Consider the following 288,358-nt stretch of genomic DNA (forward strand, 5'->3'; position numbering starts at 1 on the left):
AAAAAAAAAAAAAATCAAGAGATTCTAATCCCAGAAGCTGCCATTGACATAGGTGGGGGTTCTTGAGCCCACAACCAAGCTTCCTTCTCAGGCAATTGCCGGCAGCCCCAATTAAGGAGATTGTCCAAGGCAGTCATAACTGCAATGTGCTCTTGTCCCTTATTTCTCATACGATTGCCTGGTCTAGAGCAGTTTCCTGAGCAGAAGTGAGCCATCCAGTTTCTTCTCTTAAAATCTGAAATCAGAATAGCGAGGAACTAGGAGAGTTATTTATCAGAACCTGAGCCTAAGATGTATATAGAAATGGGGCCAGAACTGGCTCCAGGGCAAGCCCAAGCTGAAGTTATGGGAGCAGAAACAAGGGGTGAGGAAGCAGATCTGCAGAGAGAAGATAGCCCAGGTCAGAGAGAGGCAGAGATGCAGGACTGTTTGCATCAGGGAGAGCAGTGGCTTGGGCCCTGTGCCTGCTAGTTTCTTGGATTCTGTTTCCAAGAGGCCTGCCTGGCTGGGTCAAGTAACTGAGTTCTGTATCTGTTCAATAAACTCTCCTTTAAGTGGGCTAGCTTAGCTTAAGTGTATCCCTCTCTGTTCTCTATATTCAAAAGAAATTTGAGAAGCAATTGGTGGTTGAACATGCAATGGGGCAAATCATTTCAACATGAATTGGGGATGTGCCTGAGAAGACCCAACTTTCCCAAAGGAACCAAGAACACAGCCTTGGAAGAAATGAGCCGGAAATATCATGCTCATCTGTAAGTAAGCTGAAAGTTAGTTCTTGTGTGTATGTATACAGTGGCATTCTCCATTACTCACACTTGACTCAGGGAGATTCTCCTGATTGGACATCTGACCTAGTGTGAGTCAGGCTAATGCCCTGCAACGGAGGAACAATGCTATGGTGGAGCCCCCAAAACCAAGGTCCCAAGTGGAGACTCTTCTTTGTGGCCTTGGGAAGTGGTAGTGGAAATGACCAGGAAATGAATTGGTTTGGTTTTCCTCCCCATGGCAGCCTGGCCTTACCTAAGGGCTTGTAGGCCCTCTTTCCATGTTTTTCTAGATGATTTGTAAGGGATTGGTACCACACTGCGGCTCTTGTAAGATCACACTGGCTGCTATTCCCCTTGGACAGTGTCAGCCACCAGCTCTAAATGCCTTCCGATGTTCAAGGCTGCAGACTCAGCACCCACTTTGCTGGCCTACATGTTGCTCAGCAAGTGTTTCCTGAACATGCCCTGGGAGCCTGTTTCTGTAGCAGGTGCTCTGTGCGCTTGGCTTCTACATGTGAAGAAAACAGTTCATTGACTGCTTGATGTGCTCTCCTGTTGGAAAGGTTCTGCTGCTTTGGTGGGCATTGCCAGGGCAACGAGACCAAGAGTCTGTTAATTAATTAATGCAACAGTGATCGCACCCAACATTAGCTTAACAGAAGAGAAAATGGATTAGAATAATTTGCTTCTTGGTGAGGAATGGGTCAAAGAGAAACGCAGAGTTTTACAGCCAAGTAGAAGCTTTGTCTCATTTTAAAGCTAACTGGAAAAAAACGCAGATAATGGGTGTGGGTGCAGTGATGGATGAAAATAGTTCATCTCATAATCAACCAGAAGACCAGCAGCTAAATATTGGAATGCTGCCTTTGGAGAAAAGGAAACCACAGCATCAAGAGTCAATCACAGTTGAGGCTCAATTGCAGAGTTAGGGTTCAGACCCCATGTAGAGGCTAGCCTTCTAATCAGGGATCCTGAAAAGATCCACTTAGAAGGGCTCTGATAGAAACAGTTAGGAATTCAGGAAGAAAGACACAGACATGTATGTTTCGTGTAATTTTTTTGGTTTAATTGTGTGTATATGTGTTATAACAAAAATAATTTGTGATTGTCCAAGTTCTCCAAAGATTATTGATGGTTTCTTAAGTTTATTTTATACAAAAAAGTACATAATGGTTTTTTACTTAAGGATGCAAATTATTTTTTCCCACAGTCCTGGCTGTCAAAGCACAATAAGTGCTTTGAGCCCTATTCCTGAACCATAAGCTTTCTGGTGCACTCCAAAGGAACTCTTTTGTAAGCTGCACTAAGCCAATTAGATACTTTCTGTCTTCAAGATTTTACTCGAAGAAAATAAATTAGTTAGTATTGAAAGCTTGGATAAGATGAGAAAGGAAGTCACAGTGACTTAGTGTTATGCAGCCCTTTTTTTGATTTTTTGGTTTTTTTTTCATGAGAACCCAGAAACAGAGAACAGGACTAGAGAGAAGGAGAATTCATTCGTTCGTTCGTTCATTCATTCATTCATTCATTCATTCCTTATTCAAAAGTTTTACTGAGTCCCTTCTGTAAGCTATACCCTCTTCTGGGCACAGATGATACAACAGTGAATAGAACAAAGTTCCTTTCCTCATGGAATTTACATGCTAGTGAGGCAAAGGAGAGACAAGAAATAAATAAACATATTATATGCTCAGGCAGTAATAAGTGCTATGAAGGAAAATAAAGCTGCTAAGGCAATAGAGATTGAGGAGATCGAGAAGCTGCTATTTCAGATAAAGAGGGCAGGAAGGTGAAAGAGGAGAGTAATCCATGTGGATCCAGGGGAAAGAGTGAAGTGGGTGGCTGAGAGGATTAGGGACAAGCTTCACGTAGTCCTAGAGAAATGGAGACAGGAATCTCAACATTTGGCCATCCTACTGCCCTTGGGTACTGTAAGACACTCTGTCACGCATCTAATGAATTGTCCCTTTTAGCATAAGTTTGAGGGTTTTTCCTTTTTTGCAGCTAACAGATTCCATTTCTAAACCCAAAAGGTGAGTCTACAGCAGTTAGCTATGAGCTACCTAGAATTCCGGCCTGGGCTCCCTAGTCAGAGAGTGTGGCTCTTCACCACCACCTGATGGCAATGTCCTTGCAGCACAGGGGCCTTCACAAGGGCAAAACCCAGTCTGGGAGCCAAAGAGATGCCAAGAGATAATAACTCTGCAGCTGTTTCTTATTCCAGTGTTAGCAAATCTCGAAACTGGAAAGAATTATATTACTGAAAGCGTTAAAAGAGCATTTATTTGTGCCAGGGTCATTCCGTTTTGGTTGGAGCGTTCAGGGAAACATGGAGATGTGAGCTGTGATTTTTTGAATTGAGGGCAAGAGCTGGTCCACCTCTTGGATTTAGTTTATACAGATTACTCTTTGATGTTTCTGAATGATTCTACATGTAAACCTTGGGTCTGATCTATTTCTGGCCTTATGATCTCACTATAGCTAAAAAACCAACCAATAAAATGGGAACTCTTTAGAATTACATGGATCCTTGAGGCACACAAGTACTCAAATGTCAGCAAGGAATATATGCAGTGGTGTAGCTGGGGGTTATGACTGCTGCTGCGCTTGTGTTCAAGGGAAATAATATGTATTGAGTACCCTGGTGCCAGACACTTGACATATGTTATCTCCTATGCCCAAAGAATTTACCCCTTTCTAAAGATGAGGAAACTGAGCTTCAGAGAGATTCAGTACCTTGATGAATTAAAAAAAATGCTGATTTGGCCAGGCGCGGTGGCTCACGCTTGTAATCCCAGCACTTTGGGAGGCTGAGGCGGGTGGATCACGAGGTCAGGAGATCGAGACCACGGTGAAACCCCATCTCTACTAAAAATACAAAAAATTAGCCGGGCATGGTGGCGGGCGCCTGTAGTTCCAGCTACTCGGAGAGGCTGAGGCAGGAGAATGGCGTGAACCCAGGAGGCGGAGCTTGCAGTGAGCCAAGATTGCGCCACTGCACTCCAGCCTGGGCGACAGAGGGAGACTCTGTCTCAAAAAAAAAAAAAAAATGCTGATTTGTAGCTGGGTGCGGTGGCTCACGCCTGTAATGCCAGCACTTTGGGAGGCTGAGGCAGGCGGATCATGAGGTCAGGAGTTTGAGACCAGCCAGGTCAACATGGTGAAACCCTGTCTCTACTAAAAATACAAAAATTAGCTGGGCGTGGTGGCACGCACCTGTAATCCCAGCTACTCGGGAGGCTGAGACAGGAGAATTGCTTGAACCTGGGAGGCAGAGGGTGCAGTGAGCCGAGATCACCCCACTGCATCCCAGCCTGGGCAAAAGAGGGAGACTCTGTCTTGAAAAAAAAATGCTGATTTGCAAGCAATTTTTTTTTTAAATTATACTTTAGGTTTTAGGGTACATGTGCACAATGTGCAGGTGTGTTACATATGTATCCATGTGCCATGTTGATTTCCTGCACCCATTAACTCGTCATTTAGCATTAGGTATATCTCCTAATGCTGTCCCTCCCCCCTCCCCCCACCCCACAACAGTCCCCGGAGTGTGATGTTCCCCTTCCTGTGTCCATGAGTTCTCATTGTTCAATTCCCACCTATGAGTGAGAACATGCGGTGTTTGGTTTTTTGTCCTTGTGATAGTTTACTGAGAATGATGTTTTCCAGTTTCATCCATGTCCCTACAAAGGACATGAACTCATCATTTTTTATGTCTGCATAGTAGTATTCCATGGTGTATATGTGCCACATTTTCTTAATCCAGTCTATCGTTGTTGGACATTTGGGTTGTTTCCAACTCTTTGCTATTGTGAATAGTGCCGCAATAAACATACGTGTGCATGTATCTTTCTAGCAGCATGATTTATAGTCCTTTGGGTATATACCCAGTAATGGGATGGCTGGGTCAAATGGTATTTCTAGTTCTAGATCCCTGAGGAATCGCCACACTGACTTCCACAATGGTTGAACTAGTTTACAGTCCCACCAACAGTGTAAAAGTGTTCCTATTTCTCCACATCCTCTCCAGCACCTGTTGTTTCCTGCTTTTTTAATGATGGCCATTCTAACTGGTGTGAGATGGTATCTCGTTGTGGTTTTGATTTGCATTTATTGAAGATTTGTCTGGCTGATAAAGCAGGAACAGAATATTAAAAAAATTTTGGGGTGCTCACAGAGAACCAGGGCTAAGCTTCCAGAGGGGATCCTAACACTGGACTGCAAAACTGGTGTGATGAGGGAACCACGGCTACTCTCACAGAGAACTGCATGCCAGTGTCTGCACCACTGCCACTTCTATTCAGGAACTCCGCTGGACTGCTTCTGCTCTTGCTGCCAGCACTGTGCTTCTTTTGCACCAGGAATTAGACCTTTACTCTGTCACTAGTCTCACTTCTCTTTTGTCTCACCAGCTCTAAGGTAAAAGAGTTTGGTGCCAAAGCTTGATTGGCAGGGTGTAAATCTGGGCTTTAGCTGCAAGGGAGGCTAGGAAAGGAAGTAGCTGGTATTTTTCAACTCTGTTGGCAAAGGTTGTTTCAGTCTCTCATCAAAGTGGGGGAATTCCCCCAAGATAGAAAGTGGCTCAGATAGAGGCAGCCAAACAAAAGTCACACGCCCACCAGAGCTGCAGCAGTGACATAGTCAGTGAGGGGTGGGGTTGGTGCTCTATTTCCAGAGCCCACTTCATATTTCCTCTTGCAGGGGTGCCAAAGTGGAAGGCAATGCTCACTTTTTAAGACGTTATTGAAAAACCATAGTGTTGAGCATTTTCAATATGCCCAACATTGTCACTAAGATGTGAGGGTATAAAGGTGCAAAAGACATGATGGTTGCCCTGCAAGTGATAGCTTCATCTTCATCACATAGTCCTGAGCAACAGTAATGGATGACTAGTATATTGATTACCTTCAGTACCAGGTGCTTTGCATACATTATCTCTAAAGCCTGACAACAACCCTGCAAAAAGATACTCTTAATACCAGATGATGAAACTGAGACTAGAAAGGTTACATAGTATGTTCAAGTCACACAATTAATAAGTAGCAAATTCCAGGGTAGAAAATGAGGTCTCTCTGGCCAACTCCAAACTGGAGAAACTGGGGCCAGAAAGATTCAGTCGTTTGGCAAAAGTCTGCTGTCAGTTGGTAGCAGAGTTGGGATCAGAACTCTAGCCTCTGACTCCAGCCCTTATGAGCTGAGCTGACTCCATACTGTGTTCAGCACCACATTTTTGTCTGGCGTTGCCTGGCCCCTCTTTACCTTCATCATTCTGAATGCCTTTTATTCAGTCCTGAGGTTTTAAAACGTGTCCTTTCCAGCTCCATTGTTTTGAGGGACAGTGACCATCTCAGCTGATCCTGTGTAGGAGGGGGAGATGTCACTGAAGCCAGACCAACCAGAGACCTCCTGAGGGCAGGCTGGAGAATCAGGGCATCAGCCAGGTGATTCGTAAGGTCACAGCCTGATCTGCTCTCCATGATGAGGGTTCCTTCCTAGGGAGTGTGACTCCTTTGTGGAGAGAAAGCTCTGGATCTTAACTCCCCTCTGTCACTGCTGGGCTTTGTCTCAGGTGGTCACCTTGACTGCTGGCAAATTCTATCCCTAAAGGACAAAGACAGTCGGCTGGTGATGGTGAACTTCCTAATGAGAAAAGAGGACTTTTGAAGAAAGAACCTGTTCAATGAGCACCATTATTGTTTCAGAGAACCTGTGGCAGGGGCGTGTCATGAGTGAAGTTATGAGGGGGTTCAATGTGTGGTAGGGAGAGACGATATTATAAAAGAGGTCATGGGAGGCCAGGAGAAAGGAGAGATACAGAGAGAAAGGAGAGAGAGAGATAATATGAAGTACGACAGTTGGTTCTTTACTCCACATCTTTCTCTCACACCTTCCACTACTGGCCCAGTTTCTGCCATGATTTTCTAACCTTAGTTTTCATATTGCCTTTTAATGTACACATGATCTATATCTAAGGGTTTAAACATTATTATTGTTGCTGTATTAGCATCAGTGGGCCATTTCCATTCAGTTTGTATAAATGGGATCTCATACCACCTCTCTGCCCCGAATTCTCTCTCTCTCTCTGTGTGTGTGTGTGTCTCTGTGTCACACACACACGCACACACCCCACACACTAGTGAAAACTGCAGGGTCATTTGGTGCACCCTGGAGATTGTCTTTGAGAGTCCAAAGAAAAACCCATCAGCTGTCAAGGGTTTTAATTATTTATTTTTAATCACAAAGCAATGTATGACTATGTTCTGGTTGTAAAAAATTCACACAATACATCTGAAATGAAAGTCTCCCCAAGTGAAGAATTTTAAATAGCTCTGGTCCTTACCCACCAGCCCCTGGGTCTGTGGTGGATCAGTGCTGGGAGATGTAAATGGACCTGGTAAAGGTTTGGGGAAACACTGAACTCTTGTAATACAGGGAAGGCTGGGGAAGCAGGGATGACCTGTGAAAAGAAATGGGAGTAGTTAATGGAACTTATCCTTTATGTTTAGGAGTTGTTGACTTTGATAGGGATGTGCTCTTCGATTTTTGCAGTTTTCTTTTAAGGGAGTAAGGAAGAGGAGGCCCGGGCTCCTGTATCTCTGTAGGGACTCACTCTTTTCTCTAATGGGCTGCCTTAAGACAGCATGCATACAGCATTCTGCTGTACTTGGCCATAGCAAGTGGTAAGATTTTCGTCAAATTCATGTCTTTCTCACCAATATTCTAATATTGGGTATTTCCTTTATGACTCAATAAGCCCCTGTATAAATTTGCTACGGGGCCAAATGGAGATGAATGAAGAGTTTTAGTAAAGAAGTCAGAAATATATTGAATGAAAGAAAGATCCAGATAGAAAGTCTCTTGGAGACCATTGATTTAGTTCTTCACTTTTCAGAAGAAGACATGAAAGTCCAGAGAGGTTTGGTCCAATGCCCCAAATCACATAGGCAGAGTTAGGAGCACAGAGAAAACCAGAATTCCGGTTTCAGACTCCCAGCCTGGTGTTCCTTCCATTACGCCAGTGTTGGAATCCAGCCGCCACTGTTAGCTACCTAGAAAACCTGGGCTGGTCTCAATAACCCTGGGCCCCAGTTTTATCATCACTCTATCTCTCTTAGGGTAGCATCGCTAAGAGCATCCAATAAAATTGTGACTGTTAAGTACCACGCAAATAGCCAAGCAATTTTCAAGTACAAAAAAAAAAAAAATGAACTTCTTTTCAGTTACTGGAAAGACAAGCATTCTTCATTAGTTAGTCATGTACAGTAGCATTTTGTGAAGCATCACCTAACTGCATCAAAGATTTTAGGAATCTGGCCCTGGAAACTTTGCTGTTTTATTTTTATTTTTTGTCTTTTTAAGTTTCTTATAAATTGGTGTTATATGATCATAGGACATTATTTTACATTCATTTCGGTGTGATAATGGTGCTGTGCTTATGTTGGCAGATGTTATTAATTTGGGGAATGCATGCTGAAGTACTTCTGGGTTGTTTAGGGTTATTATTTAAGTGTTATATATTATGACATCTGTAATTTACCTTTCAATGGTTCAGCAATTATAAACCCATGCACATGTGGGCACGTACATATATATGGCAAAACATTAACTGTTTTTGAATCTAGGTATATTACATGTGTGGGTGTCGAATATACTATTGTTCTATTTTTCCATATGTTTGAGAATTTTTATAATAAAGTGGCCTGTAAAATAAATTCTTCCAGTGGTACTGATTCTGTTTTGAGAACCACTGATGTAGAGCTATAGAACACGTGACCAGTGACAGTCTGTGAGTGGTCTCTCTATGTGACTAATTATGACATGGGATTGTCTATGCTCCTGGTTCCAGTTTAAGAAGAAAATAAAAGAAAATCTTTTAAATTTCCTCCTTGATGTCTCATCAGAATTGGAGCCACTTTTCCTCTGCAATGCTGGTGATGTTCTATTTTCCTTTGCTTTTTTTTGACAGTCTGATTTGTCTGTTAGACTGAAATATTGAAACAGTATGCCATCTTTCCCATTTCCAGGGAGGCCTACAGGTGGAACTGATTGGACTTGAAGGTATTGATTAGATAAGTGGTTCCCAAACTTGGGTGCCTAGAGACATCATCCATAAAATTTCAGCAGGCTTAGGGTGAAGCAGTGGCATGTGACGCTTAGCAATAACAAGAGATAATTCTAATGTATATCTAGGTTTGAGACCCAGTGTTTTAAACTATGATGACAACAAAGTCAAGGTCATGGGTTTGGTTCCCAATTTAAGAGATATTTAGCATTTCATGAAGAAAAGTTCTATTCCATAGTTACATTCTCTACACCATACTCTGTTCTACCATTTTAAAATAGGGGTCCTGGCAGAAAAAAAATGAACCAGGAAAAAGAAAAAGATAAATGAATTAGGGTAATTTACAACAATGACAACAACAAATATATATATATATATATATATGCACAAAATCATATATATAAAAAATATGATTTTTCCTTCTTGTTAGAGCTTGGTACATTCTGTTACAGAGGTGGCTGCATGTTATTGATGGGTGAAAACAGGTTTTTATTCGTTGTTTTTTGATTACCAAATGTATCAACTACCTCAGGAATTTTGGATGAAAAGGTAAAAACGTTTTGTCAGCATCAGTGAATCGTGATAAAAATGAGTGATGTTTTTAATGAAAAACACTTGATGAACACTTACCAGGCAAGCATGAAAGGAGAAATTGAACCTCAGGAAACAGAAAAATTAACCCCCACTCACCAAACCATTTTTGTTATTAACACTTTCTGGGGCCTCTAAAAGAAAGGAAATGCTGTAAAGGAAAACAAGAGCAGCTGTTTGGCTTGGCCTTGGTTTCTGCAGCAAGAATCAGCAGGATCCTTCACCGGCACACCATAAAGCAGCTTCCCTTGCTCTTATGTAATATGTCTTTGCAGCTTAAACCTTTAATTAACCAAAGATGTCATCAAGAAAAGTTTGCTAAGGAAGAGGATGCCTGGTTTAATTAAAAAGATCTTTAATAGTTATTAAGGAAATCAATTTGGAATTCAGGCCTGAGAACAGTGATGGGGGAAGAAATCACTGAGAGGAACTTTTCCATCTCTCTGGGTAATGGATTTTAACCCTTTGATCTACTCTGCTTTAAAACCCCCAGGGAAGTGGTCCAGGGCATGGAGAGGGATGCTTGTCACTCATCGTTTTTAAATCTACATCCCAGATCTAAGACAGCAGTTCTGCCTTATACGGCAGAAGCCCAACCTTTCTGGAATGCAGTTATCCTGGCAATTGAAAGAAATAGGAAACCTTTATAAATTGAAAATCTCCTACCTCATAAGTATAAGCTGTTTTTTTCCCCAAAGAGATGCATTATTTCTTCCTGAGGATTTACACTTGGACTGTACATCAGGCGTTTTCCCATTACTGCTCCAACTGGCCTTCTTTGGATCAAGCTAGAAAAAGGGATTTGGCTCTTTGGAGCATAAGAGAAATATTATTTTCACTTGTCTCATGAAAATGATGACACAAAAGGTGAAATAGCCAGAGGATGGGCAAAATAAATTGTGTGGCAAAAACTGTGAAAGGAAAAGAGTTTTTATTTTAAAAAACAGCATTCTGCCAACAGGGGAATGATACTAATATCATCATCTGACGCAGCCCCGTTGAGTTCAAACGCTGAAAGCACTTCTCAAATAATCTATGTTTAATTAACATTTGCACAGCACTTAGAGAGGGAAACTGAAGACAGGTGCAGTGCAGAGCTGCAAAAATGACTTTCCTGTTGCAATGTAGCTATTTCTCAGGTGGACTGAAGCGCCTCTATCTAGGACTCAACATTACTCAACAGAAACCCAAGAAGAAGGATCAGATCTTTTAACACTCAAGCCTTTGTTCAAATCACCAGCTTACATTGTCTAGAAGAGCTGGAATAGGCCTTATTTATTTGTATTCCTCACAGCAAATTGCCCAGAGTCTTGGTCACAGTGTCTTTGTTCATTGTTTTGCTCATTACCTAGAAAATTCCGGGCTTAGCAGCCTCCCCAACCCACCGTAGAAATGCCTCAGCTCCCTGATTCACTTGTCCTGTGAAACCTAGTGAGGGATGTCACTTGGGAGCAATGTTGGGTAATGTAGATATGTTATAGCCCACAGTTTGCCAATGAACTCATCTTGCTGTAGGTAGTTCGTGCAATTTCTCTGGGATCCACTTTTCTCAATTACAAAATGAGGAGTATTGAACTACATTAGAGTCCAAGGCCCCTCCTAATATAATCTGGTGCACTCTTTCCCCTTTGTCCTAGCTGGGTAGATCTGTTCTCACATTAGAAGATGGAAACCAGGAAAACTTCAGTGCTTATGGAAACATTGGTGGCTGGAGTAGAGGTTGCAAACTGGCAAGCAGCAGGCTGGATTCAGACTGCAGACGTGTTTATTTTGCTCATCCAATGTTTTGGTGGGCTGGTGGTGGGGGTGATTGAATTAACTGATAACAGCTAAAATCAAGGAGGTTTCACATCGTCATCTGGACTTATGCTTTTGTTGAAAGGTTGGAAAACTCTGGCAACACTTTACTGGCACTGGCAATGATGAGTTGGAGCTGATTCCTTGCTAGTCCAGTGTGGACCCCACTACTCCCTACTGTGTCCTCAACATGAAGTTTGAATAGCAGTTTCATTGTTGTCATTGTGTTTATGCTGTTTTTCCCCCGACCCTATCCCATTTCACTCATTCATGTTACTTTCATGGCCCATGTAGGTATGTGAGTGAGAGGAAGAGGTTGTTGGAAGAATGACGGGAGTCTGGTGTCAGGAATCTCTTGCCCTTCAAAGAGACAGTGTGCTGCTACCTGGCTGCTTCCATGATCTGCAAAGTGGGTAAAACATCTTCAGCTGGGTGGATAGGATAAGCCTGTCATTGACTGATATGCGCAACCTAATTACTTCCTTAGTTACTTAAAGCTGGCTTCATTTGTCCAAATTGTCTCTTCTTTGGATAAGCATCTTGACTATTGTTTACTTAGAATAATGCCCCACATGAACATTTAGAGTATCCCAAGTTCAGCACACACACAAAACAACTTAAATAGCAAACCCACATTTTTATTCATCTAAGAAAAGCAATTTTCCTTCTAGAACCATCACCAGAAGTCCTCCTGCTGATTAGAGTGGCCTCTAATTTATTGTCTAAAATAGAAATTTCTTGAAAGTAAAATGAGGCAGTATAATAATTATGCCAGAAAAATCAGAATAAACCAGGAATTTCCCAAGCAAACTGGAGCATAAAGCCACCCTGCTCAATGTGCAATATCTGGTAGTGACTTGATGACAAAATCTGCTGTCAGTCACTAGAGGTTATACTGGATTGTCCCAGGTCCACTCCTGGAGTATGCTTGGCTCCTCTTGCTGTTGAAGTCCTAGCCAGACTGGAGAGGCCCCATGACAGTTCTATTCCTTCTTGGATTTGAGATCTCCTGCCCACTTCTACCTTTCACTCATGCCTCTAAGCTTAAGCCTAACAGGAAAGACTGTCTTTGTCAGAGATAATGCAAGTGGCTGTCAGATTTGGTTGTCTGAAATTGGGGACCTGGGGAGTGACATCTGTCCTTAGATCCTTCTATTTCTTCTGCCTGTGCTGCCCTCTTTCAGAGTCTCCTCTAGATAATTCAAGGGAAATAATTTTTCTTTCTTTTCTTTTTTTTTTTTTTGGAGACGGAGTTTCGCTCTTGTTGCACAGGCTGGAGTGCAATGGTGCGATTTCGGCTCACTGCAACCTCCGCCTCCTGGATTCAAGCCATCCTCCTGCCACAGCCTCCCGAGTAGCTGGGATTACAGGTGACTGCCACCATGCCCGGCTAATTTTTGTATTTTTTAAAAGAGACGGCGTTTCGCCATGTTGGTTAGGCTGGTCTCAAACTCCTGACCTCAGGTGATCTGCCCTCCTCGGCCTCCCAAAGTGCTGGGATTACAGGCGTGAGCCACTGCACAGGTCTCTTTTACTTTTCTTTAGGCAAACTGGGTTGCACCTTCATGCTAGAACTTTGCATATTCTATAGGGGCTGGGGGGAGGTGGGGGAAATTTCTCAGATCACCACAGGGCACCATCACTGAAGATCAAACCACTTTACACAAACAGCAAAGACATATCATTGTAGCAGTATTAAGTTTTACACTTGGCATTTGGGTGAGGAACAAAGAAAGTTTGGGGCATTTCAAACAATAAAAGAAGCAGGCTTTTGAAATGCAAAGATATAGATCCCTTTCAAGGAATCGAATATAAGAATAAAAGGAGGGAGAGGAGTTGAGGGTAGTGGGCTGGTGAAAGGAGTTGTTTAATGGAAAGAGAAAGATCCAGAAAGGTGACTGTCAGATCCCTTAGATAAAGCCACCCATCTACCTGTCAAAGATGAGAGGAAAATCCAGCTGGCTTTATTCTTTTGACAAAGATTCACCAATGTGGCAGAAAGATGAGGTAAGGGGTTGGTAATAGCTCATCCTCATTCACCACGTGGTTTAAACTATTCCATCACTCACTCTATAAGAAAGCCTTGCAGGAGACCCAGGACATGCAGTTTTGACAGGATCTACAGTGGCAAGGAAAATGGAGAGGAACACAGAGGAAAGGGGAGCTGATGTATTATTTACAGTGGAGAACTTGAACAGAGTCAACTGCAGGAGTCAGCCCAAAGACTTGTGTCTGTATGACTGTGGAATAAAGACAGACAGATCTTTGAATTTTCACTGCCGCTCTTTTTGCTGCTGGGGAACCCTGCCAGGGCTGGGCCAGCATGTGTGCGGCTCATCTTCTCACTGTGCTGCAATCTGCCCTGCTACCGCTTACCTTTCCCTATGGCCCAGAAGAGGTAAAGACCTCAATAGAAAACTGTCTGGGCTTCTGTGGGTGAAATTTCATTAGGTTGGCACAGAGGGTGTCTCGCTGGTTGTGACAGGTCTAATAAGCGTGCAGATGGCAAGAAGCACACACACAGCCACTCGCGCACACACAGCCTCCCTGAAGTCATGCAGTGGGCAGAGAGGAGGGACTCGGAGAATCTGATCCAAAAGGAACAAAGGCTGCAGCCTCTGCAGTGGGCTGAGCGAGAATGACGGGGAGACGGCTACAGGAAACGAGAAGCGAAGTGTGAGAATCCACAGCAAAAGCCGCCGCAGAGCATATGCATCGGACTTCACAGCTTCCTCCTGCTTCCAGCTTGCATTTGCTCCATATGCTGCTTTACACTGCTTTCCGGGCCATAATGGGTTTCATTCCATAGTTTTTATACTAACATGAATGACTCACATCTGCTCCAGTACCCAATTTGCTCTCTAATGTCTTCGGCTGTGAGGAGAGAACAGCTTACACAGAACTCACCAACAACAGGAGTGGTAAAGAAGGTCCTGATCCAGGACAAGAAAGGTCAGAACCCTAAGTGCATCAGTTGGGAGGGTCTTTGAGAGAACATGACATTGCAGATGGGAAACCACAGACCCAGAGAAATGAGGAGCTTGGCTCAACAATATCAAGACTGAGGAGGTAGATCTGTTTTAGGGCACCAGGAGAGTCCTAGTTCAGAGTGTGTTTATTTTTTTCATTTCCTGCCATGTTAAATCTTTTGCTAGGAGCTTTTCCTCCCCATATTGGCTGTGATAAGAAAAAAGTAACTTGGATTAATCGCCAATGATAGCTAATCCCCCGCTGGGATCAACCATACTCTGCATTACTTAAGCTTATTATTTTATTTATTCATTTTTTGAGACAGGGTCTTGCTCCATCACCCAGGCTGGAGTGCAGTGGTGTGATCATAGCTCACTGCAGCCTCGAAATCCTGGGCTCAAGTAATCCTCCTGTCTTAGCCTCCCAAGTGGCTGGGACTAGAGTCACCTGCCACTTCGCCTGGCTATTTTTTTGTTGTTGTTGTTGTTTAGAGACAAGCTCTCGCTATATTGCCCAGGCTTAAAGCTGGTTATTAAAGAGTTTCAAATATATTCCTGAGCATGGGGGACCCCTGGATAGACTGGGTCCCTGGAGAGACCTACAGAACTAGGCCCCGCATGGACACTCACTTCACTTCCAGATGTTTGAAGTCCCACTTGAAATCTACTTCAGTCCTAATGACGTTTACTGGTTTGACAACCCAAACTGATATGATCTCTGGATGGATCAGCTAATGACACCTAGCAAAACTGGATTCCCTTGACAGCTTCCATAGGCCCAGGAAATCTTCCTCACTTGGGTAGAGGACAAAATAATGATTTGAGAAGAAAATCATTCCTGGAAGGAAATTCCCACTCTCCGAGACATTGCAGTCCCTGCATGGAGCTGCCTTCACCCCAGGGTCTCAGTTTCCCCAATATGCCAAACAGTCAGAATGAGGCACCTCAGCATCTCAGCAGTGTGGTGAGCAGTGTGGTGGTGCCGTACCATCTCAAAAGCTTGGCGGTGTTCTTGTGTAACTGTCTGCCATCTGTTACTCAGAAGCAGCATTACAAAGCGCTGAGCAATGGACTCCTGTGCTGCAGCTTCTGCCTGGAGCCAACAGCAGCTCAGCAGCTTGCCTGGGGGTCCCCTGCAGAGCCTGCAGCAGAACGCTTTGCAGGCCTGAACCTGCAGGTCCAGGGTGAGGCTCCTGAAAGAGGTCCAAGGTGCTTGGGATGCTGCAGAGGTGAGTTATCTTGCTGCTCCCCCTAACCCTCCCATGATGGTCATCTACCTGGGCCTTTGCTGGGACAAAGCATTGGCTGGGGAGCCTACTCCCACCTTTCAGTGTGCAGAGTTCTGATAAACGCAAATGCTAGATCAACCCTGGGGTTCTGTGTGATGGTCTTAGAACGCAGGTAAATCTTGAAAGGGCTGGCAACACTGCTCACCTTTTCTGGGCTGTTTAATTTCAACTGCGGTTCCCAACCCCAAACTTCTTATCTACAGTCCAGTCAAGAACTCTCTGAGGTCGAGGCAGGACTTCCCTGTGGCTGAAAGATAAGGTACCAAAAACAGGGGGCTTTGAGTAGACGCCTCCATTTCTCAGTACATGTCTTTGGGGAGACATCTTATTGAAGAAGGAATTCCAGAGCCCTGATTTACAGCTGTCTCACCTGCGCGGAGGTATGGGCGCTTGCCCTACACTCAGCTCTATGGGGAGAGAGGGGCAGGGAGGATGGTGGCTGCCACAGTGGGTGCATCATTCTCACCTCCCCAAGAAACTCAATGAAGCAAGCAACCCTCCAACAAAAATGGCATGGTTCCCGCTGCCTCTGCTCCCCAGACAGAGCAAGGTTTCCCCACTTTGAGTGCTCAGATAACACCAGCACCTTGCATTCAGTTTTCACCACTACTCATTTGCTTGTCAGAAGAGGTATTTTCCCTCCATTTTACAGATGAGGAATCGAAGGCTGGGAGAAGGTAAATGACTTACCCAAGACTCACACAGTGAGTGTGACAGCTAGGTCAGTACTCTCTGGTCAGTGATCTGGCCGTGATTCCAGCCTACTTGAGCCTACATGGGAATTGGAGTCAGAATTTCCTTTGTTTCTAGATCCAGGCGGTTTTAATCTGCAAGTGGGAGGGGGATGCAATTCCCAAAGTCCCTTGGGAAAAGGCGCTTTTGAAAGATCACCCTCTGCACCCAGTATCCTCCTGCCCATGGTCACTTTCCAAGAATCCCAAGTGGTTGCTCCAACTTTGGACTTCTTTTCTTGCAAGCACAAAGCCCTGATGCTTACAGGGAGAGAAAACCTTTATGGGAGATAATTGCGCCTTAATTTTTTAAAGGGTATCTTTAAAGTTAAATTTAGACCAGCTCAGCTTTCCTTCCATTAAGCAGAAAAAGTTACCAGGCACCTGCAGGCAGGCACAGAAACACCCTGGAGAGTTGGCTGAACGCGGCCTTGGCCCTCAGTGGCCAGGCAAGTGAACCGCGGGATTGGGGCAGCAGCCCTGCCGGCGCCCTGGAATCCCAGCGCTGGCTGTGGTAGGACGAGCACATTGAGGGTGGGATCCCGGCTTGAGCGCCACGTGCAGCCCCCGCGATGAGCGGGAAAGTCCTCCCAGGCACAGCGCCGCCTGGCGCGGGCCGGCCCTTGGGTCCCAGCTGGCAGCTGGGGGTGGCGGGCATCCCCAGTGCACTGCTCCCGCCCCGCCCCGCCTTGCCCCAACCCACGATGGTCTGGGAGCTGCGCCCAGGACTCGGCGCGGGCGGCCCCGCAACAGCACCGAGCGCTTCGGTCGGCGGGCGGCGGTAGCGCCCCCTCTCGAGCCCAGCTCTCTCCCACCTGGGCTAGCTCTGAGTCGGCCTGTCTGTGGGGCCCGCCCTCCCCGCTCACTCCCTCCGCCCTCGTGCTCCTCCCAGGGTGCTTGGCACAGCCTCGGATTCCTCCCTCTCGCTGCTCGAGTCAGTTTCCCTATCGGCGGCAGCGGGCAAGGCGGCGGCAGCGGCGGCAGCCGCGGTGGCGGCGTGGGGAACATCTCGGCAGCCACCGCGCTTCTCCCGCTGGAGGGGGCGTCCAGCTTGGCTGCCCTCGGTCCTTCCCTGCCACGTTTCGGGTCGCCCTGCGCCCCCCACCCAGGCTTGCTTCTTTTCGAAGGGGAAGGGCGCCTTGCAGGATCCTGCCGCCCCTCCATCCGGATCCTTGGTCTAGAGCTCCCCAGAGCGAGGCGCTCGCCAGGACTCCTGCCCCTCCAACCCTGACCGCTGGGGGGTGCCCCAGGGACGTAGCGCCGCGGAGAGTAAGCGGCAAAAGGGACCATGCGGCGCCTGACTCGTCGGCTGGTTCTGCCAGTCTTCGGGGTGCTCTGGATCACGGTGCTGCTGTTCTTCTGGGTAACCAAGAGGAAGTTGGAGGTGCCGACGGGACCTGAAGTGCAGACCCCTAAGGTAGGCGGCTTGTCGGCGCGCTGGCGCGGAGCAGTGGCTTGCGGGAGGGCGCGCAGCCCGCGTGCCGGGTTTGCTAGCTCCGGGGAAACCAGGGGGAGGGTCTGGGTGCTGCGAGCAGGTAACAGCCGCCGCATGTGGCTACCATGTGATGTTTCTGGATTTTAAAACGCTCGGGGGCATCTCCGGACCCGCGGTGTGCGTAAGTGGCAGTCGGTGTGGGTGGTGGGCGCGCGCTCGCCTGCGGAGCGGGGCTCCCAACTTGAGCTGCGCGCGAGGGTCCCGGGGCGGAGGGAGCGCTGCGGCCGGGCGGCCCAGGGGCTGGCGGTCTCCGGGCGCTGCCAGAGAGTCGCCGGCGGTCGGGTCGGGCGGCACGGCCGGCCGGTGCCAGCGCCCGGGCGAAGTGTGGCGGCTGCGCTGACCTCCTTCCCGCAGCTGCCAGGCCCGACCTGGGGAGGCCGGAGGCCGGGTGCGCCGCGCGCGCCTGTGCGTTGCGGGCGAGCGCCTTGCAGCCTCCCGGGCGGCTGCCACTCCTGTTCTCTTAACTGTTCCCGACCCTCTCAGCTGCACTGGAAGTTGAATGTGCCCAGAACACCACGAAAGAGCCTGTGAAAACAGACGCCTTGGTATTGGCGGGGAGTTGCGGAAATGGGAATCCAAGTGGCTTTTCCAACTCCTGCCCAGTCAGTTCCTGTGAGGGAGCCAGAAGGTTCTCCCTATAGGCTCACTCTTACCTTCAGATTCAGAGCCCTGTAGGGGCAAACGGAAAACTTCCCCGTGGCTCTCCTAAGGTTCACTGAAAATCAGTTGACAAAAGGCAGATCAATAGGAGAAAAGGCATAATAATTTATTTGATCATAGTTTTTCGTGACATGGGAGCCTTTCGTTTTCTCTTCACAGATTTGGCCCGGGGACACCGAAGGAGGCCTCTAGGGGATTTCCTGGCCAGCCAGGCAATCTTTATAAACTGGGTCCAGAACAGTCATCTAGGGGCCTGGGCAAAAGCCTTGGAGGAGCTTATGGTCGGAAATGGGAGACTGAAAAACAGGAAGATGTGGGCGGGAGGTGGCGTCTCACCAGTTCAGTACAGTACAGAGGGCCTACTGTGTGCCAGGTGCATAGTAGGTGCTTTTCTCATAAGTAGTTGGAGGAGTTGGGTGGTAATATGCTTGTTTCATAGATCAGAAACACAGGTTCAGGGTCTTTAAGTCACTTACCTCAAGTCGTTCTACTGGTTTGAACTCCAGCCTCCACGCGCAGGGTTTCCGGTATATCAAGTTGCCTCTCGGTTTCCCCTTTTTAACCAAGTCTTCTAGCACTTATGTTCTGGAATCTTGCCAATGCTTTGTTGATTTCAACAAGCATTTATTTAGCATCTATTGTGTGCTCAGGCAGTGCGTTAGGTGCTATGGGTAGAGAGAGATAGAATTTACTCTCTGGGGGGAAAGGAGTTCACTCATCATTGGACCAGGATGTGAGGTATGCATAGGGCTAAGATGGTTCAGTGCACTGGGTGTCATGGGAGCCTGAGGGCTCCCTGGAGGAGGAGGACATAACAGGGTTGAGCTGAGAAGGATAAACAGGTTTGTCAGTAGGTAGAAAGGGCATTCCAGGTAGAGGTTAACTGCACAAAACCGGCTCAGAGGAATGACACAGCACGTTGTGTGAGTTTGGCATAATTTGAGCACAAAGTGTGTGGAGGTTGGAGGGATAAAGTCTAGGGAGGTGTGTAGGGGCTGGGTGGGGTAGGATCTTGTGGGTGTGAGGAGGACCCTTGGAAAGGGTCAGGCAGTGAGGTGGTGAGGCCAGATTGATGACTTCAAACCGCCTTTAATAGCACCAGATCACTTTTCTCACTCAGCCCCTGCCCATAGATCTGGAGAGCTTTTCTTCTTTTTCCCTAGGTGGTTCTGCTCCCTGTGATGTAGTTAATGATGCCTGCAGGGACATGAACTTTCTCTGTTTTGCTTCGACCCTCATTACCTTAAGCTTGCTTATTCTTAGTTTACACCAGGGATCTGGGACAAGAGACCTGTTTCCTTCTTTGTGCACTGTTTGTCCCTCCTCCTCTCCTGCCTCTTCTTATCCTGGCGTGTGCTCAGCACACATTTATCACAGGCAGCTGTATGCCAGGCTCTGTGCTGGGTTTGGGGGCTGCTATGATGAGCACGCTGTGTCCCTGTCCTTTGGCATGGGGGTGGGGATGAGGCAGTTCCTGGATGAGGCAGAATTACCAACAAATGAGTGGTACTTTGAGGTGGGGAGTGGTTTAGTAGCAGAAGTCAGGACATCGTACTGTGTAGTCACAAAAGAGGTTTTCTAGTTTTGAACCAGTTGCTTTTTGTCTTAACATCTTATTCCTTCTTTTCCTCATTTTCTGTATCCTTCTATAACCATGAATTTTTATAGACTTAGAAAATCCTGACACCTCTTACTATTAGGTGTCTTCTTTTTTTTTGTTAGTATTTTTCTCCTTCTTGTTTTTCCCTTGTATGTATGTCACTCTGTATCTTAGTGTGTATGTACTTGAGAAGAGAGGAAGAAAGACAGAGACTCCTTAGGTAACGCCACAACAGTTTTATGCCCTGTGGCTGATATAGACAGGAAATTTGTATGACATGTCCAAAGGAGCACAGTGGTACCAAAGCCTGGCTGCATGTCAGAATCACCTGGAGAGCTCCATTAACATGCAGATTTTTGGGCTTACTACAGAGATTATGACTCTGTGAGTTTGGGAGAAGGTTCTAGAATTGCTGTTTTTACCAGGGCTGCATGTGATTCTGAAGCAGCCTATTGATGGGTGGCATTTGGGAGCTAGATGAAGAATACCAAGTCTGTTGATTGTGGTTTGGTTGGCTCCATGTAAATATGGTCAAATGATTTTCTTCTTGAGTGTGCTCATGGACCTAACCCATGTGAGCCTATGCGTGCATATTAAATAACAGCCACCAGCATTTCTATAGTGCTTTACAAATTCACAGACTCCATTTACATATATTAGTTCATTTAATACTCACAATTGCACAAGGGAGACAAGATAGTACTTTTATGCAGATGACATTAAGGAGGTGAAAAATTTGGCCCAAGCTAACCAAGCTGTCCGAGTGGCAGCATCAGGACAAGAATGGAATGGGATCCCTCCTGAAACTGCCCACTGCTTGCTTTTTCCATGCCATTAAACCCAGAGACTGCCTGAATTGACAGCAGGAATTCCCCACCCACTTCCCGGAGCTCCCGTGGCTCATCCCTAGATCCTCACCCTTGGAGAGCTCCCAGGGGGTTTGTGTAAGAGAGGTGCTAAGGCAGGAGCTAGTGCGGAGGGACGTCACCCCTGCCCTTGGAAGGCACCATGTGGGGCACAGGAGGCTCCCCTCACTGGACGGAGCACACCCTGATGAGGAGAGTCCCTGTGATGGGTGGTTGCAGAGGCGTTGGTTTAGGAGGTCATTTGCTAGGGCAGAGATTGTTTCTTCAACAGTAGGAATTCAGATGAGACTTCTATCTATCATAGGGAAAAAAAATTGGTTTTTGAGTGAGTTCCGTGCTCTAGGTTTTCCTAGCATATGATCATGGGGACAGCTCTTTGCCTTGGACATGCTGAAGCCTTGGCAAGGTTTTCTTCCTGCGCAGGCCTCTAGGCATCTTCCCAGCATGGGTGAGGGAGTCAGCTTTTCTTCCAAAGCAAGAGGAGTGGGCTCCCTTCCTTTGAATGTATTCAGAGAAGTTGGGAAAGGTGTAGAGATTGGAGAGATCTGTATTAAGGGCTCCTGGCCTGGGGAACCACCCGATCCTTAGATTCTGTGGAGCAGATTGCCTTCGGAGAGGCAGGTTCTGGTTCTGGGCCATCAGGCCCTTGTTCTCTTTTCCTCATGGTCTTAGGAAATGTCTCCACTCACCTAGTGACAGGATCTCCAAAGTGGGCGGGATGAAATGAAATCTCTGGTTGCTGGGCCCCAGTGCAAGTGAAGTGAAGAAGGCATGCTACACTCCTGGTTTAAGGAAATTTATTAGACTTTTTTCTTAGTTTCAAGAAGGGCTGGTTCTTTCTATTAATAGCTCAAGTAAAGAGTTCTTTAAATTTGACTTTTTAATGTTAATTTCATTCTTTTACTGCCTCCCCCCCCCAATTATCCAGCAAAGCTCTAATTTCTAACTGAAAAATCATGTAACAAATTCAATGTTTTAATTCAGACTGTATTTGAATGGTAAATACTATGTCACTTAAAAGTAGCTGAAAAATGTTTTAATTTCTTCTCTTCCTATCATTTGTTTGCCATTTGGAGAATCATACAATAACTGACTAAAATTTTAAAAATATCAGCAAATTTGTCTCTTTTTTCCAAGAAACTAAATATAGTCCAGGTGCTTAGGGCTTAGTAAAAGCAAAAGAATTGTAGGCCTGAGGGTAATTTTCGAGGAAGGTATTGGAAATGTAAAGGCTTTGAATAAAATGCCTCTGGCCCATGTAAGTGTGTTGGTGCTGTACTAGAAATATAACAAACACCATTAGAAAATAGCTTGTCTTTCTGTAACATTTGCATCCCACCAATGCCTTAAGTATATGACATTGCTATTTTATTCCTCATTTAGTAGATAATTTATCTCATTAAAAAAAGTCATGAATTTTAGAGAGAGACCCTATTAATCTACTCATGCTCGGTATGTGCATATTGGACTCTGTCCAGGGAATTTTGTAACCGTCCAACGGGTTCTTGTTGCCTGCTTCCTAGACAGAGCCAATGTATCAAGACAGGGGAATTGCAATAAAGAGTTTAATTCACGCAGAGCGGCTGAATGGAAGACTGGAGTTTTATTATTACTCAAATCAGTCTCCCCAAAAATTCAGAGACTGGGTTTTTTTAAAGGATAATTTTGCGGGTATGGGGCCAGGGAGTGGGAAGTATTGATTGGTAGGGTTGGAGATAAGATCATGGGGAGTCGAAGCTGTCCTCTTCCTCTGAGTCAGTTCCTGGGTGGGGGCCACAAGACCAGATGGGCCAGTTTATCAATCTGGGTGGCACTAGCTGATCCACCCAGTATAGGATCTGAAAAATATCTCAAGCGCCAATCTTAGGTTTCACAATAGTCATGTTATCCCTAGGAGCAACTGGGGAGGTTTAGAATTTTGTGGCCTCCAGCTGCATGACTCCTAAACCATCATTTCTAATCTTGTGGCTAATTTGTTAGTCCTACAAAGGCAGTCTGGCCCCCAGGGGGTTTATTTTGGCAAAGGGATCTTTTCATTTTTGTTTCAAGGTTCTTCCCAAAGTTAGTGCAGCCTACACCCAGGATTGACTAAGACAGCTTGGAAGTTAGAAGCAAGATTCGGTTAGTTCAGCGTCTTTCGCTGTCCTAATTTTCTCATTGTTGTAATTTTTGCAAAGGCAGTTTCAGTGTGACTCTGGCATGACCAGAAGTAGCCCGTGATGAGATGTGTGCTCGTCCTTTCAGTTGCTGTGCAGGTGCCTGTACAAGGTGCTGTGCTTCTTTTCCATTCTAAGGCAGTTCCCTGGAGCAGGCGTCTGGGTGGTGGTACACAGCCGGCTCCTGCAGAGGCTCTTGTGAGTGACTGAGAAATATGCAAATGGCAGGTTGGAATCCCAGGTAGTCAAGAAATCATATATGGTCACTTTCTAGATGTCAAGAAGCTTTTCCTAAAACAAAAACAAAAACAAAAACACTGAGCCTCTATCTCATGGGTCTGGTGAGAAATTCACCCTGGGTCATTTTTGGCCTTGTTCTGGATTCTGGGTTGTCCCAAGGCCCAGGAGCTTGTGCAGAGTCCAGGCCTCTGGTTGTCAGTGCTGAGTCAGTGGCAGATGTGCCGTGTCCCAGCTCCTTTTCACTTTCCTAGCCCACTCTCTCCCCCAGGTCCCTGCAGGAGGCCCTGTCCCAGGCACCTGCAGATGGAATCTCTTTTAGTCAGGCTGGGGAGCTCTATCTCTCCCTAACCTTTGTTTCCCAAAGTGACCTGCTGTTTTTGGAAAGAAATACCAGGAATTCCTCTCTCAAACTTCCCCAGAGGCACAGAATGATACCTACTCAAATCAGAGAAGACAGAGGGGCAAAGCAGGAACGGAAGATCCATTAATGGCCCTGTCACAAGCCTCCCCAGTCTGTCCAGAGACTAACCTTTTTCAGGGCTGCCCATCTGGTTGTATCATTTAAAAGTGCTAATTTCCACTCATCAGAGGTCATTTATAAACTGAACAGGGACAGAATAAGGCTGCCGTGGGCTGACGCCTGAAGCCCAGGATTCCTGCACAGCCTGGTTTTCATGCCATCTGATTTTACCTCCTGTGCCTACATACTTCACCATGCCTCCCCATCCCAACTTTCTAAATTGGTCTTATCCGTTGTCAGACACCCAGGAACCAATTTTTGAAGACCTTCATGCTTGAGCCCTTGTTTCATTTCTAATGTTTGCAGTTTTGTCACTCTTCTATAGCATCCCAAAGTCCCCAATGCATTTTTTGGAAAATAATCTGAATTAGAAAGCAGGGCCAGATCCCCAGCTCCTCTCCTGGGGGAGTCTGTGAACCCTGCCATGACTTTTGAACATTCCACCCCAGAGACCCAGAATCATAGACTCGCCATCTGTTTCGGGAAGTGAGTCTGGATGTGCCCATGCCCTCTACCACTGGCTGCAGACCCCTGCCACTTGCCTGCATTTATCCTGGGCTGGGTGTGAGCCTTTTTCCTCACAGGGTCCTCAGAGATTCATGCTGCATGCAAGCGGCAGGAGAAAGAGAGAGTCCCACCTTCTCTAGCTCCCATCATGTCAAGATCAAGTATATTTTACTCTCTGAGTTTCCTGATAGACATGGCAGCCGGTGCGGCCACTGGCAGCGCCAGGGGTGACTGAGATTCCTCTCTTCCTGGCTCAGTCTCCTTGACTGTGACATGGGAGCAGCTCACTCTAGAACTGTCTGACCCCCACTTGCTTGCCAGCAGTCTGAGTCTTTTCAGGTTAGTTATGAATAACTCTGAAGTGAGAACTTATGGCTATAAATAATTATACCACAGATACTCTGTGTCTATTACTTATCTTTTAATTATTTTACCAGAATGCTAGATTAACCAAAAAATAAATCAGTCTCAGTCCTCAGATGTTGAGCTGATTAAGAAAGAACCCCTTTGGGATACTGAAGAACATGAACACACACATATACACACACAGGCACACGCACACAGAGGTACCCTGGGGAATTCTGCAGGAGCTCCTGCAATGTGCTGGCTCTGGTATTTTGGTGTTTCAGAATAAATGGCCTGATGTGACCTTCTGGGGTGACAGTCTTTGCATTTGGCAGTGGCTGCTGCCATCCCAGGGCCTAATGAGCGCTAGAGGCTCACAGAGGGACAGAGAAGGGGACATCTCTGTGGTGTGGGAGGTGTGTGCCACCCAGGGCATCCTCTTTCCTCCTGCTGTTCTGTCCATGCTCCATCCTCCCCTTCACATTCTTCTTCTGTCCCCTGAAAAGCCAGCTTGGCTATACAGCCCCAGGGTCCTGGGACAGGGGCTCCAGTGGTGGCCGGCCCTCTGCCCTCTGCTCTGTAGGAGCTCAACATTACCCTGCAGGCCCCAAGGTCAGGAGCAGCCACCTCTGAGAGCACCGCTCTGGACACAAAGCTAGTTCTTTCCTGAAGGGAAGTGGTTGCCACTCTGGCCCTTCTATCCGCAGGAGCTCTTATCTCTGGGAATACAGAGCCATCTGATCCCCTGCATCCCGGACAATGCTGGTTTCAAGTACAAAGCCTCTTCTGCATGCCATTTCCTGGAGACAAGATGAGGCACTTAAAAAATAATTAAATTCTCCTCATGTCACTTGTCTTCTTAACTGTAAGCACTACAGAGATCTTTCAAGGAAATGCAGGAGAGCAGGGCACACTCACATGTCCCTGCCCTGGGATTTGAATGCCCAGATGAAGAGAACAACCACCCCGGCTGTCTTCTTCCTAATGATCCTGCTCTTGCAACCCGATCTGCATGCATACTAGGCAAGGAGGGAGCCTGAAACATCTACAGAACTAGTAGGACCACTCTCTCTTGCCAAGCTCTCTCCAAACAGGTTAACTGTCTCTTTTCTTTGTTTGCACTATGGTTTGGAAATAAGGATTTTCTTCCTTAGTTGTCTGGGCTGAAGATTTATGTAGCTTCTCTTATTCCTCAGAGAACAGTAATCATTCATGTCCCTTCCACCCCCCAACTCCCAGCCATAGAGACTGGTCCAATCAATATTTATGTGCCCATCTCTCGCAGCTGCAACATGCAGGCATAATAGATGCCAGATTCCTTGATGGCCATTGAAAAATTAGCTGGTGCCTGTATTTCAGGCTCATTGTTTCCTAGGATCTCAGGGAGATCAGGCCATGTGGTCTGTGGATTAATTAAGGCACACAGATAATTGGCTATTAATAGATGGCCAATTGATGGCTGCCAGCTGGGTGCTGAATTGACTAATGTCCTTATGGTGGGCAGGTGGTCTTTATCAGAAGAGGAACTAGCTGAAAGACTTTACTAATTAAAGGGTGAATCAGGAAAAGATGATAAGAGGTAGCTTCTTTCTCCACCACTTGGTGTGATGTTTTACAGTTTACAAAGCATTTATATCCACAATTGCCTCATTTGATCCTTACTGTGACCTTGTGAGGTGTTATTATTTTTCTCGTTTTCTGAAGTGTGATGAATCTGAGGTGATAGCGGGGTAGGGACTTGGGCAAGCTAGCCTAACCAGCAAGTGGGCTTCAACTCGCTCTTTTGACTGTCAGGCACATGCTGTTTCTGTTGGAGCCATGCTCAACTTCAGGTGAGATTCCTTTGCCAGGGAAAATGAAATATATATGTGTATGTTATATGTTTGTTTTCATATGGACAAAAAGCTAGTGCACTTCCTGAGAAGAGATGCCCTCCTTCTGCTGAAACACCTGCATTGCTTTTTGTTTTTGTTTTTGTTTTTTTTTCAATTTTATTTTTTAACTTACAGAAGGGAACTGGAAAAGGGATTAAGGGAAATACAGAGCTTGTCTCTGGAAGGCCACCAGAGGGTCTGGAGGACTTTGGGTTTTCTTCTAGGAAAGGCCAAGTTTAACCCATGCTTGGGCCAGTCAGGCAGGTCCACAGGACCACAGCTTTCTGAAGTGGGAAGAGCTGGGACTGTAATGGCAGACTTGGTGGTGTGAGAAGTGGAGAGAGGCTCTTCGCCCTTCCCCCTCCCCACAAGTCCCACCATCAGGTACTGACTCTGGCCTTAGCCAGGAGCCCACGCTGCCTTGCTACCACCTCCCTCCTGGGCCTGCAGGGTTTGCTGGCAGGACAGGAGGCTGTACTGTTCATTCCTAGGCTGCTCCAAGTTAGAAATCAGCAGGGTTGTGGAGTTAAGACACAAACTGTTTGAGTCCCTTTCTTGATGAATGTGGTCCTTAAACCATCGGAAGCAATTCCCTTCCAAGAGGGAAAATGTCATTTGAAAGAACCTAACATATCCTATTTGAAATGCAAGACAGGTGCCTGGGGAAATGACTCCAGGAAGTGACTTTAGAAGATACCCAATGTCACCTTAATGTAGAGGGTGCCCTGCCTGCATCTCTAATGCCGGGGTGTCCTGCCCATGCCTCTAATGTGGTGGGCACACCCTGCCATGTTTTGCTGGTTAGCCTTGAAAACTGATGGGCGACTCCTCAGTTCTGTCTGGTTGGTGACCTGCTGGTTCTACCCAGTACAGGGACCAGACTCTCTGTGGAGGATTTGGAGGTTGGGTTTGAGTTATGTAGTCTCTGCCCACGTATATGGTTAAACTTAGGAAAGCATAAGATCAGGAGGCTGCTGATGTCTTCCTGGATATTTTGTTTGCAGTTCCAGTAAGCTCCTGGGCCCATGGTGGTGTTTTTGTGACATGGCCTAAACAATAACGTTGGTGCTGTGCTCTAAGATCCCAAGCAGAAACATGAGTTTTTTACTCTTGTCCTTTTCCCCTGAGCATGGCAACGTTAAAGGACACTGCATTTTTAAAAACTATGTGTGGAATAAGAATGAAAAGAAATGTAAACCTAGATGACCCTGATATTTTCTCTCTCCACTTGGAAGCCCTGATGGTTTTCTAATCATTTGCTCAGATCAACTCTCTATAATTCTCCCTGCTTGTCTTAAAACTGAAATTATGGTTTCTGCTCCAGATTTTAGCTTTTCTCCTAAAATTGAGTGTATATTTTGGTAAACTTCTTGGCAGTGTCTACTAAAGCTAAACATATGTGTACATCTATGACCCTGCAATTCAACTCCTACATATAAACCCAACAGAAATGCTATATATTTTAGGGAATGTCATGCACTTGAATTAGAGTAGGCAAACTTTTTCTGTCAAGGGTCAGTAAGTATTTTTGTTTTGTTTTGTCTTTAGGTTATATGGTCTCTGGTGTGACTATTCGACTCTGCAGTTGTAGTTTGAAATACAATATGTAAATGAATTAGTGTCACTGTGTTCCAATAAAACTTTATTTATGGAAGCAGATATTTGAATTTCATATATTTTTCACATCTCATGAAGTATTCTTCTTTTGGTATTATTTTGAAAGATTTATAAATATAAAATCCATTCTTAGTTTGTAGGATGTACTAGGACAGGTGGCAGGCCAGATTTGACCCACAGGCTGTGTGATTGCATTTATATAAAGTATAAGAACAGGCGAAATTCATCTCTGGTATTGTAAGTCAGTTCATGGTTACCTGGATTGGGGTTACTGACTGGATGGGGACAGGACATTTTGGGGCACTGGCACTGTTCAGTTTCTTGATTGGGGGGTTGTTTACACAGGTGCGTTCACCTTGTGAAATTCCTTGAGTACATGTTCTTTTCTCTTTGTGCATTCTACTTCAATAAAAAGTTAAAAAGAAAGATCTGAACTGAGTGTGTGGCTCCTGACTCCAAGTTTTAGCACCTCATTTAGGGTCAGAGCCCAGCAGTTTCCATTCTTTCTATAGACACTGGTTTCTGTTTCCCAAATAAGTCTTTGGAAAAGGTCTTGGTTTGAAAGTTACCCACGTCTTACTCCCTTTTATAGACAGAGAGACATTTAGCAACTGCTATGGCATAAGCACTAGCTAACCAAAGTATGTGCTGGATCATAGGAAGATGACGGGTCGTAGAGTGGAGGGGCATTCAGGACAATGGGAACTGTGAGTAGGACTTTGGCTGGTATAGTAGCCCCATGGTACATCTGGGATGAAATCTACCTAGAGTTATAGGTAAGAGGTGAAGGTGTGATTGCAGAGAGTTTAATTGTGTGATGTGAGCTACTGGCTTGTAGAACACTAGCTTCTTGTTTCTGCATCCAGAAGAACAGGCAGAGAACTAACAATCTGAGCCTGTAGTAAGTGTGGGTGCTTTCTGAGTTAGTCATCTATTCTTTTTAACAACCCTGCACGGCCGGCATTCTTAGCTTGGTTTTTCATGTGATGAACACCAAGGCTTAGGGAAGTTTTGTGACATATCCAGGATCATGCTGTTTATAAGCAAGCCAGGGATCTAGATTCCAAACCGGGTCTGTCTGCCTCCAGAGCACCCACCCTCTTTCCACTTCCATATGCTCACCCCAAGCTTCCTTCCCTCCCCTCACAGCCATGTTGAGTCTGTGAAAGGGAGGATTTGAATATATTTTTCCCTTTGCAATTTGCCTTTAAAGCCTGGGTTCACTGTGCTTCCCAGAGTGAACAGTTTAGATCAGAAATTGTTGGATGAAATAGTCTTACATCAGAAGCTATCTCTTTCAGGATGAGTCATTTTAAAACAATGTTTAAAGAGAAAACTTTACAATATTTTCAGAGAAATATTTTGTGCTTTCACCACTATCTGACATCCCCTTATGAATGCTGTCCCACCACAGATGACTGGGAATGTGTCTGGTCCTAGGGTTAAACTTTAAAAAAGGAAGTCTCCAAAGTATCACATTTTTGAGAGTGTTAAGGTGTTTTAGGAATACCTCAAGACTGATTAAAGAGAGGACACTGAGGAATTAACCAACAGATGCTGAAAATACAAAGGCCATCGTGGATGGCTAAAAACTGCAGCATCACCCCTCAGAGAGGAATCATCCTGTATTTAGCATAACAACACCAATTATTTGGTTGTTTGTGCTGAGGAGTTGAAAGCTATCATGTGCTGGGAAAATACTCAGCATGGAGCAGTAATTATGGATCAGCTGATAATAAAGGATGTATTGGATTGACTGCTAATTAGATTATTAGCTGCAAAAAGAAATACCTGCTATTAACCATAAATAAGTTGCACTTATGATATTTTCTACGTTTTTCATTTAGTCCTTTTTATAATGTGCATTTCTTTTCTTTCTGTGCCAAGACTTCCCATTTTCCCCAGTCATACTGAGCATATTTGTGGGTCAATAAACATTGAGCCACAATTAAAGTATTCTTTTTTCCTTCCATTCTCCTGAAGAATGGGGTGAGAAAGCTGATATGCATTGAGCGCCATGTGTAAGGGCCTTGGTGAAGTGTAGTCTCTTTTCTCAGGGAAGAAATAAGGGCTCTTTCAAGGCTGGATCCAGATCTCTCCTATGGGCACAGAGTCTTTGTGAGGGATAAGATCTCTGTGAAATAAATGCTGCAATTAATTGCCAAATAAATGACCATGTTGCTCTTCTTTGTTGTGGCACTTTCAGGTTTGGTCCTTGTTTTTCAAGGTGGCTGGGATGAGCCCTTGGGCGCCTCAGTATCACCCACTCCTCCCTACCAAAGAGGGCATCTTCCTATAAGTAGGTTGACTGTGTGTCCCCAGCAGTGTGAGGTGCCAGCTGCTTTTCTGCCCAAGCAGACCCTGGGTACTATGGGTAGGATAATCTGCCAGAGCTCCTGGGCGCACCCCAGGATGTCTGGAGAGAGAAGTTGCATCCAGCAGGAAGCTCTAGCCATGCTCTCAATAAATGGCTCAAGTGACTGTCAAGTGTCCTGCATTCAGTGCTAGTAGAAGACCTGGTTTGTGGCCTCCGTTATTCTCCAGGAGTCCATGTAGAAAGAAGAGGCTTCCAGGGGAGAGGTGAGTGTGAGTGCCTTTTAGAAGAAATGCTGGGGGCTTTATCTGTATCAGTTATTCATTCCTCACAACCACCCCACAAGGTGGGCAGGCTGAGATTCAGCTACTGCTACCAGTACAGTCATACTGGTTATTTAAGGTCGGTGCCTTTCTCTTTAAACAGTGCCTGGGAGGTTGCAGTGAGCCGAGATTGCGCCACTGCACTCCATCCTGGGCAATAGAGGGAGACTGTTTCAAAAACAAACAAACAAAAACAAAAGACGTGCCTGAACCATGCTAATTGTTAACATTTTCTCTTTGCAGTATTATCTCTGGAGGGTGTATCGATTACCTTTATTTTTACCAGTGAGGGACTTGAGGTTCCTAAAGGTCCAATATCTTGCCCAACACAACAAGGGTGACATGATCGGGGAGGAAATCCAACCTTACAGAACAACGCCTGGTAAATTTAAATGCTATTGTCAAACGTTTATCCCCATGTATCCCCGTAAAGATTCTCTTCTTCCCCTCAGCCTCGCTTTGCACTTTGACTCAAAAGAGAAAAGACAGCTATCCATTTTGCAGTTCCTCCACCACGAATAAGTGGTGGAACTAAGACAGTAGGTAGGATGCTAGAGCCCTGGCAGGAGTGCTACTGGGGCAATTGGCAAGTGGGAATGATGGGTGAACTCCTTGAAGGTTTCCCCCTTTGAGTGCCTGTCAAGCATGGGGAGACAGAGTGGGCAAAATCACCTGCCCCAGGCCACTGGATCAAATTTGTCCAAACATCCGGCAAACCCATATGGGATGTTGCTGTGTGAGAAGCCCTGTGTAGGAAGCGGGGGTGAATTCTGAGGGAGTGTGGAGTGTGTAGCAGTGGCTCTCTGCCGGCCCCTCCCTCACCACTTCTGATTCCCGAACACTGTGTTCCTCTTAGATGTATTGCTGTATTACCGGAAATATACAACTGTGTCTCTGGGGATGCTGTTTAATGGTGGAAGGAACTGCAAGATGGATAGCTGTCTTTTCTCTCTTTTGAGTCAAAGTGGAATGTGAGGCCAAGGGGAAGAAGAGAATCTTTACTGGGGTACATGGGGATAAAAGTTTGAGACAATTGCTTTTAAATTTACCAGGCATTGTTCTGCAAGGTTGAATTTCCTCTCCTGATCATGTCACTCTTCTGTTAGCTCAGAAAACTGTGGTTGAAGTTTAATCTCATCCTTAAAGCTGTTTCACTAAAATAGGAACCTGTTATTCCACAGGGCTGCTTATTAGAAGAAGAAGGATTTAGGGAGGTCTTTTAAAGTCATTTTAGTGATTTTTTTGAAAGAAGCATTTGCTGGAATCCACTTGTCCCCAAAGCATCTGCTGTTTTAGAAGCATAACACTAGTGGAAGCATAACAGGAAGGGAAAGCCAGCGTCAGGATAGGAAATAGGCTGAGCAACCCACTTTTATTTAGTCAGTCGAGGATGCCTGTCGTGGGTTCTGTACCTTTTGGGCACCATAAGCCAGGTAGCCTATGGATCAAATGCAGCCCCCACTTTCTCCACTGTTTTTGTATGGCCTGTGAGCTAAGAATGGTTTTTATATTTTTAAATGATCAGAGAAAATCTCCAAAGAAAAATAATATTTCATGACACATGAAAATTATTAATACATGAAATTCAGACTCCATGGTCCATCAATAAAGTTTTTTTTTTTTTTTTTTTTTTTTTTGAGATGGAGTCTCACTCTGTTGCCCAGGCTGGAGTGCAGTGGTGCCATCTTGGCTCACTGCAAGCTCCGCCTCCCGAGTTCATGCCATTCTCCTGCCTCAGCCTCTCGAGTAGCTGGGACTACAGGTGTCCACCACCATGCCAGGCTAATTTTTTGTATTTTTTAGTAGAGACAGGGTTTCACCATATTAGCCAGGATGGTCTCGATCTCCTGACCTCATGATCCGCCCACCTCAGCCTCCCAAAGTGCTGGGATTAATTACAGGTGTGAGCCACCGCATCCGGCCCAATAAAGTTTTATTGGAGCACAGTAACAATCATTCCTTTACGAATTGTCTATGGTTGCTTTTATGCCACAATGGCCAAGTTGAATAGTTGTGATGGAGACTGTGTGGCCCACAAAACTTAGATCTTTACAATGAAAATAGAAAATAATTCGTATATTTTTTATAGAAAACAAAAATTTATAGAAAATGTTTGCACACCCCTGATGTTTTGTTTCTCAGTGTGGCTCATGGGCCAGAAGGGTTAGTGTCTCTTATTAAAATTCATTAGAAATGCAGAATCTCAGTCCATTTCAGACCTACTGATTCAAAGTCTGCGTTTAGTAAGATCCCCAGGTGATCTGTGTGCAATTAAAGTTTGAGAAGCCCTGCATTAAATGATATGCTTGCTCATGAAAAGCCTGTGTGAATCATACTCCACAAGACCAGCTCTACATTCGGTGCCACTTGTCCTTATTTTCTTGGAGTTAAATGCGATTCCAAGCTCCCATTCCCCCATGTGGGGATGGGGATTCCTCTTCTACTCATGGCTTCGCAGCGATTCTGGAGGCTTCCTCCATGCCAGGTAATGTGGGAAGAGCTTGTAGTCTTCCAGGTATCACCATCACGGCCATTTCATCATTGACTGTGCCCTTCACGTTCTGCTGATCCCGGGCCAGTGGCTTTCCTGTGGTACCCTGAGCCCCCTGTGTCCAGCGGCTGGCCTTCCTGGGGGCATCACACAGCCATTTTAATTGGGCTCTGCTACCTTCTGGGACACCCACCACTCTCAGGACTGGCTGTGTCCCATTCTCCTTCCAAGCTGGAGGAATTCCGTCTCTCTCTAGTCCTCAAAGGCATTGCCCTTTTTTTTTCACCCTGTGGGCTATTTATTCTTTCAAATAACACTGGCTTTTGTAAATGGTAGAAGATGGCCAATTTCCTGGTATCTCTGCTTTAGGCTTAGGAATATCATCTTCCTGGAAGCCAGGGAGCATTTGGATCTTGGTTATCTGCTGAGGTCAGGGGTTGGGGCAGGGCCAAGGTGGGAGTGGGAGGTAGATGGAAGTTAGAACAAATGCAAACAAATATCCCATTATCCTAGCACCATTACGCCATGTTATGATGTAGTTGAGGGGACACAACTAACACCATCTAGGACAGTACCGAATCTAGGATATCTTCCTGTAGAACAGGAGGCAGGTTCTGTGGGAGCTTAGAGAAAGGGAGATTATTGGGCGGCAGTGGGCAGGGAGGTCTTCCTAAGGTGGCAGGACTCAGCATGAGTGACTAGAGATGAATGGAAACCAGGAGTGTGCCAGATTGAGGAAAAGTTAAAAAATAAAGCCATTTGCTTATTTTTGTTCTAAGACCAGAGTGTGTCGGATTTCCCCAGTTGGGAATATTATACTCCACTCATTGGGGACTTTGTTCAGTAAATGTTTTGGGTTTAAGGGTTTTAATTGTCTATAGTATGTCCATTGCTCTTAAAGGGGCAATTCAGTGAAATTTGAACTTGGCATTCCCTTTCTCTTACCCTTCTGGCCTAAATGAGAGTCGCTGTGTATGTTCTGTATTCCTCACCAGGCTCGATTCTGGCTTTTCTTGACCACCTGTTTTCAATTTTAATTTGTGTAGCTGCTCTTAGAGAAATTACCTGTGGGGAAGTCATCTTGCCTGTCTAGATTCCTTACAGATGAAGCCTTGGCAGGGCCATGGCCAAAGTCACTTAGAATGCCCTTGGACGGGCATGCTGGGCATCCCGAGTTCAGTTCTGAGTCCATGCACATTGGTTGGAGAAAGCGAACCATGAAGACATCCCTGCTGGTGTGACCAGGGCCTGGAAGAATTCTTTCTTGTGTGTACCAAGCACAGAAGCTGGCAGATCTGCAGATGTTAAATTTGAGATGTGTGCTGATCCCCTGCACCTCTTTCCAAATTGCTCTCTTAGGAAGCTGAACCAGGAATGGTCCCAACATAGTGGACATGGAAATATACTCATCATGTACCAAGTTTAAAACAAAGAGGATTCAAAATTGTGTCCATGGCCGGGCGCGGTGGCTCACGCCTGTAATCCCAACACTTTGGGAGCCAAGGTGGGTGGGTCACCGGAGGTCAGGAGTTTGAGACCAGCCTGGCCAACATAGTGAAACCCTGTCTCTACTAAAAATACAAAAATTAGCTGGGTGTGGTGGCACACGCCTGTAGTCCCAGCTACTTGGGAGGCTGAGGCAGGAGAATCACTTGAGCCCAGGAGGCAGAGGTTGCAGTGAGCCAAGATCGTGGCACTGCACTCCAGTCTGGGCAACAGAGTGAGACTCTGTCTAAAAAAAAAAAATATGTTCATGATAGGATACTAATTTGTTTAAAACAAGATATATACATTGAAAAAAGTTGTAGAGAGAAAATCAAAATGGATGATTTACATAAATAGGCTATTGTCTATGTGATATTTCTCACTGCAACTTATTTATCTTCTCTTTTCACTCACCACCCTCTCCTTCATCCCCTTTGAGATAAGCAACGTAAGAATCTGGATATGTGAACTTCAATAGCTTTCTCTCTGCATTGTGTAACCAGTTTGTAAATATGTATAAACATTTACAGATCTGTTTTGGTTGTTATTAAAAAGGAGAGTGAGAGATTGATCACATTATATACACTTTGCCTCTTCTCTTTACTTAAGTGTATATTCTAGAAATCCTACTGGTCAGCTAGCTTATTATTTTTAATGACTGCATAATATTCTGCAGTGTGGATATAACTTATTTTATTCAGCTATTTCCATTTGAAGGGTATACACCTTATCTCTCATCTCTTGTTGCTACAGACACAGCTGAAATAATATATGTACACATATTCTTTTTTTTTTTTTTTTTTTTTTTTTTGAGACGGAGTCTCACTGTTGCCCAGGCTGGAGTGCAGTGGCGCAATCTCTGCTCACTGCAAGCTCCGCCTCCCGGGTTCACGCCATTCTCCTGCCTCAGCCTCCCGAGTAGCTGGGACTACAGGCACCTGCCACCACGCCCGGCTAATTTTGTTTGTATTTTTAGTAGAGACGGAGTTTCACCGTGTTAGCCGGGATGGTCTCGATCTCCTGACCTCGTGATCCACCTGCCTCAGCCTCCCAAAGTGCTGGGATTACAGGCATGAGCCACCGTGCCCGGCTATGTACACATATTCTTACATGTTAGAGCTTTTGCTTCTAAAGTATAACTTTTGAGGAGTGGGAATTCTGAGTCAAAAGGAGTCTATAATTTTTATATTATGTATATTTTAAGATTGCTTTGTAAAACAATCTACATTTTCATTAGCAAAGTACAAGAGTACTCTTTCCCCAGCATCTTCTTTGGTATAACTGTTGTCATTTTCATTTTGCCAACCTAAAGAATATGAAATGGGATCCAATTGTAATTTTATATTCCTCTGATTACCAGAGAGGTTAAGTATGTTCTCATATGTTTATTGCATGTAAGGATCTTGCCCTTCTATGAAGGGTCTATTCATATCCTCTCCCTATTTTTCTACTGTACCATTTATCTTCTTGTTGCCAATTAAAAGAGCTCTTTGCATGTTATTGATAGCTCTTTATTGGTCATATATGTTGCAGAATTTTTTCTGATTAATTTGTTAATACCGTTGACTTTATGGTATATATTGCCATATAACTTTTTGGCTTTGAAAAATATAATCAAATATGTCTTTTCAAAAAATAGCTCATGAATGCCCTGTCTTGATTAAAAAGATCATACTAAGTCCTAGATTGTACATAGAATATCCCAAATTTCCTCTTTTATATGATTTTTAAAAAAAACTTTTAAATCTTAGGTCCATCTGGGATTTATTTTTATGTCAGGTTTGAGGTAGGGATTCAACTGTATTTTCTTCCAAAATGCATAGTCATTTGTGTCAGCATCATTAATTAAATAAGTCATCACTTCCCCACTAACTAAAAGACCACTTTGTCATATAATTTCCCATAAATATTGGGTTCTAGTTCTGGGAACTCCATTCTTTTCTATGGACCTCTTTGTCTTTTACTATGGCAATATCATACTTTTTACCAGAATTTTCTTTTTAAATCCAGTAGTTACTTCTCAATTAGTCTATTGAATTTCCTAAGTATAAAAATCACATCATTATCAAAATAAGTAAAATTTGTCTCTCCTTTTTGAGATTTATCTTGACTATTTTATTGTCTTATTTTGTTGCATTCATGAGAACTTTCAAAATTAAATGCCATGGCAGTATAGGACTCTCTTGATTTTGATGCATATGGCTTTGGTGTTCATTATTTACTGCTCACCTTTATTAGATATTCTATATCACATTTTAACTTTCATTTTATTCTTGATTTACTTTGAGTTTTTATTAGTTTTTTTGGATTTTTATCTTTTGATTGAATCATATTTCTCTTTTATTGATGCAGTGATTTATTTTGATTTTCTTGTTTTGAATCATCCTTGCATTCCTGGAATAAACTCTATTTAGTTACAGTTTATTTTTATTTATGTTACTGGGTTGTATTTGTTGACATTTATTTGGAATTTTAACATCTATTTTCATAAGTTGGATTTGTTTATAGTTTTTTTTTGGTACTTTGGTTTTAGATTTAGGTGTATATTGCTTTGATAAAATGAATTAGGGAAATTTTTAGCAGATGAGAATAGTTTAAATAACTTGCCGATTTATTCTTTAATGATCATATAAAACTCAGCTGTGAAATTATCTAGTTCTATTGACTTCTTCAATGGTAGCCCTTTAGTCACCTTCTCTATCTCTGCCATGATACCTCTAATTACTCACCAAATTCTGATGTCTCGTTGTTTGGGCACACAGCAAGATTGCATTTCACATTCTCCCTTGCTTTAACTAGCATGTAACTAACTTGGGTCCAATAAAATGGAGTAGAAATGATGGGTTCTATTTATAGGCCACAATATAAAACCTCCCATGCACGATCTGCCATATTCTCCTTCTGCCAGATAATGCAGGTGACAAGACTCTAGGGATGGCAGGGCCACATGATGTAAGATGCTTTGGCCTCTAAATAACTGAATGGAAGAAAGCTTCCCTATTGTCCAGAACACCTACCCAAGACTACTGTGTAAGCAGGAACTTCTACTTGTTAGCATAGCCTATCTTCCACTATTGCATATGGTAACTGGTCTTTTCACATTTTCTACTTCTTCTTTGGTCAGTTTGGGTAGTATCCATTTTGTTAGTAAATTAACCCATGTCTTTTAGGTTTTCAAATTTTACCAAAGTTGCACATAGTAGTCTCTTCTAATTCTGTATTCTATACCTATGGTCACATCTCCATTCACGTTTCCAATCATACATATTTTATCCTTTCTTAAACCTACTCCATCTTATAGATGTTTTCAAAGAGCCAGTTTTTGTATTTATGTGCCTTCCTATTACATTTCATTTTTATTCATTAATTTTAACTTTTCTTGCTAGTAATTTTCTCTATTTTTGAATATTTCTGTTTTAGAAATAATTAGGGCATGTAAGGTTGTACATTTCTTTTGCATGCAGCCTTTGCTGTGTCCCATATATTTTGACTGGCTTCCTCTTCAGTTCTTACTAGATTATTTATATTTTTAATTTTGATTTTCTATTTGTCTGAAGAGCTACTCAGGTAGGAGCATGTTTCTCAATTTCAAAATCCTTAGGATTTTTGATACTTTTAATTATGAGATGAGAATGTGCCCTATCAAATCTCTACTTTTCAAAATTTTTAAGTTTTTATTAATGGCCAGTTACATAATCAATATTTAAAGTGTCTTTTGGACATATGAAAGAAAGCCCCTGAATATTCTTTTTTTTTTTTTTTTTCTGAGATAAGCTTTCGCTATTGTTGCCCAGGCTGGAGTGCAATGGCGTGATCTTGGCTCTCTGTAATCTCTGCCCCCTGGGTTCAAGTGATTCTTCTGCCTCAGCCTCCTAAGTAGCTGGGATTACAGGCATGCGCCCCACACCCGGCTAATTTTGTATTTTTAGTAGAGATGAGGTTTCTCCATGTTGGTGAGGCTGGTCACCTGACCTCAGGTGATCCGCCTGCCTTGGCCTCCCAAAGTGCTGGAATTTTAGGCGTGAGCTACCATGCCTGGCCAAATATTCTTTATTTGATGGTTATATAGTTCTCTCTCTACATATGTATTAGATAAATATTCTTGATTCAACTTATCATTGTCTTTCTTGGTTTATGTCATTTTTTGGTCTACTAGGTTTGTTCAATTCTGGAATCATATACTATAATTTTAATTTAATCAAAATCTCCTACTATCAAGAGTTTTGGCTTTATAATATTTTAGTGCTATTTTGTTTTGTTCTTAGTGATTTATATTTTAATAAATTGTGCCTTAACATTCACCTTATCTGATGTTAATATCGTCTGTCCTGCTTTGTTTTCATTTGCATTTGACAATCTATTTTTAATCTTTCTTTATGGCATAAAATATTTCTTATAAATTACGTATAGCTCTATGTTGACCTGAATACATATTTTTATTTTTCAATCCAATCTGATAATGTTTGTATTTTAATAAGAATGTTCAGCTTATAAAAATTAGTGAAATAACAGATATAATTGAATATATACTATTTATTTTATTTTTATCTTTCTCTATTTTATTACTTTTGGTGGTTTGGCCAATTACTACTTCAATTTCTCTTTCCCTTTTTAATTTGGACATCTTACTATACCATCTATGCTGACTGTTATCTTTCTTTCCAGGACATTCAAAGGCATATATCTATGCAATCAGGATATCAATGATGATTTTACACCCCTCTCCTTCTGCCAGGATGTTTTACTCACCCATTCATTATCATCCTAATAAATATATTTTGGAGACAGGATCTGTCTGTCTGTCACCCAGGGTAGAGTGCAGTGGTACAGTCATAGCTCACTGTAGCTTCAAACTCTTGGGCCCAAAAGATCCTCCTGCTTCAGTTTCTCAAGTAGCTAGGACTAAGTTGTGCACCACCATGCTCAGCTAATTAATTTTTTTTTATTTTAAAAATAGGGTCTTGCTATGTTGCCCAGGATCACCTAGAGTGATCCTCCTGCCTCACAGGCATGAGCCACTGTGCCTGGCAGCAGCCTAGTAAATTGAGCCTCTTATGAGTACTTTTACCTCCTTACACTTGCATACCCTGTGGGCAGATGGGCCTTTAGAAGACTTTTATTCACACTACCTTCCACTACCCCTAATTATTGGGCTTTGCTGAGATAATTTAACACTTCTAGAACTAAATGTTAAAATTTTCTTTGCAGAATCCCTCCTCTTTTTTCAAGTATTCTTATTTGTCACTTCCATTACCTGTTTCCAGTCACTTTAATACTACCTAATTAGATTTAACTGTGCAGATTGCAAGGTTCATCACACCTCTGTTTTCTTTTCATCTCACCCATCTTGAGATTTTTGTTTGAGTTCATTTATTTTTTGATCAGAATATCTTCTTGAGATAGGGTATGTGAGTTACGTTTTCTATGAACTCTTGTATCCGCAAATATTCTGCAAATTAGACAGGTGGATAACATCTGTCTTGGACACTTGGCAATGTATGGATGGTTTTGTGGTTTGTTTGGGTTTTTTTTTTTTTGTAATTTTTTTTGAGACAGGGTCTTGCTGTGCCACCCAGTCTGGAGTATAATGGCATGGTGACAGCTCATTGCAACCTCAACCTCCTAGGCTCAAGTGATCTTTCCTGCCTCAGCATCCCAAGTAGTTAGGACTACAGGCATGTGGCACTGTGCCTGGCTAATTTTATTTATTTATTTAGTAGAGATGGGGTCTTGCTAGGTTGCCCAGGCTGTTCTTGAACTCCTGGGCTCAAGTGGTCCTCCTGCCTCGGCCTCCTAAAGTGTTGGGATTACAGGCATGAGCCACTGCACCTGGCCTGGATGGTTTCCCATTGTCTTCTGGATTCCAGTTTTGCAGATGGTGTATGATTGAAGTCATATTACTTTTTCTTTGTTAGTTACCTGTTCTCTCTGTTTGGAGCTCATGACATTTTCTCCTTATCTTTGGGACTTAGGAGGACACCTTGCTGTATGTCCTTTCCTATGTCTCTTGCAAGAAGCTCAGTTCCATTTGCAGACTCAGGTCTTTCTTCAAGTCAGGTAAATTCTTGACTTCCATTTGTTAAATTATTGTCTCTTTTGTATTTGTTCCTTTTTCCCCTTCTGGGATTATTGTTATTCACAAGCTGGGTTTTTAGAGTCTGTTCTCCAAATATCTTTTTGCCCCTGGTTTTTATTTCTTTGTATTTTTGCTTTTGTGTGTGTGTGTGTGTGTGTTTTTCTACTTGATCTTCTAAGCCGCTAATTTAGGTCTCTACAGCAACCATCCTTTTCATCAACTACTCTGCTGAGCTTTTTAGTTTGAAAAATCATGATTTTGTTCCCAGAAAGTCTTTCTTGTTCATGTGCTGTAATTGAATACCGTTAAGTGCTATTATTATTTTTTGTTTGAGTTGCCCTTTGTCTCCTTTAGCAGCTCTGTTTCATCAACAGCTTCCCCTTCTAAGTGTTTTGTTCACTCATGTCTTCAGCTTCTGGTCCTCTTTGTGGGTGGCTTTTTCTTTTTTTCCCACTTGTTGCAGCTTAGGACCAGCTGCCTTCAGGCAAAGTCAACAGAGAATGGTGGTGTGTGTAAGAATTAAAAAAAGAGGAAAGAAACAAGAAAGGTGGCTCGTCAGTTAAGATAGGTTTATTTTAAAGAAAACAAACTTGAGAAGAGCTTCTGGCTCAGTTAGGTCAGAGGCACACTCTTTAAACAGACTAAGAGTATTTAAGGATTCAGGGTGGGGGAGTTTATTAGAGGCTTGGGCTGCTTCTGTGTCTCTTTGTTGTGCTTATCTGAGAGGGAGAGTTGTGTGTCTGTTCCCATACATTATTCTGCAGCTGCAGGCATATCCCTGCTGCTTTTAGCTTCCCTATCTTAGTGCACCTGAAGGGAAAGGAATGTGCTTATTAAGGCCTACTGTTGTACTGGGGCCTATTGTATGAGGGTGAAATTTGGCAGTTACCCAAGAGACTTTCCCCTACCTCCCTCCGTGCCCGAGTTGTCTTACTTGTGTTTTACTGTCTGCTCTTTTCAGCTGCTTGTAGTTAGAAGAGAAGTGATTTCCTTGAAAATGCATGAGGCTAGAAAGGGAGCTGGAACTTGAAGTGGTGGTGTTTGTCCATGATGACGATTCTCCTGCTCTGTCAGTGTGTTGCAGTCTCGGCTCCTATACCTTGTAGGAGCGGCACCACCAGGCAAGCTGTCGGTTCTTTGCAGCACCAGAAGGAATCCCCTGAGCTACCCTAGCTCCAGGCTACAGAGGACTCCGTAGGCCTGTTCAGCTTCCCATCCCTTCCTCTGGGCCACAGAGACAGGAGATCCTTTCAGCACATTCTTGACGGCTGGAGTTGCCTTCCTCCCAGGGGCCTCTCCCACTCTGGACCAAGCTTTCCCCAGGATTCAGGGACATCTGATCTTGCTCCTGTGTCTGTTCTTAGACACCATTCTCCAGGCTCTCTCTCAACCCTGCAATGACCTTCTCCACCCAGCCCTGCAGATCCTGAGGTCTTGCTTAGACTCCACACCTGTGTGCTGCTCTCAGTGGCTCCCTGCAGTTGAATTGGTGCTGAGAGAGACACCACTAGCTATCAGCAGGGGCACATTCAAGCCACCATTATCCAGAATTGCTTCATCAATTTCTGAAATTTCAACAGTGAATGATAGAAACTTCCAAGCAGATATTCTTTTAAAATTTAGATTTCTTTGAAATCTAAGGAAAATGAGAAGGTTTCTACCTTGCATTTACTTCTCTATCCTGCCACAGTCTAAGAGAGGGGTTTCAGTGTTAGTTTGAAAGGATTTTATTCATTGGGAAGTGTTTCTAGAATTTTATTAGTAGCTGCATATAACACCACTGCTGCAGAGGCCTAATTCATCTAGACTGGAATTACTTCCTTACTGGGATCACTTGGGGACTTCTAGGTTTAATCCATCACAAAGTAAGAGTTCCAGAAGCACATGGGGATGAGATTCCATAACATGAGAAAGGAAGACTTGGTGAAGCATGAGGATCAAAGTGAGAATCTGGAGATAGCAAGGAGAAGGTTTGAAGTGACGTCAGGGCAGGCTGCAGGGGACTGTGGGCCCATGACAATGATAGTGGATCTTTGTCATACAGGGGATGGGGGACAAAGTGGATCCTGATTCACTAGGAAATCAGTTGGCCAAGATGTTATCATCAAATATCCTTTCCAATGAGAAGAACTGGAATATGACCTGGGTCATGGATGTTGGCCTTTTTCTTTGACGATCGTGACATCTAACAATAATTGGGTCATGAGGAGGGATTTGAGAGATCCTCATTTTTTAGCATGTGTTTCATGCCAAAAAGTGTGCCTGGTGCTGTCCCATACATCTCCTGTAATCTTAGCCAAGACTCTTTGTTAGGCAGCATTTTCACAGTTTACCATGAGGAATGAGACTCTGAGAAGCTAAGGGTCTGTGAATACGAGGTCACAGGTCAGTAAATGCTATGGGACATCTCACAGGCTGATCAGGAGGTTGGCTCCAATGTACCAGTGTTGTTGGCAAGCACAGGTTTTTGTCCAGGACTGGTTCACGCAGTGCTTAGGCTAAGAAAGCAGCCACTGGCTGTTTGCTCTCCTGTGCCTGGAGCTGGGCTCATTGCTCTCTGGGAGGGGCATTTTGGAAGACACTTCTGCTGCATGGGCAGAAGCAGAAAGACAGCTGTGACCACCAGCCTTTCCCAGGGGACAGTTTTTATGGCATTGGCAATTGAAATGGGAGCTCAGTTCCCAGACTTTGGAGGGTCCTCAATGGAACAAGGAGGGATACAAAGGAAAAAAAAAAAAAAGCAAATACACAATTTTAGTGGGAGAAGGCATCCAGCCCCATCACTAGAGGCAACAGCTGTCTGTAGGACTGTCCTGTTGGTGACTGTGCTTCTGATGGCCTATTTAAAACATCAATAAATAAAATATGAAAAAGAAGCAAACAAGATGTAGTAAAAGGAGGAAAGGATCAAACTGAAATTCATCTTGCATAGAAAAATATGACTAACACCAGATAAGGACCTCTGTCTGAAAAAAAAAAAAGTTTTAAGCAAATGTCTGTTTACCTGCAGCATCTCACTTTATTTTAAAAGGTAAAAAGCTTTAAAAGGCTGAAAAGAGATGATGCATGTCAGACTGTCACAGCGATGGTGCCCTATAGGGGTGGGTTCAGGGCTGAGCTTTTTTTGCAATTTGTGGTGGTTTGTTATAGTTTATTTTCTGCTTAATGGGTTGTAGTTTAAAGCCATGGGTAAAAGCCACACAGGGGGCTTATAGGAAAGTATCCCTAGTCAAACCGGCCTGGTAAATAAGCAGTTAGTCCTCCCTGCCTCTGCCTTTTGGCTTTCCTGTTGTTGATTCAGTGAACAAATTAGATTTCACAAATGTTTAACAAACATCTGCTGTGTGTCCAGTGCTGTGCTCAGCATTATGGCAAGGGAGCCTAAGCCCTGGCCCTTTTCCCTAGAGACTTGCGAATTCCTGCAAGCTAGCCACCCTGGAAGGTCCCTGTCCTGGTGTCCTTGAAGCTTGCTGATGAAGAATCCCTGGGTCTTTGTCCTTGATCCCTGCGGGCTTGTGCCCTGCAGGCTGGGTAGCTCAACAAGGTAGCAGCCCCTATCTGCATCCTGGGTAGTCCGCTGGGGCTTCACAGCTGCAGCAGGGAGGATTGTGTTTTCTGCCTCATTCCAGCTGCTGTCTTTGAGAGGCCAGAGTGCCTGTTGTTTTAAATCCTCTAGCTCTGCTGAACAACCATAGGGGTAGGAGACAGTGTGTCTAACTCTGTCTTACAAATGGGGTACCTGAGTTAGGGAAGACCAGAATATTTGACTCCCAAGTCATTCAGAGATTTGGAGTTAGAGTTCAAGTTCCCACCATTTTTCTCAATCCATCTGAGTCAGGATGAGTTATATCTTTAAAATATCTGACTTTTAAGAATGGTTTCGCATGAATCTAGTGCCTGTGTGAGAGTTGATAATACGTGTCACAGAGTCAGTTTCTCCCACTCAGAGAAAAAGACCAATCAGCTCTACATTAATTCCCCCCAGTTTTAGAACAGATGGTTTTCTGAGCACTTAGACAAAAAAAATGTGGTGATTGCTACAGGGCAAGCATGGCTTGCCCAAGAACCAAGCATGCCGTGTGAACCTTGGTTCTTCTTTCTTGCGGTTGTTTCCCTGGGAGGTCAGGGAAGGACATAGGAAGGCTGACATCTCGCCCATATGCTGCCATTCTCTTCCCTATGCTCTAAGTGGCTGCTGTGCCAGGATATGGCCACAGTCTTCATGCAAGCCAGCACCATGCTTGGTATTTCTTGATAGGCTCTGATTTTGCTCATTGGAGGTTGCCTTCTGGGTAAGAAAGGTGGTTCTTTCTTTCTGTGACTTTTAAAATCTTCAGCTTATTCAGTTTCTAAGGTGCCTAGTGTTTGGAAGGCATAGCCTTTGGAATCACTCATTGTCTATAGGTGGGACAACCATTGATGTGCTTAGCCAGAGAATAGTGAATAGAGTGCCTAGAAACAAGGGTCAGGAGGAAGCTGTGTGCTCTCCGCATTTATAATACAGGGATTTAGGAGGTAAGGAAGGGAGAAGGAAGGATCTGGTGTGGCTATTTGGAGGCCTGGAATATTTTTTCAAAGAAAGGCAGTACAGAAATTAAACCAGTTTTTGAAAGATTAGGCTCAAAGACAAGGAAAGAATGGATTTGTTTTTAACGATTTCAAGTAGAATTGAGGCTGTTCCTGCGATTGTTGGAAATAAAATTGGTTAGAAAATGATGTCAGCAGAGAGTGGGGACTGTGAACCAGGAAAATAAATGAGCTCTGAAATCACCTTCTATTTTATAAATATTGTTTCTGGAGCTGAGAAAATTGAGACAGATTATTCCTTTTTCTCTCTCCCAAGCTATGGGTGGAAGAAGCCCTGAGTATCCCATTTGGACCTTGTGAGGAGCATCTCATCTTGTCCTGGTGCGCTAAGTAGCTTTGTCTGCATTTAGACACACTCCATTTCCCTTTCAAGGACCACTATCAGCAGTAGCCAATTACAAACACACCTCATAACACATTATTGAGACACACTGCATGCAAATAAGCTGGAGAGATGTTTAATGATTGTACCACATCGCGTCCATTACAATCTGTCCGCACTGCCGCAGGACAGAGGGGCCAGTTCCTGTGTGAGTGTCTTTATGTCTGTGTGTTTATGTGTATTTCATTTTCACTGCATCCTAATTAGACATAGTTCGAGCCAAGCCAGTTTATACTCTCAAGGAAGGAAAGGGAGCATCATTTCACATTCTGACAGGCTCCTTTTAAGCCAGACATTCCTTGTCTTTAGTTTTCTAAAAGTATCAGTGCTATTAGCAGCCTGAATTCATCTGAGAACAAGGGATGAGGCATTTTCTGACTCAATGGGTGGCTTCCTTCTGTTATCTGTTTCTCGTGGAGAAGTAAAAGGTGGGCAATTCAGAGAAATGTTACATAGGCAGTCACTTCCTCCACTCTTTGATCTGCTGTCTTGGTTTTGCAATGAGAGTTTGCTGAATTTTATTTTCTCTGCCATTTGCCACTGCTGTTGGATTTGAAGTAATGGCTGCATTTGGCCACAGTAACTAACAGCTGCATTCCAGGCCTGGGTGAAGTGGCAGCTGATTCACCAAGCACAAGGCCTCCCTTTATGGTGTTAGGGGTTGGAATCTGGGAATGAGATAACAGCTGCGCTGAGCGGGAGGTTAACCAGAATCCTCACTTGTTGAGATTAGAAGCCTTTGAGTTGATCAGGTCTACTTGCCCTCTCCGTAGTTGATGTTGAGACTAGGGAGAGGAAGTTACTTTCTCAAGAGTATCAGCTGGTTAATGGCAGAACTTACCTAGAACCTGGGCTCTATGCCCATAGTCCAAGCTCTTTTCAGTCTGCCTGTTCCAACCTGTGCTGTGTTTGTCTTTGTAAAATCCAAAGCTCAGTAGGGAGCAGGGAGCTGCCTGCTAGACCCTCCAGCCATGACAACCATCACAGAGCATGCATATGATTAATGCTTATATAGTCCTCATTCCCCAAGGACACTATTTGTGTGCTGCAGAGGCTTCTGAAAAAGGGCATATGATTTCAAAGGATTATTTTATCAAAAGATTGTTTTTATCCTCATTCTTTTGGAAAAACCGAATGCCCAATGCTCCAACCAGTGTTGCCTTTCTTGCATTTTGCTCTTGAAGATCTGGGCCTTCCTTGAAGGAGTAGCATAGGGAAGAGAGAAGAAACCCTCATGTTTGCCTTTAAGTCAGCTAGAGATGTTTTCAGCCTGATGAAAACTAAACTGGGTTAGGTCTTCTAGAGCCTGCCTGTGTAATTGAGTGGGTGACGTGTCCAGCCTCCCTAACTCGGAAAAAACTTACTGTTCACACTTCATTCATACGTTCCTTAGTCCTTGGCAAGCAAATTGCTTTTGAAGAATTTATGTTCCCATCTGCCACTTCTATTAGTAAGGGCAATATTTGTGACTGATGTAGTGATGGTGGAGTCCTGGGGCCCTGGTGATTTGATGTTGTCCATCTGTAGCCTGAAACTTCAGGGTTCATGTGGAGTCAGAGGCAGGAGTCTGGCCTTGGTATTTCCTGAATCACACTGCCTGGCTGAGGAGCCTTTGTTTGCTCACAGCCAGGCAGATGGTGCCAAGTAGTGGCGTGTTCCTACTGCTACTTTTGCAGCCAGCCAGAGATATGAGACAGGACAGCTAGCCAATTGGTATTTTGAAGAATCTGCTGTGTGTTTCAGTGTGAGTGTGTGGGTTGTTGGGGAGGTGGTGAGAGTCTGAGGTGTGGGGTAAGATCCTAGTCCTAAAGAATCAGCTGTTTTTTGGCTGATGGTCTATGGGAGAGCAGGCCTCAAGCTTTAGGGGAAAGTTAAAGGAGAAACAGGACTGAGGTGAAATGATCAGCACCATGGAAAGCACCATGTTGCTTGACGTTTAGGAAACCCTTCCTAATGGCAAACAGACTTGGCCTCATGTCTGTGCCTTCCCTACTATTCTTTGATAAGAAGGAGCTAATGAGAAGGACAGCATTTTTTTCCTTCCCATTCTGCTAATAGAGAGACTGAGTCTCAAGAGGTGACTAATTTGAGATGTAGTGGTGAATCAGTGGAATAGGCAAATAGGACTTCCTGTATAATGTGGCTGCTGTACAAGACAACCTCTTCTGCTTTTCCTCCTGGATACCATTACAGTCTCCTTGTTGCTGGACACAACAGCAAAGAGAACAACATAAAACTCCAAAATGCCATTTTCAGTGGAATTAGAGGATAGATACAATCTGTGGAATGTGCAATGTGTGCAAGGGCTGTCCTGAGCAGGAGGGTTTGGGAGAGGCCATGAGGGGGAAGTAGAGGTTTAGGAGAGTAGCTGGTGGGCTCAGGAATAGCAGGTGGCAAAGAGTGCCAGAAAAAATACACATCCTGGATATAAGGGGCATCCTGAAGAGGCCCAGCAACATCTCTTATTTGTAATCAATGCAAGTAAGGACTAGGGTGAGCAGAGCTGAAGAAATGTAGCTCCTGGGCCTGCTTTGATTCAGAGAAGCAGAGGAGGTGCATTTATACAAAGGATCATCCAGAAGACACCTATCTGCAAGAAACAGTTTTTGGCAGCAAATAAAAGAGGCTTCCTTCTTTCCTTCCTTAACATGTTTGTTGAGATATAACATACAGGAAAGCACACAAATATTTTTCAGTTTGATAAACTTTTGTGTAACCACCATTCATATCAAGGTACAGAATCTTTTCAGCAGCCCAGAAATCTCCCTGTGCCTCTTTCTAGTCATTAGCCCTTCCCCACAAAGAAAGCTTACTTTAGCAATGAAAGTCTACCCTGGGCCCTCCTTCCATCCTCAGAACTTCCTGCAAAGAAATGATCCAAGAAAGCCTATCTCGTACAACAATAAGTAATAAAAAAGAAAGTAGGGTCACTGGTAGATTAGAAGCAATGATATTAGGGGGAAGAATGTCAGCAAGAGCCAGGAAAATTACCCCCAAATAAGGAACATTCCCAGGAAAATAATTTCAGGGAGCAGATGAAAATTCTAATCAAGTATTTCACAGTGAATTTAAAGAACTCAACAAAGCAATCATTTCTATGAAGAAAGACCCACCTTGCAGAGATAAATGTTTGGGAAAGGATGACAAAATGGCAAGAGGTGGTAAGACGTGAGCTGGCAGAACTCAAGGAGGAAATAAAAGAAAAAAGGCAAATTTGTCTCAGAAATGAAGATGAAGTTGGAAGAATCTCAAGGGAAAATAGACACTGTGGAAAATGCAGTGTGGAACATAGATGAAAGGTGAATAAATGCAACATAAATAAGGGAAGCATTAATAAAGATTAGAGAGAAAATGATTGACATAGAAGACAGGCAGTGGAGAGCCAACATAAGCATAATTTTAGTTCTTGAAAGAAAACAAAAAATAACAGACATAAAAAATAGACACACAGAAAACACACACAATGGAACATATTTAAAATATTAGAAGGGCTTTCATGATCTAAAAGAAGACTTAAATCTAAATGTTGAAAAAGCACAAATTTGGGTGTTGGGCAAAATTATCCATAACAGCTCACACCAAGATTATAGCCTTAGGAAGTTTTAGACACGAAAGATAGGGAATAACCCCTACCCTCCCCTTGCCTCCCTTTCCTTTTATGAAAGCAGGGTAGAAAAGTGGGTGTGGAGGTGGTGAGCAGGGGACATGGCTAGAATGGTTGGAAGATTGGTTAAGAGAAAGGATAATTTATTGAGCAAGTAAATAAATATGAAGAGGATAATAGGAACCATGTTTTTTACTGTTTGAAAGGGGATTTCTAAACATGGAAAGGAGGAAGTCTAGAAAAAACCTAGCATGCTGGATTGGAATTAGAAGTGTCAGTATGTACATATATACATACATATTTTTCTTATCTCCTTTGTCTGAAAGCAGTGGAACTCCAGTAGCAATGAGTGCATCTGATGGTTTCTTTTTTTCTTTTTCTTTTTCTTTTTTTTGAGACAGGGTCTTGCTCTGTCGCTCAGGCTGGAGTGTAGTGGTATGATCTTGGCTCACTATAACCTTTGCCTCCGGGTTCAAGCGATTCTTTTGCCTCAGCCTCCCAAGTAGGTGGGATTACAGGCATGGGCCACCATACCTGGCTAATTTTTGTATTTTTAGTAGAGATGGGGTTTCACCACGTTGGCCAGGCTGATCTCAAACTCCTGACCTCAAGTGATCTGCCTGCCTTGGCCTCCCAAAGTGCTGAGATTACAGAGATCTTGGTTTCTAAATAGTACCCTACACTGCAAGTTACCAGGGGGCCTCAGAGAAGTGGCTAACTTAAGGGATAGGGCAGAAAAAGTATAAAATGAACCTGAAAGACCTTGTCTGGCCAGAAAGTCAGGAAATGCTCAAGAAAAGATGGGGATGTGTCAAAAGGACACAGGAGCCGGCTTGAAGGACTTTGCACTGACCAGTTGAGAACAATATGAGCATCAAAGTAAATATCAAAGAATCAGAGATTACAACCTATTGAATAAAATAGGAATCTGTAAATCCATACTGTTATAAATAAGTGAATGAATAGATACATAGACAAGTAAATAAGTAAGTGCAGGAGAAGAGACTCTTCCTTACCGAAGAATGACAACTGATAAATTTAGAGAGAATGATGGAGGTACATATTCATCACTTGGTCACCGTAACTGTGGTAATTGGTAGAGATTGGTAGTTGGTGATGGATGCTGTCTTGTGGGTGGAGATTTCATAAGAAATAGTATATTGGCACAATATTAGTAAGGCTTCCCACAAAAGTGTAATCAAATAACATGGAAACGTGATGAAATTTCAGTGGCAAAATTTGGCAGACACCAACTTGACCCGATGATGAAGGTTAATATCACTAGTGGTGGACAGGTTGAGCTAGTGTGCCCCTGGATGTGATGGGCTGAGAAGAACACAACATCATTTCTTTTGTGCCAAGAATGCATAGCTTTTATCTGGTTGTGAGGAAACATCAGATGGACACAGGCTCTACAGAAGGAAAGGCCTGTACTGTTTCAGACTTTCAAAGATTTGAGAAACAGAGAAAGATTGAGGAATTCCTCCAGACTGGATGAGACTGATGAGACATGACAACTAAATGCAACATGTGTTGGTAGATAGGATCCTGGACCTGGAAGTGAAAAAGAGACATTGTTGGAATATTTGGGAAATTCGCATAGGATCTGTGGACTGGGTCTGTGCTGTATCATTGTTGATTTTTTGACAAGCAGTGCTGTATGGTGACTATATAGGAGAAGGGTCCTTGTCTTTGGGAGGCATGCACTGGAGTATTTAGAGATGATGGGAACGTGTGAAAAAACTATATCTGTTTCTATCTTCTGTCTCTACAAAAATGGGGAAAATATAGCAAAATATAAAATGTCACCATCTAGAGGATTTGTGTGGAGGAAGTGTAAGAATTTGTACTGTTCTTGCAACTTTTCTTTAGGCTTGAAATGACTTCAAAATTAATAAAGAATGGTGAAGTAAACAATAAATAAAAAGAAAGACAGAAAGAAAGACTCCATTGGGAATCCAGGCAAAGAGATCAAGTCACTTATGAGGAGAAAAATATCAGGTTGGCCACAGTTTTTTCTGCAGCAACTTCCAAATACCCAGAAGACAGCAAAACAACATCTACAAGATAAGCAAAGAAAGAAAGTGTGAGCTAATGATTTATATCCATTCTAGCCATCTTTTAAGTATAAAGACAATTTTTGGACATGCAATAACTCAGGGAATATTGTTCCCATGAGCCCTTCCTGAACAAACTAGTAGAGGGTGAACTTCAGCCAACAAAGTGAAGATGGAGGGTGAGCATTGAATATTTTTAACTGTAAAACTAAACCAAAACTAAAAGTAAGACAAGTATGAGGATTAGAAGAACAGAGGAGAATATAAATGTTCTGTGCCCTGGTGATGTAGAAATGACACAACCAACAAATATTGACAGGCAAAGGGGGAAAAAGGAAGTTCTCTGAATGCCTCATTCTATAATAGCAGAGAGTCAAAAGATATAATTGAGAACTGACAAATGAAGTAATATAAGCATAATTATACTTAATAAATGGTAGACACTTAGAGGATATTATTGACTAAAATCAGGTGGTGGAAGTGAGACAGCAGCATTGCCAGAGTAAATTGTGCCTAGGGGCTATGTAATGTGTGTGTGTGTGTTTTTTCTTTCATCTCTATATGCAGCTGCCATTGCGTTAACATCTCTGTGCACTTTCACAACTGGCTGTCAGGATGTATGTCTCTTTCTCTCTCCACCCCAATCATGCCTTTTCTATGCTTCTATGGAAAGAACAGTGAAAGGGAATACACCAACTTTATCTTTGCTTGTAATGTAGAGTTAATAAGTCTTGTCTAAAGACATAGGTTAAGATTATTCTATAATGTTGTAGTTATGAATGTTACCACTAGAATAAAAACACAAGCCTTCCCAGAAAAATCACACCGGAAGAACAATCACAGAAAGACGAAAAATAATGCCAAGAAACCCAGAAGACATAATATAAAATGAGATCTAGGAATAAGCCTATTTGTCATATCACTAAATAAAAATGAATTTAACTTACCTTTTAAGAAGAGTTTCAGAAAGGATCACAAACCACAACCCACTTCTAAGTTGTTTATAGAGATGCCCCTAAAGGAAAGTGATACAGGAAGGTTGAAAATAAAAGGATGAGTGAAGGAACACCAGGCAAATGCTTTAAAATGTTAATTTAAAATAGAGATATAAAAAGTAGTTGTTATGAACTTGCATTAGACAAAGTGGAATTCAGATTAAAATGCATTAAATAAGATAAAGAAAGGAACTATGTATAAAAGGTACATCTCACAATGAAAAAAACTTAACAGCAGTATTGAAAACACAGAAATTTTAGGAGATGCAAGGAGAAATAGACAAAAACACCCTGGTAACAGATCACTTTAATTTACATGTCTCAGTCTCCAGATACCTAGACAAAGAATAAAAATCAATATGGAAGCTCTAATTAACATAAGTAATAAAGTAGATCTGGTTGATAAATAGCAAACCCTGTAGATTAAATGAAGAAAATATATCTTTCAAGGGTCTATGAAACATTCACAAATATTGACCATCTATTAGGGAACATAGATAACCTCAATAAATCCCAAAAGGTAGAAAAAAATATAGACAATATTCTCTGATTACAGTGCAATTAGACTAGAAATTAATACTAAATCAGAAAACCAAAAGCCCATTTAACTGAAAGTAAAATCCAAACAAAAGAAAAAACACTCAATGCATGGCTGAAAGAGGAGAAGAAAAACTGAAATTGCAGATTTTCTGGAAAACAACAATTAATGAAATCACTCAATAACAGAACAAATGTTATATAGCTAAAGCAGTACTCAGAGGAAAACTGATGGCCTTAAATATATACACAAAAGAATGATCAAACATGAATTAATCATCTAAGTCAAGAAGCTATATCAGAATAAAATGAAATATTGCAGAAGGAAAGCAGAAGGAAGAAATAAATAAAAGTAGAGATTAATGAGTTAGAAAACAAAGCAGTTAAAATAAATTTCAAAGCTGGTTTGGGGGTGTATTAGTCCATTTTCATGCTGCTAGTAAAGACATACTCGAGACTAATTTATAAAGGAAAGAGGTTTAATTGACATAGTTCAGCATGGCTGGGAAGGCCTCAAGAAACTTACAATCTTGGGGGAAGGGGAAGCAAACATGTCCTTCTTCACATGACAGCAGCAAGGAGAAGTATGAGTGCCCAGCGAAAGGGGAGGCCCCTTATAAAACCATCAGATCTCATGAGAACTAACTCACTGTCACAAGAACAGCAGCATGGGGGAAACCACCATCATGACTCAATGATCTCCACCTTGTCCCTCCCACAACGTGTGGGGATTATGGGAACTAAAATTCAAGATGAAATTTGGGTGGGAACACAGCTAAACCATATCATGGGGAAAAAAACAACAACATTAAAATAAATTACTAGTTAATCCAATCAAGAAAATGTGGGAGCAAGTGCAGATGCATAAAATAAGGAATGATATGTGGAGAACAGTGACATAAACAGGAAACTAAAGGAATCAGGAGACTACTTTGATCAGCTCTATGCAAATAGGTTTGAAAAGTGGATTTTTTTCAAGAAAATAAAAATTACCCAAATGGGCCCAGAAAGGAATCCAAAATTTCTAAGGCAGAAATTTTTTTAAAAAATTTAAACAGGTATACACTCTTCAAAGAAAAATGCACTAGTCCAGATGGTTTTACAGAGAAAATTCTACCAAACTTCCAGGGAACAGACATTCCTGTATGTTCTAGAGCATAGAAAAAGAAGAGAAACAAGCATAACTTTTACCAAAACCTGACAAAGTAGGCATACATAGAAATCCAAAGACTAATCCCACTTATGAATATCAATTCAAAGATCATTTAAAAAGTAGCAAAATAATTTCAGCAGTATATTTGAAGACTAATCCATCATAATCAAGAGGGTTTTATTCTTGGAATGCATATATGGTTTTATATTAGCGAACATTAGGAGCAAAAAGATATTATCTTCATAGATACTGAAAAGGCCTTTGAGAAACTTCAATGGTCATTTTAAAATTAAAAAATACACCCAAGAAAGCTTGACTGGCTAAGGTTATTCTGGTGGTCCCTGACTCATGATGCTTTGATACAATCTTTTGACTTTATTATGGTGAAAAAAAGAATATGCATTCAATAGAAACCATATTTTGAGTACCCATGCAACCACTCTGTTTTTCACTTTCAGTGTGGTAGTGAATAAATTATCAGAGATATTTAACACTCCATTATAAAATAGGATTTGTGTTAGATGATTTTGCCTAATCATAGGCTAATGTAAGTGTCCTGAGCTCACTTAAGGTAGGCTTGGCTAAGTTATGATGTTCAGTAGGTTAGGTGGATTAAATGCATTTTTGGCTTATGATATTTTCAACTTATGGGTTTATCAGGATGTAACTCTACTGTAAGTCTAGGAGCATCTGTATAGTTAAGGTACTTTTTTTTTTTAACATGCTAAAACACATCCATCTCAGGCTATAAGCTTATTGAGGAAACACTAAAGGAATTTTCACTAAAGAACAAGGATCTATGCTATTAGTACTGTTACTCATCATTGCAGTAGTGATACTTACCAATGCAATTAGACAAGCAAAAACAATAAAAAAGATAGGGAAGAGGCAGTTGTTGCTCTATGAAGATGCTATGGTTGCATGGCTAGAAAACAAAAGATAATTCACCGAAAAGCTGTTTCAAACAATAAAAGAATTCCATAAACTAACAATGTGCAATAATTAGTAAACATAAATTAATACTTTTCACATATACAAACACCAAACAGAATACAGTAAGTCCTCAACATTGAGGATAGGTTCTTGGAAACTGCAACTTTAAGCAAAATGACATGTAACAAAACCAGTTTTTTTCTCATCAAAGTTATAACAAAAAGATGTTGAAGGAAATGTTATTCAAGGACCTATTGTACATCATTTTGCTTAAAGTCACAGTTTCCAAGAACCTATCAATGATGTTAAATGAGGACTTACCGTATATTTTTAGCGGAAGAGCCATCACTTATAATAACAACAAGAAATGTAAAAGAGCTAATAATAAATTTAAACAAAAAATATCCAGGATGTATATGAAGATTTAAAAACACTACTGAAGTATATAAAAGGATCCTGAAGCAAATGGAAAGATTGCTCATGGATGGAAAAACAATAGACATCATTCTATTTAAGTTAATTTATAAATCAAACACAATCTAAATAAAAGTATCAATAGATCATTTTTTAAAACTAGTTAAGTTTGTTTTAAAGTTCAAATAAAAAGGTAAATAAAAATAGAAAAATTCTGAAAAAACCCATGTGAGGGGACTGGCTCTACTAGATACTAAATTTATTATAGTGTCATTTATTGAAACTGTGTGCTACAGAGACATGCACACATAGTTAAAAGGAACCAAGTGGTTAGTCCAGAAATAGACCCAAATGCATATGATCATTTAGTATTTGATAAAGGTAGCATCTTAAATCATTGAAGGAAAAGATTCAATATGTTCCATTGGGATATCTGGTAGCCTGTGGGGTAAAATAAAATTGTATCCATACCTCACACCATGTATACACCAAGATAAGATTCCAAATGAAAATGAAATGTAAAGGTAAAAGCAAGACTATAAAAAGTACCAGAAGGAAACACACAGGGTGCCTTTCTAACCAAGACTTAAATCTTGAAACCATAAAATAAAAATCTGATATATCTGACTAAATAAAAATTGGAAGAAAAAATCTTCTAAGTAGCAAAAATAATCTACTTAAGTAAACTGAAAAGACACATGACAAAGGCCTAATCAACTTAAATAAAGAGTTCCAAAGGGTCAATAAAAATGAATTTCAATCCAATAGAAAATAATAGGCAAAGGATATAAACAGGCAATGCACAGAAAAAGAAATATGAATAGCCCTAAATTTATTAAAAGATGTACTTAACCTTACTTCATCAAAACTCAAAGCTATATAGGAATAGCATATTTTAGGCCGGGCGCGGTGGCTCACGCTTGTAATCCCAGCACTTTGGGAGGCCGAGGCGGGCGGATCACGAGGTCAGGAGATCGAGACCACGGTGAAACCCCGTCTCTACTAAAAATACAAAAAATTAGCCGGGCGTGGTGGCGGGTGCCTGTAGTCCCAGCTACTCGGAGAGGCTGAGGCAGGAGAATGGCGTGAACCTGGGAGGCGGAGCTTGCAGTGAGCCGAGATCGCGCCACTGCACTCCAGCCTGGCTGACAGAGCGAGACTCCGTCTCAAAAAAAAAAAAAAAAAGGAATAGCATATTTTATCTATCAGATTGCAAAATGAAGAGAAAAGGGCAAGCTGCACAATAGTGTGTATTCTATACTAACATATATAAAAAGTGGAGGCATTGTAGAATTAGAATAAATTCAGAACAACATGGGTTTGAACTATGCGGATTCACTTATACACAGATTTTCTTCTGCCTCTGCCACCCCGTCACAGCAAGACCAACCCCTCCTCTTCCGCCTCCTCCTCAGCCTACTTTATGTGATGATGAGGATGAAGACCTTGATGAAGATCCTCTTCCGCTTACTGAATAGTAAATATATTTTATCTTCCTTGTGATTTTCTTAGTAGCATTTTCTCTTGTCTAGCTTACTAGTTGTAAGACTACCGTATATAATACATATAACACATACATATGATTACAAAATATGTGCTAATGGGCTGTTTATGTTATTGGTAAGGCTTCTGGTGAACAATAGGCTATCAGTAGTTAAGTTTTGGGGAAGTCAAAAGTTATGTGCAGATTTTCAACTGAGCAGGAGATTGATGCCCCTAACCCCCACATTGCTCAAGGGTCAACCGCATTTATACTTACATCTGTATGTATAAGAAATTCTGGAAAGATAATACAACAAACTAACAATGGTTTCCCTTAAGGGTTATGACATGAACTGGGGATGGGCAAGGGTAGAAGGGAAACGTTTCATTGCATGCCTTTTTAATTTTGAACCACATGAATGTATTTTTAAAGGGATTATTATATTAATAGGATTCTGACATAGTCACTGAGGTATTCATGTCAGAAGATGATGCACATCCTCTTGTCCTCCACATACAGAAAAGCATATAAATGCTTCTATTCCAACCCAATGAAACTGCCCAAAGGCTTTCCCCCACTAATAAGACATGAAGGATAGAGGCAGAACTCCTTAGAGCCCACAGTGAGTTTTGCAGGTAAAATCAGCATTATCTCGAATCACTAACCTTTATTAGGCACTGGAGTGTGTGTTTGCAGAATGCAGTGCATTTGCTGAGTATGCAGTTTGGATCTCCCCTGATAATATGTATGGATCTGGATCAAGTGTTAAATGCTTGTTTTGCAGCTTTTTAATAGAGACGTAGAATGTGATTGAGGCCAGCTTGAGATTACTCAGTTCCCAATTATAATGTAAGTTTGAGAAGCTCTGATCACGTAGAGCATAGGGCACAAAATGGTGGAGGTGGAACAGATCATGGAGATTAACTAGGCAAACATCCCCATTTCAGCAGTTAGTAAATACTCCAGCCTGGGTAGAAGGTACTCAGCTAGTCAGTGCTGAGCTTGAACTAGAAGCTGAGGTTCTGAGTGCCAGTTCTGGGTTCTTTCCCATCTGTCTATTTCCCATGACACAAAAGTCTTGGCCAGTCAGTACAGTCTTGCTCTACAAATAGGATAGGGAGCTTCAGCATCAGCGGAGTGAGGGCCACCTGTGTTAGGAATCCAATAAAGGAAGCCTGCTAGGTGTGAACAACAGGAAGTGTGACCCAAATAGACTTAAACAAAATAAGAATTATTGATAAGTCCAGATAATGATACCCCTGAAAAGGGGCTGAAAAGTCCAGATATTAATACCCCTGGTCCTTCTCTGTAACAAAAACCCTATTTTATTTTATTATAGGCCATAACACTCTCAAAAGTATTTCATTCAAATTTTGTGCTCGATGACTGCAGGGGCCTTGTCTGCCTTGCCTTCATATCTCCCATGCCTAGAGCATATCTTAGGTGCTCAATAAATACTTGTGGAAAGAGTTAATTCTCTGCCCTTGGAGTGGAGAGTGCAGGATGGAGCAAGCACATGGTCTGAGAGTGGGGAGAGGGATTGTTCCCCAAAAGGCAATGAAATGTAGCAATGGATGCTAGGAACCAAAAGATAACAAATGTCCACTGTGCCTCAAAGACTTTCAGGTAATCTCCTTTAGCTCTTTTCTTCTTCCTTCTTCCCTAGAAAATGTCTTCACCATTTTTGTATTTTCCTTTATACTGAACTGAACTCAGGAGGATGGGAAGAAGCTTCCATCACTGTATCTAGTTATCCTGTCTCACACAAGCAGGATTGCCTTGAGACCACTTGCTACTGTACAGAGACCCTCTCCCTCTTCCCCAGCTAGAGGCTCATGACTATTTTTCCTTGATTTAGAACCAGAACTATGCTAATCATGTGTGGTCTCAAAGCAAGGAAGGAGGAATATGGTTGTAGGAAGGCACTTTTAATGGGACATGATTAGAGGGATGGGAATCCAAAGTAAAGTGGGGACCTAGATTCCTGAGTTATCTTCAGGGATCATCTGCCATTGCTGTGCCTCTTCACTTAGATGAGTTGTGATGTGGTTGGATGGTGGTGATGGTGCTGGTGGTAGTGTGTTGGTGGTTACCATCTTCCTCATGTATACATTTCCAAGATATTCAGAAAAGGTTTTCATTTAGGGCATGTATTATCAGAAGACTCCAATATTAAACCAGGACTGTAATGTTTTAGTTGTGTGGTTGTGGACACATGATTTACCTTCTTATTGTCAGGTTACACTTCTACAAAGCGAAGATAATGGCAGCATCTTCCCTATATATTTCTCAGGATTGGTGCAGGGATCAAATGAGACAAGGCATGGACAAGTGCTTTGAAGATTGTAATGCACAAGACAGAGGCTAATCTTTTAATGACTCTGTTTTATCCTCATAAACTTATACATCTTAAAGACTGTCTTAGATTAAAGCCCTCAACTTCATAGGAGGAAACTGAAGTGACAAGAGACTGAGCCAGGGCCATATGCTTAGCTAGTAGAGGAAAATTTTTCCTAGCCACTGTGAGAAGACATATACTGTAATAGGCAGAATAATGTGCCCCCAAAGTTGTGCACATCCTAATTCCCAGACACTGAATATGTTAGGTTACATGACAAGAGGAAGTTAAGGTTGCAGGTGGAATTAAGTTGCTAGTTAGCTGACCTTTGTAAAATAAGGAGAGTATCCTGGACTACCCAAGTGAGTCTGATGTAATTACAAGCGTCCTTAAAAGTGGAAGAAGGAGGCAGAAGAGGAAATCAGAGTGATTCCATGTTAGAATGACTCGATCTATTGCTACTGGCTTTGAAGATGGAGATGAAGGAAAGAGGCCATGAGCCAAGGAATGTGGGTGAACCTAGAAGCTGGAAAAGAAGGAAACAGAATCTCTCCTAAGAGCCTCTAGAAGGAGTGCACCCTTGCTGACACCTTGATTTTAGCTCGGTGAGGCCCATGTTGGACTTCTAATCTAGGCAGGATAATAAATTTGTCTTGCTTTAAGCTACCAAGTTTGAGGTGATTTGCTATAGTAGTGATGGAAAACTAATACAGGTACCATTTCTCAGATTTTACAAATGAGAAAACTAGGCACACAGAGAGACTTTTCTTGTCATATGTCTTATAGCTACTTTGAGAACTTTATCTAGGGAAAGTAATTGATTTTTTGAATACAGTATATTCAATAACCATTCTATGGGAATAGCCTGGGAAAGATTAGGACATCAAATAGCTGGCTTTGGAAATAAATTTTCCTCTCTCTTTAGCCAGCCTGCACTACCCTCGTGGAGGGTCAAAAGCTTCAAAATTTCTTTTTCAGTGATCTAGTGTCCTGATGAGTAGGAAGTGACTTTTTTATAGGACCCAAGAACATCTTAGGGGCAAGTAAAAAGTAGAAAGTCAAGACAGGGATCGCTTTTGTTAAATGGAGATGGAGACTGGCATATGCCCCTTTTGGGGATGATTTCTTCTGTGTCCAATTATTACTGAGTGGGAAAAAAGTGGCTTAATACAGAACCCACGCTATGTCAGATACTTAGCTTGCAGTTGCTCCTTTGTCAGGGCTGATGCACATATGGTAGCACAACTGGAGCAAGGTTGAAATTTGCAGACTGTGAGAGCTGGGGGGGATCCTGCTGGTCATCCCTTGTTGTCTTTGTGTTAGTGACATTAAGATATCCAACAACAAATCTCTATCAAGATTAATTCACCTCTGTGTTGTCTTCTCTGGGTTGTTGCCACCTGTTTTACTTTATCCACTCCCACTGTTGTTTCCATGACTTGACTCTGCTTCTGGTACCTCCTTAACTCAGCTCATCACTGGTACTCTTAGTGCTCAGCTAGAATATGTTCATTGACTGCACTCCAGACTTGACATTTTTGTGGTTATTCTTGAGTGTCAACTCTTAGTCTTTTCCTGATTTTGATCTTGATATTCCTATCTTGTGGCTGTGACCTGGCTCCTGGTCCAATCTGTTCATTGGATAGAGGAGTTACTATGGCCAGGGAAGGGAGATGACTTGCCTGGATCCCAATATCACTGGGGCAGCAATGGGTCCAGAGTTCAGTTTCTCCTACTCTATTCCCTGCCCCTCATCTGGCATTCCCCTTACGGTGAGTGTCTGTATGGTCCAGAAACAGCCTATGCCTTCCAATCTCAAGACCAGCCTCATGTTCTTTGGGAAAATTACTTAATAGTGTATTTCCATTCTCTGTGTGCAAAATGGGGAGAGGAGAGAAGAAGCTGAGCAACACTTGGCGAGTGGTGAAGTCTGGCATGTGGAATAACCTGGATCAAAGGAGGCCCAAGGCTATCCTATTGCTGGAGCAAAAAGAGTGATCAAGAGCCTCTGGCCACATATTGCCCATGTCTGTTTCCTGTGGTTCTCTGATCACACAAACAGTTACGGCCTCCAAATGGCATCGGGTCTGTCATGCATGTCCAAGTGAAGAGACCACCAAACAGGCTTTGTGTGAGCAATAAAGCTTTTTAATCACCTGGGTGCAGGTGGGCTAAGTGCAAAAAGAGAGTCAGCAAAGGGTGGTGGGATTATCATTAGTTCTTATAGGTTTTGGGATAGGCAGTGGAGTTAGGAACAATGTTTTGTGGGCAGGGGGTGGATCTCACAAAGTACATTCTCAAGGGTGGTGAGAATTACAAAGAACCTTAAGTGTGGGGGAGATTACAAATAACCTTCTTAAGTGTGGGGGAGATTACAAAGAACCTTCTTAAGGGTGGGGGAGATTACAAAGTACATTGATCAGTTAGGGTGGGGTGGAAACAAATCACAATGGTGGAATGTCATTAGTTAAGGCTATTTTCACTTTTTTTGTGGATCTTCAGTTGCTTCAGGCCATCTGGGTGCATACATGCAGGTCACAGGGCATATGATGGCTTAGCTTGGCCTCAGAGGCCTGACAGGGTCGAAGCTTGGAGCTAGGGTAGATCTTATTGCACTAAAATAAATGTGAATCACCTGGATTTAATAGCTTTCCAGTGAATCAGCATGACTGAGAAGGGCCTCTAGGGTCCTGCTTGGGGTACTTCAGTGTAGGACTTGGAAGAGCCTGGCAGCTCTACTGTTCCATGCTCACAAATGTTTTTCTTAAAAGGAGATTGCAAGTCTGCAAAAGTGCTTGCAGTCCATTTGCATTCAACACCTGCTGGATGCTACAGAAATAAAGTGATGTATACATGATAGATAATAATAAGAAATGTAGCACTTGTCATTTGTTAACGGTGCTATTCATTATTCTTCACAACAGAGTGGCATGATAGATTCACGTTATCTTCCTAAAGAGGAGAGAAGTAAGTGCGATGTGTGCAAGTTGACATGCCATGCCTGTGGTCTGTGCTGTGGATATGCAGTCCCAGGCTCTCCAGACACTGCTTCTCAAGGGGGCATGGCCTCTCCTCTAGATGGCTAATAGAACCTTAGATTCCCAAGGCTGGAAGAGACTGAGGACACTGGCCAGGTTGTCAAGATCTGAGTCTTGTTCCACCATGATGACATTACTTCAAGTTCTTTAAGCTGTAAGAGAATCCATCTCAAGCTAGCTTCTGCAAAATGAGACTAATCTGTAGTAACCCAGAAGTTTGGTCATGGAAACCAGACCTCATGAAGAGTTTGGAGCCAGGGACTGCAATGCTGTTGGGAGCCCAGGGCTAACTCTTTCTCCATCCCATCTCTCTCTTTCTCTCCATAAATCTGCTTTATACTTCTTTCCTAGCAAGCCAGCTTTCCCTGCTCCTGAGCCCACATGGTGGGCAGAGATACTACACTTTCAGCCGTACACAGGGCACCCTGTCCTCTCCCTCATTCTCACCCTGACCTGCTCTCAAGTTCTTAGGTAAAGGACCCTGATGGAACCAACCTCAGACAGGAGCCACTTCTGGTTCAGTAAACTGTGTTAGAATCATATTGTACAAACATAGCATCCAGGAGCCTACCCTTGTGGATTTTCATGGTGTAGTTAAGAAGGTCTTCGCAAAATGGGCAATCTATTAGGTTGATGCAAAAGTAATTGCAATTTTTGCCATTAAAAGTAATGGCCTAAACCACAGTTACTTTTGCTCCAGCCTAATAAAAGGTACCCACGTCAGTGACCCAATGATCATCTTGTCATTGATCACTACATTGTATATTCACTACACTGTACATTTGTTTTTCTGTGAATACATGTAATGACAGGGAACTCATCCCCTGAAACAGCTCAGACAGCTGAGGATGCTTCTTTATGTTGACTGAAATGGGTCTCCAGTCCCAGGTTGACTTTTTGATGCCATGGAGAAGGAGCCTTATCTCCTTTCATCATGACAGCTCTTTGGATAATTGAAGACACCTTGGAATTATTGACCCATTCTTCCCATGACACATGTCTGAGTCTCAGCATGTTCCTGGTTGTTCTTCAGAATATGATCTGTTTTGTCTATATCCCTCTGCTGTAGATTGAATGTTTGTGTCTTCACAAAATTATTATACTGAACCTAATCCCAACTGTGATGATTTAGGAGGTAAGGCCTCTGGTAGGTGATGAGTCATGAGGGTGGAACCCTCATGAATAGATTAGTGCCTTTATAAAAGAGATCTGTATTAGTCAGTGTTCTCTAAAGGGACAGAACTAACAGGATATACATATATATGAAGGGGAGTTTATTAAGGAAAATTGGCTCATGTGATCACAAGGTGAGGTTCCACGATAGGCTGTCTGCAAGCTGAGGAGCAAGGAAGCCAGTCCAAGTCTCAAAACCTCAAAAGTAGGGAAGCCAACGGTGCAGCCTTCAGTCTATGGCTGAAGGCCTGAGAGCTCCAGGCAAACCACTGGTGTTAAGTCCAAGAGTCCAAAAGCTGAAGAACTTAGAGTCTGATGTTTGAGGGCAGGAGGCATCCAGCACGGCAGAAAGATGAAGGGTGGAAGACTCAGGAAGTCGGCTCCTTCCACCTTCTTCTGCCTGGTTTATTCTAGCCACACTGGCAGCTGATTGGATGGTGCCCACCCACATTGAGGGTGGGTCTGCCTCACCCAGTGCATTGACTCAAATGTTAATCTCCTTGGCAACACCCTCACAAACACACCTAGGAACAACACTTTGGATCCTTCAATCCAATCAAGTTGACTGACACTAAGTATTAACCATCACAAGATCCCAGAGGGCTCCCTTATCCCTTCCACCCCTTCAGGCAACAGCAAGAAGATGGCTGTCTGTGAATCAGAGAGTGGACCCTCACCACACACTGAATCTGCTAGTGCTTTGATCTAGGACTTTTCAGGTTCCAGAACCGTGATAAATAAATTTGTTATTTGTAAGCCACCTAGTTTATAGTATTTTATTATAGCAGCCTGGATGGACTAAAGTGGAATTCCCAGAATAAAATCTTGACTCATTCTAGATCTTTTGATGGGAGTGGCCTTGGGGCAAGTACAGAGATGATCTCTATCAGGAGTTGGCAAACTTTTCTGTTAAAAAACTAATTAATAAATATTTGTAGCTTTACAGGCCTTATGGTCTCTGTCACAACGTACTCAGCTCTCCTGGTGTGGCACAAAAGCATCCACAGATGATATGTAAACAAATGAGCATGGCTGTGTTCCAATAAAACTTTATTTATAGATACTGTAAATTGAATTTCATATAATTTTTATGTATCACAAAATATTCTCCTTTTGACTTTTTTTCAACCATTTAAAAATCCAAAAGCCCTTCTAGCTCCCCTGTCCTGCAGAAATGGGGGGTGGGTAGGATTTGGGCCTCAAGCCATAGTTTACTGATTTCTGGTCCATATTCTGTCATTAAGGGTCCTGATTACCTCCCCCAGTCAAAGCAAACCTAGTTTCTTTCACTCATGCCTGAAATACCTTCACTGCTGAAGGAGGAAGGCATTGTCCTTCATCAAAGAGGAAATAGGACACATCAGAGGGTCTGTTTAAAAGTGAAAAGATTTTTGAGGGGGTAATACAGCCTCTAAAACTTAAGTGTGAATTAGTACTCACTTAGTAAAACACTCGCCAGTTTATAAAACGTGTATTACTTTCCTCTCTTCTCATAGTGCCAGTGACGTAGATATTTTTAATGTTCTCTTCACAGATGAGGAAAAAGTCCCTTAAAGATGAAGGGAAGGCCGTCCCTTCATCTTTAGGGATGTGGTGGCTCATGCCTGTAATCCCAGCACTTTGGGAGGCCGAGGCAGGCGGATCACCTGAGGTCAGGAGTTCGAGACCAGCCTGGCCAACATGGCGAAACCCCGTCTCTACTAAAAATACAAAAATTAGCCAGGTGTGCACCTGTAATCCCAGCTACTCAGGAGGCTGAGGCAGGAGAATGACTTGAACCCAGGAGGCGGAGGCTATAGTGAGTTGAGACCACGCCATTGCACTCCAGCCTGGGCAACAAGAGTGAAACTCTGTCAAAAAAAAAAAAAAAAAAAAAGAGATGAAGGGACTGCCTTAGGCAGTGCAAGCAGAGCTGGAGCTTTCTCCAGGTGGGTCAGATGCGCTGTCTATCTGTGCTGTTAGAGTCTAACAAGCCATTCATTGGCCATCCACATGTGCCTGGCTAGAGAAGGAAATACAGGTGAATCAGATACAGCTCCAGTCCCAGGGAGCTCTGAGTGCTGTGGGGGAAGTACCTAGCGTTATCGTCAGAGCTTGGCTAGAAGGTGAGAGTAGGGTGGTCTGGGGATCTCAGAAGAGGGGGCCCTCAACAGCCTGGCTGTGAACTGGGGGCCTTCTTGAGGGACACTTTGCTCCATCAGTGGAGGAGGGGTGGGTTGTCCTGAAACTTTTGGTGTCTGGAAATGATGGGAACTTGGGAGGGTGGATTGGAGCCCTTGAGGGGATGGAGGAGTGGACACCCACCCTTGCCTTACAAGTTAGTCCATGGTGTCTCAGTTGCCAGGCAACGGAGTTCTCTGGATCAGCTCTGTTTCCTCTGCACGTAACTTGGATGAGTGTTGAAGGTGGCACACAGAACCTTGTGAAACTGTCAGACTGAGACTCTAAGGTCCATTCAGCCAGTTCGACTGAGGCTGGGGAGGCCTTTGAGAACAAGCTCCCTCTGCTGTCTTTCAGGTATAAACAAGGTCTGCATAGTAGCTTTGGAGTGAGCATGCCAGCTGCTTGATATTTCTGGGATCCCTTGCACGAAATACGGGCTCCCTAGCATTACCTGTGAGATCTGGTACTTTTTGTTTCATTGAAGATAAAACAGAAAGCCCTCTAAGCAATGGCATTAAAGAACATCTAGAAAATAACCCTTTGCTTTCTCAGGAAAGATGTCAGTATGACCACGGCAGGATTGATGAAAAAATTCTTGAAGCAGTGAAGAAAATGGACCAAGCTTAAGGGAAGTTGGCATAAGAAGTGAGAAAAAAATAAATCCAAACCAGAAAACGTGTCTGTCTCCAGAAACAATAGTTCTGCTGGCTAACCGCTTAACAGCTGGTCTTGCCTGATTTTCTTTGGCCCAAGTCAGCTAGTCTATAAGAGGAAACAGTAACAATCACATACTTTTTCTTCTTGAGCCAGTTAACAAGTAATTATTAAGCCTCCTCAGCATGACCATCACTATGTCATTGGTACTGTGGGGGACTCAAAAGAAGCAAACAACGTGATCCGAATGTCTCATCAAGCTCAAGTTCAGCAGAAGGGAAAGGATGCCTAAATCCTACTTCAAACAATGAGACGAGCTAATCAGATGTCCCACTCGAGTTGAGATTGCAAATGCTGTAGGAAGGAGAAGGGTCATGGTAGGCTAGGATTTCAGGGAGAAGGAGGGGCTTAGTGTTTAGATCTGCAGAGAAAATTAGAAAGGCACTTAAGGAAAGGCAAACAGCAGGCAACCAGACACCTCCTCCCCAGGCTAAAGACATTCTCCACTGATGGTCGTGCTTCATCATTCACTAAGAAATTAGTCATCCCATCTAAGCTGCTCATCTTTCCTGACCAAATCTTTAAACCTTCTTGTATCTGCATCTGCTATTTCCCCTCTTGTTACAATGGAGGATGCCGCCCTCCTCTTATCTAAAGCCAGCCCCTCCCCTCATCTTCAGGATCTTGTCCCCTCTTGTTCTTCTCATGGGCATTGCCCTGCCAAAGCTGTCTCATCCCTTTTGGTCAGCAAAATCCTCCTTCATCTCAGTACATCATTCCCGTTAGTATACACACATACTCTAGCATCACCCATCCTAAACATAACCCCACCTGACTGCATATTTTCCCTTGTATTAGTCAGCTTTATCCACAATAATGCTGCACAATCAATAACCACAGCATCTTAGTGGCATACAACTAGAATATGTTTTTGCTTACAGGTTTGTGGGTTGGCTAGAGTTCCACAGATCTAAGCTGGGCTCCAAGTTGTGGGTTTTGTCCCAAGCCTGTGCCACACATCACTCATTCTCCTTCATCCAGCGGCTACCCAAGACATGTTCTCACAAAGAAAGGAAGGACCACGAGATGCCAAGCCCAATCAGGCAAGCACATTTCAAAGGCCTACTCAGGGCATATCTGCACATCCCATTGGCCAAGCTTAACATCAGTGAGATGGGACATACACTCCTCCCATGGAGACTGAGGGAGACGGAGTACTTGCTGAATAATAATCTACCCTGTTCTTCCATCTTGTGTCCCGTTTTTTCTGTTTCTCTTGATAGCCACACTTCTAGAAGCGGTTGCCAACACATCATGTCCCTATCATGTTCCTTACCCTTCAATCTCTCTTCATCCCACTCCAGTGGCCTCTGCCGCAATCGCTATACCTGTGCCTCTCTTTTTTCTCTGAGTTTGTTTGGGCTGCTATAACAGAATACCATAGACTTGGGTGGATTATCAACAACAGAAATGTATTTCTGACGGTTCTAGAGGCTGGGAAGTCCTAGATCAAAGCGCCAGTTGATTCTGTATCTGGTCAAAGGTCCAGTCTCTGCTTCATAGACTGCTATTATTGTGCTGTGTCCTTACATTGCAGAAAAGGGGCGAGGGAGCTCTCTGGAGTCTCTTTTAAACAGGCACTAATCCATCCATAAGGGGTCCATCATCATGACCTTATCACCTCCCAGAGGCTCTACCTTCAAATGCCATCACATTAGGGTTTAGGTTTCAAAATACAGATTTGGAGGGGACACAAACATTCAGTCTATAGCATTATCTGTATTGCCAAATCCAGTGGATGTGCTTTCATCTGAATCTTACCTTCTCTGTCTCTCAATAGCATTCCACACAGTTGGCTGCTCCCTCCTTCTTGAATTCTTTTCTCTTTTGGATTTTATTAACTTCACCAGGTCCTGGTTTTCCTCTTTCTTCTCTGACTTCTCCCAGTCTCTTTCCTTCTCTTCCCAAATCAGTGGTCATGTTTCTAAGGACTTGGTCTAGAGGTTCTCGTTTCCTCTCCTCTCCTCTCCTCTCCTCTCCTCTCCTCTCCTCTCCTCTCCTCTCCTCTCCTCTCCTGTCTCCTCCTGTCCCCTGCCCTCCCCTCAATAGTTCCCCTTACTTTTCAGAATTTGGAATATCTTCTCTCTGTTGACTCCTAAATGTGTATTTCTAGCACAGTTATCTCTGAATTTTAGCCTTCTCTTATATTCAGCTGTGTCAACATTCCCACTTGGATGTCATGCATACTCCTAAACTTAATACTTCCAGACAGAATTGCTGTTTTTCCCCTCTATAATTTGCCCCCTATGTCTTCATCCTCAGCCATAAAGGTCATTCAACAGCCCACACTGGCACCCTTCTCAGAGGCTTTGTGAAGTTGTGTCTTCTGCCTGGAATGCTTTTTGCCTTCTTCTCCCCACCCATCCCTTTCTTATGGCTGGTGCCTTGTCATCTTCTGGGTCATATGGTCAAATGTTACTACCCCAGAGAAACCTTCTACCATTCTATCTAAAAGGCCACATTCCCCCATGCTGTCTCATTTTTTAGATTGGTCTTGGGTTTTTAACAGTTACCATAATGAAGTGGTTACTTTAAAATTTGTTCTCTTGGATTTTATCTGTCTCCCTAATTAGAATGTATCCATCCTAGCAGGTGCTTGGTAAATCTTTGTTGAATTTATGACCTTGAAAGGCCCTTGGAGGTTGTCTAGTCTGCTGTTCGCCAATCTGCAGGCTGTGAACCCATGGGGGAGTGGTGGAATTATTACCCTGGGTCCAAGAGTCCGTAGTGCACCAATCATTCCTTAGGTACCGGAGGACTAAATAATAAATCTCACTCATATGTGTTCTACTTTTCAAATGATGGGGTTGTAATAAATAAAATATAGATTTATTTGAAGATATTACTAAGTTCGCAGGGCCTCTTCATCTTCATGCGTTTTCTTAGTTAATGTATGTAAAAGTATACCCTTTTATGGGTTTTTTTCACACTGAAGGTTGAAAAACTGCTAACATCATTCACATGACTTCTATCTTTATGGTTGTGAAAACCAAGATCCAGAGGGATGAAGTTACTTGCTCAAGGTCACATTCATCTGCAGTAGAAATGCCTGGCACGGGAGGGAAAGGAAAAGGTCAGGGGCCCAGGGAGCTATAAGCTATACAGCCTGGTGATGAGGAGCATGGCTGAGACCAGGCACTGCAGGGACCTGCTCAGTAGGGCAGTCCCAAGGCTGGGGGCCTGTGCTGACTTGTGTAATTAAAGGCAGTGACTTCTTAGAGGGTAGCCACAAGTTGAGTGCTAGCAACTCTATGTGCCTGAAAACCAAGGTTTAGTCCAGAGTAGTGTGTGGCCCAAGTCCAGAGATCCTAGGCTGTAGTGAAGGCCTAATGGCCAGGGTGGGGAAATGATATGGCTTGGCTTTGTCCCCACCCAAATCTCATCTTGAATTGTAGCTCCCATAATCCCCACATGTCATAGGAGGGACCTGGTGGGAGGTAATTGAATCATGGGGTCAGGTTTTCCGATGCTGTTCTTGTGAGAGTGAATAAGTCTCATGAGATCTGATGGTATGATAAGGGGCAGTTCCCCTGTACACCCCCTCTTGCCTGTTGCCATGTAAGTCCTGTCCTTGCTCCTCGTTTGCCTTGTGCCATGATTGTGAGGCCTCCCCAGCCGTGTGGAACTGTGAGTCCAGCAAACCTTTCTCTTTGTAAATTACCCAGTGTCTGGTATTTCTTCATAGCAGTATGAAAATGGACTAATACAGGAGGTGATGGTGGCAGAGCACGTGTCACATGTGGAAAATAACTGAGCATCAGTTCAAGAAAGCACAGAGGAGCCGAGGGGTCCCCACAGTGCACCAAAAGGAAATGAAGAGACTTCTCATGAGCCCCCGAGGGTGGAGGGAGATACCGGAGGAGAAGGGGACTGGGTGATAGAGGTGGTGGAAGTCAGTCTGGGACTGAGTTTTCCCAGGTACCATGGCATGGAGTTCATCAGTGCCCAGGCCAGGGTGCAGCAGAAGCTGACTTCCCTGCCTACCCCATGTGCCTCCTGCCCTGTAGCCCTGTGCCTCCCTGTGATTAACCTTCCCTTGTTGTCATCGACTTGGAGTTGAACTCTTCTGCAGCCATTCTTGGGAGCATCTTTTGGAGGCCCTGAAGGTCATGCTTTAGCACCAGCTCCTCCCTCTCTCTGGAGGCCCTTCTCATTGTCCTGATAGCTCTGGGATACCCGGATGTCCCTGGTAGTAAATGTGCCAAGGAGATCCAAGCCTGCCTTTCTGAATGCCTGGAAGATGAGGGAGTGGGGCATGGAGATTTCAAGTCATTTCTAGTTAGACAAATTAGTCTGGCATGGTTAAATGCCACTAATGGGGGAGTCAGATAGCTTTCTTTGGCTTTACCTGGCAGCTTAGCAAATGTGCTTGAAAGATGTTCCCCTGCACGGAGTACTACACTGTGTCCCATGCAGTGCAAAGCGTGTCACACACGTTACATTTTTTTTTTTTTTTTTAAGGTGGAGTTTCGCTCTGTCACCCTGGCTGGAGTATAATGGTGCGATCTTGGCACTCACTGCAGCCTCTGCCTCCCAGGTTCAAGCAATTCTCCTGCCTCAGCCTCCTGAGTAGCTGGGATTACAGGTGCATGCCACCATGCCTGGTTAATTTTTGTATTTTTAGTAGAGACGGGGTTTCACCATGTTGGCCAGGCTGGTCTCGAACTCCTGACCTCAGGCAATCCACCTGCCTTGGCCTCCCAAAGTGCTGGGATTACAGGCGTGAAGCCACTGCTCTTGGCCACACACATTACCTTTAATCCTTACACCAGCTATGGGTGAGCCAGGTTAGATGAAGAGACTGAGGTTCAGGGAGGTTAAATGACTTGCATTAGGCCGCTCAGCTACCAAGGAGGAGAGAGACCCATTATTCCAGTCTTGTTTGAGATGTTTGTACCCATGCTTCCCCTTAGCAGTGTTTCCAAGAATATAGCCCCACTCCACGGCCCAGGCAAGCTGAGCATCAGCTCAGGGCACTAAAGTCCTTTATAAACATCTGGAGCTAGACACATCAACTGCAGTACTTTACATGCCATGCTGGTTGCCCGATCCAAAGAAGGCTCTTCCTCTGGCCCTGAGATTCTTTGTTTCTTGAATCAGCCATCATCAGTTCAGTACATGTTCCAGTACCTGTCCTGACCCATGTCTTCAAGATTCCAGCATTACCTCTTTGAGCTTCAGCCAACACACTGAACCACATATGTAGTATGTTGTCTTGACCAGGCTTACCTCTCTTAGCCTCAGTTTCCACCTCTTTGAGACTGTTTCTTTATCAATAAAATGGGGCATAGTAATCAGTTGTATTGAGGATAAAAGGATAAAATTGGAGGAAGTATCCCACACAGTGGCTGGTCCTGATGCTTGTTCAGTATGTGTTAGCTGAACTGCATCTGTGGAGAGGCTGAGCTGAGATAAACATCCAGGTTCTGACTTTGAATCCAGTGCTCTTTCTCCCCTACTGGGCTATATATAAGCAACCTCTCGATATCATGTTCCTAAATCCACCCCTAAATCCCTGAGAAAACTGCAGGATCCCCAGCAGCTCACCAACCACACAGCCTTTCACCAGGACTTCTCCGGCTTCTTCTTGCTTTGGCTGTTTTGAGACTCAGCAGCAGCAGCATGAGCAGGAGTAGGTGCAAGGTTGTGTAACTGCCCTGTCCTCAGATCACACAAAGGGAAGGACTTGGACCTCAGGCTGCCTAGTACAGGGCAGCAGTGCCTGCCCACTGAACCATGGCTTCGTCACAGTAATTCCTAGCCAGGCACCTATACCTTTCCACAAAGACACGTCCAAGGAGGCAGCAGATCTGATCCCAACCCCACCAATCAGCTTTCTCGGATACTGTGCATATAGATTGAGTGCTTGCCTTGTGCCAGACTCATGCAGTGGGGCATAGGGTGGAGGTTAAAACTGGGTGAAGGATGGGACCTTTGAGAACAGCTGAAACTCAGTGAACCCAGACACGGCCAGATCCTGCTTCCTCACCCTCCTCCTCTTCCCTCCTTGTTCTGTTTTCTTATTAACTGGAACTAATGGGAGGAAATGATTAGCCCAGACAGCTTGTTAATGATTATAGATTCACTACATTCCTTTCACCAAGTGCCTTGAAGGGAAAAGCCAGACCATGATCCTCATACAACAAAAACTCAGTTCTACCTCCAAGAAGGTGTGGTGCCTGGTTCCGTGCTTCCCCACAGCTGATCCCCACAGCTAAAGGCACTTAAGGCCATCTGCAGGTTCTGACCCAACCCATGCCGTGTCGATCAGGCTGGGCGCATGGCAGGGACAGAATTGTCAACCATTCCAGTTTGCCTGGCTCTTTCTAGTGATAGCACTGGATGCCCCATATCCTGGGAAGCCCTCCAATCCTGGGCAAACTGGACCACTGGATACCCTAGCAGGCTACATTATTATTATTATTAATAGTAGTAGATTTTTTTTTTCTTTTTCTTTTTTTTTTTTGAGACAGAGTCATACTCTGTCACCAGGCTGGAGTGTAGTGGCATGATCTCGGCTCACTGCAACCTCCGCCTCCCAGGTTCAAGTGATTCTCCTGCCTCAGCCTCCCTAGTAGCTGGAACTACAGGTGTGCACCACCATGCCCAGCTAATTTTTGTATATTTAGTAGAGACAGAGTTTCACCATGTTGGCCAGGATGGTCTCGGTCTCTTGACCTCATGATCCACCCACCTCGGCCTCCCAAAGTGCTGGGATTATAGGCGTGAGCTACCATGCCCAGCCAATTTCTTTTTTATTATTATTTCTTCCTTTTTTATCATCATCATTATCATCAGTAACTAACATTGAGCACTTTCCATATGCCAAGACTTATGCCACACACTTACAATTTTTTATGAGGTAGATAATACCCTTCAGGAAACAGAGGCAGAGGTTACAGTTAGTTCACCTGATCAACCCTTGCATGATTGCCTTAAATACCTAATTCATGTTTTCAGCTTCAGGTCAGCCTCCTAGTCCTTTGGTTCTAGAAACTGGCTTTCTCCAAGCATCTGCCTTGTCCTGATCTCTGGCTTTCAGCTCCATCTGTGACTGAGACCTGCTGCCTGTTACAGCCCTGGTGATTGAGGCCAGCCTTGTTCCTGACCTCCCACATCTCAGAATTCTGCAAGAGACAAGAGTTGCACTTGAACTGTTTGTGGAGACTTGGCCTTTCTGTCTGCTTTCTGGATCCTGAGGCTGCCTTGGCCCCTGCCTGAGGCCAAGTGCCCTGCTTGCTGTGTGTTATCTGTAGGTCAGGAAGCATTCCTCTTCCCTGTTGCTGGGACTGTCTGCAGTCCACTGACTGTCCCAGGATTCTGCCTGATTTCAGGTCCTGGCATCCTTGAGACTGTTGGTCAGTCCCTTATTACTTATAGTTGGTGTGTGGTTGGCCTTACTGGGATTACTTGCAACTAGGTAAGTTTGTAGGAGCCTCTGCTCCCTGCCCTGTTGATGTGACATAGGCAACACAACTCTTTTTATATCAGTCTGAGTGTCCTATAACTAGGAAGATAAATAGACTGCTGAAAATAACATCTTGCACTCCAAAGGCACATAGAAATGACTTTTGGATATGGTGGGCTCGATTAAAATCAAATTGATTCAAATCATGATTTGAATCACTAGTCAGGAAGAGTCGATTAAATCAATATTTTTCCTTCAAAACTGCATTCATTTTTTCTATAATTTTAATGCACAGTCTTCACAACTCTGACAGAGATAGATGTGGTTTTCATTTTTAGAAGTTACATACCATGCATTTTTAAGCTATGATTTATTTTGACATTTCATTGAATCAATTTTGCAGCCATGTCTGAGTCTTGAGTGATGACTTGGTTATTTTATTTACCAAAGCTAATCAAACAAATGTGTATAATTTTCCTAACAAAATAAACATGTGCACTTTGGAATGTTTAACTATTTTTTGCTATAAGTGTAAAAATGTGTTTTTGCTGAGATAAATTGGACTGTTTGAGGCAGGTCCAACCCAAAACACTTGTAATATTACATTTTGGAGTTAACTCAGTCTTTACCCTTTCCTTCCTGCTTATTTTTGTGTTAGAAAAGAAAGGTAAGCTTTTCAACTTTTGTAGTTCCCAAATGATTTGCAAGTTTAGACTGAATCAGTCTCCTTTGGAAAATATTCTTGCTATGTGTAGAGAAGAAATAGCTGTAATGACAAACTTGATATTTATCTTCATTATTGCCATGAATCCATATACTTGACTTCTGCCAGCTATTGGTATGACCTTCACGAGGCCTTATCAGTATCTTTCATGATTAACTGAGCTTTACCATATCTGAAACAGATTCTCTTCACTGGGATCCACTGGGTTTTATTTTCGGAAAGTATTCTCACAGCAACAACGCATTTGGAATGAGATATTGTCTTAGATAGGGCTGTGTTAGGGAGGGGCATGCTTCTCTTCTGTCTTATCAACCTCAGAATATTTGGGAGGAACCCCTTACATCTTGAGGCCAAATAAAAATCTTGAGTTTATGGTTTTACCTCCGTCCTTTCTGAGCATGTTTCTGGCTCAGCCCCATGACATCATTTCTTAGAAAGTGGCCACATATATTCTGTATCTGCCAGAAAATTAAGTATCTGCATCTTTCAAGCTGAAACAGGTGTCTTCCAGTTTTGTATTCCTAGGATCTAGAACATAAATGCATTTCCCCTATTCACATAGTTCTAATTGAATAGAATCATAACATTAGGGTTTAATAGAACCCAGTGATTTCCTAGTTCCATCCTCAGACTCACTCTTTCATGTAAAAATGAAGTGACTTGCACAGGTCACAAAGCCTGGGATGAGAAACCACGTCATCTGAGACTCCCAGAACAGGGAGTTTTCTTTAATAAGTCATTCCTGAATTTAGATTTCTTCTCTTCATCTTCCTCTCAGCAAAGTAGTGATTTGTTTTTAAAGAAAACTGTTCTCCATATACAAATATCTAACTATTTACTCATTTACAGCTGACCTTTGCTGGACTTGTACAGGGCTGCACTTAGAGTCTAAGAATGGAATGGACGCCACTCAGTTCTAGCAGGGATGTTAGATTTAGCAAATAAAAATAGAGTACGCCCAGTTGAATTGGAATTTCAACCAAACAACAAATAATTTTAGTATGACTTATGATATTTGGGACACACTAAAAAATTATTCATTGCATATCTAAAATGGAAATTTAACCAGTGTCCTGTATTTTATCTGATAACCTTATTCTCCCCATTATTCAGGGTAATGTGTTTGGTTTGGTTTTTCATGCTGACCTAAGGTGCTGGGTATCATAGTCCAATTTTCAGGTGGCCAGACCCGCTTGAGTTAATGTTTTCACTGCATATTCTGCTTTTCTTTGTCCTGTTTCATTTAAACTCTTTTTGGTCAAAGCTCTGATTTTGCCCCATGCACTGTTTTCATTGATGTGTATCACTGCATCCCTTTGAGTGGGCATCCTGATGCTTGCAGGGCTCATGACTGCCTAAGCCAAACTATTTGGGCAGCAGGTTGCAGGGAACTGGCTAAATGCAGGACTGCTGGAAGCCAGAGCAGTTCCCTGAGTGTCCAGCCCTTGCCTTCTCTGGGAGCAGCAGGAGGGCCCGGTGCCTGGGAAGTGACCACCAGAGGGAGTAGTTGCAGTAGGGGCTGAGCTACGTGAGCCTCACTCTGCCCAGAAATGGGGGACCCGTGTTGGGTTGTGGGACTGTACATGACTAAGGAAGCCCGTGGGGTGCTCTTATCTGATACCACCACTTTGTTAGTGTTGTGCCAGACCCCTTTTAACCTCAACCAGGGATGACACCATGTTCAAGAGGCTGAAGAAGAGACCCAGAGCCAACACATGAGACGTAGGGTTTTATTAGCGGAGGGCAACTTACAGGGAGGTCTGGTGGCAGCAGGCTGGGCAGGAGAATCACAACCGCTTGCAAAAAGCATGCTGTTCATCTACCGTATTGACTTAGCACCCTTCCCTTAACAACCTCCACCTGGCAGCCTTCATTTACTCCCCAAACACGGCCTTGGTCTCCCATACGGCCCGAGTTCCTCAGGACAGTCCGAGGGCTCAGGTGTTCCTCATAGGTAAGGAATGAATCTCCAAGTTGGCCACCCCCAGATTTCTTAGCTCAGAACTCTGAACACACATTCAGGTGCATCTTCCAAACAGGGTCATTCTCAGGGTATGTCCTGACGCCGTCAGGTGCATCTGCCATACAGCGAGTGAATGGAAGCCTCACCCAGAAGCCATCATCCCTAGAAGTGTGGCTTCCTAATAGGAGGAGAATCCTTCCTGTCCATCCAAATTCCACACTAATGTGCAGCCTGGGCAATAGCACTAGGTTCAAACAAGCTGGTGTCCCAAAAGTGTGGTCACCTATGCCAAATATCATCAGATGCATTTTCATGTATTTATGTTTTCTAGAATTGAAAATAGTTTGCAGCTGACCCCTGAGCCTACCCATTTCATTCTGAATGCAATGTCAGCACCCCACTGTAGCTCCCCTGCTCTCCCTCCCAGGCATGGAACAGCCATGGCCCAAGATGAGACGTGTCCAGTGAGTCAGAACTGAATTTGTAGTCCTTTGATCTCCTGGTCCCCAAACCCTACTTTGCCCTACTTTCCCCTGCTCTCATGTGCCTGGGTTCTCCCAGGCCTGTATCTCGCCCCTTGCCTTCATCTTGTGTGCCTGTGCTGTTCTCGGGTGCTGCCTGCTTGCCTGCTTTTCAGCCTGCAGTCTCAGCATGCAATCCAGCTTCTGAATGTTTGCCTTGCCCTGTCCTGAGCATGTGGTGTGGCCCCAGGGCCTGAGAGCTCCCTGATTCTGGTACTTCTGTAGGGCTAGCCTCAAGACAGCTCACATCAGCCAGGCACAGCGCAGGGTGAATGGGATTGATTTGATCTGGCTCCAGGGAGTGGGAAGAGAAACCTTTAGAAGGCCAAATCTACCTAGGATTGCTTTGATGAAAAATTCAGACTTTCATCCTTTATTCTATAAGCCACTTAGTTGGCTTTAACTCTGAGGACAATTTTCTGGTAGCCTTTAAAACAATAATAGGGTTTTCTTATCAATCTGTGTTCCTTTAATAAGGGGAAGGCCCATTAAGACGGGGTCGGGGGCCTGACCAGGTGAACTTAATAATCGTCTAATGTTATCCAACCTCATTAACATTTTCACAGCCTTGCTAAAACTTGAAAGTTGTCCAGGAGGATCATTACCATTCAAGTTTTCTCTTCCTAATAAGCCTGAACTTTCCCTGCCATAGCTTATGCCTGATACTTTTCAGCTGTTGTCCCTATTGACTAATGAACATAATTGGTCCTGGGCTATTTTCCAGCCTGCTCCTTTCAGAACCGGCACTGTCTCCACTGGAGCCAGTCTCTTCTCAAGATCACCTTTGCCTCTTTCCATTTTGTCCTGCATTTTCACCTCTGGCACATAGCAATGTCCTCAACTTCTGACGTCAGCTGTTTTCTTCCGACTTGCTCCAGGCTCTTGGCCTGGCCTGGTCTCACTCTTTCATTAAGCTAGGCTCCACAACTCCATTTTGTAACTTACTATGCATTTCTCTGTGGACACAACATGATAAATCTTGATCAGGTGCCTCAGCCAACCCATAATAGCCTTTGAACCTAGACTGTAACTGAAAAGCTGTGCACACGCAATGGAAACTGGGAAGTGATGTGGCTACCTTGCTAATTAAGGAATGACGCCCAAAGGTGATAGAATTGAGTGAGAAATGTGTGTATTTTCCTGGTGCTCAGGGAAAAGTTGGTTTAATTAGAGACAGATAAGGAGGTAAATGAAGATTTCTGGGGATTCTGAAAGGGGACTTCTGGGTACTTTCAATGTCATTATTGAATGATAAAACTGTTTATCATTTAAAATTTCATTTTGCAACCTAAGCTTTCATTTGCCTTGATAAAGGGGCTCGTAGACTTATCAGACAAGACTAGTATCTTTGGAGGTTTGCAGCAGCAATGAAGATGGGGAAAGAAATATTTAGAGACAGGATAAAGATGGGTGTGTATATTAGATTTCATAAGTTCCTTGAGGAATGTAGGTAAAAAGAAATAATGGGAAGACCTGTAGCTTGTAATTAAGACGAGATCCTTTAAAATAGGACTCTCCTGCACTGGAATACTCACTTTTGTGACCTTGGGCTTGTCGTTTAACCTAACCTCTTTGTACTTGTTTTACTTATCTGTAAAGTGGGTCTAAAAATGCCCACTGCTTAGCACTGTGAGAAACAAATGAGGTGATGTTTGTAATAGCGTAGCACATTTTCTGCAGAATACAATAAACAGAAGCTTCAATTATTATAAGGACTGTTACTATACTAGTATAAATAGCAACAGTAATCATTACTCTTTCTGTACAACATCTACAATCAGTGCTGTTGTCATGAGGGATGGAGTGGCATTATGCAAAATTCAGCACTTGTATAAGGCACTGGAAAGCTGAGCGTCCCTAACTTTGTGGCTTATGATCATCTAGCTATGGTGATCTTAAGTCCTGGTTCATCTTGGCTAGTATAAGTTTACACCTGTTGTCCAAGAGCAGTGCCTTTCTTTATTCTTAAAAGCGTTCCAGTTTGGGTGACAAATCATATCATTTCCTACCTTTGATATTTACTATCTAAATCAGTAAGACAATATTATTGCATTATTCATAGTTTCCAATTTTTTCAAATGGTTTGAGTTTCTTGAGGCCACTAAATGTATATGTACATGTAAAAAAATATATGTATATATATATATGTATGTATACACACCCCTATCTAGTGCTCCTTTTGCATTTGCAACAGGAATTAAATAGGACTTACCCCATGGAAATGTTGGTGACCTCATCCTCCAGTGGCCATTTCTGTAGGACCTGTTCCTTGCCACTGTTTGCTGATTGATATAGGCTTCTCACAGAAAAGGGATCTCCGAGGATGGTGGTCTCAGAGGGGGAGTGGAGACAGGAGCAGAGTTGGTTCTGAAGTGTGGAGCTGTGGATGAGACATTGGGTGGCATCCTTGCCTGGCACTTAGGAGCTACGTCCTCTTGGGCCAGTCACTGAACTTCTCTGAGCCTTAGTTTCTTCGTACAGAGAATATGAATCATAGAATAGACCCTGAAGACTTGTTAGAAGGATTGTATTGTGTGGTGCATGGTGGGTACTCAATAAATGGGAGGAGACTTGAGTAGGACAACTCACTAAATATTTGTGGGCAGCATCATGTTCTGGCCTCCTTCCTACTCAACTCTTTTCTCCAGTTCTTCCAGCTGTTATCTATACACAGTGGTTTTGAAGTCTGCTGGTGATCTGTGTCTGCTCGAGTTAAGACAGCTTCTGACCAGGTAGATGGATAGGTGGATTCATTCAGTCTAGAAGTATTCATTGAAGTAGGTGTCAGGCACTGTGCTCAGGGAATTCTCTGCCAAACAACCAGATACAGCCGCTGCTCTTGTGGGACTTGGGGCTGTCAGAGTTGTTTGTAGGGTGCTTTAGAGAGATTTCTTTCCCTAACTCACAAATGTGTCTGTAGAACTTCCCAGAGTGGCAGAGCCCAGCATGGGGGAAGGGTCTTCTTACAGTGGGCTTTGAACTTCCTGCCTGCCTCAAAGTGAAATCATGTTATTGGAATGGAATATGTGTGATTCAATCATCAATTCAGCAGTGAAAGGAAAAGCAGCAGCCTGGCAGTGCTGGTGGAGTAAATCATCCCGTGAGCACGGAGGAGCAGCAGCCCCTAATAGCCCTTGTAAACACGCTGTCACTCTGAGGGCTGGTCGCGGGCCAGCTGAGCCTCTCCCTGCCGTGCCTCCCTTTCTCAGAAATGCTGCCATGTCCAGCTGTGACACACATTCTGCATCATTCAAGAAACACTTTTCAAGCCGATCTCCAGGACGCAGAGATTGTTTCTGATTGCTTCCAGATCAATCAACAAACCTTTTAGGAGCAGCTGCTAGGTGGGTGGAGGCTCAAAGATGCAGGAGACATATTTGCATATAAAAGATGTGTGCTACTTTGCTTTTGCTTTGCTCTAAAGGAATACCTGAGACTGAGCACTTTATAAAGGAAAGAGGTTTAATTGGCTCAAGGTTCTGCAGGCTGTACAGGAAACGTGGTGCTGGCATCTCCTTCAGGCGAAGACTTCAGGAAACTTCCAATCATGGCAGAAGGCAAAGGGGAAGCAGGCATCTCACATGGCCAGAGCGGGAGCAAGAGAAGAGAGGGTATGCCACACTCTTTTAAACAACCAGATCTTGTGTGAACTCAGAGTGAGAACTCACTCTCATCACAAGGACAGCACCAAGCCATTCATGAGGGATCTGATCCCATGACCTGAACACCTCCCACCAGGCCCCACCTCCAACACTGGGGATTACATTTCAACATGAGATTTGGAGGGGACAAATATCCCAAACATATTAAGATACATGGGCAAAACCACAATTACATCCTAGATCCTGTTGCCATAGGTTGAGGACAGCATGGCCCCAGTTTTCCTATTCTTCTCAGTATCCACAGCCTTTACAGTCTGAGTCAGGAGAGTCAGTGTCTCTACCTCTTGAGTCTAGGCTGGCTGTGATTCGCTTTGGCCAATAGAATATTGTAGAAGTGACGATATGAAAATTCTGAGTCTGGGTTCCAAGAGGGCCTGCATGAGTGTTCTCTCTCTCCTTCTCTCTATTTTTCCCTCTGTCTCCCTCTTAGACCTCTACCACTGCCTAAGAACAAGTATAGTGGCTGCTACTGCAGGATGAAAGATCCTGTGTAGCAGGGCCTAGACTTCCCAGCTGAGATCATCCTGAACCAGTTAGCCCCAGGCAGACCTGTAAGCTGCCCACAGACAGCATGAGTGAGCCCAGCCTGGATCAACCCGCCCAGCCCAGGTCAGCAGAATCCCAAGCTTACCCAGAGATGTGAGAAATATAAAACAGTGGTGGTTTTAAGCCAAAAAAAAAAAAAAAAATCCCCCAAAGATGCACGGGGGCTGTTGAACCCCTGTTGTGTGCCTAGCGCTGCATATGGACTGTCACTGGCACTCACAGCAGCTGCCCCTTGTTAGCTCCATTTCACAGATGAAGAAGCCAAAGCTTGGGATGTCAAGCGACTTCTCCAAGGTCAGGCAGCTCAGAGTTGGACCCATCAGGGCTGACTCTGCAGGCTGTGTGCTTTGCTTGGCACTGTCTGCTTGGCACTGTCTCCCTTCACTCTGTGTCCTCTCCTGGGCAGTGAGCTGTAGTCCGCTATTTCCTACTTCCTCTGCACCGTGGGGCCATTTCTCATCCACATTTACCTCTTCTAAGTCCTCAACTCACAGGCAGCTGTTGGCAATATAAAACCCCGTTTAATTATTACTATGCACAGAGAACTCAGTGCCCAAATAAATATACAGGTAGACAGGTAGCCAACCTGGTCTAAGGTAGAGGCCCTGTGTGGCAATGGAAGGAGAAGATTCTGCTCCTCCCCTTAGCACAGCTGCCACCATCTTCTCTCACCTGGACCATGCAGTGGTCTGTAACGGTGTCCTTTTAATCTTTTGCCCACAGAGGCTAATGATATTTTAAAATGTGAATACACATCAAACCCCAAGTCACAACCCTCCAGTGGCTGTTTGCCACACTTAGAATAAAATGTACAGTCCTCATCAAGGACTCCAAAGCCACATATGAGCTGGCACCTCCCACCCTGCCACCCTGACCTGATCTCTTTTCTTCTTTCTTTCACTTTCCTGCCCCAGTCCTGCCAGCCCCTAGCTGGTCCTTAAACCCACAGCATGTCTTGGGCCTTTGTAGTTGTTTTCCCTCCAGGAAGCTGCATGATTACCCTATTTAGAGGAGCCTTCCCTTGCATCCTTCCCCAAATGCTGCTCTCCCTCCCTCTTTATTCGCCAAATTTAATTTTCATCATAGTAGAGATTATTTATCGACTGATAAGTCCATCTCTTCCACTGGAATGCAAGGTCCACAAGGGCAAAATCTTTGTTTTTTTGACTGCTCTATTTCCCATGTCTAGAACAGTATCTGCATATAGTCAACATGCAACAAATATTTATATTTAAGTCCCATGTTTATAACTAACATGTTTTGAGTGCATATCATATGCCAGGCATAGGGCAAAGTTATTTCTATTATCTAAGCCTCACAAAAATCCCATAGAGTGAGTCCCTATTCGTATTCCCATTTTGCAGATGAGGACCCTGGAGCACTGACCCTGCGTATCTTGCTCAAGACCATGCAGCTGGTTAGTGTTGGAGCTGGGGGTGTTTGATTCCAGATTGGAAGCCCTTACGTACTATCCCAGGTGACCACTTGCTGCCATCACTCAAGCAGTCCGGGGAGGAGTTCTCCCCGTGAAGATTGCCTGTGCCCTGAAGTTCCTAGTATTTCCCCTGAACTTTGGTTCTTTGCCTGTTGACATCTTCTGTGCATCTAACACTCAACTGTTTAAGAGCAAAAACCAATTTATCATTACGTGTAAAAAATATAGGGCTCAAAGTAGGCACAAGTCGGCAATCAGCAAGCCCAGAGCAAGGCAAAGAAGTCACATATGGTCACAGAAGGAACACTGGGGTAGGAGTCTTTTGGACTGAGCCACCTTGTCTGGCACATCTCTGCTTGGTGGCCTAGTCTGCACAGCTTTCGTCTCTTACCTTCTGTCTAGAAGGCTTCAAGGGAAGTCACTTTGTCCCTGTCCACTGAGATGAGGGATCCTATAGGAGACATGCCTGTGTCACATTTGGAATTGGACTTAGTTATCCTCTAGGTCTCCTTCAGCTGCAGGAGTTCCAGGTTGTAAGGCAGTAAGTCCAGTAAGGGAGAGGCAAAGGAAGGCAGAATTTTCCAAGCAAACCACAGTAAGGGGCTGTGAAACAGAAAGGAAATGAGAGAAGGAAAGACATAGGGCAGAAAGAGGATGAAAGAGAGGAGAGGTCAGGCGAAGGTGAGAATGAAAGAGAGGAAGAAAGCAATGAGGGAACAAAAAAAAAAGAGAGCAAGAAGGACAAAAATTTTGACCTGTGTATCTCTGCACATGGCATGCACGCGTGTATGTGTGTGTGTGTGTGTGAGAGAGAGAGAAAGAGAGAGGTGACATACACACAGTGGAGGAAGTTGACTGGACACCAGGAAGACAACCAAGCTCAAGCTCCTTCTGCCCTTGCCCTCCACCTCTGCACCCCACAGCAGAGGGAAGATGGTACCTTCAACCCTTCCATCTTGAAATGCTCCTTTTTGCTCTGGGTTCTCCATGTTCTTCCACGTGTCTCTAGCACATCTCCCTTTCTGACTCCTCCCCATCCCCTCTTCTCCTTTCTCCCACACGTGGGTGGCCCCCACCCTGCAGCCTCACTGTGTCCTGGGCACCGTCTCCACTGATGGTTGCTAAGTCAGCATCTCCAGGCCGCTTTCTGCGTGTGTGGCTGCGCGGTTGCATGGGGGCCTGCTCTTGGTTTCATGCTCTGTTGTTGCTGTCTTGAAATTCTTAATGACTTTTGAGCAAGAAGCCTGCATTTTCATTTTGCACTCAGCCTTATAAACTCTGCAGTCCATCCCGCCCCAGAGCCCAGAAACCCACTGTTGGGTCTGAAGGAACAGAGAGCTGTCACAATCCAGGGGCAGGCAGGGGCCAGAGGAAGGGGGGCTCAGATGAGAAGAGCTGCAGAGCAGGTTAGAAACTGGGGGGCAGATTCCTGGGACCAGGTGAGCCAGGTCATCAGGCAAGGCAGGAGAGGTAGGCCTGGGACACACAGTGACAGAACTCACAGTGCCTCCACCACTTTGGGTCTGGCTGTGTGGAGCCCTGTCTGTCTAGGTGGGCAGGGAAAGGGGCTGGGACAGTTGGAGCTGATGTTACTTGACACCAGTTTCTGATGAGGCTTTTCCATCCACCCTTGATTTCAGCTCCTAATTGCTCTCCTCAAAGTCACTGGCTCTCCATTATCCTCTGGATGCTCTGATGTCCTCTGGACTTTGTTCAAAAAAGAGCTGGAAAAGGTCAAGTCCAGGAGGAACTCGGACTCATACTAGGCACTTTCTCGGTTGACCCTGGTTCTACTTTCTTTTTTTAAAAAAATTTTTATTTCCATAGGTTTTAGGGGAACTGGTTGTATCTGGTTCCATGAGTAAGTTCTTTAGTGGTGATTTGTGAGATGTTGGTACACCAATCACCCAAGCAGTATACACTGAACCGAATTTGTAGTCTTTTATCCCTTACCCTCTTCCCAGCCTTTCCCCAAGTCCCCAAAGTCCATTCTGTCATTCTTCTGCTTTGTATCCTCATAGCTTAGCTCCCACTAATGAGTGAGAACATACAATATTTGGTTTTCCATTCCTGAGTTACTTCACTTAGAATGATCCCATGTAATCTACAATCCCATGACCCTGGTTCTACTTTCATTTTTTCCAAGCCTGAGGAGGCCCTGGTCCCTGTTTGCTAATAGAGACCAGACAGTGCTTACTGTTCCTGCAAGCATAGTGCCTGTCCCTGGGTAGGGCCAGTCTCTTCTGCATCCTTTAAACATCAAATTACTCAAACTTCCAAATTATCCATTTTGCAATTGGACAAAGGATTTTGGATCATCCCACCAATGCAATGATTTGGGCATGTGGCTATTCGCTGGAATTTGGATGAACCTGAAAAAAATTTCAGACTTTAGGAGGCAAGATTTTGCATTAAAATTGGAAGTGCGGTTCACAGCATTGCCCTTGTTTGTTTCGGCTGTGCTGGCTCCTGGCTGTCAGCTGCCTCCCCTTGGGCACGCTGATAAATTGCTGCCGAGCTTTTTTCAGGCTGGTAGAAAATAGATGAGTCACAGGATTTGGGGAGCCTAACTGCAAGCTTGTTTGAGTTCAGTGTAAAATGGGCAGGTTTCAGAAGGAGGTGGTGTTTAGGTGAGGGACACACCCAGGGGTCTCTCAGCATCTCTGTTCCTGAGGACAGGACAGCCTGGGTAAGACCCAGATGGTGTGGCCATGTCTAGGTTTCTTCCAGAGGAACAATGGGACCTACGTGGTCCCCTTTCTAACACCAAAACTGATCTCTTATGTTTATGGGCTCCTTTCTGGAGGCTGGGTGAGTGCCAGGTCCTGACTGAACTTAGAAAGGCACTTTGTGAATGAGTAGATGGTGGAATAGCCCGTGGTCCTTGGTTGAAGTCCTTGGTTGGGAAGAAGTCCTTGGTTGAGGGATTCCCACTGTATACCCTGCCATGGGGTAGGGAGCTTCCTGGGACATCACTCCAGTGGTGGCTTCTGGCTTCTTCTCTTTTCTCCCAGAGGTACTTGGAGGATGCTCCGTGGGACTCGGAGGGTGGAGGTAAGTGGACGCAGGAAGGATTGTGACTTTGCCCCCGGTTGATTAAGCCATCCTCCTCCTCTTCTCTCGGTACAGGCCAGCTTTGATGCATTTCTTTCCTTCCTGTCTCAGTGCCTGCTTCTCACTGAGCAAGACAGTTCATCACCCCATCGGAATGGAGGAGACAAATGACAGCAGTAACGTGAACTGAGCAGGATTAGATAAAACCAAAGAGCTATCACACACAACAGCGGACAGTCATTTAAAAGGAAATCCATCTCGTTGTTGCCCAAGGCCTCTCGGGAAGAAAAAGACATCTTCCTATTGCGAGTTCAGCTTTTACTTTTGGGTGTCAAGCCTCCAGGAAGCTCAGGCCCTGCTGCTCTGGGGAGGTTGTGATCCTGGGTTGCCATAAATGAAGGCTCCTGGGGTCAGGGTTAAAAGGGAAGGCTGGAGACAGACTGCGTCTGTTTAAATCCCAGTGACAGCACTCAGGGTCTGCCCACCCCTGGGTAAAGTATCACATTCAACCTCTCAGAGACTCCATTTCTTCATTTGTAAAATGGGGATTATAACAGTGTTTCCTTCATAGGGCTATTGTGAAGAATAACTGGGGAAATACAAGCAAAGTGCTTACTACGTAACAGAGATGCAATAAATGATAAATACAGTGATTAGAGGGCAGATTTAGACTGTCTAACCTGTGTGTAGGCAAGTACACTCTCACAAACACAGAATGTCACCTTCCTTAAGTGGCCTTGTGGTAAATAACAAGATGTTTAATGCTGTTTCTGAGATCTTGGCTTCCTCCGTGTCCCTCTCTATAGAAGGAGGATAAAGGTGGCAATCCCATCTTTTTATTTTTTAAAACAGCTTTTTTGAGATATAATCTACATACCATACAGTCTACTCGTATGACAAGTAAAGATCAATGGTTTTAGTGTATTCTCAGGGTTATACAACAAGCACATAATCTAATTTTAGAACATCTTTGACCTCCAAAAGAAACCCTGCACCATTAGCATTCAATTCCCATGCCCCACCCCGCTCCAGGTAACCACTAATCTGCTTTCTGTCTCCACACATTTACCTATTCTGGACATTTCATATAAATAGAATCGTATAATATGTGGCCTCTTGCGGCTGGCCTCTTTCATTTACCATGATGTTTTCAAGGTTCATCTATGCTGTAGCATGTGCCAGTACTTTCTTCCTTTTTATTAGCAAATAATATTCCATTGTATGGATATGCTGGCTTTGTTTACTCATTCATCAGCAGAGGTATGTTTGTTTTGTTTCTGCTTTATTATTAGTCCTCCAGCCTCATCTTAAACACCCAGGGGCCCCATTGTTGCCCTGTCTGCACGGGGCAGTGGTGAGCTGCTCTGTTCAGAAAGGTTGTCCCAGAACTGTCTCTAGTGTGGCTTCTTTGCAGGGGGAGGTAGAACAGGAGTAGCTCTGCACTATTCAGAATGCGTTTGCTATTAGTTATGGACCTTTCTTTTCTTTTTTTCTTTTCTTTTTTTTTTTTTTTGAGATGGGGTCTTGCTTTGTCATGCAGCTGGAGTAGAGTAGCGTGATCTCTGGAGTGCAGTGGTGCAATCTGGGCTCACTGCAACCTTCGCCTGCTGGGTTCAAGCTATTGGTGCCTCAGCCTCCCGAGTAGCTGGGATTACAGGCGTGTACCACCCCACATGGCTAATTTTTGTATTTTTAGTAGAGACGGGGTTTCGCCACGTTGGCCAGGCTGGTCTCAAACTCCTGGCCTCAAGTGATCGCCTTGGCCTCCCAAAGTGCTGGGATTACAGATGTGAGCCATTGCACCAAGCCAATTATGGACCTTTTTAAGTCTACAGCTGCCTTCTCTCAGAAGCAACTTGAACATAGGGGCCTGCTGGTCTGGGCTCCAGCGTTCTGCAGAGTTTCCATTTTTGGGAGTGGACTTGGAATCCCTTTCTGGGCAGGGCTTGGGGAAAAGATGAGAGTCTGTCTTGAGGCAGGAGGAAGGGGAGGCTCCTGAGCTTCCTTTCAGATACAGAGAAGGAGAGTCAAGGCCCACACGAAGGAAGAGCAGGTTCCAGAATCAGGGGCCCATGTTGGCAGCCTTCCTGCCTGCTCCTTCCCAAGATTGTAGGTCACAGGAGGAGTAACAGTGTGCATACCCAGACTACCTGACTCGCCTTAGCCACCGAGTGACATAAGTCCCTGAGCACTTCTGAGCCTTAATCCTTATCTGGAAAATGAGTGAGACATGCCCATTTTATAACATTTTAATGAAAATTAAGTGAGCTGATAGTGGTAGAAGCAGAGCGCTGTATGGAAGTGACAGAGGTTTGTTTTTGCTGTGCAAGTTGGCTCCAACTCTTAAGTCCTCCCTCTGCTAGAGGGGTAGGCTCTCCTGTCTTTGAAACTGGGTAAACTGAGGCATGGAAAGCCACCTCAGTCACAGAGCTACCATGGGCAGAGCCAGGGACCCTGTATTACTGCAGACCCAATGCCCTGAGCAGATCCTGCTTTCCTGAGCGAGTGCACCCTCTGCCCGCATAAAACCGCCTCAGAAGAGGATGCTCAAAGTCTGCAAAGTCTGGGGATGTCGTGAAGACAGCCTGAGTCTCTCGGTGACCCCACCCCTGTGCCTCTGCACTCAGCACGGCATTCCCAGACTCCCAGGGCTTCTCTAGGGGTAATGAGGGGCTCTCATCTTCTCTTTGGCCCCTGTGGGGCATGGACCCCTTGCTCCTGGGCTCACTGCATGGCTGGAAGTTCAGAGGTTCCTGCTGCCATTCCTCTCTGCAGCACAGAGCACTGAGACTGACTATGGGAATCTCCCGTTTGGCCCCCTGCCCTTGCCTATGTGACAAATAAGGGGACCAAGGCCAGGGAGGCTGGGTGATGGGGAGAGAGGGCCCTGGGCTGGCGGGAGGTAATGGCAAGGCAGATACTATGGTCACTGAGGGATGATGATGCCAAGACTGCTGGGGGACGGAAAAGGAGGCTTTTGGCTGGGGAAGGCTGACCTGGTCCCACTGTGTCACTGGTGTTACAGAGGGTAGGGAAAGGCTGATGTCCAGGCCTCTGGGCAATGTCGGGGTGAGGTAGGTGGGTATGCAGCAGCCTGCCCCCTTCCCAGCTTGGCTGGGTCTGGAAATTGCATTTTCCACAGCCTGGGCAGCTTTCTATGTGACTAGATTTCTCCTTTCTGTTTCTGGAGGGCAGCCCAGCTCAGGAGGCTGGCATTGTGTGGCACTGTGGGAGCAGGCTGGCCGTGGTGGGGGTTGGGGGGTGCTCTCAGTGGTGGCAGTGTTGGCCTGGGTGGGCATCTCTGTGCACCTGCAGCTGAGCCCTGGGGGCTGCCTGCTCTGTGCTCCGGCTCTTCACAGAAACCAATATTTGCAGCCAGGTTTATCTTTCCACTGGGATCCCGGGGATGATGATGTTTTGGCCAAGATGTACTTTGTGTCCAACTCCTGTCAGCATTTCTGAGGGAAGAGTGCTCATTAAAGGCTTCCCTGCATGGCGCCTCCCTGCTCACTCAGCCTGAGTGACATAAATAAGCCCCTTGTTTCTCTTTCACGAGCAAACCCAGACCCTTAAAGATGGCTGGACACCACCCCCTACACGGCCCCCACACCCCCCCAACCCTTTCGCAGCTGCTGGAGTCTCCGGTGGTGTGGGTGAGTAATGGCCCTGTCGAGGCCCAGCCTCGCTCCTCTGGCTTCTGACAGGCACCTGGGTGCTTTACAGCCAGGAGGCTGCTAGGAATTCTTCATCGGTCTCCCTTAATGGTAATGCCCTGGCCTGGGGGGGCCTAAAACCAGCTCAGCTGAGGAGCCGATGCAAAGCATGGAACAGCAAGCACACTCAGAATGGAACCTCCATGGGATGGAAGGGGGCAACAGTGCCATGAAAAAGGGCCCTGCCATGTATGCCTCCTCCTCTGGGCACCTACAGCTATGATCTCATCTCTCTCACATATCAACCCTGTAGGCGAGGTAAGGTAAGAATCAGAGAAGTTGAGCCACTTGCTCTAGGTCTCACAGGTAGGAAGAGGGTGGGGCAGGGATTGGAATCCTGACTCGAAGGCCTGTACTCTTGTTACTGTGCCCTACTGTCTTCCCTTGGGTTAAGTTTTTGGATGGTCTCTGGGGGATACTTAGGTAAGTCACAAGGCATGAATATATTCTGAGCTGGAACTCAAACCCAGGTCTGCCTCTTGACTTCTGCCGGGCTCTTCATTCTCCTTGGACATGGGGCAGGAGGGATTTGTAGGAGGGTTAGTTATGGTCTGTCTCAAGGTCAGAGGCTCCCCAGCACGATTTGAATGTGATGCCTTCCATAGTGCTTCAAGTCACACATAACTTTTTTGGTACAGTCTGCAAATCTGAGGCCCTGCCGGACCATCATCAAGTTGACCAGGCAGGAAGGTGTGCAGCAGCAGCATCCGCCCATTCCAAGGCCCTCCTCCTGGCCTCTTGCTGGCCCTGACTCCCCTCCCCAGCATGATGCCATCTGCTCATGATCTTGTCTGCTCATCTTTGCCAGGCACTAAGCTGCATGCTGTACCTGTAGCATTTAATTTGCCTTAATTCTTACCACTTTCCTGAAAGGTATTCTCCCCGTTTTTCTGATGCAGAAAATGGATCTCTGAGAGCGCTACTGACTTGTCCAAGTTCACATCACTGTTCCGTCAGTGGAGGGACTGGGACAGACCCACAGGAGTACTTTTCCCACTGTCATCTCAGCCCTCAGTAGAGCAGGAGCGAGGAAGCGGGAGGCTTGAAGCAAGAGTGTGAAACATCAGACATCACCTCTGCCCTCAGGGCTCTGGAGACCTCAAGCATCCACATAATATTTAAAATAATAAAACCAAAGAAGAGACAATAAATGACCAAGATGGATATCTGGGCTGTATATTCTGTGGGTGAACAGAGCTGGGAGGTCTGCTGGGCTGATCTGGAGAGGAGAGACCAGTTTGGGGCCTGCTTCCAGCCACTCTTCCATCTCCCCCACTTTTCATCACCCGAGGAGAAGCTCAGCCAGCCTGAAAGTGTGAGCGCTTCATCTGCCGGCAAGGAGGGAGGAGGCAAATCACTTAAAACGTGCGAAGAGTTTTTTTACCACTCTTTCCCTTCTCATCTTTGTTTTTTCTGGAGATCAATACAGACAATGGGAAAGTTATTCCCAGAAGAAGACCTGGCTATGTAGTTTTAAAATATACTTACTCCTTCTTCCCCAGTCCCCTTCACCTTCCCCTATTGCATTTATTGACAGCAGAGCCATTTCCGAGAAGCGATGTCAGGTAGTGGTGTTTGGATGGTGAGCTATGACTGCTGTTGTCTATCTCCAGGTGCACTTGTGTCTGGCAAGATCCAATAGGATGATCTCACTTCTGCCAGCCCAGCTGAAATCAGCGATATGTTTGTGTCATATATTTTGGCCTGTGAACATCCACTCTTGGATATTCTATAAATGGAATAATCTAAGGGAATTAGAATAGATGTTCATTTTCAAATGTTTCCTCCAGTGGAATCCCTTTAGTTAAATTTAGTCCCCAGATATGAACTGGGTAAAAGTGGAGTTCCTTTGTTTTTCGGGGACAGGGTTTGGGACGACACAACCAAAGATTCCAGGCCTCTGAGGGAGGTCTGGAAAACACTGGGGTAGTTGACTGCAAGGCAGTTTCTAGATCTAATATTTTAAAAATTTACCATCTTATATTATTCTCCTCAGTTTTGTGCCTGTGGCTGGACTTTCCTGGGAGCCAGTGACAGCTGTGTGGGCAGAGATATTCTTTTACATTTAAGTTGTGTCCCTGCACACAGTAGGAACACAACAGCAGATTTATACCCAGTTGAATTTCAGTCTCTATCCCTACTCAAATCAAGCACTTGCAACAGCTTGTCTGGGAGAGAGAGCCAATAGCCACCAGTCTAGATGTGATGTCTACTCTGCATGCTCATGGAGCCAGCCATGAGCCTTGCTGTCTCTCCTTCTTTGCCATCTGTAAAAGCAAACTCTTTGCCCAACAGGATGAAATGAGAATGAAATCCTCATTTGGAAGTCCCATCTGTAGGGCTGCCTTCTCAAATCTTTTCCATCCAGGCAAAATTATACCTAGGTACTACCAGGGAGAAATGCCATTCATTTTCAAGAATTTATTGAAACTTACATGAATAATAGACAAGCAGAGAGCCAAATCATGAGTGAATTCCCATGCAGAATTGCTACAAAGAGAATAAAATACCTCGGAATACAACTTACAAAGGACATTAAGGACCTCTTCAAGGAGAACTACAAACCACTGCTCAAGGAAATAAGAGGACACAAACAAATGGAAAAACATTCCATGCTCATAGATAGGAAGAATCGATATCGTGAAAATGGCCATACTGCCCAAAGTAATTTATAGATTCAATGCAATTCCCATCAAGCTACTATTGATTTTCTTCACAGAATTAGAAAAAAACTACTTTAAATTTCATATGGAACCAAAAAAGAGCCCATATAGCCAAATCAATCCTAAGCAAAAAGTACAAAGCTGGAGGTATCACATTGCCTGACTTCAAACTATACTACAAAATTACAGTAACCAAATCAGCATGGTATCAGCACCAAAACAAATATATAGACCAATGCAACAGAATAGAGGCTACATAAATAACACCACACATCCACAACCATCTGATCTTCGACAAACCTGACAAAAACAAGCAATGGGGAAAGGATTCCCTATTTGATAAATGGTGCTGGGAAAACTGGCTAGCCATATGCAGAAAACAGAAACTGGACCCCTTCCTTACACCTTATACAAAAATTAACTCAAGATGGATTAAAGACTTAAACATAAAACCTAAAACCATAAAAACCCTAGAAGAAAATCTGGGCAATACCATTCAGGACATAGGCATGGGTAAAGACTTCATGACTAAAACATCAAAAGCAATTGCAACAAAAGCCAAAATTAACAAATGGATATAATCCTAAAGAGCTTCTGCACAGCAAAAGAAACTATCATCAGGGTGAACAGAGCAACCTACAGAATGGAAGAAAATTTTTTCAATCTATCCATCTGACAAAGGTCTAATATCCAGAATCTACAAGGAACGTAAGCAAATTTACAAGAGTAAAACCAAACAATGCTATCAAAAAGTGGGTGAAGGATATGAACAGACACTTCTCAACAGAAGACATTTATGTGGCCAACAAACAAATGAAAAAAAGCTCATCATCACTGGTCATTAAAGAAATGCAAATCAAAACCACCATGAGATGCCATCTCATTCCAGTTAGAATGGCGATCATTAAAAAGTCATGAAACAACAGATGCTGGGGAGGATGTGGAGAAATAGGAACACTTTTACACTGTTGGTGGGAGTATAAATTAGTTCAACCATTGTGGAAGTCAGTGTGACAATTCCTCAAGGATCCAGAAATAGAAATACCATTTGACCCAGCAATCCCATTACTGGGTATATATCCAAAAGATTATAAATCATTCTACTATAAAGACACATGCACATGTATGTTTATTGCAGCACTATTTACAATAGCAAAGACTTGGAACCAACCCAAATGCCCATCAATGATAGACTGGATAAAGAAAATGTGGCACATATACACCATGGAATACTATGAAGCCATAAAAAAGAATAAGTTCATGTCCTTTGTAAGAACATTGATGAAGCTGGAAACCATCATTCTCAGCAAACTAACACAGGAACAGAAAACCAAACACCACATGTTCTCAGTCATAAGTGGGAGTTGAACAATGAGAACACATGGACACAGGGAGGGGAACATCACACACTGGGGCCTGTCGGGAGGTGGGGGGCAAAGGGAGGGAGGGCATTAGGACAAATACCTAATGCATGCGGGGCTTAAAACCTAGATGATGGGTTGATAGACGCAGCAAACCACCATGGCACATGTATACCTATGTAACAAACTTGCACGCTCTGCACATGTATCCCAGAACTTAAAGTAAAATAAAAAAAAATTAGTATGACTTGATTCCAAAAACAACAGCAACAAAAATAATTTATTGAAACTATCTGTTTTAGGCATTATGTTAAATGCCAGGGTATGAATACATGTAAACTGTGATCCTGTCTTCAAGGGTTATTCAGTGCTCATGGTAGCAGTAGGCACCTGGGGGAGGATGGGAGGGTTATAAGATGTGGTAACGAGTTCTCGGCAGGTGGAGAATAGACTGCAAGGACTTTATTCTGAAAAGGACAAGGAACTAAGTTTAAAGGATAAGGAATAAAGGAAAGAACATACTCGGCAGGGGAAATAGCATGAGCCAACACTTGCAGGCATTGCTGAGCCTGCCTTTTTTCTTGAGGTTGCACAGTGGTCTGGGGTACTTGGAATATCAGGTTTCTTAGGGAAAGTACCTGGAGGTGATAGTGGCCAGAGAGTTTGGAGACCAAGTGGGAAAGGCCATATGAGCTACAGGATGATGAGTTTGTTTCCACAAAATTTATGGTCATTGTTCAGTTTTAGGAAATTTATGGTCATTATTCAGTTTTAGGAAGATCACTCTGATGGTATTTTAAAGACTGCATGTTGGAGTGAGGAAAAAAGGAGCTCAGTTGTCTTTGGGAGTGATCATGGGAAGCCAGACTGTGGTGGCATGATTTTATTTTAAATGAGAAAGAGGAAGAGGGTGGATGCCAGAGATTTTGGAAGTAAAGTTAATAAACCTATAACGGATTTGATGGTTGAGAAACAGAAATTAAGGAAGAGGCCATATTTCTGGTTTGAAAAGCTGGATGGAGACAGGAACTTGCTATTGAAATTGGAGTTGGGTGGAGAATGAGCACCTTGGTTATGGGAGGTGGAGATGAGGTTGTAGATGAATTGAGTTTGAAGCATCTATAGGTCATCCAAATGGGATGTCTGGTAAGGGGTTGAGCTCAGGAAGAAGGCCAGGTTCATGGGTGATAGCCGACTGCCTGGCTGTGGCTGGACGATCCGGGGATCACTTGAATGGCAGAAGAGAAACACCAACAATGAAAAAGGAAAGAGAAGGGAAGATCAGGAATGCAGAAGGAAGAACCGGAGGAAGTCCTGCCTTCTCTTCAAAGCCTCCTAGGAAGAAAGTCTGCCAATAAGAAAGCAGCCTCCGTCAGTCCTGTGGCCATAGAAGCCCATCACACTGCTGTGTCCTGGGGCTTCCGTAGAAAAGTCCTGGCTGGGTGGAGCACTGGCGAGATGAAGGACAATGCAAAAGAGAGCCAGGTGGTTCTGCAGAATTGGCTGTCTTTGGGCCCCTCACTGGCTTCCCTTGGAGAGAGGTGACCTGCTGAGCCCCAAGCACCGGAACTGATCGAGAGAGCTGTTTAACTTAAACACATCACCCCAGCTGCACCATGGCTGGGCCCCTGGTGTCATGTTGACAGCCGCTAGCCAATTAAAGGTGGGGCTAGACTGGCGGGGCACAGTTCTGAGGAGCTGCTATTACAGCATTTATTAGCAAGACTGTAGTTAATGGTTAGCAAATGTTTTATGAACAGGTTCCCCATGCTCTGTGAAGGCTGATTCAGTCTATTCAGAATGGAATTGCCTTCCCCTATGAAACTTAGGAGTGTATAATCAGTTCTTTCCCTCCGCTGAAGGATTTTCCCTGTGGCAGGAGTGGGACATTGGCCCTGTTTAAGTTAAATAGGGCTTGTTCTGAAGAAAGTCCTTGGTGGTGGGCTTGTGTGTGTCCAGGGATCTTATGTGGATTTTTGGCAAAGTGGGGACCAGAGTGATTTGTTTCTTTTGGGTGGAGATAGACAGTCTGGAAAAGCTGAATGGTCACAATAGATTCTGCTCAGCCTGGCAGAGAAAACCCTGACCTGGGACCTCCTTGGTTCTGGTCCTGGCTGGGGTACTGATTTCCTCCTCACCCTGGGCAGGCTATGCAACCTTCCTGCCTTTGGTCTCTTCACCTGTCGAGTACAGCTAATAACATCTTTCTTCCTCTCAGTTGATTATAGGAATTAATGACTGTGAAACATATCTAGTGCAGGGAGCAGAAAGGGATTGGGATGGTGTAAATACTAAACATTCAAGGAGAGTTGGGAATTCCCATTGAAAGAGTAGGGGAAATATAATTTGGCATTGTTTTAGTCTGCTTGGGCTGCTATAACAAAATGTATAAACTAGGTGGGTTCTAAACAGCAGAAGTATTGCTCACAGTTATGGAGGCTGGGAAGTCCAAGATCAAGCAGTCAGTGTCCGGTGAGGACCTGCTTTCTGGCTCATACACAGAGCCTTCTTGCTGTGTCTTCACATGGCAGAAGGGGTGAGGGGCCTCTCTTGGGCCTCTTTATCATTTTTATTTTTAATTTTTTTAAATACAGTGTCTTGCTCTGTTGCCTAGGCTGGAGTGCAGTGGCACAATCACGGCTCACTGTAGCCTCAAACTCCTGGGCTCAAGCAATCCTCCTGCTCAGCCTCTCAAGTAGCTGGGACTCAAGGCATGTGCCACCATGCCCAGCTCTCTTGGGCCTCTCTTATAAGGGCACTAATCTCATTCATAAGGTTCCTCCCCCATGACCTAAGGCCCCACTTCCTCGTACCATCGCTTTGGGGGTTAGGATTTCTATATATGAATTTTAGGGGGACACAGATGTTCAGATCATAGTGTTCATTAGCCATATATTTGATATCAAATTGAATTCCTGAGAGTATTTATTCAGGATGAGTAACAGTTTAGGATGGATACATAAAGCATTGACTATTTCTATTAGAAATAGAAATGGGCTGTGATTTCTGTTCTTAATTCAAGGAGAACTAATACTGTTTTTTCATTAATGACAAATGGGCAAGGAGGGTAGAGCTACAAGGCTGGCTTACTTTCCCCTATAAAACCAAGGCTTAAGAAATATTGTCCCTTGGGAAATCAGGGGGTTCAGATTTTCAACCCTCCAACTTGTACTTAAACAGATGTTTCTTTTATCTGTGTGCTTTTTACTGAAATTATTTTCACTAAATTACACATTGAAACCACAGACACTCAATGGCTAGTAGGCAGATGACCGTATCTCTTCAATGCCTTTTCTGTTTCTCAGTGGAAGGGCCTCTCTAGCCTAAAACTACTGAAGGGCAGGGTTTTGGTTGAGCCATTTGTATCTGCTATCTTACATCTTCTGTTGAAAAAGAATTTCAGATATTGCTTAGAAAACTTGAGAACTCAGCCTGGTTCTTGTATTCGGCAGATAATTGACTTTGAACAATTCTCTTAATGTCTCTGAACTTTGTCTCGTCCAAAAATATAAGTAGTGTAATAAGGCCCACATTATAATGTTGTGGAGATCTCATGGGACATTGTGTATGAAAGCTCTGTGCATGTGCCAGATGTGGGGATTCTCGGCCAGAGCCGAAAAGGAGGCAAATGAGGAGGAAATCTAGCAGTACCATCTAGTGCCCTGACCCCACATGGCTTGTCTCTCTCTCCTGAGGTCAACCTGACATCTTCCTTTCTCCTTCTGGGGAGTGTCCCACTGACTGCTGAGTGCTTCTGTGGGCAGAGGTCTAGGAGTCCTTAGTCCACCCAAAGACCTTCCCTAGATGAGTCTGACCCTGATGATCAAAGGATGTCCTAGGTGTGTTTACTAAGAATAAACTGCAGAGCAGCCTGTTCTCAGAGCCCAGCACCAGCCTGCAATGAAAGCAGACTCACCAAGAACTCCCTCACCAGGCACCCTGCTCCCGGATTGATGCACTGTCCCACCTAATCTGCCCAGCCCAGCCCGCTGGGAGGTGGGCGTGGTGGTTCCCTTTTCATGGGTCAGGAGCTGAGGCTCAGAGAGGTGAAATGACTTGCTCAATGTCATATAGCTAGTGAAGAGTTGTGCCAGTGGGATACCTGTAGGAAACAGCTGTTGCAGGCAGTGGGTGTGACTGAGGGGACTTTCATGGAAAGGACTTTTTTTAAAAGCTCTCTTGGCAGAGGTAAGGGAATATGCTCAGGGACTAACACCAGCAGGAAGCAGTTACCACCTAGGGCTGAGGGGCAGGGCAAGGAATAGTGTTACTGGTGGAGGGAGCTACCCTGGAGCCCTGGCGGAGGGCCCCGACAGGAGCTGTAACTACTAGGGTGCGGTGTTGAGCAGGAGGTGAGGAGTAAATGCCTAGTCTTTCTTTCCTCCCTCCTGAAGGTCTCCTGCAGGTGCCTCCAACCAGCTGAGGCTCAACCCAACCCTAAGCCAGAGGGCCGGGAGGCCAGGGTATGGTTTAGTAGTGCTCAGCTTCCCAGGCTCAGGGCAGGGTGGAAAAGGTCAGAGACAACGTATGGGGGAAGGGGCCAAGGGAGCATAGCCATCATGCAGACCTAAGCCTGACAGCAGACAACATCAGGCCCATTGCCATCTCACTAAGCTGAGTTAGTGCTATCCACTTTCAGATAGAGTGTAGTTGCCACCTGGTGATTTCCGGCTGGATGAATAAAAACAGTAAAGCACCTGATCATTGTTCCCCCTGGTGACTGTGAGAAGGGCCGTTGCCTCTCATTGCCTCTCATGTGGTCCTGGAGCCAGGCCTGGTGCCTTAGCTGCTAAGCCGAGTCTCCCAGGCTTGGCCCAGCTTTACATCTACACAATGTGGCTGTTGCAGGTGTATATATATATATATATATATAAAATTTCAACTTTTTAGATTCATGGGGCACATGTGCAGGTTTGCTGCATGGAGTATATTGTGTGATGGTGAGGTTTGGGATACAAATGAATCCATCACCCAGGTAGTGAGCATAGTACCAAATAGCTAGTTTTTCAACCCTTGTCCCCCTCCCTCCTTCTCCTGTCTAGTAGTCCCCAGTGTCTATTGTTGCTGTCTTTGTATCCATGAGTACCCTGTGTTTAGCTCCCACTTATAAGTGAGAACATGCAGATTTGATTTTCTGTTCCTGTGTTAATTCGCTGAGGATAATGGCCTCCAGCTGCATCCATGTGGCTGCAAAGGACATGATTTCATTCTTTTTATGGCTGTGTACTATTCCATAGTGTATATGTATCACATTTTCTTTATTCAATCCATTGTTGATGGGCACCTAAGTTGATTCCATGTGTTTGCTATCGTGTATAGTGTTGCAAGTATTTTGAAATGCTGTTTTTATCTTGTCACTACCTTGAAACTGCAGCAGTTATTAGACCTGCTGCTAGATCTTGTTTAATGCATCAGTGAAGAAACACTTATATCGCTATATCACAAGTTTAAAAAATATTTTGAAATACCCGATTTCAATATAATTTGTGTCCTTTGTAATACTATGCATTTTATTTTTTGCATTTGTAAGTGCTATTCTGAGAAGGGATGCATAGGCCTCCCCATGGCAGGTGCACACGAAAGACTCAGAACCCCTGGGCTGGATGATTTTAGACCCTGGTACATTGACCTGAATCATAGGTACTAGATTGTGGTGAGTGATGGCTCAGTGATCTGGGTCATAATGTCTGGCCAGGGGCTTCCCATGCCCTGAGGCTGAGGATCTTGGACCAACCTCCAGGAGTGCGCCTGAGATGGTTTTTGGCTCTTTCTGCATCTGGATTTTCTGATCTAAACATTGATCCTTTCTCATGACCACACTTCTGAGGCAAGTGTCCTGAGAAAGGAGAGTAGGGACAGATGAGCCCGAACCTACCAAACGGACAATGGTAAGCCAGAAGATGATCACCTTCAACTTGGCATTTTCTCAAAGTGGGACCTACTCATCACCTGCCTACTTTGGAATCACTTGGGAAGCTTCTTAGAATGTAGGCTTCCACAGTGTCACCCTCAGTCCTGCTGAGTCAGCATTTTGGGAGCAGGGCCTGGGGATCTGCATTTCATGAGCCTCTTGGGTGATTTGGGGCACATGGATGTTTGAGAACCAGAACCACTGCTATAGATTCCCTGTGCCCCTGGGACTTTTAATTTGACTCGAAGTTCAAAGTTTTAATTGAATTTTAAACAACATACCTAATTTTCTAAACCAAGTTGCACACTGGTTGGATTGAAAGAATGCAGGTGAGGAGGATCATTGCTTTTAGTGCTGTCTAGGTCTCTTCTTGCTCCTGTCCAGCATAACTAGAGGTCCTATTGTTAGGCTGAGCTGTGGCTGCTGTCCTCTCTGGCTGGGCTACTTTTCATAAGAGAAATAAGGCAGCCAGTGACCATACTAGCAGGGTCTTTCTCCCACTGCCCTGGAAGGCAGGAGAAGTAACGTTTCCACTGTTCAGTCCTTTTCAAGTGGTTACTCTAGGGATCCGTTGCCAAGGACTGGCCAGTGGGGATCCTCTCTTCTTTCGGTGAGCCTGCTCAAAACCCGCTCCTTATAACAGGGGGCTCCTTCCAGGACCCAGTGCCCTAGTTGGATCAGTGGCACAGACACTCGGTAGCAGGGGCACACCAGAGCTCAGAGATTAGATAATAGCATAACAGCCCCTTTGGCCTCCGGTAACTGGAGTCTCAGTTGACCTGGACTGTTCTATTTTTCCCCTGAAGTTTTGCATTGCAAGGCCAGTCATTTGATCAAGTGAAATGACAAGGCTGTGGTTTTATATAGTGCCGTTAATTCAAGCGTTGAAAGTGCTATTCAAAGGTCAGAACTTCCAAAGGGATAAGTGCCCATGCCATTTATGTTCTTTAAAATATTAGGATAAATGAAAAGCAGTAGGCTGGCGTCCCACTGATGGGTTTACGCTTTCCAGATCTTCATTAGTGCTTCTGAAGATTGCCAGCATTATGTGGATGATCCATTTGAGAGCAGCGAGCCTGCAGATACACAGTATCTGTGCTGCGAATAATAATTCCAGCTTTCGTTTAAATTGCTCCTTCTCTAGAGCATGATTTCATGATTTCTTTTATGAGCAATATTTTTATGGCCTAGTCTCATCCTCCTTTGTTCAGATGGTTTAGTGGGCTGAACTCTGGCCCAGGTTTCCTCTGTAGTCTGACCTCAAGCCTCAGCCTAGCCACCCAGGAAATAGGAAGCTATTCCCAGTCTCTTCTCTCCCATGAGAACCCTTTAGTTCTTTATATATTTTGCTCTGTGGTCTCCTGTGTTGAAAGATGTTACCCACTAAATAAATGGCTCTGATGTTATGATTCTTTTGTTTTTCCACTTTTAATAATCAAAATATATTTTCGAATTACAGTTTCTGATTAGCATGGGGACCGGTAATGCTGAGTTGATATCATTCCAGTCAAAGGCAAAGAAATATGACATTTTGTTTCTCCTGTGGGACTTTATCAAGGATAAGCAAACAAATGAAACCTGTTAGGCTTTGGAATATATTGAAAATAGCTTGCAGTGACCTGCTATGACATTCAAGGGCCCCTAGAGGTTGGAGACTACAGGGTTAGTGTTCTTCCTGTTCATTCACTTGTTTATTCATTTGTGCAGCAAACTTGAATGGGGTAGGCACTGTGCTGGGTGCTGGGGTTGAATGCGATGGACAAGAATCTGCTCTCAGTGGAGGAAAGATGAACAAGCAAGAAAAGACCAGGCATGGACAAATGCCATAGTAACAATAAAACAGGATGTGAGGTTGGAGGACAGGCCACTTTAGATCAGGCAGTTGGGGAAAGAGTCTCAGAGGAAGGGACATTTATGATGAGACTGGAATGACAGGTAGCAGTCAGCCATGCTAAGATCATCTTTGATGGCATTGGCACAATGGCCAGAGTAAGCTCACACATATGTGATTTCAGTCTTATCACAAACCACTTTTGAAAAAAATCAGTACAGCCATTAAGCAGACAGCTCACCCCAGGGGATCAAAGCATGCGCTGGACTTCCTCGAAGTGGCCTGTTTACTTTTACTGTCTCGCTAAGTAACGTGCGATCTCCTTGCAGGCAGGGATGCTGACTTGCTCTCCCTGATAGCCACAGAGCCTAATGCAGTGCCTGGCACAGTGGAGGCATGCCTGAGTGAATGACTGAATGAATGAACTGTGTGGATTTTCACTTTCCTTGCGTTTTGCATAACTACACTATAGTGGGGTTCTTACCAAACGATGGCAGGGGCTCAAGGATGTGTCAGATCTGGTAAGAGAATCCCAGAAGGGTCTTACTGGCCTTGATCAGACTTAAATGCTATGATCTAAAGACCAGCATGAGAAGAAAAGATTTAGTCCTCAGTAAAATATGAATGCCCTGCTTTGTCTCTCATTAGAAAGCATGGATGCCGAGGTGGTGAAGAAACCCGTGTAATCAGAAGCTAAGTATTTGTGGACTTTGAGCTCCTGGGAAGCAGCAATAGGAGAATCTAGTAATGGAAGCAGGCAACTGCTTTTTAGTGGTGGCAGGACCATCCTGGGATTCAGGCTAAAAAATGGAGCAGATGCCTCAGGGGAAGTGGTGGGATTTCTGGTGTGGCATGGTCCCTGGTTGCATTTTTGTCGGCCTTATTTTGAAGAGTGGTCTTGATCAAAAACCAGACTTAGCTAAGGTCTGAACCATGGCTATCGGGGTTGGAGCTGGGCAGGACAGGAGGGCATGACAGGGCAGGTGGGGAAAGACTAGGATTTGAGAAGAGTCCCACTTACTTGGGTGGGGAGTTCACCCAGCTGCAGGTGCTAGCGGGTGAGTTGGCACCTGTAAGTGCAAGGTTCAGTCAGTATAGTTGTCTTTAGTCTCGGATCTACCAGATGAAGTGACTGACTGCCCCCCGGAGTCAGGGTTCTCTACCTGTTATGTTGGGGTACAGACAGTGGATGTGAGGACAGACAAAGAACCTGGCATTATCAGGCAGGTCCCGGGCCTTGAAGAAGCGCCCAGTGGAACACCAGCACAGGCATATAGGTCCAAACAATGCCACCCAAGACTAGGGCTTGGGGGCAAGTGAGCTGTTTGGGAGCCTGGGGCTCTGCTTTCGTGTGGGGCCAGAGCTGGTTAAGCCCCTTCTGCCTCAGCTTAGGGTTAGGCTGAGCTGAGTGAGTGACTCCAGCTGTGAGGAACTGGGACTAGGCACTCAGAGGCTGGTGACAAGCAAGGACTGATGCTGTAGCCCTCACAGCTCTCCTCCTTTTGAAGGAGGAGGGACGCCAGATGAGATATTGGACACCCAGTTCTATTTCGGTTTCAGAGAAACAACAAATAATTTTTATTACACATCTCAAATATTGCATGAGATGTTTTGTAGTTGATCTGAAATTCAAATTAATTGAGCATCCTGTATTTTTGTTTGTTAAATCTGGCAGTCCTCACTTGAAGGCAAAAGAAGCTCCCAAAGAGGCCCTGGATTTCTAAAGCGCCCGCCGCCAGTGCCATCCTGTGCAGTGGAGGCTGATTGAGGCTGGAGTTGCTCTCCCACCTGCCTGAGGACATGTCCCTCCTGGGTCAGTGGTGAGCTGAAGGCAGGAGCTGGAGTGCCGGGCTGCTGCAGTGAGAAGGGGTGTCTTGGTTGAGCAGAGGAAGGATACTCTGGTGTCCCGCAGGAGGCCGGGCTTCCGTGGACAGCAGGCCGCTGCTCTTTGAAAAAGTGTCCCAAGTGTGGGTAGTATCAGCCCTGGACAATGCCCAGCTTCCCACTCTGTTATTTGACCTCTAGGGTATGCTCTAGTGACCCCTAGGATGTGACCTCTCAGCTATCATCCACCCAGCTGTAAGGGTCACATATGTTTCTGCCAGGTGAAGGTTCTGTGCTTTGCAGAGCGGGGACACCGAGGCTCACAGAAGTACAGGGAGACAAGGACTTGGTGCCATGTGGAGTGCTGAGGCTGCAGCTCAGATCTCTGGACCCCTAGGTCAGCTTAGAGTCCACAGGGCGGGGCAGTGTCTTGGGTGCTACTTCTGACTTTGCTGCCGAGGACATTCAGGTGAAGGGATGCCTCAGGATGATCAGCCTCTTCCAGCAGGATGGTCCCGTGGAGCGCCGTCGGGTAGCTCAGCACTCAGTGGGGTATCTCCTTGGCAGGTGGCACATTTGGGTCACCACTGAGGAGATGCTGTCAGCCCAGGGCTCACATAACTGGGGCAGAAAGTTGAGCAACATGTTGTTTTTAAGTTGAAAATGAGAGTTGGGTGGGCGGAGGGGAGGGGGAAATGTCCACCAAGCTATTTCCGAAATCTTGGTCACTTGCTATCACTTTTGAGTACAGGGAAAGACATCCTCTAAGACAGTCAATGTGAAGTCTTTATTTTGGTGATTGAGCAAGGAAGCGGTGGAAGCCCCAGTAAAGGATGTCCCAGTCCCTGAACCCACAGAGGCAGTTGCAGCAGGTCAGCAGAGAAGGGGCCTCTGACCCCTGCCCATGATCTCCGGGCCCTCTGCTTCACTGGTATTAGTCAGGGTTCTCCCAGGAAACACAGCCAGTCTGAGAGAGAGCTGGACTGATTTTAAGGCATTAGCTCATGCGATTGTGGGGACTGGCAACTCTGAAATCCAAAGGTCCGGCCAGCAGGCTGGAAGGGCAGGTGAGAGTTGGTGTAGTCTTGAGCTTGAGATCTGTAGGGCAGGTCTGGCAAGCTGGAATCTCAGACAGGAGTTCTGTGTTGCAGCCTTGAGGCAAAATTCCTTCTGTGGGAAACCTGACTTTGCTCTTAAGTCTTTAACTGATCGGGTGAGGCCCACCTGTATTATGGAGGGTAATCTGCTTGACTCAAAGTCTACTAATTGCAAATGTTAATCACAACTAAGAATGCCTTCACAGCAACATCTAGACTGGTGCTTCACCAAGCAACTGGGCACTGCAGCCTAGCCCGGTGGATGCATAACATTCACCATCATGCCTTCCCTCTGCACCATCTTGATCCGCTGGGCCCGTTACTCCCTGACTGTTGCCTTAAATGAGGAGAGGGCCAAGGAAGGGTGTAACCACATGTGTCCAGAGTCAGAAATCTGGGGGCGATGCAGCAAGCCAGAGGGTTTTCCACCCTCTTCATTTCATTGCCTCCATCCAGCGGCCTTTCTTGCCCTGAAGGTGGTTTCTCCGAGGTGGCGCAGCATCTCCTGGCCTGATTCCTTGGCTTCATCTCTGTGGGAAGAACGCTCCTCTCTGTTTCCTGCCCTTTCCGCTTTAGTTATAATTTGGCCATGACTTGCAGGCTGTCTCTCCAGTGAGGTCCCACACAGAGAAGTCCCCTGTGGGTATTTTGCTATCCCCAAACACCAACAGCTGTCATGGAGAATCCCTCACCTCCAAATAGCACATTTGCTATTTGAAAAAAAAAAACTTTTTACTTTATAATAATTTTAGAGTTACAGAAATGTTATAAAGAGACTAGGGAGTTTCCACATACCCCTCACCCAGTTCCCCCTGACGTTGTCATCTTAGGTTACTGCAGCACATGATCACAAGTAAAACACCAGCACAGATGCTTCACTGTTAACTGAACTCCAGACTTTGTTCAGATTTTACTAGTTTTCCTCCTGATGCCCCTTTCTGTCCCAGGAGCTGATCCAGGCCCCCATATTCCATTTAGTGCTCCTTCCCTTTCGAGCCTGGCTTTGTCTGCCTGCACTTGCTCCTTCTCACTCCGCCCCTTTCCAGTCCTCCCTCCACTCCTCCCCCGTCTACGTGACACTGACCGGAAGCTCCTGGTCATGCCTGTCCATCTGTGTTCAGAGGTCTAACCCAGGGCTCTCTTCCTTCTTACGTGCTGGGAAGAAGGGAGCTGCCTCGGCCGCTTGGTAAATATTTTACAACAACTAATGGGATCAAGTTGTTTACTCTGCAGGAAACGGAAAGGCATTAGTTAAGGAAAGTAACAAGCTGGCTGTTGCTGATGCTTCAGGTTTAGCGAGAGGCCTGGGAGCTTGAATGATTTCCACTTAAGGAGTAGTCATGCTGGCCCACAGCTGGAACATCCCAAACGTGGTTCACTTCTGCTTTTTCCTGGGGCAGGACTCTGGCCACCAAAGCCCTGAGTGGCCAGGACATGGGATACAAGCTCTTTGTGGTCAGAGAGTCTGGGAACCCACGTGTCCCCATCGCTGCCCATTGTGTTTATTTTCTGTTCATTTGGCCCTCCCACACCTACCTTCTGGTCCCATACTTTTCCGTACTTTGCCCCCCAAGAATTTCATTTCACAGAAGAGTAAAATAAAAATGTTTATTATTTAAATCAAGGCACATAAAGGCTGCCGTAAATTGTTTTAATGCCGTTTACAAGCTATGCATTGTAGTAAAGTTTAATGTGAAGTCAGAAGGGAATCAGTGAGGAAGGGCCGAGCAGAATCCCCAATGAAGGGGGAATGGATTTTATAGACCACAAGTTTGTGGTTGGGTCCCCTCCTTCCAGCCAGGCTGCTGGCCTGCTGCTCTGAGAAGAGCTGCCTACCTTGGCCCTTCCTGCTTTTCCCTGTGTCTGCATCTACCTCCCAGTCTGACATCTCCCCCAACCTCTGACCTCCACCCTCACCCCTGCCACACATATCACGAGTCTTGGGATTCTTCATGACCTGAGGGCCAGCAAATGAGCTCCCAGGATGGTTCCATGCCCTGGCCCAGCAGGCATACTGGCCACTTGCTTCTCCTCTGAGATAGCTAGTGTCCCCTGGTGACCAGGGAGCTGAACAGCTGAGCCAGCACAGCTCTGGCTGGGAGCGTTCAGGAGCCCTGAACACTGGACTGGACTTTGGAGATGGCTGAGGAGCCTTGGGTCATCTTTCTGGGTAGTCTTGAGCAGAAATCATTCCTGCTTTGGGCATTTAGTAAGTGTGAGCTTGCATGGGATACCATAGAATGAGCTGAAGACTCAGGGCGCACCCCTGAGAAGGGGAGTCCAAGACAGATGACACCAAAGAAGACAGACAGATGTCCACATCTGTAGTAGAGCAGATGAGGACTGCAAAGAAAGCATGCAAGTGGGTCAAGGTGTTAGGCTATAGAGAATCGCTAGATAAAATATACGTTACGGGACCTTGAGGGACTTGCAAGGCAAGAAAGGGAGGTTTCTGAAGACAACGTGCTCTCTCCCTTCTCATTCACAAGGGAAAGCTGGCTGGACAGGGCAAGGGGAAAGGAACAGAGGTGGAACTGAAGGTTGGAGGGGGCATTTGGCCAGTGATGGGCCCCTGTGGGAATGAGCAGGTCAGGCACAGGGCCCTGGCTTGAATCCTGATGAGTGGTAGGGAAGTCAAGTTCAGTCCCTGATCTCAAGGACGCGGGGAACCTCTCTGGGGTTTGGGATAGGGAGTTGACCTGGCCTACAATGAAGAGAGCAATGACAGCAACACAGAGCAAGGGAGTCACATAGAGCTCCTGGCACATCATGTGGGCAGGGGAGAGAGGTGAGATGTGGTTCTGATGGGCAGCTCAGCTCAGAGGGGTGATGGCAGAACTCCATAGAAGAATGCTGACATTGCTGCTGCAGGGAGGCAGGGGAGGCAGGAGTAGGGGTGGGGAGACAGTCCCAGGGCCTGGTTATCTCCAGCACTGTCTTATTTTTGCTCCTAAGAATCTATCCAGTCAGTGCTTTAGCCTCCAGGGAGAGGTCTTTCCCAGCCTTAGGCTTCTTGGCTGAGTCTTGCAACCCCACCACCATTAGGACTCTCTGCTAATAAAGAAGTAGAGCCCTGTCTTCCTTTTGCTGAACTCCCTGATCAGGCTTCTCATGGGGAGAAGTGGCTGGCGCACATTTAGGCATTTCTGTGTCTCCTATTCAAAAGCCATAGAGCCAGCAGGGCCCCAGATCTTCAGTTCCTAACAGAAAGTAAGCAAAAAGACCACTATGGGCTTCCTGCACCCATACCCCCAATCCTGGTGTGGGAAAAGCATATACCTGGTGGTCCTTGCAGGTGATGGGGTTATCCCTGACTCTGCACATCCCCTTCTGGGCTCAGGGCAAATGGTTTCATGGCCCTCGGGTCTGGCCCTTTTCACTCAGAGTGATGGGAGCTGGCTCTTGGGCATTCGGAGGCATCTCACATGCTCAGCAGCTTTGGATTAAAATGTTTTAAATCTTATGGACCCTAAGCTGGAGTCCCAGGGAGCTGGTGCTTGGCTGCGAGCCGATGCTGTTCAGGACAGGCTGGGTACCGGCAATGAAACGAGCTGGAGTTGAAGGAAGGTGGGCCAGCTTCGGCACCCACCCCACGGCTCCTGGTGTGTGTCATTCCCTTTGTGGTTGTGGCTGGGAAGAAGACTCCATCACAGCCTGTCCCTTTAGGCACAGGACTCATTTGCAGAGCTGGTGAAAATGCAGATTCCAGGACCTGCTTGCAGAGTTTATGATTCAGTACATCCTGGGTATGGCTTAGGAATCCCCATCTTGAAAATGCTCTCCTGGGCCATCCCGATGTACAGCTACATTTGAGAACCCTTGCTCGAGTGCACCTCCTCTTCTAGAAAGGAACCCCTCAAGGTCACTAGCTCAGGGTCTCATGATTTTCGGTCTGGAAGGGAGACTAGGGAATGCCTTGGAGCCTAAGAAATGTTGCTTGTAGTGTCCATCATCTCCCAGAGTGCAGGGTCCTCAGAAAGGACCAATTCTGAAGCTGTTCAGGCCCAGAGAGTAGCTCCAAATGGGAATCTGTGGCCCTGGGATGCCCTGTCTTTTGGTAAAGTTGTAAGGTAGGGAGCCACGTGAGGACGGTGAGAGCGTCTGAGGCTTGGGATGAATTAGGATTCTCCCAGCAGGATAACCCACTTCCCCAGGGAATGATGCCACACCACAGAAAAGCCTGGCAAACAGCCCACTTGCAGATATCATGTCAGGGGTTTCCTACTTCCCTTCCCACCATGCCTTGCTGGGTCTGATTGGGAGTGGGGGCAGGGCTACAGGTGAGGCTTCCTGGAGCCCCTGTTCTCAACCACCTGCTGTCAAACCCTGCTCTATGTTCTCCTAGAGAAGCATGCACTCCCCTGCTAATCACTGCTGTTAGGCAACCAGTGTTCTTCAGGGTTCTGTGGGGAAGGTGATCTATGCTGTGAGAATACACCCCACACAGAAAGTTCTACTTCCAGCCAAGCCACTTCTTGGCATTTGAGCCCACATGAGGAGTTCAACTGCCTGGAACCTTAGTTTCTCCACCTGTAAAAGGAGATTTTGATTTCTGTGTTGCCTCAGTTTTAGGAACATTTCAAAGACTGAATGAGCTGATAGATGTGAGAATATCTTGAAAATTCTGAAGCAAGGTCCATGAACTTGAAATGAGTGATATAAATGAGTGAACCAGGCAGTGAAGAATGGTGGGTGCTGGGGAGACCTGGAAAACAAAATTAGATTTGATTTAAAAAAAATATTGCAGGTTCCTGATAATTCATATCTGTGGGCCAAATTTGGCCTGTAGGCCATTAACCTCTACTGCAAACTATTGTTCAAAAGCCAGGTAGTTATCATAAGTTTCCATACTACGTTCATCAACTATAATGTAGCGATGTTCCCACCAATGCCCTACAGAGTATTTTGTGCCTGGATGTGTATATGTGTAGTACTTTAAGAATATGGGTTCCAGGCCAGGCGCAGTGGCTCACGCCTATAATCCCAGCACTTTGGGATGCCGAGGTGGGCAGATCATGACGTCAGAAGATCGAGACCATCCTGGCTAACATGGTAAAACCCCGTCTCTACTAAAAACACACACAAAAAATAAGCTGGGTATGGTGGCACACACCTGTAATTCCAGCTCCTTGGGAGGCTGAGGCTGGAGAATCGCTTGAACCCGGGAGGCGGAGGTTGCAGTGAGCAGAGATTGTGCCACCCTACTCCAGCCTGGGTGACAGAGCGAGACTCCGTCTCCAAAAAAAAAAAAAAGAATATGGATTCCAGAATCAGCCGACTTAGGTTCAAACCCCATATCTGATAATTGGGCACATTTAAACTTCTATTCTCATTTTTTTTTCTTTTTTATGTGTAAAATGTGGATAGTAACAGCATCTACCTCATTGGAATCCTGTGAGGATTGAATGTGATAATCCATGAAAAGTGATTAGCACAATGGCTGCTCATAACTTGTTCAATAAAAGTGTAATATTATTATTGTTGTTGTTACCTTCTCTACTTTATTCCACAAAGGATTGGGGTGGCCTGTGCAGGAGTAGTAACAGGATGATAGTATAGAATAAGAGATACAGGTAAAAAAAGAGTAGGAATTTAAGAGCAGACAGAGATGACCACAGAGGTTTCATGTGGTTCCTGTTGTAAAATTTTACGTTTTACTTTAAGCTTCCTGATAACCTCAGGAAACAGGGAGAAATGGCCAGTTAGAATCAGCTTATCAAGGCCAGGCATGGTAGCTCGTGCCTGTAATCCCAGCACTTTGGGAGGCTGAGGCGGGCAGATCACTTGAGGTCAGGAGTTCGAGACCAGTCTGGCCAACATGGTGAAACCCTGTCTCTACAAAAAATACAAAAATTAGCCAGGCGTGGTGGTGGGTGCCTGTAATCCCAGCTACCTGGGAGGCTGAAGCAGGAGAATTGCTTGAACCTGGGAGGCGGAAGTTGCAGTGAGCTGAGGTCGCACCACTGAACTCCAGCGTGGGTGACAGAGCAAGACTTTCTCAAACCACCCCCCGCCAAAAAAAATAAAATAAATTCAGCGTATGAAAATGAGGGAGGGGTCATGGAAGTTCCTCTTGGGTCCATCTTTATCTTTTGTCCAAGAAAAGAAGTCAAAAAGACTTTGATCCTTGATTAATGGGCTGCGAGTGTACCTGGATACCTCAGTGTATGGATGTTAGAGACCAGTGTTTCCTCATTGGGCATGTCTGAGCTCAGCTTAGCACTGTAGGTGTTAAACCTCAGCTGGTCTCTTGATTCTGGGACACGTAGAAACGACTAGGCCTCTGAAGTTCAAGGTTTGGGCCAGTTTTCTCATCTTCCTGATTGCTCCAGATCATGGATGCTGCTCGCATCTTTCAGTAGTCTCATCCCTGCCTGCACCTTATACCTAACCCCCTCTCTGAGCAGCCTGGTCATTCTTCTCTACCCCTCATGCACGTGGCTCCTAACATCTGACCTCTGCCTCCACCTCCCCTCTTGAAGTCTTTTCTGAAGGTTTCCCGGACAGTGCTTTCCTGTGAACGTAGCTGGTTTGAATTCCCAATGCCTGATGGATCTGCTACCCTATACTTTGGTTTTTTTTTTGTTTGAGACGGAGTCTCACTCTGTTGCCCAGGCTGGAGTGGTGGTACAATCTTGGCTTGCTGCAACCTCCACCTCCCATACTCAAGCAATCCTCCCACCTCAGCCTTCTGAGTAGCTGGGACTACAGGTGTGCACCACTAATTTTTGTATTTTTGTAGAGATGGAATTTCACCATGTTGCCCAGGCTGGTTCTGAACTCCTGGATTCAAGCAATCCACCCACCTCGGCCTCCCAAAGTGCTGGGATTATAGGCATGAGTCACCGCGCCTATAGAATACAGGGTCCTCAGAGCTGCTACCCTATACTTCTGTCTATCCAAAAGCACTTGTGATCAAGTGTAGCCAGTATGTAATTTCTAGAAGAATCTTTTCCAGTTTGTGCTCTGTTAATAGGGAGTATTGAAGTACAAGTTCCTAGAGTGGAGAGACTTCACATCTGTTTATCTTGCTCTGAATTACATTCTAGGCACAAAGGACACTTAATAAATCAATGTCCCCGTGAAGATGGTGGTGGTGTCAGTAAATGATAATAATCGAGAATCCCAAGAGGAAAACATTACTTGCTTTGAATGCGAACCTTAGTTTTCAGGGAAAGAAAGCTCTATCCAGTGTGTTTATTTTAAGAGGGTAGTGTGTTGAGTTTGCGAACACAATGAGATGGCCTGGGTGAGATGAGCGGGTGTATTATTTTACTGCTGTGTCCTTCCAAATATTTCTGGGAACTCTGATGTGTCAGGACAAAAGGCCTATCTTTCTGTAACAACCTGTGGCTTTAAAAGGCTTACTAATGGGAACATGAAGAAACAATTACATGAAAAAGTTGATCTTTGGATGATTAAAGGGTCTTCTAAAAATACGTTGCTAGTCCTTCACTGTGCCTTGACAGAGTACAGTACATGAAGTTGGCAGCCTGCAAACTTGACAACAGCACAGAGGGCGGGGCCTTCCAGTGCTGGTTCCTGGGATGCAGGGAGCACCCTGTAACTGCACGGCCATTCCCTGGTCGTCCTTTATTCTTGTCCACCCCACCACTGATTTCATCACTGTTGTATCTGTGGTTCCACTGTACCTTGTATGGATATCTGCTGTCATATTTTCATTCTTTATTTATAGATCGTTCTCTCTGGACTGTGGGAAGGACCAGTGTGGTGTGGTATCTTAATCACCTTTATATGCACAAGACCTAGTAGGTAACAGGCCCTCAATATATACTTATTGAATGAATTAAATAATTTATGGAAAAGCACTAAAAAAAAAAAAATCACCTGATCCATCCCTTCCTTGTAATGTGGAGGATCCTAGAGAGTTTTAATATCTTGTCTGGAGCGCCACAGCCAGACTGTGGCCGCTGCAGGGACCAGATCCATTGCCTCCCATCTTCAAGCACAGTGTTTTTGGCTGGAGTCCTTGAGCTGTGGATTTTCCCCTCGTTTGTCTACACTGTTTCTTCTTCACTCATTCATTAACTCATTCCTACCTTATTTATTGAGCTACTATGGACAAGACAAAGTGAAACAAATTAAAAAACCCCACTCATTTTTATTTTAGCAAGGGAGGATAGCCAATAAATCATAAGCATAGTTAACAAGGTAAGTCAGAAAAAGGTAAATGCTAATTAAGAAAGAAAAAGAGCATGGACTGGGGGAATATTGAGGCAGGAGCAGGCTACAGCATTACAGGGAGTGAGTGAGAAAGTGAGATTTGATCACTTACTTAAGGAGGTGAGGGACTTAGTCTTGCAGATATCTGGGAGATATATGCTCCAGGCAGAGAGAACTAAAGCAGAGGCTCCAGGATAAGAGTGCTTGGAGCATCTGACGAACAGCAAGGCTCAGGTATAGCCAGAGTGGAGTGTGCTGGGATGAGGAGAAAGGGGAGAAGTAGGAGTTGAGATGAGACAGGTGACCGTGGCCATATCCAGCATGGCTTTGTAAACCGTAAAAAGGACTTTGGCTCAGGTTCAGAAGGAAATGGGGAGCCATTCAAGAGTTTTGAGGAAAGGAATGACATGATCTGACTTGTTTTAGAAAGGACCATTCTAAGTGTTGCATTGCAAATAGACTTTGGGAGAGCACAGGAGGAAGAAGGGAGACCTATTAGGAGGCTATTAAATAATCCAGGCCTGAGATGATGGAGGCTGGAACCAAGGTGGTAGCAACAGTGGAGGTGGTGAGACGAGACAGATACTGGATATGCTTTGAAGCAAGAACCAGTGCGATTTCCTGATGGATTGGATACAGAGAGTAAGGAAGAGGAAGGGAATGAAGGCTACCCCAAGGTTTTCATCTCAACAGATGAATGGATGGAGTTGCCATCAGTGGATATGGACCAGGCTGTGGGTGGAGCTGGATTCCCCACCTCCCATCCAGGTGTAGTTTCATCCCAGGGATGAAAGAGGAGCAGGGAGACTATGGGAGGCTTCCCATCCCAGGGAGACTGCAGAGCAGACCCCACACTATGTCTGAGCCCTCCTTCTTTTTTCTTCACCAATTCAGATGTCATCTTGTCAGTATTCCCTTTATGATTCATCATTTCCTTCATGGCACCCACCTCGATTAACTTTACCTGGCTCAGGTCTCCCAGTTCATTCCATATTCATACATAGATATGCTTTACTTAACACAATAGATGAGTTTTTGAAAAGAGAGGTGTAAGTCACCTTTAAAAAAATAGTAAAGCCTATTTTATATTCACCAGGGGAGCTATTTAAAGTACCCTGTTATTAATGCTTTTTTTCAGGTGAAGAATCCTTTTGCTGGATGACTATGGATCTCCACTAATTTATCAGTTTTGAAAGATCAGGTTAGAATGTATAAAACTGAGTGCACACTTATATAACATGTCTCTCTGCATACGATACCTGCTAAGCATCTCATCAGAGTGGTCCACTGGGACCTTAGGTTCAGGACATTTTATCCCGAGCTCATCATTTTTCCCTAAATCCTCTTCTTCCTGTGCTCCCTGTTTTACCCAGGCCTGAAACATCAAGTTTCTCTCTTGATATCTGCCCTCTTCATTGTCCCCTCAGCGTGGCTCTGCTTCACATCTGTGAATGTTCTCACATCTCCAATATTCGCTCTAAGACCCTCTGCCTCTGTTATAGTTCAGGTGCCCAAGACATTGCAATGGGCTTCTTAACTTTTCTCCCATGACTACTTTTCCATCTTTTCAAATGCGTATTCCCACATTCAGCAATTCAAGGAAACCCCCAAGAGCATGGTTCTTATCATTCCTCTCCCTGCTCACCTTCTTCCCATCATCTTGCCTATAGTTCATAATATGAATGCTGTAGCTTGGGATCCCAAGCCCTGCCCACGACCAGTGCATGCACCTCTCTGACCTCATTATCACTACTCATTCGTACATCCTCATGCACCATGAGGGACAGCCATGATGAAACTTTTACTCTACCCCTGCAGCCCTGAGTGTGACAGGTAGGGCCCCGTATTTTCATCTCTCTGGGTCTGCAGTGCCCCTCATACCACCTCATTCTGCTCAAATTCTGTCCATCTTTCCAAGACTAGCCCAAGCACCTCATCTTCTTTGGAGCCTTCTCTTCCTTCAGGCAGAAATAAACTCTCCTTCTATAGTACTTTAGGCAAATCATTTTTATAACACATATCCCTTTTCTGGCATATTATTATTCCCCTTCTCATATCTTCCTCACCCACCTGTACTCTTCCTGCCCCTGGGTGCTATCTTAATCCTCTCCTTTATCTTTTTGCCTTCTAGCATCTGCAGTGAGTGCTTAATAAAAATGTGCCAATGGCTGTATTAATGTCCCTGTTCTTATTGATGTTTTATTATTGACACGTGCTACGCTGAATTGTAAGCTTTGTGCGGTCTGGAGCTGTCTCTTTGGCTTTCTTACCTCCATCCCTTCCCACACTGTCTCCACAGATGGTGTCTATTGTGCTAATGCTGAATTCTCCATTAGCCCTTGTGTGTTCAAGGTTATGGGACCCTGATGTTGGATACACAGCAGATTGGGAATTCATCCCAGGCACTCTGGCTTTGGGTTTGTTTATTCTTTCATTCATTTATTTATAGCCCATGTGGTGGGCATGAATTTCAGGCCACAACAGTAGGGTGCAAGAAATGTCACATTTCTTTATTTCTCTAAATCAAGTTAATTGGTGCCAAGCTTCCACCTGCAGGGATGGCAGGAAATTCAGCCTGTCTTTTGAGAGTTCTCCCATTCACCTAGGATTGTACAAAAGCCTCAGGGATTCTTATCAGTTCTGAAGAGTTGAGGAAGAGCTCTTTGGGTTGAGGATCACACTGGTCATCTCCTAGCTCACGTGGTCTGCAAGCCAGTGTTTCTCCTGTTTCCATGTTAAGAGAGCTTGAGAACTCAGGCTGGGAGCATCTAGTCCCTTCTGAGATCCCTCAGAGTTCCAGAGCACTGTGAGAAGAGCCCCAGCCTCCACCACTCATGGTACCTCCAGAAACCAGGCCCTTCTCAGCCTCAGGGACCCTTCTCAAGACCTACTCCCTCCTTGAGTTGATTTCCTCTCACTTCAAGGCTGGATTAGGCTGTCTTTTAGCATCCAGCAGCTTCTGCCTTTAGCCAGACAAATTGATAATAACCTCTGAGGCTGGGAGATATACAGTTCTCTAGACAAGGGAAGGAAAATACCTCTTGTTCCTTTTAGCCTCTTTCAGTAATGTAAAATGAAAACAAAACCCAAGAACAAAAAACCCCCAAAACATTACTCTTACTATCTGAATTATTTTTCTGTCATATGTCTCAATAAAGTGATTTATACTGAGTACATTTGTCATAAATTTGTGACAGTATAGCAACAGAAATAAGCAGTTTGTTCCAAGAAAAAGTGTGGATAGTTTTGGGTTTGGAAAAGAACCCCAAATTCCATTGACTATACTTGTTATAGTTAAGCTTTATATTTGTCTCTAAGTTTCCTGGTAGCCAAAGTGAAAAGGGAGATGTGGTTTCATGACTCTCTTATTAGAAAGGGAGAAACAATCCATTTCTCAAAATAAGCACAGTTTTCTTATTACTTGGCTCTAAATACATTTCTCATGTGAGGTTCATAAAGTAGATTAGAAGCATAACGTCTTCTACAAAATCCTTAGACTATTGCATGAACATCTCTGCTTCTTATGGCTTGTACCTCCTAGTAACACCTTAGGAGGGTAAGTGTAACTGCAGGCCTGCACATTCTTTTAAGTTACCCTCCTATGTTTATGAATAAGGTAGAACTAAAGAAAAAAAAAAGGGATCTTCTAATATGGACTCTTCTACCTTCATAGATGACAGGACTAGGAAAATAGGCCCGAGGTTCTATCAGTGGTTGAGGGAACATATGAGGAAGAGCATATTGGACCCTCAGTGAGGACAGTGAGAACTGATTGGCCACTGGATGGAAAATATGAGATTGTGGGAAATAGAGGAATATGTGTGAGATTGGTAAGCTGGCCCGATTCAAGTCTTAGAGTGAGGCTTTACTGACTGTGAGAACTTGGACAAGTCATTTAGTTTCCTCATCTGTAAAATTAGGACAGTATTGTCTACCTCAATGGTTTCTCTGTGCACTAAAAAGGTTCTCTGCAAACTGAGAAGTGCTAAGGAAATGCTGCTCATTATCATTGTTGTTACTGGTTGTAGTTGTAAAAATTAAGCATTCTAGGCAGGAAAACAGCATGAAAGGAATCTTGGCAAAGAACAAAATGTATTCAAAAGTCAGTGATTGAAACACTTCCAGAATGGCAGAGTAGGTACCTCCAAAAAAACGACATCTCCATAAAAGCAACAAGAACACTGGCAAAAATTGTCAAAATCAATTTTTTTTTTTAACTCTAGAAATTAACCAAAGACTTGAAACAATCTGGGGAGCATTTGTTTAAGAAAGATGGCTGAATTGGCCGGGCACGGTGGCTCATGCCTGTAATCCCAGCACTCGAAGGCTGAGGCGGGTGGATTGCTTGAGGCCAGGAGTTCAAGACTAGCCTGCCCAACATGGTGAAACCCCATCTCTACAAAAATACAAAAAATTAGCGGGGCATAGTGGCACACATCTGTAGTCCCAGCCACTTGGGAGGCCGAGGCACAAGAATCTCTTGAACCCAGTATGCAGAGGTTGCTGTGAGCCGATATTGCCCCACTGCACTCCAGCCTGGGTGACACAGTGAGACTCTGTCTCAAAAAAAAAAAAAAAAATACTGAATCTCACTAAGAATAAAGAGCTTCGTGGGATTTTAATTTGCCCTATTCCCATTCACCTCTCCTCAGCTCTGCAGTAGTCTTAAAAACCAACAGCCTCACAACCACAATAGCTGTGAAAATCAGCAGCCTAGCAGCCACAAGAGGGGGCAGAATGGAGTTGGAACACCCACCCTCCCCCTCCCCAGGCCAACGCCAAACTCCATCTCCAGAGAGTTATGGCCTGTCTGGCAACTCCCTGGAGATGCACCATTCTTAGGGCTTCTCTTTATTTTACCAGGCTCCAGGCTTACTGAGTTCATACAGCTCTGTCTCTATGGCATTTGTCAAAAATATCAATGGTAATGCCGGGTGCAGTGGCACACACCTGTAAGCCTAGCACTTTGGGAGGCTGAGGCAGGTGGATTACTGGAGGTCAGTCATTTGAGACCAGCCTGGCCAACATTGCGAAGCCCTGTCTCTACTAAAAATATAAAAATTAGCTGGGCATGGTGCATGTGCCTGTAATCTCAGCTCCTTGGGAGGCTGAGGCAGGAGAATCACTTGAACATGGGAGGCGGGGGTTGCAGTAAGCTGAGATCGTGCCACTGCACTCCAGCCTGGGTGACAGAGTGAGACTCCATCTAAAAAAAAAAAAATATATATATATATATATATATATGGCAAATAAGGGACTGACCAAAATAATTAAAAGAAAAATCTGGAGAATGAGATGCCACAGGGGCTTTTAAAAGCTTTGAAAAATTTCTAAGAATTTAGAATGCTATGCACACAAATAGGACTGTGCACATACCCAGGAAAGCCCTAAGAAGGATCTAATCTTTCACCTTTGGCTGATTTTGAAGCTATGCAAACAGGAAGTGAAGAATGAGGCAGAGTTGTAAACAGCTAGTGTTGAAAGTGTGCTCCACCACACACACAAAGCCTCTCAGCAAAGTCTGGGAGACATAGGGATTCAAAACATTTAAGGAAATCCCTGTTCAATCAAGGCTTCAGTGACTACACTGATGAAGAATATAGACTTTATAGAATTAGTTCAGGAGAGTCACTAAACCACAAGCAGGAGTAACAGCAGCTGCAACCACAAATATTAGCAAAAACACACCCTGCGGAAAGACTCCCATAGTTTCCACATTATATGAATTGAAATGTTTAATTTTAAACAGCAACAAAGATTAAGAGATATGCAAAAGTATGGGAAAGCATGACTTCTACAAAGAGGGGAACAAAGCAGTCAATAGAAACTGTTCATGTGGAAGCTTACACTTTCGACTTACTAAACACAGACTTTAAAATCTGCTACTTAAAATATGTTCGAATAACTAAAGGAAGTAGTGTCTAGAAAACCAAAAGTGAGTATGAGTACATTGTCTCATTAATTAAAGAATACCAATAAATAGGTAAAATTATTGGTTTAAAGGAACTAATAGACATTCTGGAGTTGAAAAGTAAAATAACTGAAATGAAAAGTTCACTAGAGGGACTCAATAGCAGATTTAAATTGACAGAAGAGTCAATAAACTTGCAAACAGGTTAACTGAGATTATCCAGTCTGAGGAACAGGATGAAAAAAGAATGACTATAAATGGGCAGAACATCAGAGACCTATGGAACACCATAAAGCATGCCAACATATGCATAATAGGCATACCAGAAGGAAAGGGGAGAGAGAATATGCTCAAAGAAATAATATCCAAACCCTCCTCAAATTTATGAAAAACATTAATCTACATATAGAAGAAGTTCAACAGCCTCCAGACAGGATAAACTCAGAGAAATTTTCCCCTAGACACATCATAGTAAAAATGTCAAAGATGAAGACAGAATCTTGAAAGCAGGAAGAGAAAAGAGATTTGTAAGGGATTCTCAATAAGATTAACAGCTGACTTCTCATTGGAAACCTTGGAGCAGTGTTATTTACATATTCAAAATGCTGAAAGAAAAAGACTGTCAACCAAGAATTTCATATTCAGTAAAGACTATTCCTCAGAAGTGAAGGAGAAATTAAAACATTCTCAAATAAACAAAAACTGAGAGAAATTGTTTTAGAACTGCCCAACAAGAACTACTAAAGAGAGATTTTCAGGTTGCAGTGAAAGAACAGGAGGCCGTAACTCAAATCCACATGAAGAAATAAGAACAGTAGTAAAGGTAACTATAGAAGTAAACAAAAAAGGTAATATAAATGTATTTTTGTCTGTAATGCTTTTCCTATCTAACTTAAAAGACAGCCACATAAAGCAGTAATTATAAAACTGTGTTGATAGGCTTATAATGCATGAAGATATAATTTGTATGACAGTTCTCTACACAAAGTGGGGAGGAGGGAAAAGAGATATGAGGAAAGTTTTTGTATACTGTTGACATTAAGTTGGCATTAATTCAAACTATACTGTTTTAAATTAAGGTGTTAATTGTAATCTCCAGGGAACTACTAAGAAAATAGTAAAAAAATAGCAATGAGGGAACAAAAACGGTATGCTAGAAGATATCCATTTAACATAAAAGAAGGCAGTAATGGAGAAATAGAGGAACAAAGACATAAGGCATAGAGAAACCAAAAGCAAGATGGCAGAGATAAATCCTACCTTATTACTAATTACATTGAATATAAATGGAAGAAACACTTCAATCAAAAAACAGAGCATGGCAAAATGGATTGAAAAATAAGAACTATTTGCTCTCTATAAGACACACACTTTATTATGTTTTTAAATTTAACTTCTAAGTTGAGGGTTACATGTGCAGATTTGTTATATAGGTAAAGTTGTGTCATAGGAGTTTATTGAACAGATTATTTCATCACTCACTCAGGTATTAAGCCTAGTACCCATTAGTTATTTTTCCGATCCTGTCCCCCCTCCCACCATCCACCCTACAGTAGTCCCCAGTGTCTGTTGTAACCCTCTAGGTTATAGCTCCTGCTTATAAGTGAGAACATAAAGTATTTGGTTTTCTGTTCCTGTGTTAGTTTGCTAAGGATAACGGCCTCTGGCTCCACCCATGTTCCTGCAAAGGACATGATCTTATTCTTTTTTATGGTTGCATAGTATTCCATAGTGTGTGTGTGTGTATATATATATATACGTATATGTATATATATATATGTATATATATGTATATGTATATATATGTATATATATGTATATGTATATATATGTATATGTATATATATGTATATATATGTATATGTATATATATGTATATGTGTATATACACACACACACACACACACACACACACACACACGTTTTCTTTATCCAGTCTACCATTGATGGGAATTGATTGATTCCATGTCTTTGCTATTGGGAGACACACTTGAGATTCAAAAACACAAATAGCTTGGGGTAAATGGATAAATGTTGAAGATGTAACATCCACACAGCAAAGAAAAGAGAACCATATGAATATTGAACAGAATAGACTTTAAAACAAAATATTTTACTAGAAACAAGAACATTTTATAATTATAAAAGAGTCAGTCTATCAAGAAGACATAACAAATGTGAACATATATGCATCTAATGGCAGAGCCCCAAAGTACTGAAGCAAAAATTGACTGAATTTAAGGAAAAAATAGACCATTCAATAGTTGTAGGTAGAAACTTCAATACCTCACTTTTTATAATAGATAGAATGGCTAGACAGAAGAACAAGGAAATAGTAATACTACAAACTATTTGAACAACACCATAAACTAACTTGGCCTAAGAGATACTTATAGAACAGTCCACCCAGTAAGAGCAGACTATATCTTCTAAAGTGTACGTGGAACATTCTCTAGCATAGGCCATATGTTAGACTGTAACACAACCTGAATACATTTAAAAGGACTGAAATCATACAAAGTAGATTTTCCAACCACAGTGGAGTGAACTTGGAAATCAATGACAAAAGGATATTTGGGAAATGCACAAATATATGGAAATTAAGTGACATACTCCTAAATAACTAACAGGTTAAAGAAGAAATCGCAGGGGAAATTAGAAAACAGTATGAGACAAACAAAAACAAAAACACAACATTTACAAATTTATGAGGTGCAGCTAAAGTAAAGCACTGCTTAAAGGGAAACTTAAGGCTGTACATGCCTTGCTTTAAAAAAAAGAAAGATCTGAAATCAATAACCTAAATTTCTACCTTAAGAAATTAGAAAAAGAAGAGCAAACTAAACCTAAAACAACAGAAGGAAGAAAATTAATAAAGATTAGAGCAGACAGAAATCAAACAGAGAATCAAAAAAACAAACAAGTAGAAGAAGATCAAAAGTCAGTGACTGGAATAGCCACTAGGAACCAGAGGGTCTAGTCAGATAAAGCTGCAAAGGACAGTGAGTGAGGATGTTTTGTGAAGGGCTCTGGTGCTAGGCTGCATTCTATTTTGAAGCGTGAGCTGGAAGGAGGCATTGAAACTTTCTCCTGAAAGAGAAACAAAATAAAATAAGTATTATAAAGGATTATTTTGGTGGCAGTATTCCAGATGCACTGTAAGTAGCTAAAGAATAAAATTAGTAAGGTGAAGCAAGAGGTCATGTAATAATCCAGGCAGCTAGGGACAGAACCCTAGGGTGGAATAGTGGCGTAGAGGGTCAGGGTTGGTGCAAGGGAGATTAAGAAGGAAGAGAGATGTCACAGGATTTGGTAGCTGTTTGGACCTTTGGTCTGAGAAGTCACAAAGGAGAGAAACTGAGTTAAGTCCTGGCTCCGTAATTTTCTGCCATTTGTTCTTAGGCAATTTCTCTGAGCCTTGTGTCCCCTCAACTATGAAATGAGAATAGCAATGCTTGCCTGGCCTACAGCAGAGGATTTTGTATGGTTTAAATGAAATCTGGTGTATAAACTAGGCATAACGGCCAGTTGTGCACTCTCAAATGCTTGATAAATGTGAGGGTTTGTTTGCTGTTGTCCTCACGAGTTCAGTTTTTGACATGCTTTTTCAATAGTGAGAACATTCAAGTGGAAATGTTGAATGGGCAGCTGAAAACATGGGAGGGCGTTCTGGAGAGAAATTAGTGCCAGAACTAACATGTGGGCGTCACCTGCGTATCTCGGGGAAAGGAGAGGAGGCTGGAGTGGGCTGGGGATAGGATGGACAAAGACTCACTCGCTGGAGAAATCAAAATGGTTAGGGATGCAGGCAGGCCAGGGTGGGAAGGAGCCAAAGGCTCAGGACAGGCTTCACAGTGTCGCAAGTTGCCAGTACCTGAGACATGAAAGAGAAGACAGCCAGTCTTGGGATGAGGAGGTATATGTTAACTACACACAGCAGTTTCCTTAGGAAGTGAAGGAAGCAAAAATAGCATTATCAGAATTTAGCTGGAGGATCACAAGGAAGGAAAGGTAGCCAACAGGGTAGACTCCACATGTTAAACAATTGGCTTTGAAGAAGAGAGAATTGGGACAATTTCAGAGTCTTGTGTTGAGATTTCAGAGCTCTTTATTTGTGTGGTTCTGCTGTTAGTAGAAGTGCCGGGGCCATGAGGAAAGCCACCAGAAGACAAGGACCTCATCTTATGCCTGCCTCTTGTGCTCTGAGTTTTGCAAAGGGGGAGCTATACCACACGTGACAGATAGGTGGGAGCCCTTGTCCATAGAAGCAGGAGAGAGATGCCTAGCAAATCAGAGAAACCCTGGGGTGTCTGTCAGTCACTTTTCAATGACTTGAGCCTGAGTATTGGGAGAAGCAGCCCACTCAAGCCAGCAGAGCTCATTTTGGAGGCTTGATTCTGCTCCAGCATCTGCCCTCTCCCCTGTGGTGCCAGCCAGAGTGTGCCCAGTCAGTTTCAGGACCCTAGGATGTTCACTGATGACAGTATGGTGCTAAACTTAGGCTGGGGTGTGATTCCAACTCAGGGCTGCTCAGGGACCTGACTGTTCCAGTGGGCCCCCTTAGGACATGGCATGCAACCTTCCCAGCTCCTTCTTCTACAGAGTCCAGCTGTTTCTCCAGCATTGAGCAAAATATAGCCTGAGGCAGAGCAAGAGCTTCCTGGCATCTGTGTGCACATCACACCTTCTACTCTTCACAGTAGACCCGTGATCACTCAGCAGTACTGCGCAGTTGACCTTGATCGCTCAGCAGTGCTATGGAGTTGTGCTGAGGAGGGACTTCGTGTGCTGGGAAAGAGGGGGTATGTGGGGGTTGGGAAATAATCTCAACAGCTTCCCTGGCAGGAAGATTGCAGAATCAAGTTGTACACTTGCTCACATGGACCTCTAGGCTGCTCAGTCATTTCACAGCCTCAGGATGCTTCTGAACATGCTTGACCTCAGAAAACACCAGTAAAGTAAAACAGCAACAATTAAGCCCAGCTACTCTGCCTACTTCATCTGTTTCTTGCAGCCTGGAAATGAAAAATACCCTGACTTTCACTGCAGTTCAGTCACATTCAGGAGCTCTGTGCTGCAGCCCTTGTGTCCACTCTTGTTCTCCCTCCCAACAACTCTCCCATCTTTCTCGTTGCCAACCCTGGGCTTAGGCAAGGATGAAAGTTCTGGGATGTCAGTGGCTGGGCGGTATCTTGAGTGAGTGGATCCTCAACCAGGCATCCCCACCAGTTCCCCAGGGATCATGGGCACAAAGGACCACTGGAGAAAAATCACTGTTTTGTAGGTTAGGGCTTTGCCCCAGACCCCTGGCTGGTCCCCTACATCAGGGAGCTGGCCTCATTACTATAGGCCTCAAGGACCCATTTTGTATCCATGAGAATCTGCTGCCTAGGGATTCCTCTCAAAACCGCACCTGGTTTCATCATGGCCTTCCATAAGGACAAATATGCCTCCTTCCAAGTGGAGGCAGGTCCTCTGCAGCAGACTGTGGCAGCCATGAGAAGTTCCGAGAGGAGAGGGAGCAGGCACAGCTCAGTAATTCCAGAGACAGAGCTTCAAAAGAGGAAGACTCTTGCTAGAGAGAGAACACTGTACTCCAGCATTTCGTGTCCAGCCATGCTCTTACCCCTCTTTGGAGGGTGGAGGGGAAGTGGGAGCCTCTGCCCCTCCATGGAAGTTGGAATGTATAGCCAAGATCCTGCACTCAAAGTCACATTTCCTTCTAGGATCCTAAGGATGGTAGCTATTTTCAAGGCTTAGGCAGAGAACTTAAAGGCACTTATTTTTTTCTCCATATTGATCTTGTTTAGATGGATCAGTGTTGTGAATGTGTCAACAAACTGTAACATTTTGGGGACTAGGTTTCTTCAACTTTGTGAGTTGGAGGTGAGAGGAAGTGGTGAGCAAAGTAAGCAGAGGTACCAGTGGCATTGGTGCATGAGAGGGAGTCTTATCAAAGGATTTGCATGGCCATGCAAAGATAGACTGGACCAAAAGTAAGATTTTAGTCATCTTAGTGAGCCTAGATATCATTTCCTTATGACTAGTTCTATGAGGTTAGAATCATATCTAATAGTAATTGTTTGGAAATAATGGTCCAGTAACCTCAGAGTTGAAATGTGACCAAGTCATGTGCTTTCTTGTATAAAGTTCCCCTGTCACCTGCTTGAAGTTTTGTTAGGATAGAGAGTTATGGGACTTTCTCCCCAACCTCTGGGGCTGCCTGTTCTCTGGGGTGACCTGACAGGACTCCTAAGACAATTCAGAGGTTCACCCCTTAAGTGATCACATGGCATTCAAATAGGACTTGATAAATCTACCATTTTGAGAAAGAACTTGTGACCATTTAAAGGTTATGACACTAAATTATCTGAGCACATAGTGATCGCCATTACAGGAAACTCCATTCTCATATTAGAATTGTACAACTGGAGCTTGCTGGTTTGAGGAGGGTGTGTGACTACACACATGCACTTTCTCATGATGCTTGAATATTAGTGGCTTTCTGGCCTTCAACTGGGGCTATCAAAATCCTTCAGCCCCCAGTGAATGCAAAATACACAGATAAATAGGCATCCCAAGAAAAAGAGTTGCTGATGGATCTGAGCCTTAAACCGTGTCTAAATCTAGGCTGTGAGAGTTGCTGACAGTTGGTGATCAGTGCCGTCTCTGTCCTTCTTGGCTGTCTCTCATATTCCAGGGGCTGGAAGCCTACAAACATTTCTCAGACTTCCTCACTATAAAGAATCCACCAGGGAGAAGCCTGTGCCTGAGATTTGGAAGGCAGGAGAGAAGCAGAAGTCATTGTTGCTCCAGCAGGTCAGTGGGAAGGCTCACGGGCTTCAGCAGATGGCAGACATGAGGGTTTGAGATTTTGCCAGTGCTTCTGGGTATCCTCCTGTGAATGGTGATAGAAGCGCCACCCACTTCTTTGCTGTATGTAGCTGAGACCATTTGTGACAGTCTCCTGCAATTCCTGTATTTTTCTTAAACACTAGCAGTGAACTTTCTTGACTTTTGCTTCCTTAGTTTTTTCAACAATTTTATAAGCCTCTAAGTGCCTCTATTAAGTTCCTTTTGCTAAACATACCTAGAATGGTATGTTTAGCAAAATCAAATGCCTTGATTTTTTTTTTCCATCCAGCCCTGGTGCTCGGCCCTGGACTTGTGTGATTTCCACGAGGGGAGTGGACAGATACTGCTATTACAGCTGACATTTCTTACACTGGCAGTTAAGAATGGCACCAGTCTCCACAGATCTTCTTGGGCTTCATCCCTAACCTGTCCGTTTAGGGAGGCCCCACTGTTTTCCTCTTGTGCTTTTCTGAAAACTCAAAATGGTCAGGCTACTAGAGCTTTATCCAAATGAAGAAGGCACAAGTTCTGTTCTCCAGCTGCTCACAGTCTAGAAGACATGAAAGTAATAATCAGATAATTCTGTATGATATGCACAATGCTGTCATAGAAATGATGTTCTGTGCCTGCACAGAGCAGAGAAGGACTCACTCGTTCCCAAGGACAATGGAAGCTTATTCTCCAACTCAAATTCTGTAACTCAGCCAAGGTAGTATTTCATTGGCGTGATAGCTAGTGGGGATTTGGATTAATCTGTTGTAACAAATATACAAAATATACAAATATGCAAAAAAATTATAGTAGTCAACCAAGATAGAAGCTGCTGCTTTTCTCTCTAAACAGTTTAAAGGTGGTGCAGGGTGAGTAGCACTCTGCAACAGGAGGTCACGTGGAGAGCCAAGGATTGCTGCTCCTCCGGGATGCAGAGTGTTGTTCTTGTCTACATGATTGCGACTGGCCATCAGCATCACATCCATGTCCTAGACCGGGGAAGGGGAAAGAGAGGGGCAGAGGACAGCTCATTTTCATTTTAAAGGTTGTGACCTGTGCGTTGTACGTATAACTTCCACTAACCTTCCATTAGTTATGTAGTTCAATATGGTTACAAGGCAGGCTGAGAAATATAACTACGTTATATTGTATTACAAATAAAATAAGTCAGTCTTCATGTGAGATTGGCTCTGTGGAGGACCAGATGGTCGGATGCTGGTGGAGATGATGAGGTGTGTGAAGATGATGGTGGTGGAGGCAGTGAGATGATGTTGGTTGCAGACGTCATGACGTGGCCTATGTGACAGTGAATGTAGAGGTGGCAGGGTCTGTTTAATAGTCTGGCTGACTATTCCTGACTTTAGTTCCTTATATTCCTCCGCTTTAAATAAGAATCATAGAGCTTGTCCATCCTTTCCTTTTACAAATGACAAAATAGATCCCGTGAATGACTTGCTCACTGTCACTCCACTAATGAGTTGTAGAACAGAAACTCAAACTCAAGCCTCTTGTCTTCTGGGCCAATTGTCTTCCCTCTGCACACATTAGAATTCTTGTTGGGTGGGGCAGTTTGAGAAATGGGGGCTCAGGGAGCAACCCCCAGAGAACTGAGTATAGGGAAGAGCACCTGAGAACTGCTAATAAATGTTCTCATCTCTAGCCCTCATTCTTCATTCTAGAAAGCAGATTTTTTGGTTTTTGAACATGGCCAATCCCTCAACTTTAAGCTACTCTCAGCCATTGCTGCTTAGCATGAGAGCCGTCCTTCCCTTCTCCTCACCTTCGCTTCCCCACTAGATATCGTGCCAATGAAATACCACCTTGGCTGAGTTGGAGAATTTGTCATTTTTACATCTCCACATCCTAGTGTCTTCTGCTCCCAGTGACAAATAAATCCCTGGGCTGATGGCTGGCCCCGGCCATTCATTAAGCAAATAAAGCCCAGCATGGGAGTCGGAGGCTCATAAATAACCCCTGGTGTTTCACCGCTACCCCGCCTCCTGCTGCCTCGAAGGCTTTGCATATTGATAATAAAGCAGCAGTGTTTCTGACACACCATTATGTGTGGGAGCAGCCCATGGGGAAGGGCAGGTGGTGGCGGCTCTAGCTGAGATGGAGGGGGCCCCACTAACCGGACCTGGTGGAGAGCAGTTGCCCTGAAACCCTGAATCTTGATGCTCTCATCCCAGCAGGGCTGAATTAGGGTCTCTTTCTAGTTCAGCACAGAGCTGGCCCTGGATGGACTGAGAGTTCTGATCTGGCTTTCCGCCATGGTGGGAGGAGGAGGGAGATCTGGGTTGAGTAGCAGCTCCTGCCTGTCATGTCCTGGGAGAGAGGCTCATGATCATCTCAGAGGAGGGAAATGGCTGGGAGACTTGTGGAGCCCCTCAGAGAGGCCAGGCATTCTCACACCTGGACAACAGCCAAGCAACCTCACCTGAGCAACTGTGTGGGTGAGGAGCTCGACTTCCTGCACTGAGGAGCAGGCAGAAGAAGAGAAAAAGTGTATGTCTGTAACAATGAGAACGATGGGAATTATTAACAGGGATATTTAGCATTAAAGATGGGGTTAAGGTTTACAAGCACACTTGCATGCATTATATGCCTCACTACATATGCTCATTAGCTATGGACTAAGTCAGCCTCTTACCTGATGAAGATGCCACTGATGAAGGCTCCCCTACCCCAAGCATGTGCGCATGCATGCGTGCACACACACACACACACACACACACACTCACACACACAGAATGCATCTGGGCCCTCTTAGAGTATCATATCCCCCAGGCAGCAATTGTTGCTTAAAGCTTTCCAGAGGCAAAAACTATTGTTTGTAGAGTTGCACAGTCTACATTAGTACACTGTAGTGGATGTGAATTTAATTTACATCCCCATTTCACCATACAGGGTGGGGACATAAATTGTGATGATAAACATAAACACAAATAATGAGCAACTAATACTATGTACTAATCCTGAAAGGAATTCTTGGGACATGCTAATATCACTACACTGGCCTCCACGTACCAGGTTTCTTCCTAAAGTTGCCAAGGTTGGCCGATCTCAGACATGACCCCTTTTGTCGAGGATCTCTTGCACTATGCTAAGACCCTTGAGGTTGAAGGTGTATGGTCCCTGAAGAGGTGCCTTGGCTTCTCAGTCAGAGTAAGAAAATACTGAGCACGGGGACTGTTTTTTTTTTCTTTGTTTCGAGATGGAGTTTTGCTCTTGTTGCCCAGGCTGGAGTGCAATGGCATGATCTCAGCTCACTGCAAGCTCTGCCTCCCAGGTACAAGTGATTCCCCTATCTCAGCCTCCCAAGTGGCTTGGATTACAGGCATGTGCCACCATGCCCAGCTAATTTTTTTGTATTTAATAGATGTGGGGTTTCACCATGTTAGTCAGGCTAGTCACGAACTCCTGACCTCAGATGATCCACCCACCTCGGCCTCCCAAAGTGTTGGGATTACAGGCGTGAGCCACCGCACCTGGCCAGGACCTGTTTTTAACACTCATGCAGGGGCCTGTGTTTCCTGGTTTCTCATCATACCTGGATACAGTGCCAGATGGACCAGCGTTTGTTTGTTTTAATATAGATTATGATGCATCAGTGAATTATACCTTTTAAAGGCATGAGACAGAAGGAGAAAGCATTACAAGTAAAAAAGGAGTTTCATTCTTAAAATGTTGGTCTCCATTGCACTTGTAGGTATGCGTGCTGTGTAATGTACTGGCTGCAGTGTGAAACGTATTTCTTACCTTAGGTTGCACTTAAAAAAGTGGGCAGCCTTGGGAAGACTGAGGAAGAAAGGACTGTGGACTTGGAGTAGAGTCCCTTTTCTTTGTGTATGAGCAGGACATCAATGACCTGCCATGATGGCATGGGAGAATGTCAGACTGGAAGAAACCTTGGAGATTACCCAGGTCAGTGGGGAAACTAAAGGCCAGAGATTGGAAAAGACTGGTCCACAGTCTCCCCGCACATTAGTGGCAGAGGCAGGACTAGACCCCATTGTGATTCTTGGGTCAGCCCCCCTCCCTATAAGTGATAAGCACAAGAGCCTCAGGAATCTCTTTAGAAGCAAATGTCTTCAGTGGCTGCCAGGGTGACTTGGCGTCACCCTGACTGAGGGCTAACTCATCTCTGAGCCAGGGCAGGGCAGCCACTTAAACTATCACAGGCCATGCTCCTTGTACATCTGGGAAGAGAAGACAAGACACACTGCATCCAATTAAAAGCAACAGGAGGGTGTAAGGGAGACAGAAAGTAATTCTCCTTCTTGGAATCCAGCCAGAGCATCCTCGTGCTAAGACTAAGAAGGATAATAACAACAGCCATAATAGTGGGAAGGGTAAAGTTTCTACAAGGCCTCAGAGACTTGGCAAAGTAATACAAGGAAAAGGAAATCAAGATAGACACTCTGACCTTTGCAGATCTCCTGTAGAAAAGCCAGTGGCCCCGCCACTTACTGGAAGAAATGTCCTTCTGAAAGTGCCCAACATTCCACAGGGGCCTCTGGTGGACTCGGCATGTCTAAGGACGAGCTCGCTGTGATGGTCAATGTTATGTGGTAGCTCAGTTAGGCTGTGGTCTGGTCAAACACCAGTGTGCTATGAAGATATTTTTTTAAATGTGTTTAACATTTAAATCAGTAGACTTTTCATCAAGCAGATTACTCTTCATAATGTAGATGGGCCTCATCCAATCTGCCAAAGGCCTTAAGAACAAAGACTGAGCTTTCCTGAAAAAGAAAGAAATTGCAGTCCTCAAGACTGTAACATAGAAGGCCTGCCTGAGTTACCAGCCTTTGCACTCAACTCTGGTTGGAGTTGGGCTGATTTGCAGATTTGGGACTTGTCAGACCCCATAATAGCATGAGCCACTTTGTTTAAATCTCTCTTTCTGTATCTATACATACATACATACCCTGTTGGTTCTGTTTCTCTGGAGAACTCAAATGCGCTTGCCCTCTCATTGCCACCTTTCTTTCATGTTACAGATGCCTTCAACCTTGTCTTCACCCAGCTTAGAGCTCTTGGACTCTGGTCTCTTCCACCTACTTCCACCTCCTTCCACCTGTATCTGGTTGGTTGACAAGCCTGCCAGTGTTTTCTCTGCTTCCTGTCTTGCATCCAGCCCTGTCTTGTCATTCTCCAGTCAGTTTCTTTTAATCCACAACTAGACAATTCCAGTGGCCTCCTTAGTTTTTCACTCTTGTGCTCTCTCCCCATCCATCTCCCTATGCCTGCCTCTACCCGTCTCTCTCTCCGTAATATGAAGTGTTGGTGATGGGTGGGCACCTTGCAGGTCATGAGATCCAGACCCTGCTCATGGGTCTGGATTAACAAGGTAGGAGGGACACCGGCTCTGGGGTCAGGTGTCCTGCAATGGGATCAAGGCCTATCAACTTCTTAGCATTATTGTAAACCTTTATGCCTTGGTTTCCCCACCTCTGAAATAGGAATAATAGCGATAACTACATCTTAGAATTATGGCAAGGGTGAAATGAGATAATCCATGTGAAGTACCTAACCCAATACAAGTACTCAAATCAGTCTTAACTGTCTTAATAACTATTATAACTTAATAACTTAACTGTCTTAATAACTTAATAACTATTATAACTTAGTAACTATTTCGGAAGTTGGCCCAAAGAGATGAAGTGATTGGCCTGCTGCACACAGCAGTCCATGGTAGAGTGGAGCCACATATCAGGTATTTCGACTTTTGGTCTGGGCCTCCCTCTATGCCATCCCACTAGCCTGCCATCCCTGCCAGCTCATGGTCCTAGAGCCCTGCTGTGTGGGGTCACACTTAGAATTTTTCAGTGGTTCCCCATTACTTCTCTAATAAAATTCATACTTTGGGCCTGGTATTTGTTCAGCAAACATTTATGGAGTAGAACCATATGCCAGGGTCTGGACTGGGTGTTAGGGATACCCATTGGAATTCCTGTCCTCATGAGGCCAACGTTCCAACAAGAGGAGACAGAAAGCAAAGAGATATGTATAACCTCTATGATGGTGACAAATGCTATGAAGAAAAAGCAGCTGAATAAGGGGAAGGTGGTCCAGACAAGTCTTGGAAGAGGTGAGGTTGAGTAGGAGGGAGTGAGCCATGCAGAATCTAATGCATTCCAGGTAGAAGGAGCAGCAGGTGCAAAGGCCCTGAGGTGACAGCTCGGCTGGCCTGGGGAGGAGCCTGGTGTGGCTGGAGTAGAGTGAGTGAGGGGAGAGCAGTAGGAGGCAAAGCATGTGGGGCCTTTGGGCCACTGTGAAGACTTGTCCATGAGTGAGTTGTGCAGCCAGGAGAAGGTTTTGAGCCAAGATGTGACGTGATCTGACTTGTACTCTTCTTGGCTGCTGTGTGGGGAATAATCTCTAAGGGGAAAGGGGAGGAGCCAGGGAGATCAGAGTTCAGGTAAGAGATGGGCTCAGGTGACAGTGGTGCAGGTACTGGGAGATGGCATGGGGTATATTTCAAGGAGGAGTCCACAGGGTTTGCTGACAGTAGGGATTGAGATAGAGGAGTCAAGGGTGATGCCTTTGTTCAAGGCTGGGGAAATGGGAAGCATGGATTTGCCTCTACTAAGATGGGGAAGCTCAGTAGGAGCAGGTCCAGAGGGAAACCAAGACTGGGTTGGGGCCACACACTCAGGATATATTTTAGACCTTAAAGTGGAAGTGTGGGGCAAGCTGTTGGATATGAGAGGGTTGGAGGCAAAGATATAAATTTGGGAGTCACCTCAGAGTCTAAATCCTTGGGACTAAATGAGGTCAGGTAGGGTGCTGGGTGCACAACTGGAAAGCTTCAGTGTTTAGCTGGAGGAGGAGAGTGAGGAGGGGCTGCCAGAGAGGTGGGAGGGAAAGCAGGAGTGAGTGGCATCTGGAGGCAGAGGAGGGAAGTGTCCCAGGGGAGGGATGGGGCTACTGTGCCAACCATGGATGCTACTAGATCAAGCAGGATGAGAGTCAGGAATGCCGATTGGATTTAACCATGTGCAAGTCATGATGATTCTCAGGAAGGCAATTTCAGTAGAATCACTGGGATAAAAGCCTAATGGGGTTGGGGCTCAAGAAAGGAAGGGGAGAAAGTGCAAACAGGATTCCCTTTCTGTAAGGGAAGCTGAGAAAGGGGATGACTGCTAGAGAGGGTTCTGGGGCTGAGGGGAGGGAGGGTATTTTAAAGATGGGAAATTCACTGCATGTATGCTAATGGGAGTGGTCCAGCAGAGAGGGGAGCTTTGACAATGTAAGGAAAGAGGCACAGTTACAGGAAAGAGTTCCTTGAAGAGGTGAGAGGAGGTGAGACCCAAATCACACAATGGGTGATGAAGGCCATCCATGCTGTGGTCTTAACCTAACTTACTAGCATTATTTTCCATCCACTGGAAACTTTACTCCAGAGAAAATTGAGATATTCACCATTCTAAATTTTGGTTTGAGCCTTCAAACATACCTTGTTTTTGTTTTTCCCCACTATAGCTCTATTGGACCAGTCCATTAGCTATCTTAGAAAACTCTCCCACATCTCAGTCTGTCAAAATGTTACCCCTTTTTCAAGGCCTCTCTCAAATGTGCCCTTCCTCACCCCATGCTGCATTCCCACAATAGCCCTGCTGGAAGCAGTGCCTCCTGAGCTTCTGGGCCCTTTGCTTGGGGTCTCCAGACTGTCAGTGCTGAGTTCCTGGGTAAGCAGACAGTGCATGCTGATAGCAGTAGCCTGGCAGGGCACCCATAGGCGGGGAGTAAATGAATTAAGCTACCATGAACTTATCCAGAATTTTGACATTAGAAAATCTACAGAGAACCTCTGTTCGTTTCAGCATACTCATAAGTCGTGTTTAACATTGCCTATTGTTTTTATTTAGAATTACATATTAGGGGGTACCATAATTTCTTTTGTGCTTAAGGCTCCCAGTGATCCTTACCTGGCCTTGTTTGCCCTCCCCAGTTCCCTAGGAAGCTCTATGCTTCTTGAGCAGGAATTTCATCCCACCAGTCTTGGGCCCCCTGAAGCACCCCCTTAGCTCCAAATATACACGTGCTAAGTGGGAAGACGTTGTTTTGTAGCAGTGTTACATGGCAACTGGAGGCCCTGTGTGGGATGGGATTCTGACTTGGGGAAAGGTAGAGTGTTGGGGGAAAAAAAGGCCTTATTCCAGAACTGGGAGGAGAAGGAGAATGTAGGCCTGCATAATGGGTCAAAGTCCATGATACTCAGCCCAAGGGAAGGCTGAGTTCCAAGCCAGTTATTGAGATAGAGCCCAGCAGCCCACCATCCCCTACTGAGGGGGACCCCCTGAGGGGTACACAGCCATATTTGGGGTATGACAGTGTCTATGTTTTAAAAGGAGGCAGGCTTTGATCTGCCTGTTATTATTTCTTCTGAGAAAATCAAGTCTGTGCCAGCTCTTCCTTCTACCCTCCCTTCCTCCCCTTTCTGACCCCCACTTCCCATCCATACACACCTTTGCAAAACACATGCAGAGTCGCTGACACTATTCTAGCCCACAAAGAATAGAAGAGCAGGAGGCAGTATTTCAGAACCACAGGGAAGACAGAATCTTTCTTCTATCTATCTAATTATGTCCTGGTGTGTCCGTCTTTGTGGCCATCACTGCATACACAACTTACCTCCTTTTTATTGATTATGACAACATCCCTATAGGGTAGTTATTACATCCCCACTTTATAGATGAGAAAAACTAATTTCTAGAGAAGTGAAAGGACCTATCCACGGCCAGGATGGGACAGAATGCATGCTTAACTTCAAGTCCTCTGACTTCTGGCCTCCCATGCCAGTGCTCTTTCTGCACACCAGGACTCAACAAACTTTTTCCATAAAGGGCTAGATTGTAAATACTGTGGGCTTTGTGGGCCAGATGGTCTGCAGAGTGATTGCAACTACTCAGCTCTGCTGTCAGAGAGAGTATGCAAGCAAATGGGAGTGGCTATGTTTCCATAAAACTTCTATTTACAAAAGCAGCTGGCCGGCCGCGGTGGCTCACACCTGTAATCCTAGCACTTTGGGAGGCCGAGGCAGGTGGATCACGTGGGATCAGGAGTTCAAGGCCAGCCTGACCAACATGGCAAAACCCTGTCTCTACTAAACATACAAAAAATTAGCTGGGCGTGGTGGCGGGCCCCTGTAATCCCAGCTACTTGGGAGGCTGAGGCAGGAGAATCGCTTGAACCCATGAGGTGGAGGTTGCAGTGAGCCGAGATCACACCACTGCACTCCAGCCTGGGTGAAAAGAGCAAAACTCTGTCTCAAAAAAATAAAAATAAAAATAAAAATAAAAAAGCAGCTGGCAGGCCAGACTTAACCCACAGGGCTGAGGGAGAAGACCCTAGACTGCCTCCAAAGTTGCCTTCTACCTTGCTCCCCTTTGGTGATCACAGCTCCACATGGCCCTTGGGAACATCCCTTCCACACCTCTAAAATGGCCCATCTGTGCAGCACCTGCTGGCTGTTCAAGCTCTTGTGTGAGTCTCTCTTGGCTCCGAGATGGGCATTTGTGCTCCTGCCTTCCCTCCAGTCCCATTGGCAATTGATTAAGCTCCCATCTATACTTTTCTGACAGCAGTGGCTGGCAGAAGTGGCTGCATGGCTGAGATAAGCCAGGGTGTGCTGGAGAAGGGGCTGGCCACATGGGATGTGGGTTTCATTCCTGGAGAGGCGTAATAAGCATGTAATTGGCATTATAGAAATGTGCAGGCTGCTAGAAAGCCTATTTCTCCCGCACACCATACTCCCTTCAGAGCAGCTGAAGCTGGCTCACCAAGAGAGAGGATCAGCTAGATGCATCCTTCATGAGCAGGTGAAAATGCACTTGTCCTAAATGATCTTCATAAGCCGCGTGATGTGTGGGAGCCAAGAGGCTGATTAGGGCAAGACAGAAGGTGGGTTGATCCTACCAGCAACACACTTTCCCTCCCAGAGGGGAAAGGGGGACTGGGCTTGGGGAGGCCATTCCCAGGCCGAGCATGAAAGTTGAGGAGTGGAAGATTAAAAATAGCTTCCCCGGGGTGGCAGATGTCTTGGGTGTATAGATAAGCCCATCCTTATGGGATCCTGGAGGCCATCTTGAATTTTAGCCTTAGGTGGGCTGTGCCCTACCCCCAGCTTTGTGCTACCCAGAGAGGGCGCTCTGACTTTCCTGAGGGGGACCAGGGACTGCTTGAGGTATTTTGCTTCTTTCTAAACCTATTTGTTCCCTGGGGTGTCATTTACCCACATGAAAATACTATAAACTATAGCTGTGTTTTGGATGGAGAAGTTCTAGCAAAATCAGCTTTCCATTTAGCTTCATTTTTGGTTCAATCCCCTTTTAATGAACACAATTAAAAAACACAGTTCTGTGGACTGAGTGTATTTTCATCTCCTGGATAATGATCCAACACTGTTTTCCTGTGTGATAGCTGCGAAACACACTTCTCTAACATGTGTGTTCCCAAGTCCCTGACTGATTCGCTCATTTCTGACAGCAGTGGCTGGCAGAAGGGGCCGCATGGCTGAAGTAAGCCAGGGTGTGCTGGGGAAGGGGCTGGCCATGTGGAAAGTGGGCTTTATTCCTGGGGAGGAGTAATAAGCATGTAATCGGCTTTCACAGAGATATATTCATAGGGTAGACTGAGCCACCGCTCGCCCCTTACTCTAGTGCAATTTCATACTTAAATTCTGGCCCAAGAGTAAGCCTTTCTATTGTAGAAAGCTGTTTGGTTGTTAAGGCACTTTTACAGGTATCCTTTCACTTAATTCCCGCAATGAACCTGTGACCTAGGCAGGCCAGGAATCATGATGCCCACTTTACAGAGGGACAGTTTGACGCTCCAAGTAGGTCTTCTGGGGTCACACAGTGAGTGAGTGACTAGAATACTATAATCCAGTATTCATTCTTTCCTCTGCCTCAAGCTGCCACTCCCAGGAGGATCCAGTCTGGAAAGACAGCAATAGCCACTTAACCTCCATGAGAAACCCCGGTTCCCCCTGGGACTATCCCGTCATCATCCTCATGACTGTAGGCTCCTTGAGTACAGGACTGGGCTGTGGGGCTGTATGGTGGACCCGCATTCTGCTTAGCCCAGGCCCTGCAGAGCACAGATAGCTTCTCAGAGAGTGGTCATTAGACAAGAGAATGAATGAGCCCAAGTCCCCTCAAAATGGCAGTGTGGCTGGGGCAGGTGACTTAGGTGTCAGGCACTAGGCTCTGCAGTTCTGGAAGGAAGGCTTCCTTTCAAATGAAAATTAAAGCAAAGCCCACTCGAAATAAACTCTGATACCAACAAATTCTCAACCCAATTTGGAATTTAAATTAAGACGACATTATTTCGAGTTGAAATAGAGTGTCAGCAGAAGGGCTGAGTGGAGGCATCGCAGCTCTGTCCTCTCTGAGAGGTGCCTACTCTGGGGCTTCTGTCCCCACCCTCGAGACAGTGGGGCATGTGGAGTGGTGGTTTAGGTGCCCTGAGTTGAAGTCTGGCTGCCTTATACTAGGTTGTGGCCCTGGGGTTGTACTTAATCTCTCCTGCCTCATGGAGTTGTTCTCAAGATGATGTGAGATGATGCCCAATAAAGCACTGAGCATAGTACCTGGCGACAACTGAGTCCCCATCACCAGCCCCCTTCACGCTGTCATTTGTGAGGAGGCCTGGGGTCACTCATTCATTCTCTTGTCTAATGACCACTCACTGAGAAACTCTGTGTGACCTGCAGGGCCTGAGCTAGGTAGAGGTCGCAGGCCCCACCACACAGCTGCTGAGCCTGAAGGCCACAGTGAAAGGTCAGGAGGGCCATGTGCTCAGTAAAATTAGTTGTGCTTTTTTGTTGTTGTCATCCCAAAGAACCTGCACAAATTTCCTCACCAACTCATTTCCATCCTTCCATCCCCAGAAGCCCTCACTTTTCCAGATGTCATTTGTCAAATACCTTAAAAATAATTTAAAAAGCAGTCCCCACCCCTTCTGGATTCTTGATATGATTTTGCTTTGTGTCCCCACCCAAATCTCATCTCGAATTTTAATCCCCACATGTCAAGGGAGAGACTTCATGGGAGGTGACTGGATCATGGGGGCGGTGTTCATGTGACAGTGAGTTCTTATGACATCTGATGGTTTTTTTTGTCTACCACTGTCTGTCACCTGCTGCCACGTAAGACATGCCTCTTCCCCTTGCGTTATGATTCTAAGTTTCCTGAGACCTCCCTAGCCCTGTGGAACGTGAGTCAATTAAACCTTTTTTCTTTATAAATTACCCAGTCTCAGGTACGTCTTTACAGCAGTGTGAAAACAAACTAATACAACTCTTTAGCAAGAGTGAATAATATATGGTAGTCATTCCTCTCAAGTCCTTCGGAGCTGGCTCTTTCTCGGCCTGGGCCAGGGGTACCTGGAGGGCCCTGCTGCCCTGTTTGTGTTAAATCTGCTAGCCTCTGTCTCACCCTTCTTGCTACTTGCTCTCCAAGGATTTCTTCTGCTTACACATCTCCAGGCCCCTTTCTTGTCATGAAAATAGTTTCTCCTGAGGCTGGGAAGCGCTGAGTGGCTGGCCCTGACCGTACTCGAGAAATGAGTGGAGTACAGCCCCCAAGGCCGAGGCCCTGTGGCGAGAGTAATTTTACCCTTGTCACCATAACTACAGGTGCCCTTATTACTCACACAGACATCTCACCCTTGTTGAACAACATATTAAACTATTAGTCTCCATGCCAGTGGGTTCAGTTAGTTCACAGTGGCAAAAGCTGATCATTAAATCCCCTTTTCCCTGCTTAATCTCTTTTAAATTGGTTGCCTTTTAATTTCATCAAGCACCCTCTTTCTCAGCCATTCCATTGTGCCCGGTGCAGCGGTGCTGGCATCTCTCCAGGTGAGAGGTGCTGGGCTTTCTAGGCCTTGTCAGGTGGTCTCTGTGGACTGCAAGATTTGGGCAGAGGCTAAAGAGGATTTTCTTGCAGAGTGGGCCCCCAGGGAGTAGTGAAGGGGTGACAGATTTTGCTCCTGTCTAACTCTCCCCTGACTCAATACTTGGAGCAAAGGGTGCCAGTCTTTAAACCCTTTGCTTCACCAATCTATCCAAGAACCTGGATCCCCTGCAGGTAAAGATAAAAATCTTGTGTTTTCTCAGTAGGAAATTTAAATATTTACAAAAATGGATACTCTGTCATATGTATTATTTACAGTAAATTTAACTGTCATTAAGATCATAGTGGAGTTAGGAGAATTCATATTGCAAGGGCCCATCAGCAATGCCTATTGTGGGCAAGGGAACAGGAGATAGCAGGTATATGCTGAGTGGCCACAGTCACTGCTAGCAGGCCTGATGGCTTATAGGATGGACATCCTGGCTTGCAAGGGGCCAGGGGCCAAGTCATATCTGTTGAAGGCCATGGACATGGAGGAAGATTAGAGTCTTAGGAACCTTTCTGAAAATGTGGGAACAAAATTCATATATAAAGCAGAAATGGCATTAACAGAAAGAGCATGGGCCAGACAGACTGGGGTCCAAATTAGAAGTCTGCCATAGCTAGCTTTGAGACTCTTGCTCAACCATAAAATGATCATCACATTATTTGCCTTGCAGGGTTTTTGAGGATTCAGTGAATAATGTGTACGGTGTGCCTAGCACGGAGCCTGGCATGTTGTAAGGATGATAGCTAACACCTCATGATCCCTTTTGTGTGCCAGGCACTATCCTAAGCTTTGTAGGTAGTGCTTCGTGTCTTGAGTCAGATTCCATAGAAGCAGAGCCTTGTAAATTTAATGAGAGCACTCCCAGGAGGAGGGGAGTGAGGGAAGCAAGACAGGGCAGGCAGGGGAAGATGCTCTGCAAGGATGTATCTCATAGTAGGAGATTAGCTTCAGCCTGGTTCCAAGGGGAGCCTTGGAGAAGAGATTGCTCAGCCACTGGCACCAGTTGCTCCTTGGAGTTGGGGATATACCTCCCAGGAGAGGCAGGTCTTGTTCTTGGGGTCAGGTCTCTGTAGAAGTTTGCAGCCAGCACTCCTAGCAGCTGAGGGATGGGTGTGCAGGCCCAGTGGAAGGAGTCCGTGTGGGGAACAGTGGCACCCACTGTGGTTCATCCTTCTATCCTAGTACAGCTTCTCTGGGATTCTGTTTAGTCCCAATTTCTAGGAAGTCCTGTAAGGAAAGGTGTGATCGCCTGAATTGTGTCCCTTCTCTACCTGCCACCATTCGTACATTGGAGCTCTAACCCCCATGTGACTGTATTTGGAGAGATGGCCTATAAGGAGGTAATCAAGGTTGGCCTAATACAATCTGATTGGTTTCCTGACAAGAAGGGAAGATTAGACATCCAGAAAGAGACATTGGGGATGTACACACACAGAAAAAAACACATGAGGACTCAGCCAGAAGACGGCTATCTGTGGGCCAAGGGGAGAGGCCTCAGGAGAAACCAGCCCTGCTCATACGTTGATCTTGGACTGCCAGCCTCCAGAGCTGTGAGAAAATAAATTTCTGTTGTTTAAGCCTCGTGGTCTATGGTGTTTTGTGATGGCAGCCCGAGTGGATCCATGCAGAAGGGCTAGTAGAGCAAACTCTAGGCCCTGCTGCTGCAATTGTTTGTGACTCTCATCATCTCCCTCCTCCTCTACCCATTCTAGATTTCATGCCCCCTCAGCCTGCTTCAAGGTCTCGTCTAGGCAGCTTGTCTGGTGGGATGATCCCGGCAGCTCTGGTTGCCAAGCCAGGATCCACCTTGCATTTAATTGTAATAGTCTCTTCCAATCTGTGATGTCTTTCCTTGTCTTACGTGACCTTGACACTCTGAAGAGTTCTAGTCAGTTATTTTGTAGAATGTCTCTCCATTGGGTTTGTCTGATGTATTCTCCGGATTAGACTGAAGCTATGTGTTTTTGGCAAAAATACTACAGACGTGGTGTTGAGCCCTTGTCAGCATATCCTTACAGGGGATGTGTGATATTAATATGTTTTATTACTGGTGATGTTAATCTTGATTGCTTGGCTAGGGTGGTACTGGCCAGCAGTCTCCATCATAAAATTACTCTTTTTTTCCCTTTTGCCATTAGTACATTGGAGGATGTACTTCGAGACTTCACAGACATTCTGATTCATCTCAACTGTTAGCCCATTGATTTTAGGATAGATGGAGGCAGATTTTCCTGGACCCTTTTTATAAGGTAGAGTTGCCTTCTTTCTGCAATTCTCCTGTCAGGAGTGGATTTGGGGTGCCCTGCAGAGGCTGTAGGCACTAACTCTCAACTCTCACTGGCAGAGAGCGAGTTCCCACCTCTTTTTTTTTTTCCTTTGAGATGGATGTTAGCTCTTGTCACCCAGGCTGGAGTGCAATGGTGCACTCTCGACTCACTGCAACCTCTGCCTCCCAGGTTCAAGCAGTTCTCCTGCCTCAGCCTCCCAAGTAGCTGGTATTACAGGAGTGCACCTCTATGCCTGGCTAATGTTTTTGTATTTTTAGTAGAGATGAGGTTTCACCAAGTTGGTCAGGCTGGTCTCAAACTCCTGACCTCAGGTGATCCACCCACCTCAGCCTCCCAAAGTGCTGGGATTACAGGCATGAGCCACCGCGCCCGGCCAAGCTCCTGCCTCTTTAAAGCTAGCGAGTGGTTGATTCTTCAGAGGCCACAGAGCTTTAGCCCTTCCCTCCCTCCTTTATGCATCCCCTCACCTGCTAATTTACACTTCAGTCTCATGTTTCCTTCTCCTTTCTCTTCCTTTCTCTGGGGTGCTTGTTGAATTAATTATGGCAGGAAAGACTGGTGTAAGGATACAACCCACACAGAACTTTGCACTCTATATACATGGTAAACCCAGTGGTGCTTTAGGGATCATTGACACCTACCCTCTTATTCTAAGATGAGGAAATAGGGAGAGTTCAAGTGACTTGCTCAAGGTCACACTGCTAGTGGGTGGCGGATAGATTGGGTCTAGAATCTGACTTGCTGACCTACATGTGTCGTGTGTCCCAGCATGCTGCATTCCTCAGGGCTGGTCATACAGGGACCTGTTCAGGCCTTCAGAAGGGGGCATCCACTGGAAAGCAGCTGAATCCACACTGCTTCTCACCATGCCCCTGCCAGGAGGTGAAGGCTTGCTTTTCCTTCAGTCTTCGGTTTCTCTGCCTCAGTCCTGGGGAAAGGAGTTTGCTCTCTGTGTGGTTGGAAACTGGGGGCCCAATGCCTCTCTGTGGGAGGGGCTTCTCCCTGCAGTGAGTTGCAACATTGTAAATTGATACAGGAACCTACTGGAGAGCCCAGAGTCTCCCTAGCTATCCAGATCCAGAGCTGAGGGGTCCCCCCTTGCCTTTTTTGGGGAGGAAGGGGGAAGGGAGACGTTCACTTTTATTCTCATCTTTGGTCAGCTTCACCTCTTAATGGACATTTACTATGTGCAAGCCACTGCTTTTTACCTACAATATTTTCATTTAATTCTTAAAACCCTGTGAAATAGGCATTATTCTCCCCATTTTACAGGTGATGGAACTGAGGTTCAAACAGGTTAAGTAGCTTCCTCCAAATCACATAAAGTAGTAGAGCCAGTGTCAGAGCATAGGTCTGGAGAAAATTTAGGTTCATCTGTTTTCATTCCTTAAGTGCAGCCTTCATGAAATCTTACAAGGACAGAAACTTAAAGCCATTGTCTGCACAATCATTATTTTTAGGTTGTCAGAGTCTATAACACTTTTGTAGTGTTTCATGACCATTCCCATAGCTGTTTACTTTTAATTTTGTAATTACATAGATTCAGTGCTCTACTGGTTCTTCTGCTCCATTCTTGGGTTTTTTATTTTGAACCACCTCTTCATTGACTACATGTGGGAACAAAATTCATATATAAAGCAGAAACGGCATTAATAGGAAGAGCATGGGCCAGACAGACTGGGGTCCAAATTAGAAGTCTGCCATAGTGGATTCTAGTGGATGCTTCAAAATGGGCTCATAGATGCTGTCATCCCTGAGCTTGGATGTGGGAATATCACACGCCTGCTGTCCGTACTTGAACGGCATCCCAGCAGGTTAAAATGCTCCTGGTCACACTTGGACTCAGCCCCGTGGGTGTTGCTTCATTATCCGCTGACATGGAAAGCTGCCGCAGGGAAGTTTGAGGTCAGCTGAACATTTCCCCTTCTGTAGGTGACTTGTTGGTTCTGCCTGGGTGCTTGATAATTTCTTTCTTGCATTTGGAAGTTCAATACCTAAACCAAGAAACGTCTTCATGTCAATCACTTTGTATCAATTTTTTATGGAACGTGGTGCATAATTTTGATGTGCAGACTCAGTTCTTTATTCATCTCAGGAACTTTTTATTTAAAAAGATGAAGACCGTTTTGTGTGTTCCATCTGTTTCTCTGCTTCAGGTTCACCAGTTTTCTGATGTTGGATCACCTTTGCTCTTTCTATACATCTTATTCTCTCCTCTGGTTGCTTTAATAGTTTAAATCTTTCTCCTCTGAGTCCCAGTGATTTGCCCAAGGTCCCACAACTCATGAGCCAGGACTGGAACCCTTTAGTTGATATCAGTATTTAGATTTCCTGCTGTGTCTGCACTGCTTCTTGGAGTTTCAACATGTATTTATTGGTTCTGCAAAAGTATTTTGTGGTTCTTAGTTTTATTATTCTTTATTCCATTGCTTTATTTAATCATCTAATCCTTTAGCTCTTATTTTATTAGATTCATGCTCTTAAGCTATTCCATAGCATGAAGCACGTTTGAGTAATTTCCTTCCGTTCCTTTAGTTGTTTTTACTTAGACTGGGGTTTTTGTTTTGTGTGTGTGGGTGGTGTTGTTTTTGGATTTTTTTTCATGCTGTGTTCCATTTTGTTGGTTTGTTTGGTTTTGGTTTTGGCCCCACCCCCACAGGGGCATGTTTGCATCATTGCCATGCAGTTCCTTTGCATCTTGCTTGACCTACACACCCTGATTCAGGGCAAGTTCATTCTTAACCCTTTGAGCCTGTTGTCTGAGCTATGTCTGAGCCTGTTCATTTCCTCCACAAGGCATAGTTTGAGGGCTGTGAGTTCTGTGTCTGTCCCCTTGTCTGTAGCCTGAGGGCCTTGGTGGAGTGAGGTAGGGAGGGAGAGCTGCACTGAGGCTGTGAGCAGTTTTTATTACCAACCTCTCAGAGAGAAAAGCCACACTCCTGCCTCCAGGACACATGCTGTTTTGTGGAAGAGACCCAATAAACAGGTAACTATAGGTCCTGCCATAAGAAGAGGGGACACTATTAGGTTGCAGGGAACAGATTTGCTTGGCTTCCTTCAAGTCGTGGTGGTGGCAGTTTAATGGAAGGATGCCAGTGTGTGGGAACCAGGGTTAAGCCAGACCAAAAGTCCAGAGCAGCACTTGCAGGCCACGGCAAAGAAGTTGGCCTTTATTCTGTGAGTGGGATCCAGCTGTGTCTTAGAAGAGCCATTCCAGCAGCAGTGCGAAAAATTAAATACAGGTCTAAAGACATAAATCCCCAGCGCTTATCTGTTGGTCAGCTCTGCAAAGAGGATGAGGAGATATCTTCTGTACTGGAAACTGTCACCAAGGAGTAGAGAATTTTCTGAGCAGACTGGCGTTCCCCACCCTTCTTTGCCCCTGCCCATTTCAAACACCTTCAGCTCCTAGGCATCAGCTGAAGAATGCCTAGCTTTTCCCCAGTGCTGTGGATCTCTGGAGATGTGTTTCCTGGCCGAGCATTATGGCAACCAGAGCCAGGCGGCACGTCCAGAGAACACATCTCAAGGTTGTTGTTTGAAGTACAAACAGAGCAGGGACCAATTATGGAGTCCCTCTGCACAGCATGCCTCCTGACTGTGCTCGGCATGGGGTGGGCAGAGGCTGGCAGAGCTGAGGAACCAGCTTTGGCCCCCTGAGGGGTAGCCGGGAGGGAGAAGGGAGAGTATCGTAGATTTCTTTGCTGCCAGACAGGTCTGCCAGTGTGAGCTCATCTTTTCAGAGAGGCGCCCTCTCCTCTTAACAGCCAGGTGCCTCCTGTGGCCCCAGGGTGGCACTGGATCCTAGATCCTGTGATCAGAATTTTGCATCTATTTCTGGGGAAGAAAAGACCATGACTTCTATCACACTGAAAAATAGGGCCCTGTCTCCTCAAATAGTTAAGAATGCCTCTGCTATCTAACCCCTATATTTTATAGGTGGGAAAAGTAAGCAGAGACCCAGTGAGCAGAAATGGTTTACCCGAGGATTCAAGGTCATGGAGGCCAGATCTAAAAGTCAGCTCCTACTGCCCCATGGACATACAACGTTGTCTTCACTTTGCTACCAAAGTGGTAGCTATTCTTTTTTGAGTGCTAAAAGTATGCCTGGCACAGAGCTTAGGGCTTTACTTATTTTAGTCTGTTAGATCCATAAAATGGCATCACAGTTTTGCAGAATAGACAGCCAGACAGCTAACTCTCAGTTGAGGGAGAGAGGTTAAGTCACTTCCCAAGGTCACAGAGACAGTAACTGGAGGAGAGATTGCAGACCCAGCTCTTGTGGGTGTCCACCCTCCCTGTCCCTTCCCTCCCTCCTTCCTGTGCTTCTGTCTCAGTCTAGTTCATTCCTGTAGGCCTAGGCCAAGGCTTGCCTCCCCCCTGAACCTCTCCCTGATGGCACCAGCCCTTGCTGGTCTTCTCTTTTCTGAAAAGCCAGGGCCATTGAAAGTTTTTTGTAGGCAAGTGGTTCTGGTTTCCCATCTTGCCACTTCCTTGCTGGCCACCATTGATCAGATTAAGAGTATTCCAGGCAGAAAGTCCTATGAGATGGGATGAGATGGATGAGAAAGGGAAGAAAGGCCAGTGTGGCTGGAACATAATGAGCTAAGAGGGATGGAGAGGGGTAAGTGTGGAGAGTTTGCAGGTTCTGATCAGGCAGGGCCTTGGGGGCCTCAGGAAAGAGTGAGGACAGCATTTTGAGTGCAGTGGGAGCCACTGGAGGGATTCTGAGCCAGAATGGGAGAGACGGGAATGAATGTCATTTTGAGACAGAGTCTCGCTCTGTCGCCCAGGCTGGAGTGCAGTGGCGTGAGCTCGGCTCACTGCAAGCTTCGCCTCCTGGGTTCACGCCATTCTCCTGCCTCAGCCTCCCAAGTAGCTGGGACTACAGGTGCCCACCACCACACCCAGCTGATTTTTTTTTTTTTTTGTATTTTTAGTAGAGATGGGGTTTCACCGTGTTAGCCAGGATGGTCTGGATCTCCTGACCTCGTGATCCGCCCACCTCGGCCTCCCAAAGTGTTGGGATTACAGGCATAAGCTACTGCGCCCAGCCACAGATGTCATTTTTAAGAAGGCGACTTTGGGCCAGGCGCAGTGGTTCATGCCTGTAATCCCAGCACTTTGGGAGGCCGAGGCAGGTGGATCACCTGAGGTCAGGAGTTTGAGACCAGGCTGACCAACATGGTGAAACCCTGTCTCTACTAAAAAGATACAAAAATTAGGCAGATGTGGTGGTGGGCTCCTGTAATCCCAGCTACTCAGGAGACTGAGGCATGAAAACCACTTCAACTCAGGAGGCAGAGGTTGCAATGAGCCAAGATTGTACCATTGCACTGCAGCCTGGGTGACAAAGCAAGACTCTGTCTAAAAATGAAACAAAACAAAACAAGGTGACTTTGGAAAATGAATTGGAGGGGCCAAATGCAGTATTCCAGAATACAGTTGGTGGTGGTTGGGTATGGTTGTAGAGATGGAAAAGGAGGGTGGATGGATGGAGGCATGCTTTGCTGGTAGAACCAACAGAGCATGGGGATGGGTTAGGTGTGTGTGGGTTCAAGTGATTAGAGTGAGATTTAGAATGAGGGAGAAGGAATTGTCGAGGGTGACTCTCAGATTCCTGACTTGTGCAGCTATGTAGCTGGTGGTGCCATTTCTTTACTTGTGAAAGCCTGGAAGAGGCAGCAGTTCCAATGGGCAAATCAAGAGTTCCATTTGAAATCCATGCAAGGTGAGATGCTTGTGAGACCTTAAGTGGGCATGTCCAGTAGGCATTTGTTTGATATTGTTCTGGAGCTCAGAAAAGAGATCTGGGCTGGAAAAGTATATTGGAATCCTCCATCTATAGAAGGTTGTCAAGGCACAGGAATGGAGGAAGTCACCTGTAGGGAGAGTGTAACGAGTGGAGAGGAGGGACCAGGGCTAAATCCATGCACACTTCCAGCAATGAGAAACCAGGGGAAGGGAGGAGCCAGAGAAGGAAATGAAGAAGACACCAAAGTCTGAGAAGCTCGGGAGAAAGTATTCTGAAACAGAGAGACAAGGGCCCTCGAAGGGGGGCTTTTCCAGGGGGTAGGATGTTGCTGAGGGGCCAAGGAAGATGAATGTGCCAAATTGTGGCTCAGTGCTGAGCATCCAGTAGGTGCCCAATAAATGTGAGATCCTCTTCCTTGCCCTCTGCCTCCTCCTTCATTTGTTCTTCTTTCATTCTTTCTGCATGTCTATTGGCCTTTTCCTTCAGTTTACAGTAAGAACTCAAGAAATAATGAATAAATAAATGAATGCATGAAGTGAATGAATGAAGTGAATTGCAAGTTCTGCTGTCATTATCTCCCCTCCTGCAGCCCGGGGCATTGATTTTGTTCAAGGGCTAAGCCAGATGCAAGTTTCCTGGGAACCTATGGCCCTTGTCTAGCAGAGGGCCCTCCAGGGAGCCATTTCTCATACTTGTCTGGCATCCTGGCCTGAGCAGTGCCACATGGTCCCCGGCCACCCGTGCAGGGAGCCGCCTCCCCCAGCAGGAAGCTAGAGTCCCTATCGCCTTTCCTCCTGGAGCGGTGTCGACTGCACTGTAATCACACAATTATGATGCCATTAAAATGTCACATTTGAAGAAATCCATATAAACAGAGCATTAACAACCGCTTTAAAATTGTAGTCTTTACCACTAATGACCTACTTTCTCTATGCACCGCGCACTCCCACCACCCATGCTGGCTGCCTCTCTTCCAGCCTTGATTTTGGAGGCAGGCGAGAAGGTACAGTCATCTTTTCTGCCTGGAAAGCCTTAATACTTAATGTGCTGAGAGTGACTCTTTGACAGGACTGGAGACAGCAAGGCTCGGGGGAGCCATTTAGTGAGTGAGACGCAGATATCACACCCATGCAGATCTAAGGTTCTGAAGGAAGGGACCTCAGAGAGAATCTGGTCCTTGGAAACTGAAGAGAGCTGATGGTGTTGAAAAATCTGAGGGTTGGCAGGGTGCAATGGTTCATTCCTGTAATCGTAGCACTTTGGGAAGCTAAGATGGGAGGATTGCTTGAGGCCAGGGATTTGAGACCAACCTGGGCAACATAGTGAGACCTCATCTCTACAAAAACATAAAAAATAAAGAAATTAGCCAGGCATGGTGTCGTGTGCCTGTAGTCCCAGCCAGCTACTGAGGAGGCTGAGTCGGGAGGATTGTTTGAGCCCAGGAGTTTGTGGCTGCAGCGAGTAACGATTGCACTACTGAAGTCCAGCTGAGTGACAAAGCAATGCCCTGTCTCCAATAAATAAATAAATAGATCTGAGGGTTGGGGTTCATCCCATTGGTTTTGACTTCCTCTTCTTGGGAAGAAGAGATTTATTTTGAGACCTTGGCCACTCTCACAGCATAACAAAATTGCAGGAGGGAAATGTCCTGCTCAGAGGTTGTGGGCCAGAGAGCTTTAGATCCCTGCCACTGCGAGTTGAAGGCAAGGGCATAGGAAGGCAGAGGCAAAGGGGTGACAGGGGTTTTGGTAATTTTAATCTCATTTCCAGAATATGGCTCTGGAAAAGTTGTTTAGATACTAAATTTTCTTTGTCTCCAGAATCTGATTTTAATGCACTAAGGAAACAGATAACTTAAGGGAATCTTGCAGTGAGTACTTTTATGAAGTAAAACATAAACCAAAGCAGCTCTGGTGAAGTGATTAATCTGTTCCCAATGCATCTGAATTGCAAATCCGGATTCCCATCCAGTGACCAGATTTGATTAAAGAGCACACCTAATTCTGAAAAAGCAAAAAGAAGGTCACTGTGGATGTAAAGAAGTTGGATTCATGTGGGAGTCATTCGAAATGTCACTCTAACACCTTGCATCCTTCCAACAGTTTAGGATAGACTTGCAGAAGGGATCGTGCCACCAGTGCTTTGATGAATGGACAAGAATGATTGGTGACATGCATGTCATTTGGGGAGCAATTACTTATGCTTCCCAAGGTCAGGGAAATGTCCCTGTACGTCTTGTTTACATAAGCAAGTGCATCATAAATCCCATTCTGATAGTTCATCTAAGATTCCCTGGGCGAGGTTCCTGCTGCGTTTTGGAGATGGCCAGTGTTGAGGTCAGGCATGTAGGATTTCTCCCAGCTTCTCAGCCCACTGCCATGTTCACTTGCCGCATCGCCTGTAGCACTAACCCCGCCCTTGGTTGAGGCAGGCATCCTGCCCTATCCATATTCAGCAGGCACAGCGTCTGGGTACTCGGGGTCTGCTTTTGACATAAAAAGAGTCCCTTCTATTAAAAGCCAGCCAGCAGCCCCCATAGAGTCCCACGAGATAAAGTCGTTTCAAAGTCATTTGCTCCCATCCCACACCTACATATTCAGCAGCTGACCTAGTTTTGAGAGAGCTAGAGGGTATCTGGATGTCACCTTATTTACAGAGAAGACAGAAAATGCGCTAAGCTCTGGGCCTTGCTGCACACACTATCTGGGGAGATCTATCCTCCCCCTAGCAGACGTAGAAGAGAGAGGAACAAATTCTGCTCAACTGAAAGCTGGAAGCTTCTTGCTAATGTCACCTTTGGGGATTGAGTGGCAGGGCTTAGGGGCACGTGACTCTGAAACTGTCTTCCTAGCCATATTCCAGTTTAGCACCTTTGGGCACGTGGATTAAGGAAAGGGGTTCCAGAAAGACCTTGGCAGAAAATGTACGACTACGCTTCCCGCCATGCCTCCTCCTTCATCCTTCCCAGGTCTATCTCCAGACAGGTGCCGATTTTGGAAGCCTCACTCTATGAATGATCCTCTCTCATGGCAGGGACTTTGCAAGGATATGCACGGAGTCTGCCTGCCTGGGTTTCGTCCCAGCACCTCCACTGACTTGCTGTGTGACCTTGGCCAAGTCATGTTAGCACCATGAAACTCAGTTTCCTCTTCAGTAAAATGGGATTAATACAAGCACCTGCCTTGGGTTTGTTCTGAGTATAGAACGAGGGACATTTTTAGGATAGAGCCTGGTGTGTAGTAAACGCTACACCACTATTAGTTGCAGTAGTTGTTGTCATTATTCTGGGTGATTGTGTCTAGTGTGAGAAGTAGTCACTTTTTAAAGCCAGTTCTTTTGCCTGGATTCCCACAGCTTCCCATCTTGATTTCTCTCAAGGTTATCTTTGCCTGGCAAGAACCTAGAGGGAGATTTGAGGAAGCTGCAAACCATGCTAAACACATTCCTCATGAGTGGGACTGTTGGACTGGCCATTCCAGCCCATGGAGCCAAAGTCCTGCGAGGCATGGAGAAGTCCCTTCAGGGCTAAGTTCAGAGGAGGAGAAGCGACCAGAAGTCAAGCAGGACGCTCTGAAGTCCAGGTTCCTCAGGGTATGGGGTCTCAGGCAGGTCCAGGCTTCTAATCTCACCCAAGTCTCTCTCCAGAATCACCCTGCACAGCTTCTCTGCTGGTTCCAGCCCCCACTCTCCACGTGCATAAAAAGCAAGTTAGCACAAAGCTCAATTTCAAGCCTTCTAAGCTGATAATAATCTTATGTATTGTGCTTCTTAAAATAGTTTTCTTGTCTTATCATTTGCATGGCACTGTGCTCAAACTCGTGTGAGATGGAGCTTTGGGTAGAAAACACCTACTGAGTCCCAGGAAGCATTCGCATTGATAATGACCAATCCTCACGGACAGTGAAGTGAGGCACCCGGTCATCTGTGGATGCTGTCAGAGACCCCATTTCTGCCACAGGGAAGGGAGAAGCAGCTAAACTTAAATTGACTGACTGTAAATTGCGTTTTCCCTCCATTATCATTCAGTCACCAAAAGAAATAATAGTAACCACAGCTATGTTGTAATGATAATATGTTATGTATGCATTATGTTTTACCAAGCAATTTTTCATGTCTCATCTCATTTCTGAAGCCTAATTCGGGCTATGAAGCTGGGTGAGGGTGAAGATTAATATTGTCCTTGGGAGGAGGAGGAAACTGACCATGAGGTTCTGAAACTGACCAGAAAGGATATGTTTAGCTGAGCCAAGCTCAGGACCCAGCTTTCTGGAATTAGAGGGGTCATCCCTGGGGCTGCGCTTCCCTTTTTAGCCCGTCTCCACTCCCCACCCCCACACACAGAACACAGAAACTCTTGGGGCTGCATTTCTGTCCAGCTAAAATTGGGTTGATAACAACAAAGGATCCCTTGAAGGAGAAAAATCACAAATGCATAATGTTTACTATGATCACTTTTCCATTGTTTAATTCTTCCCTTCTTTTCCTTTCTTTACCCTTTTCCTTGTATTCCCTTACTGTCCTAAGAGTCACAATTTGGTGGCCAGCAGGCCAATGTCAGCCCATGGACGTGTTTTGTTTTGCCCAAGAGCAGGTTTAAAGCAGTGTAACTAGGCAGGTATTGTATGGCACCTACAAGCCATCCACTCTTGCTCATATTTCTCAGTGACTCCAGGTCTGCTCATTCATGACCCCTGCTAGATACCTTGGTTCAGAGGGCCTCTTGAAAATTGCTTTTCCATGTAGCTATTTCTTATGGCTAGAGCGCTTTCTGATGGTGCCTTAAGATATTTTCTAGTCCTTTACAGTGATCTAAGGAGGGGAGAGAAGCCTGGCTTTTGGAGGGAGAGCTGCTCTGTCCCTGATAAATCCAAATCTTATTTTTAGGGTTATTTTCCTCCTAGTGGTTTTCAGTGGGGTGGGCATCTGACTCGGCCCGTCCCTGTCCTGTTGGAGGCTGCTCTGGCCACATTGTGGGGCCACCCTGGGAGGATTTGGCCTCCTTTCTCTCATATTGCTGTCTCTGAGAGATGGCTGCAGCCTCACCCTTGCAGAACCTGCCCTCTGTCTGGTGAGGTGACCCTGCATCCAAGATGGCTCAACTGTGCACACCAGAGACAGCATGTTTCAGCATCCAGCTCCATCCAGCTGAAGCCGCCCTCTCTGAGTCACTTCCAGCTTTGCTCTACCTACATCCAATACCTCCCCTTGGACTCTCCTGGGTACTGGTTCCTGTTCTCGGTGCCTTTCTCTTCCAGTATTGGCCTCCTGGTTATAGGCAAATTCACCCTCCTGTGCTTCCACCCAGTCCACCAAATCCTTTTTTTCCTGAGTACCCTGTGGATACCTGGCTCCCTGCCGCCTAGATCTCCTGCTCCCTGGGTACCAGAGCTGGAGGACACAAACTCTTCTCCTCTTGCAGTGACCAGCTTGCCGCTCTGGTCTCTGAACACAAAGAGAAGGGGATGCAGAAATAAAGGGTGTGGGTAGGACCAGCTCTCTCAGTCCTCATGTCCACCAGCAATTGGGATGTATTCTTCAGACAAGTGACTAGCAATCCAGGATGCCCATCGACATAAGGGAGTTTTGGGTTATGTCTTTGGTGGTGGAATTTACAGGGTGTTGATAAGAAGGAAGCAGATACATCAGCATTAGAGCTCACACTTCCTGGCACGTGCCTGGGAGCCAGGCCCGCTTCCCCAGTCGTGCTGACTTAGACTTCCCTGGCACCTCCTTCTCGTGCTAATTTGTAAGTAAATTAATCTCCATAGAAGGTCCAAATATGTGAGTTTTTTTTCTATTCCAGAAACAAAAACCGGGCTTCTGTCCATTCAGTTAATCATATTATGTTTCACTGTTGGAATTTTTAGGCAATTATAATAATTATTGGAACTTTTCTTCTTCCAGAAAGCTGGAAGCTTCCCCCAAAGTTGTAATGCATGTGGAGCGCAATTGAGACGTGGGTGGTGAGAGTGTTTATGGGCAAAGTGGTGGGGTGGAGAGAGCTGGGCAGTGGTTGCTTTTGTTATCAGAGACTAAATGAGACAGAAATCAAATGGAGAAAGACTCCCACACTAAAGAGGCATCCAGCCTTGGTGTCCTGGCTGGCAGACCCTCCAGGGGCTCAGAGATGCCACAGCAGAGCAACTCTTCGCAGACGTATTTTCTAGGCACCTGGCTGTTGAGAGAGGAGGGTGAGGAGGAAAGTGGGGAAAAGGGACAGGAGGAGGTAGAACAGAAAAGTAAACTCATCCCTGCTGAATTATGTGGTACCTCATTTGGTGCAAGAAATAGCCCTTTCTTCCTCTATTATATGTCCATTCTATCTATCAAGCTATTTAAGGAGTGCCTTTCATATAATTAATACTAACCATTAAACTACAACATTGAAGGAGCAATTGCTTAATTCTGAGGAAAATTTAAATTTATTACCAGCACCTGGTAAAAATGAATACTAAAGAGAAGGAGAGAAACCCCCACAGAAGATAAATAGAAAGCCAAGTGGGATATTGACTTGATCCTTCTCCAGTGCAGGGTAATTTGGCTTCTAAAGTGAGTTAGATCATAATAAATTAAATTTAGATTTCTGCACATCAGTTAAATAACTCCCAAGACAGAATTCCAGTGAGAGGAAGAAGGTGATAATACATGGAGGAAATATTAAAATGAAGACCTTATCTAATAATCCATAATTGATGTGCAGTCCCTCGGTGAGGGGAAAGGATTTTCCAGCTCTTTCCTTTGCGTGGGCCCAGGCAAGCGAAGGGCTGGGTGCCCCTCCTTCCTCACTGGAACTTGTTCTGCATGCTGTGGGGAATGTCTGCCACTGACAGTCATCCTCTTCCCAGACCATCCGTTCTCTGCAGGTAGGAGTTATATTAGCAGTATGATATGGGAGCATATGGTGATATGTTAGCATTTCACTGGGGATTATATTGCACCGTCTCCCTCTCTTGGCTGGCCCTTGGAAAAATAAAGTCACTCCCTAACTGGCTGGACAACAGAAAGGTGTAGGTGTAAGCAGATACTTTTGTATTTTTATGACTAGCTGACAGTGGGGAAGAGTGGTCTTGTGGATGACTGGAGCATCTGGTGATATGGAAGGAACACAGTTTTGAAATGAGAAGTCTTGGATTAGAGTCTCAGTAGTGAATTCACTTTTTTTTTTTTTAAATGGAGTCTCACTCTGTCACCCAGGTTGGAGTGCAGTGGCATGAACTCGGCTCACTTTAGCCTCCGCCTCCCCACTTCAAGCAATTCTTGTGCCTCAGCCTCCCAAGTAGCTAGGATCACAGGCACACATCACCACACCCGGGTAATTTTTGTATTTTTAGTAGAGATGGGGTTTCACCATGTTGGCCAGGCTGGTCTCAAACTCCCGACCTCAAGTAATCTGCCCACCTCAGCCTCCCAAAAGTGCTGGGATTACAGGGGTGAGTCACTGCACCTGGCCGGAATTCACTGTTTATATGATTTGAAGAAGCCACTTTGTTTCTTTGAGCCTCAGTTTTTTCATCTGTGAAGTGGTAACAGTATAACCAGCCTGGCTACTTCATAGGGGTAGTAAAAATGAGATACTCAAGTGAAAATGCTTCGCAGATTATAAACAATTTTCTTGGGCCTGTTTGGTATTGACTTTCCATCATTATTCTTTCATTTCTGAAAGTTTGATTTGGTTCTTTTTCAAGTCTACCCAGCCATTTTTTGTCTTTTGTTCTTTACTAATTTTTATTCCATATTTTATTTTACTTATTTTTATTTGTATACATTTGGGGAGTACAAGTATAGTTTTGTTACATTATACCATATTTTAAACATTTTATCTATAGTTATGCATTATTCTATATCTAGTATTCCTGTATCCAGAGTCCTTGGAGTATCTAAATCTGTTTATAGTTTCCACTGATTCTTACATGGTAGACTTTTCTTGTCTTATAGTGACTTGTTTCCTTGTGTGTCTCGTAATTTTGTATTGTGGTTTCATCTTTTGATGAGCTTTGTGGGAATTCTGGGGTCCTAAATTGGAGATGTTTTCCTCCACATAGGACTTACATTTGCTTCTTCTGGGAGCCAGGGTACAACTGATCTGGACCACTTTGTCCCCTTCTTGGGCTTAATTACAGAAGACTCAGGTTCAGGTTTTCCATCTTTTGGGAACCACGGTTTATTTTCTCAGTGACCTTTACCCTGAGGGCAGCCTCACATCTTACCTCTGCTTATCATTGAACTACCCTACCTCTGGTTTCAGCATCCTGTATTTTTTTCCTGGCTTCACTCCTCCTTTCATGTTGAAGATTTTCCTTCTAGGAAGACCAGAAATGCATCAGAACACTTGTAGAATCTAGTTATGGTTTAGCATGAAGAGTCCCCTGGGAGTATCTGGTTTGCCATGGTGCTAGATAACAGAAGCTTCCAGCTAGTGGAAAGCAAGGGCACTCTTAGGGGTGTCAGGTAGCCAGAGGCTGTGGTCCTGGAAGCAGCCTGGCTACATGGAGACGAGAACCCCAGGGCCCCACAGCTACTTAAAACTGGGTCTGTTGAAAAGAGGGAAGACTGTACAGGCTTTGAGACAGACATCAGTTGTGTGAACTTGGGGAAATCATTTATCCTCCCTGTGCCTCATTTTCCTCATTTGAAAATTGGGGATATAGTTTCTTACTATATCTTAAGTTTGTGGGGGTTAGAATTCATTTGAGGTACCCCTTACTCACTACTTCCCTCTGGGATTCTAATAAGGGGAGATGTGATGGTTAATTTTATATGTCAACTTGGCCAAACCACAATGTCCAGATATTTGGTCAAATATTATTCTGGCTGTTTCTGTGAAGTTGTCTTTTGGATGAGACTAACATTTACATTGGCAGACTTTGCGTAAAGCAGGCTACCTTCTATAATGTAGGCAGGCCTCATCCAATCAGTTGAAGGTCTGAAAAGAACAAAACTGACCTCCCCAAGCAAGAAGGAATTCTGCCAGCAGACCACCTTAGGACTTCAACTGCAGCTCTTCCCTGGGTCTCCAGGCTACTTTGAGGATTTTGGATTTGTACCTCCATAATCACATGAGCCAATTTCCTAGAAATCAATCAGGCAATCAGTCACTCTGTCCTCTCAATTTCTGTGTATACACACACACACACACACACACACACACACAGAGTTGGTGACATTTTTCTGTAGAACCCTGACTAATACAGAAACACATACAAGAATCTGCAAACAAATGGGAAACAAATAATAATTTTATTAATTTCATGACCTGAGACAAGTAAGCTCCTCTAATCCTAAGGAAAGGCTTTGGGTAGAAGCTGAGTTGGACAATGTGGAATTGCCTGAGGATGAAGTGGAGCTTTCTATATCTCCACTTCAGCTCTAAACCAAAGGACCAGAACACTCAGGGTTTTGGGAGAGATGGTGGCACAGACCCCAGATCTACATATTCAAACAGCCGCTTGGGTGAGATAGGCTTGCTTCTAGAAGGCAAGCCTAGTGTGTGCTTACTACCTAGGGACAAATAGAACAGGACAACCTGCTCCACCTGGACAGTGGAAGTGCAGGCTAGAGGGCTAGGCCATGGCTTTACCACATAGGAGTCCTGCTCACCAGCAAAACATGTGTGGCTCCAACCGGTGAGATTAGTTTTGCCTCCCTTGGGGAGGAGCACGAAAGAAACACTGGAAGTGTTTACAACACTCACAGCAATGCCCTAGATAGGGTTTTACATGTTCTCCTGCACTGACTGTGCCAGGCTCCACACCATGTTTTATTTTCTTAGGAGATAACTCTTCCATGGAAATATGATCTGGTGGGTGAGGAGAAAAGGGTTCTCCTCCTGATAAAATATGGTGTAGAGTCTGGTGCATAGTAAGTGCCCAGTGAATGGAAGGCATTACCATAGGCACAGCATTTTCACTGAACAACATCTCTCCATCAGACGATGTAAAAGGTAGCCTCTATCCTGGGTGATATATCCCTTTTTGTAGCACACATATGGCAGGGTCTCCACTGTGTTTGAATTCCTTGATGAACTCATCTGACTTCAGTTGGTCTAGAACAGTTAGACCCTTAGTTACCTGTTTCACACTCCTGTGTGTTAATTTTTCGGAGGTGCAAGTCTCAGTGATGGTACCAGGGGTTGGAAGATCTGGGAAATATAATAGCTGCCACTAAATATTTGAAGACTATGAAAGAGAAAGATTAGACTAGTACCAAATGGCCATGGGGGCATAACCAGATCCAAAAGGGAGATATTACCAGGAGACAGATTCTTGATCAATATAAGAAGGACATATCTAGAAGTTACAGTTCTTTAAGGTTGGAGTGGGCTATTTGGGACCTCTGTGTCACTGGCTGGACCCAGGAGGGATGTCCATGGGGCAGTGGCATGTTATGCTGAAGCTTCCAACATTGGATGGATAGATGCATGATATCCTCTTTAAATAAGAATTTACATCTCTGTTTTCTACTCTGACCTTCTTCTACGTTAACCTAGCAGTACATCCCCACCTTCTTGCAGGAATCCAGCTGCAGAATACCTCCTTTTTTGGTCCTGGCTGTTAGGAATAAGCTCACTGCTGAGATGAGAAGGTTTCTCAGCTAGGAGAGTGAAGAGTAGAGGGGCTGATGGTGAAGGGAGTGCAGACATCCTTTGAAGGAGGAATAGCCTGAATCAAAGAAAGAAGTTGGCTGAGGAAAATGACAAGAAATGCACAGATAGTGAGTCTTTGAAGATGGTCCAAGAAAATGGCAGTGAGGCTGTGATAAGGCCCTGCTGCCTAATGGCAAAGAGCATGGGGACTGCAGCCGGCTGCCGGAGTTCTAATCCCAGCTCCAGCACTGACAAGCTGTGTGATATCGGGCACAGGACTTGGGACCTGTTATTTCTGTGCCTACATACCCTCAATTGTGGAAAGGTAATATTGGTACCTATTATTGTGAATATTAAATGTAAATAGTTATGACACATAGTAAGTATTCTTCCTGGGTGTTAGCTGATTTATTACAGGGTAAATTTGAGACACAGTTCACGGAAGTATAGAAGCTGTATCACAGGGATAAAGAGTTTCTCGTTTTCAAGGTGAAAAAGAAGACAATTGGGACAGTAAGAGAGAGCTAGTAGTACCAAGCTCAGGAAAGAAGGGAGAGAGACAAAAGCATGAGTGGGAATGTAGAACAGCTTTAAATCCTAACAGAAGGGAGGGATACACCAGGATTTCAGAGCCAGATAATCTGCTTGAAGTGAGAGGGAGTAAAAACAGTCCCAGGGAAGGAAGGAGAAAAGGAGATTCAAGATTTCTCTTTGAAGCATGGTGGGAGGAGAGAAATTAAGCAACTTAATGGATGTGCCGTCGAGCTTTAGTTTTTGATGCCAGATTATTTAAGCAATGGTCTTGGCCAGGGGTTTGGCAGACTTAACGAGACAGTTTCTGTTGAAAAGATTATGTCTTAGTCTTTCTATGCCTGGCTTATTTCGCTTAGCATAATATCCATCCATGTTGTCACAAATCACATAATTTCCTGCTCCTTTAAGGCTGAATAATGATCTCGCTTATATGTGAAGCCTAAAAAAAGTCAAACTCAGAGAAGTAGAGAGTAGAATAGTGGTTACCAGAGGCTGGGGGAGATGTTGGTCAAAGAGTACAAAGTCAGTTAGACAGGAGGAATAACTATAGTTAGTAATAAAAATATATTGCATATTTCAAAATAGCCAGAACAGAGACTTTTAAATGTCCTCACCACAAACAAATATTTAAGGAAATAAAAATGTTAGTTAGCCTGATTTGATCATTCCACAATGTCTACATGTAACAAAACATCACATTGTACCCCATAAATATATACAGGTATTATTTGTTAATTAAAAATAAAACTTTAAACAGGATTAACGTTTGTATTTTCTGTTTGTGGCATCATACTTTTGAAACACATTCCCTCTAGATTGAATAAATTCTGGTCAGAAAGTGAAGCGGGGGCTTGCTTGGGGGCCATGGGTGCTGATGAAGGCCCCACAGGAGTGGGCCCAGTTCTGAGTGGAGCCCTTTGGGAGCTCCTGGGTATTTGTTCTTGTTTCCCAGGGACGTATCACTTCCTGCACCAGGGAAGTGTGGGAAGGTGAGCATGTGTGTTCAGAAGCTTTCCCGGATGTTTGTATGAGCCAGGAAACGGAATTCAGAGTATAGATACAATGTACTGCAAAGGCCCCATGCAAAGTCAGGGAGGAGGCTGGTGTCCTGTGATGGTGTGGCCAGAACACCCCACACTGTGCCCTCCTGTGGCACTTTGGACTCTTGAAGCTGGATGTGGGGACTCATGAATGGAAGAGCTTGGAAGACAACTCCCAGGGTCTTTCTCTGCCTACTGACCCTCAGTAGAGGAGATGGCTTCTTATTGTTTCTGTCTTTGGTGTTGGGAGGTTTAAATCAGTGGTTCCATCACTTAACAGCTGATGACCTTGGGTCAGCCACCTAACCTCTCTAAACTGGTCCTGCCCTGCACAGATAGGGGTTGGGTGAGGATTCCGTGATGATATACGAGTAAGCTGCCTTATAAAATATAAAGTGCTATTGAAATAGTGATATTATTTTATTTTATTTATTCTTTATGTAGTGGTATTATTTTAAACACACCTTCACCATTATTTAATACATTCAGATATTGTTGTAGAAAAGCCCAGCTCCCAGTATGGGCTGTTCCCCCTCAGGGGGTCTCAGTGCAGCAGACTGTGACTGTGCTTTGTGCACGTGACAGTCTGAGGGGAACAGGCCCCTCCGAGGACACCTTCCATGACTTCTTTCAATTTCTCCTGCCAGCCTGGCTGCTGCTCTGGCTTGCTGGGGGCCAGAATTCCAGAGTTCCAAAATTCTGGAGAGCTCACAGCACATGGTGCTCCCAGAAGGCACTGCAGCCAGGGATGCTGGGATATTCAGCTGCCCTGTAGGGAAACCAGCAGCCTCGGGCCCTCTTGGGCCCATGCCGCTATCTGATGTGAATAGAGAGTAGAGGTGGGGTGAGGCCAAGAGGTCAGTTGTGCCCACCCTCTCTGGTGTTGTCATGCGTGCCTGCCCCTCCACCTGCCTCTCCAGCACAGGGAGGCAATGAACCACTAGGCAGGCCCCAGTTCCAGCGTCCGTTCCCACCTGGCTAGATGGCTGAGGCCACTTCCCACCTGGTCTCCTTGTCCTCCACGTGTGGCCAGAGACGTTTTCTCCATGACCTGCTTCAGGCAGACTCAGCTACATTCTGGAGTTTTCTTTCACTCATGTCCTCTTTGCAATCCACATTCCGGCCTTGCCATTCCTCAGCTAGCCATTCCCTGAACAGATTTTTTTTCTCTGGGCCTTCCTGCCTGTGATGGTTCATTTTATTTGTCAATTTGACTGAGCCACGGGGTGCCCAGGCATTTGGTCAAACGTTATTCTGGTTGTGTCTGCGAGGGTGTTTCTGGATGAGATGAACGTTTGAATCAGTAGACTGAAGAAAGCAGATTGCCCTCCCCAGTGTTGGTGGCCCCGTCTAATTCACTGAAGGCCTGAATAGAACAAAAAGGCTAAGAGGGAATTCCTCCTGTCGATGTCTTTGAGCTGCGACATGGCTTTTCCTGCGTTCAGACCCGACTGGAAACATCAGCTCTTTCTGGATCTCCAGTATGAGCACCATAGATCCTGGGACTTGTCAGCCTCCATAATCACATAAGCTAATTCCTATTTATAATACATATTTTTCTGTGTCAACTTAAACTATATATATAAAAGATCATATAGAACTATGCAGTGCCCAGGTATGGCAACCCCTGTAATCCCAACACTTTGGGAGGCCGAGGGGGAAGGATTGCTTGAAGCTAGGAGTGCGAGACCGGCCTAGGCAACATAGTGAGATCCCGTCTCCACAAAAGATAAAACGTAAAAAAATGAGCTGGGCATGGTGGTGCACACTTGTGGTCCCAGCTACTTGGGAGCTGAGGTAGGAGGGTCGCTGGAACCCAGGTGTTTGAGTCTGCAATAAGCTGTGGTTGAGCCACTGTACTCCAGCCTGGGTGACAGAGTGAGACCCCATCTCTAAAAAAAGAAACATTAAGCAATTTCATCCTTGTGTGTGAATGTCATAGGATATACTTACACAAACCTAGATGGTAGAGCCTACCACACACCTAGGCTGTAAGGTATAGCCTGTTGCTCCTAGGCTATAATATAAATTCGTACAGCTGTTCCTATACTGAATACTGTAGACATTTGTAACACAATGGTAAGTATGTGTGTATCTAAACGTATCAAAACAGAAAAGGTACGGTGAACAGACAGTATTATAATCGTATGGGACCACTGTCGTATATGCAGTCTGTCATTGACTGAAATGTTGTTATTATGCGTATGTGGCTGTATACATATGCACATGTGCGTGCGCGCACACACACACACACACACAACATTGGTTCTGCTTGTCTAGAGGACCCTGACTAATATATTGCCTTTTATCTGGCTTTTTGATACATACTTATTTTCCCTCTCTATCCTCCCTTAAGCAAAGTAAGATCTCTACTCATCCTTCAAGATTGAACTCATTTGACACCTTACTCAAGAAGCTGTCCCCAGTTCCCCTCACTCCTCTGCTCTCATAGCCTTGTCATCGTGCTCATGTAATTGCACTCACTTTGTGGTGTGTTACAGGCATCTCCATGCATGTCTGTCTGCAATGTTGCAATCCCCTCGAGAGCAGGGGCCTTCCAGCTCCACATCACTCTTCCCTAGCTCAGAGCACTGTAAGGGCTCACAACTTATTTAGAAAATTGCGATGAATTAAATTGGAAACAAGCCAGTGGGAGACAGTTCTATGGCCCTTCCCATGAGGATGGGATTTCAAGTTTACTGTGGGGTGATGTTCCAAGCAGAGGTGATAGCTATCAGGCTGTGACATTGCAAAGCACAGGCTGGGGGTTTCACACCCCCACCGATTTCCTCTAGAATGTTCTGTAGCCGCAGTATCACAGGACATTAATAAAATCAATTATTGGATAAAAATCTCTGGTCTCCAAAGCTTCATTTTATGCTATTAGCAGGAGAATGCTGTTTTCAAAAAGGAGATAACAGAGAGAGAGACAGAGAGATCAATTACTGGATAAGCTCACCGTGGTGCCCAGATGAACATGCACACTGGCCAGCAGCCCCTCTTAACCTGCCACGTGGGCCAAGCCCCTGCACTGCTGTCTGTGGATCCTGCCCTGGGCCACCCTGGTCAGGTTTCCCGAGTGCAGGAGGTGCATTCTACTCAGTAATGGGATGGGCAGCTCTCAGCTCAGTGCCCTTAGTACCCGGGCAGCTTGAGACACTTGCACGGCCACTGGGGTCAGTAACACATGAATGAGCATCCCACCCTCAGGGACAATGTCAGCCCCAGGATACCAACAACCCTCATGTTCCAGATCAGAACCTGATCAACACATTCTTCCTGGAAACACAGAGTCTTATGTTTTATGAACCTGAAAGTTCTGAGCTGTTTCAGGTACAGACCAGCTCCCCCCCAGGGGTGAGTGCTAACATGCATTGGGAAGTGACCACCAAATTTAAGTGTCCAGCTTCTCAAGGCCTTGAAGTCCACACCTCCTGCTAGCCATGTGGACGGTCTGTTGGCTGTGGAACCGGTGTGGGCGGGGCAGACCCACACTAGGCAGCCTAGGCTGTGGCCAGGAGGCATTCCCTTGCCTCCTCTGCTGGAGGGGCCCAAGAGACTGAGCTCTGCTTTGATCTCTGCCCCTTTCCACCTGTGCGACCTCAGACAAGCCAATAACCCTTTTGGAACTTCATCTTCCCTACTCAGTTCAGAAGGTTTTGGTGAAGATGAAATGAGATCATGAATACAGAAACCACCTTACAATTCTAAAGTGCTCTATCCACGTACGGTGAGGGTTATTACTCACTCCCCCATTGATGCTTCTTAAAAATACCAGATTCCTGGGTAGGAGGGAGAAAGGAACAGATAGGGTGGTGGTGAGTAGCACACCGCTGTAGATGGCACTCCTCCTTCCTTCCCATCGCTGGCTCTTCTACAGCAGAGGAGGCATGACAGTCATTCATGAAACTCTGTGCCAGCCATGGGGCCAGCACTTTCACACCACGTATTTTCAGATTACCCTGGAGAGATGGCCTCTGGGGTTGGGATACTAGAATTCAAGTTCCAGTTCTGCCATTTCCTAACTGTGGGATCTTGAGCAAGGTACTTACCTCTCCAGGCTGTTATCTCATCTGTATAATAAGGGTATGCACAGCATCCCTCTCATAGAATTGCTCTGAGAACTACATGAAGTAATGTGAGTCAAGATCCTAGAACAGCACCCAATATATAGAAGTGCTCAGAAAATGGTGGCAGCCGTCGTTGTCATCGTTCTGTTTTTATTGTTGCTGATGGTTTCGTTGATGTTCTGCCTCTGACCCCGTCTTTGAGCCAAACCTTGCCAGAATAAGCCTGGTCTCTGGGGTTGGGTACTGTTAGGCAGACGGGGGCTAGTGGAGGACAGGGAGCTGTTCTCACAGACTTCCCATTCGTGTCACGCAGCCTTCGGACGCTGACTGGGACGACCTGTGGGACCAGTTTGATGAGCGGCGGTATCTGAATGCCAAAAAGTGGCGCGTTGGTGACGACCCCTATAAGCTGTATGCTTTCAACCAGCGGGAAAGTGAGCGGATCTCCAGCAATCGGGCCGTCCCGGACACTCGCCATCTGAGGTACTTCCTCCTTCTCCCACTCTGTTACCCCCGCAGTCAAAAGAGATCAATAGCAGGCTTGATCTGGGGCCTGCTGTGTGCAGCACTCAGTGCTAAGAACTGGGCTGGACCATCTGCTGCCGGTTGAACACTAAAGGGATTCGGAGTTGGTGATTGACCCTGTCTGTGTTGCCTACCGCTTACTGCTGAGAGCCATCCTAAACCCCCCAATTCCCACCAGGAGGTTGGGGGCAGGGGTGGCCTCTTTCACTTTAACCTGCTCCTCACCCCAGGGATCATTTGACACGAACCCATAGAGCACCAAAAACATTACAGCTGACGCCTGTTTTTCCCTGGCAGAATCCCACACCCAAGGCTGGGTTCCAAAATAGGGGAAGGCAGGATGATTGCACCCTGGGGTAGGTAGGTGGGCGGTGTTTTCTGTGACTGGGAGAGAGCCTTCCTGTGCCAGCCGTTGGACATTTTGCCATGTGAGAAGAGGAGCCAGCTTGCCATTGGTTCTTCTGTCTGCCTGTGGAGGGACTCATTCACACAGCTCCATCCTGCCAGCCTTTAGTCAGGCCACGCCTTCAGTGGGTTGCAGAGATCAGGCCTGGAGCTACGTAGAAAGCTTTGTTTCCTAGCAAGCAGAGGCCTTGTGAAGACTTTCTGCATTTTTAGAGTCATAGCAGCCCTTATGCTCCCTGGGAAGACCTAGTAAGCAGGTCAACCTCAATCTCAGCTCCTCCGTTCCCGGGCTCCTGGCCTCCAAACTGGGGCCCAGAAATGCCAAAGTCCTGTGTGGGCCTTTCTTGTCTGCTGCAGGAAATTGACTTTGCACCAGCCTTAAATAGCAGGCTGGCATGCTGAGAGGCTGTGGTACTGGTGTTAGCTTCTTAGCCTCATATTTGTTTGGGTCCATGGGTACTCACATTGTGGAAACTGGGGTTTATGAGCAGTAGAGCAGGAATTTTCATGACTTATGAGGCTGATTCCTCTGGCAGTTCTTAAGTTGGTACCCTGTGAAGGCCGGCGGACTCCATTTCCCCAACTAGGTTGCACTACTCAGAAACCTTGTCTTCTACAGCATGTATGCTTTGGAGTGACTCAACCAGTCCTTGTTAATCACCATCATTGCCAAAAGCAGCTGAAGTCTTGGTTTCCCTATGAATATAGCAAGGGGGGTGAACTAGATGATATTACAGCTTCTTCTAACTCTGACTTTCTGTGAATTTAACTCTCCCCTCAAGGGACCCATGAGACTCTGCCTTAGCAGCAGTTCCTGGCAGTCCCCTACTGCCAGAGACCCAGCGCATGGGCTATACCTGCTTACTCCCTTCTGGCCTGAAAGCGTCTGAAAGTCAGAGTCTTGTATTATTCCTCTTTAAATTCCTGGGCACTTGTCCTACTCCTTGGCATCTGAGAGAATTTTATTTAAATATTAGGTTATTGTATTTCCCCGAGCAGAAACTGCATATAGGAGAGAGGGGAAGAGGGAGGAGACAGGAGACAGGAGCCTGAGAAGCTCTGGTGGGTCTTAGGCAGGTGGACCCTTGTCCTGAGTCCAGAGGCCAGGGCTTTCTTGAGGGACAAAGGGAGGTCTCCTAGCCAGGAAAGTTGCTGGCGCATCTGGATGACAGCCCCCTGAGAGACACCTGTGACTGCTCCCACCTGCAGAAACAAGGCAACAAGTAATTCACTGAGTAGGCAGGTACTTGGGGATACCCTGAGCAGGACTAGTTTCTGCACTTACCTTCTTCTACCATTTAGAGGCAGAAACTAATATTTTGCAAGGGCTGGGCATATGTGGTGGTAGGTGATGAAGAATTGAGCCTGTTTCCAAGGAGCCCAGCTCACAGTGTCCAGTTCCAGGCTTTGCACCTAGCCCAGTGTGTTCCATCTGTTAAGAAAGTGTGATCTGCTGGGATTACAGCAAGAAGGGAAGAGAGGATTTAGACAGAATTTAGACTCTCTTTGGGAAGACAAAAAGGGAAAGTGTATCAGCCATATGTCTGCCTCAGGGCACGAGCCTTGCCCTGTGGGAGCTGGGATTGTGTTACTCAGAGAATTTCAGACTTAAAGAACTTACTCTGAATGTGCATGAAAAGGAAAGGTCAGGCGATTGAGAATAAGGGCAAGCACATGGGACCAGCAGCCATCTAGGGGTATAGATCACCTATTATGTGCAAAGCCCCGGGCTAGCACTGCAAGGGGCCACCAATTGGATCAGCCATCTCCAAGCCAAGTTTAGTCACCATACTGGTGTCACCCTTGTGGTGATGAGAGCTCCAAAGACTGCCAGCAAAGCTCTGTTTTCTTCTTTCAACTGGGCCCTTCTGTCTACAGGATCTCCCACTTCCAGCTCTTGGTCCTCAGGGAAACCCTGACTCTAGGTTGGAGTTATCAGCTATGTCTCTTAATCCTTCTGTGATTCCAGCCTCCCCATTGTGTCCTGGCTTCATCCTGATGCAATTCCTGGAGCTTGCCTGTCTGGGCTGACAGGGCCCTGGGGCATTTTGGGCCCTGTCTGCCTCAGAACTGAACAGCTAATGCTGCTGGTGACCTGTGTTCTGGGGACCAGGGATTCTCTGCAGCACTACTGACATTTGGGGGTAGATAATACTTTGTCACAGGGTGTCCTGTGCATTGTAGGTTGTTTAGCAGCATCCCTGGCTTCTACCTACTAGATGCCAGTAGCACATTCCCCAAGTTGTGACAACCATGTCTCCAACCGTGCCATAGACATCCCCTTGGGGGCGAAATTGCAGTGAAGATCTCTGCTGTAAATCCAGCCCTGCTTTTTACCTAAGTTCTCAAAAATGAAATGTAAACATGCTTTATCAACCTCTTCACCAGCAACAAGACAAGGCCAAGCCTTCTTTGTCAAAGCAGAGTTGAATGGAAGGCAGTAACAGCCCAGGGGCTAAGGATACTGATCCTGGGATCAGATTGCCCTGTTTACAGTCCTGGTTGTGCTGCTGACTAGGAGTAAACTTAAAGTTGCCTAGCTTCTCTGTACTTCAGTTTCCTCTTTTGGAAAATAGGGGTAAAAATCACAATAATGATCCTACCTAATTCAGTTTTTATAAAGATCAAATAAAATATATATAAGGTATTTACCTAATAGTAAATATTTTTCAAATTCTAGTTGTTGCTATTATTACAGGGTATGTGGGCAGGCTGATACTGAAGGGCCAGGAACGGAAGGAGAGGTATCTGCCAGAAAACTCAAAATGATCAGGCAATAGACGCAACTAAACCCCCAAACGGAGCACACATCTATACCCCAAGTACCAGGAAAGAGCATTAAGATCACTAAGTTGTCAGGGACAGTGAGAGGGGCAGAGGAGAACAGAGGTGGGTTTCAAAGTCAGGTTCAATGCCAGAGAAATGGGAGTGAGTGGTGTCAAATTCCCATGAGTGTGGGGTGCTGGTCCTTAGCATCGGTCATAGTATTTCTCAATCCAGGCTTCTTACAAGAATCACTTGTGGTGCTTTCTTTCAATGCTGGTATCCAGACTCCAACCAGCTGAATTATCTCTTTTCTAAGCTTCCCAGCCAGGGTTAAGAACCACTGCTCTAGGTAAGTGCTTCTTAAACTTAAATAGGCAAACAAAGAACCCCTCTGAGGATCTTGTTAAAATCTGATTTAGTACATCTGAGATGGGGCCTGAGAGTCCGCATTTCTAACAAGCTCCCAGGTCATACCAACGCCGCTGGTCCGTGGATCACACTTTGAATAGCAGGGACTTAGAACAACCATTCTTAAATTCTGGTTTCCCAAACCAGCAGGCCGCCAGCATCAGCATCACTTGGGAACTTGTTAGAAACACAAACTCTTAGGTTTCACCCAGAACTACTGGATCAGAAACTCTGGGGGTGGAGTTTAGCGATTTGAACTGATTGTGTCTCGGCAAGAGCTACAGGTGATTCTGATGCCGGCTCAAGTTTAGAAACCACAGAGCATCAGCCTGTACCTGTGGCTTATTTTTGTGGCCCAGGTGAAGTTCATAGGTAGGACTTGTGTAGCTAAAAGGCTGAGGGTCTGAGTAGAGAGTAGAGGCCCTGCAATAAGGCCACCACCTCCCCACACACTACAGCCTCTCCATTTCTCCACTGACATGACTTCTGTCTCGGGCTCTGCGGAGACTTTGGCCTCTCTGGTTCCTTATTGCTCCTCCCTCCTTTCCCAGTTCCTTCATTCACAGGCTCCATATCCTGCCATCCTCCTAGCAATTGACGTCACATCTCCTGAGAAGCTCCTACTGTGGGGTCACTCCTGGCCCCATTGCCATTGGCCCACTCTAGACTTCTGGTTCCTTGAGGACACCCAATCATATTGATACAGTCTTTGCCCCTGCTGGGCCTCCTTTGTGTTCCCATCATGCCTAAGGTCCTACTGATATCAGTTGCCCTCTGGGGTGAGTAACATGTTGAGCATCTCCTACAGTGCTTTGCTTGTGTGTGATAGGAATTCAATAAATGTTGAACAAACGAAAGGGAGGATAACACTGGAAAAGCAGTTGACCACCCTCTCCCACCTGCTTTACGTGTAGCAAGGAAAAGAGGAGCTAAAGGAAGCCCCTTCTCCTCACCCTTCGATCCTCAGGGGCCTTGTAGAAGGAATCAGGAGAATAGACTCTGAGTTAAAGGAAAAATGCTTTTCCCTTAAAGAGTTCTCATTACTGAAAAAAGAAGGGTGAAGAAACCGCATGTGGGAGGGGTCTGAGCTTATTAAATTTGCTTCCAATTTTCTTACCACAGTAATTGGATTCTGATTTATAGGATGCGTTTGGACAGCGCCTGAAACAGAGAACTATTAGCTGAGCATTAGAGCAAGTGCTGCCAGGAGGGCGGGTGTTGGGGTGAGCAGCTCAGGAATCTGAAGATGCCACATGACGGGGGAGGCAGCAGGTGGGTGAGGAGGGGGAGAAAGGAGGAAGGCTGTAGAAGTTTCACCCAGCAGGCAGCAGTGCTGATTGAATCCCCAGATGCACCGGCGGTGTGGACCCCTTACAAGCAAGCCATGCAGGGCACCATGTGATAAAAGAAGCCCAGAGAGGCCTGGGGGCTTAATTTCCCTATCTGGAATGAAAGTGAGTAGCCATTTTTCTTCTGGTTCTTCGCCTGTGAAGTCCACGGTATTTTACGAGAGACAGTCCAGTCTATGTGGAATGTGAGACAGCAGAGGGCAGGAGTAGAAGAAGCTAAGACAGGGGCAGGCTTTGAGCCTTTCTCAGGATTTCCAGGGTCCTTGGTGGTGGGCACTGAGTGATGCCACATCCAGTATGGCTCAAAAGGTAAGTTCTACAGCTTCGCAGGCATGCCCTACTCATTCACGCTTGGGGTTAGTGGCCTTCCCGTGCCCACCTCACCCCTTACACCCATTTGATGCGATCTTCACTGTTGAGATGGAAACCTCTGTCATCAGCCTGTAGACATGCGTGTCTCTGCTGCAGCCTTGTCCTCTCATCCCTCGTCTCAGGCTAGGTGACAAGGTGAGAACAAGGTACCCTCGAGTGGCTTTCAGCACATCCCTGCTCCTCTCAGCCTCATTTGTCAGCCTGTGAAATAAAGGTGTTGGACTGGCTAACCTTGAAGCTTCATCATTCCTCAAGTCTCCACACAATTATAGATGAATGCATTCTTCCATTTATGGTCTCTTCATTCCAGATATATGCTCATACACGGGCCCCCACTCACCTCAATTGAACAAAACATGGAGCTTGCCTGGGGACATCCTAGCTCCAACTTCCCCTCATGAGGTCAACAATTCTGCTAACACAGAGGAGAGCCTTCATTTCCAGGTCACTGCTTAAGTCCTGTGAGATCACGAAGATGAATAAAATGGGGCTACATGTACTGGGGGTGGGAGGTAGGTGATGCGCTTTAAATAACGAATTCACTGTAAGGAACAGACAACTTCCAGCTGGGGTGAGTCTGAGATGATTGTCCAGAGGAGTTCTGCTGTTCATATATTAGGTTGGTGCAAAAGTAATTGCGTTTTTTGCCATTACCTTTAGTGGAAAAAACCACAATTACATTTTAATACAATAGAGAACTATTAGCCACAATTACATTTCAGTACATAAAGCATTGACCGGTCCAACAAGTAGTTCTCATTTTCCAGTCATCCTACTTCCATCCCATCACCCCATTCTGGTGACAACAGTTAGATTTGCCATTATCCAAGTGGTACATAAAACATCTGGCAGACAAGCAGCCACAAATAGAGACACACCCCTCCAGGAGGGAGGGAATATTTTGATAAAGCATATGTATGTTCTTGCTAGCAGTGCCTATTATGGGGTTGCTTTGATTGCAGGGAGCAGGTTTAGGGTGGACTGAGCTCGTGAGCCATGGGCTGGAAGCTCTAGCTGGGGAAGCCTCACTGGGTCACCTCTGCCTGGCCTGGCTGCGTCTGTGTGCTTTCTTCCACATATTCTCCCAGCCTTTGTCCAGTGCGGTGCTAAATGGCTCAGACAGTGGGGCGCCCATCACTTGCCTGGAGGGAAAATTCCACACTTTGATACATCCCACCAGGAAGACATTTTTCCTTGGCTCCTTTTCCTCCTGGGAAATGAAGGGGCAGTGGCCCAGCCTCTCACAGCATTTCTCCCTCCTTCTATTTACTCGGTTGGAATAGCTGCCAAAGATCATCATCATTTCTCTCCTTGTACTCGTCACTTAGCAGTAATAGGATGAAAATCTTTACAGCTGGAATGGCAAAGCATAAAAAATGTTCATATTCCCTCAGAGTCAAGGCTGTTCCACTAGCTCAGCACAGCGTTAGTGATTCCACACCAAGGCTGAGGGGAGGGGAGGGGGAGCCCATCACAGACACTTAGCTTTTGCAAACAAGCTATCCCAGTCTGCGACATTCTGGTCCCCTGTGTGCCACTTTTCAATACAGGATGTGAGCCTGTTGATAGTGGGCCTAAGTGCCTTCACTCCAGAGCATCTCTGAGTTTGATCTCTGAGTTCACTCCAGAGCATCTCCTCCTCTGGGGGAGGAAGGGAAGAGCAGGAAGAGTTGCAGGACATCCTGGAAGTGACTCTGCAGCAGAACTGTGTCCACAGCCCGGGGCAGTTTGCCGTACCATCTTGCCAGGGTAAGAGGGGAGGAATGGCCACAGGGGCTCCTGCCCTGTCTGTTTTCTGTGTAGTTATTTTTGTCTTGGCCATGTAGCAAAGCACAGGAGTTAGCAAGGGCCTCTGGGTCAGGATTCCTCCCCAGTTTTGGTCCCCTGATTTCCTTGAATCCTGAACCTGCAGGCCCCTCCTGCTGTTCTTTGAGTGCCTGTTTTTTTGAGTTTCAGGGAGATTTCTCGAAGGGGTAACTCCTCAGACTTCAAAAGGGGACCAGTCAACAACACTGATGAGAATTCATCTAAACTGCCTTAGCTAATTTATTTTCTTGCACCTTGTTTCCTAGTGAATTCCTGCTAACGTTAACCTTGCATTATACATTTCATTCATTCATTCATTCACTCACTCATTTGCTCATTCCTTTACTCCACACATTTATTGAGCAATTGCCACGTGCCAAGTCCTGTGTTAGGAACTAGGCTCCACTCCCCAGGGGCTCATGGCCTAGTGGGAGAAATGGACATGGGACCAATTCCTGATGCTCAAGTGTGGATTGCGCTAAGGCCATACCCTTGTTCTTGGAATTAATACACGGATTTCCTGCCCTCAGTGTTCAGGCACCCAGCTCCTGCCCTGTCCCTGGTTTGGGTGTAGTTATTTCCGTCTTGGCCATGCAGCACAGCACAGGAGTTAGGAGCTGTCCTGTGAAAAAAACAAAATAGCATTAGGCTGGCCTGTGAAGGAGAAGGAATTTACACGTGGCTGGGAGGCAGAGGCTTCTTGAAGGAGATGGCGTGGGCTGCAGTTAGTGCGCTGGCGAGTGGGGCACATAGGATTTTACCAGGTAGTAGACATTTCAAGTTGAGGGAAGAGCATAAGGAAATATAAGGAGATAGAAGAGCCAGTGTTTTATAGGAGTAAGTCCAATTTACTTAGGGTGTAGAATGATGGAGGGGAGGAATGGGGGAGAATGTTCTGGAAGATAACTTGGGGACATGTTGTGGCAAAGTCTTGAATTCAGTATAAGGAGATTAGAGTTTATTCGGTAAACCCTGGAATGCTTCCATGTTCACACTGTCACTGCCTCATTGTCACAGCAACCCTGGGAGATGCCCTAAATAACACATTCCTGGCCAGCACCACGGCCAGAAGGAAGGAAGCCAAAGTGTGACAGAGAAAAGAGTACCAGGCAGGAGTGGCGCCCCTGCCCCAAGGCTGGACAACTGTCCCAGACAAAGTGCAGGCTGAACAGGCGGCTGGCCCGGGAGCTAGAGCCTGATATGAGAACTTGGCCTGAAAGCATTTTCATCCTCAGGGTGGGGACATTGGATCTTCCACTGGGGAGTTCGTTCTGAAGTGAGGCAGGAACAGTGAGAAGCAGGAGCTAGTCTTAGGGGAGAAGGAGCTGGTAGGGCCTGGAAAAGGAGTCTGTCCTTCATCCCCAGACTCACTGTTGGGTTTCCAGACTGAGCACCAGTGTGGGCTGCACATACTTGAGCAGAACAGCAAGACTAGCAGATTAACCACACACCTAGGTCAGGGTACCTGGGCTCAGAGAGGTTAGGGGACTTGTCCAGGGTCACACAGCTAGTCCATGCTTGGCTGAAACACAAAATCAATTTTTCAGATTGTGGGTCCATATATTTTATTTTATTCTGTCACAAACATAAAACTTTTTATTATGTCTAAAGTTCACTGAGTTAGAGGAGAGTGTGTGTGTGTGTGTGTGCGTGTGGTGTGTGTGTGTGTGTTTGACTTGTGATTTGGGGAAAGAGAAGAGGTGATAGATGAGGATTGTGGGTTTCCTAATTAAGATAGCTTGATTATTATACTTTAGCTTTGCCTGGAGGTACTAAAATAATATATTTCAGCCATCTAATTCAATAAATAGTGTCATCTGGTGTTCTGCCATCTGGGCCAAATGCCTGTGGGCAGGTAACCCAAGAAGAACCTTGTGTGGCTTTGAAAGGTACCAAGTGGTCTTTGTTCTGGGGACAGATTTCCCTTCTCCCTCCCTAAGTTTGCCTCCTACCTTTCACATTACCTGGGGAATGAGGCAGGGGAAAGAGATGTGGAAAGAGATGTAGAGATATTTTCAATGCCCAGGATGGAAAACTGATTTGGATTAAATATGTGCCAGGAATAATTCATTCAACAAATTATTGAGTCTAAGACTATTAGATATAGATGAGTAAAAAAAAAAAAAAAACAGACTGAAAGTTTGCCCTCATGGAACTTGAATGCCCCCAGTGAATAAGTCCCCCAGGTGGACAAGTGGGAGCTACCTTACTACCCTCCCCAGGCCACTAGTACCTCCCCACCTTACAGATCACTTTCCATGGGAGGCATGGCCCCTTAAGCTAGCCTTGAAAAGAAGCCCTGGCCCACGAACTCAGGGTTTCAGTAACACCAAGGGCAGTGTGGTATCAGTTCTCTCGCCTCTGAATTATCTGTCTTTAAAGGACAGAGGAAAAGGGGTGAAAAAGATTCCCTGGATTTGCACTCTGCACTCCGGGGGTGCTCTCCTCAGTGTTATGGGGAACACAGGAGGGGTGGAGAAGACAATGCTGTTGAGTTTGGCTGCAGCTTTTGTCTATTTCCTGAGCTTTCTATGTCCTAGTTTAGTGGCTTTTGAAATCTTCTTGCACAACCAAAATCTGCCCCAACACCAGAAACTCTCTTCATCTTTTCTCAAGGAAATCTTTTATTGAAATATAAGATACATATGGAAAAGTACACACCTCCTGCAGGTATATCTTGAAGAATTTTTCCAAAGAGAACACACCTATGTTCCCGCATCAAGTACCTACATCAAGTTAAAGAATATTCTGAGTTTGCCAGAAGCCACCCTTGTGCCCGTGCCCCATCAGAATCCTCCGTGGCTACCTTGTCTTCAAAAGCTGTAGATTGATGTTGCTTGGTTTGAACTTTATATAAATGGGATTACACAGTATGTACTCATGTGTATCTGGCTTCCCTCAGACTTCTGTGCGTGAAACTCAGCCACATTTTGCAAGACACAGTTTGTTCATTCTCATTGCTGTGTAGTATTTCTTTATATGAATATATTACAATTTCTATATCTACTTGACTATCAATGCTCATTTGGGGTTTTTCCAGCTTGGCTTTTATGACTAGAGCTCCTATGATTAAGCTTCTACTTGTCTTTTGGTGAACAGGCATATATATTTCTGTAGGGTGTACCCCGAGAAGCTTTTGTAGATACCATCAAATATTTAATGAAGTGCTTATAGCAGAGTCCCTGTTGCTCCAAGTTGTCTGTCTCTTTCATTTTTGCCTACCGGGAGGCTGAGTAGTGATGTCTTATTGTGGTTTAAATTTGCCTCTCCCTGCCGATCAATGAAGTGGCACACATTTTCCTAAGTTTCTTGACCATTTGCATGCCCGAGCAAGCGTTTTGCCCCTTCTCTCTGCATCTGTCTATGCCTTTTGCCCAAGAACCAAGCACAGAGGGCCTGGCTCTCAGTCCGCCCTCAGTAACCTGCCTTTCTTCTGGTTATTTTTTGCCATTTTGTCCAACATTTTGAGGTAGCATGATAAAGTAAGGGGAAAAAATAACTGGCCTGAGCCTGAGAGGGTACATACCCTTTCTAACATACTGCCCAACAATGCCTTCAGCTCCCTGGGTGTCTGTTTCCTCCCATGTAAGATTAGAGAAGTAAGCCGGAGATGCTTATTAAGGTCACTTCCAGCTCTGTCTGCTGGTTTGAAAATACTTCTGCCGGTAAGAGCATGCGGGAATTGGCTAGGAACTAAGTAAGTTGGAAGCTATTTCTGGAAACATGAAGCCCTCCTGCTCAGCAGTGCCGCCCCTCCCTCTGCCCTGGATCCCTCTTTCCCTTCGCACACTTCCCTTCCTAACAGGACTCCAGGGCCCTGCAGAGCATCAGAGCCCTTTTTATTGCCACCTTTTCCATTTCTTCACGCTGGCCTTCTCCACCCTCTCATGGCTTCCATGCAGTGCAGGTCACCAGACCTCTCCCAGCCTGAGGTGCACATGTAGGCTGGTTTGACATGTCTTCTCACTTATCTGAAAGTCCCAGACCTATTAAACACAGCAACAGCAGAGCTGCTTGCTCCTGGAGTTGGCACATCACGTAGAAGGCAGCTTGACTGCAAACATTGGTGACCTGCCCACATTTTTCTGTCTAGAATAAGGAGCTGGGTCCCTTTAAAACCTGGATCACTGTCAAGTTCCATTACCATTTGCCCCCAAGTACTTCAAAGAACCACTGGCTCTTATGATATAACACATGTGCCTCTACTGCCAGGAAGAAACAGGGTCAGTAGGATTGGCTTGAGGGAATTTCAAGGGGGCTCTGTGCTGGCACGAAGGTCCTGGGGTAATTCCTACAGGAGAGGATGAACCATGCAGTAAGCACTTAGAGTAAGACTCTTCATGCCCTGTATTACTTTCGCCCAGGCTGGAGTGAAGTGGCCTGATCTCGGCTCACTGCAACCTCCACCCCCCGGGTTCAAGCAGTTCTCCTGCTTCAGCCTCCTGAGTAGCTGGGATTTTAGATGCCTGTCACCAAGCCCAGCTAATCTTTGTATTTTTAGTAGAGATGGGGTGTTGCCATGTTGGCCAGGCTGGTCTTGAACTCCTGACCTCAGGTGATCCACCTGCCTTGGCCTCCCAAAGTGCTAGGATTACAGGCATGAGCCACTGTGCCCGGCCCATGCCTTGTATTTCGATAGGACTTCACGAAGTGCTTTCCCATCTCTTTCTCATGTCCTCAGTAGCCCTTTGGGTGAAGAGGTCATTGCCATTTCACAGAGAAGGAAGCTGAGACCCAGGCAACATAACTGGTTGGCTGAGTGGCTGGGCTAGGTCTCCTAGCCCTGTGAGCTTTGACATACAACATCTCTGTCACTTACTAGCTGGACCATGCGTGAGTTACTCAAACTCCCAGAGACCCCATTTCTTCATCTGTAAAATGGGAATAATAATGGTCCTCAGGGTGAGGTGAAATGATTGATGTCAAATGCTGAGCCTCATCTTTGACCTCTAGTAAGCACTTGGTGACTGTTTGCTAGCTGTAGCCCTGAGTAGTCAAGTTAGTACTGACATCAGGAGGGCAGCTGGGTCCTGCTGCAGTCACCCACGCAAGAGGGGGCATCAGGACCAGCAACAGTTCTGGCTTCATCATCTTTCCTGCTGCTCCGCAGCTGTGGGCCAAAGCAGGTCTGGGAGGCAGGGCAGACAGGTAACAGGGCCAGGGGTGGAGAAACAGGTGACATGGATGAATGTAGCGAGGTCCTGGCTCTGCACCCTGTTCCCCAGCTCTGAGTCAGGGTGCTGCGGCTCACGTGAGTCACAGTAGAGCTGAGAACAAGGTGGGCTGGGTGCAGGGCATGTGGGCAGGGAAGTTCTTAGAGAGCTCCGGGCCTCGGCCTTGGCTCCTGGCTCTGAACATTCCATTTGCCTGAATGTCAGACTTACTTTAAAAACTGGAAAGCAAAATGAGTGAGGAGGCGACTGCAATGCCACGTCTGGTGAAATTTGTGCTTGAAAGATACTGGGGATGGAAGCCAAGGCCAGCAGAGGGAGTGATTTAGAGCTGGGGGCCAGCAACTACAAAATGTGTTTGACAAGAGATGAAAAGAGCAGGAGAGGAGATGACAGCTGGGTGGGGGCTGCTGTGGGAGGGAGACCTCTGAGCTGAGGGTGGCAGACACGGGATGGAGCGCTGAGGGCCACGTGAGGCCCCAGGCGACTGGCAAAGTAAGCGGCACCGTGGGATGTGATGGAAGCAGGACTCTGCTGGGGACTCTGTGGATCACAGAGCAGTGAGGGTCCCACTGGCCTAGCCAGGGGCAAGATCAGTAAATGTCCTTGAGTTTATCTTTGCTGTCCCTGAGGCAACAAGAGGAATCCCTGATCTCCATGGAAACTTCATTGTATTATCCAAACTGCTCTCCCCTCCTGACCCTCATGATAACCATGGCCTGGCCAGACCTGGCGTGGTGGTTGAGTCTCTCCTGCTTCCCTGCTCCTCCCTGTCTCTCCTCCTTAATTCCTCGTAAGGTAGCATCATGTACTCCTTGTCCCACACCTTCCTGCCCTGCCTCTCAAGATAGCAAGCACCCTCTTTGCTCCCGTCTGCTTCATCTCAGGCCGGGTGCCACCATCCTTCAGACTTTCACCCAAGCCCTGATCTTTGGGAGGCCGAGGTGGGCGGGTCACCTGAGGTCAGGAGTTCGAGACCAGCCTGGCCAACATGGTGAAACCCTGTCTTTACTAAAAATACAAAAAAATTAGCTGGACATAGTGGCATATGCCTGTAGTCCCAACTACTCTGGAGGCTGAGGCATGAGAATTGCTTGAATGCCAGAGGCAGAGGTTGCAGTGAGCCAAGATGGTGCCACTGCACTCCAGCCTGGGCGACAGAGTGAGACCCTGTCTCAAACACACACACACACACACACACACACACACACACACACACACACACACACAGAAAAGCCAATATGGAATAAAGGTTTCAGAGGCAGTGAGTCTGGACAATCTTCAAAGGGCATTCTCGTGGAGCTCGTGAGGGCACCGACTGGGGGGCGGAGCCAGACCATCTGGGTTTGTGTTGAGGCCCCACCACTCACTGACTGTGACTTGCCCTCTCCACCACCATGAGAGGAGGAATTGCAGCACCCACTTCAGAGAGTTACTGTGCAGGCTGAAAGCTCTGGGAAGAATACCTGAGACAGAGTGAGGATTCAATTGTGTCATCTATTATTACTGTTGTATGATGAGATTTGAGCAGGGCTAAAATAAGACATGAAGGAGCTCTGGTCCCAGACATCAAGGTATCTTTTTTAGGAAACATTTCAAAAATAAGTCTTGGCCCAACTCCACTCTTTCTGTCCCAGCTAGGCTCTGCATTTGCCTTTTGAGAAGATTCTTTTGCACGCACACACACACACACACACAAACACGCACATGCACACACAGCTGCCATCTGGTTGGTGCTTGGTACTGGCTAACATAGGTCCTGCCAGTGTCCCTAGAGAAACCTCTTTGCAGCCTCCATAGATCTGCTGATCTTCCTGGAGAGCAGAAGCTGCCACTTCCCCCAGGGTTTCCACCAAACCTCAGTATTCCACTCACTTGGAAGGGGCTAGGCAATGTAAAAGATCAAGATTAGTTGTTTGGAAAAACAGAAGGATCCTGGTGCATTGGAGTAATGGTCATTTCTAGGAGGTTTCTAAATGCAGCCAGAGGTGTCTACGTTCTTTAAGTCAGGTGGTCCTTCTGAGCCCAGATTGCACGAGTCAGCACAGGCAGCAGAACTGCTTGAGGAGGTATTCTGGGGCCAGAGATTGAAAAACCCTGTCAACTTGCTATCCTGAGCAGCACTGAGAGCTGAGATGGATCTGCTGGTCCCAGAACAAAGAGTGGGAGATGTCTAGCCTTCTGTGTTCAGTAATTATGTTTTTTGCTGAGAGTGGTCAAAGGCTTGTCATAATTCAGTGGAACAAACCCTTGAACAGTTCTTTCAGATGCCAGTTGGTAAATGAATGCAGGTGTGATCCATGGAATTGGGGAAGAGAGGAGACAGGAGGGAGATTTTCTGAATTTTACAATTTAAAGAGCTATTAATTATTCTGAGGTTGTGGCCTTTTCTGGTGTTTAAATACGCTTTCTTTTTGAAATGATGATGATGGTAAATGATGGGATTTTAAAAATATATACTTTCCCACAAAGTAAAATGTCACGAACTTAATTACTGTCTCTATAATGTTTTTATTTTATTTTACTCATACCAGAAAACCAAGACTTAGAAACCATTATCCAGCAGTAACATTGAAATTTTAATTTGTATTATATACCAATTAAAGTTCAGGGACAACTTAGGACAATGATGTCCAATAGAAATAGATGTGAGCCACATATTATTTAAAATTTTCCAGTAGTCACATTAAAAAAGGTAGAAGTGAAATTAATTTTAGTAATATATTTGATTTACTCCAGTGTATCCAGATACTCACATTTTGACATGTGATCAATGTAAAAAAGATAAGTAAAATATTTCACATTTTTTTCATACTAAGTGCTTGAAATCTTGGGCATATTTTACATTTACAGCATATCTCCATTCAGACCAGATACATTTACAGTGCTCAGTAACTGCGTGTGGCTTGTGGTTGCCCTACTGGATAATGCATGTCTAGGAGAAGAGGGTGTCTGGGCCACAGTCTGTCGAAGGCTTCAGTCTTTCCCCTCTTGCTTCATCATTGGCATTTTTCATCACTCTTGGAACTTTGGTAAACAGGAACATCCCAGCCTTTTAAACACAGTTGAGTATTTCCAGCATAACAGACAAAACTTAAGACCTCTCCACGGAAACCAGATGCCACCTGATATTCCCCAGGACACCCTTAGCCCAAGGCTTCTTATCGCCAGCCCCCTCCCCAACTCATGGCTCCATACTTCAGCTTCTAGATTCTTCTTCAGTTTGGGCAATTTCTTTGGTCTCTCTTTGCTTTATCACTGACCTTGGCCTTTGCTCAGCTTTTACTGCTCTGGAGCTCCCTGTGAGGGTGTCACCCATAGCTTGGCAAAGGACATTTTCCTCTCCAGCTTTGACCCCATGTAAGCCTCACCTGCCTCCCGCCTTCACTTATCCCTCCACTCATTCTTCAGACATTTATCGTATGTCTAGTATGTTTAGTCACCATCCTGGGTACTGAGGTTACACATACAAATAAGTCCTTGCCTTCACTGCAGCAACAGTCAGTAGAGGAGACAGAAAAGTAATTTCACAGTGCTTGGTAATAAATTACAGCAATGGGGTGAACACAGGGTCCTAAAGAGGCACGTTGGAAAACCCTTGGGAGACTGAAATGCTTCCCAGGGGAAGTAACTTCCAAGCCAAGATTAGAAGAGGAAAAAATAGCCCGGCCTTGGAAGCGAGGAGAGTGCATTTCAGATATATGGGAGAGAGACAGCACTTGCAAAGTTCCAGAGGGGACAAAGAGCAGGTGAAGCAGAATGTGGCTAGAACTTTGAGAGTGCAGACAGCAGGAGTCAGAAGTGGTGTCAGGCCACTAAGGATGGTGAGCCATGATTAAGAGTCTCAGTTTGATTTTGTGAGCAGTTGGGCAGCATTGAAAGAGGTTAAAGATACAGTTCTGGAAAGATCATTCTAGCTGTAGCATGCAGGGTAGATTGAAAAGGGATACAGCCAGAGAGGAAGTTGCTGCAGTAATCTAGAAAAGACAGAATGGAAATGGAGAGAAACAGCCAGATGGAGAGATAAAGAAGACAAATGCACAAGACTACATTTAATCACATTGGGTCTGGTGCAGAAAGAGGCAGGATTAGAGAATATCTCTTGGTTTTGGCACATAGTGCATAGTGAGCTGGGGAACTCAGGAGGGTCAGCAGGCTTGGCTGAGGTGTGGGAAGCAGAGGGTGGGTGACAAGGTCATCTCATGGGGTCATTCAAGAGAAGATGCTCATCAGGGTTAGGGTTAGAGGTTAAAGGAGGTAGGCACTGGGAACTCTTTGAAAGCTGCCCACCAGAGCACCCAACCAAGTTCCTAAGCAATTCACTTCTCTGTTCTGACCCACTTATTCCCTTCCTAGACCACTGGAATTAATAACATGTTCAGCACTTCAAAGGTGGCGATATAATGGAATAGCAAATCTCACTGTTATGTTAAGGGTCTTTTCTGAGACACAGGATTTCTGTAACCAAAGTGAGGGTGGCTATTGAGGCAAGAATAAGAGCAGTATGTGTTTATGTGAATGAACAAATTAATCTGCATGTGAAATCCCTTCAAAATTGACATGAAATAAAAATTTCATGCCTTACAGTGTATCAGTGTTGCCCATGAAATGAGATTAAAAGGAATTTTTGGTTTTATAGTTGCCATACTTTTTATACTGCTTGCATTTTTCTCTTCTAAAGAGTTCAGTTTGAACCAAGGGGCCAGCCACAGATTCAGCGTTTTATATTTTTCCTCATAGCTGAGAGCAGGCTTCCTTACATAGATCTGAGCTGTGGAGGTGTTAGATGTTCTCAGATCTAAAAATGAAATCTGTGATTCTAAAAGCCAGTAGCAAGATCACTGCCCTGAGTGCTGAGAGAACTGACGTTCTGGAAAGGTCATTGGCCAAGAGCTTTTCTCCTCTCATTCTTTCTTCCTCACACACATTGGCTCTGAGTTGGGGCTGGTGGTGAGGAAAGGAAGGGATGAGGCATTGTCCACAAAGCCATCTGTGCTAGCACTGGTGATGGAGTGATGGAGGGATGTGGAGGAGGGAAAGATGTGCCTATGCCACCTGCACCTGGGATTCATAGATTGTCACCTCCATGGGGACAGAGAGCTCTCTCCCAGGAACTTGGTCCCATTCCCACTTTATGTTTTATGTTTGTGTTTTTCTTTGCCTTTCTGGCCCTGGAAATTAGGGAAATGGAACATGATGAAAATGACCCATTCATTTTCTCTTCCTGGGTCTGACCTCTGCAATGTGTGCTGGAAGTGCGGGACTTGGGAGGAAATCCTAATTTCTATTTCGGTCAACATAGCTTTTTGTTTAGTAACAGATGTGCATGAACCACCTCACCCAGGGCCTTGCTGAGGTCACATCTTCGCCCACCTGATCGGACTCCAGTGGAAGCCCCTGTTTAGGATGTGCCTGTGGCAGCCCAGCCAGTGGTTTCCCATCTTCCTATTACCACCCAGGAGCAGCAGCCAGTCCCTCCCTCCTGGACAGGTCGCTGCACCTGCTGGTTTCCAGAGCTCAGTAGAAAGTGCCTCTTCGGTTGGTCATTCAAGAGTGGGCATGTGAGTATACACAGTGTACAAGGCCACAGAATAGACCTGAGTCACAGCTGGAACAGTCCTGGTTCAGAGGTATTACAACATGTGACGAGGACGCTGGAGTCCAGCAGGCCTGGTTCAAATTCCCTTTGCTAGTTGGAGTGAGTTCCTCAGCCTTTCTGTGCCTCAGTTTCCTCATTAGTGAATCTGTAAACCAGTAGCAGCCTCATAGGATTACTGTGAGCAGTAAATATGTGAGGTGCTCTGTACGGCACCTGCTGAGAAAGGTTTAATGAGCAGTAGTTTAACAGCTTTCCAGGAGGTGGATACCATCATCACTGTAAACCGGGAACTCCAAGCAGCGAAGGTTCAGTCCCAGTGTGCCCCACGCCAGGCCTGTTTGATTTCCGTTTCATTGTGCTGTGTAGTTGCCTGACCTTTTCCCATTCTCTCACTGTCTTCAGACTCCCGTCTGGGATGCCAGAGCCCACCTTTAAGATTCAGAGCTATTGTCAATTCCAAAGAAGCCAGAGCGGCTTCTCTTTGACACTGACATTTCAGTAATAATAATTACGTTCTCCTCTCCGCCTCAGAGTTAGTGGGTATGCCTCTCCATCACTCCCTCCTGGTTTCATGCTGGAGAATAAAATCCTGAATGTTTCTAATTTATGACCAAGTCTTTTCTCCCATGAAGGCAGCACACCCAGGAGGAAGATCATGTGTCTGGGTGTCCGAGGGCCTGGGTCCTGGCCCCGGCAGACAAGCCACGGAAGCACTGGGAGGCCTGACTGCTCATTGATGAAATGGGGGTGGCGATGATCATCATCACGCTCTCCATTGTAGGCTGCTGCCGGGATATAATGAGCTTGTGGGGTAAAATAAAAGGCATCGCACGCATCATGACATGACTGCGATGACTGACAGCGACCATCACTGAGCATGTTTCTGACATGCCAAGTTGTCACATATTCAGGTGCGGGGTGGGGGGTGTTGTGGGGGTGAGCAGGAGGCAGTGACTGTGCAGAGGCAAGAGGGGCCACTCCTCCCCAGACCCTGGGCTTAACATCTCAGAGCACTTTCCTGGAAGCATTTTCGGACAGTAAGTGGCACTGAATGCTCCAGAGGCTGGCAGTGCAGGAAGCCCTTGGAGCCCCAGTTTAAGTTGGGGAAAATTGAGAGTCTTCACTGAGTCATTCATTAAAAATGAAAGAGAAAGAAACGGCTTGTCAGCGATCAGCTCAGAGAAGCATGCCTTGCTCATGAGCTGCTGTGGCCATCAGGTCTAGAGACCCTGGGATTCTGTTTCCCCAGGAGGTGAGGCTGAGACCAGAGTCTCCTCCTGGCTCATGGAGACTCTTCGGTGTCCCCCACCCCCACCCCCGATCTTTCCCGCTCACTGGCTCTTCTTCCAGTAAAACACTGCATCTTTAATAAATTATCAACATACTTTCTCATCTGTCTGCTGGCGCCAGAGCTCGATATTGGCAGGGTTTTCCATTCTCTCGTGCCCCTAATAGATCTCACTGTTTGATTAATCTTTTAGATCTCCCCCACAGAAACCCTGCTCTCTGGGCCGACTCTCCTCACAATGTCCGGCTTTCTGGATTTTTTTCTCGGACTCTCAACCTTGTTGCTGCCCATCCCCTTGCTCATCCCTTGGTCCTTGGACCACAGATGACTCATGTGTAGGGCTCCAAGGCAGGTGCCTTGAACCCCGGTGAGTTCACAGGGAGACTGTAGGGACGAGCACCAGATTAGGAGTCACAGGACGTGGATTTCCCTCACCCCAGTTACTCAGCAGGTGTGCCACCTTGAGCGAGATTCTGAGCCTTAGTTCAGTTCATCTGTGGAGTAGGGGTGGTTGTGAGGGTCACCTGAGACAAGGGGTGAGTCCCGGCTCCTGAGCTGTGAGCAGGGGCAGGAGGAGCGTCCTGTGAAGCTCTTTGAGCCTGTGAGGTGTGGGATGGCACCCCACTACCTGCCCTCCCTGGGCCTGTGCTGGAGGAGCTCACAGGGTACAGCCCTGTTCTTTACTCTGCAGGGACAGAGGCTGGGGGTCTCAGAGACCAGGAGGACAATGGCTCAGGCTCCAACCCACACCTGGTGTGTCAGTAAGGTGGGCCCAGTTTAGGAGGTTTAACTGCGTCGTCTCCATGGTCCTTTCCTTTTCTAAACCATGAGCGTGTGATTCTAGTCAATGAGCTGAACCTGGCATGCAGGCCGGCTCAGCCACTCTCTGGGCGTGATGATAGCAATTCTAGCTACCATTTCCTCAGCACCCTTTAAACACCAGGTGCTTACGTGCATCATCTGCAGTCTTCACAACAAAAATGTGTATTTATTCTCATTTTTCAGGGAACAATCTTGAAGCTCAGAGAGGGTAAATGATGTGTCCAAGGGCACACAGCTGGTTCTCGACATGTCCAGACTCAAATCCAGGCATCAGAGCCCAGGTTCTTTTCACTCACATTGACGCTGCATCCTTTGATCTCTCCTCCTCCTCTTGCCTCTCAGTGCCCCTTGCCTGCTTGTGGGACAGGACAGAACCCCCCACCAAAGATGCCTTTCCAGCCCCTGTGAGATCTGGCTCCACCCAGCAGGCAGAGTCATCTGCAGATTTGGGCTGATGCTAAAAATAATAATAGTTACTATTTGTCAAGCATCTGTAATCACCTAACATAGTAATAGTCTAAGGGAGAAAATCTTCCAGAATTGTTATCTCCATTTTCCAGATGAAGAAACTGAGGCTTGGGAAAGTAATGTCGGATGCCCATTGACAATTGAGCCTCATTTACAAAATGGCATTTGTGACATTCCTAACCATGCGTATTGAATGTTAGCTATGGTCAGAGCTTCTGAAAGCTGATGCTGTGAGAGCATTTAGCAGGAGAGCCTTGGGCCCATTCCGTGTTACAGAGGAGCAGATGGAAAGCTGGGGAGGTGGGTGATTGGCTCACGTACCCACAGCTGGTCAGTGGTATCCTGATCCCCCAAGCCAGGATTCTGGGAACTGCCTCACCTGGTCTGCAGGTCTAGATCTGTGCCCATGACTGGAATTCTGTGCCCCATTTTTGTCTGTCCCTCCCTACTTCACCCCCATGAGATCCAGCACCTCCTCCTCCACGAAGCCATCTTTGCCACTCCAGGCAGAGTTATGCCTCTGCATAACTGTGTGTGCGCACGCATCTGTGTCACTGTGGTCAATATACCTGCCTCCTCAGCTGGTCCTCCAAGGCAGGACAAATGGCCCCTGTCCCCAAAAGCTCTCAAAGGAGATAACTCTCAGTACCACCTCCCTCCCCAACTTGCCCCTGAGTAACTTGCACCACAAAAACTGGGTTGTGGGGTCCTCCTGCCTCCCAGCATGTGGAAGAGGAAGCATCCCCAAGGCAGTGCCTTCGTCCTAACCCCATGAGGGATTTCACAGCATCTTTCCCCATGGCAGGGACCACAGCAGCCAGGAGCAGCTTCAGGCCTGGCCATTGGACACACCCGGTCCTGGTGGTGGCAGGCTGCTGAGTCACTCTGCTTGGGCTCTTTTTCCTCCGCTGTCTCTTATGGACAGACCAGGAGGCTCTGCTGAGCTCCGTGACTTGTTGCCTTCTGTTGGAGAGACAGATGCTGGCCCTCCTCCCTGACATCCACTTGTTCCTCTTGGGGCTGACCATGCTGGCTCCTTCCCCTCTGCCTGGGCCTCTCCAAGCCCCTCCATGCTCTCACAGACCTGCCACCTGCCAACTAAGACTCCCTCCAGGTCTCCCTCAACCCTGGTTCCACCTCAACCACCTACGAGCAATGCCCTCCCTCTCCTCTGCTCCTAAGTGAGTCAGGTCTGTGTCCAAAGATAAGCAAGGCCAAGGTCTCTTCTCACTGGGAGCTGTTTCAAGGCATTCTCCTTCCCTTTTTGTACTGGTTATCTGATGTACAACAAATCACTCCTGATTAAACTTTGTGGTGTAAAACAACAAGAATCATTGATTATCTTTACAGTGTCTGCGGGTCAGGAATTTAGAGCATCTTGGCTGGGTGGTTCTGGCTTAGAGTCTCATTGAACTGCAGTTGGAAGTCTGCTGCAGCCACTGTCATCTGAAGGCTTGACTGGAGCTGCAGACCCACTTCCAAAGTGGCTCATTCATATGGCTGGCAGATTGGTGCCAGCCTTCAGCAGGTGGCCACAGTTCCTCTCTACCTGGACATCTCTCCATAGACAGGGCTGCTCGAGTGTCCCCATAGCATGGCAGCTGGCTTCCCTCCAAGTCGCCAAGGCAGAGCCTGCAATGTTTTTGTGATTTAACCTTGGGAGACACACACTGTCACTTCTACCATATTCTGTGGGTCATATGAATGACCCTGCCCTGCTTCAGTGAGGGAGGGGCTACACAAGGACATAAAACCCAGTTGGTGAAGATCAGTGGCAGCCATCGGCGGGCTGGCTGTCACACTTTAGAAAGCTGGAAGAGGCTGCCTTCAGCTGACCTAGGAACGCACTTCCTGACTTAATTTCTCCCTTTCTCCATCAATGGACAACTGGCATACTTAAATCCTGTTCTAGTGATGTAAAGATGGACAAGGCCATGGGACTTCCCTGGAGGAACTCACAGTCAAGTTGAGGAGAGTCTCATCACGAGAACTGCTAGAAAAGAGTTATGTACAGAATGATGGCAACACAAAGGACAGGTCCTTACCTATTTGGGGGAGTATGGAACACCTTCACAGCAGAGGGGACATTTGCTCTGGGTCTTGAAGGTTGAATAAGAGTCCTCAAGTAGAGGAAAGAGAAAGGACATTGCTCCATGCACAGGTAATAGCATGAGCAATGGCAGGGAGTCATGGCAGCATACAAGACTGTGATTTTGAAGGGTCTAGAAGGCTGTGATAGGGAGTTTGGACTTCATACATCAGGAACTGCTGGAGGGATTCAAACCAGAGGAAGCTTTGGCAGAGCTATGTGGTGTACAGGACATGACTGGCAGGGGCAGAGACTGAAGGCAGAAAGATGGGTCAGGAAACTGCTGCAGTGCTCCCCTGAGAAAAAAGGACTGTCTGAGAGGCCATGGACATGAGAGGAGGGGTGAATTCAGGAGGTGGAGCAGAAAGGACATGGTGAGAAATTGTCTCTGGCAGAGAGGACAGGCTTGAAGGACAAGACTTACCTTTTCCTCCATCTCTGCCCCTGGAGCCTTCCTTCCCTAACTTTTAGCTCCTCCTGGATGACCCACGCCCAGCCCATTCTTGAGTCCTGAACAGAGCTGCCTGGCTTTTTCTAAATAAGTTCCCTGGACCAACACCATGAGCCTTCAGCATATGCCCCTGTAGAAAAAACTGATCAGAGTTATCTGAGAGGCCAACATGACATCAGGGCCATTAGCCTAGGACTAAGGATCTGAAATGTTTTAGGCCACAGACTTTCTTGAGACTAGTGAAAACTATGAACTATCTTTCCAGGGGGAAAAAAAAATGCACATTTATACACACAGTTTGCAAACAATTTCAGAGGGCTCACGTGTCCCTTGAAGTCCATCCCTGGGTCTCTGAACCCTACATTAAAAGCCCCAGGCCTAGGAAAAAAATAGAAAATGAAAAAAGCAAATATTTGACTCCCTAAAGTCTGTTATTTACTTCCTCTTTTAATATCCCCCAGCTCCCCGCAATAATTGAACATCCCCCAAAATAGCAAGAAACAGGAGGAAGCATTTACCCAGTGATAGCCCCTGGTGCCACCAGCCTCACTTGGCGGGTTTATTTTCATTATTATAGTAATTTTCAAGCTGCAGGCTACAATTTTCACTTGCAGCGAGGTATTAAATTGAAATTACCCCAGATGTAATTGTCATAGGAAATAATCCTGGATACATGGAAGTGAATGCCTTTTCAAGATGGGGTTTTATCGTTCATACCAGGGTTTGGGGCTCTGCCTCTTTTACATGCCAGATTTAGGTGTGTGTTGCAGGCGCCAGGCATCAGCACAACATGGTAGCCTGAAGCTGTTAGCCCAGAACACAGTGAAGCCTCTGCCGACTGGAATCTACCCACTGGCCAGTTGTGTGGGCAGATGGACTGAAAGGGTACAGAGTGGGAAGCAGAGCCCAAGACTTGGAGTTGTGTTCATGCAGCTACCAGGAGCCACCGTGCACTAGCTCAGGCATGCAAGAAATACCACACTTATTTTCCGTATATCAACTCAATTTGTCTCCAAGCCCAGGTTCCCCCAAGGTGGTAGAAAATTCACGTTTAGTCATTCTTGGAGCTCCCCAGCCCCTCTTAGGGTCAGGTGAAGCTGTGGGGTCTTACCTAGTGCTCTGCAGCTGGGGAAGCCCCTCTAGATCCTATCAAGCATCTGGCATAGGGGTGCCCACCCAGATGCCCTTGGTTCTAGCCCTCCAGATACGCTTTGTCCCTGAAGGTGTCACTTGCTCTGTGCCTTTCCTTCCCCAGATGCACGCTGCTGGTGTATTGCACGGACCTTCCACCCACTAGCATCATCATCACCTTCCACAATGAGGCCCGCTCCACGCTGCTCAGGACCATCCGCAGGTGAGGCATCCTTGCTCGTCTGTTGGCCAGCTCCGGGCCAGCACTTGGTGACAGTGTGTCTGCTCCCCAGGTGCCCAGCCCTGTACTAGGAGCACCAGACACATCTAGCTACATACATGTCAGGCACTGTTCTATATGTCACATGTGTCCATTCAGTCACTCCTCACATTCCTGTAAGGGAGGCTATTATCCATTTTATAGAAAGACAGAGGCCTGTGGTGTTAGGTAATGTGCAGAAAGTCAAAGAGAATAAGTGGAAGAAGCAACCTCAGAGCCCTCGGCCTCCCCACTCTGCCAGGCTGCCTCTAGAGCATGGGTTCTGACTTCCACAAATGAGGAACAGGCTGAGGCCTTGACAGGCTGAGTGCACACCCCAGCCCCAGCATCAGGCTGGGGTCAGCACCCAGCACCGTGACTCTCTGCCCTCCCACACACCCACCAGGGGCCATGCAAATCAGAACGGCCTGCAGCAATCACTAAGGCTTGCCTTCCTGATCATCTACCTGCAGTTCCATCCCTGTTCCCCTGGGCTTCAGTCCACTCATCCTCTGGGTCGTGTTCTTGCTCTAATAGGTGTATCCTGCTACAGATGGCCTCTGGTCTGCATGGGTTTTTGATGTGCCCAAGTCCCGGTGCCAGGCCCTAGCAGAACTCCCCTCAGAACATAGACCTGCACCCAGAAGACTTACCCAGGAATTCCTCCCCCAGATTTTCCAAAGACTCTGGCTGTTTCACCCCCCTTCCCCCATGCCCACTCTCCCCTCCAGAAGTCATCTGTCCTCTTCTCCCTCCCTCAGGCCACCAGCAGTATCTACCTCAGATGGCAATGACAGCAGCCGCCCTCACTCCAGCTCCTGTGGCACATATTCTGTGCACCTCAGCTGCAGAGGTGAGGAGGCCACTGCCACACCCACTTCACAGCTGAGGAAACTGACATTGGAGATACTAAATCAAGGTCCAGTGTCGCCTAGCCAGTGATAGTGAGGCAGGATTCCAGGCCTTGCACTCTGATCTCAGAGTCCTCCTTCTTGTCAGCCTGAGTAGGGAGAGGCTAGTCCCAGTGGTGGCGTTCAGCATCCTTTGGGGCCAGGAATGCCACAGCCACATCCCGCAGCTGAGCAAAAACCCGCAGTACCTCCATGTCCCCACGAAACACGGCTCATTAGACCCTTCCTGTCCTGCTGAGCAGCACATCAGCTGGTGCCGATGCCACAGAGAAGAAAATATGATGAAACATGGGTCAGAGAGTGCACGAAACACAGCAAAATCTCTTATTGTTTCCATCATGCAGGCTACACTTTTCCTGTCTCTCCCACCCCCGCATGGCTGTGGGCAGTGGGAAGTTCCAGGTGATGGGAGGTAAGTCCTGCAGTAGGGTCACCCTGAGGGAAGGCACCAAATCTTCAGCTCCACCTGTCACGAATGATGAATGTCCACTGTATACGGTCACCACATCCCTTAGAGACATAGTGGGGGACCTGCCCAGACACACAGTTTTTAGCCCAGTGCTTCCACCCGTCCAAGGGGACAGCCCTGTCTGCTATTAAGACATCCTTGGCAATGACAGGCTGGCTTCTTCCTCCAGCCACGTGCCCATCCTGGCTTCTGTAATCACCCCAAGAGCCACCTGATTCAAATTTGATTTCCCAACCAGGCAATAGCTCTTGACAAGAAAATGTGCCAAGTCACTGTCAGGTGTCACCGGGAGTCTTGGGGTAGATTAACGATAACAAAGTGCCTGGCTGGTTAAGTGTGGGGACAACAGTGATGGAGGAGGCCCAATTCTCCTGGGTATCCTGTGGTGAGGGGAGGAGCGTCTGGGGCATTCAGGCTGAGAGGACACACAGGGAAGTGGAGGTGGCTGGTTCTGAAGTGCCAGACCACAGCCCTGCTGTTGTGATGTGCTGGGGCACCAGGGCAGGTTCATGGAGTAGACCAACTGCAACCTCTACCTTCCCCACTGCCATGGTGGCTGCTCCATCGATCATGACTGGGCATGCCTGCCAGACGTTTCCATGAGAACAGCGTTAGCATCTGAGAGAGGCTCCTCGCTTTCCAGGCTGGCCTCTCCCTGCCCATCCGGCAAGAAGCTCTCTGATGCTGGGCGCCTCCATCCCCTGACACAGTCACACACATGCACCCCATCAGGGGCTTCCTCTGGGCCCTTCTCTACATATCACTACTCCAGTACTTGCATTTTTGCAGCATGTAACCTTCAGTGAGCTCCTTTAGGGCAAGGACTTATCTTATCCATCTCTTAACCTCCCAATGGCTCAGTTTCCTAACCAAGGAAATGAGAATACTAATCGTACTTAGTACATAGGGTTGCTACGGGTTAATTCGGCTAAAGGACTGAGAACTGTGCCTGGCATGGAATAAGTGCTTGATCAAAGAGAAGAGGCTATCGGATACTTAAAAGGGTACCACACTTGGAGTCAGAAGACCTGGAGTCAAATCCAAACCCTACCATTTCCTAGCCATGTGACCCTGGGGCACGTTATTAACTACATCTGTAGAAAATCATGATAAAAATATCTTTCATGTTTCTAATTCTATCACATTTCCACAATACACGTTCCTCTTGGGAATGTCTCAGACATTTGGGGGCATTACAGTGTATGTAATATGGGGGCTTCTAGGCCCCCCAGGCCTCCCTAACAGTGTTTATGTCCTGGAGGGTACCTTAGCTGCTGTGCTCAGACTCTAAGACATGTTTCTCCTCTTCCTGCCGCTCCTCCACCTCTATATGGTATTAATGATACTTAATAATAATAAGATTACCATGTTAAATGTATCCTGAGCTTTGTGGCCTGCAGAACACATTCCTTCTCTCACTCCAGTTGGAGCCTCATCCTGAGCCTGTGGGGCAGGTGGTGCACGTGGTGAGAGTGGAGGCATCAGGCCTCAGGTTTCCTGGGTTTCCTGGAGGTACAGCCCAGCTGGTCTGTCTGCCTGCCTGATGGAGGGCTGCCCTGAGGCCCTGGAACCCTGCACTCTGCGAGGGTTCTCGGGGCCCATCAGCCCCGTACTTTTCAGAAGACACCCATGACGTGCCAGATGACTTAGCTGAGAGAGCCCATTTCCTGCCTCCTAGGAACTTCAGATGTCAGCCAGCCCGAAGCTCAGACCCAAGTATGACACACACAAACAGCGAAACGGGGACCTGAGAGGCATGTGTAGACAACCAGGAGCTTATATCAAAAGCAGGCAGGGCAGAAATGAATGTTAGGGGTAGAGGCAGGAAAGATTACTTCTAGAAACTTCCATGCCTTAAGATTCTATACCTCCCTTTCACTCCCTATCCTGTTGCACAAATGAATCACTAGCCACTGAGAGGGGACTGACTGAAGGGCATGTCCTGTCTCAGAGGTCTTCAATAAAGGGATCTTCTCTAAGGTACCTTTCATTGTTAACTTTCTGGAATTCTGGACAGGCTTTGTTGTCAGGCTCTTTGCAACCCCCCTGCCCGGACCCTCTGGCCCCCTAAGCTCTTGAGTTAGCTGGGGACTAGACAGGCTCACATGGGGCACTCAGAGCCAGGTGGAGGCTCAGTCGGGTACACAGATGATGGGGTGGGTGTAGAGAAGCATGACCTTGATGAATTAGGGGACATTCTCACTTAGAAAACAAACCCTGAAGAGTGGTTTATCTTGACTCCTGATGCAGTGAGTCCGCATGTTTATGGGAGACCCAGCACTGTCACCTTCCTCTTGGGGCATCCTTCACCACTGCCCCTCCCATGGGGGCTCTGAGGCATGGGCGATGGATCCCTTTATGTATTGAGTCTTCTCACTGTTGCTTTTTTATACTATCCCAGATCTAGGGGAGCCATTTCTCAGAGTAAGGTGGTTAAGAATTTGGACTCTGGGGCCAGATTTTCATGGCTCTGCCCTTAACAGCTTTGTGATCATAAGCAAGCAAGTTAGCTCTTCTGCCTCAGTTTCCTTTTCTGCAAAACAGAGACTGCTAATAATAACTATCTGACATCACTGTGGAGAAGATAAAGTAATTTCAGATAGGGAAAGGACTTGGAGCAGTGCCTGGCATATAGTGAGCCTGAGCAGTGACAACAGGTGTATCTTGTGAGCCTCCAGCCCTGGCAGACAGCAGAGTTCTAATGCAGTGGGTCTCAAACTTGAGCAAGCTTCAGAAGCTCCCAGAGGGCTTATTAAAACACAGTTCCTTGGGCCCCATCTGTAGAAAGTCTAACCCAGGCTGGGCACAGGGGCTCATGTCTGTAATCCCAACACTTTGGGAGGCCGAGGCACGCAGATCACCTGACGTCAGGAAATCAAGACCAGCCTGGCCAACGTGGTGAAACCCCGTCTCTACTAAAAAAAAAAAAAAAAAAAAAGAAAAAAGAAAAAAAAAATTAGCTGGGCATAGTGGCAGGTACCTGTAATCCCAGCTACTCAGGAGGCTGAGGCAGGAGAATCACTTGAACCTGGGAGGCGGAGGTTGCAGTGAGCCGAGATTGTGCCATTGCACTCCAGTCTTGGCAACAACAGTGAAACTCCATCTCAAAAAAAAAAAAAGAAAGTCTAACCCAGTAAGCCTAGAGTGGGGCCCAAGAATTTGCATTTCTGACAAGTATCTAGGTGATGGTGATGCTACTGGCTCCAGGATCCCACTTGGGAAAGTTATGCATATTGCTATTATTAGTTTCAATATTATTAATATCAATACCCCCATTCAGAGAGCAGCTGCTGTGTGCCAGGCATGGTGAGCTCCTTTCACACAGCTGAGGAAATTATAGTGCTAAAGGTTCAGTACTTACTGAAGCTCTCCCAGCTAGTGAATGGTGGATACAAAGAAACAGTACTTGAACCCAAGTTAGTGTCACTCCAGAATGACTAAACTCAACTGTCAGCTGGCCTTGGGTCTTCATTCTACTGGTATTTATGGAGCGTTTGATAAAACCTGCCTGCATAGAGCACCGTGGAGTTCACAAAGCAATTTCAAATACCTTTCCTCATTTCACACGCACAAAAGCCTGTGAAGTAGGTCAAGTATTAATATCGCCTGCTTTTACAAGGAAAATGTAATTACAGGAGGAAGCGAAGGCTGGGAACAAACCAACATCTATCTGGTTCAGGATTGCACAGTTAGTGGGTGGTGCAGCCCACCTGGCCTCTGAGCCCACACTGCCCATGCTGCCCTGCGGCCTCTGGGGGCTCCTTGAGGGTCCATAGTTAGGGCGCAGCAGGTGTAGAAGCCGCCTGAGTACCTGCCCTCTGGCAGAGAGATGAGCTGCATATAGAAGACTCTATTCTAGAACAATCCCAGGCAGAGTGAGGACAGCATTTATTCCCATGCTGAGGCAGAGTAAGGAAGGGTGTGGGGAAGGCAGCTGGAGTGGGGGTGAGGCTGAGAAGAGCTATCCTGTGCTGGGCCTGGACGAAAGAGTGGATTTGCTTTGCTGTAGAGGCAGTGGTGAGAGCAAGGGAGGGAGACCTGAGCAACCATTCCCTCCCTGGGTGGAGGGAATGAGAGTGGGTGTGCACGAGGGAAGGCCCTGGAGGACCACCTAGGCCAGGCTAGGTCCCTTGGACTGGACTTGACCTTCTCCTCTGACCACCCAGAGCACATGCCCACCTCAGGCCCTCCCAGCCGCAGGCCATGTTTAAGGGGACTCCGCCATCACTCCAATTGTTCTGATTAGAGAAGCAAAAACAAGCCAGGTGTTACCACGAAATGGTCTAATTAGCACTCACTGCTGACTATTTCTTTTTTTTTTTTTTCTTTTCTGTTTTAAACTCTGGACATTTTTTATTCACTAATCATCTCTCAGTTCAACCAGTGCAGAGCCGCACGCGATTTACCTTTTGATGTTCGCAGAAGAGAACTCTTGAATTTCAAAGAGCTGGCAGGGATTTAGCGGAATTGAATGCAGAAGCTACAGCCGTAATCAAACCTCATTAGGGTTATTCTTCCAGCAGGTTTTCCGCTGTCTCCTGCCTCCCTCCCTGATTAGAGGGCTGGTTGTTGTTTGTATGTGTTTTCTTTGGGACGATCATGGTTAACAGTCCCCTTCCACCATCCTCTGGCAGAGGCTGCAGCCTTCTTTCCCCTCCCTGACCATGAGCTCCTGAAGACAGACACAGTGGGCTCAGGCCTGTGTTGGGGTTCCTCTCTCCACCTGATACTAGTTGCCATGGTGAGAATCAAGGCTTCATAAATATGGTAGCTCCAGGCTAAGTTCTTTTACGGGAGAGTCTGCATCCTGCATAGAAGGGGCAGTGCACTCCAATCAGGGCTCAGAAAGGCCCTCCTGGGAGGAGGGCTGCATACAGCGCCTCCACCTGCACCCATTCTGAACCCCCTCTGCAACATCACGGGGAATCCTGTGATAGCTGGCGTGGCCCAGGCATGTTTCTGAGTAGTCATGTGGTTTGGGGTGTTCAGGAGAAGCAGGATCCAGTCATCTCAGTCAGGCCTAAGACCCAGAGTTAACCTTGCCCCTGGGTAAAGATCCACAGCACAGGAGGGGTAAGTTGAGTCAGTTAGATTCAAAAATCATTAATGATGCACCAAATTAAGTGATAATAAAGAATTGCAACCATTTGTTATCATTAAGTGCCAAATATCATGGTAAATGCTTTTTATACACTTTCTCCTTTAATTTGCTCAACTGCACTGTGAAATAAGTACTCCTATTATTATCCCTGTTTTCGAGATGGGATTCTTTGCTGCACAGAGCAGTAAAGTAACTTGCCCGAGATTACACAGCTTGCAGTAAGTAGCTGCTACACCACAAGCTTCTGGAGGGTAGAATCATCATATGCCCAGTGCTGAGCACATAGTAGGTGTTGAGTAATTATCCCTCGAGGGAATAGTTATGAACCAAGGCTCTGTGCTAGACTCTGGCAATAAAGAGAGCAATGGGTCAAGGGTCTTGCCCTGGGATATTTCCCTCCAGAGGGGACCACAGGCGGGCAAGGTACAAAACCAAACTTCAGGGCTGGGAAGTGAGAAAAGCCATAGGATCAGATACAAACTGCTAGGAGATCCCAGAGGAGGAAGCAATTAATTCTCAGTAAGTGGCTTGGAAAGCTGTTAGGGAGGAAGTGACATTCAAACTGGTCCTTGTGGGCAGCACAGGGGCATTTCAAGCAGCGGCAGCAGCAGGAGAGAGGCTTTCAGCTATGAATGAGCAGGACAGCTTCAGACAGCGGCAACTGGGCATGGGAGGTGGGGAAATGGGGGCCAGCTTCCGATGGCAAAGGCCTTAGGAATGTGCTGAGGATTTGGGATGTCAGTAGTGAGGAGCCCCTGGGGGGCTGTCAGTTTATTTATTTGTATTGGCGAGGAGAGTCACACAATCAAAGCTCCTTGTCAGAAAGTTCACTCTGGAGACCACGAGCAAGATGGCCTGGGAGAGGCTGGGGCAAGTTGAGGCTATAAACCAGACAGAAGAGGTTAAATCAGGGTAGAGGTATAAGAAGTGAAAGTGATTTGAGTGACATTTTCCAGTCAAACCAGCCAGTCTTTACTGATTTGCTGTGGGGTTTCAGGGAGTAGGAGGGTTGCCGAGGTTAACTCCTGGGCTTCTGTCTGGGTGGCTTTGCGGGTGGTGGATGTATTCACTAAGATGGTGAAGGCAGAATTACATTCCTGCTGGCTCACAGATAAGCAATATGACTGGACAAGCCCTTTGGTGCTCTGATTTTTCATTCCTTAAATGCAATGGTGTCTATTTAAAACTCAGGTTAGTACATATATTTTGCCACTAGAAGTCACAGTGATTTTTTTCTCTTTCCATCTTGCAGTGTATTAAACCGCACCCCTACGCATCTGATCCGGGAAATCATATTAGTGGATGACTTCAGCAATGACCGTAAGTCATGTCACTCACTTGCTCTTTAGACATGAATGTCTGTTCCCAGCCACTCTGTAACAGGCAGAGGTGAGTCCGCTGGTTTTCTGGGAATGGGGAAAAGCCCAGGTTTGTAATAGGTACGGAAGTCTTTGAGTGTCCGTGGCTAGGCTCAGAAGGAGTGAAGCTTTATAACCAAAAAACAATTTCTTGGGTTCTCTGCAATAATCCGCAGTCTGAGCTAAGGCCCTCTTCCTGTCATTTCCTGGGAGGTCTGGGTGGGCCCTGTCTTTGGGACCTCCCCGACCCCGTGGGACATCCTGTCACCTGGCCATGACACAGTGAGGGTTGCCTTCCAACCTTTCCACACACTTGCTCATTTTCTACCTTGTGTCCTCCAGTTATCCTATCAAAGAACCTGAGTCCCATCCAAATTCACAGGAAATCCACTCTCCCCAAGAAAAACATGGGTGCATCAAATTTGAAATGTACAATAATAGTCGAAGCATTGTCAGAATTAACGTACCGGTGGTGCCGACACCTCCCCCGAAGGCCATCCTCCCAGGAGCCTGGGTACAGTTCTGTGCAGTCAATCATAACCAAGCAGAACACCCTCTTCCTGGTGACGAATTGAGGGAAATGGAATGACAACTGTGGACAGCTCCAAGTCCTATCAGAGTGGAGCCTACCCCCACTAGTTCTGAGGCTGGAAGCTGGGCATTGGGAGCCACCTCCACACTGGGGTCTGCTGTAGGAAGGCTGGAAACCCACACCCATTGGTGCAGCCTCGGAACCTCTGGCGGTGATGCAGAAGTGGGCTGTACATGAGGCCTAGAGTAATGAGACCAAGACTCTGAGTTCTGGAACGTGAGGATCTGCTCTCCCTTCCCCAGTGAGGAAGAGCTTGGAGGTGGGCAGACACTGGCCCTGCTGAGGGGTAGCCTGGCACTGAGGCAAGAGAAGAGAGTGCTGCTGGATTCACCTGCAAGCAGAATAGCAGTGTTTACAACATGGACGCTGGAGCCAGACTGCCTAGATTCAAATCCTAGACCTGTAAATCACTCACTAGCTATGTGCCTTGGCAAATAATCAACCTCGTGCACGTCAGTTTCCTTGTTATAAAACAGAGATGGTATATATGGTTTATATAAGGATTAAACATGTTAACATGTTTGAAGTGCTTAGAACAGTACCTAGCCCAGAAGCCTGTGTAAGTCTTTTCTGTTGTTCTTTAAAGTTCAGAGCCAAGCAGGGAGGCCAAGGTCAATAAACTAATAAAGCAAAACCACAGTGGTGGAGCCAAGACCTGGAGTTCAGAGCCAGGGAGCTGGTGAACCAAAGGAGTGAGGAGCAGCAGGCAAGCCAGGGAGTGACAGGGACAAATGCCTAGGATGGGGTTTCCTGTATGGTGGAGAAGTGAACCAGCTCTGTGTAATGGGAGGCATGCTGAGTGGGACCCTTCCAAAAGCAGGTCTGTGAGCTGGAAGGAAAGTCTAAAATCTCATCTATTCTTAGCCTTCCGGCAGTTTTTACCAGACCTACTAAATTGACCAGTGCTTTGAATGGCCTATAAGAAAAGAGAAATGGGGACAGGCACAGTGGCTCATGCCTGTAATTCTAGCACTTTGGGAGGCCAAGGCGGGAGGATCATCTGAGGTCAGGAGTTCGAGACCAGCCTGGTTAACATGGTGAAACCTTGTCTTTACTAAAAATACATAAATTAGCCAGGCATTGTGATACACGCCTGTGGTCCCAGCTATTCGGGAGGCTGAGGCAGGAGAATTGCTTGAACCCAGGAGGTGGAAGTTGCAGTGAGCAGAGATTGCGCCACTGAACTCCAACCTGGGCGACAGAGCGAGACTCCGTCTCAAAAACAAAGAAAAGAGAAATGGGATTGTTTGTATTAATAACAAGGATAAATGCTTGAGGGGATGGATACCCCATTCTCCATGATGTGATTATTACACATTGCATGCCTGGATCAAAACACTTCCTGTGCCCCATAAATATATATATCTACTATGTGCCCATAAGAATTAAAGATTAAAAAATTAAATTAAAAATTGTTTAAAGAGAAAAATAACAAAAAAGAAAAATGTCCCCAGGTGACTAGGCCAAGATTTTCCACCTGGGAACATTTTCAAGCAAGTATACAGGTGCCATTGTGTACTGACCTGTTCCAAAGTGGTCCTGTTGAGGCCTCTTTGCCCTAGACTGGCCACCTTGTATGACAGCAGTGATTTGTCAGCCCCTCACAGCCTGGAAACACCCTGGACTCAGGACCGCACTCTGCAGTTAGAAGGGCTGCCTCACCTACCCTTCAGGTTCACCTGCAGTGCACACAATTGTTAACATGTAGGTCCATCCCCCAGTGCTCAATTGGTTTAACCTTTTGTCTTTGCAGCTGATGACTGTAAACAGCTCGTCAAGTTGCCCAAGGTAAAATGCTTGCGCAATAATGAACGGCAAGGTAGGTCTGAGCTGCTGTGCAGGATCCTCTGGTGTGAGTGTCGGGGGTCGAAGGTGTGATGGTGTGTGTGTGTTGGGGTGATCAGTGGGGAATGCTGGGTGGCTTGTTCCTGGTCTCGCTGGACAATGGAGTGACAGTGGCACCCACTTCGTCATTTGTTCCTGACTGCAGGTCTGGTCCGGTCCCGGATTCGGGGCGCTGACATTGCCCAGGGCACCACTCTGACTTTCCTCGACAGCCACTGTGAGGTGAACAGGGACTGGCTCCAGCCTCTGTTGCACAGGGTCAAAGAGGTGAGTGAGGCTGAGGAGCAGGGCCAGGCCACATGCCCCAGCTTTCTCCAGGCTCTCTCTCAAGCTCATTACTTCACATATGCACCCCCAGTTCTTCTGGGAGGTGGGCAGAACAGATCTCAGTCCCGATTTTATGGATGAAGGAACTAAGGTAAAGCAGCCTGTGTGAGGTCACACAGCAGTCAGTGGTGGAGCAAGGACCGAGATGTGTTGTGACTGGGACTGTCACCCATAGCAGGCCTGCACTCGGGACAGCTGGGACATAACATATGCAGTTTCCTGGGCAGGAATGAACTGCCCAGAAGCGGTTCTACCGGAGAGCAGAAGGTTCCAGAATGGGAACCCTTATGGGTGTCTTTTGTAGAAAGGAGGCAGCAAACTTAACCAGGCTTTACCCCCTAATTCCTGGGGCCTCTGTCGTACTTCTACCCTCACCCAAAGGCTACACCAAGCAGGCAGGCTAGATGCTAAGAGACCTGAATTCCTTGCCCCTCTTTGCCCTTAAATTACTCTACAATTCTGGATGCTTCATTCCTCCAGTGTCTCAATTACTCCCCAAAAAGTGAAAGGAAATTTAATTTTTCTTATTATTTTACATTCCCTGAAGTCTATCCACTTCCCTACTGATCTACAGAATGTGTGGCAATTGCAGATGGCAGTATCAATTCAATGACTAGCATTTGTACTGTATGTTCCTCTTCCTGAGTTATTGACTCCTATAGCCATTCTGTGAAGTAGGAAGTCAGGTATTTTTAATATACCCACTTCACTAAAGAGGAAACAGTCAGGGCAATTATATTACTAGGTCCAATGTTTTCTAGTTGGTACCACCAGCACCAGAACGCTGACATTGCCTCAACAGCATCTTCTCTGTGCTGTGGTTATTTCCTGCTCACTCTTCATGGTAGCTCCTAAACTCCTACCTGCATAACGACAGTGTTAAGAGGACTAAAGAATCAAGCTATGTCGTCTGCCGAGAAGAAAACAAGGAAATCCTTCCCAACATTGTTCATTCCAATGAGATAACCTCAGTGGGTTTACAAAGTTCTGTCACATGGGCCTAGAGGTTAAGGTCCATCAGTAACCATTTTCTCTGAGATTGGGACGGCTCGTCATCCACTTAGTGCTGTTTAGAAAAATCTCCTCTCCAGAATCGCTTGAACCCAGGAGGCAGAGGTTGCAGTGAGCTGAGATTGCACCATTGCACTCCAGCCTGGGCAACAAGAGTGAAATCCTGTCTCAAAAACAAAAAAGAGGAAGAAGAAAAATCTCCTCTCCTACTCTTTTTTGATATCTTCTAGGCAAAGAGGTCTGGATTGGGAAATGTTGCCATGAACAGATACCCATTGAAGGGCCTCTCCTGGCACTGAAGTCCCTTCCAAATGCACCCCTCCCTCTATGCTCTCTTCTGCAGCCCCTTGTCCCTGGACATGCCCTGACATTCCCACTGCTCCAGCTCTGACCAAGCCCTTCCTGTCCCTGGATGCCCTTCCCCTCCTCTCCACAAACCCCCTTGCTCTGTGGGGCCTCATCCACGGCTCCCCTCCTCTAGGCAGCCTTTCCTGACTGTGTGGCCAGCTAGGATCACTCCTGGCAGTCATTGCTCCCTTGGCCCACCATTTCCTCTTCTGGGTTAGTCCTCTGCCTCCCCTAATAGCTTACAAATCCAATGGGGGCACTAATGACTCCTTGTGGCCACCCTGCCTATCATAGAGTAGGTGCTCAGTGTTTGGAAATGATAATAAAAAAACTAGATGCCATGGGGAGGTGTTATTGTTGGAAGAGGAGAAAATCAAGCTTGCTTCCTACCCGTAAATGAATCAACAGACATTTCCTGAGCACCTATTTTGGGCAGAGTCCCAAGGGTTGGAATGGGCTGTGTAAAAGGTATCCTTACCCTGCTTAGTAAGGTCCGCTGGGTTCCCTGTGCACTGGCGCCACACTGCTTCACAAATGGCCTCCAGTAAAGGGAAGCACAGTGTAAGTGACCGCAAGTAGAAGCAACACAAAAACTCTAGAAAGAAGGAAATTCGGCTGGGTGCGGTGGCACATGCCTATAATCCCAGCACTTTGGGAGGCCAAGGTGGACAGATCTCGAGGTCAGGAGATCAAGACCATCCTGGCCAACATGGCGAAACCCCGTCTCTACTAAAAATATAAAAAATTAGCTGAGCGTGGTGGCGCGCACCTATAGTCCCAGCTACTCGGGAGGCTGAGGCAGGAGAATCGCTTGAACCAGGGAGGCAGAGGTTGCAGTGAATCGAGATTGTGCCACTGCACTCCAGCCTGGGTGACAGAGCAAGACTCTATCTCAAAAAAAAAAAAAAAAAGGGAAGGAAATTATTTGTGAGGAAGAAATATGGAAAACATTTGAGCACCTCCTGGTTATAGAAGTAGAGGACCTCTACTCCCCAGCAGGATCCTTTACTTCCCCAAAAAAGTCTTTCTGCCTGTGAGTTGTTGACACTACCCTAGGGCCAGCTATATCATCCTGCTACCATTCATGCCTGGAGTTAAAAGGAAACTGGAGTATGTTAAACAAAAACTAAAGGTTAAGGTTGCAGAATCAGAACTAAGTCTGGGAGTACTTAGCTGGGGAAGAAACCGGTGGGAGTTGGAGATAGTGTCTCTGTTTACAGAGGATTTTATACACAACAGACAAGGTATTCCTTACTTAAACTAAGGTCATATTTTTAAAGTGGATTTCAAACTCAGGGACTGCAGTATAGTGGAAAACCCCTTGGCAGAGGACGGAGTAGGCTGCGACTTCTCATTTTCCATTACAACAGTAACCCATGGTCATTGCAGACATTTTGGAAAATATGGAATGGTAGAATGAAAATGAATCAACCAAAATTCTATCATGCAAAGACATCCACTGTTAACATTTCTTTCCATTCAGTGTCTTTTTCCTTTGCAGAAAATGTCTTTTTAAATAGTTACTATAATACTGTATTTATATAATTTTTGTATTCTGCTTTTTTCCCTTAATGTTATACATAAGCATTTTCTGAGCAAATTTTCTAAGGCAGTTTGCTCCTTGCCGAGAGAACGGCAGATGCATTGTAGTGTACACTTGCAGTCAAGAAGTTCATCTCTGAGAAGGAAATGAGGGGTTGAGGTCCAGGGCACGGTGCAGTGCACACTTGGCCCTTCTGTCCCCTCCTCAGGCTGTTCACCCCTCAGGACCTCTGCCTCTGACCAGACCCTTTACCTTCTCAGTTTGCTGGCCATGCACCCTGGAACTGAAGTTCCTGGGGCCCCAGGTCTCCTTGGATATTGGGGGCTGCTAGGTGAGGTCATGGTAAAGACTCAGACCTAACCCAGGAGCTCTGTGCCCAGACCTGTGCCCAGGCCTCTATGGGTGCAGCCATCACAGCAGTGGACTCAGTCCCCATGGCCACTGCCCCCAAACTGATTTCATATGAGTGTGCATGTGTGTATGTGTGCACGTGTGTGTGTGCACGTGTGTGCGTGTTTTGTGTGTTGTGTTGTAAAATACATATAATGAAAGTTACCATTTTAACCTTTGAAAGTGGGCAATTGAATGATTTTAGTATATTCACAGGGTTGTGTAATCTTCACCACTACTTAATTTTAAAAGTTTTCATCACCCCAAAAGGAAAAGTTTTTATTACCCCAAAAGGGAACCTCATACCCATTGGCAGTCACTCACTCCTCATTCTCCTCTTCTCTCTGCCCCTGGCCACTGCTAATCTGCTCTCTGTCTCAATGGATTTGCCAGTTGTGGACATTTCATATAAATGGAATCACACAACATGTGGCGTTTTGATCCTGGTTCCTTTTGCTTGGCGTATCCTTGGGCTTTATCCATGTTGTATGAATATTGGCATACTGTTTCAAGTATGAATGCATGTATTGGCATTCATTTTCATGGCTAATAATATTCCATAGCATGTGTATCACATTTTGTTTATCCATCCATCCACTGATGAACACCTGGGTTGTTTCTGCCTTTTTACTTTTGTGAATAGCGCGGTTATAAATATTTGTGTACAAATTTTTGTTTGGGTCCCTGTTTTCAATTATTTAGGGTGTATATGTGAATTGCTGCTGGCTCATATGGTAATTTGATGTTTAACCTGCAGGGACACCCAGGCTGATTTTGTCCCTGCAGAATGTGTTAAGGGAGCCTTGCTTTCCTGGGGCAGTTAATGAACCTGTGAAGCCCTTTCCGTCCCAGTGGCCCCAAGTTCATCTCAGAAACCCTCTCTGAAAAGTGCTCTCCTTTCTACCTCCATGGCCAGCCTTACGTGCTGATCAGGCAAAGCCTTCATCTCTTCCTTTCCGAATGTGAGCAATGTCTGCCTGCTGCCGATGCTCCTTCTCCTCCTCAGCTGAGCTCCTGGCTCCTCACCCCCACCTGAGCTAAAGCTTTTGTAGCAAAGAGATTAGCAGAGAGACAAACCCAGGAGCCATGGTCCAGCTCTCACCCTCCCAGGTCTGCAGTGGCCTTGTGGGCTGCAGAGGTTTTTGCTAAGACTCTGACTCTTTTAATGACCTGGAACATTTCCTCTGGGCCAGCCCTTTGGGGACAGGGAGTGAGGGCGTGAGTCAGCCTGTTTCCTGGTGTCTTTGTATGTGTCTTGTCTCAGAGTAGGACATGATTTGGTCCTGTGAGTGGAAGTGGAAATTTTAAGCTGTAATTGGAGTTTGGGATTTTCAAAAATAGAAAGAGATAAGAAAGAGGCTGGGCTTCAGCTGTCATCCGCTGTCCTCAGCTGGTGTTTTCCACGTTGAAAACCTCCCCAATTTTCCTTCTTTTCCTTTCAATTACATGATGATACTTGAAACAAGTACCAAGTTGGGGTTTTTTTTAAACATAAGCCAATTTTTTTTTCAGTCTTCTTATCCACATAGTTCTTTAGTGGGAAAAAAAGATTTTAAGAAACTCCAATCTCTGCAAAGCATTTGGTAAATTTATATAAATCATAGCTTACACATTCTTCAAAGCCTTTTCACATGCCTTTCTCTCTTTTTTCCTAACAAAAGCCCAGTTAGAGAGGCAGGATAGTTTTACAAATAATAATTTGTCTTTCTTTTATAGATGAAAAAACAGAGTCCCCAGAGCTGGCTGATTTACTTAAGGTCACACATATTCTAGATGGCAGAATCAGAATGGGAACCCAGGTGTCCTGTCAACCCAGGTGTCCTTGTCTTTGCCCCATAATGTCACCTCCTTGAGGACTCCTCCCTGTGTTCCCCACCCCTCCCTTCAGGCCAGCTTAGAGGCCCCCAGGCTGTGTGTGTATACCCACATCAGAACCATCTACTCACCTGTCCTCACCTTCTCTAGACTGTGAGGTCTTACTCATCCTTGTACCTGCCACGATTCCTAAACCATAGTAGGTGCTCAGGGGTGCTGGTTGATCACAAGAGTGGATGTCTCTAGGAACTTTTTGATTGCCCATTCACAATGTGGTTTTAATTACATGGCTCAGTGGAGAAATGAGAGGCCTGATGGCAGGGGTGATGGATGGCCATGGGCTGATGCATTCAGCCTCTTGTAGTTGCTCCTGGTGCGGGTTGGGTAGGAGTGGGGTGGAGAGTAGGGGCTTGGATTTGTTTGGAGGAGGGGAGAGGAAGGAGTGTGGTCCAGGATCTGCAAGGGTTCCACCAGCTGCCTGCTTGAGCCTAAGCATGGACCTTGCTTTAAAGATACATCCTGCTGGGGCATGCACACAGACAGCTCAGTGTGCCTCGGTGCTTTAATTGAGAGTCCCTCCATCCCCCAGCCTACAGGAGGAGAAGCCATCTTGTTCAGCTGTAATTGACCCACCTGCTTGCTAGCAGCACTGACACAATGTCCTTAGAGGGAGCTAATAGATGCCCTCTTTTAGCCAGCACAGATTGAACACCTGCTGCCCACCAGGCTTTGGGCCGGAGCTGAGGAATACAAAAGCAGAGCAGGTACTGACCTCCCAGGGCACTCAGAGAGGTCGTGTCCTGACTTTGGTGACTCACTTATAAAGCCTCTTGCAGGCCCATTCAAGGTCATAGCTTTATACGTACTTAGCCCCAAATATCCCTCACTACCTATCTGGCCTCCAAGACTCTCAGCCAAGCAGATACCACAACTGAGCTATGACAGGAACAATAGAAGGACAGAACCCCTCAGAGCTTACAGGAGGAGTGCACCAGAGCCTGTTGCAGCCCTGGAGGCAGAGCCCATGCATGGCTTCTGGGGAAGTCTGTGACCAAAGTAAGAAACCAGCATTTTATTTTCCATTGCAGGTTTTAAATACTGGGGAAAGATTTTTTTTAAGTCAAAGCAAAACAGGATTGCAGTCTGGGGGTCCCCAAGACTACCCTCAGGTTTAATAACTTGCTACAAGGACTGAGGACTCAGCAAAACTGTTAGAATCATGGTTATGGCTTAACTACAGTGAAAGGATACAAATTAAAACCAGCAATGGGTAAAGTTGCACAGGAAGAGTCCAGGCACAGGCTTCCAGTTGTCCTTTCCCAGTAGGTTGTACAGATACCACTTACTTCTCCTACCAAGGTTGTGAGGCAACATCACAGAGTATTGCCAAAGGGGAAAGCTCCCCCAAGCCTCGATATCCAGGGTTTTTATTGGGTGTCAGTAAATAGACATGGCTAACTACCGTCATGGTCCCCATGCCTTTCCAGAGATCAAGTTGAGTTGGTACCACACAGCCCAAGGTCTTCACCATAAACCACATCGTTAGCATAGTTATCTGGTGTAGCCTACAGCCCCAGGTAAACAAAGACAGTCTTCTAGGCAGGACATTCCAAGGGGTTAGAGGTTACCTCCCAGGAGCTGGGCAAGGGCCAAACGTATCTTTGGGCATAGTTAATCCTTTATTGCATAAGAGTCACAGAAGGACCTAGTACAGCTGCAGAGGCCCCAAAGCTCAAAGCAAAGGCAAAACCAAGACTTTGTCAGACATACAGAAGATATCTCTGAACTTCTGAGGTCATTTCAGAATTCAAGGAACAATTGTGTGTGTATTTGTGTGTGCATGTCCAGGTATTTGTGTGGATGGTGGTGTGTGTGCCTGCAGTATGTATCCATATGTATCCATGTATCCTGTTGACATATCCACAGACACACAATGACAGTGGCCCAAGAGCCCCAGAGGAACTGTGGCAGCTGGGCAGGTGCAGTGCTGGCTATGAATGAACCATCTGTGACATCCCAGAGGTAGAAGTAATGCATTGAAAATGAGCATTTCTTTCCATGTGGGCCAATTGGTTTTCAGAGGCACCTTGTTACCGTCAGAATGAGTCACGTGTGGGAGGCTGAGGGCCAAATTAAGTCTGTGAACTTAAAATCAGGCACTCAGTGAATCTAGAGTTTAAAATAAGAAGACAACCTCATTTGGGGGAAAGATTGAACCAGGAAATTAAATGGCTTCAAGGAGAAACAGAGGTTCCTGCCTGTGCTGGCCAAAGGGTGGTTGGTGCAGAGGATTGGAAAAGCAGTCCTGCCTGGTTCCCAGGGACCTGCTGGTTTTGATGGGCTGCCTGATTCCCATTTAGCTGTCCAAAAGTTTTGGTGTTCACAGCTCTTTGACACCTCTTTGGGCAATGTGGGGAGTCTGCCTCACTGCACATCAGGTACAGGGCTACTCACCCAGAAATGGGAAATTTGAAAAATATATATACAGTGGCTCGATGGCTCCAAGAAGCGGGTGACTTAGGCTTGCATATTTTGAAAATGTTTCCTGTGTGATTTTGATGCTGTAGATGGGGTGGCCTGAGGGACGTAGCAACTAATGAGGCTGGAAAGCTAGAGACAGGCCTGTTCTTGATGGTTTGGGATGCTATGCTAAGGAGTTTGTACTTTATCTTAGAGGCAGTTAAAGTTTTTTAGCAGCTGAGTGGCAGAGTCAGATTTGCAAATCAGAAAGACAACTTTGGCAGCCATATGTAGAATAAAAGGAGAAGAGCAGGAGATAGAGTGGGGTTGGGTTTAGGAGTCCACTGTAGTACTCCAGGCTTGAGGAGATGGAGGAGAGGCAGGCTGAACTCAAAGAGCAGTTTTGGAGTTAGAACCAGCAGGATTTGGTCTGGTTGATGAGCTGGGTGAAGCTTCTTCATTTAGTGCTGCGGGGAGGGGAGACAGGTGATGATTCTGTTAACAGAAATAGGGAACTTAAGGAGGGAGCATGTTTGGGGAGAAGACAATGAAGCCAACCTTTGAAGGGTGAGTGAAATTCACATGGAGGTGGCCAATGGCATATTGTATCTGAGTCTGGAAGCTAACAGGAAAGTCGGGGCCTGGTCCAAATTCGTGACTATTCATCTGCAGAGGACAATTAAAGTTAGGACTCTGGGAGATGCTATTCATCAACTTATCCATGAACCACAGGCCTAGAATGAAGCACCATGGGTGTACGGTTTTGCTTCTTGGGGCTGCAGTCTTGGGGTCACCTTCCCAGCTGTATCAGTCCATTCTCACATTGCTATAAAGAAATACGAGAGACTGGGTAATTTATAAAAGCAATGAGGTTTAATTGGCTCATGGTTCCACAGGGTGTACGGGAAGCATGATGCTGGCATCTGTTCAGCTTCGGGGGAGACCTCAGGAAACTTACAAGCATGGCAGAAGGTGAAGGGGGAGCAGACTGGTCACATGGCCAGAGCAGGAGCAACAGAGCAAATGAGTGGGGAGGTGCCACACACTTTTAAACAACCAGATCTCACAAGAAGAACACACTTGCTATCCCCAGAACAGCACCAAGGGGATGGTGCTAAACAGAAATCCACCCTCATGATCCAGTCACCTCCCACCAGGCCCCACATCCAACACTGGGGACTGCAGTTTGACATGAGATTTGATTGGGGACACAGATCCAAACCTTATCACCAGCTGACTCTGTCCTCTGCCTCCTAGAGCCCTACTCATGGTGAAGGCCTTCTGGAGCCCCTTCTTCTCGATTTCCCCTTTCTGGGTGTGCAATACTCCCCAGCCAGCCTCCATCATGTCCACCTTTCTTAGATGGCCACTGTGGCAGGGAGGTCCCAGCAGTCAAGGAAAACCTCTTAGCATTTTAGGCATCAGAACTGGAGAGGTCCCATTGCCCAGTACCCCCTTTTATAGATGGAAAAATTAAGATCCAGAGATGAAAGGGCTCTATGAAGGCCACAAAACTCATCTCTGGCACTACCCTCATGAGGCCATCCCAAGCTCCCTGACTCCCAGCTGGGCTCCTCTCCATAAGCTGAGTGCGGGTCTGTTGTCTTACAGGACTACACGCGGGTGGTGTGCCCTGTGATCGATATCATTAACCTGGACACCTTCACCTACATCGAGTCTGCCTCGGAGCTCAGAGGGGGTGAGTTGGGCTAACACCTCCTCCCCAGTAAGGATTTTCTTTTCCTCCCAGTCACTGCTTTTAAGTGGGGAGAGTGAAGGAAAAGCTCTTAGTGGCTTGTCGAGAAAGCTCAGCCTGCAACCTGCACTATAATTACCTTAGCTTGGCCCTTACCACCAGGACTATGGATGGAAGGGCTAGGGGGTGGGCAGGATGCTCCCAGCACCCAGAGCTCCAGCTCTAAGACAGGGCTCACCCCACTTACGTCCAAAAACGTGATGGGAGCAAGGATTGTTCTGATGCCAGCAACGGGCACCACCCTCTCCTAGAGATGTGATTATTCTGTTAACAGGAGTAGGGACCTTAGGGAAGGGAGCGTGTTTGGGGAGACCCACCCCAGCTCTCCACATAGGGCCCACTGTTGCCCCCACTGCAAGAATGACTTTTAGGTGGCTCAGGTAGTTTAGGAGCATCTCGCAAACCTCCTGCTCACACCTTCCTGAGACTCAGTGCCAAGGCCCACATTCCATGACTGTCCATCCTGTCACCCTCGGCCCCTACCCCTAGGCTCTTTATCCTCTGCCCTTTATTTCTAACCCTACACAGCAGAGAAGGCTCAGAGAGGCAGTAGTGGGTAGAGGAAGAACAGGAAGCTGTGAACAGAGCTTTGGCAGCCATGCTGCTGATCAGCCTAGGGAAACCTGCAATCCCAGGGACCGGCCTCTTTGAGACCTGCCTCTCCAGGACCTGGGTACATTCATGACCTTCTAGAGAAGGTGCAGAATGAGCAAGTGCTTTTGAGAGACCAAAGCAGGTGGGTTGGTGCTGTGTTGTAGGGTTTGACTGGAGCCTCCACTTCCAGTGGGAGCAGCTCTCCCCAGAGCAGAAGGCTCGGCGCCTGGACCCCACGGAGCCCATCCGGTAAGTGGGAAGGGTCCGTGCAGGGGTGGGCAGACCGTCGCCACTGGATCCTGTCAAGTGTAGGGAGGTGCTCAATATCAGATGTCAAAGCATCAAGCAGACAAAGGGAGCCCTTTGCCAGGCCATCTCCACTTTTGCCTTTATTTTAGGAGGTTTCTATCCTCTTGGGGACTTCTCGCTGAGGGGATGGGGGCCAGCAGAGGCCTGTGCTGAGGTGTGCTGCCCGCCCTCACACATGCCATGATGTCCCTGTGCCTCCTGCTAATGTTGGAGCCCAACGTTGGTTGAGTGGTCCCATTCGGCCTCTAGTGAGGGGAAAGATGGTCCTTTAGGGCCAGGAGCAAAGTCCCAGGGTCTTGGACATCAGGATTCAGCCCAGGGATGTTGAGTCAGCTGCTGCTGTAAGTGGAGACCAATATGAAGGTCACTGTGACGTATTCATAAGCACAGCTGCCCTGTTTTCTGCAGGAACATGACAGTGGCATGAACTCTGGCAGCTTTGCCAGGCTGTGGGTGGCTTTGTCCTAACCCACATTCTCTCCCAGGCCCCACTGTGACCCACAGCATATGTGGCTAGGGCTTTGCATGGGGCCTGGGGACCAACTGAGGGCTTGGGGTAGAGTAGAGCATAGTGGTCACCACACAGGGGAGCCTGTGGTCTCAGCTTCAAGAGTGATGGTCTTGGTGTCCTACCTACTGGACAGTAAACCCGTCCCAGGCCTCTTGGGAATACTTAAGCTAAAACAAACCTGCCTCAGGTGGGGCAGCAGGAGGATAAGAAGTGCATGGATAGATACATAGGCCACTGGATTTCTCAGTCCAGATTAGGGATGCCCAGGACTAGCCAAAGGCATCTCTGTGTCTCTGGTGTTGCCACATAGTAAGTATTTAATCAGTTTTGTTGCACTGGCTTAAGTCAAATTGAGGACAAAGGGACTAGCAAGAGCTAAGAATGGAATATGAATGGTGACCTTCCAAATGGGGGTAGGGACTCTGAGAACTCTACTGTGGGGTAGGACCTTGGTCTCATCTACCTGACGGCCCCTCCTTGCTCCTCCAGGCTTCTCTGTTTGGAGAGATACCAAGAGCAAAATTGGAGCCAGATGGTACCCAGGACAAAGTCCTTCATTTCTAAAGGGAGAGGGAGGAGGAGCTTCTTATTATGCTGAGCATCACACAGCTCACATCAGCTCCTCATCAGGGGCAGTGCATGGTGTGGGTGTGGGAAGAGCAAAGGGTCAAGGTGATGCTGTGCAGCTCCCATGGGGTTTTCCTGCCACTGTCCCAGGGGTGGCATTCTCAGGACAGGTTCTCTTCTTGTGGGGTAGCTCTGCTCATCAGAGGGCGCTTGTTTCCCAGGATGAAGCCAGTTCTCAGGGAACAGCAGGATGTGGCAGCATCAGGAGACCTGGGCTTCTGACCAGCTGTCCATCAATTACTTGTTGGATATGGAAGAAAACTCCCTTCACCCTCTGGATCCACTGAACGGGGGCCAGGTCTTTGAGGGCTTGCCCACCTATCCAGCCACTGATTATTAGCTTGGAATCTGCTCCCCTCCTGCCTTCCTCGGTAGCCCCTTTTCAGGCATTTCTCTGGCATCTCTCCAGGGAAGGTTGGGGACTGGGGCGAAGAAAAGGAAAAAAAATATGAGGGTGTGTGTGTTTGCTAGGGCTGCTGTAATAGCATATCACACACGGGGCTGCTTGAACAACAGAAATGTATCATCCCGCAGTTCTGGAGGAGAGGTCTGAGATCAAAGTGTCCAAAGGGTTGCTTCCTTCTGAGGGCTGTTCTAGGCCTCTCTCCTGGGCCGGTAGATGGCCATGTCTTCCCTGTATCTCTTCACATCCTCTTCCTTCTGTGTGTCTGTCTCTGAGTCCAAATTTCCCCTTTTTATAAGGACACCAGTCATATTGGGCTCATTACCTCATTTTAACTTGATCACCTCTGTAAAGACTTTGTCTCCAATTACAGTCACATTCTAAGCTACTGGGAGTTAGGACTCCGGCATATCTTTTTAAGAAGGAATTCAACCCATAACAGGCATAGAGAGGAAAAAAAGAGGAGAGAGAGCCCAGTTTCAGGAAACAGATGCGCTGCTACCAAGTGCCGCCTCAGCCCTTCTCCGCGTGGTCGGTAGCCCACTGTCCCTTCTCCCAGTAACAGAGCTCCCAAGAGAGCCCTGCTGTGCAGAGCCTGTGGAAGAGGCTGGGGGAAGCTCCCTGGGTCATCAGAATAGCAGGGGTCCTGAGTGAGCCCTGTGTCCCCATGGGAGATATGCTAATGAGTGAATTTGCCTGTCTGCAAGGTCAGGAGATTTACAATCACAGGAAAAACCCTGGAGCTTGTTCTCATTTTAGGTAACTGGAAAATGTACTGGCCCTTCTCGAGAGGAACAGAAATGGAAAGAAAATGAGAGTTTTCTTCCCCCAGTGGGGTTTTCTTTCCCCAAATGGGAAATGGGTGTTTCAGACTCAAGGGGCTGAAGAATTTGAGAGTGATCTCCCCACTAGAACTGATTCCCTCTCTTTTTCTTCCAAATGCACAGGACTCCTATCATAGCTGGAGGGCTCTTCGTGATCGACAAAGCTTGGTTTGATTACCTGGGGAAATATGATATGGACATGGACATCTGGGGTGGGGAGAACTTTGGTGAGTCCCTGCCTCTGCATCCTGACCTATGCTGTTCTATACACCCTGGGGGCTGGGGCGGGGACCTCTGTGGTTTTGGATCCAACACCAAGCTGTCAGAGAGTCACACGTGCTTGGGATGAGGTCTTGGGAGATGGTGAGTTACTCTTTTGGGGGAAAGCGGGTAGGGTGCCAAAGGAATAGTTGTTGGAGGGTGTTGATAACAAGGGAATCTCTCCATGGGGCTGCATGGATGTTGAGGACCAGGGAAACATGCTCTGACAGACTGTTAGGGGAAAGCTGAGATGCAACAGCCAGGAAGACCAAGGAGGAACACCAAGTCTGAGGGGTCAGACACAGGCTTGAGCTAGGAGTGATGCATTTGAAAATTTGCAGTTGGAAGGAGCTTGAAGAAAAAGAATGAGGAACAGGAACAACAGTGACATCCATTAACATCCATTAAAGTCTGTTGGCTTCTTTGATTGCAGCACACAGTTTCGGGTAATGAGGAGGGTCTGGGGATATTTTGCCCTTATCTTATAGTGGGAGAGGAAGGAGTGAGGGAATGGGGCTGGGTTATAGGACCCAAAACTGTACAAACAGATGGTTGGATCTGGTCGTGGTGGTTTAGAGCTGAGGCTTGCAGCCACAGGAGAAACTGCGCAGTCAGAAAGACCCATTCCATCTAGTTAGTGATACTTAATACCTCATTTCCTTTGTGTATTAAAGGTGTTAACGTCAGGATACTAGCTCTACTTCTTGGGGTTGTTAAAAGCCATTGAAGTAAGTGTGTAAAATCTTGGCACCATGCAGGTATAATACATGTCAGTTCCCTCCAGCAGGTGAGACCTAGGAGATCACTAGGATAGAAGCTGCACGAGGGCAGGGGTTGGGGTCCATTTTGCTCCTGGCTGTCTCCAGTGCTTAGCATAGTGGCTGCCAGGTAGGAGGCCCTCTGTAACTATTTGTTGAATGAACACATCACAGTAGAGTAAAAGGGAGCCTCCCAAAGTGTCAGGACCCTCCCCTCTCTGGGCACCATGGCACATGTCTGGCACGGGCTCTCTGAGGAGGGGCACAGGCCAAGAGAATGATCCATGGGGCACATCCTAGCATTTAGCAGTAATCCGTGCATAGTCTGCTGCCATTGTTTTCTCCTGTTTCTGCCTCCAGGGTGTTTTATGGCTTTCTCCCTCAGTCACTAAGAGTTATTTCCTGGAAATTTATGGCTTCGGGCCTGACCCACAGCATCTGTTCTCCCAAACTGGGCAGTGTAGAGAAATGCATCAGAAAAGTCAGTCTCCTGCCATACAGGGTCCAGAATGGATGCCCAGCAAACAAAACAGAAAAACACCCCAACACCCACACAAAATCGAATCCCTTCCCTGGGACCTAGCCCACGAAGGCCTTCTGGAATGTGATAGGGGGCTGTTGGTGTGGGGTTCGAGGCTGGGTCTGCCTCCCCCAGCCCAGGAGAACTTGGAGCAGGTGGACCTTTGGTGTTCTCAGTGGGGCAGGGACTTCTCTCTTATGGGGTGGAGCCCATTTTTATGTCTTGACAACCTCGGTATTTCTTATAGTTAGTGATTTGTTCCAGCCTTTCTCTCAGCCATCAGATGAATCCTCTCTACAGCATTTCTTATAGACAGCAGCCATCCAATCTCTGCTGAAATGCTTCTTATAATGATGCATTCGCTATTTCACAGTTTGGCATATTCTGTTGTAGATAAATTCTTTGTTGAACTATTAGAGAATTCTTCTAAGTCAAAGCCTAGCTACCCCATCTTCTGTCTATCGGGGCTTGTACTGCCCTCTTGAACTGCACAAAGTGAGTATGATTCTTCTTCCACATGGAAGTTCTATTTGGATTCAGGCAGCATGAATTCCAAGGATGGCACAGTCTGGTCCATTTTGGTATTGGTAGCAATACCTTTCCTTGCAGCAATGTTAACACACATCTGCTCAAATCAAGTAGCAATCTCATCTAGCTGGCTTCCGACTCTTTTGGCATCAACAAGGGCTGATTGGAATAGAGAAGTTGGAGAGGGTGCTGGGAGGTGTGGGAGAGACATTTACAATCCATCACAAAATTTTTAAACCACAAAAAAAGCACTGCCAACAGCTATCACAGGAAACACTTCATTTTACCCCACCCCAACATTCCATTGTGTTATAGCCAGCTAACAGCACTTTGAAAGCCATTTCTGGATTTTTTTTTTTTTTGGCATTTTATATGCCAGAAAATGCAGTGCTTTTCCAGTGGTGGCTGTATCACGTGGACAGTGTCACATCTGCTGGTGGGGATAACAAGGCACCTGAGTACGTGAAGGGGAAATTTGAAAGAGGGTTCCTGTGAAGATCAGGGATTTGGATGGGGTGTATGAGTGATGCTCCAGCTGTGAAGGGGAGATGGCACTAAGGGGTGAAGAAAGGAGTCCTGGCTCCAGAGTGTGGCAGGAGGGGCCTCCTACCCACCAAGTCACCAAGTCCTGCAGATCAACTGCCCTACAGCATCACTCACATCCGTCACCTTCTCTCCATCTGCTCCAATACTCTCTTCAGTGGTCCTCCATCTCTATTGTACTATCGAATCTGAGCTCTCACACCCCTGCCAAAGTGCTTGTTTTGAAATGCACACCTCCCCACCCCTTCCGGGCCTGGCATTCTCAGTGGCTCCCTTTTGTCCTAAGGGGAGACTCACACTCCTCAGCTGGATACCTCCCTCCCATGGCCTTGCCTGCCTCTCCAGCCTCATCAGCCTGCTCCTGCCTCAGCCTTAGGTCCAGAGGTACCAACAGAACCTCCCACTCTTCCCAGAGTGAGTCCAAACCACTATTAGGACCTAGCTTCCCTTTTCCACCAAACTTACTCTGCTGCAGAAGCTGACCCTCTGCAGGACTCAGCCCCGGGGCCACCTCCTCTAGAACCAGGAAGCTTTCCCTGCCCTACCTCTGGCCCACCCTCTCCCTCATTCTGCACCCTTCAGCACCAGGTTCTCTTCTCCATCACTGCACTGAGCCCTTGTGTGTGTTTGTCTCTTTCTTCTTCTGTGCCTGCCACCCAGCCTTCTACCAAACCTGGGGCTCCTTACAGGCAAAATCATTCATCTGACTTCTCATTCTTGAGCCAGCAGTGGTAGAAACTACTCACTAAATATGGGTTCAAAAAGCCAGAGACTGAATGGGAATGGGATTCAAGATGGGAAGGGCAATATATATGAGGCTCCATTTAAAATAAGTTTCATTTGGATTAAATGGAGCCCTAGAGAAACATGTTTAAGGGCTTCCCTTTAAATACGAGAATAATAGCAGCTGGTAGAGACATCTTTCCTTTCTAAGTAATAGAATTTCTGTGTGTTCTAGACATGTTTGTATATGTTGTGTTGTCTTTATTTCACAGCACAAAGATGCATGAGATGATTGGGACAGGCTCTGGCCAGAGTGTCTGTGACCTACTCAATAGCACATGGACCCTGCCCTACCCCATCTTGGTTTGCATGGGTTAGAAGCAGCCACTGATGGATTGGCTGCCGTGGCCATGTGAAAGCCGTGTCTCATACACTCACATACCCTTACCTCAGTGCCACCATTTCCCAAGTATTTCTAAGGTGAGCTGAATAGTTTTGATCATTACATGTGCATTTCAGCCTATGAGCAGATGTTAGGGAAATGTGGCTTTTAAATTTTTTTTCAGAAGTTGATTTGCATTAAAATTGGATGCTTAAACTGCAATTTACATAACACAGTGCACATGTAATGTATCTACTTTGAGCTGCATCCTACTTTTAGCTTTTGGTCTTTAGAGATAAAAGGAATCTGATAGAGAGACAGTGCGTGTGTGTGTGTGTGTGTGTGTGTGTGTGTGTGTGTAAAAGGAATCTGTTGCCCTAGTATAAAGTCTGTGTGTGTGTGTGTGTGTGTGTGTTTGTAGGGGAGTGTATGTGTGTAGGAAGGGTGTGTGTGTGTGTAGGTATGTAAGTGGTGCATATTTCCAAAAAGGAGCCCTTGGCACATATATGAAGGGCGAATATGGGATTCCTGAATTTAGAATGGGGGATTTCCAAAGCACAGCAGGCACAAAAAGCTGCTGAGAAGAGAGAGGTGAGTTGGGGCCCAGAGAGGAACTACCACCACCTGCTGTCCCAGAATGTAGTCAGGGACATCAGGCTATGCCAGGCTCAGCTCTCCTGAGTGTGTAAGTATGTGTGTGGCAGGGGGTGGGTAGGTGGATGTATTATGGGAAGAATGTGGGCTGTGGAATCAGGTAGGCCTCAGTTTAAATCCTATAATCATCACTAAGCATTCATAGGCCTGAGTTTAAATCCTGTAATCATCGCTATGCATCCTTGGGAAAGTTACTTCACCTCACTGAGCCTGTTTCTAAGTCTTTAAAGTGGATACTGATCCCTGTAGTAGGGAGAACAGCCCCCACAAAGATGTCCACACCGTAATCCCTGGAACCTGTCAAGATGTTACCTTACATAGCAAAGGGATTTCCCAGATGTGTTTGGGGTCATTAATCAGTGACCTGAAGGTAGGAGATTATCCTGGCTTTTCTGAGTGGACCCAATTTAAACACTTGAGCCCTTAAAAGTAGAGAACTGTCTCAGACTGGAGGCAGAAGAGAAGTAGCAGATGAAACCAGAGAGATGTGAAGCCCGAGAGGTACTGACCACGGCTGCTGGAGGGGGCGACATGGAAGTAGCTGAGAGAGGCCCCAAGTTGACAGCCAGGTGGAAAAGGGAACCTCAGTCCTGCAACCCCAAGGAAAACTGAGTTCTGCAGACAACCTGAATGAGCTTGAAAGTGGATTCATCTTCAGAGCCTTCAGAAAGAAGCCATCCTGTTGACACCTTGATTTCAGTCCGAGACCCTAAGCAGAGGGCTCCGCCAAACCCACCCACTAAGTTTGTGGGGATTTGTTATTGCAGCAATGGAAAATGGTAGTAGGCCCCACGTCACAGGGCTGTTGCGAAGATTAATTAGATAATGAAAGTGTCTGTGCTCCACCAGGGTGAGCTGCCTTCTCTTTCAGAGAGCAAGGTTTGTTAAACGAGGATTATGTGTGACCTGCTGGAGTCGTTTATTCCTTGACTTTCTCTTTCAGCCTCACTGTTTCCATGATTGGTGGCTCAAGATTAGGGACATGGCCTCATCTGAGAAGAGCATCCAAGTGTGATAGAAAGTCAGCTTTTCCCCCAGATGGAGAGTAAAGCTAATGCAGTCAGCACTCTGTTCCTTGTCTGGGCTACTGGCTAAAGCCCCATGCCCAAGGGAGACCCCTTGAGGCCGTCCTTTCCTGCTGCTTCTCAACTTCCCTAAGTGTAATTGAGTCCCCCATCAGACACTAGTTGCTCTGTTTGCATAGAGAATATGGAAAGATAAAGGTGTCATCTGGCATTTGCAGTTGTGTGGGCATTGCAGATCATGGCATGCCTGTGGTCAGTATTTGTCTAGAGTAAGAGGTGTGGATGGAGACTTGATTGTCCCAGCTGTGGGTGAAATGCAGTTTTGCTCACAGATTCAAGGCGATGTTTTGTGGGCCAATAAGATTATCTCTACCCAAGTCCATTCATTCATTAAAGAGTAATAACAGAGCTTGCTTTCTAGCCCAGTAGATGCTGGGAACTTAAAAATTACTGAAAGGCAAGGTTCCCCGTTGTACATAAATATGTGTGGACTTACGAATGACAATAGCCAGGTGAGCGTCTGTTTCTCAGACAGAGGTTTAAACTTGGCCAAAAGTAGAATGGACAATGCTATTGTACACACAATACACACACACACACACACACACATACATTATATGAGGCTCCATTTAAAATGTGGTACCGACGTGTAATAATTCTCTTTGCCTTTGTTTAGAAACCAGGCTATAAAATGAAATTAGAACCTTGACCAGTATGGCCAAGCAGTGGCATATGAATAGTCATGGTTTGCTTCCTGGAGAGAAAGCTGCTCCTTCTCCCCTGAATTCCTGTCCACCATTCATGGGCTTGCCAGGTAGAAGTTGTTCTGGTGAAGGGCTAGGACCCTGGGAGGGGTGGTAAGAACTACTGATCAGCTGATGGAGAGACAAAAGGAAAGGAGGGTGGGAGGGCAATTTGCTCTCAAATATTTACCTGACGCTTAAAGAAAGTAAGATTATAACAGTGCCCCCGATGAGGATGGAATACTTACACATCTGCATGCCTGGAATTCAAAGTGGATTTGGGTCTCCGTAAGGCGGCATTCATCACCAGGGAGATTATGTGGGCGCTGACTCAGCAAGAACCCCCAGCAAGCTCCCTACACAATTTTTTTTGTTCCCTCCTCCCTCACTTCAGAGATGATGACTCTGCAGGTGCTGCAGCCTCAAAGATCAGAGGCCCTAAGCTATACCTGGAAGGTCTGCTGCCTCACACATGAATCTACAGCACTTCCGATAGCACTTGTGCAAGCCCCCTTCACAGGACCTCAGGACGGCAAGACTGTCCCAAAGGTCTCAGCAGATATTACGAACCACCAGGCCTGACCTGCAATCCTGAGAGGATACACATCATTTCCTTGAAGTCGGTGATGTAGATAAGGATAGAGCACCTGTATACCCCAGATTTTAAATAACCCATACTGTCATCCCTATAAATCATCACACTAATCTGAAAACTCCAAGCCGCATCCCTCAGACTGCCTCTTGACTCTGGCAGCAGCACAGCGATCCATGTCAAGACATGTGCCTCCAATAATTCCAGGCATAACCATCTGAACTCCAGAGTAGAGACACTCTTAACTCATCTCGGCTGCGGGTTCCTCTGGGTGGCAGCAGCCAGCCTGAAGGAGACCTGAGATGGACATCCTTCAGGACTGGATGAGTGAGTTGATAGGGTAGGAATGTGACAGCTAACTATATATTTGTCACTCTTGTTAGTTTGTGAGTGCCTTGAGTCGGTATCTTTGCATCCACAGCTGTACTGGCTGGTGGAAGATGTTCAGTATGGAGGCAGGGTGGTGTCAGGGGAAGAGCATGAATTTCGGAGTTGGAGAGATGTGCTTTCCTGCTTTTGAATGCCACCAGCTCCTCGCTCTCAGTTGTCCTATCAGAGCTGCTTCTGCATCGCAAAATAAGAACATTAATAACAATGGAGCAGGGTTGTTAGGACTAATCAGCTACTGCCTGCCTGGCCCAGAAGTAAATGAAGGGGTCATTTTCCTCCCATGGCTAATGCTTGCAGAATTGCAATACTCAATTTTTGTACTAAGGCAACAGACGTAAGAAAATTAGAAGGAGGAAGAATGTCTTTAGACATTTAGAGGAGGCAGGGCTGCAGCACGCTGTGGAAAGATGCTGAGGGCATAGGAGATGTCTTGGGTGTGATAATGTCCCGTGCACCTCCATAGATACCTCAGCCAATCATGGAAAGTTGGTGCCAGAGTCTGGGGCAGAGTTGGGGCTGGTAGGATGAAGGCCAGTCCTCAGCATACAGCGAACTCTGGGAGCAGAGGTGACAGCAGTGTCAGGAAATGCTCCGAGGCAGAGTGTTGAGGGGATGTAGGAGAAGAACATGGGATTTGGCATGTTCTTCCAGAAGGAAGGTAGAGAAGGATCAGGGCCGGGCAATGGTGCTGGCCTAGCTGGGGACCTGTGCATGGCTGTGGCAGAAGGGAGAGGTCAGTAGATTCAGAGAGAAATAAAGAGCTGGGAGGGGAGATCATAGGAAAAGAAACAGCTGGTGGGGAATGGGGTGGGGCATGGAGTGGAGGCACGGGATGGAGGCACAGGTTGGAGGGATTCGCTTTGCAAAGGCAAAGGGACATATGTCTCATTTGAATACAAGGGAAGGAAGAGACTGTAGATGAAACCCATACATATCTTTAGAAGAAAGCTGGCACAAGATGTGTAACTTATATCTAGCGAGCAAGGACTCCATCTCTAGTGTTGAGGTATTGGAGGGTTTTCCATTTTGGGAACTGGAGCAGGCCCTGTTTTGAGTCTCTGGAGAGGAGTTGATTGGCGCACAGACATGAGGCTGAAATTCACACGTGCTGACACAACTCCACGCACGGACCTCCAGGTTCCTCTATGTGCTACTGCAAGATGGGGATGTGGGTGCCAGGCAGTTGGCTGAGCTCACTCCTTGCTCAATGACTCATGTGAAAAACGATTCAAACAGTGCCCCAGCCAAATGCCAACTCCCTCTATACCATGAGACTTTATGGAGAGTCAAAATCTCAAATGTGAAGTACACACATTTCAGGTGTCTCCTGCAGTGTGGCAGAAGATGGGAAGAAGCATCTGTAAGTCATTTAAGAAGTTAAAAGGGGGCACAGGTGGGTGATGTCCATGTTTTAAAGAGATTGGCTTTAGAGGGATGTCTCATAATAACTGCTGCTGATCTTTCAATCACACTTAGCATTTACACAGTTGTTCTCAAAATTCTATTTGATTTGATGCTGACGGCAGTACAGTGGAGTGTTTTCATGACATTTGTTTGACATAAGAGCAAATCAGGCCTCTGCGAGCTTAAGCAGGTTTCCCAAGGATGCAGCTAGCTGGTTACTGCAGACTTGGGCCTGCTGACTGTGAAGCTAAGTTCTTCCTGTTTCCTTTCCCCCATGTTATTGCCATGATTCAGTAGCAGTCATGAGAAGTCCTCTCTTCCTCCTTGAGTCTACATGGTCCCCACCCTGAGGGGAATCCTGGTTTCCTGGGAGTGAACAGCAATAGGCAGAGGGGGTGGTGCAGAGAAGGTGGTGGAGTAGGGCTAGTGTGAAAGAAGTCTTACCTTAGTCCAGGGGCCTTTCCAAGGAAATGTGGGAGGATTCAGGTAGGTGACAGGTAAAGGTGGCTGGGGACAGGTGAATGAGAGCATGGTGCAGGACACACATGTGATATGAAGGCCCTGTAATACCTATATCCTTGTTCCCTTCACCTGAACACCCAGCCTGCTTCCCCATGGCTCCTCACATGGGCAGCCACATGCTTGGGCTCGACTTCAGAAGCATCAGCCAGACCAGAATACCTACAGATGAGGAGCTGCCTTTTCTACCAGTGACAGGCCCAGTGGGATGCAGGAAGCAGCCTGCCCTCGCTGCGGTCAGTTAGGGGGTACATTATCTGTAGAAAATTTAAGAGCAGTATTAACACTCACAGTCATTCTGCTTTTGAATGTCACCATGCACTGGCAATTTTAACCAATGAGGGTGATAAAATTCCCTCCCTCCCCTCTTGGTATGCCACCACTTCCTTCTCAGGGCAGAAGCACTACTTCAAGCCTGCTAGGGTGCAGTCCTGGGGAGAAATATACTCATCACAGCTGCCTCTGCTAACTCCATCCCACCCACTTCTCTGAGGGCCCATAGCAGCAGCCAACCAGGAAGAAATGGGTGTGTGTGCAAACCTAGGGGACACCAGCAACAACAGCTTTGAGGCTTCCAGCATTTTCTAGAGCTGCTTTCAGCTCTAGTTAACTGCACAGACTTTCTCCTCCTGAGTTATGGTTCAGATGGCTCTTCCCCAGTGGTAGAATTGCATTCACTGTGGAAGGAACTTTTGTGGACACCTTGCCCTGAGGCCTTCTGGGGACTCAGTCCCCTCTGTTGCATCCTTGCTGTGAAGTTTTCTAGCCTGTCCCGAGTCTTCTCACGATGGTCACCTTGTCCCTGATTGTTAGAAAATTCTCCCGTATTCTAGATTGAAATTTCTTTCGCATTGGTCCTGACTCTAACCCTCTGGGATCACAGCGAGTGCATCTAACCAGACTTCCACAATGAATTCTTCTGCAAGTTACAAGGCAACTCTCTTGGTGCCCCCAAGGCTCCTCCTTTCCAGGCTAAGATGTTGCTGCAGAGCCCCCTGCCCTGCCATGCTGGCTCCTGAATATGCTCCAGAGGCCAGCGTGCTGGTTTGCACTGTTTCCCTGCTCACTTATACCACCCTCCGAAGTGGTAGGACTATTCCCATTTATGGAAGGGGAAACTGAGGTCTCTCAGCCAGTGGAGCCTACAGACTGGCTGCAGAGTCTGTTCTTTGGCCTCTGCGGGGGCCTCACCATTTCATTAGACCTGGGGCCTCAAAGCTGGAGCAACAATAATAAGAGGTCATAGGAGGGGCATGACTGTCTTGCAGAAATCTCCTTCCGAGTGTGGATGTGCGGGGGCAGCCTAGAGATCGTCCCCTGCAGCCGAGTGGGGCACGTCTTCCGGAAGAAGCACCCATACGTTTTCCCTGATGGAAATGCCAACACATATATAAAGTAAGTGCCCAGGGGCTCATCGCGGGTGGGCAGCAGCACAGGCAGCCATGGCTGGGCGGCTGCCGGTAAGGGTTGCAGCCGTCCCTGGTGCTCTGTTAGGCTGCCTGTGTGATTTGGACTGGCCGGGGCTGCACCTCGTACTACCCAGACTCTGCTGGGGTAGGGAAGGCAGGCCTGTCACATCCAGTGTTAGGGCCGGAGGCTTCCTTAATGCTTCTGAGGCTTCAGAAGGCCCCACGTGAGGCCTCGTGGGCTTCAAGTCACCCATCAATGCCCTCCTACAGGGCATGGGCTCAGGATATTTGGGGTTTTGTGAGATGGGGGAGGGGCAGCCCTTTTTACCTTGGAGTTCTAGAACAGCCAGTTCCCCACCTTCGGGCTGGGTCACTAGGGGAGTGGTCTTTGGGCAGATGCAGGGAGTGGGAAGGCCCAAGGGATGCAGCTTAGGTGCCAGCTCCAGGGCCTGGCCAGCAGAGTCAAAGGGTCCAGGCTGGGGCAGGGCCTGAGACCCTGGGCTCCTGTCTGCTGGTGTGCTCTCCTCCCGTCTGGGGGGTGGTTCTTACGGGGACTTAGAGACCCAAGAGTGCCCACTTGCCTGTTGCCTGATTCCTCCCTTCATCCACTCTTTTTTCTTCAATTTCTCCTCTCGATCTTTCTCTTCTCCTTTCAAAATAATTTGTGAATATTCCTCTTTCCATCTTTTCCTCTTGATTTTCTCTCTTTCCCCCACCGTCTGTCTCTTGTCATCTGATAGCTTCACTCCTCCACTTGGTCTCCTCTTCCTTTTTTTCTGTCATTTGGTCCATTGGGGTAGGGGGAGCTGTGTCATCACATCCTGACACAGCCACCCCAACACAGCTGTCCTGGAGGAGACGTGGGTTTGAGCAAGGGGAAAATTGGCCACAACTTTTGCAAAAATGTAAAGGGCAAGGGTAGGGTGATGAGAAAATCAGCAGGCCGGGAAGCAGTGGGGAACAAAGGCAGGGCTGCCTCAGCTCTCAGGTTTTCAAAAGTAAAGGTGCTCTGGGGACGTCTGGCACAGGGAAGTGGTGGCTGTGCAGGAGCCATGTGGCCGCCTGGAGGGGGGCTGGCCTGGAAATGAGGGGAAGAGCCTGGGGCTCCAGACAGTCATTGTCTTTGAGACTGGGCCCTGGCCAGTGGGCATCCTGCATGCCACTGGTAGGTCATTCAGTTTCTAGAAGATTGTGGCACAGATGTCTGCTAAACAGCTTCCAATGTGCTAATAGCTAGGTCAGTGGAAGGGGCCAGGGAGGCACTGTTAACTGCCTCCAGTGCTCCACCGACCAGGCTGTGTGTGCATAAAGTGTCATTGCAGGTCCTAGCTTAGAAGGGCTTGCCATGCTCCTCTCTTGAATGCTTCTGCTCTAAAGCAGAGCTAGCATCTGAAAGAGCACCCCCTTTTCAGTTAGGCCCCAAGTTCCCTTACTTGGCCTCAGCAAATACCACCGCTGCCCAGGCCACCAGCCATCTGACTGTTTTCTGACATCTTTTCTCTCTTTTCTGGGGCTCTTTCTGGTACCCCTGATGGCTGAGGGATCCTTTGTGTCTGTCTCTCTGTCTGTCTCCTTTTCTGTGATTCGTGGGGTCAGAGTCAGGGAAGATAACCTGATTTTAAAAACTAGAATGCTAGCAAAAAGTCTGGAAAAAGAAGCCTGATTACTTAGTTCTTTACACCTGCAGCAGGCTAACTGCACAGCCTATGGGAAGACCTGTGTGTGCCCACTTTCCCCTTGGAGAGCTGGGACCTGAGCAATTCCACTGTGGTAAAGGACAGAACCCGGGAGCAAGAGCCCGAGGACAGCCAGAAGCTAGATGCCCACACAGGCCCTGCCTTTGCACTCTTGGTTACTGGCAGTGAAGGGATGCCAGTAGGGTTCCTGAGCCTTTTCTCCCTATTTCTTTGATAGCCACAGAAGTTCAGTTTCTGGCATGATTTTCCTGGTCTTTATCTTTTGGGGGAAAGGTTTGTTGTTACTAAAGGTGAGCATCCCTAATCCAAAAATCTAAAATCCAAAATGCTCCAAAATCTGAAACTTTCTGAGCACCCACATGATGCCGCAGGTGGAAAATTCCACACCTGACCTCATGTGGCAGGTCGCAGTCAAAATGCAGGCAGACAACCCACAGTTTATTCAGCATCCCTAAGGGAAAAATATCATTACCTTCAGGCTATGTGTATAAGGTGTATGTGAAACATGAATGAATTTCATGTTTAGATTAGACATGAGTCCCATCCCCAAGATATCTCATTATGTGTATGCAAATATTCCAAATAAAAAAAACCCAAATCCAAAACACTTCTGGTTCCAAGCATTTCTTGTAAAGGATACTCAACCTGTACTAAAATCTTGTGTCTTGGGGTAAAGACCCCTTTGGAGATTGGGTGGGGCTTGGCTGGGCTCAGTGCCCTGGGAACAGGAATGATAGTCAGTTGACCGTGGTGGCCCCCACCTAGGTGGTGCTGCCAGCTCAGCCCACACGTGTATTTTAACTGGCACTCTCAGGGCCTCTCAGACAGCCCCTTACTGACACTCCTTGTCACTTCTTGTCTTCCCAGGAACACCAAGCGGACAGCTGAAGTGTGGATGGATGAATACAAGCAATACTATTACGCTGCCCGGCCATTCGCCCTGGAGAGGCCCTTCGGGAAGTAAGTGTCCCTTCAGGTTGAGGAGGGCAGAGACTGCAAAAGAGCCCAGCTCATAGGACCGATACAAATGGGTGCCGATAGGCCAGTCAGCTTAGCTACCCCGAGCTCCCGCAGGGCCCAAGGCTGTGGCTTCTTTCCTATTCCTCAGAGCTCCTGCCCAGCTCTGGATGTGCAGGGCTTTAGGCAGCTCTTGTGGAATGACTGCCTGGCAACCTGGACTGCCAGCTCTAGGGGAGCTGAGCTGTGCCTTGTGCAATGGACCAATATTTCCTGCTTTTTGCAGAGAGGAAGGAGGCAGGACTAGACAGCCTTAGTCCTTCTAGGTGGGACTTCTTCCCTCCAAGTTCTAGGTCATCCAAGCCTAAGCTCTCTCCTTCCTTGGAGGAACAGCATGTGTACAGATGTCCTCTACAGCAGTGCTCAAGCTTCATGGGAGGAGAGGACAGAGAAAGGAATGTTTATTAAAAGCTAGATACCAGGCTGGGCGCAGTGGCTCACGCCTGTAATCCCAGCACTTTGGGAGGCCGAGGCGGGTGAATCAAAAGGTCAGGAGTTCGAGACCAGCCTGGCCAATATAGTGAAACTCCATCTCTACTAAAAATACAAAAATTAGCTGGGCGTGGTGGCGGGCACCTGTAGTCCCAGCTATTCAGGAGGCTGAGGCAGGAGAATCACTTGAACCTGGGAGGCGGAGGTTGCAGTGAGCCCAGATCACGCCACTGCACTCCAGCCTTGGTGACAGAGCGAGACCCCATCTCAAAAAAATAAATTAATTAATTAAAAATAAATAAATAAATAAAAGCTAGATACCATTACATAAGGCATCTCATGAATCCTCCCAACTCTGAGGAATGGGCATAATGACTCCTGGTTTATAGATGAGGAGACTGAGGCTTCTATAGGTTAAGCTTCTTGCCCTAGATGACACCATGGCAGAGGGGGATGGCGGCTCAAACCATACCTGTCTGATTTCAAAACCTGGAATGACCCTGTATTCCCCAGCCCAGAGCTGATTAGAGTAGAGAAAAATAGCAACTTCACTAATGCTATCATTTATATTTCTTTGGGGGCAACCAGTGGCTTTTTGTCATGCTAACATCACCCACTCATCATACGAAGGCTGTTGAGCAGATGGGTTTTTTGCAGCCTAAATTCATAGGTTGAACCCATCACTGAGTGGGAGGATTAAATCAGAACCCACCAAAATGATTTGCACCTCTGAAATCATAAATCCATGCCGCCCCTCAGGTTCTCTCACTCCAAACCTCCAAGGCATTCATTTTCAGTCCTCATCAGAACTTCCAGTCTGTTGGCCATATCAACCACATCCCCCTCACTGCCTTCCCTCTCTAGCTTGGATTCTACTCTTTTAAAAACTGAACTCAAAAGGTCTTGTCCTCAGACCTTCTGTGCTATTGTCCATCTAGCAACATCATCCCCACAGTTCATCCAGGTTCAACCTTGGATGAATCTGACTTTGCACCCTGTCCTCCTGTGCACACAGGCTGCTGAACAGAACTGGGAATGCCAGCTGGTGCTACTAATAATACACCATGGTCGTCAGTCTCAGCAAGGCCCGCAGTCTGCCCACTGGCCCTGCTGCCTCTCCTAGCTAGCGTTCTCCCTCGATCTTCATTAAACCTCCACTCTTCCCAGCCCCTAGTCCACCCCCCTCTTTCGTTGGCAGCAGATGACACCTTCTGTTTTACAGATGAAATAGATGACATCAACTTCCCAAAACAAACCAACCCATTAACTTCACTGCATCTGCAGCATCCTTCTCTGTCTCTTGTCTCAAAGGACAGGCTACGCTTCCTGCTGTGGTCTCCATCCCTCCACCTGTACTCCGGATGCACCATTCATCGCTGCATTCATTCATAAATCAACATTTATCGAGTTCCCACTGCCTGGATTCATCTCCTCTTGCCTCCTGGCGCAGGGCCTCTCAAACATTAATGTGCACGCAGATTTCCTGGGGATCTTGTTAAAATGAAAATTCTGACTCTGGAGGTCTGTATTTCTAATAAGCTGCAGGTGATGCAATGCTGCCGGCCTGAGTGCCACAATTTGAGGAGCAAGGTTCTACCGAGGAGGTTCCCAAACTAGTCTGCATATCAGAGTCCCCTGGGGAGTCTCAAACCGACTGCAGTCTGTGCCCTTCCTCCAGAGAATTGGTTTACTTGCTCTGGGGTGTGGCCTGGGCTGTAGAATTTTTCTAAAGACCCCACACCAGGTGATTCTAACATGGGGACAAGTTTGGGAACCACACTCCTTAGGGGGCTTTGCCCTCCGGGTGCCTCCACTCTCTCCCTGGTCCCTGGTCTCTCCTCTGCTGCATTATTCCCATCAGCATTTAAGCTTACTCAGTGTCTTACATCTTAAGAAAAAAAAATAGGAGGGGTAGGAAAGAAAACAAACTACAAAAACCCTCCTTCAGTCCAACATTGCTCATCATACACACTCTGTCTTTTCCACTCCTCCAATGCCCAGCTTCATGAAGCAGTGGTCTGCTTTCTTTTCTCCAGTCCCCTCCTCGCTCCTGGCCCCCAAGCCCTGAGACTGCTCCCATCTGGCTCCCTCGTGACTTCCTTGCACCCTGTACTGTCCTCTTTCGCTGCCCCATCAGCATGAGTCTTCTCCCACCCCTGGCCCCTCTGGTGTCCCCCGGTCCCTAGGCTTCCAGAATTCTGCAGGCCTGGCGTTTCTTCTGCCGCTAGGCACTGCTTGCTTGGTCACATTTGCAGGCTGTTTCCTCTTCCTGCTCCTTGTATGATGGTCTTGCCAGAGGGTCCGTTAAAAAGCCTCTTCTTACTACATATTCTCTCTGGCATTAAGCACTATATCTATACTGCTGATATTTGCATCTCTATTTCTAAGCTAAACCTATCCTTTGAGCTCCAATCCCTTCTATCCAATTATCAACTGGACACCTCCACCAGGATGTCTCCCTGGTACCTCCAACTCAACAAATCCTAAACTGAACTCATGACGTTTGCTCCTAAACTTACTCCTCATCTGATATTTCCCATCCCCATAAAGAGTTTTCGTTGCACCTGTTGCCCAAATCAGAAATCTAGGTGTCAACTTTGAATCCCTCTCCTTCTCTTCCCCATCCAAATGATCACCAAGTCTTGGTAACGCTGCACCATCATGCACTGAGCACACAGGCCCTTGCTAAACACCCAATATTCAGCATTTTAGAAACCTGACCTTCCCATCCTGATGGAGCTTAGAGTCTCGTGATGAGCTGTGGTTGGTGCTCTGTAAGAAGAAGTTCTAGTGCAATCTTGAGGTGGGGAGTGGAAGGAAGTGAGTTGGACAGGAAGCAAGGCCAGCTCTATGTGTTTGCCCAGGAAGAACAAGACATGGCTGTAACTTAGGTGGGTGCCGAGAGGTGTGGAGGCACTCAGCCTGTCGTTCTTCATTCCTACCCCCACTTCCCTGTTTGAAAGCATGATCAACACCTGAGTTTCCACAGCTGCCTCCCCACTACCCTCCCTGGCCCCAGCTTTGCTCATCAGACCCATTTGTGGGCCAGCACTGAGATGCTCTCCAAGTACAAACCACCTCTTGCCCTGCTTAGGACCCATCAGTTTCATCCCAATGCCCTTTAAACAAGTCCAAACTCCTTGGCAGTGCCTCACAGGACCCTTTATGGTCTGTCTTTGCTTTCAACTCACCCGTTTCTGCTCTTCCAAATCACCACCCATACATTCACATACACATCTATTTTAAGATCCTGCAGCACTCTTCCTGCCCGCAGAGCTTCTTTCATATCTTCACATGTGCTTATCTCGCTCTCCCCACTGCCTCTAGCAGGGGTCCCTACCTCTGGTTTGTCTAGATAATGTCCCCTTTTCCTTCCAGATACCAGCAGCATCACCATTACTACCCTGACCACCATGGACCCGACAAGCAAGGGTCCCCCTCTGAGTTGTTCCCATAGGTCCCTCCTGCTCATCCTATGTCACCTGGGCTGTGATGGCTTATTTCATTATCTTTGCCTATTGTTCAAAAGATTTCCATAGTATCCCACATTGGGTACAATGCCTGACACATAATAGGTGCTCAATGAATAGGTGATGAACAAATACATGACCAGGCCCCAGAAACAGCCAAATAAAAGGATTTTTTGAGACTGAGGCAGCGGGGAGTGGTGTTTCGGCTGCAAAATCCAAAGAGAAATTGTGAATAAGCAGGCCCAGAGCCCCAGCAGTGAATTATTAACAACACACTGAATGTTCTTGCAGCTTTATTTTGAATGAAAAGTAAAAACACCCCCAAATTCCATCTTCAAGTAAAAGCACCAGTCCTCACTGTCATTACTGCACCATTGTGAGATATTGCTAAGTGTTTCCATAGCTCTGTCTGCAGTTATAGAAATCTGTTCTTGCTTAATTTCCCCAGCACCCTCCAGAGAGATGTGAGCACAGAGCATGGGCATGGGTTGCGCTTTGTGCTCTCAGTCTGGACTGGTGTTGCTGGCGCCTGCCTCTGACAGCTGTGTTTTGTCTTTGTGTCTGTCCACAACCCCATTGCCCCCAGTGTTGAGAGCAGATTGGACCTGAGGAAGAATCTGCGCTGCCAGAGCTTCAAGTGGTACCTGGAGAATGTCTACCCTGAACTCAGGTATCCATCCTACCTGTTGGAACTTTGGCTGGCTGAAAGGAGAGGTCCTCAGCTGGCTTGGTCTGGAGAAGAGGCAGATAATGACCAACTGGATGAGGGCTTTTATGTATATCGGAGGTCTAAGAAGACCAGTTGGCTCCCTTCACCCCTAAAACTAGGAGGGACCCTGTACTGAATCAGTAGCATGAGGGATTACAGTTAGCCAGTAGCAGTATTTCTCACCTGCTTGTGTTTGAGCCCTGACTTACGGACTCACTGACACCAGCTTTATTGCAGGGACACATCTCCCTCTGTAGCTCCTGGGTCTTTCCTTGCCACCTCATTCTTAGTGGCACCCTGCCCTTCTCCAAGCAGTGCAGATATTTTCTAACAGCCCAGCCCTGCCATTCTCGGAACACTGCCCACCCTCTCCAGCTGGTAGTCTTGCTAATCCAATGAGCAGTGGACTCTCCTCTCTCCCTGTGACTCTCCTCCAGCATCCCCAAGGAGTCCTCCATCCAGAAGGGCAATATCCGACAGAGACAGAAGTGCCTGGAATCTCAAAGGCAGAACAACCAAGAAACCCCAAACCTAAAGTTGAGCCCCTGTGCCAAGGTCAAAGGCGAAGATGCAAAGTCCCAGGTAAAGTAACTGGCTAAGGATACAGGACCATGTGTCACAGTAGAGGGAGGCAGCCAGATGACTCTGCCTCCATCACCTGCTCTTACATGACATCAGATGCCCATTTATTCCCAGAGATCAGTAGTGGAGCGTGAGAGGTGTGATCCCCCCACTCTGCCACTGTGCTTACGCTGCTTGCTTTCCAAGTGCAGAGTTCCTCTGAAAGACAGCTTAACAGGCAGCATCCTGCCTATAGGAAATTGCCCATTAAGTTAGCAGGAGCTTAATGAGTTTGTTGTAGTTGGTGTCCTACCTGCTGGCAGCAACCGTGGGCAGGGTCAGGCAAGGCCAATGGCACAGCTAGCTCGCAGATGTGAAATGCAAAGGGGGAGAAGACTACCGCTGGGCGACACTGCCTCCTGGGACAGGATGGAATGCCTGCTCTGTGAGTCTCCCAGCTGATTTAGCTCTGACTGGCGGGTAGTCACATCAGATTTGGTAAAACCATCACTGTCTGCCACCCTGTCTCTGGGCAGCATCCTTCTTCATCCCCAGCTTCACCTCTGCATCTCCTGCCTCCCCTAAGTCTGCAGGACCCCTTGTGGTCCCTTCTCTGAAAGGTTTCCTGTGCTTTACTTGATTCATCAACAAAGTACCTCCCCTTCCCTGCCATGTTTTTTGGGACAGTCTTCTCCCATCTGAGGCTAGAACTGTTGTTTTAAAGGTCACTGACAAATTCACAGCCCATCTCACAGCACTTGGCCTGCTGACTGCCTTAAAGCACGGTGGCTCACGCCTGTAATCCCAGCACTTTGGGAGGTCAAGGCGGGTGGATCACCTATGGTCAGGAGTTCAAGACCAGCTTGGCAAACATGGTGAAACCCTGTCTCTGCTAAAAATACAAAAAATTAGCCAGGCAGGGTGGCCCACGCCTGTAATCCCAGCTACTCAGGGGGGTTAGGCAGGAGAATTGCTTGAACCCTGGAGGCGGAGGTTGCAGTAAGCCGAGATCACACCATTGCACTCCAGCCCAGGCAACAATAGTGAAACTCCGTCTCAAAAAAAAGAAAAAAGGAAAAGCACTTTTCTCTATGGCTTCCTTGCTAACTCCTCACCCCCACTCTCATACCCTTCTGGCGGGTATTCACCAAGGTTCTCAGCTCACTGTTCTTTTCTCTACAAACCATTTCTTGGAGATTTTTTCATGCTTCCAGCTTTGACAGTTTCCTGTTTATTGATTCACAAATTCCATATCTTCATCTATCCGTGAATTCATTTATTCATTCAACAGATACTTCTCTATTAACTGTGAGGATGCAGAGATGAAAGACGAGGTTGTAGGACCTGAAGGGCCCCTCAAAGGGCCTAATGTAAAAATAAGCTAGAAAGTAGCCATTATGATGTAATCTCTGTCCTGGATGGAGTTTTGTCCAGGGTACCATAGAAGTTGCAAGAGATGGCATCCAAGTTAGGTGTGAGGCTCAGGGAAGGTTTCCAACTGGACTTGGAAACGAGTTGTATTCTCAGAGATGAGTAGAAATAGGCCAGGGTGGGAAGGGAAGAAAGGGTGGCCCAGGAAAGACCTGGAGCTGAGCAAAGACGCTGGTGAGGATGCTGCCTTTGCAGGATGGTGGGAGAGTGGGATGTGAGGGGAGGGAGCAGCAGTGAGGCTGGAGAGAAAGCAGGAGCCGAATCCTGGTCTCTCTTCCCATGCTGAAGAGGTTGTGTTTTGTTCTGGGGAACAGGATGCTATGAGATCTCAGGAGAGGGTTGGGAATTGCAGATTTGCAGGTGCTGAAGAGGTTACTTTTTGTCCTGGGGAACAGGATGCTATGAGATCTCAGGAGAGGGTTGGGAATTGCAAATCTGCAGGTGTAGATCTCCTACCTGGACTCTCTCAACACTGGCTGATTGAGTCCATGGCCACACTGAACTCACTTGTGACTCAAGTCAACAGATGGCCAGGAGCATCTGTCAGGCACCCTGGCTGCCTCCTTGTCCCACTAGCTCTCTCCATGTGACCCCCTTCTCCCAGGACCCCCAGTTCCAGCCTAGTCCAACTCCTGCAGCTCTTCTTTCTCCTGCACCCCTCATTGTCTCATTTCTCAGAGGGGCTGCTCTTAGATCCCATGTTCACTTCTTTATGCTAGATCAGCATTCCTCAATCTCAGCACTCTTGACATTTGAGCTGGATGTTTATTTGTTGTAGAGGCTGCCCTGTGTGTTATGGGTGGTCTAGCAGCAACCCTAGCCTCTGCCCACTCTTGCCAGCAGCACCTCCCCACAACACAACTCAACATAAGTCACGACCATCAAAAGTGTCTCACACATGACCAAATGCCCCCTGAGGGACAAACCCACCCTAGTTGGGAGCCACTGGGTTAGATTACAGCAACAGCCTCCACTTGCTTCTCCTGCCCTGGCTGCAGCCCTGCCCCTACCCTGACATTGCATGTGGTCACTAACCCGTTGTTCCCAGTCTCAGCACAGACATCAATGGCTCCTATTGTCTACCACAAAATACTTGAGGCATCTCAACCCCGCTTCAGCTTGCGGTGGCTTTTCCAGGAACCATATCTCTACTCCAGTAGGGCAGGGGAGGGAGCTGCTTGAGTCAGACAGGAAAAGGGAAAGGAAACTGAGGTGTTGATTTTGCTTAAGGCATGACTGCCTGGATGAGAATGACATAATTTGCTCAAGTGGCATTTTGCAAAATGTTGTGAGTAGGTGACACACATCCTTGTCTTCTGAATCTGTGTGTGGGCAGTGCTGGTGGGCAGCAGCCAGAGTGTTGTCTTCCCCGTTTCCCTGGGGCAGGAGTGTGTTTGGTCTGTTTCCAGCAGAACAGGGGGCTTTTCTGGTACCTGATGCCTTGGGCTGCATAAGGAAGTGGGAAGAGAGGAGCCAGGTCTCTATGGGCCTCAGAGAGGGGCCCTGCAATGCCCTGGCCCTGAGGAGAGTTGTCAGGCCTTTATTTGACCGAGGGTAGTAGTGCCCATCCCAGCTGACCCTCCTGTCATGTGAAAAAGGGGAGGGACAACAGTCATCTGCGGGCAACTCACACTCATCCTGGGCATGGCCTGCGCGTGAGCAAAGCATCTTCTCTGGAAGATAGTACTGAGATGCCTCTTCTCTCTGCCTTGGAGAGAACAACAGAGTTGGTGTCACCACAGTGTGAATGTGGGGTGCTGGGGGAATACTCCTAGACAGGATGATGCTCAGTCCACTTCACAGACTGTACCACGGCCCAGGGACCATTCCTGCTGGGATACAAGGTGGCCTGATGCTGGGTGAGACACAGACCTGCCCTCCAGGGCCTACGGCACGACTTGGATACATTTCCAAGTAATCTGGAGGTGTTAAACCCACATGGGACTGATAGAAATCCACATGACCATGCCAGCTAAGATAATCTCCCTGAGTACGTGTGCGTGGTGTGTGTGTGTGTGTGTGTGTGTGTGTGTGTGTGTCATAGGACTGACTTATATGGCCTTTCTCTTCTTTTCAGTGTCTGCTCCTCCTTCCCATATAAACTACTAGTCCTGTCTTCCTGCTTCCCAACCCCTTCTGCTAACACTGGGCTTTGTCACATTCTCTCCTCTTATGGCTGCTTTGCCCCCATCACCTCTTCCCACCTCTGTCCTCCTACTTGTCCTGCCTCTTGGCCTGTCCAGAGGGAGTCACATCTGCCCCTCAAACCCCTAAACATGGTTTGTTCAGTCTTCTCTGCTCCCACTTCTTTTGTCTCTGAGAGACCATATCAGGGAAGTGACATAAAAGCCTGTTAAGTAGATGTTGCTATTATCCCATCATACAGATACAGGCCGAGGCCAAAACAATGAAACCAAGGCTTGGAGAGGTTACCCAAAGTCATAGCCTACCAATAAGGGTGAAGATGGATTTGGAGAATCTGGCCGCATATCATAGCTCAGCTCTTACTGATGCTGGAGAGTCAGGGCTGGCTCTGAGCTCTTTTAGACAAGTTTAATCAGGGGAGAAGACACCTGCCCCTGAAATTCCTCTTCTAGGTTGTAAACATTAAAACCATAAATCAGCTCCACCTTGACAGGGGAGAGTGGCAAGAGATTCTTCTTCTTGGCCAGTTTCCAAGGACAATCTTTATGAAAAGATGAACGAAGGTTGTACTCCCATGTCAGGGTCTCGGGTGGAGGACAATGCCAGAGAGTAGTCCCCTCCCTGATGTTATGGGCATTGGGACAAGAGCATGAATGGAGGCTCCTACGCCCGATTCCACACCAGAATGTGGGACACACACCATGCTGGCTTCCTGTCTTGCCTGCCCCCATTTCTTCACACCCTGGCTGCACATCCAAGCTGGGTCACTCCCAACTAAATGGTCCCCCTTGCGCCTAGGGGTGTGTGCTAGGGATATAGTCTACCCTCAGAGGACACACTCAAAGGCGAAGAAGCAAAGCCCCAGGTAAAGTAACTGGCTGGGGATACAGGACCATGTATGAACCTAGGGATGAGATCTACATAGGTTTTTAAATAAGTCTTGGTCCTTTTGGCCTGGAGACTCTAGGGTCCTCAACTGTGGAGTAGAAGCACCAGAGAATGGGAACCAAGGGCTGAGTTCAGCTTTAGCTCCTCACAGTCTCTGCAGGCAGGTGAGCCCCAGGCTCTGGGGCATCCTCATTGTTGAAAGGAGACTGTTTTGTCCTCTGGTTCTGATACTGGCTCCGGATGCTGCTCCACCCCCAGTCCTATCCATTCCTCACCCTGCCTTCCCTCCCTCTCTTGGCTGGCTTGTCAACCTTGGGAGCAAAATGTTTAATCTGAGTGTGTATTGAAGATGTCAGAAAACTGATGCCTTAGGTGAAATGCGAGAGAAATACATCATCCGTTTGTAAACATGTGAAGCCCGAGAAGTCTCCAGGTTAACAAGTTTCCTCTTAACTTTATTGGACTCTAGAAAAATATTTGTGAAAGGTAGAAAGAATACAGTGCACCAATCTAGTTTCCATCCCAATTTAAAGAAAGGGGAAAACCATAAAATATATTTTTAGCTCGCCCTTTTACCCGTCTCCCAGTGTGTGGGCTACTGGCTGTGGAGCATGCAAGGTGGGTACCCTGGGTGGGCAGGTGAAGATAAAGTCTTCCCCTAACCTGGACTGGCACTGGTGCCTCGAAGTGTGTGAGCCTGAGTCTGCTGGTGGGACAGGCTGCCCGCACACCACCCTCCCTGCCCGATGCCACCCTCCCTGCCCGATGCCACTCTCCCTGCCCACATGCCACCCTCCCTGCCCACACACCACCCTCCCTGCCCAATGACACCTTCCCTGCCCGATGCCACCCTCCCTGCCCACACGCCACCCTCCCTCCCAATGACACCTTCCCTGCCCAATGCCATCCTTCCTGCCCACATGCCACCCTCCCTGCCTGATGTCACCCTCCCTGCCCAATGCCACCCTCCCTGCCTGCATGCCACCCTCCCTACCCACACACCACCCTCCTTGCCCAATGACACCCTCCCTGCCCGATGCCACCCTCCCTGCCTGACGCCACCCTCCCTGCCTGATGCCACCCTCCCTGCCTGATGCCACCCTCCCTGCCTGATGCCATCCTCCCTGCCCAGTGCCACCCTTCCTTCCTGTGCCTTCTCAATACAGCCTTGGGAATGGCTCCATCCCTGCCTCCAGCATAGCTCCTGGGTAGAATTCCAAAGGAAGGTCTGTAAGGTCGTCTCTCTTCTTGTTGGCTCCCCCCGTCACCATCGTCAACACAGCAGACAGCAATTGAGCATTTGCTAATGGAAAGCACCACCCTGGGATAGGTATTAACCCATTTGTTCCTTGCAGTGACCCTCTTAGAGACTGATGTCATCCTCACTTTACATACAAGGGAACTGTATGTACAGAGTTGAGTAACTTGCTCAAATTCACAGGTTAATAGGCAGCTCTGTGGGGATTCTAGCCCTGGTATCATCCCAGGGTCCAACAACATGACCCAACAAAGATGTACTGAGTGTGGGCTTTAATTGCACCTGTAAGTGTAATCTTGCCACATGGGAGGAAAGGACAGAATGGGCTGGCGATAAAGAAAAGACCCCAAAAGTGGGTTCATCAAAGTTTCCAATGGAAGGAGGTGTGTCTAGGAGCCCACCAGGTCATCCTGCTGCCTCTGGAGAAAAAGCCTCCACCAGGGAGGGGCTGAGGTAGACCCCAGCACAGCCATCAGTGCACTTGTGCTGTTGTCACAGTTGGTACAATCACTACAGCTGATGCGTCAGAGAGCCAGAGGCATCACGAGGTCAGTTCATTTGAATTCAGGCTCATCCATTCTAGATGCCTTGTTTGAAGGGAGAGCTTCAAGGCTATGTCTCAGGGACCGTGGAGGTACCCAGTATGGACTAAGAGGTTCAAGGCCCTGGATACTTGGCTCAGGTCCCACCTCACCAAGGAGAGACCAAGTTCAGAATCAACCCTGGGGTCTGCTTCTGGCATTGCCAGAGTAACCATTGGCCCCTTTGATCCTCAGTCTCCCCTTATACAAAACGGGAACAGTAGTGGTTATGAGAATTAAATAGACAATGAATGTGAAGCAACTAGCACCAGGCCTGGCCCTTGAAAGAGTCTCTTACAAGCAGGCGTCACTTTGGCTGTCTAACTACAACAAAACCAGCAGTGCTGCCCTGCCCATGCCTGGTGGTGTCACCCCTTCTGGAGAGAGTATTGACAGATGGGGTAAGGGAGGCTTGGAGAGATTGCCCAGGTGGTATGTGAGTAATGCCAGGGCATGGTTCAGATACAGGCCTGCCACCTGCAGAGCCCAAGCCCTTCAGGTGAGACTAGGGCTTCTAACCCTCAGCACTACTGGTATTAGGGCCAGATCCTTCTTTGTTGAGGGGCTATCCTGTGCAGCATAGGATGTTTAGCAGCATCCCTGACCCCACCCACTGGCGGCTAGAAACACTCCTTTACCCAACCATAGAACCAAAAATGTTTACAGACGCTGCCAGAGGTCCACTGAGTGGGGAGAGTTGAGAGCCGCTGCTCCAGGTTGATAGTTTCTTGCCTACCAGAGGTGGGGGCCCTGGGGCCTTCCAAGACCAGCTCCTCTGCCTGGGCCCAGGCTCGTCCTCACTCCTGCCTCTTTTTTTTTTTTTTTTTTTTTGAGATGGAGTCTTACTCTTTTGCCCAGGCTGGAGTGCAATGGCATGATCTCAGCTCACTGCAACCTCTGTCTCCCAGGCTCCAGCAATTCTCCTTCTTCAGCCTCCTGAGTAGCTGGGATTACAGGCACGTGCCACCACACCTGGCTAATTTTTGTATCTTTGGTAGAGATGAGGTTTCACCATATTAGCCAGGCTGGTCTCGAACTCCTGACCTCGTGATACATCCATCTCAGCTTCCCAAAGTGCTGGGATTACAGGCAAGAGCCACCGTGCCTGGCCCTCTTTTAGTTACGTCTTAAGACAATCTTTCATCCCTGCTTCGCCATCCTGTGCAAGACCACAAGCCCCAGGCTGGGTGCTGTGGCCCCTCTGCATCCCAGCTTCCACAGCTATGGCCAGACTGGCATCTGCTAGCGAGAGAAGGTTACTGACCCCCTGCCTGTCCCCTCCCTGCTCCCACCAGCAGTGGCTATCTCCAGACATGTCCTCCAAGCACAGAAGGTTTCAAGGCTGTCTGGCCCAGTCCATCCCCTCCTCATTCATTGATGACTCCCCTCCTCCTCAGCCCCCAGCTGGCCTATCCCAGTGGAGGGGGCAGGGCCACCCACACCAACCCCCAGGGCGGTCTCTGGGTTGCCCTTCCATGGCTACAGCTTTGGGATAGGAGGGACAGTTCCCGGACCAAACCGAGGGTTGGTCTGCTTATTCTCATGGCCCAATAATGAGATGCAGATGAACTGGGAAAGAAGAGAGTTTATTTCTGTAACCGGGTACAGAGACAAAACCTGGAAATTATCGCCAGACCAACTCAAAATTACAAAGTTTCTCAGAGCTTATGTACCTTCTAAGCTGTTTGTCTACTTGTAAGTGTGCATTCATCTAAAGACATAAATGATTAACTTCTTTTAATCTATAACTAAGGTCTGAGTCCTGAAGACCTTCTCCTGGAGCCTCAGTAAATTTACTTAATCTAGATGGGTCCAGATGCCAGGGGTGATTACTCTTATCTTGTCTCCTGCTAAATCATGGAGGTTTGGGGAGTTCCTTCAGACCCCAATAAAACTTGTTTGTGGAGGTCTGGGGAGTTTCTTCAGACCCCCAATAAAACTTGTTTAATCCTAAACGGGTCCTGTTAAGAATTCCTTCATTATCTTGTCATGCGTCAAGGCCCAGGAAAGGCCTAGACAAACTCTTGGTGGGCTTTTGTTACATATAAGCCTTTGTAAAAGGGCACTGGCCTTTTCAGCCTTTAACATTTAACTTACCCACTCAGTCAGGGCTGAAACAGTTGTCTTGGAGGCCTGCCTGTTCAGCCGTTAGGGAGACCTGGCCTGCCACAGGACCTCCATCATGGGCTAGGCTTTTGCCAGGCCCCCAAATGAAGCCACCAGCAGAGGGCCCAGCACTCAGAGAATCCAGGCCAGACCTGCTGAGCAACCTCTGCTGCCTTCCTGGAGTCTGTTTCTGACTGCAGGATTCTTTTAATAAACCCATTCATCACGGCCCTTCTGGGAAGTCTGACAGGCTGCGGAATGGAAATCCGAAAATGCTCTCCTTGCTTCCCGCCTGCATGCTCCTGTCTTCTCCTGCTTCTCCTCCCTCCTCTCCTCTTTCAGATGTGGCCAGACATCAGCCTTCCTCTGGGACATGACGAGGCTAAGTTATTGAAATGCCAGGAAATACCAGCTAATGGAAAGTCCACTTAGCATGAGGGCTTCATTAGCTGTGCCTGTTCACACATTCTCCTTGGGGGTCTTTGAGATGTTTTCATCAGGTCCTGGCCTGGGGACGCACCAGATGCCCAAATGCATTTCTTCCTGAAAGGCGTCTGTGGACAACAAGGGTCAAGGATGTCAAAAGAACTCCCCACCCACCCACCCATCCAGCACTTCCAGTTTTGAGACCCCTAGGATATTAAAAAAGAAGAAATGCCAAAGTGGGCTCTCAAAAGAGGCTTTTATATTTAATCAGTTAATGCTTTTAACACAAAAAACACAGTGTCATTGTATGATGGTGATTGTAAGATAATGGCAGGATTTATTTTTGAAATACTAATTTGTGGTTCCCTACAGACTATAGTCAGGTAATGGGTCAGAAGGAATGAACTTCGTCTTTCCCTTGTACTGACCTCAGAGCATATGGCTTCCTGGTAGTCCAGCTGTTGCATTTGACCTTTTGGCCCTTCTCTCTCCTCCCCACAGGCCAAGGAATATTCTAGGCCCACCTTCTAGCTCACATTCTGGATATTTAGGACTTCAGAATCCCCCACCCAAATGGCCCCAGCCTAATTCAAAACCCTGCGTGGGTCTCATCCCTGGGTTTGTCCTCCGAGGGTGGACTGTGTCTCTAGTACACATCCCCAGGTCCAAGGGAGACCATTTAGAGGGAAATGACTCAGCTTGGATATGCAGCCAAGGTGGGGGAAGAAAAAAGGGGGCGGCTCAGGCTAGAAGCCAGCACTGTGTGTATCCTATGGTCTGGTGTAGAATCCGGAGTGTGGGCCTCCATTCATACTCATGGCCCAATTACTCTGTTAGAGAGGGCACTATTCTCTGGCCTGCCCGACCCCAGACCTTGGCAAGGGAGTACAACCTTTGTTCATCTTTTCATAAAGGTTGTCACTGGGAACTGGCCAAGAAGAAGAATCTCTTGCCACTCTCCCCTGTCAAGGTGGAGCTGATCTTTGGTTTTAATGTTTACAACCTGGAAGAAGAATCTCAGGGGCAGGTGTCTTCTCCCCGGATTAAAGTTTCTAAAAGAGCTCAGAGCCAGCCCTGACTCTCCAGCATCAGCAAGAGCAGAGCTGCTGGAGAAAGTTGGTGTGGGGGCCAATTGCTGGTGTATGACTTTGGATAGCCTCTCCGAGCCTTGGTTTCATCATCTATAAAATGAGGATAATAGTAATACCTACTTAATAGGATTCTTATGAAAATTAATCAATCTGTGTAAAGTTGTCAGGATAATGCTGGGCACATCATAAGCGCTCAATAAATGTCAGCTCTTATTAGCAGCAGCAGCAGCAGCCTGGTCATTGCACCACCTCTGTGCGGACAGACTTCTTTCCCCTTTCAGCTTATCTTGGAGAAAGGCAAATGGGATGTGTAGCATGTGATGTTCACAAGGCCAGAGAAGAACTTCTTGATATGTCCCAAGGAATATATCTCATGACTTTTTATTATAGAAAATTTCAAATATCTATAGATACAGAAGTTGAATAGTATAAAAAACACCCGTGTACCCATTGCCCTGCTGTAAGAACAAGACTCATGGACAGTCTTGTTTCATCTATATTTGCATCTCTCCCAAGGGAGTGCTTTCTGATCTAGGTCTTCTCCCAACACCAACAGTTTGAAAAGGGATAAAAGAATCCTTTTATGGAGCCATTCTCCCACTAGGCTGGTGAGTCCCAGATCAAGAGAGCCAGGCATCATTGTCCAGCAAGTCAGGTTGACTCAAGGTGGACGTATTCAGGACAGCAGAAGGTCCTGAGCCTGTGGGAGTGGTTCCTCTGAACCACCCAGGTCCCAGAAAACAAAGTCTTTCAGCAGCCCATGGAGGACAGGAGAGGACCAGGGACCAGAAGGGAAGGTGCAGAACAAGAGACAGATGACCACCATGTCTGCCTGGGGGACACCTTGTCCTAGAGTAGGAGGCTGGCCTGCTAAGTGGACTTTTTCATTCTTGGGCCAAGGGGAAGTAGCCAGTGAGTAACCTGGTCCACAGGCTCAGGGTCAACTTGTTTCAGCATTTTCCAAGGTAACTTTGATGATCATTGCCTACTGCGACCCTTGGTGCTTCTTACCAACCTGTGCTAATCACACCCACAGGTGTGGTTGTATCCCACGAGTGGTGGCTTCCTGGATCCTGAACAAACCTTCCTGGTCTCTTTCTCCCCAGGTGTGGGCCTTCACGTACACCCAGCAGATCCTCCAGGAGGAGCTGTGCCTGTCAGTCATCACCTTGTTCCCTGGCGCCCCAGTGGTTCTTGTCCTTTGCAAGAATGGAGATGACAGACAGGTAAGTGCTCAGCAGGTCCCTGGGATGTGGCCATCTCTGTAATGTGACTGCCTGTTGAGGGCTTAGTCTCATGAGCAGGAAAAGAGAGAAATTGTTAGAAGAGGAAGAGTTGATAAGTGAGGTCAGGAGAGGGAGGGAAAGTGCTGCCTGGGATCCCCTCTGTGATGCTAGCAGCAACGGCAGCATCCACCCTCACTGGTCAGCCTGCCCCATGAAAGCCTATTGATTTCCACTGACCACACCATGCCCACTCATCTTCTACTTTCCTGTCATTGCTCTGTACCCCACCTGGGATCCCAAACAAGGATCTCAGGGTCACAAGGATGAGCAAGACTTGACCCTTGCCTTCAGGGCCCTGGGCTCTGGCAGTGTGTCCCCCAAACTTCCTAGCATTCTGGACGCACCAAATGCCCAGTTCCTCTAGCAGCAAAGTGATGTCTCCATTCAGTTTCTTGCCAACTGGGTATTGGTGTTAGAGAGAACAAGATTCAAATGCCTGTTTTATGGTTTACAGGCTGTGTGACCCATGGCAGGTTACTGGACCTCTCTAGATGTCCATTTCCTCCTCTCTGAAATGGGGTTGAGGATGTCCACTACACAGGGCAGCTGTGACTGTCTCTTGGCAGTAACGTGCTCAGTGCCCTCTCCGGGGTGCTTCCCCTGATGTGTCCAGTCCCTCCTTTGTCATGCGAGGACAAGTGTGAGAACCTGCTGCATGAGACCTGCCTCTCTGCTCTGGCCCCTTGTGTGCTGACACATTTTGAAGAAGCCCCCAGCCCCTCCTGCCATCACACTCGCTGCTCCCAGCTCTTCCCCACTTCTCTGCCATCGTGCAGATACTGAGTGTGGATCGTTTCTTAGGTTGCTCCTGTGACTAACTCGCTTCACGTTTTCTGGGCTACTGCTTGGAAAGTTATTGCCTCCTAATGAGTTTTCCTAGTAAACATATTGATTTTGCTTTTAACTTTTTTTAATCCAATTTAAAAAAAGAAACCAACAATAATACCCGGCAGAGCAATTAGTTGCAGTTTTAGAGCTTATGAAACCACAAAATCAAGTCTCTGAGTGACCCTAGACATGAGGCACCTACCTTTCTGATAATGCCAGAACTCCCATATTACTGATGGCACCTAGTTCATTCACTCTCCTCTTTGTCTGACCAGCAATGGACCAAAACTGGTTCCCACATTGAGCACATAGCATCCCACCTCTGCCTCGATACAGATATGTTCGGTGATGGCACCGAGAACGGCAAGGAAATCGTCGTCAACCCATGTGAGTCCTCACTCATGAGCCAGCACTGGGACATGGTGAGCTCTTGAGGACCCCTGCCAGAAGCAGCGAGGGCCATGGGGTGGTGCTTCCCTGGACCAGAACAGACTGGAAACTGGGCAGCAAGCAGCCCGCAACCACCTCAGACATCCTGGACTGGGAGGTAGAGGCAGAGCCCCCCAGGACAGGAGCAACTGTCTCAGGGAGGACAGAGGAAAACATCACAAGCCAATGGGGCTCAGAGACAAATCCCACATGTTCTCAAGGCCATTAGTTCCAGTCCTGGCCAGTCTTTCCCTGATTGGTATCTGGAGACAGAAACCTAATGGGAAGTGTTTATTGTTCCTTTTCTTACAAAGGAAGCACTCTCTAGAGGCCAGAGAGAAAAGCCTTCTTTTTCACTAGGCCAGGACTACATTGAGAGATGAAGAATGGAAGCTGTTTCCAAAAGAAATAAAGAGAAACTTAGAAGTTGTCTCTGGACATCTCTTGCTCTTTTCTTCTTATGTTGGCTCAGGGCTAAGCTGAGCTCTTCACGGAATAGGGGCATGGGGTGGGGGGCACCTGTGGCAGATCGGACAAAGAAGACAGGGAGATGGGGATCTGTGCCCTTATCCTGGGCTGCCATCAACTAGCTGTGGGATCTTAAAATGACATGTAACTTCTCTGACTCACCATTTCCTGTTATGTCAAATTAGGAGAGTGGGACCAGATCAGGGGTTTCTACTGATGACGCACACCTGCCACATTCTGCAGAATTGTCTAACTTGGAGGCTGTGGAGATCCTGGTTCAGTAAGTGCGGGGTAGGGTCCAGACATCTCAGCTGATTCTGACACCACTCCTTGCTTAAAAACATTACCCTAGGATGATCTCTCTGGCTGGTAGGGCTTTATGGCCTGTGGCCTTTAGCATAGAAATTTCTTACTCTAATAAATCCCCAGCTTACTGGTGTGCCCTGGGAATGGGTTATGGTGGTTGTCCATTCTTATCAACTAGGGTTTAAGAGAAGAACCAATCCATATGAAGTTCCCAAAATATGCCCATACCTTCTCTGCCCAGGTGAGTTTCCTACATGCTGTTTGGTAACTGACTTTGTTATCCACTGCTGCATAACAAATGACCCTGAAATTTAGCAGCCTAAAGCAACACACATCTATTCCCATATGGCTTTTGTGGGTCAAGGATACAGGCATATCTTAGTGAGATCCTCTGCTTCAGGGTGTCTTACAAGGCTGCCATTAAAGTGTTGGCCAGGGCCACAGTCATCTCAAGGTTCAACTGGAGCAGGATCTGTTCCAAGCTCACTCAGCAGTTGTTGGCAGGATTTGATTCCTCGCAGGCTGTTGGCCAGAGGCTGCCCTCAGTCCCCTGCCACGTATGCCTCTCCAGCATCACCGCTTGCTTCACCCAGGCAAGTAAGCCCGGATGGCAAGCGTGCCACCAAGACAGAAGTCACAGTCTTTTATAAACTCATCTCAGTTATAAGTTACTTCCCCTTGCTTTTGGCATATTTTATTTTAGAGAAGCAAGGCATCAGGTGTAGCCCGCACTCAAAAGAAAGAATTAATGTCAGGAGGCAGCGATTGCTAGGAGCCATTTTAGAATCTGCCAACCACAGGAACTATTATATTCTAAGCAGGTATCTGTTTCCCCTTCATCCAGAAAGCCCTTCAGTGATGGGAATTAGTTCAAGCTCATCATTATAAAATCCATTACTGCAGACTGCTATAGACTTGGAAAGTAAAGAGTCGAGTGTGTGCAGCCCCAGAAGCTCCTCTGGTGTTGGATCTGTTTGTTTCTGCCATGCCCTTGTGGCCTCCTGTAGTTATGATGTGGCTCTTTTGTTGAAGCAGTTTCGCACCACACTGGGAAAGAGAAGGGAGGTCATGGGTAAATAAAGCCATCTATAGAAGACATTCTGATGGCTCCTAAGCTCTGTGTCCAGGCTCTGTTGAAACCAGGCCTGCAGAGAAGAACGACAACAGGCACGTTCACCAGCAACCTCTCCCCTATGTAGTGAAACAGGTATTGGACTAGAATAAATATAAGAAGGCCTGGGATTGTCCTCATCTGTCCTCTGTCGCCCTCAGTGTATGTGCCTGTCTTTGAGCTCCCTGGTGGCAAGAAATTTATCTCTTCTTTATCCCCACCACTGGGCTGGGCACTTCAGCCTCTCAGTGGATGTTTTCCTAAATGGACGGTTGAAAAACTATTCCATGTCTGAGACAAGCGACATTATTTATGTTTTCCTACCCGTATAAAGTCACAGAATGCAGGTGGTGTTGGGTGTTTCTCAAACGCCCAAAGGAATGGGGGCAAAGGAATAAAGGTTTCCGCCCCAGAGGGGCAAACACACCTTATCTCAGCCTATTTTGATGTGGCTCAGTTGTCCCCCTGGCCTCCCTCTCATAGCCAAAGCCCTTGGGGTGATAATGAAGAGTCACCTTAAAGGATGTGGAGGGTAATCTGCTAAAGGAGATGGGATGGCTCTCATGTGAGCTGCTGCACCTGCATCTGAAAGCCTCCTTAGTGGAAAATAGAGGTTCAAAACTCTGATGGTGCAAATAGGAATCTCTACAACTGTGCAGAGTTATCCAAATGCTCTCTAGCCACTAACCTGAGGGTGATGCAGCCAACCACAGGAACTGTGGAGTTGGGGATTTAAAAGCAAGCAAAGCAGCCGTTCTGAACCTCCACCAATTCAAGGCAAAGCTGACAATCACTGGATGGGATAGTGACATTCTCCAGCCCCAGGGATGCCTTTGCCTGCAGGTGTGCACCAGAGAATGCACGTGGCCAGGCTTTTCCTGGCTCTCTGATGTTTTGGTGGATGCTGAATGAGAGCCCTCAGTCAACTCCAAATATTGAGTTTAAATGCCAAAAGGTAATAACCTGGACTAGCACACTTAGTAGGTCACCAGCAGCTGTGAGTGAAGGTGAAAGTTTGTCAAATGCTATCAACCTATGACAACAAAAAAGACCGACACTCTAAGGATCTTAAGGGCTCACAAGATTTAGACCTCAAACCATGCTTGGAGAGTCATCACCCTAGAGCAGTCTCACCATCCTGCCAGGTGAGGAAGCGGCCAGGTGTGGCAGAAGCCCCTTCCCCCAAGGTTGTATCTGGTAGTGGAAACAGTATGCACATCTGAGTGTTTTATTGGTGTGATGTGTGTATTAAAGGAAATGGAATTTGTATATATATATACACACACACACATATATACACATATATATACACACACAAACATATAAATGAGCATATATATGCTCATATATATGTATTAAAGGAAAGGGAATTTATATATATATATACACACACACATATATACACATATATATACATATACACATATATATGAGCATATATATACTCATATATATGTATTAAAGGAAATGGAATTTATATATATATACACACACACATATATGAGCACATATATACTCATATATGTATTAAAGGAACGAGAATTTATATATATGAATATATATATTATATATGTTGTGTGTCTGTGTACACATGTTGGCATATATGTTGTGTGTGTGTGTACACATATAGGCACAGCAGGCATGCTCTGCTATTTGGATTAGAGTTGAAGTCATGATGGTGTTGAGTGAATGGGGAGAAATGGGAGTTTTTAGGTAAATCTGAGCTCAGTATGGGTGGCTGAGAGTGGTGCCATGTTGGATCTGAGACTCACTCTCTTTAGTGATCTGAGACTCACTCACAGTTTCCTTCTGTGTTTTGTAATTTCTCCCTGTGAGCTCATTTTCAGCAGGAGTTTCTTCCTCTGGGTATCCCAGGTGCCCCGCTTGTGGAGGCATGCCTCAGGGAAGGTTTGCCTTTGCCTCTGCTGAGGTCCTACTGGGTTTCATAGACTCCAAATGGCCTTGTACATTGATTTCTCTGTTGGTGGTTTCCACACTGTGAGTGATGAGAATTTGGACCTCACCTCTGTTACTTGGCACAAGCTTGGATTTTGATCTTTCCCAGATTATCATTTTTCTACCCAAAATTTTAGTCCTGCTCCATGCCATCACCACTTATCCAGCTGGTGGATGGGGCTTGTCTAGCCTTTCTAAGCATACAACGATAGTAGGGCCCCATTTCTGGTCTCTGCTACCCAAGAGGCTGTGGTTTTCACATCTGCCCCTGGCTGGGTGTTAAAGCCCCAGCCCTGTTGATATGCACCTGGCTTCAGTTCCCCTTCAGCACTCATTCATGACTCTGACTCTGAATTCCCATTTGTTTTTAGAATCTGGAATTTCTCCCTTTTTCCTTTCAAATGCAGCTGTGATTTCAAATTGTTTTATCCAATATTTATATATGTGGGGGAAAGGGAGCTCCCTGTGCCAGCTCAGACCAAAATCCCTTAGTGCTGTAATTAGCTGTCACCGCTGTCTTTCCCACCGGCTGTGGGACCATATCTTCTTGTAGACACTCAATAAATTTCTATGAATGAGTGAGAGAATAAGCCTGTGATTCTTTAGTACCACTTTCTAATTACCTCCTGGCTACAGTTATCAAACGTTAGAGTTTTAAAAAGACAGCAAAGGCAGAAACAGAGGACCGAGAAGACAAATTTGTAACAATAAAAATCTTGTTATAATACACATAGATTTAGGGATCATGCATATTTTACTTCATAATGACAGAGTTTAATACTGAAAATGCTAACTGGAGAGACCCATCAGTAATGGAAGTCTTTAACACTTCAGTAGAGCCCAAAAAGAGAGAATTTGTTCTTGTGAACTCTGGGGGGATGGTGATGAAGGGTTGAGGAGAAGCCCTGTATTTCATCTGCATGAATCTCAGGCAGATTCACTCACATCTGGCAACCCGAGTCCTGGTTGGCCTTCAAAGAGAGGTCCACCTTGTACCTGCAGTCCACCATAGTTTACCCATAGTAGAGTTAAGTGCCCTTGCTTTCCCCGACTCCACACACTGAGCCATCATCCTGCCCTAACCCATCCATTCCCTTAGCACCCAGGACAGCATCTGGCACAAAGGGGTATGGTGAAGGTTTGTGGGTTATATGAAAAGCCTAGCAGCTGTGCAGACGTGGCCTCTGCGACGCCCCACATGGCAGATGGGAGCCTTTTCTCCCGCATCATCCAGAGCTAACCGCCCGAGCTCCCTTGTGGTCTGTGGACTCTGGCAGCCCAACTCGGATTAGCAGACTCCAAAGCTCTGAGCACTTTTCCATTTGCCATGGAGCCGACTAATTTAATGAAGCCGTCACAGTGCAAACCTCAGGGCTTATTGGAAAAGGACTTGAGCACGACATTATTTCACAGCAGTAGATTGCATCATTTTCATTTCACAGCTTTCCAATGGGAAATAATAAAACAAAATTACAAACATAAGGAAGAAAGAAGGAGAGAAAAAAAAAAAACCTTGGGTGAGAGATGCATCTTCTGTGCTGTGTCAGGGCTGGTTACCTTATTCATTTGAGCCAGTAAATATTACCTGGCCTCACTCTGCAGGAAGGAGCAGCCCAGAATGCCTGCACCTGCTATGGAAGATAACAGGCTGCAATAACTCACTGTCCAGATGCAGCAAGGAGCGGTAAGTGCCCCTAGAGATGGCCAGCTGGATGGTCCTCCAAGAAATTCCAGCCTCCAAGAGCAGAGCCTTCCCTGGGCCAGCCACAGTGCTGGGGCAAAGGGCTGCCATTGGTGAGGGGGTGGTGGGTCCTTCCCTCTGGAATATAAAGCAGCTTCAACAATGGAGCTTCACCCATTCCTGGGATGAAGGAAGGAAAATGGGTTCCCACCTCCATTCATCCTGCAGGATGCTTTTGGTGTGACCATGTGTGACCTGACAGCCAGAGGCTAAATAGGAGTCAACACAGAGATGAAGCTCTTTCCAAAAGCTGTTCTCATTAATAGCATTGAGGTGTGCAGATGGAGGGTGGCAACAGAGCTCGACTGGGCCTTCTATTTTATTCTGCAAGTCTGCGCTTCAGCTCAAGAGATGCCCCAGGCCTGTCCCTACAGCAAGAAGATGGCGCACCTCCATTCCACCCAGGCCCCAAATTCCTTTCCTTTCACTGAAAACAGCTTTTCTCCTCCAATAGTGGAAGAGTTTGAGGACATCCAGGATGAGTTCCCTCTTCTTTGCCTCCAGAGTCTCCTCCAAGGCTGCCCCTCACCTTGATTCCCCTTCCCTCCTTGATCCCTCACTTTGCCTCCCCCTCTGCCAACCCCTCCCCAGCAACTGCGTGGCAGAAACATCTCTCCTACCCTGACTTAAAGCAAAAAGCCTTTCTGTGAGCCTGAGCTTCTTTTTCACTTTGGTTGACATGCCCCGCTAAAGCATAAAGGCTAGTCCTATGGGCTCTGGTGGTAGATAATACAGGTTCAAACCCTCGCTCCTCTAGTTCTCAGCTGTGTGACTAAGAGCAAGTTACTTAACTTGACTGAACTCAATTTTTCTCCTCTGTCAAGGAGCTAATAATCACACCTGCATCATAATTTTACCGTGAGATTGATTGAAATGATTCATATTAGGTTCTCAGTACAGAGCCAGGCACATATGTATGTCCTCAGAAATGTTTGTCATCCTTGTAGCTCATCATGAGGATTAAACATCAGGTCCCAGAGCGGAGGGCAGGGCCTGTGAGTGTCGAGGGATGACCCCTTATCTGAGTCTGTGCAAGCTGCTATAACATGTCATACCCTGGGTGGTTTTAACAAAGAAATATTTATTTCTCATAGTTCTGGAGGCTGGGAAGTCCAAGATTAAGGTCCCTACACATTCGGCATCTGATGAGGGCCCACTTTTTCCCTGTGGCCTCACTTGGCAAAACAAGGACGAGAGAGCTCACTCTCTGGGGGTCCCTTTTATAAGGGCACTAATCCCACTCACAGGGGCTCCACCCTCATGATCTAATCATCTCCCCAAGGCTGCACTCCTTAACACCCTCACCTTGCGAGTTAGGATTTTAACATATGAGTTTGGGGGGACAAAAACCTTCAGTTCATTGCACTCTTCAATCCTCAGAGGTCCATTAGAGGCCAGGCTGAGACTCCCCTGTGGGGTTGCCTGGGGCGTGGAGTCCTGGAGAAGACTCAGACCCTGCAAGCACTGCTCATTGGTCCCAAACGGGATGAGATCAGGAGGGAAAGTAAACAGAATAGGGCAGTAAGGATCAGCTCTGGGAATGGTGTCCCCTGCTGGTTTGCGCCCTTTCGTTGCTTGCAGTTCTTAGGCAGTCCCAGTGGTCTGTGTTCCTTTCCCGCTTCTACACAGGAAACGGGTCCCGGCCTCCTCTGCTGAGCCCTGTGGAGAAGCCACGCCATGTGCAGTGTCTGTGCGTTGCCGAAGAAAATGGCAGGAGACACCACAAAAGGACCTGGAGGCGGGGCTCAGCACCCCGAGAAGCTCCCTTCTCATGGGGAGGCCATGCCTCTCACCAACATTTAGGGAATATCGCCAGCTCCAGCTCTGCTTCTTACCCTTAGTTAGAAACTTCTGGTCTGACCCACGAGTTCAGCTCTTGTGCCTGAATTCTGCCTCTCTTCAGCCTGGCACCTGCATGATTTTCGGTTTGGGAGCTACCCCAGATGTGCCAGAGTCCAGCCTGGGCTTCTACTGCCTACCCAGGGGGCATCTGTTTGGGGTGTGGGGTCTGCTTCATCTTGCCAAACCGGGGGCAGGAGTCTTAGACCCACTGGAGCTTTGGATCCTTTACCTCCTATCCCCTTGCTCTGGACACCTGGTCCAGATGCGTCCTAGGAGGTAAGAACAACGGGAGCACAAGCACAGAAACAAGAAAGGGCAGGCCTTTTCTCAGAGAATGGAGAGGAAGTCAACAAGCCTGTGGTGTAGGAGACATGGAAAAAAGTAGGGGCAGGTAAAGCTGGGAAGGGGACCTTCAATGCAAGGCAGAGGATTCTGCACTTAATCGAGTAAAGTAGCGGTGAGCCACTGAAGGCTTTGGAGCAAGGGAGTAGCATTGTAAGAAGGATGTAAGAAGAGGAAGATTGACTGAGTAGCATGGAGGAAGGTGTTTTGCAGGTGAGATTCTGAGAAGGCAGGGCCTGTTAAAGACTCCAGAGATGTGAGACCTGAACTATGTTACTGACAGTCAGAGCAAAAAAATAGACAATGGCTATTTTTCCAATTGTGGGGGTGGATGTGGGAGACAGGAGAAGAGGGAGGGGGAAAGATGGAGCAAGGTGAGAGAATGGCCTTCATGCCAAGTAGATCCTGCTGAGCTTACTGGGTAAATTCCTTCATGGCACCCATATTTAATTGATCCATTTGAGTATCCAATAACCAGGCTTAATTTCTTAATTGCAAAACACACACACACAAGAGAAATACTAGTAGCGTAGCAACCACTTAGACAGTGCTTGCTTGGTCCCCAGCATTGTTCTTAGAGTTTTAAGGAATTTACCTTAGTCAATGCACATAAAAATAGTAACTATATAATAATAGCTACTCTTATTATCTCCATCTTAGAAGTGAGTAACTTAAGAACCAAGCAGGTTAAGTAACTTGTCCAAAGTCACAACTTGTAGTAGAAGTGAAATTCAAGTCCAAGAAGTCCACTCTTGAGTTCTGGGTTCTGGTTCTAGGCTCTGCCGCCTCTCACACTGAAAATAAAATAACAAATAACTCATCTTCTTATCAGAAAGAAAATGTGACAAATACAGTTGAAGTCCCTTGTGGAAAACCCTTTCATGAGCTGACTTTTAAAACGGAGTAGTTCTACGTCACTCACAGCTGGTTAGCCCCACTGACTCAGAGTCATTCATCGTGGGCCATTTGTTAGGTAGGGAAGGGAGAGGGGATGTAGCATTTAGTGAGCTGCTATTACGTGTCAATGCTATGTTTATGTGTTTTATGTTCACTCTTTTATTTACTGCAAGCAGTATTCCAGATAGATATTATCGTCAGCTTTACAGATGAGGAACTCGAGCCTCAGAGAAATTAAATAACTGGTCAAGGTTGCCCAGGTGATATGTGGCAGAGCGGGAGCCTCTTCTCAGTGGCCATGCCTCCCAATTGACATGGCATCAGCGCCCCCAGTGTATATGTAAATCACTGAGCAATAAATATTTACCAGACACCTGCTATATAACAGGCACTATGCCAGAAAGTGGCCACCGGTCCTTGCCTTCAAGGACAACAAGCATGGGAGAGGAGGTTTTATTTGAGAGAGAGAACAGGGAAAGAGAAGGTGGGAGGGAGGATGTGCTTGATGGGATCGCTGCTATCCCAGAGATTGCTTGAGAACAAGGGGCACAGAGGAGGGAAAGGAAAAGCTTTGCAGAGAATTGGAGGGCTGAGTTGTGAGGCTGACAGGACAAGAGGAAGAAAGGGCAGAATTCTAAGTACAGGAGCCCACATTTGCTTCCCCATACTACCTTTGAGTAGCGTGATATCCTTGAGGCATTATTTTTATGAACTTTACGCTAATTGTTTAGAGGTTGGAGAAGAACACTGGACTAAAGGAAGGAGGAACTCTCCTCAAGGAGTTGCTTTCTGTGACCCCAGCAGGAGGCCTGTGGGAGGCAGGCGTCCCCTTTGTGTCTCCATAGCACCCTTGTGTCCTCGTGGAACACTTTGTGTCTCCGTGTCCTTCTATGTTCCCAGGGGACTCTCTGCACAGCCCATCTTAACACTTACTCCATTACCTGCATGTCCTCTGTCCATGTGTCGGTTCCCCCACCCCTACCGTGTGTAAGCTCCTCAGAGAATGGGATCCCCACTGCCTCTGTCAGGGTCTGGCTCTCAAGGGTGCTCGTCAAACTGAACCTGAATAGACCCAGCCAGGTCTTCCAGATGCAGCTGCTCCTTCGTCTGCTTCCATGTCTAATCAAACAGGTCAAGATTATTTCTCTGTCCAGAATAGGTCCTGCAACTTGGATAGCACAAAGAGGCTGTAGTGCATTCTAACTACCAAGAATTCTTTCTGTGGGGTCATGAAGCTGATGAAAAACTCTCAGACCCAGCCTCTGCCAATGGACAGTCAGGTGCTCCTGTGCTGCTGCCATGGGGAACTGATAGTACAAACCCAGCAGAAGCCTCAGAACATTCCGAAGCTGCCTGGAGGGAGCGGGGTCAGAGAGGACTCCCCCACTGTCCTCAGTGTTCCCCGGAATACCTGAGAGGGCTGGCCATCTAAGAATGGGGGGCCGTAGGCTAAGAGTCCAGAGGGATGACCACTCACCACCCTCTCCTGCGACAGCTGGCTTTGAGACATACAGACCGAGGCAGCTTCAGGGTAACAGCCAACCAGAGCTGGCCACAGGCAGACATGTTCCAACCACCGGAAGTAGTTCAGCTTTCAGAGCCAGAAGCTACAATGTCAGAGGCATGACTTGAAGATTTCATCCTTTCAGCTGCTGGGAATTCTCCATTATAAAACCAGCCATTCCTGTAAACACAAGTGTGATGATCTCTGCCTCTTCTCTGCTGAGTCTTTCTAACTTTAACAGCCCAACTATATTGCCTTGAATTCTGTATTTCTATGGCAGAATGAAAAAAAAGTCTAGAATACCGAGCATGAACAGAACTTTGAAAAGAGGATCTCTAGTCCAATTGCAGCTTCATGCAGCCCTGTCCCCAAACTATAGCAACTACTTGCTTCCATTTTTAAAACAACTTTAGAAATCATTCTTAATTTACTCAAATCAAATCAATAATTAGTGGACACCTACTAAGTGCAAGTAACCAGGTCTACTGAGGCTACAGTGAACTAAGATCCTCAGGCCCTGCCTCTAACTGCTGTGAGAGGAAGGTGGTATTATCCTGATCCACAGGGCAAGAAACAGTGCTCAGAGAAGTGCAATAACTTATCCAAGGCCACACAGCAAGTAAGGGGGCAGGCAGAGCTGGAACCCACTTAGCTAAAGATTCCAGGCCCCTATTCTCTTTCCTTTTCAGCCCCTATTCTCTTACCTTTTCGTCTAGAAAGTTGCATTTTTAGAAAAATCTAATTTAAAAAACCGTGAGAATAATATTATATATAGTGTAACTGAGAAGCTCAAGATGTAACATATTTTTCAAATTGTCTTTTCCAATCAAGACAAGAAAAGCTGAGGTTGTGAGATGACAATACCTTGGCCAGTTTGATTGAATAAAGGGATATTCTGCCCACTAAAGGGCCATGCCAGCTAGCTTTGTCTCTTTAAAAAGCTCAAGTTTCTATTTTTTTTTTTTATCAAGGTAATAGTTGTTTGAAGTGATGCTTACATATAGAAATCCCCTACTCCACAACGACTCCCTTTCCCCAGAGACAGCCATCCTTCACACTTCTAGGTCTTGCCCCTAGCATTTACCTTGACAATTTAAAAATTATTCTGCTATTTCTTGAAATACGAGTTTTAGACATTATCTATTGACTTCATGCCATAATAGATAAGGACTTAGTTTTTCCACACCACTGCTCACATTTTTCTCCTTTTATCCTTGTGATATGTTTATAAAATAATTTTTGGCAAAATCAATAATCAGCATTTATGTGCTAAACCAAATAGTGAATTACAATAAACCGCCTTTCTTGTACAATCTTTTGTTTTTCCTGGAATTAATAATAGCCTCAGTATTTTTTCGCTTCCCTGGTTTTCTATCTTTCATGCTTTTCTCCAAATTTTCCAACATGTCATAATACTTTCCATAATCTCAAGCAAATCATCATTTCCTTTTTTTTCTTTTCCTTAACAGCCTTCACTCAGGAGGCTCTCTGATCAAATGTGCCAGTGTTATTAGTTGCTTTCTACATGTGCTGCATAGCAAACATCCTAGGAATTTTCTTCTCCAATCTCCAATTCGTGTTTCCCTCTTTCCTGAAACATAAAACCATGTATGTTCCTATTTCATAACTTACTTCTTTTTCATTTCTTTGTTTTTTTTGTTTGCTATACAACATTCTCATGTACATTTCTAAGAATGGATGCATCAGAGGTCAATTTTTTGAATTTGATTTTGTAAAGGTATAACATTTGAATTGAAAAATGCCCTTATTCAACTTCATATTTGTTTTCTGCTTTGATTGTATATTAAATTCTAAGATGAAAATCATTTTTCTTCCAAATCCTGAAGGCATTGTTGTCAAGTTCTATGAAGAGTCCTGAGATTTCACCCTATGTATAAGCTAACAAGTTAGCCTGCCACAGCTTCATGGAGACTGATAGAAGACACAAGACTCCTGGGTCAGAGATAAAGGCAGTTTAATACTCACAGCAGTGGGAGAAGTCAGGATATCAGCATTGTTTGTACTGATTCCCCTAACCAGGGCCAAATGATGCCATACCCACACAATGGGTAGCATTACAAGAAAGGAACCCTGAGCTTAGGGAGCCCAAACCTTTATAATGGGCATGCTTGCCTTTTACTCTGGAGGGAAACATTGTTTCTACCTTCCAAGGCTGTTCATTATACCAACATGCTGGAAAAGGTAGTCCAGACAAAGGGCAGGCAGTGCTCCTCTCCTGAGACATTGAGAAATGCACAAGACATAATAAATTGCTAAAAATTGTTTTATTGTCCTCTGGTTTCCACTACTGCCCCCAAGCAGTCTGATATCAATGTAATCATTTTCTTTAGCTTGTTACTGTCTCCCTCCATACCTGGAAGCTTTTAAACCATCTCTTTATACCTGGTTTTCTGATCTTTCCAAATTTCAATTTGGAAACCCTACGTCCCACGTTTTTGGAGTTTTATTCTTATACTGTTTCTTTGATTGTTAGATGTCATGTTTCCCTTCATACACCCTTATGGAATTCTCTCATTTTCGTTGGATTTGTTTCTTTGCTTTGTTCTCTGTCTTTCAGCTTGGAAGATTTTCTGCAATTTCTAATCATCTATGGCTGTAAGAGTATTTCTAAGAACAAGACACTAAAACAGCTGCAAATGCTGTGTCCTTATTAGGCAGCACATACCATCTGGTGAGCTGAGCCATAGGGTGATCGAAGGCGATCTGGCCTTTTCATTGGTGGGATCGCAATAGTCAATATTCGTAGGTGTTCGCTCTTGGTTTCTGTAGTTTCTCTAGCGAACAATCTATTGGTTTCCTGCCTGGGAGATTTATGCCAGGCTTGATTTCTGGACATAAGGCAGAGGAATAGAGAGAGGTTACCACATTGCAGAAACCACATTTTTGTGGAAGAAAACAAATAAATGCTTTTGATAAACCAAAGCCTCTTGACATTGGTGTCCTCACTGTGCTCTACCCCCATTCTCTCGGGGAGAGCCTGAGACTTTTCTCATAATGCAGGAGGAATCACTTAAAAATAGATTGAATCAACAAGGGGTATGATTCAAAACCTTACCCATCCGCACTGACTATGCTCTGTCACACAGACACTGCTATTCTTTGAGGGTCTGTCTGAGGGGGCAACACTGATGCAGGACAGCCTGAGGTGAGAACTAGGGTTCATGACTGCATTTTCACATGAAGCTTTCTTTGGAAAATACTGCTTCCCTTTTTCTTTTTATGTAAGCTGATCTTGGTTTCTTGAGCCTCAAGGTGTCATTTGCTTTGCTTTTTAATTTTTTTCTTCACCAAGTGTTTGTTTTATCACATTCAGTTTCTGAGCATCTGTTTCATGAAGACCTTGAAGACCCCCCACCTGTTAATAAACCCTTATGAAGTCTCTAATTAAGTTTCAAGGCCACTGCTATGATGAAGCCTTCTTCAGTCATCATCTGGTGAGCACAGGCACTCACACAGCAGGAAAGCCCGTAATCTCTTCTGACAGCACATCTGAATATCAGAATCTCAGTGGCTGGAGCCCGGGAATCTGTATTTTGAGAAAATCCTCTAGGTGATTCTGGCGACCTACTAATTCACGGGGGTCTATGTGCCCTTTCCTCCCATGTCTCATGCCTGAATTTGGGGTTCTAATATTGTAGGCCATATGTCCCTGGTGCCAACTACCTGCCCACTTGAACCTGGGATGATCCACTGCCCTGGCTAGACAGAGCCTAAATGCCAGCATTTGACTTTTGCATGATCCCTCAACTATGGTCCTCCCAGCATGACTTTTCTCTGTCCTCCCACTGGCCTCCTGATCTCAGGCTGGCTTTATGGACTTACCTGCCCTTGCCAGGCCTCATGTCCTGCTCCCTCACCCACCATTCCCCCAACTACTCACACACTCAAGTCCTAATATCTTTCCCCACTCTGCCTGGACCATACTGATGCCTCCTATGTATCCTGATGCCTCCAGGTCCAGCGAATAGGAAGGATGATATTGGTAGGTATGTTTTCTCCAATGAGAGATGCAGACAAGGAACACTGAGGAGGAAGTGATGGCTTCAGACTGGCATCTCACGGAGGTTTTGCACTGAAATAGGATTTCAGCCGGAGTTTTAGTGGAAGAGCATCTTTGCGTATTCAGAGAAGGGGAAGTCAAATCTAGAAAATACTTCATAAATGCCTCCTACTATTACAATACAAGTACTACGATTACTATGTCTACTAATAATCGTGTATCTCATCATTGAATCTCTACCATTGGATAAGCACAGCATATATATTCATTTACATATATTATTTGAGACTTTTCAACAACTCTACAAGGAGGCATGATTATTCCCATTTCAGAGATATAGAAAATGAGATACAGAGAAGGATGGTTTTCTCAAGACCTCAAGAGTACTACGTGCTAAAAGGAAGACTAGCAGCTCAGTCTCCTGACTGATTTCTTTGAGTTTCTCAGTATGTCCCGCTGCTTCCCTGAAACTGAAGAATGCAGCTCTCTCCTCTGGGAGGAACTGTCTCCTCTCTATCTTCCCAGTGAGAAATCTGCAAATAAAACTCAGTTCAAATCATTCTGTGAGTCCCCGCCCTCAGCATGTAGACCACCGGGCTCCTCCTTTACTGGTGGCTGTTACTGTGGTGGGTGAAATGTGGCAAATCGTGATATTGATGATTCGATGGCCAGGAGAGTTGTCTGAAAGGCAGGGTGGCATGGGGAGAACACAGGCTCATTTCCTTCTACACCCCTCTTTTTTTTTTTTTTTTTTTTTTTGAGACGGAGTCTCACTGTCACCCAGGCTGGAGTGCAGTGGCGCGATCTTGGCTCACTGCAAGCTCCGCCTCCCAGGTTCACGCCATTCTCCTGCCTCAGCCTCCTGAGTAGTTGGGACTACAGGCGCCCACCACCACGCCCGGCTAATTTTTGTATTTTTAGTAGGGACGGGGTTTCACCGTGTTAGCCAGGATGGTCTCAATCTCCTGACCTCGTGATCCGCCCACCTCGGCCTCCCAAAGTGCTGGGATTACAGGCGTGAGCCACCGTGCCCGGCCCCCCTCTTTTTCATTCCCCAAAGCTTTCTGAGACATTTGCTCCAAGACTAAAAATACTCACAGTTCAATGCAGCCCTAGATCCAAATTATTTTGTAAAACTTGTTAAGTGCTTTTAGAGTTAGGCAAGCAAGAAAATGCTTGACTTTTGTTCTAATGAAAGCCATTTTTAACGTTTAAAATTATAGAAAACAGCCATACTCCTGCCCTTCAGACTCCACAGTATTTGCCAGCATGCCGTGGTACAAAGGCCTTTAAGTATACAATACATGAAAATCTAGGTTTACAGAAAAGCTAAATTAGAACAGATTATTTGTTCTGTGTAGGATGCCTTTGTACAGGAATTCCAGAAATTGAAAAACTTGAGTCCCAGGTCTGCCACTCGCTGGCATAACCTGCACCTCAGTGTAAACCTCTGTAAAATGGAGAGATGTAGGATGAAGCTGCTTCCCCTCGCCCACAAGGTAGTCATGAGAATCTGATGAGATACGGATTGTAAGCAGTGGGGTTCTATACAAAGGTAAAGCATCTTTGATGAGAGAAGTGGAGGGCTAGGGTAAGGGGAGAAGTCCCTGTCCAGGGTGGTACCCCTGGGTTGTTGGGAGGCTGGCCTCCTACCTAGTCAAGCTTGTGAACAGTCTAACCTGGGTCCCCACAGCAATGGGAGGAGAAGCTGTTCCAAGTTCCATTATCCTGCACAGTATACCCCGCAGCCCTGCTATTCAGTTAAACACCGCAGCTCCTGAGTACATTTTAATTTCTGATCATTAGTTACAAGATTTTCTTGTTAATTCTGATTCAGCAGATTTTGCTGAGACAGCTCTATTTTTCTCGCCCTTTATTTTGGTCATGGTGCACAGAGCTTATCTAGACTGACAATAAATCCGGGTGGCTAACCTCCCTCCCAGGAAAGAATCATCTGCAACTCTGAAAAGGACACAGCTGCAGGGCTGGTGACAGGGCTTCTTTACAGGCTACCGTGGGGGATCTTCGTGATTCTGTCCCCAGGACACAGTCCTGTAAGTAATTTCATTGGGAGATAACAAGATTCACCCAGAACTCAACAGCAGGAAAATTGGGGGGTGGGGGTGGAGGGGGGGGACAACACAACTCACAATTCAACAAAATAAGGCTCCCGCTTTCTGCCTCTTTTATTAGATCACAGGTATCATGTGACTGAATTTGCTGTAGATTTAGCTAACCCGGGAGACATCACCAGAATTTTGCAACCAGCAAGATTAGTTTGGGGCCCTGCACCCTCCTCTTCTCCTTCTTTCCTTGTGCCTAGTTGCCTGCCAATGGCCATTGGTAGGAACAGGCTTATTCTCCTCCTTTCAGGTAGGCAACTTCCATCCCCACCCCCGGCCTCCCAACCCTACAACTAGGAAAACAATGAGCTCATCCATGCTAAATTGTTGTTCCAGTTGTAATACCCTTCCCAGCGACCAGTGATATTTGTAGACATTATTAATAAGAGCTAACACTCATGCAGCATTTGCCACATGCTGGCCACTCTTCTTAACCCTTTTTTGATATTAACTATCTTCACTGCCACATCAGCTCTATGAAGTAGGGGTAATAATTACAGTATCCCCATTTTACAGATGAGGAAACTGAGGCACAATACATTATACTATTGTCTGTAGTCACCCATGTAGTAGGCAGCAGAGCTGGTATTGGGTCCCCAGTTGCAGAGTCCATACCCTCAGTCCACTGTACTTTATTGATGCAATCTGTTTTTGTCACAAGATACTGCTGGAGTGGCCTGGTGCAGCAGCAAGCTAGCTCAGTCTTAGAGTGCAGTCAGATGGCTAGGCTCAGACCTATGACAGGAATGGGGCTGGAATGGAAGGAACAGACCTAGCAGCTTGGCTCAGAGGAAGCCCCATCTAGTGGAGTCCAATCCAATTAAGTAGCAGTCCAGACAAACAATTCATGTCATAGAGGCTGACAAAGGGTAAAAGGGTGTCCCAGACCAACAGGTCATGCAGGGAAAGAAACAGCAGTACAGGCATCAAGGACAAGTGCCAGCAGACTACAGGTCCCAGGTTGCACCCCCAGCTGAGGTAGGCATGGGAGCAGGAGTCATGAGTAAGTTAGAAAACCCTACCTCACACTGTAAACACAAATTAGCTCAAAAAGTATCAATGACCTAAGTGTAAAAGCCAAAACCAAAAACCCTTGGAAGAAAACTAGGATTAATCTTCATGACCTCAGATTTTGCAATGCTTTCTTAGGTATGACATCAAAAGCATGAGCAACAAGAGAAAAAATAGATAAATTGGACTTTATCAAATGTAAAACTTGTGTGTGTCAAAAGGCATTATCAAGAAAGTGAAAATACAGTCTACAGATATTGCAAATCATATCTCTGGAGAGGATTTAGTATCCAGAATATATAAAGAACTTTTACAACCCAACAATAAAAAGACAACTTAACTGGAATAAAACTGGAATTAAATAGATATTTCTCCAAAGAAGACATGCAAATGGCCAAAAAGCACATGGAAAGATGCTCAACATTATTAATCATTGGAAAAATGCAAGGCAAACTACCATGAGATACCATGCTAGACAGCTAAATAGGATGGCTATCATATGAAAAATTAATTTAAAAAAAGTATTATTAGCAAGGATATGAAGAAATTGGAAACCGTTACACATTGCTGGTAGGAGTGTAAAATTTCAGCTGCTGTGAAAAACAGTTTGGTGGTTTCTCAAAATTAAACAGAGTTACCATTTGACCCAGCAATTTCACCCCCGGATATATCCCCCAAAAAACTGAAAAGAGCTACTTAAATACATGCACACACACTTTCATAGAATCACTATTCACAGTAGCCAAACGTGGAAACAATTCAAATGTCCATCAATGGATGAATGGATAAACAAATTGTGGTGTATACATAAAATGAAATATTATTCAGACATGAAAAGGAGTAAAGTACTGGTACATGCTACAATGTGGATGAACCTCAAAAACATTTTGCTAAGGTCTCATATTGTGTGATTCCATTTATATGAAATATCCAAAATAGGTCAATCCATGAAGACAGAAGGAAAACTGGCGATTGCCAGGGGATTGGGGAAATGGAAAGTAAATGCTTAATGGTACAGGGTTTTCTTTGGGGGTGATGAAAATGTTTTGGGACAAGATCAAGGTGGTGGTTGTATAAGATTATGAATGTACTAAAGGCCATTAAATTGCTCACCTTAAAATGGTGAGGTTAATCTTTTGTTTTGTGAATTTCACCTCACTCTAAAAAGAAAAATAAAAGAGTAACTTAGGACTTTAGAACGTCCATGGCATCAGGCAGGGACCAAGACAGGCTTCCTGTTACTTAAATGGAGGTACAAGCAAAGTGGGAAGCAAATCTTTCGTACCTGGTGGTAGCCCAGTTATGTGGTACAAGGGGGACCTCAGGCTAAGTCTCACCCTATAGGGCCCGTGCTTCTGGAGCAGGTTTAGCCCTGGAAGAGAGGCAGGGTCTGAGCCATCAGGGAAAATGATCTGTGTCCAGCCAAGCAGAGAGGAACCTGAGATCTGCTTTTCAGGTGGGAAGTTACCAGCAGCTGCTCCACGTGGGCAGCGAGGGGAGGCAAAAACGAGTGGCCACAGGACACAGCACAGCTTCCTGGAATTCAGTCATTTCTGGCCTCTCTCTCTCTCAATTGTTGTATAAGCCTGGGGGTTTAGACCAAAGCATTAGGTGATGATGAATCTCAAACACAAAGGAACAAGCAGAGGGGGTGGGGAAGTAGGGAATGTTCTGTTGTTTAGAAAATGAGCAAAACAGCTGGAGGTAAAGCTTTTGTTACAGGCTGCCATCTCTGATTCATGTGTCTTTATAATCCTGACTACGGTTTGAGGCAGCCAGGAAGAGTGAATATTACCTCTCAAGCTGCACCCACCAGCATGGGGTTTATTAGAAGTAGACAACCATTTAGCAATGTCAGGAGTGTGCTTATCATTGTGCAGCGTAGGCATTGCCTGGATGGGGAGCCACTTCTTCTTGGATGCCCAAGGGAGTGTGTTCAGAAAGTCCAAGGCCCAGCAGAGGAATTCTGGGGCTCAAAGGGGAAGCTCTGGCTACTAGAAAGGACTGGGTGTCCAGCCTGAAACAGGCATGGAGGTCTCAGCCTGGAGTGAGCAGAGCCAAGCTTTGGCGACAGAGAGCTGGGGGCCTTCCAACTTCCCTCTTCACCATCAGTTGGGAGTAGCAGGAAAGGAGAAATTGTGAAAAGGAACAAGAGGGCTTTGACATCCCCGTTCTATGTGCCCATGCTCTCTCTACCTCCTTCCTTAGGCCATTCCTTCCTTTTCATTTCCCCTCAGTCTGCCTTTTGCTCACAATCTCTCCAAATCCATCAACTACTTCCCTATCCAAATTCTAATGTCATGGCCAAGCAGAACCGCTGCTAGTTTCTGGGATGGCCTGCCACCTGGGCCCGTTTCCAGGGTGTTCTCACTACCTCCTCCTGTGACTGCTTCTGGTCCTGCATGGTGGGTCCTTCCCCTCCATCCCACCTTTCACCATCTTACCCCACCTGAAAGGCCAGTTTGCATAGTTTCCTTTTTGAAGTCTTTCTTGGTTGCCCAACCAGATATGCCCTCCCTACTGCTGAACAAGCTCTCTTGGAAGCTTATCTTGTTCTGTTTCATATTTTGGCTATGTCTGGACTTCTCTTAACCCTCCTTACATACACCTACTTTATGTGTTCACCCCTGGATCATCTCACACCAGCACAGGGGAGAAAATAGGTGTTTGTTGGATGGACAGATAAATGAATGAATAAATTCTCCCAACCTGCATCAGGTGGGAGAGTCCCCAGGACACTGTTGAAACATACAAAAATCCCTGTTTCACCAACTGCGCCTCAGCCTGCAGAAAGCCCATCTATAGAGTCTCACTTAGAAAGCGTGTGAGAAGGAAGTAAGGCAGGGGCTCAGGGACCAGGCCCTCCATCTCCCTGGGGAATGTGCTGGCTTTCCCTATGGCATCAAAAGGGACCAGACCCGGAAAGCAAAGACAAAGGAAGTGGGTGAATTTCTTTTTATCAAAACTGAGATGAGTCAGTCCTAGGCATACTAGGACATTAGCTAGTGGGGAAGGGCAGAGAACCTGGGCTGGTGGGAGAGGACTGGCAGCAGGAGTGTTCAGGGGTCAGCAGCTTCCCGATTCCCATTATCTGTCCAGGTGACTGGAACATGTCAGGCAGAACTGGGAGGCTGAGGGTAGGGGCAGGCCCAGCCAAGTGAGCTGGACCTCTCAACAGGGTCCTCTCCTTGCACAGCCCCTGGGAGTCAATTCAGGAGAGATGGCAGATGCTTGTCTTCCTCATGGTCTGAGCAACACAGCAGGCCAGGGAGGGGAAGACCCGACCAATGAGCCACAGGCACACCTGATAAGGGTAGACCACTTAACCCCTGACCCTGGGGTCTAAGCTAGAGGCCACCACTGTGTGCCTGGCTGGGTGTCAGGACTGGCTGGTGCCAGACAGGGCCAGGCCCGTGCCCAAGGGATCCACAGCTCTGCAGGGCTGGCAAAGGAGGGGCTGCTCTAAGACCTCTCTTTGCTTAAGCCCTTCCCTCCAACCCTGAATTCCAAGAAACGAAGCAGGAAAGAGGAGACGTGAGCCAGCAAAGGAGGAAGCAAAGGAGGTAAAGAAGAGAGGAAACCAAGGGAGGGCAGTAGGGACGATGGAGGTTTTTAGGGACCTAAAACATAACTTATGAGGCCTCACTTAAAAATTACAGATGCAAAACTGAGTATTTATTGAGGCTTGGAAGAGATCCAGGCTGGAGAGTGGCCCTAAACCTAAGCTTTATTACCGTCCGGGTAAATCAGCCTCTGCCCAGGAATAATTTGTATACAGGAGAGGTGGGATGGGGGCGGGTGGAGGAGGGAAACTGAAGTATCCCATGGAAGTGCATGAGCGCCGTCCTCCTACCTGCCCTGCTTACCTCCCTGATTCCTCCCTAGCATACCTGGCTGGGCTGCCCAAGCTACCCACTCCCATCCTTCCCCCTCCCGTCCTTCCCTCTCCTCCCTCCTCCCAATTAAAAAAATCTGTTTTGTATTTCCTGCGTGCAGTACCCTTAATATTAGGTCTGAAAACAATTTGCAATCAGTTGTACTAATTAATCTAATTGAATTTAGTTTCCCTTTCTTGGTGTTAGGGGTGAGTGAACTCCATATGCTGACTTATGTAAAGCAATATGCAAATTTGTATCTTGAGCCCAGAGCCCTGCAAATGCTTTTGATTACAAAAAAGGCTACACGGAGGCCCTACATAAATGAAACACTCACTGAGGTTTCTGGCCTGACACTCCTCTCTTCCAGCAGTGAGATACAATATACCTCTGTTATGCCACCTGTGGCTTGGTTGCCTGTTCCTGCCCCGAAACGGCACTGTTGAGTCCCTGCAACAGGTCCCCATGTACCTGGGTAGCATATTTTCTACTTAAACTCTCAAGAATCTGGGTTCCTCCACTTTGTTCTGCTGCTGATCCTTTTCCCTGGGCCCCTCATTAAGCTCAGGAGTGGATCCTAGCGTTTGCTGGGAAGGCTGTCTGATGAGCACCCTAGTGGTTTGGAGAGGTGGTGGGCGGTACTGGTTGCTCCAGCTCCTCCAGCAGAGGGCAGCTGGAGGCCTTGGGTGAAGGAATCTGGCTAAGTGCAGGGATACCATGCATGTAGCCCCCCAACTACTTCCCTCATCTCCCAGGGAGAGGGGCGTGGTGTCACCCATGGTTGATATGAGCCACTATTAGCCACAGGCTGAGTCAAGCGTCCCTCGTAGAGCCCTGTTCCCAAGGGCTGCCAGATGGGGAGGTGCTGAGAAGAGACACTGGGCACCATGGCTGTGACACACAAAAGGCTTATGCCCCTGGTCTTTCAGCTCAGTTAAAACCCAATGTTTTAGTTTTGTATTTGCTTCCAGATACCACAAAGTAGGGGAGGGGAATTGCATGGTGCAGAGAAGAAACAAGATTGGCCATGAGTTAAAAACTGTTGAAGCTGGGTGATGGTTCATTGGGGGCATATTATGCTTTTCTATTTCCATATGTTTGTAATTTTCCTTAATAAAAGATTTTTAAAGTCCTAATTCCGAAGCTGGATCTAAAAACTGGACTTACTTCCAACTGAATGGGAGCTACGAAGAGAATGAGAAAAATCAAAGGAGGCTTTCTTGTCACCTTCTGCCACACCTAGGCCAGTGTGAACAAAGGCCACACTCTCATCCCACCTCCCCAGGCTGGGTAAGGGAGGTGCCATCTGAGTTGCAGAGGGGCAAGGGTGGAGGTGTTGTCCCAGCCACCTGCCAGTCCTGTGGCTCTCTGAGTCCACTTGTTTGGAAGGACAACAATCCTAAAAGCAGGTACAGCCAGTAAAACAATAATGAAACGGGCCACAGTATGGCAGAGAGATAGGAGAGGAAGAAGGAAGACCCAGTTGGGTTTTTGTAATGCTCTTGCAAGAAAAAAAAGTGAGGGTTTGAATTAGGGCAAGGATAATGGATATGGGGAGGAAGGCACAAATTAGAAACATTCCCAAGTATCATCCATAGGATTTAACTTTACCTAGATATGAGATATGGGTGGGCAGGCAGCCTCGGAGACTGCTCCAGGATGCCTGAGTTGGTGGCAAAACCATTCATTGAGACAAGAAACACAAGTCAGGGAGGAGATTAGGGTGGTTGAGAAGAAAAGCAAATGTCTTTTCTTATCCAAATTTAATTTCAAGCAACAACAAGAATCCAACTGGAGCTATCCAAGGAGGTTAGGAATTTGAACCTAGAGCTGCAGAAAGAGGTAAGAGCTAGAGAGAAAGATGTGGAGGTCACAGGCATGTCAATGTCAGACCAGCGCATAGGGGAGTGAGGTCATCCTGGGAGAGAAGAGGGCCAAGGAAGGAATCCCAGGGAATCCCAGCATTTAGGGGGCAGGAGGAGGAAATGGACACAGCAAAGAGCAATTGAGATAGAAAATAAAAGGAGCAATCCAATTGTGAGAAGCAGAATCAGATAAACAGTCATGGAAGCCACAAGAGGAGAGAATTCCAGGAAGAGAGTTTAATGAGCTCACATGCTGCAGAGATGTAAAATGAGGAGCGCATAAGATTTCATACAAAGGCATCACCATGGACCATGGCAAAAGCTTAAAGAATTTGTGTAAACACATATCTTTTGCACTCAAAAATTATATAATACTTAAGAAACCATTTTTTAAAAATAAAAGTAATTTCCAAGTCTAGGTCTGTTATGCATAAAATTCATCTTCTCCAAATACACCTTTCCCTCTAGTGTATTAAATATACTTGAAACATTATTCAAAAGTGTTCACAAACAATGAACAACTTTCCAATTTAGCCTCTGATGGAAGGAAGAGTGTATTAGTAAGAATAAATGCAGCTGAAAAGGCAGAGGGTGGAAGATAAGAATGGATTCATTAGGGATGACTTAAAGGGGCCCCAAAGGAATATCCAGCCCCTCCCTCCTTCATGTAGGACTTCACTTTACCACTGCTATTTAAAAAAATCTTACCCTTCATCCCACATTTTATTTAACCAAAATTTATTAAGGAAGTAGTGCCAGGCACATACAACATGCTGGAGATTTTAAAAAGAGAGAGAGATTGAGATTAAGACAAACCCCAGCCATTGAAGAGTTAGTTCAGGTGGGGAATTATGAAGCTCCCAGAGGCATTTTATGACAGAGGCTTGCCTGAGGTTATGCCCATCAGACAGAGCTGAGCCCCATGCCCCTGACCTAGCTGGGGGCTCCTCCCACAAAGCCTTGGCTGCCTCACATGGTTACTCAGAGACCTCTTCCTGTGGACATATGGGCATCTTGGTTGGTCTTGCATCAAGAGGTGGGCCAGGACCTCAGAGGAAGCCAGACAAAAGCAGCAAAGTCAGAGATCAGGGTTCGAGCCCACCAAGACCCTTGACTAGCACTTTGCACTGTTCTCTGTCCTCCACACCCTGCAGGGTCCCTTATCTCTTCCAGGCGCAGAGCAAAGTCTGCTTTAAGATGGCTGTGTGGAACCAGGGACATTTCAGCCAGATGCTGTGACTCTTCAGCCAAAGAGCACGGCTTTGTTTCCAAGTGGCTGCGAGTCTGGGCTCTCACTGTCTGCCCTGAAGCCTTCCTGGTTACTAGTCTCAGGGGAAGACTGTGATTACCCTGCTCCTCCTCTGTGGAGAGAGGGGAAGATGGTGGAGAAAAGCCATCTTTCTGTGCTCACCTGATAACACACCAGAGACAAGTTTGGGGGCGGGAGAGATATTAACACTCCCAGCAGGAAAATAAACCTGAGGAATGTCCAACTCCTTTCCCTTGGAGCAGCCTCCTAAGGAAGAGGGCTAAGGACTTGGGAGCTCAGGGCCTGATCCTTACCCACCTCCCTATTCTTGTGCCTAGCATAAGACCCAGAAATGGCACCTGACAACAAGAGATCCCAAATAAATATGAGGAAATGAAATCGACATCAAGCTAGCATAGCTAGATTCACATTAAACGTGTTCTGGAAAAGTTGGATCTAATTAAAATTTTGCACATCAAATAATATTTTAATGGCAGCAAGGGAGCTCACTGCTTAAAGGAACCCTATGAGGAACCTTACTGTAGACAGAATTACCCCCTTCCTCATCCTTTAGTTTTTAATTTTCTATTTTCGTAAACTAGGTTATGTTCATCCTAAGCCTGTGCACATTCTTTAGTGCTTTCACATGTAATATCTTCTCAGCTCCGCAAAGGATCTTATCAGACTCTGAGATCTTGGTCTATATATTTGGAGACTGTCAAGATGACTTTTAACTCCTTTTTTTTTCTTTGTTTGAGAAAACACATGTTTATGGCCCTGTGGTCCATAGAGGAGTCTTGTTTGATCTCCACTCAGCAGGAATGGGTGGCATCTTGGAACCAGCCAAATACCTATGGGATGTGAACTGAAGAGCACAGTGCCAGGATAACTATGCACACATCAGGCTGTCATGCTTATCAGGACCATGGTTGGCTATGCTGATCCTCAAGGAGCCTTTCCCTTGTTGGTTGGCCCTCTCTGAACCTCTCCTACCCATTTGGTGGCTCTGACTTTCTCATCCCACACAGGCCTCCCCAGGGCCTTATAGTTCAGACAGCTGGAAAAATAGGAAGAAAATCTGTGCCTAGGGTTCCAGCCCCTAAGGATTTACTGCCCAGCACCCCAGGGACCAGCCCCACTCTGGGTGCAAAGAAACATGGTGGCCTCATGACTAGATTGTCCTCCAGAGTCCCCAGTCTCACTCTGTGTGGCTCATTGGAAGATACTTGTAAAGAAAGTCAGATTCAGATTCAGATATTAGGACGTGTTGAACTCCTTTTATAAGCCAGGTTCTCTGTCAGGTGCATTTGTGTATGTAAAAATGCATGACATCATGGGTAACATAGGCCAGAAATTGAATCCAACATCCACCTTTCTAGCTGTGTTATATTAAGCAAGTTGTTTTCTACTGCCATAATATTTCTGTATGACAGACCATCTGAAGTTTAGCAGTAAATTTCAGTTAAAGCGGTAACTTTATTATTGCTCCAGAGAGCAAATACAAATTCTAGTGGTTAGAGAAATTCAGCCCCAAGCTCTCTGCTTCCTCTTCTCTCTCATATATCTGTGCAGGGCTGCTACCTCCACCCATATTCACATCTCTTCCCCTGGTAGAATGTGCAGCACCTAAAGCCAAGAATCCTTCACCTCTGTTCTCCACTTTTGGATAGGTCAGAACTTGAGAAAGAATTCAGATTCAATGTTTGTTGAGCTCTTCCTCTGTGCCACTTGTTGTGCTAGACATTTCATTTCCTTCATACTATCCACAGAACAATACTCTGTTATTGTGACTATTTTAAAGCTGGAGAAACTGATTCCTATAGATTGACTATGATGTGGAAGAGCCTAGATTAAAATCCAGGCCTCCCGATGCCCTAGTCAGTGATCCTTGTTCTATATACACTGTGGTGAGTATGTTTGGGCCAAAATAGTAGGTACAATATTGCAGTAGGAAAACTAGCCTAAGCAAATTGCTCTGGAGACAGGGATGGTGGTGCCATGTGTACCCATCCATGAGGACACTACAAGGTCTAAATACAGATGTTTACACAATAGTGTGTAGGTAGACACCACCTTGAAGTGATTTTTAACTCCATATTTATGTTCATGATTTATTTGCAAATGTTCTCAGGCTATCCTCTGTGTTCTGTTTCAAGCGTGAAATAGAAGCTATTTTACCAGCTAGTTTAAATAGGCTGTGATCAGAACAGATGCAGAAATGAGCTCATCAGCTACAGTTTATAGATTGATAAGAAAATATGAATAGAAAAGATGAATAGAAAGGGTGGAGGATATAAAACAGGCAATTCACAAAAGAAGAAAAAATACTAACGGTGTTACTGATAGGTGTTTGCTTTCCATGGTAGGGTAACTTGTTTTAGACTAACCAGTCTGCAGGTAGCATTGTGAACTCTGGGCAAGCAGACAAAAAAACCACCTGAAGGCACTGAAAAGTGATTAAAAACAGGCAGAAACCAGAAAAGAAGTAACCCTTGGAAGAAGGAAGCTGGGAAGGTGAGATTCACATTTATACAGCTTTTCACCTAATAGCATCTGTCTTTTATCCCCAGTCTAGGATACACAACATAGAGAGGCTAAAAGTCAACCAGAAAGCCACAATTTTATAAGCTTGAGGAGTTAGAGAACAGATTTCAGGCCTGCCAAGAAGATGGAAATTTAGAAGGTAAATCTTGGAAAAGAGGAAGCCAAAAAAGGGCAGAGACCCAAAATATTCTTATAAATCCTGTCCAAATTCTTAATTGACTAGGAGTGCACATGTGTGAGGGAGACTCCAAGCAGCCCAGGTGAAAAGTTTAAAAAACTAGCGGTGAAAACGGTTGATATCCACTTCAGGAAAGACAGTTTGGAATTTGAACTGAGTCATATTAACTGTCTGCTGCAACAAAATTCAATATATGAGAGAGCAAGATAATAAACCAGAGTTTCTGCAGCCATGGCATCCACAGCATCTGGGGTAAAATTAAAAGGTATTAGACATGAAGAAACAGGTATGGGGACACATAGTCAATAGAAAAAATAAAATAAAACAGGCAATGGAAACTGATTCCAGTTGTTGGAATAGCAAAAAAGGACTTAAAACAGTTATTATAAATCTGTACAGGAACGTAAAAGAAAATATACAGATAATGAATGAAAAGATATGAAACCTCAGCAGACATAAGAGGACTATCTAAAAAAAAGAACCAAATGGAATATCAGAATAAAAATAGAATAATTGAAATGAAAAACTTACTGGCTGGACTTAGTAGAATATTGTAGATGAATTAAGAAAGGGTTAGTAAATTTTAAGTTAGATCAGTATAAATAACCCATGCTAAAGAATAGGGAGAAAAAGCTTGAAAAATATGAACAGAGCCTCAGGAATCTGTAGAATAATATAAAGCAGTGAAACAACATAACACAGTATGTGTAAATGAAATGCAGAAAAGGAGAAAAAGAATGAGACAAAAATATTTGAAGAAATAATGGCTGAATATTTTCTAAATTTGATACAAACATAAATTTACAGATCCACAAAGCTCAGTGACTCTCAAGCAGACTAAATAAAAAGGAAAATAAAAACTACATCTAGTCATATCAAGGTAAAACAAAGATAAAAAGAAAATTTTGAAAGCAGCCAGAGGAAAGTGAAACATTACATATGGGGGAACAAATGTTATGAATGAAGGCTGACTCCTCTGCAGAAACAATGGAGGCCAGAAGACAAATAAACACCATCTTAAAAGTGCTGAAAGGTAAAATTATCAAACCAAACTTCTCTATCAGCAACATAGTCCTTCAAAAATTAAGATGTAAAAATAGTTTCGGATCAATGGAATTGAGAGAATTTATCATGAACAAACATGCTACAAAATATGCTAAAGGAAATGCTGAAGGACAATGACTCACAATGGAAACTTAACTCTAGAGAGGAATGAAGAGCGCGAGAGACAGTAAATTGGAGGATGAAGACTTTTTTCCCGATATTGATTCTTCCTATCCATGAGCGTGGAATACATTTCCATTTGTGTGTGGCCTATCTAGTTTCTTTGAGTAGAGGTTTGTAGTTTGCCTTGAACAGGTCTTTCACTTCCATTGTTAACCGTATTCCTAGGTATTTTATTCTCATTGTAGCAATTGTGAATAGGAGTCCATTTATGATTTGGCTCTCCACTTGCCTGTTGTTGGTGTATAGGAATGCTTGTTACTTCTGCACATTGATTTTGTATCCTGAGACTTTGCTGAAGTTGCTAATCAGCTTAAGAAGATTTGGGGCTGAGACAATGGGGTTTTCTAGATATAGGATCATATCATCTGCAAACAAAGATATTTTGACTTTCTCCCTTCCTATTTGAATACATTTCTTTCTCTTGCCTGATTGCCCTGGACAGAGCTTCCAATACTAAGTTGAATAGGAGTGGTGAGAGAGGGCATCCTTGTCTTGTGCCGGTTTTCAAGGGGAATGCTTCTAGCTTTTGCCCATTCAATATGATATTGGCTGTGGATTTGTCATAAATGGCTCTTATTATTTTAGGTATGTTCCTTCAATACCTACTTTATTGAGACCTTTTAAGGTGAAAGGATATCAAATTTTATCAAAGGCCTTTTCTGTGTCTATTGAGATAATCATGTGGTTTTTGTCTTTGGATCTGTTTCTGTGTGATGAATTACATTTATTGATTTGAGTATGTTGAACCAGCCTTGTATCCCAGGAATGAAGCCATCTTGAACATGGCAGATAAGCTTTTTGATGTGCTTCTGGATTCGGTTTGCCAGTATTTTATTGAGAATTTTTGCACCAATGTTCACCAGAGATATTGGCCTGAAGTTTTCTTTTGTTGTTGTATCTGCCAGGTTTTGGTTTCAGGATGATGCTGGCCTCATAGAATGAGTTATGGAGGAGTCCCTCCTTTTCAATTGTTTGGAATAGTTTCAGAAGAAATGGTACAGCTCCTCTTTGTTTTTTTGGTAGAATTCAGCTGTAAATCCATCTGGTCCTGGGGTTTTTTCGGTTAGTAGGCTACTTATTACTGCCCCACTTTCAGAACTTGTTATTGGTCTATTCAGGGATTCAACCTCTTCCTGGTTCAGTCTTGGGAGGGTGTATGTGTCCAGGAATTTATCCATTTCTTCTAGATTTTCTAATTTATTTGCATAGAGCTGTTTAAAGTATTCTCTGATGGTTGTTTGCATCTGTGGGGTCAGTGGTGATATCCCCTCTAACATTTTTTTATTGTATCTGTTTGATTCTTCTCTCTCTTCCTCATTAGTCTAGCTAGCGGCCTATGTATTTTATTAATTTTTTCAAAAAACCAGCTCCTGGATTCATTGATTTTTGGAAGGGTTATTTGTGTCTCTATCTCCTTCAGTTCCACTCTGATCTTGGTTATTCCTTGTCTTCTGCTAGCTTTGGGATTTGTTTGCTCTTAGTTTTCCAGTTATGTTAGTTATGATGCTAGGGTGTCGATTAGAGATATTTCCAGCTTTTTGATGTGGGCATTTAGTGCTATAAATTTCCCTCTTAACACTCTACCAGACTTCAAAAAATAAATATCAAAATAGTACCCTACATTCAATAATATTAATAATTATGTTAAAGGTATATGATTTAACTCTTCAATTAAAAGGAAGAGATTATAAGAATGGATAAAAACCAATACTCAATTATATACTGTTTACCAAGAGGCCTACTTTAAATATAAAGAAACAGAAAATTGAAAGTAAACATTGGAAAAAGATACAGCATGGAAACACTAATCAAAGAAAACTGGAGTGGCTTTATTAATATTAGACAAAGTACAGTTCAAGATAAATAATATTACATTTTATAATGATAAAAAGGTTTATTCACCAAGAAGCTATAACAATCATAAATATGTATGTACCTAATTATAGACTTTCAAAGTATATGGAACAAAGGTACAACATATCAAAATTAAAGGGAGAAATAGACAAATTCAGTATCACTTCTCTTGATAATTGGTAGATACCGAGACAAAAATCAGCAAAGGCATAGCACATCTAAACAACACTAGCATCTACTTTGATCTAATTAAAATTTATAGAACACTATACTCAACAACTACAAAATATATATTCTTTTCAAGTGCACACGAATCAGGCACCAAGATAAAACATGCTGGACTATAAAACAAACCTCAATACATTTCAAAAGACTAAACCCTTTTAGAGTATGTTATCTGATGGCAACAGAATTAAATTAGAAATCCACTGTAAGATTTATATGAAAGCCTCAAATAGTTAGAAATTAAACAATACACTTATAAATAAGTCATGACTCATCGAGGAAATCACAAGGAAAATTAAAAAATATTTTAAACAAAATGATAAAAATACAATATATCAAAATTGTGGGATGCAGCTAAAGCAGCACTTAGAAGAAAATTCATTGCAATGTCTGTATTGAAAAAGAATAAAAGTTTAAAATTAATGATCTAAGTTTCTACCATAAGTAAAATGAGCAAATTAAACCCAAAGTACATAGAAAATAAAGAAAATCATAAAGAGTTGAGCAGAAGTTAAATATGAGACAAAAAACAAAGACAACCAACAAAGCCAACATTTAGTCCTTTGAAAAGACTAATAAAATCAATGAACTCCCAGCAAATTGATCAAGGAAAAAATAGAGAAAACACAAGTTACTATATTAGGAAAACACAAATAACCTATGTTATCACTACAGATGCCACAGACATTAAAATAATCAGCACATATTATAAACACGTTTATGCCAACAAACTTGATAAATTAGATGAAATGGATGAATTTGTTTGAAAAATATAACTTACCAAAACTGACATCAATGAAATAGAAAATCTGAATAGTTCTTTATCTATTAGAGACATTAAATTTATCCAAAACTTTTCCACAAAAAGTTCAATACAGATGGTTTCACTGTTGAATTTTATCAAAATTAAGACACGTATAATGCCAATCTTACACAAATAGAGAAGGGGGAACATGCCCCAGTACAATTTTTGAGATCACCATAAGCCTGATGCAAAAATCTGACAAAAGTATTGACAAGAAAATAAAATTACAAAACAATATCCCTCATGAACACATATACAAAAATCAAAAACAAATACTAGCAAGTCAAATCCTGCAAAAAAGATAATCCATCATAAGTAAGTAGAGTTTATGCCAGGAATTCAAGATTGTTTCAACATTTGAAAATCAATGTAATTCACCACATTAACAGAATAAAGAAAAGTAATATGATTATTTTGATAGATGCAGAAAAAATATTTGACAAAATGAAATGCCCATGATTAACTTCCTCAATTGAATAAAAGGCATGGTTCAAAAACTTATGGTTCACCTTGTACTTAATGGTGAACATTGGATGCTTATTAAGCAAGTGTGTGTTGCTTACAAAGGGTGCTTTCTCAGTAAAATCCCAGTGGGTCATGGGACAGTTGTTAGGTTAATTATTTAAGATTATGGGAAAAATGTTCTAAATTTATGTTCTCAGGCTACAATGTTTGTCTCCTCCTCAAACTGAAGAAAAATATGGTATGGAAAAATCCCACATAGATGTTATTGGAGAGAAACATTATTCATTGGCCCAGCTAATTTCTGGGAACCACTATATTCAATGAGATTCCTTAACCAGAATATAAAACATGGATGCTCTTTTATTCCAGAACATACACTTCTAGGTTTCCATCCCACAGAAACAGTAATATTTTATACAAAGATGATCATTGCAGCATTATCTGTAATGGCGAAAAACTGGAGATAAACTTAATTTTCAATTGAAGGTTGGCAATCCTCCCACCTCAGCCTCCCTAGTAGCTGGGAATACAGGTGCACACCACCACGCCTGGCTAGTTCTTTGTACTTTTTGTAGAGATGGGGTTTTGCAGAGACTCCTGGACTCAAGAAATATACCTGCCTCAGCCTTTCAAAGTGCTGGGATTACAGGTGTGAGCTGCTGTGCCTGGCCTCAATTTTCAAAAGGATGGTGAGTGTAGGCTTCCTTAAGAAGAAGACATTTGAGCAAACATTTGAAGGAGATGAGGGTGTGAGCTATGCAAACATGTGGGCAATGAGTGTTCTAAGCAGAAAAAAACAGCCCAAGCAAAGACTCTGAGCTCCAGGGAGGGGGCCAGAAGGCTGAGGGGAATAAGCAGAGTAGAAGACAAGGTCAGAGAGGGACCAAGGGACCGGGTCTTGGGAGGCCTTTTAAGCCATTGCAAGCTTTGGCTTTTATTCTATGAAATGGGAAGCAATTGACGGTTGAAGTGTAGGAGTGTCATAATCTGACCCGCATTTTACGAGGCTCACTCTCGCTCTGACTGAAGACAGGTTAAGGGGAAAGCAGATGCCAATTAGGAGGATATTGCAATAATTCACACATGGACAGAGCCACATTCCCATTTTAAAATCAGGAAATTGAAACTCAACAGGATTATCTGGATTATAATCACATAGCTAATAGGTAGCTGACTGGGATTTTAATCTAAATCTGTCTGACTCCAAATCCGTGCTCTTTTGCCCAGAAAGGAAAATTGGGCTCAGAGTTATGCTGGGGGTTACTTTATCATTACTGTTCTCACACCTAGGGAGCCCTCACCTCTGGCTTCAGGTCATGCTGCAGTCAGCTCTCTCCTTTTGTCTTAGTTTATTTGTGTTGCCATAAAGGAATGCCCAAGGCTGGGTGATGTGTAAAGAAAAGAGGTTTATTTATCTCAGGTTCTGCAGACTGTAGGAGAAGCATGACACCCACATTTGCGTCTGGAGAGGGCCTCAGGCTGTCTGCACTCACAGTGGAAGGCAAAGGAGAGCCAGTGTTTGCCAATCACACGGTGAGAGAGAAGGCAAGAGAGAGAGGAGGGAGGTGCCAGGCTCTTTTTAACAATCAGTTCTGGCAGGAACTAAAAGAACAAGAACTCAGTCATGGAAAACACCACAAAGCCATTCATGAGGGATTCACCCCCATGACTCAAACACCTCCCATTAGGCCCCACTTCCAAAACTGGGGATCCAATTTCAACATGAGAGTTGGAGGGGTCAAGTATCCAAACCATAGCACCTTACAACCCTCCTGCCCCCACTGTCAGCTGAGCTGTGTAAACAGAACTGAGGTAGGCACTTTACCAGTGTTAGAAACACCATTTGACATCCTAATGTTGGTTTCAAGTATTTTCCAAGCCCTTAAAACAGCCTAGGGTTGCAAGTAACAACCATTGTAGTGTAGGCTGGAGAAACTGAGGCACTGTCAAGTCAAGAAGTCACTCCAGAGTCATGCAAGTTGGAGGTGGTGCCTCCTTTTTCCCTTCCCCTGGCCCATTTATCATCTCCCACCTCCTGGTCTGTGCACAAGGTGTAAAACTGAGGCTGCACTCAGTCCCCAGTAGCTCAGTTCCCAAAAGGGTGTCTGTGCCCCCAGGCAAGGGTGAGTGCTGCAGCAATCCAACAAAGCTACATTGAGTAATTGTTATTTTCCTGCACAACATCCATCAAGAGACTAGCCCTGGCATTTATCTAGCAGCAAGTGATCATTATCTGGTGGCAATGTTCTTCCCACTGACAGTATCTTCTAAATAAGGGTCAGCCATCCAGAGGTCTGTCTGCTGCTGATTTCTTCTTATAGGATAAACCACATTTAAACTAAGGCAGTGTTGGGGGGGCACTGTGGGGAGGGGCGCCAGGGGGACAGAGACAGTGGTTAGGGAAGGTGGTTGTTCCACAGTTGAGCCAGAGAATTGGCCTGAGCTTTGATTCCGACAAATACTTGTTGAATGAATGTTTGAGAGTATATGAAAGATACAATAACAAGGAGAATCCACATTTCCACTTCAGCAAACCTTCCTACATTAATATAGTACACCATGCAGTAAATTAACTGGATGGTGAAGTTTTGAGCATTCTGGAGGTAAAAGAAAAGTCTCTTACATCTCTTGGTCTCTGTTGCTTGTCTTCCTACCCTTAGACCAGAATCTGGAATGGGTTCGAGTGAAGACACTCAAAATGAACTGTCATCAAAGTAGCCAAGGTCCTGGCATCAGGAGACCCAGGTGCAAGTTTAGGCTCCACCACTTTCCGGATTCTGGACCTCAGGCAAGTCTCTAACCTTCCCTGAGCATTGATATGCTCATCTGCGAATGAGAATGATAATAATCCCTTTCTCACAGTGTTATTTGAGGATGAATGGAAATAATATATAAGAAAATGCCATTTGGACCATAGGGTACTCTCCACATGTAAGTTACTAATGTTCTTGTTCAAGTTTCGGGCATTTTGTTTACGTTGTTAAGGTCGTTTGCTCTGTGCTATCTATCCAGAAGTGAAATTGCTTGCAAGACTCTAAGTCTTGCTGACTTAGACTCTGACCTTCTTTCTGTTGCTTTGCCTCTTTTGGTCTTAGATTAAAAACTATAGTCTGAGCGAGGAGTCCATGAATTAATAGAGAGTCCTATATGGCCAAGACTATCCTGGGCTACTGGGGACTCAAGAGAAATATATAATTTGGCCTTTGTGGCCTCATGGGGTTTATAAGGTGCACACTTAGAAAAATCAAGCCCAAGAAAAGCCAACGGACAATTCCAAGCAACTCTGTAGCTGGACCATATTTATTGAGGGCCTGATGTGCTGAACTGTGCCAGCTACTTCCACATCATCATGTTATTTAACAATTCTGAGTAGAGCATGCTCTTATTTTACAGCTGGAAAAACTAAAATCTGGAGAGGCTGAATGACTGACTCAAGATCACAAGATAGTGATGAGGGCTACATCTGTTTATTTCCAAATCCAGGGTCCTCTCTCCTATTCCAATTAGAGTATAAGCTGGTGCTTTCACCTGTCAAGAAGTGAATATCTCTGACTCACACCCTAGGCAGCTGAGGCTCTGGGAGGTTCCTGATCATTAAACTTCACTCTGCCCCTAGAGGCCTTGCTACCACTGAGTGTTAGGACTATAGACTCCACTTGAGAGCCTTGGCTATTTGAAACCCAGGGGAAAATGCAAATCAAAACCACAAGGAGATACCACTTCATGGCCATCAGGATGTCTACTGAAAAAAAAAGAAAGAAAAAATAACAAGTGTTGGTGAGGGATGTGGAGAAATTAGAACCCTCGTCCATTGCTGATAAGAATGTAAAATGTTGCAGCCTCTGTGGAAAAGTTTGGGATTCCTCAGAGTTAAACTTAGTTAACATATGATCCAGCAATTTCACTTCTGGGTATATACCCAAAAGAATTAAGAGCAGGGACTTAAACAGACTTTTATATACCCATGTTCAGAGCAGCATTATTAAACATAACCAAAAAGTGAAAGCAATCTACGTGCCTATTGATGGATGAATGAATAAGCAAAATGTAGTATTACAAACAGTGGAATATTATTCAGCCTTGAAAAGGAAGGACATTTTGACACATTCCACAGCATGGATGAACGTTGAAAACATTATGCTGTGTAATAAATTAGACAAAAGAACATATGTTGCATGATTTCACTTATGTGAAGTCATGTGAATACTCAACTAGAGTAGTCAAATTCATGGAGACAGAAAGCAGAATGGAAGTTACCAGGAAATGAAGGAAGGGGAAAAGGGGAGTTATTGTTTAATGGATACAGATTCCTGTTTGGAATGATGAAAAGTTCTGGAAATGAATAGTGGTGAGGTTTGCACAACATTGTGAGTGTACTTCATGCCACTAAATTGAACATTTAAAATGGTTAATTTTACATTATGCATATTTTACTACAATTAAAAATAAATATAAAATCCAAAAAATCTCAGAGAAATTCTTCACTTGAAGAAAAGGAGTATGCTAGAGAAAGGTTTCTTTCTCTAGTGACTCCTGGACAATTATAATGCTTGTTTAGAAATAATTAACTGCTCATCAAAGAAGGGGGCAGCCGGAGATGCTCAGGAGATGTCAAACAAAGAGAAACAGCATGGCAATGTTTCTTTCTTTCTTTCTTTCTTTCTTTCTTTCTTTCTTTCTTTCTTTCTTTCTTTCTTTCTTTCTATCTATCTATCTTTCTTTCTTTCTTTCTATTTTTTTTTTTTTATGGAGTTTTGCTCTTGCTGCCCAGGCTGGAATGCCATGGCGTGATCTTGGCTCACTGCAACCTCCGCCTCTCGGGTTCAAGTGATTCTCCTGCCTCAGCCTCCCAAGTAGCTGGGATTACAGGTGCCCACAACCACACCTGGCCAATTTTTGTATTTTTAGTAGAGATGGGGTTTTGCCATGTTGGCCAAGCTGGTCTTGAACTCCTGACCTCAGGTGATGTACCCACCTCGGCCTTTCAAAGTGCTGGGATTACAGGCATGAGCCACCGCTCCCAGCCAATATTAACGTAAGTCAATAACAAATGAGGATTTGATGTATAAAAACTTGGTTTCTACGCAACTTTATTTGGAGCCCACCTATTGCCCAATGCAAACAAATCCTTCATTATTCAAGGGAGTTAAAGAAAACAGTAGAATTTGACCATAGGTTCTTTAAGTCATTCAATGATGAACATTTATGCCACATGTTTCTTAGGCTTTTAAAACGCAATGTTCTGTGCTGATGGTCCCCCTGGCTGTATAGATAATTGTAAAACAAACTCCATATTCCACTGACACCCTTTCTAATTACATCTCACCTTCATTAGGCTATTAAAGTGATAGATAGTAGCAATTACATTGAACCCCACTGAAAACTCACTATCTGTGACACGCAGTGACGAGAACATGAGTTATTTACCCAGAAGCCAGGAAAAAGAGGCAGCCAGGCTGAGGCTGCCTCAGCCAAGCTGAAGAAAGAGAAACCCCATGAGACCATCCAGGTGCCTACAGCAATGTCAGGACGCAGAACGACAGGGTACACACGTGGTTCTTGCTTTCCTACTGGCCTTGCCAGATGCCTAGATGTGAAAAACAGAAACCATTATCAGGTATTATATAAACTGACTTAAAGCAAGTTTACATATACTCAGAAGAGAGCCTCCAAAATACTGAATTACTCCCAGCTATTTCATATGAGGAATAGTTGAAGGAGTCAAAGAAGTTGAACCTGGAGAAGATAAGACAGGGCAGCAGAGGGTGGCATCTACAGACACTCCGAGATGAATTAGACTTGTTATGGCCCAAGGGGAAATGAGTCAATTACTGCAGACAACAGAAAACCCTACTTTAATTGGTTTAAACAACTAGAACATTTACTAATTTGCATAACTGGAGGTCCAGATGTAGATGGTTGATTCAGGGACTCAATGATATACTCTAGGTCTCAGGTTCTTTTCGTTCCTCTACTCTACTGTGCATAGTATTGCCTTTTCCTAAATTGGTTACTCTAGAATGCTTATGGCTACTGCCAGCAGCCATAAGAGTAACACATTCTCTTGTTCACTTCCAGTAGGAAAGCAAGAATTGTCTTTCCATGACTCTCAAAAGAATGAGGAAAGATCTTTGAAGCTCTCGGCAAACATCTCTGATCACATCTGACTGACTGGAATTGGGTCACATGCCCGTTTCTCAGGTAATTATTGTGGTTAGGAGGATGGGATAACTATGGTTGGTTAAGAGTGATCGTGACCCAACGTGGAGTTGCTGCAGGTCAGCTTCTGATGAGATCTCATGGGGAAATAGTGGCAGTGGTAACCTGAGCAATATTGGGCTCTGCTGGGAAGGAAGAAAAGGGAACTGATATTTAGCAAGACCACCACCAATGGCCGCTATAGGGAAAAACAAGAACTAATAAGTGGGAGCAGATCTGACTTACAGGAAGAGGAGCCTCTAGCACTAGAGGGCAGACATGCTGGGTCTGTTCCACAGCAGTCCCCTAGAACACTAATGGCAGACTTACTAATTAATCAATCACTCTCTACCACTGACCCTGGATGCAGCCTCAGAATCCATCTTAACTTAGTCTTCCAGGCAGTCAGTAACAATAAATTAGAGACAGGTCTCAAAAGAACCCCTTTCATCCTGCTGCTCTAACAGCTAGGACTGCTCAAATCATAGAATGGGTAGATTTAGAAGGCAGTTGATAGAATGGGTAGATTTAGAAGGCAGTAGAAGTTCAGTCGCCAGTGGTGTCCAAGCACGGGCTACATGACCTGTGCACAGAGATGCTGTCATGCGGATTTGGTCGCAGGTGAAGGTTGGGATCCAACTAACTGTCCATGAGATTCTGTGGTTTCAGATGGCTTGGGAAGGAAGCCAAGGTTTAAAGCAAGCTTCAGACTCATAATAGAGGAAGTTTTGAGAGCCCTGTCCTAGTCCTTTGCTTTTTCTCCAGGGTCCTGAAAACGCAGATTCCTCACATGGGATATAATACCCTAGGCATTTCCAGTTATCTGCAGCCCTTCTAGTCTCAAAATATCAATGCTTTTGCCTAGGCTTTCATTTGTGCAAACACTTTCATTTTAGCTTTAAAAATTTGACACACAGAAGAAATAGAGACCATGGTCATTTTACAGTTGTATGAACCTGAAAACTTGGTTATCTTGCTAAGATCACACAGCTAAGTGGAAGCCAGGGCTGACACAGGAACTCAGATCCAATCTGCTATAGCCCGGAACCCTGCTCCAGAAGCACAGGGCTGCAGCACTGAGGTGTCCTCCCTTGGGCATGCACATGAGAGAGACACATCCAGCACTGATATGGGCAAGAAGGGCCAAACAGGCCCCAGCATATGAAACACAGTCCTCATGAGCCAGGGACCATGCTGACTCCTGCAGGAGGCCTGAGTAGCAGGGTCTCTGGCTGTGGGAGGGTCTTCTATCCTTCCTGGACTTCCCTTTCTCCATTCCCTGCCTCACCTACATGGTCTAAATATGAGATGTTAGCATGGCTAAGATGTTACAGGGCTAAGATAAAATGTGGAGGCAGTTCCTCCAGCTTTTCTCTTCAGAATAGACACTCCAGGTTCACCTGAGCAGACTGTGAGCCTCTGTGGCTGCTTCTCTCCTTTGGTTCCTGGAACCAGGAACCTCACTGGGCCAGAGTGAGAGTAGGGAGTGGCCTGGGATTACAGCCACATCTCCTGGGCCCATCTACTGGGTGTACTTCCAGCTTATTGCCCGGACACACAGCTTCTATCTCCCTGCTCTGTTTATTCTCTAAGCCATTTTCAGCTTGTAAAAATGTATAAAAGACCAGCAAAGTGTGAAGGAAGCACTTGAAAGGAGTTCTCTGAAAGGAGCTTTTTATCCCCAGTGGCTTCTGACAGCCCAGTTAGCACATAAAGTACCTTCTCTTTGCCAGGCCCAGTGGAAAGCACTGAATGTACATTATCTGGGTGGTTTTTGCTGGCAGCACTATGCACATCAGTGTGTTTCTATCAACTCTGAGGGATGCTGCTAGAAATTTGGCAGAATCTGTCTTTGTTGTTCACAATGTATGGCACAATCTAAACTTAGTAGATATTCACAAAATAATTAGAAAACAGACCAAACGAATGATTCAACCCATTTTTATAGGTGAGTAAACCAAGGCTTGTGATCCTTACTGGACAGACAAAGGTATTTAGGAGTTACAGCAGAGATGGGACTGGAGCTTAGTTCTTCTGCATCCTAGTGTGCAGAAGGGCAAGACTACAGATCCCAGGTTTGGGGCCAAGACTAGACAATCTCAAAGAGCCCTTTGTACTCTCTAAAATTTGGAGACTCAAATTCTGAATTAGCAAATTAGTCTGTAGGCTAGCACTGTCCAGCAAAGCTGTCTGTGATGACGGAAACGTTGCATACCTGCACTGTTCAATACAGTAGCCACTAGCCACATATGGCTAACAAGCACTTGGACCATGGCTAGTGTGACCAAGGAGTTGAATTTCCACCATATTGGACAGCACAGCTCTGGTGTTTTCCCTTCCCCAAGGCTCAGCACTGCAACCTCTGCCACGTGTTGGTGCACTGAAGTTTGCAGTCAGCAATGGCACCTGGGGACGCTTTCCTATATGCCTTGGCAAAACACACCAGGTCCCCTCAAACACACCACTTATTCTTCAGTGAAATTCTACAGAAGTGGGAGGAAAACAAAATTGAAAGAGTTGAAGCAGAAAGACTATTGATTTTTAATCCTTTTTTATCATCCAAGAATTTCAAGGTGTATTCTTCATGTCATTCCATTCCTCTCCTGGGAGCTGGGAGAAGCTGACCCAGAAGGTTTGGATAGCATCTAGTTGTGAATTAAACACATTTTTAAGAAAATCTCTCTAGTCAACATCATTTTTTCTCAGTGAAATGTTTGAATCTTTAATAACTATCATTTTCCTTTGGGTTCTTGCCAGGAGATGATTTTTTTCTAAATAGACTAAACCATTAATCTATTAACTAGTAATTTAATTTTTAGGCCTTCATTCTTCTAAATTGTTTTCTCATCACATAATAGAACTATGGCACATCTGAGCTGGAAGAGAGCTTAGGCAATTTCCAGGCCATAAAATTGATGGGGATGAAATACTTACTGCTTATTTAAACATGTGCCAACCACTGGAGCATGTTCTTTATAATCATAATTGTAGTTATTACCATGATCCTGTGGAGTAGGTAAAATTCTCCCCATCATACAGATGGAAAAGTAGCTGAACTAGAATTTATATGGAGGTCTATCTGGCTGTGAAGCTGAGAAGACTCTTCTGTTCTCTAAGCTTACTAGTTATTTCACAGACAAGGAAACAGAGACCCACAGAGCTGTAATCGCTACAGCAACCAAGCTTGACTTCTGTCCCTGCCTCATATTTCTGCTCCATTAAATTTTTTTTTTTTTTTTTTTGAGATAGAATTTCGCTCTTGTTGCCCAGGCTGGAGTGCAATGGAACAATCTCAGCTCACTGCTGCAACCTCCACCTCCCGGGTTCAAGAGATTCTCCTGCCTGAGCCTCCTGAGTAGCTGAGATTACAGGTGCATGCCACCACACCCGGCTGATTTTTTGTATTTTTAGTAGAAACGGGGTTTCACCATGTTAGCCAGGCTGGTCTTGAACTCCTGACCTCAGGTAATCCACCCACCTCGGCCTCCCAAAGTGCTGGGATTACAGGCATGGGTCACCACTCCCAGCTTTTGTGCCATTAAATTCTATCTTTTGACCTCAGATTTACAGTCCCACACTTGGCTTGTACATCACCTTCCTTTCCTCTTTAGCAACAGCTCACTCCCCAGAAAACAAAACAAAACAAAAAAATCAAAAGGCCTGCACTTGTCATTCAAGCCCCTGCATGATTTGGTACTGACCTTCTCTGAACCAATCCTCCTCCCTTGGGAGGAGTCTCAGCAAGCCCAGTGTTTGTTTTCTATGTTTTTAGAATTTAGCTTTTTTTTAGGAGGGCTGTGATTTAAAAATATATACAAATAAATTATGTTCCTGTATACCAACAACGGTGTTTCAGCATTAAACACAAAGATGTTTATTGCACCAACATATCTTACAGTGAAAAGTAAAACCAAGCTATGTGGCCAACCACAACAGAAGTGTTAAGAATAAAGCAGTTCTATTCTTTACGTTAGTATTATATAAAGGCACTAAAATGGTGTAAGAACCCATGACATGGGAACATTTGGCTCCCCACAGTAGGAATAGCTAAAGGAAAATAGAGTCTATTTCCTCAAGGCCCCCTGGGCAAAAATAATAATAATGTAGATTAATCAAGCTTCACATTAATTTATAAAGTTTCCAGTTGTTGACAGCTCTTCCTTGAAGTGGTCCCTGATAGCAGCTGACAGAGTGAAAAACATAATGGGCCTGGAATCAGAAACCATTAATTCAAAGCCCAGCTGGGCCACTGGGACTTCATTGTGCCCACCTGTGAAATGGGGTGGATTCTGTTCACTGTAGGGAGCTGTGCTGAACGTAACTGGTAGCTGGTAGCATCCCCACTACTGGGTCTCTCCTGATGATCTTTTGATGAAGGGGCAGCAGCATTAGGGGCTTTTTTGCAAGCATAGACAGAATGAGGGCAGCTTCACTCCAGTGCCCTGGCAGAAAAGGGGGTGAATCACTGCCCTGTTTGAGCTTGCAGACCCACCAGCTTCTTCCTTAACTTGAATCAAATTGATTTTCAGGCTGGATGTGGTTCCTCACACCTGTAAGCCCAGCGCTTTGGGAGGCCAAGGCATGAGGATCAGTTGAGGCTAGGAACTCAAGACCAGCCTGGGCAACACAGCAAAACCCTGTCTCTACAAAAATAAAAATTAAAAAAAAAACTACCCAGGTGTGGTGGCATACACCTGCAGTCCCAGCTACTCAGGAGGCTGAGGTGGAAGAATTGCTTGGGCTTAGCAGGTTGAGGCTGCAGTGAGCCTTGATTGCACCACTGCACTCCAGCCTGGGCAACAGAACAAGATTCTGCCTAAAAATAAATAAATAAATAAATAAATAAATAAATAAATAAATAAATAAATAAAATTAAAAAATATATCTATATATTGATTTGCAGCAATCTGTCCACACGGTGGCAGGAGTGAAGAGGCAGAAACCTGCTGCCATGGGCTCCCCCTGGAGTCCTGCCATATTCATGACTTCTGCTGAACCAAAATATTAGAATTAGGCCTAATAGCAATGATGGTAACATCCACATGCACCTCTGGGGTTTCTCATGCTTTAGCAACCATTTAAAGGACCATTTTCAGCTCTGGTAAACGAACAAGACAATTACTATTTCCACAGGAAGTTGCTACCACCAAATGCTCTTACAATATTTAGTTGAACTGGACGTGCTGGTGGAAACCACTGGGGAAAGACTTCAGCTCTGTGTTGAAACACTCAACCTGGGAATTTGTCCTTAGGGCCACATAGAAGCTGGATAAGTATCTGAGTATCTGAGTTTGCTTTCTTAAGCCTTTCACTTAGAATCCTGTAAAATGGCTAAGAACAGTGGCTCTCAAAATTTTTAAGCAGCAGAATGTTTTTCTCTCAAATGAAATCTCATCTGGAACTTGATACATATCAAACAGGTAAATGGTAATTACTTTTTATGCATTTAAAAAGTAATTTCTAATGACTAGAAATTTTTGCAAAGTCAATCAGTGACAGTGAGGTTGTTTTAACAGAAAACATTAAGTCAGGGATCGTGGATGACAGTTGCATTTTTTTGGCATACACTTCAGCATCTGACTTCTATCTGTATTTTATTTTGGTTGCATTACATGAATAATGGACAATCATATTTCAACACTGCTCTGAGTGCTTCAAACATGTCAACTCATTTAATTCTTAACTCTCTGAGATACTATTACTCCCAGGTGAGTAAAGGGAGGCCCAAATAGCTAGATACGTGGCCCAAAGTCACAGAGCAAGCTAGAGCTGGGCTTCAAACCTAGGCAGCCTAGTCCCATAGTCTATGAACTGAATAATGATTTTCTTTTGCTGCTTCAATTAAAAGCCTACTATAGATATGTAGTTGTAATTAATAACTTTTTAATTGCCTGCCTTGCAAGCTCAGACTATTCTTTAATTAAACTTGGAAAGCAGAAGAGGTTTCATTCCAAGCTCTAAACAAAAAAATAAATTAAAAAAAATAACCTAATGTCAAAAGCACCCTCATTAGGGTTTCAGGGAACAATTTGAAAATTCCTGACCTAGAGCATGAGGGACATCTTGAAGGGCCAATCAGCCTGTCAAAACCCACGTGCGAAGGATCCTCAGGGTGTAGTAGAGACAAAAAACATTGGCTGGCATTTTACCAAATGGAAATCTCTAGTCTCTGGCACTACCAATATTCCCCATTACAAATCTTCCAGCTGGTAAACAGAATGATGCCACCGACATTTAATTGAAATGTCAGCACATTTAGAAAGAGCCCTGATGAAACTGCCAAGTTAAAGTTATCGCTGATGACTTAAGCTAAATAGAAACAGAAAATCACCACGAACATCCCCCACTTCCCACCCCCGCACTATAATATCAGACGGAGAGAAAGCAGAGAGCTCAGCTGTCCAAGAAAAATTTACAGATAGTTTTTAAATGGAGTTTTATTCTAGCTATGAAAAACTATGGGGTAATTGGAAAACACTTGTGAAAGTAATCAGGTCTGAGACAGGCCAATGCCCATGTAAATCAATTCAACAGGCATACATTGATTAAATTGCCTTTGGATAGTAATATTGCCTTACATTTATTTGCATAGTTTACAGTTTATAGAGGCTGTGGTAGATGGCAGAAATGGCCCAATTCTTCACCACTCTCTGATCCTCACCTTATGCCACTGTAACTTTGTCACACCATCTCACTCTGTTGCTAGGCTTAACCATGTGATTTGTTTTAGCCAATGGGATGTTAGGAGATGTGCCATCGCAGAGGCTAAAAAAGCACTTGTGTGTTTCCACTCATCCTTGCCCTATATTTCGCCATTAGAAACATGCCCATGGAATAGAACCAAGGCATCCCATTGTTCCAGCCAATGGCCATCCTAGGTCAGCAATAGATAGGTAGCTCACTTCCAGGCATGCACGCGAGCCCAGCCCATATCAGCAGACACAATTCGTTGACCTGCAGCTGAGCACAATCACATGTGCAAGTAGAGTTAGGAGCAGCCAAGCTCAGATCAGCTGAAGCCCAGTCTCATGAGCTAATTCAGTGAGTCCTCTTGGATGCCACTGTAGTTTTGAGGGTTTTGTTCAGCATCATGGATGTGACAACAGATGCCTAGTGAAGAGACTTGCCTTGAACAGCCTCCTTTGTCCCCTCCTTGGGAAGCAATGTGGGACAGGGCTTACTTCTCCCGTCTTAATAGATGAGAATACTGTGGTTCATACAGGTTCAGTGGACAGCCTTGATTCCCACAGCTGCTGCTTCCCAGGCCCATTCTCTGCTCATGTGTAAGTCATGAAGCGTCTCTGAAATACTTAGCCAACAGCATTAACCTAGCAGCTGATCCTTTTTTTTTTTCCTTTTTGATCAAAACAGCAGGTTTTATAAGTTGAAAGCAGAGGCAGAGCACAAGTCTCAGAATTCTCTGGGCCCAAAAGGCAGGAACTTCACAGCATTTGGCTCTGCAAACTCCCTCCTGTGCATGCTCACCCTGGGACGCCTCCCTCCTGGCCTGGTTCCACTCTGCTTTGAAGAGATAGGTGATCCAGGCCATGTCAGAGATGAGTTTCTCTTGCCATCTCTCTGGCTGATTCCACGCACAGGCGTTCTTCAAATGCTGCTAGGTAGGAAAACCACGGGGAAGTTATGATGGAATGATCAAAAATAAATTTTCTGTTCTTGCAACAACTCACCTTAAAAATCCACTTACCTTTTAATTTCCCTTACTGAAGCCCAGACTCACATAAGATCCTTTACAATCTGGATTGACCTACATTTCAGTGTCACCTCTGCCCTCTGCCCCTGCAACGTTCTCTGTTTCAAAATCAGAAACGTTTATCTCTTCCTGGAGCATTTTGAATTTTTGTTCCCACTCATACTCCTTATTCTGTTTAGCATTCTCTTCTCTTCCTTTTCCTCACCTGGTGAACCCCTATTCTTTCCTGTATGATTACACTCACTTCTCTAAAACGCTTTAAAGAGCCACTTGCTTTGTGTGTCTGTTCACGCGTTTGTTGTGTCTGTCTGAGTTGGGAAAGCGTCATGCGGCTGGCCTGGCTGCCAAGACCTGGGGCAGCCTAGTTCACAGAGCACCCTCGGCAATCTGTGGGGAAAGATGAGACTTTTCTCTACTCTTGGTTTGTGCCCAAGTTAAATGTGAAACATGATGGGTCCCAAAGAAGTGTGCTTTAGAAGTTCAGAGGGAGGCCAGGGGCAGTGGCTCACGCCTGTAATCCCAGCACTTCGGGAGGCTGAGGCGGGCGGATCACTGGAGGTCAGGAGTTCAAGACCAGCCTGGCCAACATAGTGAAACCCCGTCTCCACTAAAGTACCAAAATTAGTTGGCTATGGTGGTGTGCACCTGTAATCCCAGCTACTCGGGAGGCTGAGGCACGAGAATCTCTTGAACCCAGGAGATGCACATTGCAGTGAGCTGAGATCACGCCAGTGCACTCCAGCCTAGGTGAAAAAGTGAGACTCTCAAAAAAAAAAAAAAAGTTTAGAGGGAGACACAGGGTCACTTCCTTTTGGAAACAGGTAGGTCTGAACAGACCCATTCACTTTAAGTGAGTCTTTTTCTTTCAATGTCGGTTTTTCTTTTCTTTTTAAAAAAATTTTATTGGTGTATATAGTAGGTGTATATATATATGGGGTACATGATCTATTTTGATACAGGCATGCAATGTGTAAGAATCACATCAGGATAAATGGGGTATCTATCACCTCAAGCATTTATCATGTCTTTGCATTATAAACATTCAATTATACTCTTTTAGTTATTTTTAAAGATACAATAAATTGTTGCCTGTAATCACCTTGTTGTGCTATCAAATACTAGATCTTATTCCTTCTATCAACTATAGTTTTGTACCCATTAACCAATCCCCTTCCCCCGCAACTTCCCTTCCCAGCCTCTGATAACCATCACTCTACTGTCTATCTCCTTGAGTTCATTTGTTTTAATTTTTAGCTCCCACAAATAAGTGAGAACATGTGAAGTTTGTCTTCCTATATCTGGCTTATTTCACATAACATAATGTCCTTCAGTCCCATCCACGTCATTGCAAATGACAGAATATCATTCTCTTTTATGGCTGAATAGTACTCCATTGTGCATATGTACCACATTTTCTTTATCCATTCATCTATTGATATGGACACTTAGGTTGCTTCCAAATCCTGACACTGTGATAAATATGGGAGTGCAGATATCTCTTCAATATACTGATTTCCTTTCTTTGGGGTATATACCTAGCAGTGGGATTGCTGAATCATATGGTAATTCTATGTTTAGTTTTTTGCGGAACCTCCATACTGTTCTCCATAGTGGCTGTACTAATTTACCTTCTGACCAACAGTGTATGAGGGTCTCCTTTTTTCCATATCCTTCCAAGATTCATTATTACCTGTCTTTTGGATAAAAGCCATATCAACTGGAGTGAGATGATATCTCATTGTAGTTTTGATTT

General features: G+C 45.7%; 1 protein-coding gene and 1 long non-coding RNA gene across 6 annotated transcripts; both read left to right on the top strand.

The window, feature by feature from the left end:
* Window positions 1-6,664: 6,664 nt before the first annotated feature.
* LOC115831531 lies at window positions 6,665-11,726 on the top strand. The gene is made up of 2 exons (XR_004027032.1): window positions 6,665-8,695; window positions 11,509-11,726. It is a non-coding gene; the product is annotated as an uncharacterized LOC115831531 (long non-coding RNA).
* A 5,130-nt stretch (window positions 11,727-16,856) lies between these two features.
* On the top strand, window positions 16,857-241,525 carry GALNT14 (polypeptide N-acetylgalactosaminyltransferase 14). Of its 5 annotated transcripts, none has more exons than XM_030800166.1 (17): window positions 17,142-17,620; window positions 30,290-30,382; window positions 40,669-40,753; window positions 162,492-162,661; window positions 186,953-187,051; window positions 194,821-194,888; window positions 197,272-197,337; window positions 197,509-197,630; window positions 206,869-206,956; window positions 207,772-207,856; window positions 210,405-210,508; window positions 220,592-220,718; window positions 223,297-223,389; window positions 227,935-228,018; window positions 228,495-228,639; window positions 239,651-239,770; window positions 240,934-241,517. In XM_030800166.1, the coding sequence occupies exons 3-17, from the start codon at window positions 40,685-40,687 to the stop codon at window positions 241,090-241,092; spliced, it is 1,599 nt and encodes a 532-aa protein (XP_030656026.1). In that variant the 5' UTR covers window positions 17,142-17,620; window positions 30,290-30,382; window positions 40,669-40,684; the 3' UTR covers window positions 241,093-241,517. The 5 variants fall into 5 exon arrangements, with proteins under 5 accessions (XP_003262748.1, XP_030656026.1, XP_004091530.1 ...); XM_003262701.4 differs by lacking the exon at window positions 17,142-17,620 and adding an exon at window positions 25,905-26,268; XM_004091482.3 differs by lacking the exons at window positions 30,290-30,382; window positions 40,669-40,753 and adding an exon at window positions 76,770-76,902.
* The last annotated feature ends 46,833 nt before the right edge of the window (window positions 241,526-288,358 follow it).

The sequence above is a fragment of the Nomascus leucogenys genome, chromosome 19 (assembly GCF_006542625.1).
Source record: "Nomascus leucogenys isolate Asia chromosome 19, Asia_NLE_v1, whole genome shotgun sequence".
In the NCBI taxonomy this organism is placed as follows: domain Eukaryota; kingdom Metazoa; phylum Chordata; class Mammalia; order Primates; family Hylobatidae; genus Nomascus; species Nomascus leucogenys.

Coding starts and splice junctions, on each gene's coding strand:
- GALNT14 (XM_003262700.3), top strand. CDS start 17,492: ATGCGGCGCCTGACTCGTCGGCTGGTTCTGCCAGTCTTCGGGGTGCTC. Junction 223,390..227,934: donor CTGGAGAGGCCCTTCGGGAA/GTAAGTGTCCCT, acceptor CATTGCCCCCAG/TGTTGAGAGCAGATTGGACC. Junction 228,019..228,494: donor AATGTCTACCCTGAACTCAG/GTATCCATCCTA, acceptor ACTCTCCTCCAG/CATCCCCAAGGAGTCCTCCA.